The following is a 246,313-nucleotide window of genomic DNA, read 5'->3' as shown; positions in this document are numbered from 1 at the left end:
TTGTTCTGAAAAAAATATATGTGTATGATATATATATTAACAGGACAGTGTTCATTGTAAAAAGGATACCAGTGTATTTTTTTTTAATTGATATTAGAGAGGAAGGGGGGAGAGAGGGAAATACTGATTTTTTTGTTGTTTCACTAGTTTATGCATTTAGTGGTTGATTCTTGTATGTACCCTGACCGGGAATTGAACCTGCAGCCTTGATTTATTGGGAGGTTGCTCTAACCAAGTGAGCCACCCGGCCAGGGCCTAAACCATCTATTTTTAGAGGAAGACTCACCTGTACTTCCATCTGTCTGAGACGGTAGCTTCCAGCATTTGTGCAAAGCACTCGCTGACGGCTGAATGTGTATGTGAATGTACGTACATAGAGAAAATGAGAGGCTGAGCTCCCGCTGCTCTTCTGTAACCTCAGGAGCAGGTTTTTATCAGGCGTCTTCACGTCAGTGACTTGAGACCCGTGTAGTTTTTACAGGTGCGTTACTGTTGTCGGGACACAGGGTTTCTGTTGATGGGGGCGCTTCTGTGGCCGCCCTGCGCGGTCACTCCCGAAGGAGACGCCGCCTTCGGAGCGCCCGCGGCTGCCCGTGCCAGTGCCGCCAGCCTCCTACCGAGCAGGAGGGCCGGCGGCCTGCGTTTGAAGCTGGACACTCCTCTCTCAGTGCGGTGAGCTGATGTGTTTGCTTTAGGCAGGTACTTTCCAGTTAGCGTTTGCTTTTCATCTGGGCGGAGGAGGGGTGGCTTCTCTACAGAGATCTAAATTGTATTCTCTCCGTTTTCTTCCTTGTGGCTTTTCAGTGCTTTCTCCATCTTTAGGAGGGTAAAACATTCGCCCGTGTTTTTCTAGACCCCATGCGTGTTCTGTAGGATTAACCTGTGAAGCATATGTATTGTGTATGGGAAGTGAGGCCTACGGATTCAGCCTCCGTTTCCCCGGCTCCCTCGCCAGCCACCACAGTGTCTTATGAAGCCCTCGCCCACCCTGATTTAAGTGCCAGCTGCGTTGGGCTCCTGCAGTGTGGACCCCAGGCCAGGCCCGGCTGCCTGCTGGCCTGCAGCCTTGTCAGTTAAAGCAGGTCCAGGGCGTAAAGCGGTGCCCTCAGCCCTCTGAGTGAGCTGACGGGGCAGTCAGTGGGCGTCCCTCCAAGATATGAGCGAAGCCATTCTCTGTATGGCTGCTCTGCCCAGTTGGGTGGGGAGGCAGCTGAGGCAGCTGTGACCGGTCACCCAGCATGAGGTTCCCTTTCCCGTGGGTTTGCCTCACTGCTTGGATGTGTGCCTGGTGGCCTCACCGATGTGGGCTCCCCAGTGCTGTGGCTCTTTAAGAACCATCAGCTTCACAAGTGCCCGCACCTGCAGGAGCAAGATGGGTGCTCTGCCCACATTCACCCCCCCCCCCAGGAGACTGAGCTCTGGCCTGTCACTGTCCCCAGGAACCCTGACATCACAGCCAAGTGCTTTCTGAACAACCAAGGGGCATAAAGTCTCTCTTTAGATGAGATATCTAAAGTGCTCAGGCACTGCAGATGCCACCCCAGCAGGCTCCGGGCACGTGGGCCAGGTGGCTGTGGCAGTGCCCAGGAGGCCTGTTTCTGCACAGCAGTCCAGGAACGGAAGGGAGGGCCCAGCCCCAGCGTCTCTGGAAAGCAGCCAAGCAGATGGCATCACAGACTGGGCACTGCTGCGAACACAGACCAGGGAATAAGCTTCTGCTTTGCAGCCTGCCGCTGGCCTTGCGTCACTGGGCAGGTAGCTAATGACACTTTTGGGGACCGTTGCCTCACTTTACAGAACTAGCAATGACTGACGATAACACCAGTGCCTGACATTTGGATAGTATAGTTGTCGTCTGCTAGTAATAGTCACAGCTAGCACGGGCTCACTGTTGCCAAGCATTGTGCCATGTTAACTTATGAGGTAGGTGCAAGTGGCCCATTTCATAGATTGGGCATCTGAAGCACAGTAAGATGTTAAACACATGCCAGTCTCCCACCCGGTGACTGGTGGAGCCACGATTTGAACTGGGCATCAACTACAGAGCCCATTGGACACTCCCCAAACCTCCATCGTGCCGAAATCCACGAACCTAAAAAGTATGTGTAGGGTCATTGGTGACTGCTGCAAAGCGGTGTTTCTCATCACTATGAGCTGTGTTGTAAGGGAGTCACCTACAGGTGTCCAGACTGAGCCGGGGTGCCTGGGCACAGGTCCTGGTTTACCACCCTCTGGCCGCGCTCCTGGGCCAGGCAGCTTGTCCCCATGCCCTGTCTCCGGGGTGGGAGTGGAGATCCTAACAGGACCTCTCATAGGGTTGGCTGTAAACAGTACAGCCACTCAGACACTAGCTCACCCTCACCAAGACCTGCCTCCCTGTGGTTCCTGGAAAAAGGCAAAGCCGGAAACACAAAGGAGAAGTTGCCACACCCCAGTCCCGTAACTCAAGAGAATCACATCTGCTGGTGGCCTTCACTTCCTCCCCGCGCCCCGCCTCCACCTGGTGATGGCAGAGGCCTGCGCCACTGGGTGCTGACCACCGTCACCGGCCCTCACGCGGCTTCCTCAGTCCTGTCCTGTCACCCTAAAGTGGGGTCACACTATCCCTCCCCGGGCTGGCCAGGCTCGAGGGCAGAGGCCAGGGGCAGCGGCAGAACCACGTGTGCCCGTCAGAGCCTAGCCCTGCGGGGAAGGGGCAGGCTGGGGCCTGGCTGCCCGTGTCTTTCCCAGGGCAGGCAAGGGGCCTGCTGCAGCTCAGACACTGGGCCTGCCACTTTGTGTCACAGTCCAGGGGACCCTCCAGGGACCCCAGGGCTGGAGAGGCCTATTTGGGGGATGGAAGGAGCCCCACCCTCTGGCCTGCTACCCCCACAGGCCCTGGCTTCCCAGAACGCCAGCCTAGTCAGATGGGGATGAGGCCACCCCCCCTTCCAGACCAAACGGGCTACGCGGCATGCTGGCCTCGGGGAAGCACAGGGCAGGCCCGCCTGGAGTGTGGGCATGGGCGTGGGCGATCCTCCAGCCTTCTTTTCCCCAAGGTGTGAACTGAAGACCCTCGCTCACCAGCCCTGTGCCCGGACTTGGTCACTCTCTTCCTGACTGGAGTGGCCACACCACCTGTTCCCTCCAGTGGCTGGGCCCGGCCGGTTGGTGACAGGCAGATCAAGCCGCTGTCTCCTCACCTGGGTGAGGACAAGCTCCCGAGTGCACCTTGCCTCCCCCTCCCCGTTCCTTTCCCTCCACACGTGTTCCCCCCTCCTCACACATCCCTCACCCTGGGGCAGGTCCAGGAGGCTGGGTCAGCACCCCCCCAAACAGGAGCTCCTTCCCTGACCCAGTGGCATGCCCACTGCCTCGGGTCCTGCCCAGCCATAGGGGTGCCCATTGCAGAGACCCCCTGGGCAAGTGTAAGGGGCTTGTGCAGGAATGAACGCCCACCTGCCTGCAGTGGCGAACTGGGCCTGCTGATGGCTCCTCACTCCCAAGGCCAGGGCGGCCGCCACTCCACTGCGCCCCCTCCCACCTTCACCTTCAGACCTCGGCAGAGGAACCAGAACCGACTGCTGAGCTGTGGGTTCAGGTCCCTTGAGGGCTCAGAATCCTGGCCTGGGGGTGGGCTGCAGGCTGGGAGCCTGAGGGCCGCAGCACAGGCACCCGGCTGGCCCAGCCTCGGCTGCAGCAGCAGCAGCAGCGTTGAAAGGAGCCTGGACCACGGGTCATAGACCCCAGGCGTAGGAGGGCCTCTAGCAAGTCCTGGCTCCCTTCTGGCTTCACTCAGCTCCTCTCCTCCGACACAGGCCTGGGACACTGCTCTTTCTGCCCAGGACACAGTTCCTGCTGGTCACGGTGTCAGACATGACCACAGCGTCCTCCCGCAAACTGCAAGCTGCAAGCCAGCGATAAGGGAGCTGCCCTGGCCGCCTGGCATGCGGGGTGGGGGGAGCCTGTGCCCAGACCTCGGAACTGCTTACAGAGGTTAGGGACCCACTGGGTCACATTCCTAGCGGCAAGCCCTGGCTCTTAACTGCAGCCGTGCACTGGGCTGGACTCGGCCCCCCACACCTGCCCTGCCCCCCCCCAGAGTAGCCTGTGCCTGTCCCCATGCCCCACCCCTGGGAGCCCGTATGTGCCTGAAGTTGGTCCTGTTGGCAGCTCCCTCCTCCCTTGATACAGCCCCACCGGGGATGCTCGGTGAGCCCTCTCTTCCGCATGGTCAGGTGATCCTTCTGGGCCCCTCACTTCCCTGCCTCTCCTGCTTCCCCAGACCAACCCCCAACCTGTGCCTCCCCTTTCCAAGCTGGGCAGGAATTGGAGAGACCTGGGCCTCTGGGTGGCTTTCTCACACTGAACTGAGGTCACCCCCCCCCCCCACACACACACACGAATGCTTCTCTCAGACCTGGTGGTATTGTACCTGGAAAGGGTTTTGCTGGACGAGGCTGGTGGGCAGTGGGTCCTTGCTGCCTATTGACCTAACCGAACCCTCATGGTGGAAACGGGGACAGCAGGTTGGGGTCTTTTGAGGGACAGGGATTCTTCATGGTGGCATTAAACTGCTAATTAGGACGAAAAAGGGGCCTTGATTGCAAATAGGGTTTGTAAACATTCACTTATTGATTCAGCAAAGACGAGTCAAGAGCCTCCTATGTGCCGGGTCCTGTACCTGATTCTGGTAATAAGTTTTATTTTTCTAGATCAGGAAACCTCCCTCGGCCCTTGTGTTCTGGTAAGAAAGACATCACCGTTCCCTCAGATAAACCCGAGGCTCCCTGCAGCCCGCCAGAGCCACGCCCCTGCTGCCTGCTCAGGACTTGGAGGGAGGGGCGTGAAGCCCCCTGCAAGCCTGCTCAGCTATTTTCTTCGGAAGGCTCTCCCTTATCTTGCTCCAGATATTCCTGCCTGGCAGCCCCGTGGCCCCTCCGACTCTGGGACCCCGGGAAGGGGACAGGCTGGTGGTGCAAAGTGGAGCCTTCGGGTGCAGCTGTGCCCTGACCTGGGCCACGTGGCATCTCTGGACCAGGCAGGGGGCCGAAGGAGGCACAGTCATCGATTTCAGACACTTGAGGCGGGGGTGGGGTAGGGGGTGGCCCTCCTGCAGAACGAGCTACACTCTTCCTAGGAAGAGACACGAGGGGCTGCTCCCAACTGCAGACTGGCTTCCACAATGTGGTTTCCTTCTGGGCCGTGCGGGCCCCTCACAGCCCAGGTCACAGAAAGGGCGGGAACTGATGCCGGGCACAGTCTCCCCTGCAGGGCTGACCGCCTCCCAGCCCTGTGAGGAGGCTGCATGGGGCAGCAGGGGGAGCCTGGTGGTGGGACCCCGCAGTCAGCACAGCCATCCTCAAACTGTCCCGAGCACCTCCTGTGCCACTGTTAAGCTCAGAATCGAGAGACCACTGACCAGGACCCAAGGAGGCTATGTCCAGGTGGCCTGGGGGAGGTGGGACACTCTGGGAGAAAACCAGGCTGGATTCAAATCCTGCCTATGGACTTGGCTGCTGTGGGGCCTTGGGCAAGAAGGTTCCCCTATCGGAGCCTCAGTTTCCTCTCTCCACTGGGGCAAGGGTGCAGGGAGCAGACACACAAGGGCAGGGCTTGGTAAGGCTCTGCGTGGGCCCCAGGCTGCCTGCTAGGGACCTGGGGACTGCACAGACCCCACAAGGCACCAAGATATCTAGGAGGCTGCTGGAGCCCAGTGGCAGCTTGGGGGTGGGCATGGGGGTTAAGAACAAGGTTGATGTTCTGAGGGCAGGGCACCTGGGGTAACGTGTTGAGCCACCACTGGAGGAAACCAGGGATTCGAGGAGGAAGGGAGTCCCCGGAGATCCAGGTAGAGGGCAGAGCGGGTGCAAAGGCGGGATGGGGGAGAGTTCAGGTGCTCTGAGAGCAGCAGGTAGGTCTGTGCGCCTGGAGAGACCTCAGGCTCTGAGCGAGGGCCTCTCACACGGACGGGGTTGCCCCACAGTGTGTCATCCAGAGCAGGAAGCAGCTGCATGCCCCTGCCCACCTCTGCCCTCTGCACCCACCTCGCGCGGTTCCCACGTGAGACCTGATTCCTGCAGCCTCTAAATAGGGCTTTGCTTTCCGATGGTGGCAGCAGCAGGCAACTGGGTGATGCCTTTAAAAAAAAAATAAGGCTTTTTGGAAAATTCCACTGTGATGTGATGTTAACAGGGAGCGCCACCCCAAGTGCTTTCTGTTCCCTGTATACCTAGGCTCTAAGGCCTCCAGCACTGGGCACCTCCTAACCGTCAGTGAGCCACAGGCCACAGGCCACAGGCCACAGGGGTCCCCCGCCCCACCCCCATGCCCCAGTTTCTGATCTGTTGGTTTCACTGTAACTTTCTTCTTCCAGTCAATTACTTGGGACGCTCTGGCAATGAGTGACCCTTGATTTTGGGCCAGACTGCCTGGATTCAAGCGTTCCCGATAAAATGGGGCAACGGTGGAGCATCCTGGGGTCCCTGGGGCAGTTAGAGACGCTGTTACAGGGTGGGCCACAGGGACTGCCGTCCCAGGGCTCTGTAGTCAGCACTCCCCTAACGGCAAGGCTCTGGCCCTGCGTTCATTACCGAACCTCTCAGAGCTCGAGTTTCCCCGTTCTCAAAATGGGAACAGCATTTACCTTGCTCACCTCCGGGCTTTGCTGAGAAGGGCCAGGGGGCTCAGGGCCCTCATCCGATGACCCCAGGTTACTGTCCTGTTCCAAGTCTGTGACTTGCCCGTCAGTGAGCATCTCAGCACATCTTCATAGTAAATAAAGGGTACATTTGTGCTGGGGAAATCTAAGTCTCAAGATGTGTAGGGGCAGGAGATAACCGTGTGTTCTGATACTCGCTTCGGTGTTTTTCTTCCTGGGGGTGATGCGGATTCCGTAGCCTCCTCTCTTTTCTTGGCGCGGTCAGTAAATTTATTATGAGTCTTTTGTTGCTGTTGTTAATCCTCACTTGAGGATACTTTTTCCGTTAATTTTTAGAGAGAGTGGAAGGGAGGGGGGAGAGAGAGAGAAACATCGATGTGAGAGATCACACCCATCTGGGGCTGGGGAATCGAACCTGCAACCCAGGTACATGCCCTTGACTAGGAATCAAACTCACCCTTTGGTTCGAGGGCCGATGCTCTAACCACTGAGCCATGCCAGCCAGGGCTATTATTAGTCTTTACCTGAAAAGCCTTTAAGCTGTGGTTTGGCTTCTTAGCCCTCAGCAGCCTGCTCCTGAGGAAGCTTGTCTTCTGAGCTACCCAATCTTTCTTCTGGGCAAGAGGCATTTTGGGGAGAGCTCCGCCTGTTAAATTCTTTTTTTAAAAAAATATATATATTGATTTCAGAGAGAGGAAAGAAGAGGGAGAGAGAGAGAAACATCAGTGATGAAAGAGTCATGGATCGGCTGCAGCCCGCAACCCGGGCATGTGCCCTGACCGGGAATCGAACCCTGATCGCCTGGATCCCAGGTCGGCGCTCAACCGCTGAGCCACGCCCGGCCGGGCTAAATTCTTTCTTAGGCTTTTTCTGGCAGGCCGGATGCCCTGGTGCAGCAGCGCCCACCTCCTTGCGCAGCTTCTCCACGCTGCCCCGAGTTCCCGTTCCCTGTGCTGAGAGAGTCGTTTCTTGTAAGCACCCCACGTCCCTCCCTTAGGCAGCGCCCACGATCTGTAGCGTTCCGACCCGCCCCACGGTGTGTTTCCGATGCATTGAATTCCTTGCTTTCTGAATCATAACCAGGGAATCACTTGGCACCATGAGGGACAGACAAGCCTCTGTCCACAGCTCCCTTCCAGGCCCGGAACTTTATTTCCAGTGGTAGCTGGGGCAAGCCCCGCGTCTGTTCAGCAGGCGAAGGCGCCAGGTTGCCCATCAGCGCCTTCCACGCTGCGTTCGCCCGTGGCCTCCACTTGGCCTTCGTAGATCGCGGCCGTGCCAGCGCCACTGAGCGGCCTGCGGGCCAGCACCGTACGCCGCAGCCTAACCCGTCAGGCCGACCTTCACCATGCTTTGGGAGTTCGTGGGCACGGACTCCACAGACTCCCCCGTCTCCCTCTGCATGGGCATCAGCGATAGCTCTGGTGGTTACGAGAACTGCCGCCCTGCATCTGGGTGCGCTGCACTCATTTTTATCTTGGATTACCAAGCGTTTCCGGGCACGGCCATCGGTTTCACTGTCTCCGGGTCCTCTGAACTGAACTGGGCATCTCATGGGGAGGCCTTATTCTCAAGTTTAACGAGCCCCACCCCGCGGAAGAGACCCTTGTCAGCGGCTCCCCACAGACCTGCAGGCCCGGCACCGCCGAGGGGGGGGATTCCATACTCTTTGACTTTATACTTCTCAAATTCAGTATCACTCTCGTAACTTAAGCATTTCCTCTGCTATATAAAATGTCCTTTAAAGTTTTTTTAAATGGCTCTATTCGGTTAACCTTCCCTCACGACTCCACGTCTACATTATGTCCATTGCACTGTTTCAGCAGCATCGTGGTGAGTCAGTCGGCCGGGACTCGGGTGGCTTTAGGAGTGCTTTGGACCCAGGGGTTCTGAGTGCTGTGGTTTTCTCTTCTGCTCCCTCCTTTGCTGGGGCTATGCCTTCTCCCTGTCATGAATGTGCTACTTCTAGGAGTTCCGCCCCCCCAAATTCACTGGTTTTAACCTAGTGCGGGTAGGAGACAGGTAACTGTACTTGTTGAAATGGAGTAAAATACATGTTGATGGCTCTGGTGTGAGGGTCTGAGTGCTGCTTCTTGCAACCAGGTGCAGAGGCTCCTCTGTGGTGGCTGCCCTCCTTGCTTGGACTCTTTCCCGCCTCTGTCCGTCTTCCACGCTGACCACCCTGGTCGTGGTCTCCGTATCCGAGAGGGGGGCAGGGAGGCACTGAGGTCCTGAGAAGTGAAAAGTGACGTGAGTGTGAGCGTGCGTGGCCACACAGCTGATCTTGTTCACCGTGTTCTTAATTTTGTTAGACTTGAGTTGTGATGAGCACATACCTACAACACTTCTGGGTGCTGGTGACAAACAGAACAACGTGGGTCAGACAACGCGGAGGGTGCAACCCAGCCACAGGCTCCTGGAGGGATTCTGGGCCCAGGGAAGGGGGGGAAGGGCCCGCAGGGAAGCAGGATGGGAAGAGGGGGAGGAAAAGGCAGACAGAGGGCGCCAAATGCAAATCCGTGGACCACAAGTTTTTTTCTTGGTCTGGATTCAGGACAATGGTTCCTTGTTATTGTGGGGCTTTAAAACCCTAAGAATGAGGGCCGGAGGGGATTTGTGGAGTCACAAGGAATGCTGTAAACACAGATTTATTTATCTGATGTATTGCGTTGCTAATGAAGTCATGCCCGAAGCAGGCCTGTCCTTCCCTGAGTTTTCTTAAAATAAGCCTGGGAGGCCACGTTGGGGTTTGAAGGAGACCTGGTATTATTGTCACTTCAAACGACTGAGAGCAGTCGAGCACCAACCTAGGATCCAGGAGTCTCCGTTCAATTCCTGGTCAGGGCACATGCCTGGGTGGCAGGCTCTGTCCCCAGGAGGGGGTGTGCAGAAGGCAGCTGGTCAATGATTCTCTCATCATTGATGTTTCTCTCTCTCTCTCTCCCTTCCTCTCTCTGAAATCAATACAGATATATTAAAAAAAAAAAGAAAAAAAAAAAAGAGCTTGCCTTTTAAAGTTCTCACCTCTTCTGCCATCATAACCAATAGGCCAGCCGAGGGTTCTTTGGCCCCACCTGCATGACTGTGGCCCCGACAAAGTAACTTCGCATCGCACATGTCCCAGGTGGTCTCTGGTGGAGACATCGCTCCACTGCACGTGCCCAGGTGGTCTCCGGTGGAGACATCGCTCCACTGCACGTGCCCAGGTGGTCTCCGGTGGAGACATCGCTCCAGTGCACGTGTCCAGGTGGTCTCCGGTGGAGACATCGCTCCAGTGCACGTGTCCAGGTGGTCTCCGGTGGAGACATCGCTCCACTGCACGTGCCCAGGTGGTCCCTGACCGCCTTGCCCTCGGGCCTCCCTTAGACCCGGCTAGTCTGTCTCTGAGGTTTCCTCTCCGATAATTCCGCCTGTGACAATGCTTGGGGCTCCAGCCCCTGCAGGCTTTCCTCTGGCCTTGCTGACCCCAGGATCTAATGACCATTTAACACACATGTGAGTGCCTACTATTTGTCAGGTGCAGGGAAGACAACAGTAAACCGGCCGAGCCGGGTTTGCCTCCCGAAGCCCACGTCCTAGGAGGAGGGGACCCGTCACTCCCTATCCCGAGCTACATTTGGGGCCTCTCGAGATCTAGGAGGGCGGCGTGGGCGGGCACCTGGCTCCTGGCCCCGCCCAGCTGTGCGGTCCCGGGGCCTTGGTCCCCCCCCCCGCCCCCCTCCCCCCGTGCTGGGAGTGGGCTGCAGACCCTGCCCACGCATCCCTGCAATGGGGACATCCCTGCAATGGGGACATCCCTGCAATGGGGACATCCCTGCAATGGGGACATCCCTGCAGAATCATGCCCGTAGGATCCAGGCCGGCGGCTCCCCAACTTGTCCGTACAAGACACAACTTCCCAAACCCTGTCCCACGTCCAGGTGTACTGGCCCGGTTCGGCCTTTTCAAAGACCCCCGGGGGCTCGGCACTGGCAAGAGCTCAGCAAAGGGCAACGACCAGGAAAAACCCGTTTCACAGATGGAGAGACTAAGGCCAGGCAGGGAGGCCCCGCCCGGGCCGACCCCCCCCCGCCCCCCGCGCGCCGGCGGGGCCGCGGCGCCCATCGATGCGCTCCGCCGCTCGGCTGCCCACGCCTGGCCCGGGCCGCGCGAGCCCCTTCCCCGCCCCCCGGCCGCGTCCCACTTCCAAGATGGCCGCGGGTGGAGCCGACCAGGTGAGGAGGCCCCGGCGGGTGTCCACCGGGGCCCCGCGGCCGCGAAGACCCCCTCGGGCGCCCCTCGCGGCCCCGCCCGGCCCTCGGGGGAGAAAAGGGCCGGCGACGCCGCCCCGGGGCCCTCGGCGGACGGGAAGAGCGGGCTGGGGCAGGGCTGCGGGGCGAGCGTCGAGCTCGAGGAGCTGCAGCGCCGGCGGCGCGGCGGGAGGCGGCAGCTCGGCCGGAAGAGCGGCCGCGGCCTGCAGGGCGCGCGGGGCGGGGCGAGGGCGCGCGGGGCGGGGCGGGGGCGCGCTGGTGGGCGGGGCGAGGGCGCGCTGGTGGGCGGGGCGAGGGCGCGCGGGGCGGGGCGGGGGCGCGCTGGTGGGCGGGGCGAGGCGCGCGGGGCGGGGCGCGCTGCTGTTGGCCGCGGGCTGCTCGCGCACCTGCTCGCGGGCCAGCCGCCCGCCTCGCTCGGGCGTTCCCGTCGCGCAAGTTGCGGGTCCCGCGGGGACCTGGGGGGCCGGCTCGCGGGCCTCGGGATGGCGTCGCAGCCGAGCTGAGCCGGGTACTGAGGGCCCGCGGCGGGGGGGGCGGGGCGGGCGGCGGGGAGGGCACCCGGGCGCGGGCCGTTGCCACCTGCTGCAGCGCGGGCCGCGGCGGGGAGGCGGCCTGAGGCGGGCGGGCGGGCGGCGCGGGTCGGGGTCCCGCGTGGCCGCCGCTTCCTCCGCGCTGGGGAGCGCGTGGGGCTCGGGGGACATTGGGGGCCCCGGCGGCGCCCGGCCGCCCGGCGGTGAGGCGCGCGCCCTGACGCGCTTCTTTTCCGGAACTTGAGGGAAAGTTTCCCCCTCAGATGCGCGGGGCTCCCGGGCCCCGAGAAGAGCGGGCTCGGCGCGTGGGCCCGCCCCTCCCGGCCGCCGGGACCCTTCGCCCTCGGGGTCCTCGACCCCCGGCCACCCCACCGTGGAGCCGCTGACCCCCTTCCTTCTTGGAATCCCTGTTCCTCGGCCCCGACCCCCTCCTCCTCGGACCCCTGTCCCCCGGCCAGGGACTCCCCTTCCCTGGCCACGGAGCGCTACGCCTCGGTGACCCGGGCCGCGGGCCCGGCCGGTGTGTCGGGGCGCTGCCCGGGCGGCCCTCGTGGGCAGGGCGCTGCCCGGAGGAAGGGCTCGTGGGCTGGAGACCGCGGGGGCGAGGCCGCGGCGAGGAAGGCTCCGGGGAGCGGAGGGTGACCCGCACACTCCACCCGAGGCCCCGCGCTGGGCATTTTAGTGGCGGGACCCTTGCGCGGCCACGTGAAGCCGTTTCTGTCCTAAAAGTGCACGGGGCACGTTTCCACCCGCGTGGAACTGGACGCGGCTTGGGACGCGCTGAGCGCGGGGGCGGCGGGCCGGGCCTGCGGCCGGGTGGGTCCGAGGCCGGGTGGGTCCGAGGCCCGGCGCTGCTCGGTGCTCGGCAGGGACGGCCCCTCCCTCCAGCGGTCCTGGTCCGCGTCCGCCTGTCCCGTTTGTCTGCCGGCACCAGCCCAGGCCTCAGGTCTGGGTGTGACCCCCTTCCGCCGTCTCACGGCTGCTCCACAGGCTGCCCTGCGCTCCCAGAGCTGTCGTAGTTGCCCCGTAGGACAAATATGCCGGCCCCTGGAGTCTGTGGGCTCCACCCGACCCCGGCCCTAGTGAGAGCCTTGCATGTGCTTGGGCCCAAGGTCATTGGGTGAGGGCCCCCTTTGGGAAACATTAGGGAGGTAAAGGAACTTAAGTGTCTCGGCGTCACCCAGCGGGAGAGAGGCCGAGGTGGGACTCAGACTCGGGCACCCCGGAGTCCTGCACGGCCCCAGGGGTCGCGGCCCGTCCCTGCCTAGCCCTGCGCCTTGCGCCCAGCTGGGTTGGCTCCACGTTGGCCAGTTTTCACAGTGCCCCAGCCTCACCTGGCTTTTGCTGACGGCCTGCAGTCCTCTCCGTGAGGCACCCTCCCCCTGCCTCTCCACCCCCGCGCTTCTCTACCCTCCCTCCGCCGCCCCACTCCCCCTGTTCAGGGGGTGAACTGCCGGTCACGCCCCCACTCCCCCTGCTCCTGCTCCTCGGGAGGCTCTCCAAGGCGGCAGGACCTAGCTTATCAGAGCAACTGGTTTTGGAGTCTGTCTCTGCCGTTGCTCGGAGCATTTGACCTCCATGTCCCAGCCTCCGCGCAGGGGATGCCTGCCCAGCGTGTTGTGCCGGCTGGTGGACCTTTGAGACCTCGGAGAAGATTTGTCATCAGAATAGACACAGATGTAAAAGGGTTTTAGGAAAATGACTATGTTGTTTGTTAATGTTGGTTTTAGGGCTGGTATAAACTTTCTACGGCCTGGGTGGTTTAGAATTCTAGATTGTCAAGCTGGAAGGGCCTCGGGTAGATCAGTGGGGCCAGTCACCTTTTACAGATGGGGAAGTTGAGGCTCAGAGCTCAGTCAGGGCCACAGAGCAAGTAGGAGGAATTAGTGATAGGAGGGAGCTGTGCAGTGAGGCTGTGCAGGCAGACTGGCCCTGTCTGAGCTCGCTCATGCGGATGAGTTGCTAAAACAGTGGGCCTGAGCTGGCTGGCCCTGTGCGCTGCCCAGGAAAGAAGAGCACCAGCCAGTGTTTCTGAGGCTTAATGTGGATTTCTTCTCCTAATCTTGTCAGCTGCCTAAGGAGATAGGGTCCGTTATTGGCCCCATTTCACTACATAGAAATTGAGGCACAGGAAAATTAAGAAACTAATTTAGGGTTATACAAAATGGAGGAGCTGGGATTCCAACCCAGACTCTCTTCAGACCCTTCATTACACACCCCGACTGCCCGTTTATTTTTTTAAAACTTTTCTATTGAAGCTAACCCCAGTTTCTGCCTGGTTTGTTGATGGACCAAAACTTATTTAAACAACGTTGTGTTAAGTTCCTGGTTCCTAAAAGTTGCCATTCACCCTTCACAGGAATATACCTAGCTTCTAAGAAATTCTTTTTTTTCAGGATTTTTTTATTCTAAAGAATAACGTATTTAAAAACCAAACACTTTCATAGTTGACTTCTCCATTCTACGTAGTGCAAATTAACCCATTGTTTTAGGCCGCTTCACAAGTAGTCAGAGAGTCAGTACTTTAGAGTCAGGTTGGCCCCGCACAGCCACTTTATTACATGTACCTTCTGTGCCTCTGTCTTCCTGTCTGTGAGGTGGTAATGACGGGGTCCTTGTGGGGATTACACAGATGGCGGGGGTGAACACTGAACACAGTGCCCAACATGTAACACGCACTTGGCGAGCAGAGGCGGCTGCTCTTGTTAATTGTTAATGCCCAGGCACCTGAGACCTAGAACGGCCTGTGCCTTTTTTTCCAGGAACCTTTCTACCTGAACCAGGACTTGAATTAAAAAGAGAAAGATGGTGGTTGGTGCTTGTGGAGCCCTCTGTGGAGCAGGCTCATCCACATGGGAGATGCCACCCAAATAGCCGTGCGCTTTACCCTGAAGAGTAAGGGTAGGGAATCCGTTGTAGAGCTGGTTCGATGGGAGGCTTGGCAGCGAAGGTGAGTGCATGCAACCTCCTTGCAGGATCAGGGAGAACACGGGCATCCCTGTGCTGATGGGGCTCGAGGAGGTGGCTCTCCTCTATAGTATCCACAGAGGAGCCCCGGCAAGGAGAACTGTGTTGTGGATGGAAAGGAGCCAGGGGACGTCTGTGTGGACGGGCAACATTTCTCCCTGAAGCCACCAATGAATGCATTTCGCCCTCCTGGGGACATAACTGAGTTATTTGGTTTTGGCTTCATAAACTCTTTTATTTATGAAGACTTAGTCTAAACTTAGTCCTCTTGCTTTTTAAGAAGAAGAAAATTAATTATTGCTGCAGGATGGAACTTTTTTCCAAAACCTTACTCAGAATCACTGGCAGAGCCGCTGTCCACTTGCTCACTTGTGTTAAACCTAAGACGTGGCCCCAGGGGAGTGAAGGTTATTCTGATCTCTCTGGGCGCCTATCTTATTTGTGACCTGCAGAACTCAGTTTTGAGGCAGGTGCATAAAGTTCAGATGGTCTTGCAGCCTGAAATAAGTGCAGCCTTCCTCTTATTCGTACTTGAGGTCTTGTATGTTTTCTCTTGTCTGGGAGGTGCTGGCTAGTCATCATTACACTAGTATCGAGGGCTTCCCTGGCTGTCCAGCTGTGCCCGGAAGACCCTGAGAGCCTGAGGGTGCGCGCTGTGGTGGGCACTGCTGCAGGGTTTGCGTTCTTGGCCATAGTTGCTTGGACTTTGGGAAACCACTGTGGAGGGAGGAATTGTGTTTTACTTTCCAGCAGCACCCACCGATTGCTGACAGTGTTCCTCACCGGCTAGTTTGGCAGCAGACATGATGTGCAGGGTGGTCAGCGCTTCCTGCCATGTCTGTCATTCGCTTACATGCCAGGAGCTTACATGCCAGGAGCTCAATGGGGCGTATTTTCTACCTCGTCTTGTTACCTCCACTGTTTACCTTGTTTTTGGAACATAACCCAGCTCTCAAGATGTTTCTTAGATGGACTGTTCCTGAAACCTGTCCATTTAGAACATAGCAGTAAGAATTAATTCAGCAAATAGATTTTTGAATCCTTAATCCATACCAGGCATTTGGCCAGGCAGTAGTGTCCAGAAGCTGTTAGTGCTGTGCCTGCCTGAAGTGTAGAAACCAGTGCAGAGGGACATGGGGAGAGCTGTAAATATAGTTGTGTTAGGTGGGGTGTAGCCAAAAGGAACCTAGGAGGAAGGACGCCCTGCAGCTTTCTGGGAGAGTTAGGAAGGCTTCTCAGAGGAGGTGGCCTTGGAAGTGTGCTGTGTGTGTGTCCTGGTGGCACCTGCTACCAGATCCCTGGGGCACTGAAGGCCAAGCTAGGAGAGTACCTCGGGCATGGCGCAGTGATCCTGGGTGTTGAGAGAACTGAGAGCCACAGTGTGAGGCTGGTGAGGCTGGCAGGGATGGATCGGGAGGGCCCTGGGCCAGCTCAGGGAATTTAGGCTTATTCTGTCTTTAGAAAACGTGTGATTTGGAGGGAGGCCATCAGCAGCTGGCCTCTTGGATGGCTTCCAAAGTTCAGCCAGCAGCCTATCTTAGAAGCACGCACTTTGAGCCCCCACCCCCTCGGCACCATTGGAAGGCAGGTGCTCTGGAGGTTGACTACTGGTTTTATGGCTCTGGTGGCACCAGGGGGAAGGGTTTGAGGACAGGCGGCCTTGGCCCTTACAGATTTTGGTTTTAGAGTGTGTTGCAAGGGGAAGTACTTCTTTCCTTTTAGGTTTTTTTCCCCGAAGGCTAACACCCTGTTCCTGAGGTTTAAGGAACTTAAACTGGACTTGGAACCAGCGGACGCCTCAAAGGTGGCCCCGCGTCTCCCTTAGAAGAGGCCCTCGGACTGCTTTCCGCCGCCACCAAGGCAGAGGAGAGGCCACTGCCAAGTGGCTCTGGACTCTGCTTGTTTCCTTCTTCCTTGGGCTTTCATCTTGCTGATTCAGAGGTGAAGGGGTCCTTGGGTTCACTTAACACGCCTGTGAGGTATTCCTGATGTTCTGGTGTCAACATTTCAGTTCATACTCACTTTTTTGCAAGTACTGGAGCTTTTAATGTGGCTAAAGTAGAGGAAATCCACGTTTATTGGATACCTACTGTGTGTTAGATGCAGGGTGTGGTGTGCTGGCACCTTCACCAAACCTCATTTCATTTTTCCTCGGGTCCACCTGGGATTTCTGTGGTATGGCCCCATTTTATTGCTGGGGAGGAGGGACATTGGGGCTCAGAAGGTTGAGCATCTTCCCTGAGGTTGCTGCAGCTGCTAAGTGGCAGAGCCAGGGGTTCAGCCAGCCTGTCAGTCTCCGCTCTAGGATTTCCTCTTGGGGTTTGTCTTTTTGCCAGTTTAACTGGAGGAATATTGATGGTGTTTTGATAATTCTAATTACCTTTGACATTGCCAAAGATTAGCTCTTAACGATGTACTAAAAAGGTTCCTGACCATATTTTCTTTTTAATTAAAAAAACAAAACTAAAAGTATTTTAAGGTTTGTGTGCTCTCCATGTGTCTTCCTGTGAATCCTGTTCTCTCACAGCCTGGGCTCAGTTCAGGCATTTTCCCAGAGCAGAGTCCCAGAGATGGTTTGCTGTGGCCTTGCCTGGGAGTGGCTCACGGCCAGGGACTCTGGAGGAGGCTCCAGCCCCGGAAATCAGGGCAGGTGAACCTCAAAACATTTAAAATGTGTTCACGTGTGGTGAGGTGCTGAGTTTTTGCTCTGTAGGTTAGAGAACACTTTATTTTATGTGACATCTTTACAATTTCATTTTTGTATTAAACTCTAATTTTGTCTTTTTTTTTTTTTTTTTTTTGGTGTTAGCCCAGTGTGGTTTTACTTCCCAAGAGAAATTGATAACCAATTAGTATAACATCATGGTTAGATACTCCTTCCTTCCTCACTGTGTCATGGTTCAGGTTTTTATATATAGTTTAAGTCTATTTCTGAATTCCGCATTTCAATATATTCCTTTATATTTCTATTTTTTGCTCTAGTGCTGCACTGACTGGTTCCTTCAATTTCTGGGAGGGAAGGAGATGAACCCGTCCTCCCTTTTCTGCTGTTAATGAATCTGCTTTTGCTGTGTTGACATTGAGAGGAGAGGGCCAGGCTTCTTGCAGGGGTGCAGGAAGGCTCTTTGCAAAAGCTAAAATAATACCCAAAAGGGAGTGAGTGGTTATCATTGTTATTTCCACACTTCAGAACCTTCACCTACTTGCTGTTTGATTATAGCAGCTGCCAGCAGAGTGCCTCCTGGGGGTCAGGGGCTATTGAATGCTTTTGCATTGGTACTTTATTTCATTCTCCCAGGGCAGTATGGTAGGGCTGGGATTAGAACCCAGGAATATCTGAGTCCAAAGTCCCATTCTCTTTGTTGTTCTGCTCCATAGATCAGATTTAAATGCACTGCCAGATCTCTTTAGTTTTCACATTTTAAAGGACAATAGAAGGTGACATAACATATGCTTGGTCCTCTGGGGACTATGCTGTCCAGGCTGATGCACCGCCCCCCCATCTTAAGGCAGAGATTTGTAGGGCCCTGGGTGTGTGTGTATCACTGCCGGCTTTGACTCTTCCCACTCAAATCTTTATTGTAGGTTTACAGTCTTTATTTTTCCGTTATTGCTTATCTGTCTTTGCTTAGCTAGACTTCTGACCTGGTTTTTATAACTCCAAACTAAGCCATTTATGCACTAGGTATGGTCTCCTTGGGAGTCAGTCCTATAGGTCCCAGCCCTGCTGCTAAGTAACAGTGTGATCTGGGACCTGTTTCTTAACCTCTCTGAGCCTCACTTTCTTCTCTGGTAAAGGGGATACTATGCCCTACCTTGTAGGCCTGAGTGAGTGACTAAAACATTTGTGGAGGGCCACTGCTAACCTGGGTGTGGTTGGGGTAATCTCGATACATGTGGCATACACAATTTATCTTGTTTTCTGTCTTGAAAGCAAACTGATTTTTATGCTAGCTCAGAACAAGTAGAACCTTGACTTATGTATGGGTTATGAATCCACATATTTTCAACAGAGGTAGCCTGTTTAAAATAATAAAATAAAAACACAGGAAACAAAAACCCTCTTCTCTGCCTGGCGAAGTCCTCATGCTGTTGCCAGCACTCTCCTGGGGGTCGGAGACGTGACTGGTGGGTGGCAATGAGGATGGCGAGGATGATTATTTTATATATTTTTACACTCTGTGTACCCTCTGAGTTATCTTCCTGTTCTTTTATATCATGACAATTTAGGTTAAAACTCTAGCTTCTGCTTCTGGATTCAAACTTGGGTACATAGGACTCTTTTCAAGGATTGTTTCTTTACAAAAGAGGTGTCAGAACATTCAAGCTGTGCAACAGAGGGGTGGCGTCTTTGGCTTTTCCATCCACTGCCTTAATTCCCATGTTGATGTTTTTTCTAGTTTCTCCTTGGAACAAGATGACTGATGGAAACCTTTCCAGCTCTACAAATGGCGTAGCCTTGATGGGGATTCTGGACGGTCGGCCAGGAAACCACATTCAGAACCTGCAACACTTGAATCTCAAGGCGCCCAGATCCCTCTCGTTGCCTGAGTATGGGCCCAAGCTGAAACTGGGGGCCTTAGATCAGCACAGCCTGCAGTCCGTGGACTCGGGCATTCCTACCCTAGAGATCGGCAACCCGGAGCCCGTGCCCTGCAGTGTGGTCCATGTGAAAAGGAAGCAGTCCGAGTCGGAGATAGTCCCTGAGCGGGCCTGCCAGAGTGCATGCCCGCTGCCCTCCTATGCACCGCCGGCTCCCACCAGTGCGGAGCGGGAGCAGAGCGTGCGGAAGTCCTCCACATTTCCTAGGACAGGCTATGACTCGGTGAAGCTCTACAGCCCCACCTCCAAAGCCCTGAACCGCAGTGACGATGTCTCCATCTGCAGCGTGTCCAGTCTCGGCACAGAGCTGTCTACCACACTGTCAGTCAGTAATGAGGACATCTTGGACCTCATGGTCACAAGCAGCTCCAGTGCCATCGTGACCCTGGAGAATGATGATGACCCGCAGTTTACTGACGTCACCTTGAGCTCCATCAAGGAAACTCATGACCCACACCAGCAGGATTGTGCTCATGAAATCGCAGAGGGAAGTAAATTAAAAAAACTGGGACCATTTAGTAACTTCTTTACAAGGTAATGCCACCTTTGTTTTTCCAGAGGATCTGGGTTATTGCAGTCAGGACAGCTGAGTTCTTGCCTAAATGTGTTGTGTGTTCCCTGCCCTGTTGAGCAGGCCCCATGTCCTACAGGTAATCATGCCTTTTCCCAGTGGCCCTGAGTCCTGGGGAGTGTGTAGGACTGGTCTGTTGGTGATGCTGCTTTTTGATTCCTCACTGCTAGCTGTCACTTCTGTGTCCCTGGCTTTCTTGCACAGTCTGTTGTCACTTCCCGCTTCTGACCTGTGGTGGCTGAGGGTGACCCACAAGTGGTCCGTGTTACCAAATCAGCAGCCTTACCTTGTCAGCCTGATTCTCTGAAGGCCCCTTTATGCTAATACCTCAAGTCTCTTGGGCCAACTGGAGGGTGCTGATGAGGCTGACGTCAGAGTTAGTCACCCACCTTCCTAACTCCAGCCCCCATTTGCTTAACCCAGGGCTGGCGTTTCTGGGTGTCTGTCCCTGCTGAGGTGTGTGCTGTTACTGTGTTTACTAGGCCATGCACCCTGCTCCCCATGGTGCCGTCACCCAGGTGCCAGACCAGGGCTGCTGGGGTCCCTGTGTCTCACCACAATCTCCGTGGGGACATCTACAGCATCAATGTCTTATCTATGCTTTTTTGTTTTCGTACAACATGTGTTTATGCCCTGGGCTCTGTTTAGGCCCTGGGAGTAATATGGCTATAGAAATGGTCATAGGTAATGACTGTGGGTGGGCTTACAGGCTGGGGGGAAGGGGAAGTAAAAACAACAGCCCGTCCCACAAGCAAACGTGAACTCCCAAACTGTGGAGTGCCATGAGGAGGGCACGAGGAAGGAGAATGCCCTTCTGCTTCACAGCTGCTCTCAGAGGGCCCTGGCCCAGGGCTCGGCAGGTGGGAACATTGCTGCAGTCAACCCTGGCTGCCCATGTGTGTGCCCCTAGCAAAACCCATGCTGGACACTGCAGTACAGGGTGTCCCTTTGAGATAGTGTGGCATGCTAGCCAGAGTTAGTGGAGGCGTCTGTGACTATGGGCGCGCACGCTAACTTCCACTGCCTCAGTTGCTTCATCAACTGAATGTGGGGATTGTCTCAGGTGAGTCCAAGACCTGTCCTGAGTGAGCCCTCTGATGAGGGCTGTGTTTTGTGGGGCACCTTTTCTCTCTGATGTGCCGACAGACAGGTGCGGAGCTCCCATGAGTAGCGTTCCTGGTCTCAGAATGCGGTCACTCAATGATTGCCCTCACTGGGAAGAACCCAGGAACTTTGGGGGAGACTGTTTGTCACCCTCCCTGCTAGGGCCATAGCCCTAAAATTGTGTTGTGGCGGTTCATGTCTGTGTGGCTGAACCAACCCCTTTACTAGGTCAGTGTTTTCAGTGTTTCCTATTTATGATACCACCTGGGTGCCTGTTCAGTGTGGCCCCTCAGGATCCATCCCAGACCTCCAGAGTCAGAGTCTCAGCGAAAGGCCCAGGGGACAGGTTTTCAGAATCACTTGGGGTTGTTGGCAAATTTGGGAAACCTTTCTGAGCGTTGGTAAGTGCCCTGCCTGGCACGTGGCGCTGCATGTTCACGTGCGATGTGCTCTTTCCTTCATGTCCTTGTCTCCTTGTGCTTTCTGCCCCACTTCCTAGCCTGCAGAGGGGGTGAGCAGGCTTCCCTCTTGTAGCCCTAGGGAGGGGTGGTGTGCACGTGTGAAACTGAGTGCAGACCCTGGCAGAGCCAGCCCTGAGGTTTCAGCTGCTGGTGATTCTCATGGCTGCTCCTGGCTTCCTCGGCTGCCTTTCTTTCTGTTTCGGAGCCTCTTCTCCCATGAGAGGAGACACCGCCAGTTACTGCTGACCATTTCTAAAGCTGCTGGTTCTCGAAAGTCTGTTTCAGCTTTGTGCCTCAGAAATTAGATGTCTCCTCTTTGTTTTATTCCTTGGCTCTCATCTCCTAACCCTTGTTTCGATGGCTTTGGCATTATTGTGAGCCATCAGTAGGGACCTTTGGGAAGCCAGTGGAATATTAATGACAAATGAATCAGCTGTGATATCATGGGCCAAGTCTAGTGAGTTCTGTCCTAGAATCTTCAAGTGTTAGAGAAGAGTTTCCATCTAGAATTCCTTTGAAGAGGAAAGGGCTCTGTGCCAAAAATGTTTGGCACCTACTAACATTTTACAGGTGAGTAAATTTACAGGGGAGTTACAGAAAGGGCGTGGCACATGGTAAGTACGCAGGACTGCAGACTGTATGAGTTTCTGTCCAGGGCAGGTCCCTTGGGGTTCCCAGCCCAGGCTCCCGGGTCATCCTGTCTCTTTGCTTTATCTCCTGAGCCCAAGCCACTCTCTTTACCCTACTGCCTCTCTGTTCTCCTTGTCCTCGCTGAGCCGAGCTCTGGGTTGTTGTAGAAGGAAGCGTAGGCAGTATGGTGGAAGCTAGTCTAGGACAAAGGGGCTCGTAGGGAGGAAGGAGGGTGGGGATGGTCAGGGAACTTGTGACCTGAGGGAGCAGACATGTTGGTGACTCTGCTTGATGAGGGTGGCCTGGAGGAAGGGGAGTAGCAGGAAGGCTGGCTTGGGCCTGACCACTGCCAAGTGGAAGCTGCAGGTCCAGCTCTCATTTTTTCTTTAGTGGAAGGGAGGGGGGAGGGGGAGAGAAAGAGGAGAGAGAGAGAAGGAGTGATGTGACAGAGACATATCAATTGGTTGCCTCCTGCACATGCCCTGACTGGGGACAGGGATCAGACCTGCAACCCAGGTATGAATCCTTGACCCTCCAGTGTGTAGGCCAACACGCTAACCACTGAGTCACACTGGCTAGGGCTCTTTAGTCCTTTCTTCATCCAAGCTGTGATAAGCATCTCTGTGGCAGACTCCACACTGAGCTTAAGATAGTCCCTACTCTCATGGAGCTTACTGCTGGTGGGGAAAACAGACCAGGCACTGCGGGCCGGGGGGAGGTATAGAAGTTTGGAGTGCTGGTTCAGGAGTCAGGCTGGCTGGGTTCAGTGCGAGCTCTTCTACTTAATAGCTGTGTGGTCTTGGGCAAGTTACTTCACCTCTCTGAGCCTTTGATGAGGCATAAAACTACTGTGCAAGGTTAGAGATCAAATAGGTAAAGCATCTAGCACACTTCTTGACAACACCTAAGTAATAGCTACCTAAGATTCTAATATAATTACCGTTTCTAAGAAGTACATTTGCTAAAGCTTTTTCTGGTTCTTACCCTGACAGTGTGCGTACTTCAGTCAGTCCTTTATTGAAAAAGTTGGATCAGGATTTCCCCATTTTGGGACTATTGACATTTTGGGATGGATGAATTTTTGTGAGGGAGGTTTTCCTGTGCCCTGAAGGCTATTTAGCAGCATCCCTGGCCTCTACCCACTAGGTGCCAGCAGCATCCCCAGTTCTGGCAATGAAAAATGTCCTTAGACATTGCTAAATGTCCCAGGAGGGTGGGGTAGGCAAAATCACCCAACCTTTGAGAACCGTGCAGCTGGCAGGCTGTATAATGTTGGTATTTCATTGCTTCCTTGAAGGAAATTTACTACTGTAATATAATTTGAGCAGGACCCTCATCTTGTACAGAGGACTGTGTCAAGGGATCCCATGAGCCTAGTATAGTTTAACAGTATTTACCCGGACCCTGGACAGCAGCTATGAGAGGAATTCAGTGTCACATTTGTACTCCACAGGAGACAGGGTTGTTTCTGAGAAGCCCAGGGTTCAGGGCTGCTAATCTGCACTGGTCTGACGGAGGGTAGTGATTAGCTCTAACCATTTACATCTTTCTTTGTATAACCCTTTATTAAGCTCTCAGAAGAGATGTGCCAAGCATCCTTTGCTGAAGAGAGATGCTAGGACTGCATTAGAAGGATGCAAAGAAAGAGCTTGCCGAGTGAAGACGGGGCAGAGGGAACAACTTGTGGAAGGCGGGGGGCAGGGGTGCACCTGGCAATGTTTAAAGAGCTATAATGGTACAGTTTTCCAGTCTGCTTCCTGGCCTGGCTGGGAGCCCCTGGGGGCACTGTCTGCGTCAGGTTCATCCTGGGATCGAGTTGTAATTCAGAGACAAGGCCTGTGGTGGTTGAGAGCCGGGACTGCTGAGACCCAGGTTTGAACCCAAATTCTGCTATTTCTGATCTGTGTGACCTCAAGAAACTCACTTAACCTCTGTGATCCCCAGGGGTACAGGGTTACATGGGTTAAGTGTACCTCCTGTAAAGAGTTGGTGTGATTGTTAAACAAGATAATACATGTAATACAGGCAGAGCACAAACCTGGAATGCAGGTTGGCTTTCTGGCCCTGCTTTCTGCCTTTGTTGGTTGGGGTTTCACACAAGATTTTACTTTTTTTTTTAAAAGTTCCTGCTATATGAAAAAGTTTGCAACCACTGGCTTAAGAAAAATAAATCTTTAAATGGGCACATGGTCTTGCTGTGAACGTGCTCAACCAACATTTCAGTTCCTGTACTGATCTGGCTTTGGGGATGGGATTATTTGGAAGGTGACACGAGCAGTGCTAAGGGAGAAATGTGCTCTGCTTTCTTTTGAGGGAGGTAAGTTAGCTTATGAACAAGGTGGATGCCCTTCAGAGACGTGCTGTAGCTAGACCCTCAGCACAGGGAGTAGCAGGCAACATGGTGCTCGCCAGGTGCCATTCTCAGACTTTCATGTGGTTGCCTTGTTTCACTGTCAACAGCCATGTGAGAGAGAGTGGTGTGGCAGGTTCTGTGGGCTGGCTTGTTCCTGCTCCACCGCTTTCCTCTAGGGCACCTCCTGTACTGTGCAAGCCAGAGGCTTAAACATGCATTTCCCAAAGTCTCTTGCAGCTGGGGTTCTAGGTGTGAATTGGGTGCTATCAAATTCTCCCATGTGTGAGAGATTTGAGGCAGAAGTTTGGTGGAGACCATTTTTCTTCCCCTTTTGGCTGTTTTCTGCTATCCAGTGATGTTTTGGAGACGTGAGGTGCTCCTGAGGCAGCATCCCGCGTTCATTTCCTGGATGTTTAGAGGAGGCTTCATTCTACACTCCGGTGTCAAGAGGCAGTTGTGGTGGCTTCCTGACCTGTTGCATCCTTGAGTCCCTTAGTCCCAGGGCCAGCTCAGATGCAGTGCTCCCTGATGTACCAGTTCTCAGGGAGCCGTTCCTGGGGGCCCAGTTTACAGCCCTTACAGCGATTTTGAAATCATTTAATTCCTTGCGTTAAATCCCTTCCTGCTTAAAATTCCGGGAGTGGTTTCTGTATCCTGCACTGGAAGCTGGTGGGTTCAAGTAGGCACTGTAAGTAAGTCTCATTTAGGTGAGGAAGCTGAGACATGGGATGGCCAAGTAGCTTGCAAGAGATACAAAAACGATGTAGGGTTTAGGTCTTTGAGCTTGTTTCTTATTTAGGAATTAGAAACAAGTTCATACTCAAAGTGTTGTTGGTCCTAAATAGGGAAGAAATGTACATGGATGTGAAGCAAGGAGCACATCGTAGGCTTGTTAATATCTTTTGTATTATTATTACTTTTGCCTGACTGTAGTTTTGTGCTGCTTTGTCCATTTTAGAATCAGCAACAGTGAATTGAGGTGTAACATTGTAACTATGACTTTTCCACAAAATCTGCTTGCTAATGTTCCTGGGGACTTTGATGTGGCATAGGGATATACAGAAAACACCCACTGACTATCTGAGCTGCTGGTGTGTGTGTGTATGTGCATGTGTGTACGCACCACTGTGTACCTGGGAAGGAGCACTGGTTGCTGTTTGCTTGACCTAACTGTTGGTTGGTGTGTGGTCTTGGGTAAGGCCGGCACACAGCCTCCCTGGGGCTTGTGTTCTTGTTTGCAAAGTGAGCTGAGGATACCCATCTTACTGAGCTGTGAAAATGAAAGGAGCCATCTATCTGGTCAGGGGTTTGAGCTCCAAGTGCACAAATACAGGCTTGCACAGGAGCTGATGAACTATCTTGACAAGAGGGGGGCTTAAACCTAGCCAGCTGCAGGAGCTCTGAGCTGCCTTCTGAGCAGCTTCCCCAGGATGAGGCAATAGCCACCTGCTCTGATCCTGCACTGGACCTTCTCTCTCCATGAAGCATTTCATGGCCTTCCAGTAGAGACTGTCGCTGCACTGGAGACAGGCTCAGAGAGGCTAATGCATAGACTCCAAATGACACAGCTATGACTTGAACATGCACATGTCCAATTCCCAAAGTCTGTGCCCTTTCTATAGAAGCCACTCCACTGCCTCTTGTAAATTGTGCCAGGAGCAGCATGGGGGGAACTTGGGGCTGGAGGGCCAGAGGAGATGAGCAGCAGTCGGGTGCAGTGTGGACTCTACGGCCAGGGTCAGAGCTGATGGGTCCTCTGCAAGAGAGTGGGCGGGAGATGTCTCATCTTTCCTCCCATGGGCTGGGTGACTCCTTCGTGGAATAGGTTCCATTTCTGTCCCTCACTGCCACACACACTTTAAATGAGAAGAACCCACCAAAGATCTGCAGGAAGAGTGGAGGGCCCCCCTTGCTGTGGTTCCTTGGCTCCCAGCTTGTGCCCTTGCTATGGCAGATGCCATTGTACATATCATCTGAAGAGTCCCCCCAGCCTGGTGCCCCTTGAGGGACTGCATCTCACTCATCTTATGCTGGCACCTAGCTAGAACTCAGTAAACACTTGTCTGATGAATTCAGATGTCATTCATTTCCTTGGTGATATGTACCTAGGACCCAGTGCTGGGGATGCAGCAGCCAACAAGCCCCTTCCCCCCAAAAAAAGTACCAGATGGCACTGGAGTCTGCTGCAGGCAGATGTCTGCAAGAGATGCTCTCTGCCAGGCTCTAAGTGCTGGAGAAATAAAAAGCAGGGTATCTGGGGAGGGATGAGGCAAGGTGGGAGCAGTTCCATAGCGTGGTCAGGGAGGGCTGCACTGAGCTAGTGACATTTGAGCAGAGATTTGAACGAGATGAGAGGGAAGAGTGTTGGGTCAAAGGACACGGCAGGTGCAGAGGTTCTGGAGCTGGCGGGGACTTGCCTTGTTTTTCGTATGTCTGTCTTATGGCCCCCACCCCCCTGTACCCAGGTCCCTGGCTGCTTCAGCACTCACTCAGTTTGGTCATCTCGGGTCTCAGGTTGGGGGCACAGTTGGTGCTTATGCTGGAGTCTAGACTGTGCTGTCCACTGCCTTTGCCACTAGCCACACGGAGCTATTTAAATTTCATTAAAATGGAAAACTTGGTTTCTCAGTCACACTAGGCACATCCCAGCTCTCAGTAGCCACACGTGGCCAGTGCTTGTTGCATGGCCCAGATTTGTACTTTTCCATCACTCTGGGAAGTTCTGTTGCTCAGTGCTCGTCTTCACAGTCTAGGTGACAGTCTCAGACTTTATTTTTAACCGTTGTTCTCATTGATGTAATAAAGCTGCACACGATGGTTGAGAAGCAGACAAATCAGCATGAGCTGTGTGATGCCGGGGGAAGCCTGCAGGCGAGACGTCCACGCGCCCTGGGGAGGAGGCGGAGATGGAGGCAAGGTGGCCTCCAGTAAGGCTGGTGTGGGGACAGGCCTGACAGCTCTCTCTCTGGGGCTGGGCCATGACTGCCTTGCAGGGTGTTGAGATTGTCACATGAGGGGTGTTTGATGCTGCCTGTGAATTCTAGCACATGTCTAAATATCCGGGGAAGTTTAACACAGCAGAGGTGGAGGGGCTTGCACCTCTCACAGGTGTGTTCTGGAGGCGTCTATTGTGCCTCTAGTGTGGGGATATAGGACTTGGTGGGCATTCAGAGAGTGCACTTGCAGCACCAAGATGTGACTGTTTTGCCCTCCTGGGCAAGTTGCTTTATTTTCCTGAACCTTGTTTTCCTTTTCTCCCAAATGGAAATAACGGGGCAGTGCATATAAAGCACTTGGCACAGAGGTTGGTGTTGTGCTTACTAGAATTTATTAGGGATCCCTTCCCTGCGGGGTGCTTGAAGGAGTGAGTGAGTGAGTGAGTGAGTGAGTGAATGAATGAATGAATGAATGAATGCTAGTAAATGCTGACTAGCCCAAAAGATGAGCAGCAGAAAAGGGCAAACAGGAACAAGGGATTTAATCAGTTCCAAGGGGTGAACACCCAGGTTTCTTTTGCGTTACTAATGACTTGATTAAAAGCAGGCCCCTGCCTGGTTTTCCTGTGATCCAGCCAGTTCCCCCCAGTAGGTGTTGAACTTAAGGGAACAGGAAGAGTTCTGCATCCCAGCTGGGCTTGTTGATCTGTTTCCTTCCCTTGGGTGGCTTAGGGAACTTCTCTGATCTGAGGAAAGAAACCTTTTAAGTTCAGCCGCCCTTCATGTTAGGTGCTGACATTGAGATTCCTGTTCACCTCAGGTGGGGAGGCGGGGCCTCTCCCTGTGGAGTTAGTAACATGTAGGAGTGGCGTGAACTGAACCAAGAAAGAACTGCGTGTGTGTGTGTGTGTGTGTGTCCTGCTCAGCAGCCATGCTCCTGATAAACTTAACACGCTTCACTGATTCCTCTGCTGCATCTCTGCCCTAGCCTCTGGGAGGTGGCCATGTCCTGAGAAATGCCACAACTATAGAAAAGGTCATTTCAGGGAGTGGGGGAAAGGGAAACTGTGTGTTCTTTGTAGGATTCATTTGGCCTCCTGAGTTTTGGAACACCCCCAGTGTGCTGGCTTGTCGGGAATTCATGCACTGACTTTGTGGGAACACCCAGACTTCTATGCCCAGGTGCCTTGCTAGCCTGCCTTGGTGCTGTCCTTGGTGAGGTTATGGCCACCTGGAAGGGTGGTTCAGTGTGATGTGTAGGCGTTTCGTGGGCACATAGGAGTTTGAGGGGTCTTGAGAAACCCACAGGCAGACCCATTCCTGCAAAGCAGCTCTTTAGCCACCAGCTACTTTCTACTAGTAAATTAACTTCCCTTTGCTCAGGGGGTATAAAATCTGTTCTACTGAAAAAATGTTGGTGGAATAACACAATTTAAACTATCTTATCCTGTTTTCTACCTTGAACAGTGCCTGTTCTAAAGTGTTGACATTTTGTTTGCAGAGCACTGAGTCTCTGATACAGCTAGCACTAAATTCGTTCATGCCTCCTGCATTTCTCGTGTGCACATACATCTGACCCGATTGCCACATCAGCAGTTCCTGTTGATGCTCCGTGAGCTGGGTTTGTAACTGAGAGTTGTTTCAGTTCCAGTTTTGCTGATTCTTTGTTGTGAATAGTTGTGGTTTATTTCAGGATTCCTGTAAGGGTCTATATACGGAAGAAGGATGAATCATCCAGATTTGCCTAATAGTGGTTTGGGGCCCATAACAGTCCAGTTTTTCTGTTAATTCCCCTTTGCTTTCAATTCCAGGCTCTGTGTACAGGGTGCTGCAGGGAATAGTAGTCAGGATTGAAGTCCTAATAGCCTCTAGGTTTCACACTTCCTACCAGAAGGGGAGATACAGGGAAAGAGGTCAAGAGGGTGTGGGCTCAGTCCCCCAATCCATGTCCTGCAGAGGTGGGAGAGAGCTGGGCAGGAGGAGGCCAGTCAGACGAGGACAGTCACTTCCTGGAACAACCCCTGCCTTAGCTCCTGACTGCTCATCTACTTTAAGTGTTTATCATGGAACGAGCAGATTTCATTCCTTTAAAATTCCTTTGAGAGCAGTTATTTTTAAAGCAGAAGAAATTGAGTGGTGGTCATAGTTTGTGGGCAAAACACATGACTATATATTTACTTAGGTGAGCGCTGGCTGCTACAACAAAGTTGGAATAGATTAATGGCTCGGACACAACGGACGTTTATTTCCAGATCACGTTCTCTCGAGTTCTTCCCATCTCCTGGCTCAGGTGATTCCAACGTGAGGTCAAGCCAAGAAGGAAAGCGCTAGAGAGGTGCCAGTGTGCACCTGCAGTTCACTGGCTGGAATTCAGTTATGTGGCCACACCTACCTGGAAGGGAGGCTGGGAAACGGGACCAGTGCCCTGGACAGTGAGGGAATGGGTTTGGAGAATAGCTGGGAACATCAACCATTTTTGGGGGTCATTTTTCTCTACCCATTCCCTTTTCAACTTCTTCATGAGAATTAAATGCCTGGAGTCGATGAGTTGAATGCTTTGTCATTCTGTTGCCTAAATGGCAGTTCTCACCACCTGCAGGATAATCTCCAAACTGCTTGGCGTGGTGTAAGGAACATTCTGGGTCCAGCCCCTGCCCACCTCTCAGGACTCCAGCTCCCATCATGTACTGCAGCCACAAAAACGAGCTCGTTACCTAGAGTTCTCTGAATCAACCGTCTCATCTTGGCACCTTTGCCCATTCTACTCCTCTGCCTGACAATCTCCTGCTGTACTTCAGGATTCAGCTGAAGTGACACCTCCTCTAGGAAGCCTTCTCTGATCATCCCCACCCCTTCCAGAATTCGTGTTTGGATCCCACAGTTCTTGGACTACTTTTCAAACAGCACCAACAGCCTCCCCACCCTGTGGACTGTGACCTTCTTGGGACAGGGGCCATGTCTTACTCATTAGTTTTCCTAGCCAATGCAGGTACTTAGTAGATGTTCAATAATCTTAAATGAATGGGGGCTAGACTGTAAATCTGAAAATGTAATAAAGAGACCTGGTACACTCAACTGCTAGAACCTAAATATTTTCCCTTCCGATTATGTTGTTCTAGATATTGGGAAAAGACCCTCCCCAACACTCCAGTCCCTCTGTTGGGTCACACAGCCGTGTAGGTTTCAGATGCACCTATGGTGTCAGACTTTTTTTAATGAAGCTTTTTTACATGTTTTCTTAAAGGTTCTCTTTGATTAATTATATACAGGGAAATTTTGACTTTTTATGTTCACCATTCTCTTTTTGCCCATTGCACTTTTACACCTACTACTGACTTTTCCCTTTTACTATATTTCCTTACAAACTTCCTATGAATTTTAAACATAAAAACGCGTAATGTTTCTACAGTTTGGTATCCTGCTTTTTTACTTATAGAGAACATTTCCCCACATATTTAAAAATGTATACACTTATGAATGTCTTTGTGATCTTCCATCCTGTGAATCATTTACCTGTCTAACAATAAGGAAGTGGCTTCCGTTCTGCTTCCTGATGATAAAGTGACCTGTGTGCATGTCACTGGTCCGTGGTGTGCATTTTAGAGGGTTTCCTGGAGCAGAATCCCAGAAGTGCTATCTACTTCATGAAGACCAAGTCTCAACCCTGGTCAGCTGACCTCTTTCCCAAGAGGGTGACTGGGAACCCCCAGGAGCCCTTTATCCTTGGTGTACGTTTACTGGCAGTGAAAATTCAGCCTCTGTATTATGAATGAGGACACTCTCCATGAGGGCTGATGGACTGTTGGAATTTGTCACAGCTCTGGCCCCAGGTTACTGTAGATTGAGGTTTGTAGACTCTTCCTCCCAGGTCCTGCGGTCCAGAGAATGTAGATACCTTTGGTTTTCTTCTCTCCCTCTCCTGCACCCTGGCTTCAGGTCATAGGACTGACTTACACTTTCCTACCTCTGCCTGAGATGCTCCCTTCTCCTCTGCCCTGTATGTCTCTGTCTGGTTTCCGCACATCTCTAAGGCCCAGCACAGCTGACACCTCGTCTGTGAAGCCTTCCTGGCATCCCCAGGGCTAGGACTGCTCAGAGGAATTGTCCAGAGAACCTTAAAAAAAATAAATTGATATGTAGGCCCCACCCTCAGAGATCAGTTCTCATTGGTTTGGGGTGAGACCAGGGTGTTAGGATTTTTTAAAAAGTTCTCTAGGTGAGTCTAGCCTGCAGCCAGGATTGAGAACCACTGGTGTGGAAAGCATGGACTTAAGTCCAAATCCAAGAGTTTCAGTTTACTGTGACCTTAGGCAAGGTTCTCTCTCTGAATTCCCTCGTCTTTAATACTAGGAAAATTGTACGTAAACACCTTGAGCATGGGGCTCTGTGTCAATGGTCATCAAGAGTTGTATTCCCTGTACTTGGCACACTGCCTAGGACACACTCAGTGCTCAGTATTCTGTTTGTTGAGTGAAAGATATGACATGAATAGCATTCGGATGAGATGAGATGAGATGAGATGAGATGAGATGAGATGAGATGAGATGAGATGAGATGAGGTGCTTCGCCCTGTATAATGAATAAACCGTCCTTAGTGTTACTAATGAGCACATGTAACTGTCACTAATCTGGTGGCTGAATGGTGGTACCTCTGTTGCAGAGGAGAAAGCTGAGAGGTTCATTTCCTACCCAAAGTCAGGCAGCTTGTTCTCAAGCCAGGATTTGAGCCCAGACCCGCCTTAATCCCATGTGCTGTCTTTGCATCGCAGCCAAATCTCGCTCCTTTAGGTCTAAAGTTGAAACAAGTCATTCATCCCTTCTCTTGGTGGTGGTCCTGAGCCCCAGACCTCCCATGATTTCTGATGCTTACGGACTATGAATGAGCAACTCCTCTTTCCCCCTTTTTAGTGTTCAGTTGGAGATTAAGAATACATTTGTATTTTGCCCCAGTAAAGAAATGTTCTATACTACATTACACAGGGGCTTTCGCCTTGCCTTCTTTCTCCTTGTAAACCCCTAAGCTGATGTTAGGGAGTGCATCCCTGCGTAACTGTTCCTTCCTGTGTTTACATGTTAGAGAGGGCTGAAGGAGACTTCAAGGAGGTTGTGACACAGCACACTGGGTCTTGTTTTGGACTCTGACTTATCAGTCGAGATACACAGGCCTGAGTGGGTTTCAGGGTTAGTTAATGAATGACCAGTTAGTGCTGTGCTGTTTAGCAGGTTTTCTGCCAGGCCTTGGGGATACAAAGAGCAAATAGGGTGCTCCCCTCACCCTCCAACATGTAGTGGGAGGAGATGTGGAAATAACTAAAATACAAGCCCCCAGCTCTCTGTCGATGCATGTAAGGTGCTCTGGAAGCACAGAGGAGCCACTGGGTGGGGAGGGGCCTGACAGCCGGGAAGGCTCCGGAGAGTGGTGTGAACTGATCCAGTGTTTCCTGAAGTGTAGTGTATACTGATGTGTACAAAGTGAGCACTCACACATGGGCCCTTAGGGTGTTACAGGACCCCTGAAGTCTCCCTGGTGTCCCTTGCCTATCAGGACTTCGCTCCCCCAGAGCAGCCACTGTTCTGACCACTGTCATCGTAGATTAGTTTTGCTTTCTTTGAGTTTTAGGTAATGGAGTCATACAGCATATACTTTGGTGTCTGGCTTTCTTTGCTCAGCTTTGCCTGAGGTTCACCCAGGGTGTTACTGTATGGCGGCCGGGTTCGTTTTCTTTCATCCTATATCGTATGTTGACCGTGAACGGACGGTACTTGCCTCGTTCAGTGTCTGACGCTTAGGGAGAGTGCTAATCGTAATAGTCGTGCACATGTCTTTCAGTGCACTCGTGCCCGGTGGCCTTGCTGAGTCTGCTCAGTAGCCACTGCTCAGCGCTTTTCCCGGGTGCTTGCTCATACGCCTGCTAGCAGCGTGCGGGCTTTCCGGGTGCTCTCTGTCCTCTCCAGAATGGGGCGCTGTCACTTGTGGGCTTTGTGTTTTCTCTTTCTGCCACCCTGGTGATAGGGTGAGGGAACTTGGTTTTTCTTCACATTTCCCTGATGACTAAGGGTATAATCCACCTTTTCATGTTTTATTGGCCACTTGACCTCTTTCCTGCGGTGCCCACGTGGGGCTGTCTCTGACAGGGAGGTGTACTTTGTAGGGCGAGGGGCCTTTGGGAGGTCTAGGCCTTCTGTGCTCTGCTTATCTTTTCCTTCTCTGCAGGTTGTTTTTTTTTTGTTAATGAACATAACTACTTAATTGTAATGAATTCTACTTTATAGAATGTTCTTTTTAAATATGCTTTTATTGATTTTTAGAGAGAGCAAGGGAGAGGGATATAGAGAGAGAAACATCGATGAAAGAGAAACATCATCCATGGGCTGCCTCCTGCACGGCCCCTACTTGGGATTGAGCCCGCAACCAGGACACATGCCCTGACCGAATGGGAATCGAACTGTGACCTCTTGGTTCCTAGGTTGACACTCAACTGTTGAGCCACACCGGCTGGGCTAGAGTCTTCTTTTTATGGTTAGTGCCTGTATTGTCCTATTTAAGAAATTCTGTTGTCTTCTAGAAGGTTTGCTTTGACATTACCCACTGGATCCACGATCCGTTGGAATTAACTTGCGGTATGGTGTGAGGTAGTGGTTAATGTTCATTAACTATAAAGATCATCCTTCCCAATGGACCTTGAAATAAACCAGGTGGCCATATCTCTTCTGTCTGTCCTTTTACTAATATCACTAATTTCAGTAATACTTCTTAAAAGTACTCTAGCTGTATGCTGGGCTTTGGTGTCTGATAGAGTAAGCCCTCCAACTTTGTTCTTCTTTAAGGTTGTTTTGGCTATTCTAGGCCCTTTTTTATTGCCATATAAATCTTAAAATCATTTTGGCAATTACCCCCAAAAAATCTGTGGTTTTGTTTGAATTGCATTGAATTTATTGATTTTATTTTTTAGTTCTTACCCGAGGATATTTTTCCCATTGCTTTTCAGAGAGAGTGGAAGGGAGAGAGGGGGAAAGAGGGAGAGAGAAACATCGATGTGAGAGAGACACATCGATTGGTTGCCTCTTGCACACACCCAGACCAGGGCCGGAGATCGAGCCAGCAACAAGGTACATGCCCTTGGCTAGAATTGAACCCGGGACCCTTCAGTCCTTGGGCCGACGCTCTAACTACTGAACCAAATTGGCCAGGGCTGCATTGAATTTATAGATCATTTTTTACTATATGAATACTTCTGGTGTATGGTATGTCTATTTATTTAGTTTCTTTAAAATTTCCACAGTATTTTATAGTTGCTTTTTTTTTTAAAATGTTAAAAGTCTTGTGTTTCTTTCAATAAATGTATTCCAGGGTATTTGTTATTTTTGGTTGGTTTTACAAATGGCGTTTTATAAATGCTTACTGAAAATGCAGTTAATTTCTCTGTGTGTGGACCTTAAATCCTGTGATCTTGTTAAATTCTGTTATTTTTGTAGTTGATCTATGTATTCTTTTGGGTTTTCTGTGTAGAAAATTTCCTCTCTGTGAATGAGTTTTGCTTCCAGTCCTTACCCTTTCACTCGGTTTTTCTTGCCTTATGGAATGACCAGAACTCCCATGTAGTGTTGAAGTGGCCTGGCCTCTGGGAAAGCTTCCCCATTCCCCCATTCGGTGTGACGCTTGCTGTAGGGTATCTTTTTACCAGGTACCTCACTTTTTTTTTTTTTTTAAATATTTCTTTCTTGATTTCAGAGAGAGGAAGTGAGAGGGGGAGAGAAAGATAGAAACATCAATCATGAGAGAGTCATCAGTGATTGGCTGCCTCCTGCACGCCCCCTGCTGGGGATCGAGCCCAAAACCCAGGCATGTGGCCTGACTGAGAATTGAACCTCGGTATCCTGGATCCTAGGTTGATGCTCAACCGCTGAGCCATGCCCGGCTGGGCCCTCACTTTTTATTAAATACCTTTTATCAGATTAAGGAAGTTCCCTTTCATTCCTAGTTTTATGATTTAAAAAGATCACAAATGTGTTACTTTTTATCAAATGATTTTTTCTCCTGCATTTATTGGTTATATGTGTTTTCTTTCTTGTTTTGTTTTGTGGTAAATAACATTGTACTTTTCTAACGTTAAGTAAACTAACTTTGCACTCTTCGGATAATCCCAACTTAATCATGATACACCATCCTTTATGTTCCACGGTTGGATTGGATTTGCTAATATTTTGTTTATGACTTTTCTGTCTATAGTTTGTCATTTCTTATACTGCCCTTATCAGGTTTTGGTGTCGAGGTTATGCTGGACTTATAAAATAGGCTCAGGAGTGTTCCGTTTCGTGTTTTCTCAATGAGATTTTTCTCTGATGGTTAAATGAACCTACCAATGTGTTAAAACTTATAGAAAGTCAGTATTATTGTACATGAATTTAAAAAAATAGAAAGCTATCACAGGGAATTTTTTAAATGTGTGTGCGCACGTGCGCACACACACACTTTGTGCCAAATGGTTCTCGAAAGGGTGTCAGAAAGTCCTGGCTGAGTATGTTTTCTCTTGGTGGATAATGATGCCCAAAGGTACTCAGTAAATGACCCAGTAAATTTCCTCTGGGGTGGGGGTGGGGGTGGGAGGAGTAAAAGTGTTGTATTTCTTCCTTAAATGTTTGGAGGAATTAAGTCACCAATGAGGCCACCTGGACCTGGATTTTCTTTATGAGTTTCTAAGTTTAGACATTTTTGGAGATTGTTTTGCTGAGGTATAATTATAAAATATGAATATTGCAGGTTGAGGGAGAATTTGGAGGGGTGTTGGAACATGTAGGTGTCAATTCTGTAGTGAAGGGAGGACACTGGGTCCTGAGAGAGAGACTGAGGATGTGGCTGCTGCATGAGTGTGCCTGTGCTAGACCAGGAGGTGTGGATTTGATTCCTCAGGGCTGAGGGCTTTGACAAGAAGTTTTAAGTAAGACAGCAGGAATTTAAGAGCAAAAGAACAGTGCTTCTCAAACTGGAGCATCAGTCACCTAGAGGGCTCGTGAAAACAGGTTGCTGGGCCCAACCCCAGGGTTTCTGACTCAGGAGGTCGGGGTGGGTGCAAGAATCTGTGTTTCCAGCCAGTTGCCAGGTGGTGCTGCCTCCAGTCCAGATACTTCACTTTTGGGATCCAGAGGCATTAGTAGTATATTCATTAGTTGCCCCCCATTCCCCCACCCCAGTGTCAGCTGCACTGGGCGGGGATTTCGTGGGTTTTGTTCTTTAGTCCCAGGGCCTGGCACAAACCAGGTGCCCAGTACCTCTCCTGTACCATTGTTGTTTCCCATGTTTGATTGTCTTATTTTTTGTAATTGCAAAAGGAATACATGCTCATTTGATTTTTTTAAATTTTTTTTTAGCAATACTGAAATTTGTAAAGTAAAATCAAAATTTCCCTCTCTGCCCCTTACCACCTCTTCTTGCCAGAGATGGTCATCTCTACTGCTTGTCTCTAGTCAGACCTCTTTGTATAGTTGCAAACATATACACACCAAGAGGTGTTTTTCTTTATTTAAAGGGGCGATGGAGATGGTTATTAGAGGACACTGGCTGGATGTGGAGCAGCTTCACTGTGGGCTCACTATTGACCCAAGAGTGAATGATGTCCCCCAAAAGGGCACCGAGCCAACCTAGAGTAACTTCTTGTGGGTTAGAATGGATCAGGTTTGTTGACCTTGAAGTTGTTGGTTAGATCTGGTCCTTTAAAAGTTTTTAGTGGTACTTGAGGTTAGGAACAGGTAGAATCCCCTGGTGATGGTTCTGGTGCAGGGATTGGGACAGGAATTTCCATGGCCCTGTTTGTGACTCACCTGATACCTGCTTCCTTCTTCACAAAGCTCAGCGTCTGGCACATAGGAGACACTTGTGAGTTGTTGCAAATGTGACTTCGTCTTGCTTTCCAGACAGAAGTGCCACGGGTTTTGTGGCTTGTTGGCCTATCCTGGTGGTGTGTGTGGCTGTAGGTCTCTCTGCAGGATGCTGAAAGGTGGAGTGGAGCTGTGCTGAGCCCCTGAACCGGTCCCTCATGCTTTGCTTCCCAGACTGCCCGCCCTCCTCCCTCCCTGTGACTAGTTAAGAGTCAGAGCCCTGCCCACCCCGCCCCCGCTTTTCCAGCTGGTCTGCTCTGTCCTGCCTGCCTTAACCTTCCAGACTCTGGGGCTTGGCTAGAAGGGCGTCCATACTGCTTCCCTAGGACTGTGGCTCCAGCTCGCCAGGAATGTGGCGACGGGAGAGTCAGTGCTTCTGCGGCTGGCCTTGTAATGCTGTGTGGTCACAGTAGACGCGATGTCCGTCTCCTCTGCGCTCCTGTTCATGGACAGGTTTGTGGTCGCAGTGTTGCCTTTCTTGCTTTTGTAATTGGAGACGTAACTGGAGCTGGGTTTTTACCCCCCCCCAATGGGCAGAGTTGTTTAACCCCCCCCCAATGGGCAGAGTTGTTTCTCAGATTAAGTGGGTGTGACCTGTATATCCAGCAAGGGTCTCCCGTGTGCCAGGATCTCAGGGCTGGTGTCCATACATGTATCTGATACTCACTGTGTTCCCTTGAATTGACTATTATCTCTATTTTTAGGGATCAGCTTTTTAGCCTCAGATGCTACTCGGGTGATATTTTCTAAAGGAGGAGAGGCTCCAAGTATTTCTAGTCTTAAGAACTTTTAGTTGTGTGTGAAACTAGGAATTTTGGGCACAGTGATTGACCACAGTATTTCCAATGGGGTAGGTAGAATTTACCGCACAGGAGGCTTGCTTTGCAGAATGTGTTTTGTTTTTCGTGTTTCTGTGACTGTTGAAGCGGAGTCAGTGGCATGAGTGTATGTGGCAGTGAAGCCTGTCGGTGTTGAGGGGTGGAGATCTGGAAGAAACAGTGAAGTGGGCTTCAGAAGAATCACTCAGGACTTTTGTCTTCTCTAGCCCAGACAAGCACCAGGATGCGTATGTCTCTTCAGGAGAAAGTTTCTTACCTTCCTCAAGCCTGTTTCCTGTCTGTACCATGGCGACTATGATGCCTTCCTTGTAGGGCTGTTTCACACATGAGGTACCTGCCAGGTGATCTGTAAAAGGTAGCTACACTTCAGGAAATGGTGCAGGAGATACCCATCGGCTCATGTGGGACAGAGTGCTGTGTGCTGCTTACTCCTGGTTAAGTTGCTGCAGCATCTGTTGGTGAGATGAAGGAGGGAGAGCGCGCAGGGATAGTTCGCGAGGCCTGGGGAGCCATTGAATTACAGCAGGAGTTCACTTGTTGGAGGAGAAGGACTTTGGAGGCTTATTTGTCAAGACTCTGAGTTTTGAGAAATCCCTGCTGAGAGTTGGTGGCTTGTGGAACCTGCTCCACCGGGTCAGGAGGATTGCTGCCTTGCACTCCACTGTCCCCTGCCTTCTGGGACAGCGCCAACTTCAGGTTTGCCAGGTAGCAGCCTCTCTGTTCTGTGTCGATTAGCTGTGTGTCTCTGGGCAGGACTCCCCAACCTGTCAGAATCCTAGCTTCCTATTTTAAATAGGCAGGGATAATGCTCGTGTAATATTTGTGAAGATTTCCTGAAATAAATGTGAATGTTTTCCTACATGCCAGGAACTGTTCTAGACTAGAGGTACCACAGTAAATAGAAAAGACAGTACAGTAAGTCCTTACTTAACACATCGATAGGTTCTGCAACTTTAAGTGAAACGACGCATAACAAAACCAGTTTTATAATAGGCTAACTGATGTCTACAAGAGTTAAGTTCCCACGCATCTCATCAACGTTATAACAAAACGACGCCGTGATTCGAGGACCTGCTATATCCACCCTCATGGATATTACATTCTGGTGATGAAGACAGAAAAGCAAGTGGGTAATACCTAGGCTGAGAAAAGGAACGCTTCGGTGGGGACCTGGATTCTAATGGTCCTTTTTGTCCCCGTGAAATGTGTCGCTGCCTGATCTTGCCTCTGACTCTGGTGACACTTTCCTTGAGACATGACACTCCACAATGTACCCATGAGAGCCAGCAGACAGACTAACATGCCACTATCTTAATATTACTTTGCCATTGGTGTCGATGTAAGAAATGTTCAAACCTGTAGAGAATTTTTATGATTTTACTTGAACCAAACTGACTTGGGAAGCAAGATCTCAGGTGCTCTGCAGTTTGCAGCTGCTTTTATACATTTAGAACTAAGGAGGGAATGTAAGGAAAATTACTTAGAGGTGGGAGAAACCAAGGTACAGGATAGTTAAGATTATGGGCCCTGCTTCCTGAGGGTGGTTATACCTCCAGGGAATCTGCAAAAGAAGCTTTCAAAGGGGTTAACCTAGAGGCACAGAAACAAGAGATGAGACAGGGCTGGCTTAAGGCCAAGATGAACCTCTTACTAAAGGCATTAGAGGCCTGGGGCAGGACTACCCACCATGACCTGCCCAGTTAGGGGTTTATGATCTGATCACCTGTGAGGTTACTTTTGGTCACTGGGCTTGTTAGATTTATTATAGAGCCCCTTTTCCATCCATGATGGCATTTCATATCTTTTCCTCTGAGTTGCTACCTACTGAGATGAAAATATCTACTTTGCAAGCCCTGGCATAAATGCCGGGGTGAAACCCTGACTCCTTTTTCCTGCCCCTGCCCAAGTTCTCAGCCTCCCTCAGGCTGTTAGGATTAGCCTTTTCCCTTGTAGTTGACTGTGGCTTAACCATTGACAGCGCACAGTGTTTTGTTCTCAAGGGAATCTGGATGGGCATCACCAACAGATCCCTGGTGGGGTCAGCATCTGCGGGCCACCTCCTTCAGCCCACCCTTCTTGTAAACCCAGCCTCTCCCCTCAGATCTCTCTACTGCTGCCTTCCCTCTGCAGAGCGCAGGCCCAGCTGGAGGACAGACACTCCCTCTCTGGTGCTCTCAGTTCCCTAGTGGAGTGATGCCCTGGGGTGATGGCCACAGCTGTCCAGTGGGCTGAGAATGTGTGCCAGGCCCAAAGTTGGGCCTGGAAAGGTCCTTATAGTGCCCTGTGTGGCAGGAACATGTGTCTGCTCTATGTGGAGCACTTTGAGGGAGGACAGAGGGAACAGCATTGCCATGGTGCACGAATAAGTGGCAGCTATGGAAGGGATTTGGGGACAGGCCTAGGGTGGTCTGTCTGTGCTCTCAGGAGGTGGCCCTGACCACTGTGTGGAGGGAGAGTACAGCAGTGTCAGGAGTTCTGTAGGGCCAGGGCTTGATGGACCATGGACCTGTGCCTGAGGGACAGCCAAAGAAAGGGTGGGCAAGCACATGTGGCGGGGCTGGCACATCAGCCAGGGTGTGTGTGGGTTCCAAAAGTCCCAAGGAAAAAGGGTGGAGGAGTGGGGCCACCCTAGCCTAGCCAGGCTGAGGGGTTGGGAGTTAACCTGAGGGAGACTGAAGGTTTCTGCACGCATAAGTGTGCCCCTTCTTTGTTCAGTATAGCCAAAGCCACCCTGGTGTGGTGGCTCAGCTGGTTGGAGCATCATCCCATACACCGAAAGGCTGCAGGTTTGATCCCTGGTTGGGGCACGTATGGGAGGCAGCCGATGGATGTTTCTCACATCGATGCTTGCCTCTCTCCCCCCCTTCCTCTCTCTTTAAAATCAACAAACATATCGTCAGGTAAGAATTTTATATATATAGTCAAGGCCCTCAGAAAAAACTCATCAAATGCATGAGGCCTGCTGGGTTATTGAGAGCATCTCTGCCCGTCTCCTGCGTGCAGGGGCTGCATCTCAGGCAAGGCTCATGAGCACCACAGTTCTTGGCCTCATAGGAGAAATGATTGTCATTTCATCTTTGGAAGACTCCTCAGGTGCTTCCCCTTCAGCTGTCACTGACACCCCTTGCTGGCAGCTGTAGGAGGGTGGATTTGAGTGGGCATTGTGGAAAAAGGGGCTAGTCTGGAGTCAAAATCTGCCCACTTTCAGTGTGTGTGCGTGTGTGCACGCACATGCATGCATGTGCTGCCCTTGGAGGTGGACCACTCCACTGGCCTCAGAGTGGGTGGGTGGAGTGAGATCCCATCCTGCCTCCTTATGGTTCTGCACCTGCGTCCCCTGCAGACACATATGGTGGCTGCTCCATTTGCCAGCAAACAGGTGTTGAGCACCTACTGTATGCTAGATAGAATTCTGGGAAACCCCACCCCAGTAGAAAGGTGTGTGGGGCAGAGAGGGAACAGGGCACTGCCAGCAAGCACAAAATAACATGGCAAGTGCTCTGGAAACAGCTGCTGTGGGAATCCAGGCCTTGTTGTGTGGGCTTGTGGCAGCCAGGGAAGGCTTTGCAGAGTAGAGTAAGTCCAGAGCTTCTGCAGTACAAGGACAAATGTGAGGACTTACAGGGGCTGGCGATGGGACAGTGAATGGGAAATAGTTAATAAAACAGGAAGCTTGAATCAAGTAGTCCCTGTGTTCTGCTCCCGGTGAAGTGTCCGAGATGGTGGCTGTGGCGACTGCCTTCTCCAGCAATACGAGAATGTTGAAGGTGTCTGAGGGTCCCAGGTTGGGCTGACTCAACTGTGCCACAGGGCTCAGGAAGGGACAGCCAGAGGGATCCACGGCTCTCTCCCCTCTGAGCTCTCCGGGACTGGGATGAGCTGCACCACATGTGTGCGGGTCATAAAGGGTGGCCTTGAGGGTCACCTGGTGAGGAAGACAGCACAAGTTTTAAAGGGGTAAGGCCAGAGCTGATGGACTCACCCTGCTCCATCTGTGTTCTCTCTCTACACCTGGCCCCAGAATGGGCTTTAGTCAAATATGATGGGCAGAGGCAGGTTCTGGGCTCCACCTGGCCACCTGGACCCAGCCGCCAGCTCCCTGCTAGGCTTCCAGTGACCTCCTGACCGGAAAGGGGAACAAGGGGCTCAAACCTTTTTTTCTGGCTGGTTCCCTGCGCTGGAACCAGGTGCCCCCATGACACAAACAGCTGAAGCAAGGGAGGGATTTTCTTTGCTGAGCCCTCCTGATATTGTACTGTGGCTTCTGCCTCTTTTTTTTCCGGTGGTTTGTTTTGTTAATTCTCACCTGAGGATATTTTTTTCCATTGATTTTTAGAGAGAGTAGAAGGGAGGAAGGACGGGAAAGGGAGAGGGAGGGGGAGAGAGAGCAAAACATTGATGTGAGAGAGACACGTGGATTGGTTGCCCCCAGCATGCGCCCTGACCAGGGCTGGGGAACAAACCTGCAACCCAGGTACGTGCCCTTGACCGAGAATCAAACCCGAGACCCTTTGGTGCACAGGCCGACGCTCCAACCACTGAGCCACACCGGCGAGGGCGACACTGACGTTTTTTAAGTCTAGATCCATTGTTCCCTAGACTGCCCCTCAGCTTGGGTGTGCCTGTGTTTCCTTGTGGTAGGTTCAGGGCATGCATTTTTGGGTACCTGCCAACAGCATGGCGGCATGTGCTGTCTCCCCTGATGTTAGAGATGCCAGCTTTGATCACTTGTTGAAGGAGGTTTCTCCACAGACAACTGTTTTTGCCTTTGTAATTAAGTAATTTGTGGGAGATACATTCATGCGATGTAAAAATCCAGCTCCTCACCCAGCTTTCTCCTACGAGGTTTAGCATCCAGTGATCTCCAGTGATCATCCAGTCTTTCCATACTCACTAGGTGGCATCCTGTAGCTCTCCTTCCTCCTCCATGTATTAATGATTACTTATTTGTGTCTATGTGGGCGCAGGCATTTCTGTCTTAGTGAATTACAATCCCTTGCTCTCATTTATTTCTGTGATTAAATTATTTCAGGTTTAGCTGGTGGGAGCCCCTCAGACTGGCAGCTGCTTCCGTTAGACACATCTCCGTCTCCCTTTGGGCACTCCCCTACTTTCCCGCACACAAGGTGCTGCTCGTCTGACACTTTCCAGTGAGCCCTGGAAGCCACTTGTTTTTAATCGATACACCCATACAGCGCTTTCCGATTATCGTTTGTTTCGTACTGCCACTTGGGAATTGTGTATGTTATTTGGGTCTTGTGTTTACATGTTGTTGGGAGAGAAGACCTCATGGCAGTGTCATGGGTGGCTTTCTTTCTATGATGCGTGAAGACTCTGTGAGTAGGTAATATCAATTTACCTTATAAATTTAAACTAAACTAGAGGTTATGTACTAAAGCAGCTGTTCTTTAGGCACTGATTGTGTGCCTATCATTTTAATTCCTTCAAAGACCCTTGTAAAAAATAAGGAAACTGAGGCCCAGAGAGGTTGGTACACAGGTCAGAGTCACACAGCTAGTGAACAGTTGAGCCAGTTTCAGTCCACTTTGGTCTGACCTCAAAGTTCACTTTTTCTGATATACTTTGTTATGATGTAATACATTTCCTGACTCTAAATTATAGAATTTGTACACATAACAGTGAATAATAATAAAAAGCTTGCTTGAGGTTCAAAGTCTTTCACCTGCTGCATAATTATTCTGTGTCTGTATGGAAATCAAATCTGGAAAATTGAAGTTTGTGGTTCCCCACTTTGTCCTGTCACAGGAAGTCTGCTTGTTTTCATTAGAGAGCTGCGGCTGTCCTGATGTTTGTGTAAGCGCCTAGAAGTTTCCTAACCCTTTTATTTTCTTCCTATAGGAATTTGCGTGCTAGAAAACAAAATGCAAGACTTGACAAACAAAATGACTTGGGATGGAAGTTATTTGGAAAAATACCTCTCCGAGAGAATGCTCAGAAAGAGTCAAAGAAAATGCAAAAGGTATACAAGATAAACACACAGAAGTGTGCCGTACAGCATATATTTATGAACCTTGCAACAATGACTGTTTTGGAGGCTTTGAAACTGGGACACTTTGTCTTAATTTGTATGCCAACTTCGTAAAACTTAAGTCTGTCCTCAGAATGTCGATGACTTTAACCTTTATCATTTCTTACAGTTTGCAGCATGCTCATCAGTGTTCAGTTGAGCAAACTGCGCTTTAGATATTTATAAATTGATTTAATTTAGGCGTTTTTTTCTAGTAATAGTTGCAAATGTGTTTATTGTTGATTTATTGACTGTGTGTGATAAGCATGCTCCCGGGGTTTCCTGGAACTGAATCCTTCCGGTGCTGCTTTGGCCAGGAAGCCAGGCTGTTGCTTGACCCAGCTGTAGTGACCCCTGCTCCTGTCTGCTGGGGAGGGCATAGGGTTCAGGGTCGGCCAGGCCTGTGGTGTCTCATCGTCGCTGGGCTCCCCATGGAGGGGAGATGCCAGCAGCTGGAGACATGTGCTTAATTTTTTAAGGAGGGGCTCATGCAGGGACACAGCAGGGCTGGGGGCTTACCTTTACCATTGCCTCTTCTAGACCTTGAGCCCAGCATTCTGGGAGTGCCTATTTGCCCACCCCTCCGACCTCAGTTTTATATTCATTGGTAATTGTTCAACAAACACTTAAGGGTCTACTAATGCAAGCCCTCGCTCTGCTCTGGGTTTAGAGCGGTGACACAGCACCTGTGTTCAGTAGCGTCCTCTGGGGAGGTGATTCTAGTGCAGCACAGGTGCATGAAGAGGGCGGCAGGGCCTGCTGGGCAAGGCCACCCTGGAGGTTGAGTGTGGAGGTGGAGAAATAGTAATAATGGGGATGGATCACATACTGAGTGTTTACTTATGCTAATTTTAAGGGAGTCAGCTCTTGGGTTTCTAGTTCATTTAAAACTTGCAGCAACCTTATGAAGAAGATACTATTATTGTCCTTGTACCAAAGAAGCACTGAGACACAGGCCAAGTGACTTGTACAGCTCGTGATTGGCAGAGCTGGAGTTCAGCCCGGCAGTTGGCCCCACTGCTCCTCTGCCTCTGTGCTGGAAGGGGCAGCATGAGCAGGAGGCAGAGGGGGGCTGTCCACTGGACTGTGTGATGTGACGCGATGTGATGTGCCTGGAGCCTGGCCCTGGCCTGCAGGCTCTGACCTATGCACAGAGCCATGTGGTCACCTGGCGAGAACATGGCTCTTGCACTAGTCCAGGTGAGAGAAAATGGCATCTGGCTCAGGCTGTGGCAGTTGAGGGTTGCGAGGATGGCCCTCTGAGTGTGAACCTGTTAGATGCAGGTGAGCAGTGTGTGGGGCGAGGCCGTGAGTGCACGCTGGGTCCTGGCTTGGACAAGGCGGGTTTGCTCCTTTTATGCCTTGTTAAGTTTAATGTGTTTGGAATGTGGTCTAACAGTCCCTATAGCTGTTGTCTGGACCCAGGAGCCTCCCAAATCATTGTTGGAGTTCATTTTTACAGACTGTTACATTTTGAATTCGGATCACTTATTGTGTAGGCTTTTTTAAATGGCATAAAAAAGTAAGACATGATGATGAGTTTGTTTGCAAAGCTCTGCAATACATTTCTTAGGAAATTAAGTAGCCAAGCAGTTAAAATATTTTAAAAGAAATCCATACTTTCAAGAAAGTAACTGTCATAGATTTAGATTTATTTAGAAAATAGATTTATTCTTAATATTACTTACATCATGTTTAAGTTTCTTTGCTGCCTTTGTCACACATTTTTTTTAAGGTGGGCATGGATGTGTTCCTGAACTTGAAGGGTTTTGTGAACTGAAATGAATAGGTCAGGCATTCTGTGGTAACACACCACCGCCGAGAGGAGGACAGTCTGGCTTCAGCCATCAATAATGAAGGATGTAACTGTGCCTGCATGACTCATACAGCCCTGCCATGCTCTGTTTGCTTGTGCTTTGTGTCTCTGCCCTCTCATCTCTCATCTCTCATCCCTTTCCTCCCTCCCTCCCCCAAGCTGGCAGGGCCTGAGAGGGATCCAGAGCCCTGCCACTGTGGGAGGCTCCTGGGCCCCATGCTCAAGCTGGCTGCTGACACAAACATCAGCTCCTTTAGAGAGCCCGTGCTGGGGCCTGAGGGCCTAGACTTGTGATCCCAAGTGGTGATGACAACTCCAGTGAGAGCAAAGGCATCAGTAAGGTGTTTGGGAAACTAACCCTTCCCTTCTTTTGCAGTGTTTGCATTACTTGAGAGAAGCAGCGTCACATAGTGATTTAAGGACACAGACAGTGAGTCAGACACTAGGCTTTGTGTCCCAGCTCTGCCAGTTTGCTCTGTGGCTTTGGGCATGTTACTTAACCTTTCTGAACCTCCTCTCCCTCTTTCTGAGATTTGGAGAAGGGAGTACCGAGGTGAGCATTAAACAGGTGACTATTCATCTTGTGCTCCGAGCAGCACTGGATGTTTTGAGTGCTGGGGAGTGTTTGATGTCATTGTTTTTGTCCTGTGACAAGTCTGCCATGGACAGCAGGAAGTGAAACTGTGCTCGAGAATGAACCTGAGCCCTGCCTAGACCCCTTCATTTGCTTGTTCCACACACATTACTGTGTTGGGGTCGGTCTCGTGCTGCCTCTGGGTGCTTCTCTGTCTGTGGGCACCCTCTGAGAGATCTCAGCTGGACTCAAGGCTCTGCATGTCACACCTCACTGACAGCCCCCACATGTGCCTGCAGCCCGGACCGCATCTCTGAACTCCAGACGGTGTCCAGCTGCCTGTTGGCCAGCTGCATGTGGGTGGCTGATAGGCGTTTCCTGTTCAGCAAGGGTAGGCCTAAACTTTATTTTCTTCCTTTCCACTTTGTTGGGCCTGTTCCCTTGCACTTCCCTCATTTTGGTAAATGACAGACATGGCCCTCTCAGGCCTTAAACTTTAGAACTGCTCTCTACTCTTTTCTCACAACCCCTTCCATTCAGACAGGTGTTTCTTGTATGTTTGAGCTCTGCAGGTGAATCCTATCTAGTCTTATTTGAGAAGCAGTGGCTCGCTGGGGAATTCTGATCTCCAGTGAAGTTGTGTGGGTGAAACCGTGTTAGCGAGTCTTACTGGTATAGCCTGGCATGAGATGGTCATGGCTTAATGGTCCTCCAGTTGCTCCAGTTATTGGGAAATGAGGAATGGGTTTTTAAAGATAAGTTAGCAATACATATTTCCTAGTTACATTAATTTGTAGAAGACATATAAGGTATCAGCAAATTAAGAAAAAGAAAACACCTAGAGTCTTACCGCCCCCAAATAACTATGGTTTGCATTTTGGTATTTTTCAGTAATTTTCCATGCACTTTTAAATTTTTTTAAAGAAAAGACCACTTTAAAAGTAACTTTGTAATTTGAGTGGATGTCAGCAGGACTCAGGGCTAGAGACTTTTGGGGAGGCTTTAAGACAGGTTTTTTTGGTTTGGTTTTGCTAATCCCCAGCCGAGGATATTTTTCCTATTGATTTTTAGAGAGAGTGGAAGGAAAGGAGGGGGCAAGGGAAGGGGAGAGAGAGAGAACCATCGGTGGGAGAGAGACACATTGATGGGTTGCCTCCTGCATGTGGGGATCGAACCTGCAACCCAGGTACCTGCTCTTGACTGGGAATCGAACCCTTGACCCTTTGGTGCATGGGCCAATGCTCTAATCACTGAACCACACTGCCCAGGGCAAGGACAGAGTTTGTGAATCTTTTAAACATAACACTGTGTACATAGACTTGAGAAATTGGCACTATTTTCAGGAAATGAGGCTGAGCAGAAAGTTTGAGCTGCTTGGTTGGGCTTGGAGGCAGCTGCTGATGGTGGTGAGGATAGCTGCAGGAAAGGACAGGCTGTGGACTTCAGTGTCCTAGATAAAATACTGCCATGTGAGCAAAGATGAGTGTGTGTGTTTGGGTTTTTATAACCCAGAATGTCTTGGATGGCCTTTTGGAATTTGAAGTCAGCGGTTAGATGTTAAAGAGAGAATCCCAGAAGAGGGCAAATCCAGGACATCTTAAAGTGATAGTCATTCTTCCCAGCTCTGGGTTCTGAGAAGTTTGGGGTGCTTAGGAAATGATAAATCATCACAAACTGCAGAAGGGATAAGCCTTGGTGGTCAGTGCAGGTAATGGGTGGGCATACAGGTAGATTCTAAAATAAGAAAACTCCCTCCATGGCCATCATCCCATACATACATCTTTGGAAAGTGGGTTTGAACCAGTTTACAAAGAGCAACCCCAGTTCTGTGTAAGGAGTAGTAGGTACACTCTGCTCCGTCTCCCCAATGGATGCAGCTATGGCGCTTGAACATAACACATGGAATAGCTGTTAGAGGATTTGGAAGAGTAACAGTAGTGGGGGGTTGGGGAGGAAAAGAAGAATTTGAAGTACCCCTGAATTGACCAAGTTTACCACTTTTCCCCTTTGCTATTTTACAGCCTGGATTCAGGGTACCCCAAACCCAGAAGTGGGTGTTAACATGGACAGAGAGAGTGCTAGGAGATGCTCTGGTTCTGATGTGAGGAGGGGGTCTCAACACTCAGAGAGAATGCAGAAGCCCCGCACTTCATTTTTGTCTTCTCTGTTCTCATACACCCAGCCCCCAAGAAGTCTCCTGGCAGCAGAGCAAGGGCTGGCAGGAGCATAAAACTTTCAGGAAGGGAACAGATTAGAGAAGTTTCATTTCCAAGAAGGTGGGGGCAAACCCCTGGTGCTTTATTCTCTCTTCCCCAACACTTAGCCCCAGACAGACATAGTTGTGGGAAGAGTGTGGCTAGAGAACCAGAAAAAGGGAGACCAAGGGAACCAGCCAGTACTGGGGGCAGTGTGGGAAGGAAGAGTTCAGGAAAGTGACCCTTTTAGTTAGTTATGATCTCCTGGGCTTACTCCTGAGTTGTGGATACATGGATCTGACCCAAATAGCATACATAGACTTTGAGAACTGACCTTGGGGATAGACCACCACACAGATCCCAGACTGGCCACTGGGTGGGGCACACGTGAGATAGATTCACCCAGTACAGCAAAGGCTTTGAAATCTTAGCTGACTTTGGAACCACAGCTCACAGAAGGCTGGGTGGGACTTGGGTCTGGAGTCCAGCCAGGTCATTTGCTAGCTAAAACAAAAGTATCAACATTCTCCAAGGGGTTAGACAAAACCCAGAGCCTCGTAACAATATTCCAAATACCTAGAACGCAATTAAAAATTACTTGGTGTATGAAAAACTAGGAAAATGTCAACTCACATGGGACAGACAGACAGACACCCATGCCAAGATAGCACAGGTGTTAGAATTATCCAGTACAGACTAAGAAGCAGCAGTTACAAAAATGTTCCAACAAGTACGGGCAAACACTCCTGAAATGGGAAGACAGGATATGTCAGTAAAGAAAGAGAAAATAGAAAGAAGGACTACATAGAAATTTTATAACTGAGAAATGCAGTAACTGAAATAAAACCAACTGGATAGGCTCAATAGCAGGGTGGAGATGATAGAGGAAAGTGAGTGAACTTTTAGATCAATAGGAATTATCCAGTCTGAATAGTACAGAGAAAAAGATTGGGGGGAAAATGAGCAGAGCCTTAGGGACATGTGGGACATTAAAAAAGTCTAATGTTTGTGTTACTGGCATTTCAGAAGGAGAGCAGGAAAACATGATGCAGAAAAATATGTTGGGATCAGTGAATATGTTTTAAATCTGGCAAAAGACATAAATGTACATATTTGGGGGAGGGGGCTCTATGAACGCTAAACAGGATAAAGACAAAAGAAGTCCATGTCCAGACACATCATAACCAAATTGCTAAAAATAAAGACAAAAAAACTCTACAAGCAGCCAAGGAAACATTACTTACTGGGGAACAACAATGCGAGTGAGTGATGTTGTCGTCAGAAACCATGGAGGCCAGAGGGAGGTGAGACAGTGTTTTTGAAGTGCTGAAAGCAAAGAGCTAACAACCCAAATCCTGTAGCTAGCAAAAATGCCTAGAAATGAAAGTGGAATAAAGGTATTCTCAGATGAAGGAAAACTAGCAGAATTTGTGGCCAGCAGATCTAAAAGAATTGCCAAAGGAAGCTTTTCAGACAGTGGGGACGTTGTGCTAGAAGGAAACTTGAAACTTAGGAAGGAAGAGGAACAGAAGTGGCACATGCGTAGGGTAAATACAGGAGACTGTGGTTCTCTTAACAGGTTCTTTAAAATGTACTTGGTTGAAAGAAAAATAGTAATGTCTGGGGTTTTCAGTGTATGTAGATGTACTATATAGGGTATCCCAAAAAAATGTATACACACTGTCTATAGATTTGATTACATTTTGAAAATGAATGTATTTTAATAAACACTGCCTTTATAATTATCCAAAGCGTGTATACATTTTTTGGGACACCCTGTATAAGATGAAAATATAAAGAGGGAGGTGATATTGTGGTAAAGTTTCTACATTCCACCTGAAGTGGTCAAATAATTGGTTTTAAATACATTGTGAAACATTAAGTATATTTTAATCCCTAGAGCACCTACTAAAGAGAGCCAGAAACCAAATAAATTAAAATGGAATTCTAAAATAAGTTAAAGAACCAAAATCAAGGCAGGAAAGAAGAAATAAGAGGGAGGAAAAATAGGAAACAAATAAGATGGTAGGTCTAAATGGAAACATACTACATTAGTGTAAATGGTCTGCACATACTAATTGTGTGTCTGAATACCCGATCCTGACAGGTGGTCAGAATGGGTTAAAAAATGACCCAACTTTATGCTGTATAAAAGAAACTCTACATATAAAGTTGTGGTTAAAATGACAGGATGGCCCAGCCGGGCTTGGCTCAGCGGTTGAGCATCGACCTAGGATCCAGGCAATCGGGGTTCGATTCCCAGTCAGGGCACATGCCCGGGTTTCAGGCTAGGCAGCCGATCAATGACTCTCTCATCATTGATGTTTCTATCTCCTTCTCTCCCTCTCCTTTCCTCTCTCTGAAATCAATAAAGATATATTAAAAAAAAAAAAATTAAAAAAATGACAGGATGGGTAAGATGTACCATGAAAATACTAAGCAAGATGAAGATGGAGCAGATATTTGAGTGTCAGAAAAGGACCTCAGAGCAATGGAAGTCAGCAGAAGGTGGGAGATCAGCTCATGAAGACAGGCTGATTCTCAATGTGTGTGCACCTGGTGACAGCTGCAGGCCACATGGTGCACGCTGACAGGTGGGAGGGGGGCAAGTCCAGCTATAGTCGGAGCGCCGGCTCTCCTCTCTGAACAGCAACTGGTAGAGCTGTTTACAGAATCAGCCAGGACAGAAGAGCTGACCGGCAGCCTGCAGGACTGATGCTTAGGGGACACGTCACCCTCCAGCAAGCGCACAGCACACGTTCTTTCCAACTACGCACGGAACACTCACCAAGATAGACCTTATGTAACCTGCATTGCAACAGAAACTACGAATTTGGAATGTTAAAGTTATACAAAACAAGTTCTCTAACCACAGGAGAATTACACTAGAAAGCAGTGACAAAGAGGACAAGTGCATCTCTCCAAACTTGGGAATTAAACAAGTAACCCACTTCTGAATAAATCATGGGACAACGGACGTCATGAAGAAAATCAGAAAATGTTTGGAACCAAACAAAAATATGAGCTATCAAAGTTTGTGGGGTAGAGTGCTGAGAGGGAAATTTATAGTGAAAAAGTTCTCAAATCAATCATCTCATTTTCTACCTTAAGAAACTATACAAGGAACAAGTAAACTAACTTAAAACTGTGTCATTAAGTAAATAAATATTATAATACTATATATAGATTAGCCAGTTAACATATTTCATTCTTGCTGTGGGTGAAATGGCTCTGAATCTGGTACAGCTGCTGAAGCTGCTCACCACAGTGGTTGTTAGATGCACATTTCTGGAAGGACTTGACTTTGGGTCCAGAGGGCCTTGAGTCCATCTTGCTTCTGTCCACAGTCAGTTGTTTGGCCTTAAGCCAGCAACTTTGCTTCTCTGAACTTCCGTCTCCTCTGCAAAGGTAGTGTCCACCTTGCCCATGCCTGTGAGGTGTGAGGTTTGAGTAAGAAAAGCATGGGCGCTCTGAGAGCAGCAGGTGGTGTCCAGTGGGAGCCTAGTGAGCGCCATTGGTCTCTCTCATTCTGGCCCCCTTCATGGCTACACCTTCCCTCTCACGGGTGGATGAAATTTAAAAACTGCTGCAGGCATGTTCAGAGTGGTTTGGAAATGGCAGTTGGCAATATCAGTCTCGGATTCCATCTGAAAATGGCTTAAGAATGGGTTTTCAAGTTATAAAAACAGTGCATGAGAAAGTACCTGTAAAATACCCAAATGATAGAAGTAGGCAGAGAAAACAGGAAAGCCCTCTTCACTTGGAGACTGCACAGCCCTGTCCTGGTTGGAGCTTCTGACAGTTTCGTGCCTACCCTCCCAAGCCTTTCTGTGTCAGATCACATCCATACACATGCCACCCACATAGAAGCGCTCTGAGACGGGATCCCAGGCTGTGGGAGTTGGGCCCAGTCTCCCTAGTATGGACGGGCGAGGGACTCAGGAAGCTGTGGACACGACTCGAAAACTTGGTACCCTGCGCTTATTCAGAGAGGACTGTCTGTGTTCTGAGTCCAGATTCTGACTGGCCTTGGTGACAGTGTCTGCAGTCTGCTGGCCTGTTTTATAGCCTGAACTGAAAAGGTGCATTTCATGGAACTTGATGAATTGAGGCAGCTTCCTAGGAAGACCCGGAGATGTAGCCCTTGGGAGCTTTCAAATGTTTTTGCCCTCCCCTCCGGGCAGTTTAGTGTGTTCTTAAGAAAACACTGACAGCCAGAGAAAACTTCCCTTTCCTGTTGATCTAATTCCCAGTGGAAGACTGTGAGATTTTAAAGCCTTTTGGAATCTCTTCAACACTGTGGGTGCAGCCGGGGAGCCACTTCCTTGGGCCTTTTCCAGTGGCCGATGGGCACGGGCGTGGCTGGCTTGTCTTATGCTGCCGGCGCATAGTTCACGGCCAGGCGCACAGTAGGCACTCTCGAGGAGGCATAATCAGCAAGGGCAGGGGCCAAAAGGGTTTTCTTCTTCCCTTCCAGGTCTTAGCTCATCTATTGATTACATTGACATAACAGATTAACAGGAGAAAAACAAATGTAATTTCGTGTGTACAGGAGCCCCATAAAAATATGAGACTCAAAGAAGTGATCAACGCGGGAGGCTTTTATAGCTTTTAGACGAAACTAAATTTGTGAAGAGTGGACGAGACACAGGTGTGTGAGTTTGGGGTAGTAAGAGATGAAGTAACAAGGTTTGTTTATAGAGCCTCCTTGGCCCAGAATTCCCTGTCCCTGGTGAGAAGGATGCCTTCCACCCTCCTGGTACGGGGCACCTTTCACATGGGAGATTACTCTGCTCGCAGGGGCAAAGGAACCAGAGCATCCTTCTTTTACCAGCTGTTTCTCAAGTAACTTTAATCCAAAATACTCAGTATGCTAAAGTGGCACATTTTGGGGTGGCATATTCTGCTCCCCTTCACAAGGGACTGCATAGGACTTGTAAGGCTATTTCTAAATTTTCCTTTAAGTTACTTGTTGAAATTGAACTCAGAATATTACTTAAAAAAGCATCATGTCAGCGTGTGGAAGCACTTTGGAGGGAGTCTTCTTGTTGGCACTAGAAGCTGCGTAGTATCCCCTGAATTAATAGGCAAGGGTTGCGGTTTTTCCTTGGGCTTATGCCCATGTCAGATAGTTAGCGTGGCCTTCAGGCATGAAGGGAACACTGTTTTAGGAAATTGAAATCTTAGGTCAGCAGCATCACATCAAGGAAATTGACAGTAAGAGACTCTGGAATCAGACTGCTGGGGTTTAAATCCTGCCCTGCCACTTACCAGCTGTTAACTAGGGGAAGTCACTTGGACCCTCAGTATCTGGGGGAAAAAGTGGGGAGCAGGGGATATGATGCTGATGGTACTTGTATTAGTTTCCTGTTGTGGCTCTAACAAATTACCACAAACTTGGTGGCTTAAAACAATACAGATTTATTCTCCTATAGTTTTAGAGGTCAGACGTCCAAAATGAGTCTTCCAGATTAAGATAAAGGTGTTGGCTGGGCTGGGCTTTCTAGAGACTCCAGGAGAGTATCTGTTCTCTCTCTTCCAGCTTCTAGATGCTGCAGGCATTCCTTGGCTTGTAGCTGCAGCACTCGTCTCTGTTTCCATCGACACATTGCCTTCTCTTTCTGTAGTCACATCTCCATCCGCTTGCATCTTTTAAAGACAGTTGTGGTTATTTTGGGCCCACCCAGGTAATCCAGGATAATCTTCCTATCTCAGGGTCCACTGTGCTAATCACATCTGGAAAGTCCCCTCTGCCGCATAACAGTCCCAGGTCTCAGGGATTAATATATGGGCATATTTGGGGGCCACCATTCACTTTTAGTAAAAGTCAGGCGGTCATCATATGGTATAATGTATAGTTAAAACTTTGTAAACAGTGCTCAATTCTGAAATATATGATAGTAACTTGCAGGTTACATCCTGCCAGAAGAGATGAGCAGTGTGTTTGGGTAAGTATACCTTAATGCATATTAACATATGCTTGACACATCTCATATTTAAGTTGAGCCCATGGGCTCTGGTTGGCTGGCATCTAAAGTGTGTGTGGCACTAGGTGTTGGGAAGAGTCGTGGAAGGCCGAGAACCCTCGCCTGTCTGTGAGCACAGGACTTCCCAGCATTAGCCCTCTTTCACCTGCAGAAATTGTCTCCAGAAAGTTACCAGTAACCCCTGGGGCTGGGTCAGCCACTTCCTGGGACCCTTGGAAACCTCAGAGGTTTCTCTCAGTCCTGGGGCAGAGCACCAGTGTAGCACAGTAATTCAAGTGCTGGTCTGTGAGCGACTCAGGGCACTGACTTTGTTTATCTTTATTCCTTGGGCCAAGCACCGTGAGTGCTGGAAGGAAGGAAAGAAGGAATGGATGGATGGATGGATGGATGGATGGATGAGGGAGGGAGGGAGGGAAAGGAGGGAGGGAGGGAGGGAAAGGAGGGAGGGAGGGAGAAAGGAAGGGAAGGAGGAAAGGAAGGAAAGGCGGGAGGAAGGGAGGGAGGGAAGGAAGGAAAGGCGGGAGGAAGGGAGGGAGGAAGGGAAGGAGGGGGAGGGAGGGAGGGAGGAGGGAAAATGATTGATAATCGATTCCACAAGTGCTGAGTGTCCGCTGTGTGCCGTGTCCTTAACAAAGGCTCTAGTTGTGAAAAGACCCCTGAAGTCTCCACCCTCAGAGGTTTCAAGGTCTCTTGAAGGAAATGACTATTAATCAGATAGTCGTGTAATTACAGGTTGTGACTAAGCGCTGTGAGAAAACAGCCTGATGCAGGGGCAGACACACAGGGCCCTGCTTAGCCTGGCAGGGAGGGTTTCTGTGGGGATGGGTATTTAAGACCAGATCTGAAGGGTTTGTCACCAGTCGTCTAGCCTCTGCCCCTTATAAAGAAAAATTTTCAATGTAAATAAGGGTTCAGAAAAATGATTTAGTGAGCCACCCGTGTGCTCCACTTAGATAAAACTGCTGATAGTTTGCCTTATTCATTGTTCTGTGCCTCTTTCTTTTTTTAAAAAAATGGAACCATTTGAAAGTAAGTCACAGATACAGTGACATCTTACCCCTAAATATGCTGCATTCTGCTCTTCCTAGGAAAGACACTCCCCTACATAACCCTGAGGCAGTTAACACGCCTCAGAAAATGCTGTCAGTCCATGGGAGCCTCTGACCAAGACCATGTCCATGTTCTGGACCAGAACATATTCTACTTTCCCCAGTTTACCTTAGTTATTTGTTCCTTTAGTCTCTTAACAGAAAACAGTTATTCTACCATTTTTCGCGACTACCTTTTTAAAAAAATTACCATGGGTCAAAGATTCATTTAAGACATCGAGGAGATGGGTAAGATGGTAACGTTGATAACAAGGGCAAATATTTGAAAAACTAGGTATTTATAGGCATAAAAACAGAAGAATTGGAGTAAGATTGCTAGATTAGATTTAAATCAACAGACAAACTAGTAGGGACAGAAAACATCATCTTTGGAGTTGTCTTTTCTGTTGGGCATAAATCCACAAGTAGTATGCCCCTTCACAGTTCCTGGGCTCACATTCTCCTGGGGAACTAAATGAACTTGAGGCAGGAGTGTTAAAAATGCCCAGCTGTGAATTGAAAGGACACCACACAATCTCCCACTCTCCTGATTTCCAAACTCTGAATAATTTTCCTTAAAGAGGTTTTCTGTGACCCTTCCAGCCAGAATCAGCCTCTGCACTTTATCCCATCTTTAAAACAGCTTTGTTGAAGCACAGTTGCGCACTGGGCCGTGGAACCCACTCGTGCACGTGGTCCGGATGTCTCTGCACTTGTGCAGTGTGCCAGCTCCCTGCAGGCCGGTTGGGAACGCTCCATCCCTCGGCTGGCTGCCCGGCTTTCCGCTCCACCGCCAGCTTCGCAAGCTCTCATTTGCTTTCTCACCAGAGACCTGCCTTGTAAAGAAATTCTGTGAGTGGGGTCGTGCCCACGGTGGTCGCCTGGCACCTCGGACTTGGCATGCGGGGCGCCCGCGCTCCTGGCCTCTGAGGGCTGTGGCGCGTTCCTCCTCCTGGGCTTTCGGGCCTTCCTGGTGACTGGCATTAGGAATAACCGCCTGTGAACATCCGCATGCTGACGTGCACCCTGTTTCTCTTAGGTAGGCGGGAATGCGGCAGGTGCGGGTGGAGCTGTGTAAGACAATGACGCTTTCCAAAGTGGCTGCACGTGCCCGTGGCTTAGGCGAGTCCCAGTGTCCCCACAGCCTTAGCACCGCTGGTCACTGCCAGACTGATGGCCGGGTGGACGTCCCCGGCCTCCCCGGACCGCCGTGTTTCTGGGGTGGTTTGTAGCGCTGCTTACCCAGAAGTCGGCGGGGCGCGTGGGTTTCCCGCACAGGAGGGTCTCGTGTGTCTCAGACCCAGTCTGCTCAGTCCTCGGACACTGGGCCCACGGGCAGACCAGAAATAATTGTGAGCCTACGCAGATTTTAAACATTTTTAAAAATTGAAGTATAACTTGCATGCCCTAGTCTGAAGCGCGCCGTTTAAGTGATGAGCAGCCACTGGTCAGATTTCTGCGCGTCCCTGAAGCTGCGACCGAACCAATCTTACCGTGGAAAACATGAGCCACCGAGTAAAAACTGCTCACAACCCCCCCCCCCCCAGGGGGCCCGTGTTAATCCTTGTGCGCAGCTCCTCTGGGTAACACGCTTCTCACTGGACAGCCTGCGGAGCAGAGCGTCGCTGTGGCTGCGGCTGTGGCTGCGGCGCGCCCGCCGCTCCCCACGGAGGGAGGTCCGTGCCCAGGCGCCGCGAGCAGTTAGGCCGCGGGCTGGGGACCCGGAGCGCCGGCACCTACGCGCCCCGCATCCGCACCAGGTGCGCCAGGAGCACCCGCCGCCCCTTCCCTACCTGCGGGACTGGGGACCCAGCGGTCTCTCCGCCCCCGCCGCCCTCCCCCGCGCAGGGCCCCGCAGCCAGGCCTGACGCGCCGAGGCAGAGCACGGATCGGCTGCGCGCCTCTGCGCACGATTGAGCGGCCTGCCGCCCCCGCCCGCCCCGCCGGAGCCGCCCAGGTCCCGGAGCCCCGCGCTCGGCATGGAGCCGCCGGCCGCGCGCCTCTGAGCCCCCGGCGTTCATGGTGAGTGGGGCCGGCTCGCCCCTCCGAGGGGCTGCCCCCCGCCCGGCGTGCCGGTGTGGGTGCGCCCGTGTGCATGTGCTACATTCATCCGCCCCACGGAGCCGAAGCCTGCGTGGGGCCGCGGCTGTGCTTCCTCCTGCCTGCCATTCTTTGTGTCTTTGATTCGTATAATTTTCTAACAGGGTTCGGTTTTAATGGGCATTGTGAGAGACGGTAAGAGGGAGCGAGCGCGCCCCTGCGATTCCTAATTCTCAGCACCCCAAATGTGATTGCATCCTGTTTTCAGACTCAGGTCAGCCCAGCCCAGGCCAGGCCAGGCATCCCTCTTAGAGGCAGCATGGCCTTGCCGGTGATCCTGGAGGCCTTTGTATGAACATCAGCTGCACCTTTTGCTCTGGGTCCAAACAAGGGTCAGATTGCAACAGCGGCCAGGCCCTTTAAAACCCAGTTCAGTTCCAGTACGTCTTCGTCACCAGTCCGCATGGTCATTTTTGTGTTCCAGGTGTATAAGGGATATGACAATTAGCAAAGGTCTCCTGAGAGTTGATATCCCAAATGCCAACATTTCCAGTAACTTAGAGGATGCTTTGTGGGAAAATTCCTTTGAAGGTAGATAAGAGAACTGAAGTATGAGGAGCCTCTAGGGCTCTGAGGGGTCCTTAGTGTGAGATCAAGCCTCGGTGGTCAACAGGACTGTGGAAAGCCAAGCGTTTGTAAGACCTTCGGAGGCCACTCTTCCCCACCAAAACTGGCAAAACAAAACAGGTCTCCTGTCATATTCTAAAACAGTGCCCCTCCCTCCCCCAAATTGCTTGTTACAAATGTCAGAGTGTGAGACCAGCTGCACTGTTCCAGGACTTCACCCTGAGACTTCACCGCAACCCTATTAAGTACCCTTAATGGGAAATACTGTGAAAAGTAATTTTGTAGTAATGCAATGACAGTAATGCTCCCTGTCATTGTCTGGGTACCTGCTGTGGCTGTTAATTCATTCTCATTTAATATCCTCATTTAATAAATGAGGAAACAGGCTTGGGAGGGCGAAGGAATGTGCTCAAGGTCAGGCTGCTGGTGGCGCTGATCCCCTGGGATGGGAGTTGATGGTTCAGACCCAGGCCTGCTGCCACCCCCCACCCACCCCCATGCTTCCCCTGCAGGCTGCCTGGGTCCTCAGCCTGTGCAGAGGTGGTGCTGTGCTGTCACTGATGTGGTTCACGTCTGTCTTTTAATAAGTACCGCATGTGACCTGCCACTCTTTATTCCAGAATTCCTCCAGAACCCTCAGTAGTTATCGTAAAAGGTTAATCCTGATACTGTACACAGTTGAGTCAAAGGCCCTTTCTCTTCCAGCAAGGGGAGCTCTCCCAGAAGCCGGGGGCTTCTCCTGGCCAGGTTGTTAAAGTGATGGGCCATCTTTCAGCACCACAGCCTGTAAGTAGCATGGACTGCCCCTCTTGTCGCCCTTCCAGAAATAGTTCTTTACATCGTTTGAGAACTTGACCTTTTTTCTCTTATAACTGGCAAATTATACACTTAATTCAGGAGTCTAGTGCCCTTGTCCTTGCTGTTAGCACTGCTCAGATCATCCACATGCTGTAGGCCCTGCCATGGGATGCAGTTAACAGGCTCACTGCACCTCAGTTTACTCTGGCTCTGTAGTAAGTCCAGCTCTCTCCCCGCTCTCCTTGTCTGCCAGCTCTGGGTCGCTTGTTGAGATCATGAAATCCAGAGCCAAACAGTTTTCACTCAACATCGGTCTTCTTTCACAGCGCATGTGCTCACCCTGAATTAGCCCGTTCCTGTGCTTACTCCTCTCCTTCGTGGCTCAGATCTCCCCTGTCCTTCATCCACTCAGATGGCACCCTTTATGGGAGGCTTTGCTCTGTCCCCAGCCATGGGCACCCTGTCCTCGGGGCTCCTGCAGCACTTGGGTGCACGTGGCTTACTCTCATAGCAGTTTTCACGATCTGTCTTGGCTTCCTAGCCTCTGCTGGCATCTTACCTTCCCCTGCTAGAGTGAGCCCTTGAAGGCTGGGTTCTTGCCGTCTCCCAAAGGGCTGCGCCCCCTTTGGTCCCCTCACAAATGAGGCCCTTTTCCTCTCCCCATGCCTGCTAAGTCTGCTTTGCACATGGCCCCAGTGTGGAGCTGAGGTCCTGCTCATTTGCCCTTGCTTACTGCCTTTCTGGACCCTGTGCTGGGTCATCAGACCACATCCCACCCTACAACCTAGCCCCTCGTCAGGTGCAGCGAGTTTCGTTTGCTGCTGTCTCATTGGTGCTCGTCTTGTCTTCCCAGTAGGATACATGATGAGCCACTCAGGGCAGGGACTTAGCCTACTATGCTTCTAAATTAGTGGCTTTCAAACTTTTCTGACACGACACTCCCCCCAACCCTGTTAGACAATTTGAGACTCAGCGTACAGATAAAACTGGGTTTATAACTGGAACAAACTGGCCTTACTATATGCACTCCGATGCTTTTCATTGTTTGATTTAAAAAAAACACTCTGGCATGACCACTGAAGTTTATTAGCCACTAGAACTTCGAAGAACCCTGTTCTAAATTCCTTCTGTAGCAGGATGTTGGGATCCGTTGCAGTCGCTTGAATGGTCAATTTATACTGATGAGCACAAAAATGGAGGGCATTGTCACTGCTTTAGACCTAGAGGCTTCAAAACTTGATCCCAGAAGGGTCCCAAGAAGAGAAGAAACTTTGGAAGGATAAGTTGGGCTGGGGCTTCGACTGCGGTGACATTTACCCTGCACACGGAAAGGGCTCACACTTTAGTGGGCAACCGTGTGAAGTGTCATCTCATCATCACAGGAGTCCTTACAGTTGCTTCCATTTTATAGATGAGGAAACTGATGCTGAGACAGAAGCAAGATGATTTGCCTAAGGTCAGAGCCAGGACTTAGGGCCAAGTCCTTTGGCCTCCAAAGCCCTAGCTAGCTCTTGCCACATCCCAACGCTGATAACCCACAGCTGAAAGTTGTTTTTCCAGAGACTTATCTGCTCCTCTCCACCCCCAACCCCCAAGGAGCCTTAGAGTGAACAGTCCTCTTTCTCCTTTCTGAAGTTGGTTGTCTGGTTTGGAAAGTGAGCTCACTGTTGGCCTCTAGGTAGCTCTGGGGAGAGCTGGGTTTGGAGCAGGACACACAGCAACTTCCAGTGCCGTTCGTATTCTGAAATGCTGCTTGGAATTCTGAAAAGGCTCTCCCTGGGATTTCAGGCGTGGGCAGGCAGGCCAGGCCTCCTGGGGGTTTTTGTTTGTTTGTTTGTTTAATCATGTAATGCTCTCTGTGATTAAAACGTGTTTGTCCTGCATGTGCATTGAATTCGGTATTTGCAGGTTTGTCATAATTGAAGAGCTCCTTTAGACCGAGTGTGAATGATTGGATTACCCTGGGTCCTGTCTGTGAGTGGATTCTGGAGAGTGGCCATCGCTGAAAAATGTGGCTTCAGAGCCAGAACACTTGGCTGCTGATCCCAGCTCTCTGGGCCCCTACCTTCCCATCTGTGACGTGGAGATGATGGCAGCTCCTCCCTCCAAGGGCTGATGTGAAGGGAATGGGAAATTGAGCTAACTTAGTGCGTGTACAGCCCTTGAAAAGTGTCTGCTCTTTAACCTCAACTGCCTTTGCTGCTGCTTGTTAGTAATAGAGCTTCTGAGCTCTAACCCAAGAGACCTGATTGTGTTGGTCATGAATCAAGGCCTTGAACTCACTTTATTTCTCCTTTTCCTGTGCATGCTGTTTGCAGACTTTGCAGGGCTCCTTGATTGGCGCCTGGCCCTAGAGCATCTTTTCTGCTTCATGCAGTAAGTTGTCAGGTCGAGAGGAAGAAGGGTCGTGGCACCCAACAACTAGGGCAGCATTTCTCTGAGCCAGGGGCTGTGCTAACAGCCTCGTGAGCCTCTCCCCTGTCCTCGGTCCTGCAGGTCCTACCCCCCTCTTGCTGTGTCCTTGAGGACAGGTCAGCTACCATATCTGTAAAATGGGCTTATACTTAACCCTAGAACTCGTTATGGACATAAAGTGAGACAATGGGTATAAAGCACACGAGCAAATGGAAATGGGAGTCCAGATTCTGAGACGTCACACTTTGGGGCTAATATCTTTGGGCTTGGCATATAGTTCCTAGACCAGGGCCAGCCGATAAGTAGCACCTTATAGGGAATTCATCACTAATTCTTTTTAAAATGCGACACAGCTTCTGGTGGGTTTCCTATGAAGTCAGGATTGTGACACCCAGGCACTAGGTTTGAAGCTTCCCAAAGGCTGACCCTGCTACGTTGCAACGGAGTGCCTGGCACACTTGGGTGCTCGGGTGTTTGACTTGGTGGCAGAGGGCATCTGTTGTCTCAGGTTTTGGTAAGTGGAGGTAATTTTAGTATTTTAATGGAACCACTGTAAGTAAGGGTAAGCAGCGTTAACATGTGCAAACTTGTACATCCAGATGTACAGAAACTGCCCCGCCCACCTGCTTCGTGGCGCCCTCCCTCACGTAGCCTGCGTACTTGGGGGAGGTCATTTTCCCGTTTCACTTTCAGAAGCCTCTGTAGGTTTTCTGGCTGAGAATAATTGCTTGCCACATGATTTTGCCAGTAGCACCGCTCTTGGCAGCTGGTGTCAATAAAATTCATTTAGCAATTAATCATTTTTCACTCATGATACTACTACTGTTTTTATCCGGAATGGTTGTTTCAGTCTTAGGTTAACTCCTCATGTCTTTCCAGCTAGATTGTCTTAAGGGAGAGCCCTAAGAGCCTTGTTTATAATAGGCAACAAGAAAATATTGCGGTGTTTTTGTTGTTGATGTTTTTTTTGCAGATGGCTAAGGGTACACACACACACACACACACACACACAGTCTTTCAGAAGCTGGACTCTGGCGCCAACTTCCTTGGTCTCCTGAACTCTTCTGGTTGGGTGTGTGGAATGTGGGTCACCAGGTGCAACTGAGCTTTCGTGACCCAGCAGTATGGGGGCTGCTCTCAGGTTTCCAGGGCACGGCATAGTCATTTATATAACAACTCGCAGTGATGGCTTCATACAGAGAGTTTAAAAATTTCTTCTTTTGATGTTTCTGGTTTAAGAAAATGAAACAGCTCTATTTATGCAAAAGATTTTAACCTGTTCCTCATTTCAGAAAAGATTTAAAGGGCTAATAAATATACATCAAGTGCCATGGGGTAAAAGGAAGTGGGTTAAAAGTTTAGGATGGGAGTGTGTATATGAGATGAGGCCTAGGGTCAGGTGAATGCTAGAACTGGCCCTTGGTCTGGCTCTGAGATTCCCAGGGGTCACTGTAATAACCAGATAAAATTTACAGGAGAAGCAGAGGAGACCTGAGACGATGTTTGTGGGCCTTCAGAAAGGGGCAGCTGGGGTGATGAGGTCCTTGGTGACTTTCCCACCACTATGGGGAGCCCACTGTCCTCCTGTCATACAGTGATGGCTGGCAGTGCAGAGCTGAAAAACTTCCCTTGAAAGTTTTTCCGTCTGAGTAGCAAGAAATATTTTCCTGAAAATCAACCTAAAGGACTGCATAGCAAAAACCGTTCTTTCAGAAGGGCTTCCTCGTGTCAGAGTTGGCCAGGCCTGGAGGTAACCCTGGTGTCTTTGTTGTAGGAATGTGAAGACAAGGCTGGACGACCTAGCAGGCCGCCCTCCCCAAAGCAGAACGTGAGGAAGAACCTTGATTTTGAGCCACTTTCTACCACTGCACTCATCCTGGAAGACAGACCCGCGTGAGTCCTGAGAAGAGTCTGTAGGGTGTTTGCTTTAGTGCATAAGTGCAACTTGCTAATCAGTTACCTTTTCATTAGATAGGAACTAGGGACACAGAGGGAAGGAGAGTGAGCCGTAGCACTCATTAAAAATGCTGAGTTCCTCTTCATTCACTCTGTTAGTCAGCGTGCTCTAAGGGTCGTAAATGACTAATTTGGAAAACTGTCCTTTAACATGGAAGTTTTGCCCAGGATTTTCCAGTCAGGTGATTTTTCATTTTAATTTAACATTTTAAAATACGTAAGCAGCTATTATAAATTATAGAGTGGCTTGTAACTGCAAGGAAACACCAGAAGTGTACTTGAAGTGGGTGTTTTGGAGGCATCCCAGTACTGCAGAGCAGTGCCTGGACCAGTACTGGCTTATCTGGGATCCTTAGGAATAGGTGATCCTACTAAGCCCCTCCTCTGATGGCCATCTGTTTGATGGACTGCACATTTCTGGAAGAGTGTGCATTTTATTTTTAAAACAGGTATACACCAAGTTCAGATGCCTAGAACTATGGTGTACGTTTGTATATAAAAACCATGCCGATGAGCCACATAGCTAATGTGACACTTGCACACTGACACACCAGCCAGGAAGGAAATATGTTCATATGTGTTTGTGCGATATGCCGTTAGGGCCTCTCCTTCACTGACAACTGTTCACAGTTATTACTGTATTGCGGTCAAATCAAAAGATTAAGTCTTTATCTCTTGGAATTATAGGTAATTCTTATTTTCACTTCTTTCTGCTAATCTTTATACTTCAGATTTCATACAATGAGCTTATTTTACTTTTGTAAGAAAATGCTTTTAGTTTATAAAAGAGCCATGTCTTTGTAATCTTAACATATTTAGTTTTTGCTCTCTGAACTTTTCATTTTTTTTAGTAAGTAGTGCTTTGAGTTTTGATTCTCAAAGAATTTTATTTGATACTTATAATGGTGAGAAATCATTTCTTTTCTATCAAGAAATCTCCCGGCGAAGCCAGCTGAAGAAGCTCAGAAACACAGACAGCAGTATGAAGAAATGGTGGTTCAGGCAAAAAAACGAGGTAATGGAGTTGCCCGCGTGCTGGCTGTGCAGCACAGGGCTCCCTGTCTGCCTGGGTGTTTCCTTCTTCCCATCTGGAGCCCTAGAACCCAAACTGTGGTGAATGCTGTAGTATTTTAAAATTTATAATTTCCCACCAAAAATGACATGCTTCCACTCATGCCATTCCTGGTAGCTTTACTCAAGGTAATGCCACTTTGAATTTACACCAGAAAAGAGACTGTCCTGGGTAAGAGTGCTGGACTGGAGGAAGCCTCAGCCAGTAGTGATGGGCAGGTCTCTCCCTCTCTGGGCTCAGTTTTCCTTATTTACAAGATGTGATGGGCTTTGATAAAATCCCTCGCACATCCTATGATTCTAGGATGTTTGAAAACTATATGTGATAAACATATGTGGTCTCTACATACACTGGAATATTACTTAGCCTTAAAAGTAAGGAAATTCTGCAACGTGCCTCAACATGGGTGAACCTTGAGGATGTCAGGCTCAGTGAAATAAGCCAGTCACGAGACATAAACACTGATTTCACTTACTCGGGATCCTCAGAGCAGGCAGAATCATAGACGGAAGGTAGAATGGTGGTTGCCTGGGGTTGGGGGAGGAGGGAACAGGAAGTTAGAGTTTAACTGGTGCTGAGTTTCAGGTCAGGAAGATGAGAACATTCTGGAGTTGATGTTGGTGATGGTTGAGTAATGATGTGAATGTTAATGCTGCTAATTGTATACTTACAATGGTTAAAATGATAAATTTTATGTTTTGTGTATTTTACCACAATAAAAAATACTAAAAAGTATATGTAAATGAAATGCATGGTGTTTCTCAGAGTGGCTGTTGTGCACTAGGAGTTCTGCTCAGGCTGTGAGAGGTGAGGTGACAGGTTGTGCTGGGCAGAGGACACATGAGCGCTTCTGTCTATAACATTCTGTCTTTTGATTGAGGTGGTCGTTTCATGGGGTAGTCTATTTTGTGATAATTGATCGTGTTTTGTTTGCATACTTTTCTGTATATGTGCTATACTTTAAAAGCTTACTAAACGATGGTAACACCTGAGCGTTCTGAACTCCACACAGTGGAAACGCGTCCCGGGAGGGGTCTTGCTTCCCCCTCTTCAGTGTCATTCTGGAAGTTTGCTGCATGACTCTTGAGAAAAATCACCTCGCTTGAAAATGGTGGATACCAGCTGCCAGATGTTTTCTTGTTTTGATTGTGATTTCCAGAGCTGAAGGAAGCCCAGCGGAGGAAAAAGCAGCTGGAAGAACGATGCCGACTAGAAGAAAGCATTGGAAACGCGGCCCTTACTTGGAATAATGAGATCTTGCCCAACTGGGAAACCATGTAAGCTATGACAGTGGGCACTGCTGGCCTAACCCATTCCTTTCTAGAGTCTAGGTAGCAGCTGTACGAATTGTCAGTCATGCAGCCTTTGATGAAATGACCTAGAGTAAGTTACACAGTGTCTCCCTTCCCCCACCTTGGCTTGGGCCTATTGTCCCTTGCCTGGATCCTGTGACAGCTCCCCCTGCCCTCCTTCCAACTCATCTTCCATTCAGTAGCTAGAGGGATCTCTAAAGCCCAAGTCTGTATCATTTCTCCACTTATAGTTTCAGTGACTTGGAACTCCTCCCTTTCTCTGTAGCCTCCCCTTGGATCTCTCCTTCAGTTGGATGGAGCCCTCCATTAAGGAACCTCAGGGCCTTTGTGTGTGCCATTCCCTCCACCTAGAGTGCTCTTTCCCTGTAACTCTTCCTCCAGCTCTTTGTTCTTTAAAGCCCGGTCTTCTTGGGGGAAGACTTTCCTGTCCGGGTGGCTATAGAAGACCCCCCTGGATACACTGCTTCTGTCGTCCTCTGTCTGAGGATGGGGACTGGGTCTTCTCTGATGACAACCTCCAGTGGCTAGTACCCATCAGAGTCCGGCAGCTGCTGTCATGTTTACATCCGAGGGAGAGCTGTGGGTTGTTTCTTCCTGTGGGGCAGTGTGTGGACAGCAGGCCAGGCCCTTTCGGGCCTCCCCTCATCAGCAGGAGCTGCCAGGAAGCTTGGATGCTAGTTTCTCTTCTTTTTCTGTAGCTTTCAGCCTGAACCATATTTCAGGATGTGGGGGACTCACTCCTGGCACTTACCTATGTGTCACTCATCTCATTATGGGAGGTCAGATGGCCCCGTTGAGGGTGTCCACGAGCAAAACAAGCATTTCCCAGAGCCTGCTTTCTAGGCAGTGTCTTTAATAGGCTGGACAGTTCAGGAAAAACTTTTTCTCTAATGGTACCCGTGAGGTCCTCAACCTGTGGGCCATCTCCCTGTGTGGCTGCAGGGCCCGTCCTTGGTCCACCATGCACCGATGGTGTTTAATGTGTTCAGAGGCCCAAACTCGTCAGCAGCTGCCTGTGGTGCACCAGCTGGGTTCCAGGCACAGGGCCTGGTGTCACTGTGCATCATCCTGCTAATCTCCATGGCAGCCCTTTGGGGGAGACTTTTGTCATTTGGTGTGGGAGAGAAGTTATTTGCTCGGGGTGCCACAGGAAAGCATGGAGTTGGGGTACAGACCTGTTCTGCAGCTTTAGCCTGTGCTCCCCCACAGGGCTGTGTTGAGCACCAGGGAGTCTTTGACACCTTGTCCTAGTGTGCTGGCTGTGAGAGTCGTGAGCAGGGGACCTCAGAGACTCTCAGCAGCTGAGAACATTCTGAGTTAGCAGAGTTCTCCTCTGCCATTAGAGTTTGGCAGCTATCCCCTGGGATCTCCACCTGCCCTGTACCTGCAGCTCCATAGCAGTCCTCCTGCCCCCCCCCCCCTCCCCGCCCAGGTATTAGCAGTTCCTGCAGCAGCAAGCTCAGTTCTTGCTGCTGTGCTTTCTGCTCAGAAAGACCTTCCCATCACCTGCTCAAACTCCTACCGGTTACTGAGGACTTGGCTCCTGAATAGTGTGCCCTGCGCCCCTCTAGTATGTGGTGCCGCTGCCTGCTTGGGCCATGCCCTTGGTGTGCCTATCACAGTAGTTGCCCCGTGGAGATCGTCATTCATGTTCTGGTCTTTGTGGAACACTGGACTGTAAGCCCCCTGAGGGCAGGGCTGCAACATACCCGTGTGTCCCCTGCTCCTGTGGTTTGGGGCTAGGCACACAGGTAGACAGATATTTCTTCATTGAGAACAGACTCATAAACTCCTGCTTCCTTTCTGTCCAGGTGGTGCTCTAGGAAAGTTCGAGACTTATGGTGGCAGGGGATCCCTCCCAGTGTGAGAGGCAAAGTCTGGAGCTTAGCCATTGGCAACGAGTTAAACATCACCCATGGTGAGTGCTTGCATTATCATAGGCTTGGGAAATTTCCCCCCAACCCACACCCACACCCCCTGGGTCCTGTGGCTTCTGTCTCATCTGCCCTGCTGTTAGGAAGAAAGGACACCATTGCCATGAAGCTGTGTCTTTTGAGAGTCCAGGTGACTCTCCTCCAGGAGGGAGAGACTTCAGTTACCTGGCAGTTCAGAGAAATCCCTGCCTTTTTCCTGAAACCTCTCGTCTTCCCTGAGGAGACACGGTAGCACCAGGGAGGTGGGCCTGACATCATGTCACAGCATCAGTGGGTGGGTCACATTAGGATCTCTTCTCAGAGTTCTGTGGGGTGCAAGCCTGATCTTGACATGAGGTGGTAGGGCGATGGTTTCTTTCTCTGAGGTGCAGATCGTATTTGGGGTACTGTTGCTTTATGTGGCATTTTTCCAGGCAGCTTATATATAAGCACCTGTAGAAGGGCAGCATACTGCACCCGACTGGGTGCTTGAGGTTCTAGTAGCCTTGGTGTAGACGGGAAGGTGAGATCCGGAGTCACCTTTCCTAGGGCTGGCTGTCTTGCCCTGTGAGTTCACTCAGTCTGTGTGTGCCTCTCCCCTGCCTGCGTGCCCTGCACTCCCTCCTTCTGTGCCTGGCACTGTGTGCCCGGGTCGAATCAGGCCAGGAGCTCACGGCCTTGCAGTTATGTGCTTAATAACTGGTGGTGGTTACATTTTACTTTTTTCTTCCTCCCTTCTCATCTCCATGTTATCCCCACCCAGTAAATGCCTGTGGAATCAGTGGTAGATCGAAGGCCTTTGAGTCGAGAGGAGGCAATTTGTATCTCCTCTAAGTACCTGGGCTTCCTGTTACTATTGTTCTTACCCTGTGAGACTCACCCACCCCATGGTTGCAGCCGTGGCTAGTCGCTGTGCTCTGTCTTAAGTAGTGCCACCTGGTTGGGTGGGTGGGGACTGGCTTCTGTTGGAAGTGACCTCCTCATAGCTCCATTTTTGGCTAATCTGTACCTGTCAAAAATTGAATATCTTTACGTGAGAAGAAGTATAACAGTTAACTTGTGAAATATGTAGTTTTTTAAAAGCATTCTCAGAAGTAGAGGTTTGGAGAAATTGCTGAGCAGTTACTTCAGTCTTTGTTCTGAAAGTTTTCTAAACTATCAACAATTCTGTCTAAGTCTGTTGAGTGTGGTGCAGAGTAGCATGTGTGCATGTGTGTGCGCATGCTCAATTTTTGGTACTCACTGATCGTGGCTTTTATTTATTTTAAAATATGTTTGGGTTGGTTTTATTTAAATTAAAATGTTCTATGGACCATATCAGTAGATTGGGCTAAACAGCTAATTAATCAGTTCCATGTCATGAAAGTTTGTCTAAATCCTGATACTGGCTCATTTTACTTAAATTGCACCTTTCTTGTATGATCAGCTGCCAGGTGTCAGTTGCTTCCACTGTTGTGCTTGGGAAGCTGGAGCCTCGGCTGTCCTGCTCTCCACTCTGTCCCCATGCCCAGCACAGCTCTCCGCACACGGCAGCCTTCAGGAAGAATTTGTTGGGTGGGTGGATGGATGGATGGATGCCACCTTACTGGATCCTACTGATCTCTGTTTCACTGCATACTTAAGCTAGTATAAGAATACAGGTGATTTTGAAGTCCAGAGGTTGAGGCCAGGCACCGTGCTTGGTTCTTACTTACGTGTCTTTTTTGACAATGACAGCAGGTATTGTTGACCTTGTTTTCCTTTGGGAAAGGTGAGCATCCTGGAAAAGGGATTATGGGCCGCCCCAGCCTCATGGCGGGTGTGGTAGAGCCAGGGTCCCAGTGCTAGCCCTGCCAACTTGAGCCCATGGCCGACTTGGGAAGCCCCAGAGTTTTGCTCTTTTTGTGGTTCTGCAATTGGAAACTTTTACTGAAAGTCACCCCAATAGTGTTAAAACTTCATTCTCAGGAAAGCCAGCCTTGTACTCTGGAAATGGGTCTGGGAAGAAGGTGTTCACTGTCCTAACATCCTCCGCCCCAGCCCACACACACACGCCAGTAAAGCCTGGAGATAGTTTACCCCGAGGCAGCCAGCATCTGTGCATTAGCTGTCAAATGCCTCATCTGGGAAGTGGTTCCCAGGAGGCAGGGGCCCGCCACACACTTGTTTTCCTTCATCTCCTACCAAAATGATCAAGGCTGAGCCCACCTCCTGGAAGCCGAGAGCAGGCAGAGGCTCCCAGACCCTCTAGCCTCCAGCTCAGCACTCATGAGCGTCGAGTTACGATGCCCTCTGCCGTCTGGTAATGGTGATAAGAGGAAGTTGTATTTCATAGTGTACTTTCTTCTGTCTGGCCAACTAGCGTAGATTGTAAGTCGGGTCCTACGCAAGGCTAGAAGAGGGTCATTCATCAAGATGTTACTTGTTGGAGCACAAAAGACTGTGACTTATATTTTAATAAATTAACATGCACTGCCTGGAAGGCAGGTGTGCTCTGCTCTTTTCCAAAAGTAGTGATGAGAAAGGGAAGTGATAAGAATCCTCTGGGTAACTGCAGTTCAAGTCAGTGATCGTTAGTGACCCAGGACTGCGGTGGTTGGGACGCACAGAGCCTGAGGGGCCTTGGCACCGGGGACTGGGTGGGCAGGGTCTCCCTGGGCTCTGTCTTCACCTTCATTTTCGCCCCGGAAGAATGGGGCTGGAGACACCCATGGAGGGCTGTGTGCAGTAGTAAAATTTGTGAGCATGAGTTGTTTCACTGTCATTACCAAACTCCCCAAAGAGAAGGATTACTGAGGAAATAGGCCCAAGTGTGGAGGCGCTCGTGGGGGACCTGTCTTGTACTTCTCTGCCACAGGGTCCCTTTTCTGGAAATGTTTGCCTGTTTTATTTATACCCCTCCCTCATTCTGGCGCCACGGGGATCCGACGGGCTCTGCTGGCCTCTCCCTCCCCTCACCAGGCAGGTGGTCATTGGCCGTTTTGGCCTGTTTGCTCTGGATGCACATGTGGAGGCGGGACCCTCGCGGTCCTACCCCGAGGAGCTCGTGGTCTGGCAGAAGTGATGGGCTCACAAACCAAATGCTGCCTGGGTGGGCCCTGCAACAGAAGTGACTACCAGGCACTGTGGTGCTTTGTGGTTCTGTCTTTGTATATGGTGATGTCTTTAGACAATAGAAGGACCTCCGGCCACGTTGGGGGTGAAGTAGCCTTAGTAAGTGTGCAGTCTGCAGTTGAACTCTCGATACTCCAATGCGGCAGTGGTGTTTCTGAGGTGACAGGTGCTCACGTGTGCATGGGACGCTCAGCCTGAGGCTTTTCTTCCAGAGCTCTTCCACATCTGCCTCGCCCGAGCCAAGGAGAGGTGGCGGTCCTTCAGCACAGGCGGCGCTGAGGTGGACAGTGAAGGTAGGCGCTGGGCTGGCGGGCGCTCTGGCCAGTGGTGAGCGTAATCACCACCTAACAGGGGGCTTACTTAACCCAGGTAGTGCTTGGTGTGAAGTTACAAAAAACTTCATGGAAGAGGGTGGTTTATTAGATCCTTGCCCAGGGATATGTTTTTATTAATTTTCAGAGAGGAATGGGGGGGGAGAGAGAGAGGGAGGGAGGGAGGGAGGGAGGGAGGGAGGGAGGGAGACATTGATGTGAGAAACGTCAGTTTGTTGCCTCCAGCATACCTCCTGACTGGGGATCGAGCCTGAAACCCTTTTTTATCTTCACCCAAGGAGTGAGGATATTTTTCCATTGATTTTTATTTTTTTTAGAGAGAGTGGAAGAGAGAGGGGAGAAGGAGAGAGAGGAGAGAGAGAAATGTCGATGCAACAGACATATGGATTGGTTGCCTCCTACACATGCCTGAATCAGACCTGCTACCCAGGTACATGCCTTTGACCAGGAATTGAACCCGAGACCCTCCAGTGTGCAGACCAACGCTCCAACCACTTAGCTATGCCTGCCAGGGCCAGAAACCTCTTTGATGTATTGGACAATGCTCCAACCAACTGAGCTACCCAGGCAGGGTTGGAAAAGGGACTTCTTATTTTTTTTAGCAAACCAGCTAAAGAAAAAACTTTTATAAGAAAGAGAACGTACCAGGTCCTGTGAGGTGTTTTTGTGTCCATACATGCTGGAGCGCCGGGTGTAACCACTGTCCCTTCCTTCATTCCTGTTCACGGGCCGTGCAGCAGCCTGGCACCCAGGGTCACTTGAGCGTTGGCTTCTAGAAGAGCCTGGAACTGCTTGAAGACCTAGAGCCCTGCGTGTTGGCTACGTTATGCTGCTAGAGTCTATAACACACAGTGACACTTCTGTTGGTTCAGTGGTATCTTTTTTTACTGACCTTTTTAAATACCATCTAAGTGGCATTAAAATTAAAAAAATAGAAACTCATTCATGAGTACTTGTTAGAACTAGTACATGAGTGTCATACTGCCACACCTCCCAGGTATTCTGAGTTTATACCAGTGCTGTTTTAGGTCAGATAATGATTCCCTATTGTTTTCTGTGCCTGAAATTAATTTGAGTATATTTCCTCGCTTGTTCTTATTGCTCCACTGACTGTTGGGTGACAGGTGGTATCAAATGAGACTTATTTCAGACTCTAGAAAATACCTTATGACAATATAGGTGGTGCTGCATGGTATTTGCTGTTAAAGTAAGAAACTCTGCAAACTGTTGGTTTGAGTTGTAATCAGGTCGGGTTATGTCCAGAGAACTTTTCCTCATTTCACTCCTGTAAAACCTGAGCCTCTGGTTGCGCTGCGTTCTGCCTCTGAGAGGTGTCGTGACTGTTGGTCTTTTGGCAGATGCCGCATTTTCAGCAGCAGACAGAGAAGCCAGCCTGGAGCTGATTAAACTGGACATTTCTAGAACATTCCCTAACCTCTGCATTTTCCAGCAGGTAGGTGGTGGTGATTTGTTGCTTTTAAGTATGTTTGTCTAAAATTCACAGATGTCGAACTGCATATATTACAGTCAAGTTTGAGAAGTACTTGGGTTTTTTAGGTGGAGGGGTCGCAGGGGGAGGGTGGGTCTTAAGTTAAATTGAGACTTTTAAAAATAAGAGTAACTGATGCTTTCCAACAAATAGTTAATGGGGCCATAGTTCTGCTTCAAAGGCAGTTCTGTCCTTTCAAAGTTTATGTGTCAGAAGCCTCTCTAGGGCCCAGGAAGGCCCTTGTGTGGCCCCTCTGACAGTGTGGCCCTAGAGGCTGCTTCTGTTGTCAGAACTACATGCTTTGCTAAGTGCTCCAGCCTGGGATAGAAGGGGAATCCTTGGCTGCCTTTGGGAGTAGTTAGGTGGGGTTTCTGAGCAGTTAGGCCAGCAGGTACACCACCAGGCACTGAGGCCAGTGTGGAGACAGGATGGAATGTTCTCTTTCGGGTGGCAGTGTAGAGAAAAGTGGTGGTTCCCGTGGGCCTGTGAGTACAGTACAGGGCTCGGCTGCCAGCAGCAGGCTCTGGAGGCATTGGGGCAAAGGTGTCTGAAGACCTCCTTCAGCCAGCAGACATTTACCTAGGGGTTTCTGACTCCTCCCTTGCCCAATGTATAATGGTTTCTGCCAGCTCTGCCTCTGACATATTTCTGAGTCTGTCCCTTAGCTGTTCTCACTGCCTTTACTTGGTTCAGATTCTCATCTTTGTGGATCACTGCACCTGCCTCCACCGCATCCCCTGACCTCCTCCACCTCTGTCCAGTCACCTCACAACCTCCAGAGTAGCCTTGGAGTGCCTAGTCTGACTCGGTCATGCTTGTGTTTCTAGCACCAGAGGAAACCAGGAAGGGGTAGTGGAGTGAACTAGAACAGGTCGGTTAAGGGGCCAGTCAGCTAGAATGAGGCAGAAAATGTAGAGGTTTTACACTTGGGCTTTACAAAAATGTAGGTGTGTCCCGGGCACACTGACAGCACAGGAGTGAAGGTTCGCTCCCCTTGTGGTGCAGCATGGGGAAGGGTCAGAAATGGTGTCCCTGGGGAAGTGGCTCTCAGGCTGTGCTTGTACTAGATTTGAAAGACAATCTGCCAGAGAATGGAAAGACAGTCCTGGCAGAAGGACTAGAATGGAAGCATCAGACCACTGATGGGCCAGGGAATTCTGGTTCCTTCGGGAGAGAACCTTGCTAGAGGAACAGAGGCAGTGCAATTTAGTTCCATGTGCTCTCCTTCCAACTGGCTGCTCTCTGAGCTGGGAGCCCACTGCAGGCTGCTTCTGCTCTGGAGGGAAGAGTGGAAGGGCAGAGCTTTGGCTGAGAAGGGCATTCAGGGCACCGGGACTGGGTCCTGAGGGGCTGAGGCCTGTACAGCTAAGGTCCAGCCTTTCCTGCACCCAGGACCCAGACAGTCTCCTTCTTCATGGAGCATCTCTTGCAAACCAGCTTCATGGACTTTGGGAGTCACTGGGTGATTATCTTGGTGCGGAAAGAGGAGGAAGAGCAGCTTAGGGGTCTCTTTGGGGGACAGGAAAAATGGCTTTTCTCTTTCCCTCTGGGTTCCTTTGGGTATGCCCCCCTCAGTCTGTGGTTCCCAAAGTTCTAGATTTCATAAATGGGCAATATTAAAAAAACAAAGAGTGGGAAACAGCAAGATGTCCAGAACTAGTTAAGGGCATTTAAAATAAGGAGCTGTTGTCTACTACCACCCCGTCTTCATCAAAGAAAGGACATTTAGTGCCAGAGGAAGACTTAATCTCAATGGTGGAAACCTGTTCAGTTGAAAACACTTAGTGTTAACAGTTCAGTACAGCACTCTGTATTTCTCATTTGGCCTTGGATCAGCTGTGACCTGGTGACAGTTGGTGAGGTCACCAGTCCTCAGGTGGGCATTTGGTGCTGCCACCGAGGCCCTGTCCTGTGCCCCCTCTCACCCTCTAGTCCTGGATGTCGTCTTTCTTACCTTCCCATTGCCGGGTTTTCCTCTTGGTCCCTCTGTGTTCTGGAAGTCTGTTTTCTTTCTGTGTCAGAATGCAGTGATTTGGGCCACATAGTCACCTGTGCAGTGCCTTCCTAGTCACGCACCATGTGTACTTTTTATTTCTCGTGTTCACTAGGCACATGGAAGGCGTGGACAGTAAGGGTTTGATCTGGACTGAGCCACCCTCACAGTGTGCGTGGGCACCGGCATCAGCGTGAGGCACCTTTCTTCCGCGCCCAACAAGGGAAAATACACTGTAGCACCTAGATGTTTAGAAAGAGTTACAGGAACAAATGGAACTCGTGGCGGGGTGGGAGAGCCGGGAGGATGTTTGGAATAAAATGGAGGCTGTTAGGACTTAAGATTTAGAGAGTGTTTCCTAAACCTGCCATATCAAAAAGCACAGAAGCAAAGGCGGCGGTAGGCAGGGAATGGTCAGGTTGAGGGGCACAGCTGGGAGGCAGGGTCGGGACAGCAGTCGGCGCTGCCCTGCTCTGGGACCTTGGGACCAGGTTGTCCGTAGGACTCTGAAGGGGATACAGTTATACAGCAGGAGCCAAACGGTGTTTTTCTGGCTCAGACCTGACCCACCAGCTTTCTCAGAGCAGCTTGGTAGATTGGCTGCAGACTCGCTTGCTAAGTGGATGGGTAGTTAATTCGTTAACTTATGTGATACACGTGGAGCTGCTGGCCTCTGCTTGGCAACTGGCCCCTCTTCCGCGCACAGCGGCATGGCGGCTGCGGCCGCCGCCCTGAGGGTCTCCTGAGCACTAATGAGACGTCTGCATGTGTCCTTTTGGTGTGTTGGTCCTTCCAGGGCGGCCCGTACCATGACATGCTGCACAGTATTTTGGGCGCTTATACTTGTTACCGACCGGATGTGGGCTATGTAAGTGAACTTTTTGATATTTTACCATGCTTATACATTTTACAGAGGAAGTCAGAATATTCCTGGAACATCTTAGCTGCAGGTGTCAAGTCGAATGCCCTCATTTCTGTTGAGTATGAGAAGTTTCATGGGCAATGAGCTACCTGTTTCCTTGTAAAGAAACTGACCAGACACAGCTGCCTGTGAAATTTGTCACATTGTAATTTGATCTGGTTTTTTTTTTGCATGCATTTTTCCCAGTATTAAATGAAGAAAAAGCCTTTAGCGCAGGGGTGGGGGACCTCTGGCCCACGAAATCACTTGGTCTAGCCCTGCCAAGGCAACCGCAGGCAGGACTCAAAATTCAATAAACCTAGGAGTTCTTCTCATAGCTAATTTTTAAGTTGATAGTTTTGAATGGCTGCTAATGATGTTATAAATATCTAAATGGCCCTTGGCAGAACAAGGTTCCCCACCCCTGCAGCAGTAACTGTTTTAAAATTGCTGCTGCTGTGTGTGTGCACGGTCCAGGCATAGCACATCAAGTTAGACGCACATCTCCATGGCACCTGGCAGCTGCGTCTAGGGGCAGTGTCTCAGGGGCAGGTGCAGAAGGAGGGTCAGTGTGTGGTGTTCCATATGGACATGGGGGGGTAAGAGAGCAGACAAGGGGCTGATGTGGCTGCGTAGGGCGTCCTGGTAAGAGCAGGTCAGGATCGAGGCTGGCAGCTCAGCTTTGGGGGGCGGCTGTGGGTGGGTGGCTTTTAGTAGCAAGGGCGTTTGGGTTCTTCTTGTCATGGGATGAAAGAGTTGCCTGGCCATGCGGCTGCTGTGAGTTTAACACCCCTCTCTCCTCCTTCAGGTTCAGGGCATGTCCTTTATTGCTGCGGTGTTGATCTTGAACTTAGATACTGCAGATGCCTTCATCGCTTTTTCTAACCTTTTGAATAAACCCTGTCAGATGGCGTTTTTCCGAGTGGACCATGGCCTTGTGAGTATCCCCTGTGTGTGCCGTGGTACAGTGTCTTCACACAGCAAGAACTGTCCAGTCAGCTGTCTTTTCAGTGGAAAAGAATACATTTTTGCCTCTACTTAGAGGGATTTAGAATAAGAGCACTTGGAGGGTATTTTGGGGATTGTGTTGAATTTTGAAAACACATGGTTATAGCCTTGTGTATGGATTTCTGAATACATTCTTTCAGGAAATGTTTCTGAAGATATATTCTCCACACAGGGAGGGGCTGGCTCCTGCACAAGCATGCACACCTTGTGTGGAGAGTAGTCTCTGCATGTGGGTCTGCCACAGAGAGCGTGGCGTAGTTGCACCATCTTGCTGCTGACTGTCATGCTGGGATGCTGCTCCATGCAGAGCGCTCACACAAGGGACAGGAGACATGTTAAGGGCAGCTGCTTTATGGACAACGGCAGCGGTGTGTTCAGTACACTGCTGAGGACACTTGGATCAATGGAGGGTCCCATTCACTCAGCTCCATCTTTGTGCCGAGCAGTGCGCACAAAACTGGCTGTGGTTGCCCTGGGAGCCCCTCACATGCTTCCAGAGGCGGGTCCTCTGTGTGGTGCTGATGGGGACACGAGGCTCCGAAATAACAGACCTATACCTGTTCATTGCTCAGGCAACACATACATTTTTTAAAAACTAAAAGTATTTTAAAACTGCTGCTAAGTGGGTGGCTGTTAAAGGAAGTATAAATTGGCAGAATCCTTTGTAAGAAATTTGGTGTTAAGTATCAGTAGCAGTAAATGGTGGTATGTAATTCTGCTTGTAGGAATCTAAGAAAGTCAAAGTGTGGACCAAGCATTATACACCAAGATGGTTGTCACACAATTGTTTATAATTATTTAATAATAATTACAAATTATATTTCAGTGTGAAAGTGAAAAGCTTTAAAAATGGGGTTTAGGGGAATACAGAACGGTTGATTGAAATCTGGTGATATATCCAGTGCAATAACAATGTTTGCAAGGAATCATACTATAGAAAAGTATTTAAGGTGAAATGCTAATTTTTCAAAAGTATGTAGAATAGAACATACACCACCATGGCTCCCATGTCTAACTGTAAAAGGACACACACCACAGCACTTACAGTGGTGATGAATGGTCTCGATTGTTCCTGAGATTCTTAAGTTTCTACAGTGGGCATTTGTGGATACTACTTTCACAGTCTGGAAAAAACTTTTCATATATAATAAAATTATTTACGTCTAAGTAGCTCCTAATTTTGAAGATTAAGACCCTAGCTTTCTCTTTGGCAACATATGCTAAAAACTGTACTTAAGAATGTTAGACTAATATGGAAAAATCATAGAATTGTAATGTTGAGTGGAACCTTCATTTATAGCAGGGTCTCTCAGCAGTAGTGGTGTTGACATTTGGGGCTGATGTCTATGGTGGGGGCTGTCCTGTGCATTGGACAGCATCTCTGACCTCTACTTGCTAGATGCCAGTAGCACTTCCCCCTCGCTATGACAACCAAAACCCCCCTCAGACATGGACAGATATCCCCTGGGAGGCAGAGTCCCCCCGTTGGGAACCTCTGGTTTACAGCATGACCGGCCGCCACTCATTAAGGTGAGCAGGCAGCACCCGAGAGCCTTCACCTGCCCACATGCATCCTGCTTGCAAATGTGGAGCAGAACCGGGCCTCCTGCCTCTCGGCTAGTCACCCCATCCAGGGGCAGCTGCTGTGTCATACCACTCCTCTGCCCTGTGCATTTGTTTCCCTACAGGCCCTGTAAGATACAGGCTATGCAGGCTCTCTTCTCCTTGAGTGTCTCCTCCCTCACTGTGTTCTAAAGCTCAGGCAGTGTTGCCCGTGCCTGAGATATCAGTGTTGCGTACCTGGGAAATGCTGGGGCTGGGAGTGAGGCGTGCATGTGTATCAGGCCATTTAGCCAGTCAATTCCTTCTGGCTTCTAGAAGAGATGAGCCTTAAAGACTCGGCCTTTGCAGTAGGACAGACACAGTCAGGTCCCAGCGACACACTAATGTGACATTATTGCATGTTATGTAACTGCTCTGGGTTTCAGCTTTCTTATCTAGGTAAGTTGGAGAAATAAGATGTAGCTAGTGGTGTTACTGTGAAGTTTGGGGGTAGTGTTTACAAGCATACTTGAGCTACTGCGGGTTCAGTTCCCCACCACCACAGCAGAGCAGCATCTCAGCAAAGAGAGCCATGGAAGTTTGCTTTTCCAGTGCATATAAAATTGTTTTTACTGTGCTGCAGTTGGTTAAATGTACAGTAGCACTGTGTTTAAAGCACTGCACACCCCAGTTAAAGAATACTTCATTGCTAATACTTGCTAACCATCACCTGAGCCTGTTGGGAAAATGGCGTTGATGGACTTGCTCAACATAGGGCTGCCACCAGCTTTTGGTTGTAAACAGCAGTGTCTGTGAAGGCAGTGAAGTGGAGCGCGGCACACGAGGTGCACCTGCGTCAGACATGCCTGCGTGCACTGTGCCCCCCATTACCCGGCAGACTGTGTCCTTAGCAGTTGCACAGGGAGGCAGCTGTGGGATTCCAGTAGTAGAGGCATGTTGACTTGTTTTGTAGGTGGGAAATGTACTGGTGCTTAGTTTACTAGTGTATTCCATACTGTCTCCCCAGATGTTGACTTGTAGGGGGGAAACGTGGGCTGGCGCTTAGTTTATTAGTGCATTCCACACTGTCTCCCCAGATGTTGACTTATTTTGCTGCATTTGAGGTGTTCTTTGAAGAAAATTTACCAAAATTATTTGCTCATTTCAAGAAAAACAACTTAACTCCAGACATCTACCTAATTGATTGGTAAGTCTGCATTTTCATGTTTTCAGAGTGTTTTCTTATCTCCTGCCCCATTTTCCACTGTCCTCACGGCCAGCTTCCTTCAGGGCTCAGCTGCCCCCACCCTGCCCCACTGTCCCGCATGCCATCCGCCTCTGTTTTCCAGGCTCCGGCCCTGCAGTCATCCGCTGGCACTGTTAGCTCTTTTTTGTTACCATTGTGGCCCTAACTGATCATCTTGGACCTGTTTGCTTTCAAAGCACCATTTATCCTTTCATTAAATGAGATGTCACCAAACACCAGGTCTGTCTACTGGGCTCTTTGCTGGGATCTAAACATTGGTGGTGAGCAAGACACAGAGCTTGTCAGTCAGGAGCTCCTGTCTAGACGGAGACGTGCCCGTGGACAGATGGCTGTGTAGCGCGATAAGTGCTACCTCTGAAACGAGTTCTTGCTGGGAACGAGGGTTGGAGATTGGAGCTTGTAGCTGAAGCCGAAAGTCCTGGTGTCACTGGGAATAGTAAACATCAGATGAAGTGGCCCCTGGTAGGGAGGCTGTGGCCCGTCTGGCTGTGCCAGTGCAGTGCCTGCCTTAAAGCGCACCTTCGTTTAATAGAGGACTTCACACTGGGAACGCTCAGCTCCTGCATGGCTGCGCCTCTGCACCCCTACCAGTGCACCCACCCTGCTAATGTGATGGTGAACTCTGACCTTGAAGGTTCCTGGGGGAGGGTGTGAGGAGAGGGTCAGACAGGGCCAGAGCCTTCTGCTCCTCTGTATTTACTTTATGCCCCAAGTTAGATCCTTAGGATTTCAGGCTGCAGATGAAGTTTGGAAAACACAGTCCTGGAATAATGTCTTCAAACTTTTTCACCCTGCCTTGCAAAAGGAAGTAAATTCCATGTTGTGACCCAGCGTGTGGCTGGCCATGTGTGCAGAAGCCTAATAGGTCAAAATTACTGACACAAGTTGCACAAGCAGTTCCTGGGTTTTACTGTGTGTGAAGCACTCTGCACTTTCCTGGTCTGTTCTGTGTGCGTAAAAAATGCCGGTGGTCATCCACTGTGAGTGATTGGCAGCTCATGCCTGGCAGCGAGAGCGCGGTCCTGGAGGGCACCTGTCTGCTCTCGCTTCTCCATGTGTTCTCTCCTTTGCTGCTCTTGGCTTCAACCTGGTGCTTCCTGGCTCTTCCTTGGATTGGCCAGGTCTGCTCCTGCCTCAGAGCTCGAGTACTTGGATGCTTTCCAGACCCTTCCCTTGGCTCGTGGCTTCCTCTTCAGGGCTTTACGCAAATGTGACTTTTCAGTGACATGTCCTTCCCTGACCGTCCTGTTTACAAGTGTGTGTATGTGCACTCACGTTTGCTCAGCGCTCCTGTACACCCTCATCACCAACGGCCAGCAGGCGCAGTCTTCAAAAATCCTGGATGACTGGCCGACCTGCATTGCACCGGGAGGGCTCAGCGCTCTCACGTTAGCGCAGAGCACAGTCACGCCTGGTTGTGTGACGGCTGAGCACGTGGGCTCGGGCTCTGACTGCGGCAGTCTTGATTGCTCACGTGGGCTTGGCTTTATGACGTGCAGAATACCTACAGCTACTCTATTTTTCTGATCACTTTTCACTTGGTACTCTGCTTTTAAGACATAAAGGCTTGATTTCCATGAATAAATGGGCAGGAAGAGGTAGTATTGCCAATTAGGTCATTTTTTTTAAAAACACACTTTTATTTATTTTTTACTTATCTTATTTTTTAAATATATCTTTATTGATTTCAGAGAGAGGAAGGGAGAGGGGGAGAGAGAGAGAGAAACATCAATAAAGAGCGAGTCCTCACTGATGGGCTGTCTCCTGCACGCCCCTTACTGGGGGTTGAGCTCGAAACCCAGGCATGTGCCCTGACCTAGAATGAAACCCCAGACCTTTCGGTGCACGAGATGACACGCCAATGGAGCCACACTGGCCAGGGCATGATTATCACAATTTTCATTTTATCTTATTATTATTATTTTAAATATATCTTTATTGATTTCAGAGAGAGGAAAGGAGAGAGAGATAAAAACATCATGATGAGAGAGCCATTGATTAAGCCCGCAACCCGGGCATGTGCCCTGACCGGGAATCGAACCCCGATCACCTGGATCCTAGGCCGACGCTCAACCGCAGAGCCGCTCCCGGCCAATTTTTAAAGGGAATACATATTTGTATTTCATCTTTTCATCTGATGGTTTGCATTGTTAAGATCAGTTTCTTGTAATCCACGGTCAGATTTATTTGGAAAAACTTATTTTGTTCCTTTACTGAGCCTGCCCGGGAGAAAAGTTGCACAGTACTGTTCACATAGTGTACACATGGACCCCGGATTGTGAATTTCTGTTTATTTTCATTCCCTGCCAGACTCTAAGCTCTCTGCCTTATTAACCTCATACCTAGTTCCTACCAACAGAGTAAGCACAGAGTAGTGCTTGATAAATGTTTGTGGCATGTCGAAGTAACCGGTGTCAGTAATGACAAGTTGTGGTGTGTCTGAGATTCCGTGTGAAAGCCAGTCATGCTGTGTCCCACCATCCTCACATTGCCTTCCTCGGGCCCCCCACTCGGCCCCCATGTTTGTATCTAAGCAGGGAGTGGCTGCCTGGGGAGCATTTGTAGTGCAGCACACCTGAGTTCAGAGTTCCTTCTCTGTGCCACCCCACATCTGAACACCACCTTCTTTCCAGGATCTTTACCTTGTACAGCAAATCTCTGCCCCTCGACCTGGCCTGTCGCATATGGGATGTGTTCTGTCGCGACGGGGAGGAGTTCCTGTTCCGCACGGCCCTGGGCATCCTCAGGCTATTCGAGGACATCCTGACCCGGATGGACTTCATCCACATAGCCCAGTTCCTCACCAGGCTGCCTGAGGACCTGCCCGCAGAGGAGTTCTTTGCTTCCATAGCTGGGATTCAGATGCAAAGTCGAAACAAGAAGTGGGCTCAGGTAAGTGGATCTTTTGTTCCCTTTTTCCCCCTTGGAGATGGGACTCAGCAGTATAATTGAGGGAGTCCCTGATTCAGAGAACCCCTTGAGGATACAGTCCTCTGCACAGTGGTTCTTGCGCTGGAGACCTGGCTCCGAGGCTCGGCTCTGTCAGGGGTCTTGGGCAGTCATTCTTCTTCGGGTCTCTGCCAGTTGGGGGGCTGCGTAATAAAAGCCTGCCACCCTTTCTGCAGGGCACTGGGAGGTCAGAGCTTCTGGTTTGCCATCACGGTGCTCTCTGCATGGTAGATGGCATTTTGTAAACCAACCCCCCCCCTTAAAAAAATGCCTGAGACAGAAAGTAAAGGGAACTAACACTCATGGAGCCCCACTCCCCCTGTGGAGGGTGGGAGGATGGCTTCGCAAAACGAAGGTCCTGCCCCAGCTTCCCTGGGTTGTGTTACTACCTTGACTTTCCAACATGCACAGTTACGGTCTGCTGACCTTCCTTCCATGTCACAGGTGCTTTCCCATGGCCACCCCTCCCCCTCCCACACACAACCTTGACACACAGCCACCCCCCCCCATAAACACCCCCCCATATACACACTTTGTGCACACCCACTCTCACACACATACACACATGGACACACACACACAGGGAAGGATTAAACCCATTTTGCTTCTTGTGCTTTAGGAACTAAATACAAATTACTGGTTAAAACTAGGTCAGAGTTTACTGGACACTGTAAAATGGGCTAGTGATAGGGATTAGCTTGCTGGTGGGGGTCGGGGGAGCACCGTGGAGTTTCATACAGGCCCAGGCCAAGGCCCGTGGGAATTTTGGCCTGTGCACCGTTCTAGAGGCTGTGCTTGAGCTGAAGACCCCTGAGCTTTACAAAGCAAGTAGATGTTTGTGTTTGGTTGCCAGTCCTGTTACTTAGAGGTGTGGGAGTTTTATCTCCCATTGGTCCTTCTGTGCAACCTATTTGAAACTTATGTAAATACTTCTGCTTTATCCCTGTAGTTTGTAATTGAAGTGGCATGGTGCTCACCTCTGGTGGATTAGCACAGGCGCTCCATGGATGCCCTGGGTTCAGAAATCAGACAAACCTGGGTTTGAACCCATATGGGCAGTTTGTCTTGGAGCAAGTCATATCTCCTCTGCCTAGGTGCCTTATGATGGGGTGTTAACCCTCCTGAGCTTATGCGGAGCAGACAGCGGCTGTGAGTGCCTGGTGGACAGAGAGCTCTGCTTGGCATAGAGGGGTGTTTGAGAACTGCAGCCATTGTCACTGTCGCTGCTGTTAAGCAGTCACAGCAGATGAAATATTTATTAAATGAAAGTGTTAACTAAGAGCTGGGAGAGCAGAGAGGAGGGAGCCCATCCCTTTGGGAAGCTCAGAAAGGAGCGGGAAGCCCAGCTTCAGCGGTGGGTAGTATGGGGTGGATGTGAGGGAGAGCCTTGCAACCCGTCTTGGTTGGCACTGTGGCTGCTGGGAGCGGTCTGGGGCACATTCGCCCAAGTGGCATGGTGGGTCTGCATGTCAGAAAGGTGTGTCTGGGTCCAGGTGTGCATGGTGGACCTCAGGAGCACAGAAGCAGGAGGTAGTCCTCACAGGAGCCCCTGGACCTGTGTTCAGTGTGTTGCGGGTCACCCATGGACGTCTTCCCTGTGATTCCCAGGTGCTGACTGCACTGCAGAGGGACAGCCGGGAAATGGAGAAAGGAAGCCCGTCGCTCAGACATTGAGGCAGCAGGTGGGCTCATGTTCAGCACCAGCGCAGATCTCCAAGCGCACCTGCATTGTTGGGACGGACACACTGGCAGCTGAGAACAGGGCCTGTTTTCCTGTTTGGTTCCTGATACTGGAGTTGGCCTTAAACAAAACAAACCAAACTTTTAAAGAATTAAACCAAGGCTTAGCCTTAAGCAGCTCAGTGGAATGATGACTTGGTATTGACATGGCAACCACTGCACTCTCTGCATGGTTTAAAAATAGGGCAGTGGCTCCCTCCCTTTATTCCAGCGAATGTGATTAAATTGCAATGCTTTTGTGTCAACTACTGGAAAGGACTGACAGTCTTTTTTAGCCGAGGTGCATGAGAAGTTGTTTGGGAGACCTCAGAGATGTTTTTGGCCCACAATTACCTATTCGATAAGAAAGAGATTGCTGACTTAGGTATTAAGATAATCTTTCCAGAAACAGAGGTCCAGTTTTTAAAGCCCACCTACCAAATATGCATTAAGGCAAATGAGCTCTGGGACTCAACCTGCCCTCGGGTTGTCGTCTTACCATGTTGCCTTGACACAGTCACAGCACGAGAGCTGAAAATGCACATGTAGGCCCAGTGGGAGCCCTAGCTCCCTAAGGTTGCCCCCCTGCACCTGTTGAGCAATGGAGGAAAGTTTGAGCAGGAAGAGCTGTGCACACAGAAGGCCCTGGGTAGCAGAGACAGCCCTGAAGCTGATGGAACAGTCTCCCTTTAAGTCAGAGCGGAGGGAGTGAGGGTGTTAAACCTGCTCTGCTCATTCTGTGCAGGTGCAGTCATTCTGTGTGTATTTGGGGGGCCTGCTCCTCTGTCCTGTCACCTCGACAGCAGCATCAGCCCTGAGTACCACTGTTTCCCCCCTTGAGCATTTGGCTTAAAGATAGACTGTCATGAGGATTGAAGCGAGCCACACATATCTAGTGGCCCAGACAGTCTTGACATGTTCTTAGTGTCCGTACTATCAGCCTTTTCATTCTAGCTGGTTACCCCAAGTTTGTTAGTACTTTTTTGTTCTAAATGAACTTTGAGAACTTTGTATTAAGAACTTTGGTTGTCCAAATTCAAATAAATGGTTTTTGCACAGAGTAGTCCAAAGGACCAGCACATCTCTATGAAAATAGGTTCCTACATGATAATCTGTGGGCATGTTGGTCTTTGGGTGTGGTGGGTAGACCAGGTTCCAGGGCGCCGGCAGCCACACGGTGCTGCACTGGAGTCTGGCCCTCTCTGTCCCTTCTCAGCTGTACTGTGCAGCCCAGGGAGTGTCCCGGGGTTGGTCCTGGGTCTGATGTTGGGAGCGCCCTTGGCTTCAAGATTGTAGCCTGCAACTAGGAGACCTGGGCTAGGGGGTAAAGCCTGGCTATGGATATTATTTTTATAGGTTTCCTACGTCTGCCACGTCCGCTGATGGCACTTCCAGGTGCAGTAGCAAGCTGCCGGGCCTGCAGCCATCCTCACGCCCCCCCATCCCGGCTCTGTTCTGTGTGGCATTTTCCCCAGAATTGCCTTTGTTTCCTGATCTCCTTACTGCATTCTCCAGGGAGGCTGCCGAGCATCACAGAAACCACTTTCTGCCTCGACCTTAAATGTTGACTTGCCCGAGCTCTGGGATGAGGTCTTCCCTGAGGTCTGAGCTCCTTCCAGACACAGCTGGTCCCCGACGCCACGATGCTGAATGTAACCAGCCTGAGCCGTCCCCCATAGGTGTGCCCGTTTCCTTCTGTGACGTGGGCTTCCTGTTCCTGAAAGATTTATGTCTTTTCTTAACGTCCATAAGGATGCTCCTAAGTCCTGACAGAAAGTGGTGCAGCCGGGGGGTTCGTGCCCTTCAGGACGCACTTGTGCATTCAGACCCAGCCCTGAATGATCTTTGTCGGGTTGACACCTCTTTGGATAGCACCAAGTTGCATTTAAGTTTTTAAACAGGATTCCATGTCATCTGAGTACTTACATCTCTAGTTCAAGTTTTCATGACCTGTTCAGGGGCCGGGAAGTTCTCAACCCCATATGGCCCCTCTCCACGGAGGGCTGCTTGGGAGCACAGGGCTGTGCCTCTCTGTCAACTAGGAAAACTGGAAACAAACTGCGAGGTAACACCACCCCTTGGGAGGCCCACACCTCCTGCTCCCTGGCTTCCACCTCTGCAGCTGGCATCAGGCAAAAGCTGCTGCCCGCCAGGCCTTGGAATCTCTAGAAACAAGTTCACTTTAAAAGACACTTTGTATCTGCTCAGTTTTGACTATTTTAAATAGTTTGCCGACAGGAAACTCCTGGTAACACTTGCTACATATCATGTGTTAATTGCCTGTACAGTTAACCTTTAATCTTATTTAGTGAAGTGTATCAAATTAGGACTTTTTGAATTGTAAATATATGGTTTTATTAAATAAAAGTCATGTAAAATTGTTGCTTATTTTCACTGTAGTTTGGTTTAAAATTGAAGTTCTCACCTTGAAGTATGGAGGTACTGGACTTGGAATATTACGCTGTTTCAGTATTTTAAGGTTCACTTAATAGGATCAGTGAGATCAGAAGGATGGTACAAGGGGTTTGAGAGTTTAGTGCACCCCTCCCAAGCTGAAGGGGAGCCCCAGAGTGGCTGCTCCCCTCAAACTTGACTCTGGCCCCAGCTGTAGCCCTTTCCCCCCACCCCCACGTCTGCCACTCACCTGCCTCCACTTCTGCCCTGCCGCCTAGCCCACCAGGTCGTTTTTTCTTTAGGGCCAGCCGCTGGGCTCTTCCCACTCCCCCTGAGAATCCTGCTCAGAGCCTTGTCAGCCAGGTGCTGACCTCCAGCTCCCCCACCTGCCAGTAGGGGACCCTGGCTTTTCCCTGGGCCAGAGTGGGCCTTGGCTCCCATCTGTGGAGCTGAGATCAGTAATCCTGCCCTATTAAAGTGGTGGCTGAAGGGATCATCTGGATCACCAGGCAGCACAAATGCTCCCGTAGGTCACAGGGTGGTTCCCGTTGGGCCAGCTACTCAGGCCAAGAACTGGAGGCTCAGGAGGGAGCCCTCGGCTGCTCTCGCTCTTATACTTGTCCTACCTGTCATAGATGCTGCCACCCTCCTGTTCGCCCCCTGCATCACCCTGGGCCTGTCCTGGGGAACTGTGGCCCCTGTGCCGAGACTTCTCGCCTGTCCTCCCAGAGACACAGCAGCTCAGGGGCATCCGCTCCCATGTCTTCGGCCCACACTGTGCCGAACTCACCTCACAGCCTTCCTCACCGGTGAATGGCTTGGCCTCCCTGGCTGCCGTTGTCTCCATTCTGTACAGGCTGTGGGGTGAGTGGACTGGTGGTCACCATTGACAGTCACGCCACTGGAGTCTCCACCCATGCCAGGCCCTGGGGTAGGTGCTCTGAATGACCTCATTTTATCTCCACAGCTGCTGTCATTGTCCCCATTTCAAAGGTGTGACTCAAGTGATCTGCTGGGGCTCCTGCATCCAGTGCGTGGCAAGGCTGGGTTTGGACTCGGTCTGTGGCTCCCAAGCCCCTGTGCAGAAACAGCTCTCCCCAGAGAGCACACTGCGCCGGGGCCTTGCGCAGCCTGTCTCCTCTAGCTGACCTCTGGTCCACGAGCAGGATGTGGGGTGAGGCCTGGAGTCACTTGCTCCCCTGAGCCCCTCCTGTGAGGCATCACACCCTGGGAAGCAGGCCCAGCTCTCCAGGTGGCCAGCTCCTAGGGGTGGGCTTCAGGGACGCACAGGAGCAGTTGGGGGTAGAAGTTGTAGAATGTTTTTGACAACCAAGTGTAACAGGGTGGGGGGAGTGGGGGGATGGGACTGCCAGTCTGAAAGCTACCACCTGAAGTGTGGAGCCTGCCACGAAGACAAGACAGTGGGGGAAAAAAACACTGCACCAGCGTGACACCAAGGCGGACCTAGAGATGAGCTGCTGGTCACCAGGTGGAGCAGTGGAAGGGTACCTCCAGGTGCACTGGCAGATGGAAGATGGAAGTCTTAGGGCCAAAGCAAGTCCTCAGATGGGCCACGTGAAGCCCCAGAGCACTACCCGCCTACCCAGGAATTCGGCCATGACCTCGGGTCCCAGGGATTTCTGAGGCCCGCAGTGCTGTCTAGCTCACATTTTGCTCCGGGCTCCTCCGTGAGCACCTCAAGCTCGCTCTAGGACAGAGCTACTCCACTGGGCACGGCCACGGCCACGCTTAGGCCTCACCTTCCCAGGATGCCTGAGCCCTAGGAGGTTCCCTGTGGTTGGAGGGGCAGTGGCCTTCGCCCTGAACAACACAATAAAGTAAGTTACCCCCGGCTGACCCCAGAGGCTCAGCAGGTTTTCTCAAACTGCTCCAATAAAAAATAAACCCGCCTTTAAGGCACAGTTTAGCCAAAGGTTAGGAACAGAACTGAAATTCTCTAAGCCGTGTTCCGTTTCTGTGACCGAGGTTAAAAAGGGTACCTGGCACCTTTTTTTTTTTTTTTTAAGTAAAAGTTTTTTCCCCCCATGTCCATGAGTTCTTTTTCTTTTTTGCTCAGTCCCTCTACGCCCCTTGACAGCTGTCGGCCTGCTCTCCAGCTACGAGTCCTTTGCTTATTGGTTCAGCGCGTTCGTCAGATTCCACGTATGAGTGAGATGATGTGGTGCTTGTCTTTCTCTGCCTGGCTTATTTCACTCAGCATGATGCTCTCCAGGTCCATCCCTGCTGTTGCAAAGGGTAAGATTTTGTTGTTTTTTTACAGCTGCGCAGTGTCCACCCTGTGAATGCCTCGCAGCTTTTCTATCTGTCATCTGCTGATGGGCACTTGGGCTGCTTCCAGATCTCAGCTATTGTAACGCTGCAGTGAACATAGGGGCGCATGTATTCTTTCGAATTAGTGTTCTGGGATTCTTTGGATATATTCCCATAAGTGGAATCGCTGGGTCACAAGGCAGGTGCAGTTTTAATTTTTCGAGGAAGCTCCATCTGCCTTCCAGCGGCGCAGGAGGGCCCCTTTCTCCACACCCTTGCCAGCCCCTCCGCCTGTTGATTTATTGACGATAGCCATTCTGACAGGTGTGAGGTGATGTCTCATTTAGACTCACTCTCTTGACATGCAGACTTTTAGTATCTTCCCTCTTGGTGAACTTAGGAATTTTTAAAAATCAAGATCCCCCCTCACCCCCCAAATGTTCATTGTATAAAATTTGTAAATTACAGAAAAGCACAAAGAAAATAAAAATCATAATTTCACCACCCAGAAGAGAGATACTTTCCCCCCTATTTTATGAGTGAGTACATTGAGGCCCCGAGGGGTGCAGTGTTTGTCCCAGGTGGTATCACAAGAGAACTGAACCCAGGCCAGCCTGGTTCCAGAGCCTGTTCCCAAGCACCACTCTCCTCCTAGTACACCTCTGTCTCCGTCCTCTGGGTGAAACATGGGACTTCATCCATGGAAATATTGGGGATGGTGTAAATTGATTGATTAAAACATGTCCATACTTAAAATCACTGGTTATTTAAAAACAACAACACTAGAGGACCCTTTGAAAGGAATATTACACGGGAAGTCAGACACCCGAGCTTCAGCACTGCCCTTCCCGCCTGCCGGTCCTGGCTCCGGCTAGCTTCCAACATGTCCTCTCTCCAGGGCCAAGTCCCCTGGAGTCCTTGCCATCACTCTGACATTGACTTTCTGCAGGTTTAAAACAAAAAGCACAAATTGGGGTGCATTATCTCCAATATTATTTTAGGGACAGGCACCCCCAATCAGTAGTGAAATCTAAATTATGATGTACAAAAAACACCCCAAAAAACATGTATTTCCACTTACATCATAAAAAAATCCCAGATGTGGTTAAGTCACCAAAAATGACTCTTGTTTACTGATGAGAAAGCATGTCCCCTTCAGGTGCCTGGCCAGAGCTGCTGAAACAGGCCACCCCCCGAACACTGAAGGGGACGCTTCCCACTCAGGCCTGTTTTCAGAAGTCTAGTTTCATATAACAGCTCACTCAGATTTTACTGTGCCTGTGATTTTCAGGTCCTGAACTTTTTGACAGAGATGAAAAAAAAAATCTTCCGCTTTTGATTTTGGCATTCATGAAAACAATCTTCATTTGAGAGGTTTCCGGTCCTAGAACGGACGCTCTGAATCTGCAGGGTCGTCCTCCCGTGATGACAAGCCTGCCTCCGTCACTTCGCTCACTGGTTCTACTCCTTGAGGAACCCTCTTTCTGCCTGTGGTTATTTTTGAATCCAGCGTAGGAATGATCAGTGCCTGACACGTATAACAGGCATTCAAGTAACACTGATGTTCAGGAAATGAGACTGGCATATTAATGTATTTGACAAACTTATTGAGCACCAATTATACGCTAGGCTCTGTGCTAGTTACCAGGGGGGATGAGAAACCAAAGGTCCTCGCCTTCCGGGCCTTTGTCTCATGGGGTACAGAGCGCTAAGCAGACGGCCACAAATGGGTGTGTCAAAGGCTGGCATGGGGCTCAATGCGTCAGACTGGGGGAGGGTGCTTTAGGGCCTGTGGATGCTTCCTCAAGGCAGGCTGTCTAAAACCACCTGTGAGCCGGGGCCATTTCACAATGAGCTCTCCTATAATCAGAAACAACCTTGTTATGAAGCCATCAAGATTTCCTTCCAATTAACTAACATTGTAGTGTGCAGCAACAGAATTTGAGGAGCAGTTGCCCCTTAAAGCAATGCCAGCCTCTTGTTCCTTTTGTATCTTTGTGCTCTCGGAGACCTGCTTGCTGAGGTCAAGACCGATGAAGTGTTTGGTCGACCTGGATAATAGCCAGTGGGTCAGAATCAGCAGAAGGTCCCTTTTCTCCCTCTCGGGAACCAAAGGGATGAGCACCTAGAAAAGCCGCTGGCTTGGGAAAGGCACCAAGCATACGGTCGTTCCACTTTGAAATCTCCCCAACCACAGAAGAACCCAGTGCTGCTTTTCGTTTGAGGATCCAAGAAGAGAATGTTTTATTTACCAGCGATTTACTACTTCACACTGGCCTCGATGAACAGGTAGAGGAAACACAAACACTGCCGAGGACAGGGAGAATGGAAGTAGGACGTCAAAGCTCTCTACTCCCTTCTGGTTGGGTTTATTATTATAAAAAGGGTATTCAAGATGTGGGCTGAAAAGAGGAGTTTTAATCAACCTTTACTGCCATCAAAGGAAACACACTTTAGGAAACAAAAGTATCGAAATAACATTATTGTGACATTCTCAGGACCAGTGGAGTCATCTGCCTAGAGTGGGGTTTCTGCCATTCTTAAGAGGTACTTAGCACCAAAAAACAGATCACCCTTTTTGTGATCCACTTAAGGTTGGGGATGGGAGAATGCTTTTAATCCCAAATCCGCACATCTCGAAATTTAACCTAAGATTAAGAAGATACAAAACCAAACCCCTAGCTCCAAAAACATTAAAAAACACACACCCTGAAAATGTTAATCACCGATTCTGAATTAAGGAGATAGGTCTATCAGCTATTTCTTACATTAACGCAAGGAATAACAGGCGTTTTAGTATCAGATGCAGAGTGAAATCACGTGCAGAGTGAGGGCCTGTTGCCTTGCTGAGAACAAAAGGCTTATGGGCAGTCAGCAGTCACCACTCCGTATATATTGCACCTGGCAAAACACAACTGCCACTGTCTTCACTAGAAAACAAAATTGCATTTATTGGTCGAGATCAGTGCGTTCCCTTAGAGGATCCAAGAAAACGTCTCATTAGATTTGAAGACTGTCACTGAGGCAGAAACAAACGTCAGGGGCTCCGCGGCCTGAGCCTCCTGTCCCTGCGCAGGGAGGAGGGAGGACACGGGCTCCCCTCCTGCTGATCACTCCCCCCTTCCGGGGGCTTCTTACCCCGCAGGAGGCTGCTTACACCCAAAGCACCGTCAGGGTCACCTCAGGGAACAGCGAGCTTGGAGCGAGACAGGCTCGGGACCACGCGGGTTAGTACGTCCAGAGATTTAATAATTGGCACAGGAATGGGGGATGCCCTGCCCCTGGCTGAACCCTCCCGCACGTGGAAGGGGACAGTTCTCAGCTGCTCAGGTGCAGGGAGGCGTTCGGCAGCTTTTCATGAGATCAGGCACGTCGGCTGCCGTTTCTCGACCTATCACTTCGCCCCACCTAACACGCTGCTGACCCAGTTTTGAGCTCAGCGCCCATCTGGAAGCTGAGGATGTGAGGGAAGCACGAGATGGAGGCTTCTAAGGAGGGGCAGGAGGAGGGCAAGGCGAGGAAGGGCAGAGGCGGTGGCGGTGGCACTGGCCTGGCAGCCCGTCAGGGCGGCAGGAAGGCCTTGGCCTCGCGGATCTTCTGCCTCACGCCCCTGCAGGACAGCAGCAGCCCCGCGTGGTGGCGCTGCAGCGACTCCAGGCGCTCGGCCAGCAGCGCCGTCTTGCGGACCTTGTCTTCCATGTCCCGCAGGAGCGCCTCCTTGCCCAGAAGCCCGCACTTCTGGTTCAGCCTGATGTTGTCAGCCCGCAGACTGTCCCGAGCCTTCTTGGTCTTGGTCAAGATGTCCCGCCTGAGGGCCACCTGGACCTCGGCGTCCAGAAGCTGGGACTTCTTGCCTGCGTTCTCGATGTCCACAAAGTGCAGCTTCTCCTTCACGTGGGTAATGATCTGCACGCTGGCGTTCACCTTGCTCTGCAGCTTCAGGAGCTCCTCGTTGCGCTCCTCCACCTTCTCGTTGAAGGTCTGGTTCTCGATCTTGAGCTGCTCGAAGTCGATGAGCAGCAGGCCCTGGGTCATGTCCTCCTGCGCCCTCATCCTGGTCTCGAAGTGCGCCAGGCTCTGCTTCAGCTGCACGTTCTCCAGCCGCACGGCGCTCATCTCCTTCTCCTTCCGGTCCTCCAGCGCCTGGATCTGCTCCACCTCCCGGAGGGCCGCCTGGCGGCCGCCGCGCATCCAGCCACTGCCCATGGCCTGCATGGCCACGTGCTTCTTGAGCGCCTGGAAGGCCCGCCACTCCTTCTCCACCCGGGCCAGCTTCTCCCTGCACTGCTGCTTCAGCTGGCCCAGCTCCTGGTGGTACCAGCCCAGGTCGTCGGCCTGCTGCTTCCTCAGCTCCTCCAGCACGGCCAGGTAGCTGAGGTACGCCTCCTCCTTCTCGGGGGCCTCGGGCTCCGCCTCGCGCTCGGGCACCTCGGCCGCGTCCAGGCCCTTCTTCTTGCGCAGCGACTCGAAGATCTTGCGCTGCAGGTACATGTTGTAGCGCTGGTAGTGGCTGCGCTCCACCATCAGGGCGCGGTACTGGTCCAGGAGCTCCGAGCGCAGCTGCTGCTCCTGCTGCTTCCGCACCTCCTCGGTCCACTCCGTGTCCTCCACCTTGAGCATCACCTTCGAAGGCCCCTCCCCGAGCGCGCCCTCCCCCGCGCTCCGCCTCTCGCTCTCCTCGCTCCCCGCCTTGTCCTCCAGCCCCTCCCGGGCCTCCTCCTGGCGCGGCATGGACGGCGGCAGGGCGATCCGCAGCCGGGCCTTCTTCCTCCGCGCCTCCTCCGGGGCCTTCTCTTCCTCCTCCGGCGCCTCTTCCCTCTCCCCATTCTCCGGTTCCTCGGGCCCGCCTTTGGGCCACGGTGTGGCTGGCTCCTCGGGCCCGGCCTCGGCCTCGGCCTCGGCCTCGGCAAGCTCCTCCAGCTCGGCCTCGGCTTCGGCCTCGGCTTCGGCCTCAGCCTCGGCCTCGGCTTCGGCCTCGGCTTCGGCCTCAGCTTCGGCTTCGGCTTCGGCTTTGGTTTCGGCTTCGGCCCCGGCCTCAGCCTCGGCCTCGGCCTCGGACCCGGCCCGCTCTCCGGGCCCCTCCTCGCCCTCAGCCTCGGTGGCCGCCGTCCCGTCCCGGAGCTCGGCAGGCTCGGCGGGCTCGTCCGACTCGGCTGGCTCAGGGGGCTCGGCGGGCTCGGGGGCCTCAGGGGGCTCGGCCGCGGCGGCGCCCCCCTCCGAAGTCTCTACGGCTTCGGGCTCCGGCTCCGGCTCCGGCTCCCGCTCCGCGGGCTCAGCCGGGGACTGGGGGCTGGAGCCGGCCTTGATGCCCGACAGCCTGGCCTCGCGGCTCACCACATCTCCGTCTTCCCGCTCGGGGTCCCCAGGGTGCTCGGCGTGGCCGTCCATCTCTCCGACTCCGCCGGCGCGGCTGAACCCGCTGCCGGCTGTTAGGTTTCCAGGGGCAACCAGGGGCGCTCGCGGTGGGCCCGGCGATTGGCCAGCCGTCAGTCGGACGCCCTGCCCCTTCTCCCCGCCTTCCAGCAGATTAAAACCAATGGGAGGCCGCGGGCGGGCGGCGGGCGGCGTTGATTGGGAGAGGGCGTAGGCTCGCGACGAGAGGGGCGTGGCGCGCCCGCCGCGCTCGCTTTCCGCTCTTCCGCCAGAGCCGGGGCGCGGGCGTGGAGTCGGGAGGCGCTGGGAGGGGGGCCCGCCGGGCGCGGGGGGCGCGCAGGCGCAGAGCGGCGGGCCCGGCCCCCGCGCGGCGGCGCGCGCGAGGCGCCTGCGCGATGCGGCGGGGCGACGGCGGCAGTGGCGGCCGGGCCGGGCCGGAGGGCGCCTGCGTGCTGAGGCGGGACGCGGCCCGGCGGGCCGGCTCCGGCGGCGCCTGGGCGGGGCGGCGCGGCAGCGGCGGGCGGCGGTTGCTGGAGCGCGGCGGCGGCCCGGGCGGGGCGGCAGGCGGCGGGCGCGGCGGCGGCGGCGGCGGCGGCGGGCGCGGGCGGCGGGCGGGGGAAGATGGCGGAGCTCGGTAAGAAGTACTGCGTGTACTGCCTGGCCGAGGTGAGCCCGCTGCGCTTCCGCTGCACCGAGTGCCAGGACATCGAGCTGTGCCCCGAGTGCTTCTCGGCCGGCGCCGAGATCGGCCACCACCGCCGCTACCACGGCTACCAGCTGGTGGACGGCGGGCGCTTCACGCTGTGGGGGCCCGAGGCCGAGGGCGGCTGGACCAGCCGCGAGGAGCAGCTGCTGCTGGACGCCATCGAGCAGTTCGGCTTCGGGAACTGGGTGAGCGGCGGGCCCCGGGCGGGCGCGGGCGGGGCGCGCACCTGCTCCTCGGGGGCCGCGCGCGGGCCCGGGAACCGGAGCGCAGAGACGTGAAGCAACCGGCCCAAGGTCACACAGCCAGGATGTTGCAGAGCAGGGCTTTGGACGCGGCTGTCAGGCGGCAGAGCCGTTTTCCTGACCTTTAGGCGCACTTCCTAGGTGGCTGCCGAGTGCGGACTGTGGGCAGGACCCGGCGCCGGACTCGAGCCGGGGCAGGCGGCCGTCGGCAGGTCAGCCGGCCTGGCGCCCCGAGGAAGGAGTTGGCTTTGCCTGGAGGACAGTGGTGGCCAAGGCCAGGCAAGCGTCACACGCGCCCTGGGGCTTCTGTCACCGTCGCCGATGCCCTTAATTGCGCTCCTGGCCCCGCTCGCTTTGTGCGCCTGTCCGCGCGTGGATGTGCCCCGTGCCCCTCGCCCGGCCGGCCGGGGACGTGCTTATCCCGGGTCCCCAGCACCCAGGACGTTGTGTGGAGAGTGGTCAGGAGGAACGGAACAAAGGAGCGTGGCCGGGTTTTGTTCTCCGTGAGAGGGTGTCTGTAGAGCTGCTGTCCGACAGGGAAAGGGGAGCGCTGGCCCCGGTTCGTCCTCGCCAGCAGGGTGGGGTGCCAGGCTCCTCGGGAGAGAAGGGGGGTGCTCTTCTCCAGGTGCCCTCCTAGGAGCCCTTTCCACTCTGGAAGAGGGAGCTTCTGTCTGGGTTAGAAAGGAAAAGTCTCTGGTTGCAACTGCCACGGGTGAGTGGCTGCCTCCGGGCATCATGAGGAGGAGGGAGGAGGGACACGACCCAGGCCCCCTAATCTTTCCAGATCCTTCCACGTGATGGACCCCTTCTTGCCCCTTCTCCAGCGGTGCTCCCCTCCTGCTGGGCTTCCTGCAGAAGACACACCACACACCTCCTCTCGTCCCCAAACCTGTCCTGCTTCTGTTTCCTTTTGCTTTCCTTTCCGTAAAGTGAGCCCGTCTCCAGGGACCGATACCCATTCTGCACCCTGGGTTCTTGACTCTCCTCCCAACTCCTTAGACACCGCTCTACAAATTCGCACCTGTGCACCAGCGTCAGGATCTCTACTCTTCCCGAAACCACCATCGCTTTGTCCCAAAATGCTCTTAGTTGATGTGTGTTGAGCACGTTATGGGACAGTGAGAGACTGAAGGAAAGAAAGGCTTCGGCCTTGTCTTCAGGGGTTGTAATCACTGGGTCCTGAGACTGGAGCCCTTCCCCACTTTCCGGCCTTCGTTGTCAGACCACTACCCCGTGTCCTCTCCTGCTACCCTAGGGACGTCTCGGACAAATCTCACATCACCTCACTTAGTGACAGGCTGCAGACCTAGAGCCATCCTCAGCCTCTTCTTCCAGGTCCCATTCAGCAGCAAAATGGTTCTTCAAAATAGTCCCAGAATTGAGCCACTTCTCACAGCCATAAGTAGTCCAGCTGTATATAGTCCAGGCTGATGTTTCTCACCTGCCTTGACCACTTCTGGGGCCTCCCATCTGGTCTCCCTGCTTCGACCTTGAGCCCTACGGCCCATTTCACGCCATAATCAGTGCTCTTTGAAGACCTGTCACATCACATCCCTCAGTGGCTCCCAGACCTGCTTAAACTTCGCAGCCTGTGAGGCCTTACGGTGTCTGCTGACCTGTGGAATCTCAGCTGCGACCCCCTGATCATTTTTTATTTATCCTGCTTGGAGGTCTCTTCTCCCAAGTTATGGTTGGTAACTGGTCTTCTTACACGGCAGTGTCTCGGGGAGAGTCCTTCCCCACTCCATCCTTACAGGACGGAGCTCTGCAGTGGCAGCTGAAATAGCTGGTGAGGCTGGGGCCTTGCTGAATACCAGGCGCTATGCATGCCCCGCGAGGTCTCCCCGCAGCCTGTGCAGCGGGCTTGAATGGAATAGTTTGGCTCCAGAGTGTGTGCTCCTGGCTGCACTGTCTACACTGCCTCCCCTGCAGCATTGTGGGAAAACACACGAACAACAAGCCCAGGGTCTAAAACATTTATGCTGTTTTGGAGGAAACATGGGGCTGGAAGGGGGCGTTGTCTAAAGCAGTACTTTTCAAGCTTGAATGCGCACACGAGTCACTTGGGGAGCTGATTAAAATGCAATTCCCCCTCAGAGCCGCGTCAGCTTTTAGAGGAGACAGCTGGAGGAGGGGGTGCTTGGGTCTGGCAGCCAGAGGCCTTCTCCCTGGCAGGTTCTGGTTCAGGAGGAGGCTGGAGCGCTGCGTGCTCACCTCGCCTGGATGGGCCACACAAGCAGCAGGGCTCCAGTGTCTCTGGTTGTGCTCTCCTGGACTCCCTACGTTACCAGTGACGCTTGTGTTTCAGATGGGCCGTATTCAGCAGGTGCCGGTGCAGGGCCAGGCACCTCGTAGGCATCACTGCTCTGGGCAGTGACGCGTGAATGGCTTCTAGTATACAGCTGAAGGACAGCAACTCTGGTCACTTTAAGTATTTTTCCAGGATGCCCTGGCTCTTCACACAGTGAAGCCAAGTCTTAGACACAGGCCTGTCAATTCTTAAGCCTGGACCCTCGCCTCCATGTAAGAGCGTTAACTAATATGGGTCAGGTGGAGGCTGGGAGCCCACCGGTGCAACTGAAGGTGTGGCTGGACAGGAAGGGCTTTTCGGGGGAGCAAAGCTGACCTGGCTCACTGGGAGGTTACGTTACTGCGTGGGACGGGAAGGTGACCTGGTGGAGCAGGAACCAGGTTTCAAGGGCTGGGTGTGAGTATGGAGGAAGGCAGCGTGCAGATCGAAGACAGTGAGGAGAGGAAGGTGAGACTGTTCGTTCCAGTTTCTCAGATGCACGTGACCTCTGACCTCGGGCTGTGCTGCTTTTTGTGGAGTTCATAGGGTGGGGCAATTTCAGGAGGTCCTAGGGAGAGTGCTGTTGCTGAGGTATGGCCCCACTTGCTCGCACTGTCCCAGGAATAGGCGTGGCTGAGGGATGCTAACGCTGAGGCCGGGAGGGTTTGGGGAAGAGCATAGTGGCCACTCTGTGCCCATGCATTTGATGATGAGCTGTAGAGAGGATGGTGGGGAGAGAGGCCTATGAAACGAGACCAGGGAAGGGTCGGCAGGCATACAGTGACCCACTGTCATGTCGACAGGGGTTTTGGGAGCCTCAGGGCAGCTGTTTGGTGCTGGGTGCTATGCGGTTCCCAGAAGTGCAGGTCCTGCTGGAACACGGGCACAGAGGCGAACCCCAGGCGTGAAGTATTTATGACAGTTCAAGACTGGGAGGTGAGCTGTGGGGGAGAATCGAACAGTTTGAGGATGGCCGGAGCTCCTCTGCAGGTGGTGGTCAGAACTTTAGGGGGTGTGGGGTTCAAGCTGGCTTTGAAGCCAGATTTTGAATTTAAAAAGTATGTGAGTTCTCTGTAGACTGGTAGCTGGGTAGCTGGGTAGGTGGCGCACTAGCCTGAGCAGGGACAGAGGGTGTCCATACAGCAGTGGGAGGTTGGGGAGAAGTCCCTGTGAAGTCAGAGCCTTACTGGGGTGAGCAGCGCTTCCATGCAGGGGGTGGTGTGAGGTTCCGTAGCCCAGGAAGTGTGATGAGGGCTTCCCAGCATGGATGGCAGCATTTGGGTGGAGTGAGGAAGGCATCGGAGGTTGGGAGGGTGGCCGTGCAGGGTGTCACAGGCTGAGTGAGGAAGGAGGCCATCTCTGGGGGGGGGGGGGGGGGACGACAGCTCAGCGTCAGAGCCCACGCAGGTGAGGAAGATCACAGGCCGAGGACTGGGCAGAATGAAGCACGATACGTGATTCTCACTTGGGCCCTTTGCTAGCAAAGGACATTATTGGGGCAACTGGCAGAGCTTCAGTGGGGACAGAGGCTTAGATGCATCTTTTTAGCTTCCTAATTTTTATGGTGTTGTCATGCAGGAGAATATCCTTGTTGGTAAGAAAATCATACAAAATCACTTGGAGGTAATGTTGCGTGAGGTTGCAGCTTATTTTCAAAATGTTACAAAAAAATTTTTTGCCTGGCCCGCGTGGCTCAGTAGTTGAGCATCGACCTATCATCCAAGAGATCGAGGTTTGATTCCCAGTCAGGGCACATGCCTGGGCTGCAGGCTTGATCCCCCGCAGGGGGCTGGCAGGAGGCAGCCGATCAATGACTCTCATCATTGATGTTTCTATCTCTCTCTCCCCCCCTCTCCCTTCTCTCTGAAATCAATAAAGCTACATTAAAAAAAAATTTTTTTAAAGTATGTGAAATTCTCAGTATACTGGGCAGGGCCTTGTGCCAGTGTACATACATTCAGGGTAACAATTGGGGACACGGGAGTGTCATGAATGAAGCCTTTTACTTTTGGAGACGACTGGACACCCAGAGTCTGGGGAAGCACAGATGAGGAGATAGTCGCCACATTGTGCATTTAGTTCCTCTCATTCATTCACTCAGCACTTACTCAGCTCCTGGGCCAGAGGCCCAGCCTCTCCCCAGCCTGTGCTTTGTGGTGGAAACGGGTAGAAGTGAGGCAGCTTTGTCACCTTGTACGAGGCTGTGTGGCTCCATCAACACAGGGTCTTGCTTGGTGGAAAGGAGAGAAGGCTTTCCCTGTGGAAGGGTAGTGTGGACAAGGGGCTCCCCGTGTTCCAGGAGGCAGGTGTATTAAGGAGCCAGGACAGGTAGGTAAGGGTGTGCGGGGTTACATTTTGGAAATCCTGAGCGCCAGCCCACCAAGGCGCAGCGGGGCTTTGAAGTGGATTCAGACTGAGCTGCTGCCAAGCGCGGGTGTGTGCTGAGCACCAGGCTCTGAGCTGGGCCTCTGACGTTGACTCTCTCCCCCGCCACAGCCCCTAGTCCCTCACTTACAAATGAGGAAGCAGCTGTAGGCAGTGGAAGAGTTTGAGATGGGTCTGGCTCTATGCCTAGAACCTTCTAGTTCATTGGCTTACCTGGTGCACAGTACAGTCGCCTGAGGATCCCCGATTCCTAGAGACTACCCAGCCCTCCCGAGTCCGCATCTCCGTGGGAGAGTCCGGAAAAGGGAGTTACAGAGAGAGTCCCAGGGAGCCTGACACAGTGGGTCCCTGGAAGCGCGTTCAGGAACCGTGAAAGTGGTCACCTGTCACTGCGGGGGAGTCCCTCTGTGTGCATCTGACAGTGGGGTTTCAGGAATTGCTGTTAGGGTGGGCAGAGCAGGGAGGAGCCTGGGTAAGGAAGCAGCCGAGTGACTAGGTTGTGCAGAGTAGTGGCTCTCAGCCATGGCCGGATTCACAGGACCCCAGAGGGCTTGTCCTGAGTCAGCGGCCCGGGGCGGGGACTGAGCATGCGCATCTAACAGAGTCTCAGGTGATGCTGCTGCTGCTGGCTTAGGGACCCCCTTTTAGGAACCACTGACGTGGAGGAAAGCCAGCCACTTTAAAGTTTTTGTTCTTTTTTTAATTTTTATGTGGATTTAAAATTTTTATTTTATTTTTTCCATTACCATTCATCCCCTCTCTGCCCTCTTCCACTTCCAGTTCTTTATTTTTAAACGTCTATTGTAAAATATACATAACATAAAATTTACTATTATAACCATTTTTAAATGCCCAGTTCAGTGGCATTAAGTGCACTCACATTGTTGGACAGTTCTCACCACTGTCATCTCCAGAACTTTACATCTTCCCAAACTGACACTCTGTCCCCATTAAACACTAACTCCCCTTCCCCCTCTCCAGCTCTGGTACCCTCCATCTCCTTTCTGTCTCTATGAATCTGATTCTCAGGAGTGAATCGCTCAGTGTTGGTCTTGTGTCTGGCTCACCTCCCTGAGCGCCGTGTCCTCCAGGTTCACCCACGTGGCTGCGTGGTCCAGAATCACCTTCTTTCTTGAGGATGGATCTGCTGTGTGGAGGGACCACAATTTGCTTGTCCATTCGCTCACTGGTGGACACTTGGGCTGTTGTTAATAATGCTCCATGAACATAGGCGCACAGTTATCTGTTGAAGTCCCTGCTTTCAGTTGTTCTGGGTGAGTACCTAGAGGTGGGGCTGCTGGGTCATGTGGTAGTTCTGCTGGATTTGTTGGGGAGCTGTGTGCTGTTTCCCACAGTGAGGCGTGCCACCTTTTAAAGCTGCCTCACAGGTAGCCTTATTTGACCTGAAAGGCTTTAGTCACCTTGAGGGCCAGTCACTGAGTTGGTGAGTTCTCTGAGTGAGTTTAGAGAGGACGACAGGAGCCCAGCTGGGCGCGGCTCAGCGGTTGAGCGTCGACCTAGGATCCAGGAGATCGGGGTTTGATTCCCGGTCAGGGCACATGCCCGGGTTGTAGGCTCCATCCCCTGTCGGGGGCGTGCAGGAGGCAGCCGATCAATGACGACTCTCTCATCATTGATGTTTCTATCTCTCTCCCTCTCCTTTCTTCTCTCTGAAATCAATAAAGATATGTTAAAAAAAAAAAAAAGAGAGAGAGAGAGAGAGGACAACAGGAGCCTGAACCTGAGGCTTACAGAAATTTCCAGAAAAAAAAACCAACAAGCAAGAGTGGTAGACAAGGAAAATAGGGTCCCTGACAGGGAAGGACAGATGGAAAGCCATTGTTAGTCATCAACCTATGATGTCGGAGGTGGCACTGCTGACCAGCATCCTTGTTGGAGGGTTGGGGCTATTGAGTGGGAAGTGACAGGGAAGACGGAGGGTCTGGAGGACATGGATGGAGGGGGTGGTGCAGGCCAGTGGGAGTTCAGCCCCCTTGAGGCAGGCGGGCTGTTCTTGTCACTTTAGATGACAGTGAGTCTGGAAGAGAGAATGACCCTGTCCAGGGTCCCACCGTGGGAGGGCTGAGTCTCAGCCCACGGGCTATCTGCCGTCTATGCTGACCTCAGTTGCTGGGAGGGCCCCATTGGGAGACACTGGCGGGAAGCCTGCGCCCATGGTTGCTTTCTAGACCAGTGACTGAGCAGGTGCCTAGAGCGGTGGCATTGAGGCGAGTGTGGTGCGACATGATATCAATGCAGACAGAGAGGCCAAGGGTAGACAAAGCAGAGGGCAGGGCCCGTGTCCTATGCCTGTGTGTAGCCTGTGGGAAAGGAGACAGTGTAGGAGTGACTAAGAGATATTCAGGGTCAGTCACAGCACTGTCCTGGGAGGACCCTCCTGGATCACCTGCTCACATGCCCCTTACTTGCTCCATACAGCAAGCCTGCGAGGTGGCAAGGCCAGTGACAGGCTGGATGAGATTGAGCCCAGCTGGCCTATGCCACGCAGCTTGTGAGAGACAGGTCAGTGTCCTGGCGCATCCCGTCAGCAGACATGAGCCAAGGGGTGTGGGGTCAGCCAGGAGGGCCCCCACCAGGGCTCCTAGTCTGATGGTCTTGCAGTTGCCCAGGACCACAGACACCCTGAGCCATGGCTCTTGCCTCACTCTACCCTTGGAGCTGGACTGGTCCCTCCCCATCCTTCAGGACACACCACATCCCTTGGAGACTCCGCTCCTGGCCCTGCAGGCATCTGCCCCCCCTCCACCACCTCAGTGCTGCCACAGTTGTACCCTGCTGCTCCTGGGGTTTCCCTGCCCTTAGAGCCTCTCATGGGAGCCACAGCTTCATGCTTCATGCTTCATGCTGTGTGCCTCTGGTTGCTTCTGCCCCTGGATGCTTCTCCATGTAAAGAAAAGGAAGACTCCCCCACCGTGGACCCCTAGGCCTGGCTCCAGGGCACGTGGGAGCAAAGCCAGCCTCTGCCTGTGCTTCCCAGCCCAGCCCTGCTGGCAAGAAGGGGTGTGATGGGCGATTGCAGTGGCCTGCAGAATGCTCCCAGCAGAACCACCCACCTGTATGGGAGGATCGGCTGTGAGGCTAAAAATAGAAGCCGCTCTGCCAGAGGTGCTGATGTGTGTGTGGACACTGAACTGAGTCCTTTGCACTGGGCAGAGTCAGGTGCCACAGTGCCCGCACCCAGAGCCTGGAGTTGAGCCACTGCCTAAGGCGTGGTGGCACTCCTGGCACACTTGTCTGGACAGAAGCAGCCCCCTGGTCGGGCCTCACTCTGCTGTTTAAAGTGTCAGGATGCACTTGGTCACAGACACCTCTACGTGTGCATCATCAGCATTGCAACTCGGGAGGCAGCATGGGGACAGGGATGGCGCTCTGCAGTGGGACTGCCTGCCATGCAGACGGGCTCACATTTACTGGCCTGGTGTCCTTGGGGGCAGCTCAACCTAAATTTCTTCTCCTGTCCTGTAAAGTGTGTGGCCAATGCTCATCCTGCCCAGTGGGGATTGTGAGGAGAGTTAAATGAGAAGATCTTTGTAGTCGCTCACACGTTAGCTGTTACCATTACATGATTTTTATTCCGTCTCCACAAAGCCCTTTGAGAGGGAGGTCTTACCCATCGAGAAGCAGAAGTTGACAGGATGAGGCTCTCACAGCTGGGAAGTAATTGAACCGAGCTCTGGGGATCATCAGCAGCTTCCTGGAGGAGGTGACCCAGGTCCTGTGGAAGTGACACTCTCAGCTTCATAGAAGTGACAGTAGCCACCATGGAGGGAGCACAGACTGTGCCTGGCACTGGCCTCACTGCACAGGCAGGACTCCATTAACTCCTCCCTGTCCTGTGAATATGTCATGCAGCACCTTTGTAACTCAGAGGAGGCTGAGGCACAGAGAGGCTAAGTAACGTGTTCCAGCTCCTCAGCTCATCGGGTGGAGCCTGGACTGGAACCCCGAAGGCTGGCCCTAGAGCCTTTGCACCCGGAGAAAGGGTGTTTCCAGCAGGGGCGGGGTGGGACAGATCTTGCAGGGCCCCTGAGGGTGCATGGAGGAGTTTGCCTGACCTGACCGAAGAGCGCTGTCCAGGCCTGCGGATTTGTAGACCATGTTGAAAGAAAACGTAGAATTGCTAACTTTAAGTTTGCCAAGTAAGGATATTAAAAAGTTTTTTAAAGACCCCATTAACTATCACCATTTCACAAAAAGAAAGATTATCTAATATGCCCTGAATAGTGAGGATGTGATCTTGGGGTGAAGGACCATCCTTTAAATGGCAAAGTTTAGCTTTCAGGAAAATCTATGTTGTCCCTCCCTGTGTTTCTAAATTTCACCCTTGATCATGGCCAGCCCAGTGTGAGGCAGTGGGTTTGACGATGGGAGCCTCCAAAAGTTTGGCCCGTTGAGCCACGGTGTGGAGACGTCCAGGTAGGAACAGGAGGATGTAACCCTGGTCAGAGCCTGGAGAGACAAAGCCCTAGCAGGCCCCACTGCTGGGAGCCGGCCGACCCACACTGACTGTGATTTCTCTGGACTGTTCTCTCCCTCCTCCTCCTGCTCAGGTCTAGAGGCCAGCCTGAGGGAGCCGTGATAAGGCAGGACGGAGGCCAGGCCAGCCAGGGACCTGGTGTGGTCATTACTCAGTGGGAAGCTCACTGTCTTTCCTGGAGGGGACCGTGTGGGGACCATGAAAAGTAGACGTCGTGGGCCTCGTGTCCGAGACACCTTTGCCCTTTTTTCAATGGACTATAATGAGGCCGCATACCTGTCTCTCTTTTTCCAAAGATTGGAGTATTTTTTTCTTTTAAGAGAACATGAAGGAAAAACCTGACCTGGAGTCCTGCTTCGCGGGCTTGGGCTGCGTACCCGCATAACTGCGTGCTGCGGTGGGAGCCCGCTTCAGCGTAGTGTGCTTCCTGTTTCAGTTGTGCTTGAGTTGAACTCCCTCCAAATCTCATTCCTCCAAATACACTTCTGTTGCTCTGCCTCGCCATCCATCTAGCCATCCTCCCAGATCAAGCAAAAACTTTGACCTTGGCCCTGTGAGGGAAAGAACTGGCCTCTAGTCAGTCTGCTGCTGTCGTGTAACGCCGTGATGACAGGACACTCTCACAGGAGGTAGGCAGCGTTGTGTGACCGTCAACACAGGAAAGACTGGAGAAAATGTTTGGAATGTGAGGGGCAGAATGCCAGGCGCACACGGCGGGAGCAGTGGCTGGTGCTAATATCTTCTCTAATTAGCTCCACCGAACCTGTCTTTCCCCTGAGTACTTGTTAGAATCAGAGCTATGTTCCCATTCTTGTTTGGACTGGTCCGTGATGATCTTCACTCTCCATTTCACAGATCTTGAAAATCAGGGTCTTGTGTGTTTTCCGGGGCCTTTCTGACTGATCATTAAAGTGATGTGGTGCCCTGAGGGGTGCGTGTCTTTCAGAAGTGGCTGAGGGCCTGGCTCCCAGCGAGGCCTGCCAGCTGTCCTTGGGCAGTGGCTGAGACTGATGGATGATGGGAGTTCCTGGGCTTCTGTGGGCAAGGCCCTGCCCCTCTGATTGGTGGCTTCATAAATGGTATCTGAGAGCAGAGTCCCTTCTGAAACCTAAAGAGGACCTGGACAGCCGAGGTGTCAGCGCAGTGCCCACAGCTGGCTGGCCTGCCTGCCGGGCCCAGGAGACCAACTGGTGTGTGGCCTACAGAACACTTGGGGGGTGGGGGCGTGCTGGCATGTGGCCCGTCCATCCCCTGCTCTGGTCCTGCCCTGAGGCTTCCTTGCTGCCTGTTCTCTGTTCTCTGCTCCCAGAGTGTTGAAATTGATGGAGATAAATGAAAACAAGAACAAATAGGCTCCGTTTGGTCAGATACCCCTTGATTACTCAGAACCCTTCTGTTCTTTCTGGATTTACATTTTACCCAAATGTGCTCTGAGCAGTTGACTCTCTAAAGATAGATTGCTGAGGTGAGGGGAGCAGCAGGCTTATTGGCCTTTGGGGGTGCAGAGACCACCCAGTCTTGCAGGGATGAGTGTTGCTGGGTGGAAGGCAGCGGAGTGAGAGTGAGGGAGGCTGTGGCGGGTGCTGAGTGGCTGCTGGGGGATGAGTGAGCACTTTGGGCAGTTGCTTTCTGAAGTGGCTTTAGCGGTTGAGTTTAAGGAAGAAGTCTCTTGGCAGAAGGAAAAGATTGAGGGAGTTGTACAATTTCCTCCCATTAATAACCCGGTGTTCATGGTTACCTTCTCGCAGGAGCAAGTGATTGCAGCCCTGGGCAGGTTTTCATACCTTAGTATGGAGGCGGTCATAAATGAAGCCCCCACCCACCCTTAAAAGGCACTCACCTATTCACTTACACCACCACCTAGGAGAGGGACAGGTGACCCTTCCCAGCCAGGGAAGCGGTGACAGAGGCTCTGCCCTTTCTGTCCCCAGAGGCAGGCAGCATGGTAGGATGGGGTTTCTCTTGTAGTCAAGGGAACTGGGCCATGAACTCTGGACCAGTCTGTTCTCTAGTCTGGGAATAAAGAGGTTAGACTGGGAGGAGACGCGGCACCTAAGTGCCCTGTGGCCCTGCCCACCTGTGTCCTGTCCAGTCACAAACAGCCACCCACCGTCAGAGTACAGGATTAGCTGGGGCAGAATGCCAGGACCAGGTGCGCCTGCTAGTCCTATTTCAGGAATCAGGAGATGTGTCCAGATCTCAGATAGGGGTTCTGGTCTTAGCTCTGCCACCAGGTTACGCTGAGCCCAGGCGAGTCTTCATTTTTGTCGTGTTCAGAGTGCCTGAAGTTTCCTCCTAGCGTCATGGTCCAGCTGATACGCACAGCCCGAGAAGGTGCCCTCACTGTCGCTTGGGAGGGGGTGATAATGGGATAGGAACTCGCCCAGGTGACTTTTGCAAAAACGTTAAGGGCATTTGTGCCGACCCTGAATCTGACCCTCTGACTTTGGAAATGACTCTGACCTTTGTGTTGCAGGAAGACATGGCCGCTCACGTCGGAGCTTCCCGGACTCCCCAGGAAGTGATGGAGCATTACGTAAGCATGTACATCCACGGCAACCTGGGGAAGGCCTGCATCCCCGACACCATCCCCAACCGGGTCACCGACCACACCTGCCCCAGTGGAGGCCCCCTCTCTCCCAGCCTCACCACCCCCTTGCCTCCCCTAGACATCTCGGTGGCCGAGCAGCAGCAGCTGGGCTACATGCCGCTGCGGGACGACTACGAGATCGAGTACGACCAGGACGCCGAGACGCTCATCAGCGGGCTCTCGGTCAACTACGACGACGACGACGTGGAGATCGAGCTCAAGCGCGCGCACGTGGACATGTACGTGCGGAAGCTCAGGGAGAGGCAGCGGCGCAAGAACATCGCCCGCGACTACAACCTGGTGCCGGCCTTCCTGGGGAAGGACAAGAAGGAGCGCGAGAAGGCGGCCAAGCGCAAGATCACCAAGGAGGAGCGGGAGCTGCGGCTCAAGCTGCGGCCGCTCTACCAGTTCATGTCCTGCAAGGAGTTCGACGACCTGTTCGAGAACATGCACAAGGAGAAGATGCTGCGCGCCAAGATCCGCGAGCTGCAGAGGTACCGGCGCAACGGCATCACCAAGATGGAGGAGTCGGCGGAGTACGAGGCGGCCCGGCACAAGCGGGAGAAGCGCAAGGAGAACCGGAGCTCGGCGGGCGCCAAGCGGGGGCGCGAGGACGCCAAGGACGGGGAGTTCGCCGCCATCGAGCACCTGCCCGGCTTCGAGCTCCTGTCCGACCGCGAGAAGGCGCTCTGCAGCTCGCTCAACCTGAGCCCCGCGCGCTACGTGACTGCCAAGACCATCATCATCAAAGACCACCTCCAGAAACGGCAGGGAATCCCCTCCAAAAGTCGCCTTCCTAGTTACTTGGACAAAGTCCTAAAGAAAAGGATTTTAAACTTCCTCACGGAGAGTGGGTGGATTTCCAGGGATGCCTCCTGAAGCCGGTCCTCCCAGAGCTGGAATGAAGCTGAAACCGCTTGTGAGCCAAAATGACAGCGGGCGCGGGGGGAGGGGCAGGAAGCGCTTTTTCCCCAGTGTTCTTTTTTAAGCAAATTGAGTTTCTTTTTTTAGGATATACATTCTTTTCATGGTCCTCTGAAAGAAGCAATAGCAACAGTCTTAGGTCAGATCATGGGGGAAACAATGCAGGTGTGTTGAACCTTAGTCTGAAAGTGCTGGGTTAAGATGATTGCCTTTGTGTTCAGTTTGAGAATGTGATGAGCTGGGAGCACTTCCCACCCTGAGCCCTTTCCCTTTGGTTCCCCACCCGTGCTGGCGGCCAGCTGCCAGCCTTACCTTGTGACACAGGCTCCTGCACGTGGCACTTTAGATGGGGCCCCCGGGGAGGTTGGCAGTGAGGCCAGAGGAGGATGGGATTAAGGTTCCCCTGGACCCAGAGGAAGAGGCTGGCAGTGAACAGTGACCAAACGGGCTTCCCCTGTACTATTGGTAGCAGCACAGTTTGAGCTTGCAGTTCCCAGATCCCAAAACCACCCCTTTTGTGCACTCTGGGCAGCCCCTCGGGCTCAGTTTGGAAATGGGCATTGCCCCCCGCAGCGCCCCCTAGTGTAAGAGGATGGCTGTGGGAGGCATGGCAGCCAGAGGACCAGCCCAGATGGCCAGACTCTGAGCCCCTTCCCAGGGGCAGCTGCTGGCTACTCTGTACCTGCTGTGCATTTTACTTGCAAGACCTTGCTTTAGAAAGTTCATGGCTAAGAGTTGTGAGTTCTGGTGTTAGTGTCCTCCAGTTGTATCTTTCAATGAAACCCAGAACAAGCCAGCCTGGCTAAGCATCTTAACTTCTTGTGGCCTCGGGCCCTGCTGCCCAACCAGGAGAGAGAGGCTGGCTCACATGGCTGGTATGGGGCCCAGGGCCCGTGTGCTGCTTCTCTGAGTCACTGTCTTGAACCAGACTCGGACGTGGCTGGGACCAGCCCTAGTTAGAAGTGTTTTCAGGGGCCCTCTTAAACGGTACCTTTCTTTGGCACTTGGAGTAGCCATTTGTCTTCCGGGTTGCTCAGGGTTCTCATGTCCAAGACCTTGCTTTAGAGCCGGTGGTGACCACAGGCCCAGCACACGTCACTCCTCTCGCACTTGATCTGCCTCTCTGGCCCACACAGCTACCGAGACTGTTTACCTTCCAGATGTTTGGGCTTAAAGTTACATTAAAGTGAAGTTATTTGAAAGAAAAAGACCCTCATCATTTCCAAGGATGACTTAATTCCGGTGCCTTTTTATTTTGACATCCTTCTGTCCCCTAGGGTAAACTTTTTCAGCATTAAATAAAACATTTCAAGTATATTGTATGTGGCTTTAGTTGTAGAGCACATGGCTTGCCGGCAGAGAAGCGCTCCTCGTTAACTCAGCCCAGGACTTCTCTTTGAGGAGTACTGAGTGGGGATTACTCCTAAGGCCACCTCACAGCCCCTGCAGGATAGCTGCCCTCGACGGAGGTGCTTCAGGTTTCTTAGCCAGTGCTTCCCACCCAGGGTTCCTGGACCAGCAGCACAGCCTCCCCTGGGAACCTGCTAAACTGCAGACGCTCGCTGCCCAGTCCGGAATCAAACTAGGGGGCCCACAGAGCCGGTTGTACAAGCCTCTAGGTCACCTGAGTGCAAGCTGACCTTTGAGAACCGCTGGCTTTAGCTACTCTGGTGTCGTCATTCGTGGATTTTCTGTCAGATGCCTAGTATGGTGAGGTTTTAAATTTAGTCTTATTTTTGTATAAAATGACCACCAGACTTTCATTCAGCTTGAGAAGTAAACGCCCCTGTAGCTGTGTGGCCCAGGCCCAGAGCCGTCAAGGGGAAAACGTCGTGCAGCAGGCTTTTAGGATGTTTAGCTTTTTGATGGTATGAAGAATTTATTTAGGCTTGACTGTTTTAAAATACCATAATGAATGTATAATTAATTTATGTTAAAGTGTTAACTCTGTTACAAGGGGAAATGATTTGGGATTGGTTGCCTTTATCCCTTCCACTCAGTTATCAGTCATGTTAGCCCTCAACCCTGCTGTTAACATAGAGCCTTTACGTTTCTCTGTTCAGCTTTCATACATTAGTTACCATAATCCCACAGAATTAGGCCTTTTCAAAATTGAAACTCCAACCTTTGAGTCCAGTTCCCTAAGTGAGCTATTCTGAATCCCCTCTGGATGGCCAGTGTTCCAGGAATGTATCAAAACCGACTCGACCGTTTCCACTGCCCTTATTAAACAGGTTGAGAACAAGTGTCCCTGACTGCTTCTTGGAACCTGCTCCACGGGCCTTAGGCAGCTTTTCCGGGCTAGCACGTGGCATGTTTTAGCCGGCACTTCCGTTAAAATTACTTTCTGTTCAGCAGGAAGCCCCTGCACCAGCCCTTGCTCCGACAGGCACCCAGAGAAAGTGCATCAGCATGGAGCTGGCCAGCTGCGAAGGGCCGTCAGTAGAGCGAGCACTGGCTCGCTCGTCTACACTGTACCTGTCCAGGCTGCACTTATGCCAAACCCAGAAATGCCATGGTTAACAACTCTAGTTTCCAGTGAGTATGTATGGCAGGTCCTCAATGTATTTTGTTATAATGTTGCGATGCCGTAGGAACCCAACTCCTGTCTGTATCCATTAGCCGGTGGTAAAATTAGTTTCATTATATGTGGTTTTCCTTGAAGTTGGAGAGCCTATGGACATGCTAAGTGAGGACACACTGCTAAGTGAGGACACACTGCATGTAGTTCAGTATTCTCCATAGTTCAGTGTTCTCCAGACCGATGACTGAAACTCACAGTGAACTGGTTTCCCACGTGTAAGCTGCCCCATCCGTCCCTCGGGCCCTCCAAGCAGTGGCAGCTTGAGTTGAAAAGGGAAGGGCTACACACACTCAACAGGAATTATTTGAAAACTATTTTTCTTGTGCAGCCTTTCTGTTCCTGCTGAGTTCCAGGGAGGTGAGGAGATGTACTCGCAGCTTGTGTAAAAAGCAGAGCTGTGACTCCCAGTTCTGTTTCCTCGGTGTGAGGCTGGGATATGTATTTGACCAAATAATTTAAAGGAAAGGGGAAAAATGTTTTGAAACTGTATAAATTGAAATTTTAATTATGGGAGTATTACATCTTTCAAAATTATAAGCAAAGTAAAATCACAGCTGCTAATTTTTTATGTACCCCATTAGAAGCAAATGCAGTAGGCAGTTTTTTTGTTTATAACAGATATAGAGGATCCTATGGCGAGTCCCAGGCCAGCCTTTGCAGACTCTGTTCTTGCTGCAGCCCCTGAGTGTTTGTGGTCCCCATCACAGTCCGTAGCATCCATGCCCACCCTGAGCAGGCCAGTCACATGCCAGCCTGCAGCGCACTGGAAGGAAGCGAGCATGTGTCTGTGTGTGTGTGTTAGGTACACAGTTCCAGAACTTGAGCAGAGAACAGAAAGCTAGGTCACTCCGTCCTAAGTAAGGATCTCAACCAAGTACACAAAATACTTATCAGAAAGTAGGAAAATAAACATTAGGCTTTAATCCTCTTAAATAAAATTTAAAAACTAAACATTAACATTTAAAATGTACCAAGCACGCAGTCCTCGGATTCTGAGAAAGACCATCTTACTAGGGACACACCTCCAGGTGATCAGTACCTAGCTGAATATAAGCATTTCTAAAAATAGATGAACAAAAAAAGACGAGAGTAACTGATTTTGTCAACCTTGGTTACTGGCAAGATGGTGAGAACTGTGAAGGTACCTATGTTCATTTCACACCCAAAGAAAAGCCACACATTAGCCACTTTTAGCAGCTAGAGGAACTCACCTATGTTCACCAAGGACATACAACTTTTCTGAGCAAAAACAAAGCTTAAAGTCCTGCCTTCCTTCACTGACTGAGATGTAGAGGGCAGAGGATTCCTGATCTCGCGCTGAAGTGAGAAGCAGAGACGCACAGGGCAGACGGGTGGCCCGGTAGCCAAACAGCACGATTCCCGAAGACCTTTTATTCATTTAAAATACTTGGATGTCATCAGACTTTGAGCAGATGTAGCGTTATTCATGATACTCTAGGGCCCAATGGGTCCGTCGGCCTGTTCTGTAGCATGTGGGCTATTAAAGGTGTATTGAAAATCAACAAACAGGCTCCCAAATTAAGAGTCCAGCACCGTAGCTGTGCTACCAGCCTATTCTCTGTAGCCGCTGGTTACTAAAGCTTTCCAACAAGGTTTGGGAAGGGTCAGGAGTATCACAGATGAGACGGATGAACCAGCCCTTTAAGAGCTACAGCCAGTGATTACCCAGAACCACCCCCACACCCAGGGAAGCTATGCTCCCTTCACCACCCCCACCAGGGCAGGCCGCAGGGTGCGCCCGTGCAGCTTGTAGCCCACTTTGTTCACCAGCGCTACCGTGCCTGGCTCCTTCCCCTCCATGGGCGTGTGGAACAAGGCCTCGTGCTCGTAGGGGTCAAACTTGGCACCCACGGGGTCCAGCCGGAGCAGGCCGTGCTTTGTGAACACCTTCTGGATCTGCACCTCGGTCATCACAAGCCCCTCGTAGAGGCTCTTCAGGTGGGGGTTGTCATCTGTGATCTCTTCTTTGGGAACACACTGTGTGGCCTTCTCCAAGATGTCTGCAACCTCCAACAAGTCCTTGCAGAAGCCCTGGATGCCTGAACAAAGTCAGAGGAGAGCATTTGCATTCCAGCCACAGCAACTGAGTGGCAACTCAAAACTGATTTCAGAGGCTTGATTGAAAAAAACCCCCACAAAAAACCGAAAACCTTTTCTGGGTTTAGACAAGAGCCAATTAGGTATGAAGGCTGGCAGCTGAAAATCTGCAGAACGACCTCACCACCAGCCCTGCTCTAGACCAGGAGGAACTGCCTGCTCCAGCAGAGGCACAGACCCTGTCCAGGACAGCCAGACTGCTTGGAGCCTGGAGCCACACTCCTGGCTTGCAGCTTCGCTGCCGTGTGATCCTGGTCAACCTCTCTGGGTCATGGCTCCTTCAGTTATAAAGCCGGATAACAGTGCCTACCAGTGGAGCAAGGATAGGAAAAGCCGTACACGCTCAGAGTGCCGGAACACTATAGCACTCAATAAATGTTTGCAACTATTAGGCACCGTGGGGTAAAAGTTACCAAGACACACCCCAAGCCTTCACCTTCATCTAACAGGAGAGAGAACATTAGAAAAGTCACTCAAAATTCACGGCAGCGTATTACATAAGTTTTGTGATTTCAAAAAAACGTTTCAGATGCCAACCGGAAGTCAGGGGTGACAAGAGCCCTCAAACAGGCACCTGCTTCCACCAAGGCCCCCAACTGCAGCAACCGCACCGTGAGCTTGGGGCTCCTCACCAGGAGCTCGGGCAGGAAAGTGCCTGGCAGTGCCCCAAGTCCTCCTATGGCAGCCTCAGGTCTAATAAGCACATGGACGGGGTGGGCGCTGGGGCCATTGCTTACTAGCTTTGTGATGAGTGCAGGTCATTAAGCCTCAGTGATCTCAACTGTAAAGTGGGAAGGACAGTGACAAATACCTAAAGGTGACAACGCAGGCAGCACTTGAGATCTTAAGTGGCACCAATGCTATTGCTGGTGATGCTAAGGAAATGGACACCAGGGAGGCCAGCCTGCCAGAACGACCTGCAGGTTCACACCGAGGTCTCCATGTGGACAGCACTGAGCACCCTCCTGACTGCAGGAGTCTAGTTTACAATTCTAAAAGTTGGTCATGACTCCAAGTTCTCCTTAAAAAGGGGGTGGTGGGGGTGGGGAGACAACCAGCAGGCTCCCCACCCCGGCTGATCTTGCTGTGTGACATGCACGTATGCACCTTCTGTACCCACATTTTTCCAGGTCAGTATCATATAATGTTAAAAGTTACCATATAACTTTGCCTCCTCCACCAACTTCTGGGTCCTCTGCCGCAAGTTCTCAGTATCTGCCAAAGCTCGCTTGTATTTTTCCTAAAAACAGAAGGAAAAGGAACCTGACGTGAATAAAGCATGGCACAAGTTCACAGGAAAGCAAACCTGACAACAAAGTGCCAGTCAGGACACCGGCGTCTATCGTGTTTGAGATTCTGGACTGTAGACAGTGCAGCTGAACTCAGAAGTAAGTTACACCTGTCACTGTTCCGAGCGGGAGTAAGATGTCAAGGTGACAGATACTTATGTAGCCCCCATGGCCCTTCTTACTCAGTGGAAAGCTGTGGAAAAAGAAAAAACTTTCTCAGGGTTCTGACGGCCTCAGCACCCCTCAAGGAAGGACCACTCACTCCTCAGCAGAGTCCAACTTAAGGGATCGAGCACCCTCGTTAGGGGCTGACCCACGGGGTTCCCAACCTTAAGGAGGTTTAGAACCACAAGGCCGGGTGGACAGTCTAGGCCCCTACCCCATGGAAGAGACAAAAGCCCATCAATGAACCTCTGGTATTTTTACTGTTGCCCAGATGTGGCAAAGTTCCAACATTTATTGTGTAATAATCTGAATTACGGGCTTGTCCTCATTTCTCACCACTTGACTGTAATCTCACATTCGCCCCCCACCCCCACCCCGAGCACATCAGTTTTTAACATGTACTAGATTACTCTGGGGGGACACCCCCACCCCATTTCCAGTCTTCATTCAGGCAATTCCAGTGCAGTGGTAAAGAGCAAGGTCTCTGAGGCTCAAACCCTGGCTCTAGCACTCGGTAGCTAGGTGACCTTGGGAAGTTTACTTAATCTCCTGTGCCTCAGTTTCCTCGTCTGTAAACAGGGATGTTAGCAGTTTAACTCACAGGATGGCTGTGAGGACGTTAGGACAGAGTCAGCACCTAAATGTCTGATCCTGCCATTCCTAAATCCTGAAAGGACTGCCACCTGTGCTTTGTCACATGGAGTCCCGACCCATGTTACCACCTAGTTCATAAACTCCTACCTCCCCAACCCCTGCCCTCCCCTTAGACCCAGCTGAAACCATTCTGCTGGCATTCCTTGTTTGTAAAAAACATTTTAAGTCTTAGTTCAACATAATCATGAGTAAAGATGAGTCTCAGGGCAGAACCAGAGCCACACAGGACTTGGGTTCTAGTCCCTTCTTTAGCCGTAACTTGCTACAGGACCCAACCATAGTCCTTGGCCTCGCCTGACATTCAACTGATCAGCTTCCCCACAAGAGCCTGCGGCCTTACCATAGTGTCCTTCAGCTGCTCTTCTAACTTGACCTTCTCCCCCATGAGTGTCTTCTCTGCAGAGGGAGCGTCTGTCTGCTGCTCACTGTGTCCGTCGTCTTCTGGGTTCTGGCCGTTCTTCTGTTTCGCAGCTGTGCACAACAGCCGGGGAGCGGGCCTGAGGGAAAGTCCACATAGGCACAGGCACGGTCATTGAAATCTGAGAGAACTTAAGACTATTTGCTGTTGACTTCCTGGGGGAGAAAGGACTTATCTTGCATCTCATAAAGGCAAACCATGTATGATGTATAGAAACTACCTATAAAAATAACTTCTGCAACAGAGGCCTAAACTATCATGACCGTGTACCAAGTCTATGCTGCTAGCCTTCTTCCCACCCTGAGTCACGGTGCTCCAGGCCCCACCGCACACTGACGGAGTAGCTATTATCAGAGGTGAGGACCAGAGCTGGTGCTGATCACAAAGATGATTGGGGCAAAGATCCTGACACAGGGTACTTACTACCATGCAAAAAAGATATCTATACACATTGAACTAAACTATGATTTTGGGTTTAAAAGTGATAAAAGAGGCGGCTTTGGGAGGCTCAGCACAGGAGAGTATTTCTAGCTTTGGGGAATGGAGAAAGAAAAGGCTTCGTGCAGAGGGGCTTTGAAGGACAGGTGAGAGATACATAAGGCCCTGGCCAGCTGGCTCAGTTGGTTGGAGTGTCATCCTGGACATCAACAGGTGGCAGATTTGATTCCAGGTCAGGGCACATACCTGGGTTGTGGATTCGATCCCCAGCCCAGTCAGGGCAGGTATGGGAGGCAAACAATGTTTTTCTCTCTCCCCCCCCTTCCTCTCTAAAGTAAAAAAATAAAGTTACATGTAAGGAGTCGGAGTGGACACGACAGACCCACTTCAGGAAGAGGGAACTGCTTGGACAAGGCATGGAGGTAGGAAGGTATGGGGTATGTGCAGGGGAAATACAAAGAACTCCAAAACTAATCCCAGAAGTAGAAGTTACAACATAGTATCCAGTCTGATCCCCACATCCAAAAGGTTAAGTAAAAAGCCCAAGGTCACAAAGCCATGAGTAAATGAGAGAACAGTCTTCAAACCCAGATTTCTTCACCAAGACCAGTGGAGCTTTCCTAAGTAAGCTAGTCCCATCTGAAAATAAACTACATTCAAGTTTCTTCCCAGAGTAGAGCAGGAAAGCTGTCAGTACACAGAATGTACAAGGATGTGTAGGCAGCATGGCCCAACGGTAAGCTGGAGACACGATGCTCCGCAGTAAGGAAAAGGCCGGGTAAACCACTGCTTCCACTCTCCGGAAGGCTGTGCAAGAAATGGAATCCAAAACAGGACCCACCGTGTAAATCCAAAGCCCGAGCCCTGCGTCTGCACGTGGGGCCTTAGGAAGGGAGGAATGAAGGATCCTCCGGTCTGTTACAGGGGGTGGAGAGCAATAATCTCTACTGTATTTTTATTTTTGTGACTTAAAAAAGGCTAACAGTCTAAAGATGGAGTGTGCCGCTGTGAAGCCAGTTTCAGTGTCAGGTCGTTCCGCCCTCTGGGTGTGACAATCACCGCCCTTCTGCTTCCCCGGTCCCGCAGCTCTGGCAGCAGAGGACTGGGCGGCAGCGCGCGGCGGCCCTGGATGCGGAGGGGAAACTGAGTCCCAGGGGGCTCACAGCCCCAAGAGCTAGGACTGCCACCCAGCTCTCCTGACTCCCCCGTTTGAGCCTCTTTCCACAGAAATTAATGCTGACCGGTCGTGTCTCCTGCCAACTAGTTCCAGATACGAAGCCACAAACAACTTGGGTAAAAACCCTTCCTACTCCCGTGTTTCAGGGGGGCCGCTGCTCTGGCTCCGTGTTTTGTTTATATAACTTAGCGGAGCCGCAGTCACGCCCTAACCCCCTCCCGATCCGTAATCTGCGGGCCGCCGGGGCTCCGCGCGGGAGGCCCCGGTTCGCCCGCCCAGACCTCGTGACCCTCGCTGTGAAGTCACCGCACCGTCTACGCCCCTCGTCGGGCGGGTCGGGCCCGCCACCTTCTGACCTCAGGCTCCCGGAGAGGCGGAGGCGGGGCGGGAACGCGGGCCAAGTGGAAAGAGCCCGTGAACCGTGACCCGAGCCTCGGCTCCGCGGAACTTTCCGCCCTGGGGACCCGGCCCGCGTCTCCGGCGGTTCCTGCGGCCCCGGGGCAGAGGCCGCCTGCGCCCCGGAGCGCGTGGGGGGGGCTGTCCGCCTGCCCCGAGACACGCGTGCGGGGGGCGGCGCGGGCCTCGGGCACATGGGGCGCACCGTCCCGTCCACTCCAGACCCGCGCGGGCGTCCACGGCCCACGACACCGGGTTCCGGGGCCAGACCAGGGCAGGGCGGCACCGAGGGCCGCGCCCTCCGGCGAGGGCAGCCGGGCGCCCCTTACCTGAGAGACAGCGCCAAAGCCGGGAGGCCGCGCCGCACCAACCTCACGCACCGCGCCGCCATGACTGCCTCCCGCGCCGGCACAGCGCACGTACTGGGCATGCGCGGGGGCGACCCGCCCACCCCCTCAGGGACCAGGCAACTTGCGCAGGCTCTGTGTCCGCTACTTCCTCCCAGCCAATCCGCGACCGCATTTCTCTTGATGGACAGACAGGAGTCACCAATAATCGTGGGCCACCGGGGGTGGGCGTGGCCTGAGGTCTTCCGGTGCCCCAGGAGGTGAGAGTTGAAGGAAACAGTGGGAGGGGCGTGGTCAAGGGCAAAACCAATGGGGAGGAAGCGTGGGGGCGGGGCGGGCGCCGGAAGTGCGCACTTCAGGGGGCGCGCGCCTCTCGGGCCCGTTCTCCTCGCCGGTCTCCCCGTCGCGTTTCAGGGCGTCCCCCGCTCCGCGGCGGTTTGGGGCGGGGCGGGCGTGCGTCCCGTCTCCGCGCAGCCCCGCGGCGGGCGGTTCGGGGCGGCGGCCCGGCGGAGGGGCCCCGCGCCGGGAGCGCACCCGCGGGGACGCTGGAACCCGGGGAGGCTCCGCTCCGCGGCCCGCAGGGAGCCGGTGGAGGTCGGCGCGCCGTCGCGCTGTGAGTTTTATTAAAACGAAACAAAAAATCGAGGGGAAAAACCAACACAAAACAACCCCAGGCAGCAACTGTGAAGAACGTTTGCGGTGCTGATGGGTGATGGGTGCGCGCCGGTTCTCTGCGCTTTCCTATCGCCGTCTGCGGCCTCACGGGGAGACGCGGAACAGCGACGGGAGAGCAGCGCCCGGGAGCTCGGGAGGAGCCGCGGCCCGCGTGCCAGCAGGTGCCGGAAGGGAGGGCCCGCGGGCGCGGGGCCCTCGGCTGCTGCCCTGCGGGGGGACCCGGCCTCCGCCTGCGCCGGTGCTGCCGGGGCCTGAGGATGGAGCTGGGCCTCCCCGGGGTCCCAGGGCCGGAGCCGGGTCTCCCCCGGGGTCCCAGGGCCGGAGCCCGTGGTCTCCCAAGTATAGTGCTGCCTGCGTGTCACATTTGTGAGGACCAAACCTCTATGACTTCGCTTTTCTCCCCCTTAAGCTTTCATAATGTTGAATGAGCACCTACTATGTGCACCCCCCCCCCGCGCCAACTGTAGGAGGAGGCACGCAGCCAAATCCAGAATTTAGGATGTTCTATGGGAAAACAGCCAGTTTGTTCACTAATTGAGGGCATGGAGGGGGGGAAAAAAGGAATTAGGACTGTTTGGGAATAAAAGAGCTTAAAAACATACTCAAGTGGGATGCGTGGACCTTATTTGGATCATGATAGAACAAACCTACTAAAAAAGGCATTTGTGAGCCGGTGGGGGAAATATGGATATAAACTAATAATGAGTCGATGCTTTTATTAGGAAGAGATAATGACCTGGAGATTAGGAAAAAATGTGCTAATCTTTTATTTTGTTATTTTTATTTTTAAAAAAATATCTATTTATTGATTTCAGAGAGAGGAAGGGAGAGAGAGATAGAAACGTCAGTGATGAGAGAGTCATTGATCGACTGCCTCCTGCATGCCCCCCACTGGGGACGAAGCCGCCCTGCTGGGCTGTGCTAATCTTTTAGAGATGCAAGTGGAAGTATTTAGCCACAGTGTCTGGAATTTGCTTTATAAATACTCTGGTAAAAAACAAAATGAGTGTAGGAGAAACACAAACTGCAAGATGTTGGTAATGGTTTAAGCCAGATGATGGATACTGTGGGAGTTTGTATATTTGGAATTTTCTGTAATAAAATTTAAAACAATATGCCATGTTTTTCATTGGCTGGGGCCTTGGGCAAGTCATTTATTACTCTTAGCCTTGGTAAGCTGACCTGTAAAACGGGGATTGTATTATTTATTGTGAGGTTTAAAAGAGATACAAATATTCATTTCCTAACTTTTCTTGGGGCTCACAGGAAATCAAATGGGCATCCTGCTGCAAGGAGCTCATGGTGCAGCGTGGGGAATGGGCAGAATTACACCACTGTGTCCCGATACAGGCAAGCACCGGGCATGGGCACAGGGAAACATGGCTCAGTCCAGCCAGGAGGCCATGCCCTGGACCTCCATCCAAAACTGTGGGAGTCCCTGAACAGAGGCCTGCCTGTGCTGCCACCTCGCGGTCACACTGGGGACCTGGTCCAGAGGGAGCTGGGGCTGGCCCTACAGAGGTCATTTTGCCACTGCTCTTGGGAGCCTGCTCAGGGGTTCCTGAGGCCTAGAACTTCATCACCTCCGTGCAGGAAATCTCCACGTGGAGGTGAAGCTGCCGGTCTGAGAGTGTCCTATGCATGGATCCATACACGATTCCTTACACGGACCAGCCAGCGGAGCACACGAGCAAAGGGGGTGGGCAGCTGGCCGGGGTTGCATGAAGACCAAGCTAGACGGCACGTAGTGGCCCCAGTGAGGACAGGGTGGCGTTTAAGAAGCGAAACATCCTTAGGAGAAGGTCGTGCAGATGGCTCGACAGCATGTCGTGGGCGCGATGCTCATCACAGCCAAGGAGCCGGCACCAAGCTTGGTGCAGACGTCCTGTCGGGATCGGCCCCCGACTTGGCTGATTGGTCACCGGGGTAGGTGACTTGCTCAAGACCACGCAGGCGGAACAGAGGAGAACTTGTGTGTGTTTTCCCCGACTGATCTTAGTTTCCATGCGACTGTCAGGGCTAAAGCTAAAATCCTTGTCCATCTACTGCTACGAGCTGCATAGTCACTATTATTATTATTATTATTATTATTATTATGATCCCTCAGCAGGGGCGTGGATTCACATCCTCTCTCAAACTCTGAAATAAGCAAATTAAAAAACGAACGAACGTGGCTGACGGGCGTGGTGGACAGAGCCCTAAAGCTGGGCCCCGAGGTCCCGCCCTCCGGTTATTCCACCAAACGCTAACCGAGGCGCAGCTGTGCAGGGCTTTACAGGGCTTTGCAGGTGCAATGACGTGCCACACCGCTTGACCTTAATGGAGATTACCTGGTGCGCTTGACCTTGGGCAGCCCTTAAAAGCAGGCGTTTCCTCCAGCAGGTGACGTCAGAGAGCTTCGAAGCAGGAGGAACACAGGCCAGGACCGCGGGGTTGCGGGTGGAGGGTCAGGCAAGAGGGCATGTGGGCGGCTGCTAGGAGCAGAGTGGGCCACCCCGCTAGCGGGGAAACAAGGACCTCAACCAGCAGCCTGCTGGGCCCCCAGGTCAGAGCTCGGCCTGCACGCACCTCAATTCTGAGGCCCTGAGGGAGAGCCCAGCCTGGGCGCTCAGCCACACAGTGACCCGGTGAGGTGGGCATTACTGTGCTTTCCGTTTTATTTTATCGTTATTTTGAATCTCAGAACACAGGTGCCCATTCCCGGCACCGTGTCTCATTATTGGCCCACTTTTTGTTTTGGGGTACAGGGGACATGCCCCCGGAGGAAACCGAGGTCCCCGGGCAGAGCGGCCTCCCTGGACCATAGACCCGACAACCCGGTAGCAAATGTCACCGCCACTGCTCCCTAGACACGGGCTCCGAACCGAAAATTATGTTCTCGGTAAGAAAATGCCACCAGGAGGAGCCGCAGACAGGCAAGTAGAAATAACTTTCTGCTTTTAGAGCCTCGTCCGCTGCTCGGGGGACGAGTGAATGCCCACCTCACGGGTTATTAAGTGGCTGAGCACCCAGGCTGGGCTCTCCCTCGGGGTGCTAACTCACCTGGTTGCAGGTCTCTGCAGCCTACGGGACAAGCTGCTCCTGGGTTCTGTGCTATGGAAGCGCTCAGTGCGGATCCCGATCATCCTCCCAGAGGAGGGGTTTGGGAGCGGGGGCTTTGAAGAATAGCTAGGAGCTCTTCTGGTGTAGAAGGGGGTCTCAATAAAAAGCCTGGCTCATGAGGTGAAGTGCTGCCATAACAGCTCATGGCTGGCTGGAACTCTGCAGTTTACAGCAGCGCTTCACATGCGATTTCATTAAATGTTGGAACAGCTCTTCGTGGTCAATACTATGGTCCCCAGTTTATGGCGAAGTCAGTTTCCTGGAGTGACACTGTTAGAGGGTGATAGAGGATTTGAACCTCAGCCTCATATTGTATGACATGTAAATTCCTAGAGGGGTGTCTTTGCCCCTCAGTAACTGCGTGACTTTGAACAGGCCACCCTTTCCCTCTGAGCCTCAGTTTATCATCTGTTAATGGGGCAGAAGTATTCTGCTGGGCTAGGCTCACGGGGTTGTGCATCTGAAAATGAGAAGGTGAGCGTGGGCCGGAAGGCCCTGTGCCAATGCCCCGCTGCCGGGTCACGACTGTCTCAGTCAGCGCGGCTGCCCAGGGTGGCGGAGGGGCCTACACAGCACGCGTTTATCTTCTCACAGTTCCGGAGGCAGGAGTCCAGTGCGGTCGGGGTGCTGGTAAGGTTCTCCTCCTGGCATCAAGGTGGCTGCCTTTTTGCTGAGGTGTCTCTTCCGTTCTTATAAAGACACTAATCGTGGGGCCCCCCCCCCATGTCCTCATCCAAACCTAGTCGCCTCCCAGAGGCCCCTCCTCCACATGCCACCACACTGGGGGTTAGGGCTTGGACATGAATTTGGGGGGACAGACGTTCAGCCCGCAGCAGCCCCCTTTCTTTCCGGCTCGGTACCGGATGCTCCGTGCCCCATCCTTGCCGGAGCTCTCGGTGGCTCAGGCTTACCACGTGCTAATTTTGTGCCCGCCGCTGGTGGGGAGCAGCATGTGATCGTTTACTTATTGGTCACGGTCACAGGGCAGAGGGGACACCGAGCCTGCTTGGGACACGGAGAACGACGCGGAGTCTCGTGCAGTTCCACAGTCCCCAGGAGGTCCCCAGAGTGGTCCAGCTTCTCAGCCAGCTTCCCGCTGCTCTAGGACGGCTTCCACCTGCCTCAGTTTCCCTCCTCCGCCCCACCTCCCATGCCGTGGCCGGAAGCATCTCTCTAAAAGCTGGATATGACCTTGGCAATCACCTGCCTCAACCTTTCCATGCCTCCCACTGCCTTTAGGGTTAAATACCTCTGGTAGCGTGGTACAGGGGCTGCCTGAGCCCCCTCTGTGCTCGCCTCTTCCCTGCCCTGCTCCCTGAGCGCCAGGCAGATGGGAAGGCTTCGGCTCCAGACTCCGCCCTGCTCTCTACTCTGTCTGAAAATTTGTCTCATCCCCCCTCCCCTCCCCTCCCCTCCCCTCCCCTCCCCTCCCCTCCCCTCCCCTCCCCTCCCCTCCCCTCCCCTCCCCTCCCCTCCTCTGTCTCAGGGCTCAGGGCACCTCCCCAGCCCTCCCTGCCCGGCCAGACCAGGGCCCTCTGGGCGCAGGCTCTCAGGAGTCCTTCACGCCCAGGAGAGGTGGGACAGCGCGCGGCTGGGTGTCCCGGGTTCAAATCCCAGCTCTGTGGCAACCCAGCCTGGGGACCTCAGTGGGTTCTTAACACCCCTGTTCCTTGGCTTCTGCTTCTATGAAAGGAGACTGTCCTAGCCCCGGCGATCCCGAGGGGAGGTCGTGAGGGGTGAGTGGGATGATGGCGCACTTGGCAGCCAGTCCTTCCTGCTCAGTGCTGTGCTGACCGTCGTCCGCTAGTCTCTCCCTCCCCCCTCCTTCGGCATGTATTTAGGCCCCGGTTTGCGTGGTGGGTGCTGGGTTCGGGGGAATGAGCTCCCTCCTGTCCTCCTGTCATGGTCTTACAGCGAGGAGTCACAGACAGGCTGTTCCTGGCCTCTCCTGGCCTCCCCAGAGCAGGCACCGAAGGTGGAGATGCAGGAGTGAAGGAAGGTGGAGGCAGCCAGGTGACAGGAAGCCCAGGGGCTCAGCCCTGAGTGTGGACTTGGCTCGTGCTGACCAAAGCCGTTGCTTTCTCACTGGACAATGACCTAAACCTTATCGACACCCCTGCCGCTCTTCGAAGGGCCGGTGTGACGCCCGGGGCGGTTTTGCAGGCCCCACAGCGCCTGTCATTCTCTTCACGTTCAGGCAGCCCTGCCTCCCCACGTAAACGAAACTTCCTTCTTTAAACGTTTTTTAAATTGCAAAACTAAAACGTGTGTGTTGAAAAACGTTGCGCCACATGCAAGCTGATAAAACGTGAAAGGTTTGCTGTCCGAGGCCCAGGATCGACTGGTTAACGTGTGCTCGGCACATGCAGAAAGGTCTCGAGGGAGGAGCCCGCTCTGCACCGCCCACCGCAGGTCACAGACGCCTGGGGCCGCAGCTTGGCCAAGTGCAGGCCGGGGTGAGACTGTCCACCCCCCTGCCATCGTGCGTGCGCGTCTGTATGTGAGTGTGTGTGCATGTGTGTGCACACGTGTGCCTGCACGTGTCGGTGTGTGTATGTGTGTGCACGTGTGTGCATGTGTGTATGTGTGTGTGTGAACGACCTTCACCAGGCGGAGCCTGCTCGCCAGCGGGGCCACTGGTTCCATGACTGGTTTCCAGCCGGGGAGCGTGTAGCTGAGTGGGTGTGATTTGCGGCTCGTGTTTTCAGAGGCCAAAAAAATCATGGTTCCTGTCCTGGTGCCAAGAGCGATTTTCATGGCAAATGAGCTGTGCTGGGGCCTCCTGTTCTGTTTGCTGAAGTCACTTAATGTGTCCCAGGCAATGTGTTCCAAGTCATGCCTTCCACGTGTTTGAAACCTGTGGGAAACGCACGTGACAGAACCATCTCACCCACCGCTCGGTGCCCAGGTCACGGGCCTTACGTTCCCAGTGTCGCGCCCGGCACCTCCCGCATCTCCAGAACTTTCCATCTTCCAAACTGAAGCTCCGTCCCCGTGAAACGCCCCCTCCCCTCCCCTGCCCTGCCCTCCCCTGCCCTGCCCTCCCCTCCCCTGCCCTGCCCTCCCCTGCCCTCCCCTCCCCTCCCCTGCCCTCCCCTCCCCTCCCCTGCCCTCCCCTCCCCTCCCCTCCCCTCCCCTGCCCTCCCCTCCCCTCCCCTGCCCTCCTCTCCCCTCCCCTCCCCTCCCCTCCCCTGCCCTGCCCTCCCCTGCCCTCCCCTCCCCTGCCCTGCCCTCCCCTGCCCTCCCCTCCCCTCCCCTGCCCTCCCCTCCCCTCCCCTGCCCTCCCCTGCCCTCCCCTCCCCTCCCCTGCCCTGCCCTCCCCTGCCCTCCCCTCCCCTCCCCTGCCCTGCCCTCCCCTGCCCTCCCCTCCCCTGCCCTCCCCTCCCCTGCCCTGCCCTCCCCTGCCCTCCCCTCCCCTCCCCTCCCCTGCCCTGCCCTCCCCTCCCCTGCCCTGCCCTGCCCTCCCCTGCCCTGCCCTCCCCTGCCCTGCCCTCCCCTGCCCTCCCCTCCCCTGCCCTGCCCTCCCCTCCCCTGCCCTCCCCTCCCCTGCCCTCCCCTGCCCTGCCCTCCCCTGCCCTCCCCTGCCCTGCCCTGCCCTCCCCTCCCCTGCCCTGCCCTGCCCTGCCCTCCCCTGCCCTCCCCTCCCCTGCCCTCCCCTCCCCTGCCCTCCCCTGCCCTCCCCTCCCCTCCCCTCCCCTCCCCTGCCCTGCCCTCCCCTCCCCTCCCCTCCCCTGCCCTCCCCTGCCCTGCCCTGCCCTCCCCTGCCCTCCCCTGCCCTCCCCTGCCCTGCCCTCCCCTCCCTTCCCCTCCCCTGCCCTGCCCTGCCCTGCCCTGCCCTCCCCTGCCCTCCCCTCCCCTGCCCTCCCCTGCCCTCCCCTCCCCTCCCCTCCCCTCCCCTGCCCTGCCCTCCCCTCCCCTCCCCTCCCCTGCCCTCCCCTGCCCTCCCCTCCCCTCCCCTCCCCTGCCCTCCCCTGCCCTGCCCTGCCCTCCCCTGCCCTCCCCTGCCCTGCCCTGCCCTCCCCTCCCCTCCCCTGCCCTGCCCTGCCCTGCCCTCCCCTGCCCTCCCCTCCCCTGCCCTCCCCTCCCCTGCCCTCCCCTGCCCTCCCCTGCCCTCCCCTCCCCTCCCCTCCCCTGCCCTGCCCTCCCCTCCCCTCCCCTGCCCTCCCCTGCCCTGCCCTGCCCTCCCCTGCCCTCCCCTGCCCTCCCCTGCCCTGCCCTCCCCTCCCTTCCCCTCCCCTGCCCTGCCCTGCCCTCCCCTGCCCTGCCCTCCCCTCCCCTGCCCTCCCCTCCCCTGCCCTCCCCTGCCCTCCCCTCCCCTCCCCTGCCCTGCCCTGCCCTCCCCTCCCCTGCCCTCCCCTGCCCTCCCCTGCCCTCCCCTGCCCTGCCCTCCCCTCCCCTGCCCTCCCCTCCCCTGCCCTCCCCTGCCCTCCCCTCCCCTCCCCTGCCCTGCCCTGCCCTCCCCTCCCCTGCCCTCCCCTGCCCTCCCCTGCCCTCCCCTGCCCTGCCCTGCCCTCCCCTCCCCTGCCCTCCCCTCCCCTGCCCTGCCCTCCCCTGCCCTCCCCTCCCCTCCCCTGCCCTGCCCTCCCCTCCCCTGCCCTCCCCTCCCCTCCCCTGCCCTCCCCTGCCCTCCCCTGCCCTGCCCTCCCCTCCCCTCCCCTGCCCTCCCCTCCCCTCCCCTGCCCTGCCCTATCCTCCCCTCCCCTCCCCTCCCCTCCCCTGCCCTCCCCTCCCCTGCCCTATCCTCCCCTCCCCTCCCCTCCCCTCCCCTGCCCTCCCCTGCCCTGCCCTCCCCTCCCCTGCCCTCCCCTGCCCTCCCCTCCCCTCCCCTGCCCTCCCCTCCCCTCCCCTGCCCTCCCCTGCCCTCCCCTGCCCTGCCCTCCCCTCCCCTGCCCTCCCCTGCCCTCCCCTGCCCTGCCCTATCCTCCCCTCCCCTGCCCTCCCCTCCCCTCCCCTCCCCTGCCTTCCCCTCCCCTCCCCTCCCCTGCCCTCCCCTCCCCTCCCCTCTCCTCCCCTCCCCTGCCCTGCCCTATCCTCCCCTCCCCTCCCCTGCCCTCCCCTCCCCTCCCCTGCCTTCCCCTCCCCTCCCCTCCCCTGCCCTCCCCTCCCCTCCCCTCCCCTCTCCTCCCCTCCCCTGCCCTCCCCTCCCCTCCCCTCCCCTGCCTTCCCCTCCCCTCCCCTGCCCTGCCCTATCCTCCCCTCCCCTCCCCTCCCCTGCCCTCCCCTCCCCTCCCCTGCCTTCCCCTCCCCTCCCCTCCCCTGCCCTCCCCTCCCCTCCCCTCTCCTCCCCTCCCCTGCCCTCCCCTCCCCATCCCCGGCAGCCACCGTCTGCTCTGTGCCTGTGAGTCTGCAGCTCGGGACCTCATGTGAGTTGGATCTGCGGTGTTGTCCCTTTGTAACTGGCTCGTCTCACCGAGCACCGTGTCCTCCAGGTTTATCTGTGTTGCAGCAGGTGTCAGACTCTCCGTCTCAAGGCTGAGTCGTCTGTTGCGTGGATGGACCACGTTCGTTTACTCACCTCCGTGGACGCGGCTGTTGCGGATGAGCTGCGCGCACACGGCGTAGGGACATCTGTTTCTGCCCCTGCGCCCAGGTCTCCTGGGCGTTTACCCAGCTGGTTTTAAAGCGCTTTTTTGGCTCCAGGCCTGGCGTCAGGTGTTGGGGCAGAGAGGTGGGGGGTGGAGTTGACAGGTCATGCCCTCAGGGGCGGGGGACGCCAGTGCCGTCCTGAGCGGCCCTTTGGATTTTCCGTCGCATCTCACACCTGTGTCTTCCTCTGTCGCGGGCGCCAAGAGCAGCGGCGTCTGCTCCGTTTCACAGGTGGGGAGACGCCAGGCCTGGGTGGAGGTCACCGGCCAGTGAGTCGTGAAGCCGGTGCCAGGGTCAGGCCTGCGGAGCGCAGACACCGAGCTGTTCTCAGGAAGCCCTGTGACACTTCTGGCTGCGCTTGCAGGTGGCAGACATCAGCTCCTGGGACTGGCAAGGCCGGGTGCTGGGCAGGCTCTGGTCTCTGCGCCTCTCTGTCCTCAAGGCCTGCTTTCCCCGGGGCCTTGGCTCACTTCACAGGCGTCCATGCAGCGGGGGAGGCTGAGTGCCCCAGACCCCGGCCCCTGTGGCCCTCAGAGCAGCAGAGGGCTCTCCACCCCGCGGGGCCCAGCAGCCACCTCGGGAACCACCCTCGGGCCACAGGGGCCAGGAAGACAGAGATTGGAGGGGCAGGTCCAGCCCAGGGACAGCAGGGAGGAAGGCAGGGCTGTCCCCACGGGGCCAGGACAGTGTGGACGGCAGAGGCCAGACCTGAACGGAAGGGAAATAAAGAACCAAGATCAACGGCGCGGCAGAGACGACCCCCCGACACACACTCTGCCCTCTGTGGGGCCGGATGCGCCCACTCTGAGCACGGATCCCTCAAGTGTGTCACCCAGGGGGATTTCTGCGTGAGAACCTTCCATGTTTTTCGTCAGTAGTTTAGCTTTGGTTCCTTCCCAGCAGGAGCCCCCCATTCCCAAGCGTCCCCCACAGCTGGTGGCCATGTTCCTCCCCGAGGCTCACTGCCCCGGGCCCGGGGAGCGTGGGGACTGGCCGAGGCCTGGCTGGGCGTCTGGGCCTGGCTGCCGGCCGGTGTGTGAGGCCTCGCAGGCTCGCCTCTGACACACGCGACCCCGAGGGACGGGTCAAATAAGACCCGCTGGTCAGGAAGGCCTGGCACCTAGCTAGGGGGAGAGGGGCACGTCACTCCTTTCCTGTCTGTCCAGCATCCCTGACTTTTGGGACACTGCCCCTTCCAATGACCACAGTGGGCTGTCAATCGAGGCGCCATGACTTCCCGACCACAGTGCGGGCAGGAGACCCTGAGAGGCAAGTCAGAGGCCAAGGCTGAGCGCGGGGCCCTGTAGCGCCCAGTGTCCCTGTGCTAAGATGTGGACACTGAGGCTCAGAGAGGTTAAGTGACCTGCCTTAGGCACACAGCTGGGTTAGGACCAGGGAGGCTCCCGAGGCTGTGGCACCTACAGGGAGAGGGCAGGAGGCTCCGCCCTGGGGCCAGGAGCAGGGAGGGTGTGGTGGAGTGCTGACCCCGACCTGAGAGGCGCCCTGGGGGTGGGAAGTAGGGGGGCAGTGGGAGCCCCAAATAGCCAGAGCCTGCAGTCAGATGAGGCAGCAGATTCCCCTCCACACAGAGAGCTGAGCCAGGGCATCCCGGGCCGAGCAGAGAGGCTGGGCCAGCTCACCCCGGAAGGATTACTGTCGTTGCTGTGGACGGTGTGGTTTCCTGTTCCGCCGTGTGCTGGCTGGACTGCTCTTGTGATAATCCTGCCCCACATGCTCTGGTAACACTGAGCATCCTGTCATGTAGCTTCCCCACTGACTTCATGCTCTTCCCTGCCTTGGTTTCTCCTGTTGTTCTTCCGTCTGCCTGGAGCATCTTCTGACTTCCTCCTCATGCTCATCCTCCAGGGCTCAGGCCCCATGTCCCCTCCTCCCAGAAGCTTTCCTGACTGCTCAGAGCTTCCTCTGAACTCAGCTGGGTCTGCCTCCAACCAAGCAATTGTACCATCTTGTCGCTATGTATCAGTCAGCTATTGCTGCAACAATGCTGCGTAACAAAGGGCCCACCCCAATTAGGTGGCTTATTATAAGAAGTAGTATTTTCCCACTCGTGGCTGCAGCAAGCGTGGCTAGGGCTGTGGGTCAGGAGGGTTTGGATTGGCTTCAGGCCTCCTCCACAGGTCTCATTCGTGGGCCAGGCTCCTGGTGGATCACCAGAGCCCAGGCGGCTACAACACAGGTGCATTTAAGGCCTCTGTTCACATCTCAGCCTCTAACAAGCCAGAGTCAGAGTATTCTCCACACGCCGTTTGTGTCGCCTCCTGCACTGGCCTGTGAGCTCCTCCAGGCCTGCGTCTGAGTGTCGTGTGGTCCCAGTGTCGGTAAAGAGTGGGTGCCCAGAGTCTTTGAAAAACAAAACCAACTTCTTGGGGCCACCTGCTTGCCTGTTCCTGCCCTCGCCAGCAGCTGGGTCCGTCCACACAGACCTTCCATCAGGGGCATCGTTAGTTGAGTAATGTCCCCTCTCCCTGCTGTCCCATTGGTTGCTGTTAGTCCCACAGAGCTCCCCACCGTTCCCATTAGAAGCATATTCATTCTCCTGACGGGAAATGAGTTTCAGAGGTTGACCTCCTTTGCCCCAGGACACTCAGTGGTGCCACACACCTGGCAGGTGCTTTATCCATGTTGGCCAGTGGAAAGGTGGCCTGGGATTTCAGGTGTCACCTAGTTCAAGCAGCCACCGAGGGGCACAGCCTGCAGAGCTGGGGCTGCTTGCAGGTGGCCGGCGCTCGCTTGGCACTTGGGGTATTCCTGCCCTTCCCTCTGTTGGTGGCTCTGCCCTTGGAGAACCCCTGCCAGGCTTCCCTTCTCTGCCCCCCCCGTGGGCCCCACCCTCCCAGGCCCCTTCCCCTCCCCCTTCCTCTGCTGCCCCATCCCCCCCCCCCCATGCCCAATGCCCAGAGTCTCCGGAACGAGGCTGCCAGAAATGCAGGCTGGAGCCAAAGATGTTTTTCAAGAGGAAAGAAAATTAAAAATCTTGGCCTAAGAGCTTTGCTCCAAGGAGACAGAGAACAGCAGTGCTTCCTTTCAGACCTGGCTTCGCTCCTGCTCCCCTTCAGAGGGGAGTCGGGGGGACTCATCGGGGGCTTGAAGGGGCCCCGTTTGCCCTGTGGCTTTGCCCTCCTGGCTGCTCACCTCTGGTGTTTGTTTTCTTTCTGGAAAAGGCCTTTCCCTGCTCTAAACCCCTTCAGCACTCAGGGAAAATGCCTCCACCTCCATGAAGCCTCCCTGGTCACTTCAGCCTTTCCCCGCACCCTGTCCTCACACGGGGAGGGGCAGGGCAGTGGAGCTGGACGTAGACAGCCCTGGGTTCAAGTCCAGGCCCTGCCAGCGGTGGGAGCTTGAGCAAGACGCCCAGCACCCTTGGGCCTCACTTGGGGATGGCGGGGGCAGCACTTGCTCGGGGGGTGACTGAGAGAATCGAACAGTATCTGCCCCAGAGAGCCTGGCCTTGCGGTGGGCAGGGGCTGTTGCTTCCCCACCACTGTCCCCTGGTTTCTACGGAAGCCACGTGCTGCCCTGCCCGCCTTTGGGCTGCCCCGGCTGGAGGACGGGCGGGCAGAGCTTCCCTGGTGGCCCCCGCTGCAGCCCCGGGAGCAGTACAGTAGCTGGATGACCTTGCTGCCGGGGCCGAGATCTGACCAGAACCCCGGGACCCCGACAGCTCGCCTTTCTCCCCCACTGCCCCGCAGCGCCCTGAGATCCCTCCAGCACCCTTTACCGCTCACGGCTAAGTTCATCTAAGTTAATGTGGCATAAAAAGATGGACCGTCACCATCAGCCTCCGCAGCCCTGAGTCAGCCAGCCTTAAAGTTGGGGACCTGGCCACCGGGCTCTGAGTGTCGCAGACGCATTCTGCTGATGGGGGGAAAGCCGGCGACTCTGGCAGGATCAGCCCTGGTGCTGACTCTCTTCTCACGCATGGGGAGGCGGCAGAGGGCGGCTGAACAAGCCTGGGTTTGACGTCTGAACCTTGCTGTGCCCCTGACCAGCTGGGGGCCGTGGGCAGTCCCCTTGGCTATTCGAACCCCAGGCCTCTCATTTGGGAAAAACATAATCTTTCTCAGAGGGGGGCGGTGTGGCTTTAGCTGAGGGGGGTGGGGACCCGAGTGGCCCACGGTAGGAGCTCAGAGGATGCCAGGGGCCCTCTGCAGGGCCCTTAAATACCTTGTCCCAGCAAACTCCCTAAAATATAAATTTCAGTAGATGACTCTTTTGGTCAAAATCTCGTGACTTTGAAAATAAAGTCAACATACAGCACAGGGAATATAGTCAATAGTCTTGTGATAACTGTTTGTGACCAGGGGCAGGAGGGTGCTGGAAATATCGGGGGGGGGACTCTGTAAAGTACATGATTTTCTAACCACTATGCTGTATACCTGAAGTTAACACAGGATAATATTGAATGTAAACTGTAATTTAAAAAAATAGAATTAAGTCAACTTTTTAATGCTTGGCACTGGGGCCCTGCCATCCAGGATCTGACCCCCGCCGGGCTCTTGCTCTGTGGCCCTCAGCGTCCCACCCAAGAGGGCGAGTCAGTCTCAGAGCCCCAGCCTCTCCGGCCTCCTCCCCGTCTGGGCCCCTGGGTTCACTGGCTCCTGTGCCCCCAGCAAGCAGCCCGGGTGAGCCCCCATCATCGGGGCTCTAAGCCGCAAGGAACTGAAGTGAATTCGGGCTGACGCAGGGAGTCCTTACTGAGGGGAGAGCGGGTCTCCCAGCGACTGCTGGGGAGCGAGGCTGGAAGTGACAGTGAACCTGAGCCAACGGTGGGCAGGGCGGGCCGGAGCTGCCCGGAGTCCAGTCCCGGGCTGGCTGCCCCGGGGGGGCCGCCGCTTCGTCCAGGGGCCCATCTCCCTGCCCTGCCGGGCTCTCCTGGGTCACAAGGTGGCTGGAGAGTCATGACAAGACCCAGAGGACGGTCAGGGTCAGGGTCAGGGTCAGCATCAGGGTCAGGGTCAGGGTCAGTGTCAGCATCAGGGTCAGGGTCAGGGTCAGGGTCAGCATCAGGGTCAGGGTCAGGGTCAGGGTCAGTGTCAGCATCAGGGTCAGGGTCAGGGTCAGGGTCAGGGTCAGCGTCAGGGTCAGCGTCAGCGTCAGGGTCAGAGTCAGGGTCAGCCATTCTTGGGGTTTCCCAGCCTCCCCCGGGCAGTCCTCCCTTCACCCTCATCGACCAGCCGGGCACTGCGCGGAGGCACCAGCCCGTCATTGGCGGGGGTGTGGACCAGCGGCGGCCGGTCTAGGGCAGGTGGCGTGCGGCCCGGTGCCCCGCTTTGGAGCCGGGCTCGCAGCCCCCGAAGGCGGCAGGTCAGGGCGAACGTGCGGAGCGAGCGAGCGGGGCTGATCTCGGCTCAGACAGGTGGCGGCAGGCGGCCAAGTTCGGCAAACGAGTGGGAAAAAGCCACACGAAAGTACATTCGGCCACCAGAGAGAGAGACATCCTGCTGTTTGCGACACCGTGGGCGACCTGGAGGCCATCGTGCTGAGTGAGATAAGCCGGACCCAGAAAGACAAATGCTGCAGGACATCACTTCCGTGTGGGACCCTCGGGAGAGTCAGACTCACAGACACGGATGGAAAGAGGGCAGGGGCTGGGGGCGGGAAGCGGGGGGAGCCTGGCAACGGGCGCAACCTCGCGGCTGTGAGACGAGTAAGGCCTGAGGCTCTAACGGGAACACGCGGACTGTCCTCGATGACACTGTATCACCGAAAACCCCTGGGAGACAGGAAATGTTCTCACCAAAAGTAATAAATAATCATAATATGAGTATGTGAGCTGATGACGGTGTTAATTACCTAGATGGGTGGACTCCTTTCAGAATGTACACATACAGCAAGTCACTACGATGTGCTCTGTAAATACTTCACAGTTTTGTCAATTATACTTCAATAAAGCTGGGGGAAAAAATCCCAGTATCAGTGAGGTTTCTGGGAGGAAGGCTGGTGTGGGAACCCGGGGGAGAGATCGGGAGCCCGGCCTTGAGGGCAGAGCTGAGTGTGCCCACCTGCCTGTCTTGGTCGGGGCCCCCGCACCCGCCTTGATGCGCTGGGCTCCCGAGAGAAAGCCGCTTGGATGCCGCAGGGGCTGGGGGACCGTGGGGGCCGGCCAGGCGCTGAGTGACCGGCTCTGGGAGACAGGCTGCAGTTAATCTGAGTCCACACAGGGCCTGACTTGAAATTCAAATTCTGACGAAACAGAAAATTTACATGAATTTCATAATTTGTTATTCTCGCAGACCCAGCTGTGTGCCAGGCAGGGCGGGGTGCCGCAGGCCTCGCGGTGGGGGAGGCTCCCTGTCGCCCTGCCCCGCTGTGACCCTCGCTGTCGGGACCTGCAGGTTAAACAGCAAAATAGAACCGCGAGTGTCTGGGCCAGCCCCTCCCACCCCCAGTGAAGGCAAAAGGGGACTTCCGAACGTGGGTGTCCCAAGTCGCACCATAGTGTCTCCTGCATTTCAGAGCAGCCCTAAGGCCTGGCCTTTGAACCCAGCAAGTGGCCCTGGGAAGAAGCGGGAAGTGGGCACCGGCCAGCTTGGCAGCGGAGGCTCTCGGGCCCCCCCATCTCGGGGTTGGCAAGTCTGTGCCTTGGCTGAAGAAACCCAAGTTTTGCCCAGCCCTGCTCGCCAGTGCTGCTCCTTACAGCCATGGGACAGGGTCTCCCCTCAGCCACATCCTCTATCTCTTCCCCTCCAAGAACCAGGCCAAGAACCAGGCCACTCCCTCACTCAGTAACCTTCAGTGGCTCCCTAGTGCCCGAGAGACATTAAGGCCTGGGCTTGAGATGCCAAATCCTGGCTCAGTGAATGTATTAGCTGAGTGGCCTTGGCCCCTCTGAGCCTCAGTTTCCTCATCTGTACGTGGGGATAAAAACACCCACCCCACAGCCCACAGGGATGTTTGAGGGTCCGGTGAGCGAGTGTATGTGTGAGGCATGACCCGGGGCCGTCCACCTCTCCTGCCTCCTCACACCCTGGGCAGGGCCGAGGACCTCAAGCCCCCGCGCCCGGCCCGGCCGTCCTTCCGCCCGGAACTGGGGCCCCTGCTCTTGGTCTGCTCTGCCTCACGCGTCCTTCATGACTCCTTCACGCAGCTGCTCAGGGTTCTTTCTCCCAGGAAGCGTCCAGCCCTTGGACCAGCCGCCCAGCGACCTGTGCGGCCTGTTTCCCAGGCCGCGGGCTCCTAAGCACAGAGCCTGGCCCCGGGCTGGACTCGGGGGACATTTGGAGCTGGGCTGGAGGCCCCTCCGCTCCTTGGTGAATCTCTCTGCTTGTCCGCTCCAGCCTGGCTGGGCCCCGCGCCCCCATCTTCAGGGGCACCCACTGAGGGCGGGGTGTTTCTGAGCCTCCGGCAGCCCACGGGCCCAGTCCCCCCCCGAGCGGGGGGATTTTGGGGGAACCGTGGGTGCGCCTCCTCCCAGCGCCTTCGCCTTCGTCCTGGGCCCGGCGGCAGAGGGTCCAGCCGCCGCTCTAACAGGCTGAGGGGGCTCCGTGGTTTGAGCCACAGCCTTTCTTCAGTCACAGGACATGCCCGCCTGCGAGCGTTTTTATTACTGTTATGAAGTTGGTCAGGTGCACGTGAAGGGGGCATCTGTCAGGTTCTGTGGGCTCCGCGAAGCAGGGTGTGTTCCCCACCGTGTGCCCAGTGCCCACCCGGTGCCAGGCACACGGTGCTCATTAAGCAGGAATGAAGGAATCAGTGGTCATGTCCCAGAAATTGACCCTGTAACCCTTTGGTGCATTGAGAGCGCTCCAACCCACGAGCCACCCGCTGGGGCCCAGAAGCCGCCCTTGCAGAGACTAAGCTGCCCAGTGGGGGTCAGGACCCAGCCAGGTGCCCGCACCAGTATCTAGGCCCGAGGAAGGCACGCAGCTGGCACCTGGCTGCTCCTGAGCTGAAGAGCCTGGACCTTGGCACGTGGGCACAAAGCCACCTCCCCTCTGGCACAGGCCCCTCCTCGTCGCCATGTCCCCAAAGGCAGGACCCGGACCTGGTCTCAGGTGCTGTGAGGGTGCCCGGCAGGGCTGCTGGCGGTGCCGCTGGATGATGGATGGAGGCCACCCGCCCCCTCCTCTCCCTCGGCACCTCCTCTGGCCCTGGTGCTCTATTGACAGCCAGCCTGCGGGGCTCTGGAAGCCCCTCTGGACCCGGCTCCATTTGTCCGCCTCTGTGGGGCCGATGGCAGCCTCATCACGCTCCCGTCCCCCGGCCTCCCCTGTGGCTCCGTCACCTCCCCCGTCCTTTCCAGCCTCTCTCAGGGGGCGGGGAGCGGGAGGAAAGCTATTTCTGCTAGTCTGGGAATAACAGTGGCTTCTTGAGGGCTCACGGTCTCCACAGCATGGTTCATGCCCCAGCAGTTCTGCAGAGCGGCCACGGGCACGGCCACGCCCATCACGCTGCAGACACAGAGAGGCTGAGGAGGCTGCCTGAGGTCACACAGCGAGCGGGGAGCTGGGAGTGGGCTGGGATTTGAACCCAGGCAGCCTGGCTCCGCAGTCCCTGCTCCAAGCCCTGCGTCGCGGCTCGGCAATGACGTCATTACCAGAGAGAGGCTGCGGGGGTGCCCAGAGGGCACCGTGTGTGTGAGACCCTGGGCACGGGGAACACAGAGATGAAAACTGTCAAAACACTCTATTCGTATCCATCAGTGAATCTAAAGTAAAACACCGGTAAGTGAGGTGCTTCTACTAGTCCTGTTTCACAAATGAGGAGATGGGCTCAGGGGCGTGGAGTGTCTTGCTTAATGTCACACAGCAAGTAAGAGAGGAAGCTGTCTCCCGCCCTGGAGATGTTCCCGGTCGAGCTGGGGAGACAGAGGAGCCGGTTGTCACCTCGCAGTGCTGTGCGACCCTGAGGGAGCACGGAGGAGACCTACAGGCCTACGCGTGGGGGGCGGCCCTCCCAGCGCGCGAGAGAGGAGAGCTCGGTGCGAAGGCCTGAGGTGCCGGGTCTGCACCGGTCACCCGCTCACCTTGCAGACATGAGCTGCCTCTGCCCAGCCGGCCGCTGGGCGCACAGTGCGAACGGGCTCGGCCCTTGCCCTCTGGGGGCTCTTCTGGGACCAGAGCCGTGGGAAGGGCTGGCCCGGCTCCCGGTGACCTGGTGCTGAGGCCCAGGGAGCGCTGGGCATGGGGTCCTCCGTTCTCCCAGGGCCGCCTGCGCCCAGGTGGGGAGGGCGGGAAGCCAGGTACCCCTTCTCCTGGGAACATGAATGCTTTGGGGGTGCAGTCTGAGACTGAGGCCACGAGGCAGCCACGTCTGCGATGATCCACCCAGCACCTCCTCTGGGGCCCGGCTCCCCATCATCTCGTTTCCACTCGCCCCAGCCTCCACGGATTCCCCGCCCCCCATTACCTCGTTTGATAGGATTTAGACTTGCTGTTGAGGCCTTGTTTCCCCGAACCATTTATTTATTTATTTATTTATTTATTTATTTATTTATTTATTTATTTAAATATATCTTTATTGATTTCAGAGAGAAGAGAGCAGAGGGAGGGAGAGAGAGAGACAGAAACATCAATGATGAGAGAGTCATTGATCGGCTGCAGCCCACAACCCGGGCATGTGCCCTGACTGGGAATCAAACCCTGATCGCCTGGATCCTAGGTTGATGCTCAACCGCTGAGCCACACCCGGCCGGGCTCCCCGAACCATTTAGAAGTCACTCCTAAGTGCCCATGCGATGTCCACACTCGTCTCTCCTCCGATCATCTGCACACTCCTGGGGCTCCAGGCTCAAGGGCAAGGCCGGGCAGAACAGTTCACTTCGGGGAGAAAGCGTCTGTGGAGGGCTGGAGCGTGGGGGACTTCTGCCACCAAGTGCTGTGTGACCCTGGGCATAGAACCTAACTTCTCTCCACATCAGGGCTTCAGGTTGGTGAAACCCTTGGTTGTGGGAGGGCTGCTGGCCCCACTGTACAAACATCCAACTCCTGCCCTGGCCGGTGTGGTTCAGTGGTTAGAGTGCTGGCCTGCACCCCACGGGTCTTGGGTTTGATTCCCGGTCAAGGGCAGGTACCTTGGTTGCAGGTTTGACCCCCGGCCCCTGTCGGGACATGTGTGGGAGGCAACCAATCAATGTGTCTCTCTCACATCAGTGTTTGTGTCTCTCTCCCTCCCTCCTGCCTTTCCACTCTCTCTAAAAATCGATGGAAAAAATATCCTTGAGTGAGAATTAACAAAAAACAAAGGAAAACAAACACCCAACTCCTCCGTGCCTGAGAACCTGTGTTTTTATTTAGTAGGGTCACATCAGTGGAACATCTCCCATCCGTCCTGTCCTCTGTGACCACTGTCCCCCTTGCTCAGGGCGTAGGACGGTGTTTTCCTAAGTATCATACATGTTCTGCCGGGTACACAGGACACTGGGCCCAGGATGACAGCTTCAGGGGCACAAGGGACTGTTTGGGTGACGGAAATGCTCCCTCTCCGGACTGTGGTGGTGTTTACGTGACTGCCTGTGTTTTTGAAAACTCAGAGAACTGTATACTCAACAGGGTGCGTTCAACTGTCTATGTGTTAAACCTCAGCTAAAAATGTTTCCCATAGCCCTGGCCAAGTGGCTCGGTTGGCCGGAGCGTCGTTTCGTACATCAAAAGGTTTCGGGTTCGATTCCCGGTCAGGGCACGTACCTAGGTTGCAGGTTTGATCCCTGGTTAGGGCACGTGTGGGAGGCAACCAATTGATGTTTCTCTCTCGCAGTGATGTTTCTTTTCCCCTTCCTGTCTCTAAAAATCAATAAACATATCCTCGAGTAAGGATAAGAAAATATTTTCCCATAAAAGCCTTTGCACGTATTTATTAGAGTGACTTCTAGGTAATATTTTTGTTGTTGATATTATGCATGGTATCTTTTTAAAATGACATTTTCTGTTTGTTGTTGGTGTAAAGAAATATAATAGATTTTTTTCTACGTAGAACTTAAGTCCAAAAACATTTTTGAATCCTCTTAGTACTTCTAATAACTTGATTCTTGGTCTCTTTTGGGTTTTCTATGTAGTTATGTTGTTGGTGAATAATGAGAGTTAATACTTTCTTATACTTTCATTTCTTTTTCTTGCCTTATCGCACTAGCTAGGATCTCTAGTACAATGTGAAAGAGAAGCAGTGAGAAGGGACTTGTCTTAATTCTTATTAGAAGGAATGCTTCTGAAGTTTTCACCAGGAAGGGGTACATTTGTTGTAGGTTTTTGGCAGATACACTTTTTCAAGTTAAGGAAATGCTTTTCCATTTCCAGTTTGATAAGATGTTTTGTTTGCTTTAAATCATCTTTCTGAGTTTTACTTTTAAAAATTCAGCACTATTGAGATGCTCATGTTCTTTATAATCCGATAGCACTCGAATCACTCTTATGAATTTCTAAGGTGAAGTCATCCTTGCATTCCCAGGATCAGCCCATCTTGGTCATGAGATATTTACATTCTACTTTGACCTTTACTTTGTATAAACGGCTGGATTCTACTTGCGGGTGTTTCGTTGAGGATTTTTCATCGTTCACGAGTGAGATAAGCTGCTCCCTCGTGCGGCCCATCTCTGGGTTTGACCTTCGTGTTTTCCAGCCACACAGAGTGCGGATGTCTGGATCAAGTGGTGATGATTCAGGCATGGAGCTCTCTTTATGAGGAGCTATTGATCCTTATACCTCCTCTTAAATCGTGGGACTCTTCAAATTTTCAATTTTTTTCTCAGTAGGTTAAACTATTATAGTTATTTTTAGGAATGTGTCTATTTCATTTTAAATTTAAAGCATTTGTTGTGAAGATTCTCATCATATTTTTATTAGCATTTTAATCTGTAGTATATCTATATATAGTCTTGTCCCCCAAATTCATACATTGAAACCCCAACCCCCCAGCGGGACTGTATTTAGAGACAGTCCTTTAGGGAGGTGACTAAGGTCAAATGAGACCATGAGGTGGATCCCTGACCCTTTACGGCTAGTTAGTGGCCTTATAGAAGAGACACCAGAGCTCGATCTCTCTCGGCCACGTGAGGTCCTGCGAGGAGAGGTCTCAGATGAGGGAGGGAGAAAAGCGAGGGGCTGTCCGCTGTGCCCATTACTAACCCTGTGCCCGGAGCAGCCTGGCCTGGCATCGTGTTCTCCCCAGGGTGGCCTCATGTGCCCATTCGCTGTGCTGGCTGAGGGTAACTTATCCCGGGTTGGAAGCTACCAGAGACTTTGGGGTGGGGGGAGGGGAGAGGGCCTGGCCCCTGGGAAGGGGAGGCCTGACTTAGCCAGTGCTGGTGATTTTACCCGGGCACTGAAGACGAGCTGAGCACCTGTCCCCAGGGATTCTGTTGGGAGTCATCGTGGGCAGGTTTCGCCTCTCCAAATGGTCCTGGAAATTCCTGCCTGAGAAGTGATGGGAAAGCAGGATTGGAGCCCAGAGTCTTCCCAAGAGCAGTTCCCTGGGACTGGCCGGTGGGAACAGGTCCTCACGGTTTCAGGAGGGGGGGCATCCACTTGCTAAGTGGGCCAGAAGCAACCTTCATGATTCTGCTGTCAACATGCCCCGGCGGCGGCTGTCCGACCCGCTCCCCCAGGGCCTCATCTGTAAGTCATGAGACACAGACGCGTTTAAATCGCCCCGAGGTTCCAACGCATCCGGGCAGCTCGCGGGGCCAGCACCCGGGTCGCCAACGAGCAGAGCCGAGAGCGTGGGCTCCGGGCTGGGGAACCGGCCGTGTCTTGCTGCCTGGAGCCAGGCCAGGCCCGCGCGGCTCCCCGGCGCTCCCCTCTCATCTCACCCCCGGGACGAGGCTCCGACGCTGGGCAGCTGCCCTCCTCCCTCACAGACACACGTAAGGGGGCAGGGCTCGGGGGGCCTGGCCTGGGTTCCCATCCCAGCCGCTGTGGGACCTTGGACAAGTCACACGACCCTCACCTGTCACCTGGGGGTGGGACCCCTGGACGGCCCCTCTCGGGTGGTTAGGAGGCGATGCTGGGTAAAGCTGACACACTGGGCACCCGGAGGGCGCCCGGAGCGGCCGGGCCTACAGTGAGGCCTGAGTCCAGCCCACACGGTCCCCCACCTCTTTACGGTGTCGTTTGTACGACTGTGAAATGACAATGGAAATTCTGTCTGTCTCCTCGGAGGTGTCACAAGGACCAGATGCAATCCCTGTGCCTCCAAGTGCCAGGGGAGGCTCTTCCCAGGGAGCCGGCGGCTGTTCCCCACCCTCAGACCCCCACTGCCTCCCCGCCCCGCCCAGCCGGTGACCCCCGGGGACATGCTGGCCCTGGGCTGGGCTCTGACGTCCTGTTGGGCTCCGCCAGCGGGAGGCGGCAGAGGAGCTGGGCCTGGAGGGGCGAGGCCAGGGTGCTTCTTCCTTCACCTCCCACCTGCTCGGGCTTCACCTGGAGGGGCCGCGGCTCCGGCCCAGCGCCCGGCCCTTGGCTGCGGATTTCACTGTTTCCACTGACAGCCCCCCTTTGCCCCTTCCGGCCTAAGAGCGGTGACGTCACCCACTACTGACCCTGGAGAGCGGCCCTTCCCTGTGGGGTCTTCGGATCCAGCCCGTGCCCTTGCCAAGCCCTCACTGGCCCCCGACACTGCCCTCCCGCTGCGGCCCCCATGCAGCCCCTCGCTCCTCTCTTCCGAATGCCAGGGCACGAGAACCGCCTGGTGCCCGGCTCAGCTCGGAGCTGCCTGGCATATGCCCCCTGAATCACAGTCACCAGTTTCAAAGGGCCCTTGGACTAAAGCCTTTTAAACGTGCAGGGTCATAGGATTATTCGTACATCACTGATCCAGGTGTGCTCAGGTGGCTGCCAGCGTGAGCTCCCCGGCTTTCAGGGGCCTCATTTGTATTTTGCAATGAAAACAAATGCCCGTTCATGTCCTGGCTCATGTGTTTTCTTAATCTGTGTTTCTGTGTCACCAAATTGAAGGAGGAGGGTGGGGCAGAGGCTTCTTTCGGGTAAGAAACCCAAGGGAAGGGCACCGAGTCCAGGTTTGGCGTCCGGGGTGTTGTGGTGGGGTGGCCGCTCCTAGTGGTGGCTGGGGGCTGCCACCCGGAGAGACAGGTACCAGCTGGTCACAGAATTCCCCCGCCAGGCCATCCGCTGAGCAGTCAGCAGAGGGCGCTTTCTGAAGGGCAATAGAGGGGTGGCCCTCTCTGTCTCAATACCCTGCAGTGGCTCCCTGTGGCCTGTAGAACAGGATGCGAAGCCACTCAGAGCTCTGCCCCAGCTGGGCTCTCGGGGTCCCTGCCCCCTGCACTGCCGCCCCCCCTCCTGAGCTACTCATGGCTTCCTAAGTCCATTAGCCGGCTCCGCCCCTGGGCCTTTGCTCGCACTGAGCACCCAGCCCTGGATGCCGTCACTTGCAGTTAAAATAATATCGGCATAGAGAATAGTGTCAAGCGAGAACGTAAGGCAAAGCGGGCTCCTTTGTGAGCAGGGAGGGTTCTGGTTTGGGGACCCGAGCTCCAGAGCGAGGGACCACGCCCGGCTCTTTCTGGCTGTGGCCCACCCCCTTCTGGCCGCTGACCCAGCCACCTTCAGGGTGGTCCAGACACTGGGTGAGACCCTCTGGCATTGGAGTCAGATGGACGTGGGGTCCAGTCCCAGCTCTGCCACTTGCTAGCGAGGAGGCCCGGGCAGGCTCCTCAGGAGCCTGTCTCTTCCCCTGTGAAATGGTGTGATGATGTTTGTCACACGAGACCGAAGGAGGTGGCCGACGTAAAGCGCTGGCACATGGGCGGGCCCGTCAGACTCACTCCAGAACCGGCACTGGCTGTGCCGTCAGGGCAGGTGCTCGGGGGAGCAGCTGGGCTTCCGCACCTGACGTGGGGCAGGTGTGCAGTGGGGACTTGTTTTGCAAAATCATGGTAGTTGGGTCCTGGACCCGGAGGCTGGTGTGTGAGCTAATGACAAGCCACCTGGCATGGATTTCTGGCTCCTCAAACCCTCCCGGACTTGGGGGTGGTCTGTTTCCACCTGTTCCCAGAGCCCGTGAAGGGCTGAGCTTGGCAGTGGTGGCCAGGGAGCCCCATGCTGAAACCAGGCCTACAAGCAGCAGTTGAGCCTGCTCGGTGCTGGATGCTGGGCCATGGAAGGATCTCTCAGGCTCAGCCCTGGACAGCTAGAGGACCCGGGAGGAAGCTGACGTGTACACAGTGACAGCGAGGAGGGGCGGGGCCTGCAGGGGCTGTGGGAGGATGGGGAAGACAGGATTCCCACCCTCCTGAACTGTGGGTAATCAGGGCAGGCTTCCTGGAGGAGGTGATGTTGAATGAGCCTTAGTTTAAACAGGTGGGTAGGAAGGAATGAGCCAGGGCAGTGCAGAGGGGAATGGGCTCAGAGGAATCCCCTGAAAACCAGGGCAGGATGTGGGGACTGTGGGAACCATGAGTAAGGTTTGAGGCCGGGCAACCCCTTCCCTTTACCCCACAGGAATTTTGACTTCTGGGTGGGCAAACCAGAGAGAGGGAAATGCGTGGGTGGAGACCAGCAGCCTCACCTGCAGACCTCTCTGCACCAGACAGAGCAAGGGCCCCAAACTTGAACTTCAGAGACAAGTGAGTGTCTTAGCTTGGGCTGAGTGGCAAACACTGCAGGCCGAGGGGCTTGAACCACAGGCACATATTTCTCACAGTTCTGGAGGCCGGAGGTCCAGGACCAGGTGCTGGCAGGTTCGGTGTCAGGCGAGCCTCTCCTCCTGGCTCTGGAGGGTGGCCGTCTCCCGGTCCTCAGGGTCCTCAGGGTCCTCAGGGCAGAGACAGGGAGCTCCAGTGTCACTTCCTCCCGTCAGGGCACCGTCCCACCCTGGGGCTGCTCCCAGGGCCTCGTGGGCCTCCTGGCTCCCATAGGCCCCGCTCCAAATACCATCCCACTGGGAGGTAGGGCTTCGGCCTGTGAATTTGGGGGACATAACAGTTCATAGCAGAAGGGAGATCTGGCTTCTAGCTGGTGGGTCTCCAGGTCTCATGAAATCTGCTTTCTCTTGTATCTGGAGTTTGCTGATTTTACCCAATGGGGTTGCTGCTGTGAACATGCGCCCTCAGCCCCTCCCCCTGCCTGCCACCCCGGGGCGCTCTCTCTCCAGCACCCCAAGGCTCTCTAGCACCCGACGAGGACCTGTGCTTTGGAGATGATAAAATGCTTGCTAAATATGCATTATTGTTATTTTTATTACAGGCAGCAGAGCCCGGCCCTGCTCAAAAGAGCTAATTTAGTCAGATCAGGCCTAAGTGCTGCTTGAGCTGAGAACACGGACTCCTTTGTGATGTTTTATTTTGGGTACAAATCAAGAGAACTACTTTTAAAATAGTTTTAGTATAAATGCATTTCCATTGTACGTCACTCTTAGCGCTCTAACCTGAGCGCCTCTGCGTGCGGTGGAGCCGGACCCGCCCCGCCACCCTGCGGGCCTCAATTCCAGGCAGACCTGTGCCCTCTGCAGTGTGCCCAGCAGGGAGAACCAGCCCTCCCGCCCGGCGCCAGAGGTCCCACGGCAGACCCGACCCTATGTGGAGCTGGGACTCACGCTGTGGCCTCACGTGGGGGCTCCATGAAAGCGTTAATATCGAATTTAATTCCACTGTGGTCAGAAATCCTACCTTACGTGACTTCACTGTTTTCACATTTATCGAGGCTCATTTTTTGGCCCAGCACACGGTCCATCTTGGAGGACTGTCCGTGAGTGCTCGGAACGAACGTGCACCCTGAAGTCGCTGCGTCCGTCAGATCGTTCTGGTCAAGGGTGGATTCGAGTCTTCTATACAGACCATCGCTGATTTAAAAAAATCTAGTTCTATTAATTATTGAGAGTGGGGTTGTTACTGGTGGGGTGACGAGACCTCGGCTCTTGTCTTCTTGAAGGAAAGATTCAGTCAAGAGACAAAGTGCAGCAAAACAAGAGTTTATTGGCCGCAGCGAAAGTGCTCTCAGATGGGACATTTATTGAAGCTGGGGACAGTGGAACAAGGAAGGTCCCAGCACAGAAGCAGCAACGGAGAGCCTCCTCGGGGGGCTGCTCTGGCTCCCTGGGGACACGCTGGGGAGGGAAGGTCACCCCGGGTGAGGGCCTTGCTCTCCCAGCTTTCCCCATGGTGGGCACCCGGGGCTTTCCCGTTGGTGACCTTCTCACCCGGCGCATCCCCCTGGCTCTGCTCAAGTCTGTCCAACTGGCTGCCGCAGGATGTTGGCATTTCCAGCTATTATCGTTGAATTGCCTGTTGGGCCTTTCAGTCTTACTAGGTTTTGTGTCGTGTCTGTTGCGGCTCTGTTGTAACGGGCGTGTGCACTTATAATTTTTATATCTTCCCGATAGTCTCTCCTTTATCCTACAAAATGTCCTTCTTTGACTTTAGTAATATTTCTTGCCTTAGAGTTTATTTTGTTTGATATTAAAATAATCACCTCTCTTATGGTTGTTTTTATGGTATATCTTTGTTCTATTCTTTCACTTCCAACCATTCTTTTCCTTTCTTTTTACTTTTTTTTTTTAACGTCTCTTGCACATAGTATATGTGTATTTGTATCTTGCTTATGTATCCAGTCTGGCAATGTCGGCCTTTTGACTGGGGTGTTTAGACTATTCACGTTTAATGTCCTTTATGTTACATTGTATTACATGGGCCATTTTGCTGTTTTCTCTGTTTCTCCTGTGGGTTTTTGTTGTTGCTGTCTGGTTCCTCTCTTCTCCTTTCTTTTGTGTTAAATAGTTTTAATGTCCCATTTTAATTCCTTTTAAAAAACATATTTTGAATGATTTTCTTAGTGGTTGCTCTAGGGACTAAAAAATACATTTTAATTTGTCCCAATCTATTTGGGATTGATACTCGCTTACTTTCCATCAAATGTGGAAACTTTGTTGCAATATAGTTTCTTTCCTTCCTCCTCTTTGTGCTATGATTGTCACATTCATAGTACATCTTTTTTGTTATAAACCCAACAATGCAAGTTATAATTACTGCTTATGTCTTTGAGAGAATTTATATAGAGTATTTTATTTTATTTTTTAAATATGTCCTTATTGATTTCAGAGAGAGGAAAAGAGAGGGAGAGAGAGAGAGAAACATCAATGATGAGAGTTATTGATCAGCTGCCTCCTGCATGCCCCCTACTGGGGATCGAGCCCAAAACCCCGGCATCTGCCCTGACGGGAATCAAACCAAGATCTCCTGGATCCTAGGTCCATGCTCAATCGCTGAGCCACGCCTGCCAGGCTAGAGTATTTTATATTAATTCTCTTATTTACCATTTCTGGTGCTTTTTATTTCTTCTTGTGGAAGAAATGAACTCTATCAATCTTTATCTGGGAATATCTTTCACCTTTATTTTTTTCAGAGGATAGTTTTGCTGGATATAAAATTTTTGGCTCACAGATCTTTCCCGTTTGGCACTTTGAATATGTCATTCTACTGCCTTCTGTCCTCTTATTTTTCTGACGAAAAGCCATCTGTCAATCACTTTTTCCTCAAGACATGAGGAGAGTTGGCTTTCCCTTCTTTCATAATTTTCTCTTTGTTTCTCAGCATGTTGATTATGATGTGTCTACGTGTATATCTCTTTGTACTTCACTTACTTAGGGTTTGTTGAGTTTCCTGGATGCTTAAAGTTTTCCATCAGTTCTGGAAACTTTTTGGCCACCGTTCCGCAAGTACTTTTGCAGCCCCTTTCTCTCTCCCCTCCCCTCTGGGACTCACATTACCATAGGTTGTTGTGCTTGACCTTGTGCTTGACCTTGTCTCTGAGGCTCTGTGCATGTGTCTTTTCCCCCACTCTGTTCTTCACATTGGATAATTTTCATTACTCTGTCTTCAAGCTCACCGATTCTTCTGCTGTGCCAAATCTGCCACTGATCCTCTCCAGTGAATTTCCTCATTAGTGCATTCTTCAGCTCCAGATTTTCCATTTAATTCTTTTTTTAAAATCCTCATCTGAGGATATTTTTTCCATTGATTTTTTTTTTTTTTTTTTTTTTTTAGAGAGAGTGAAAGGGCGGGAGGGAGGGAGGGACAGAGAGAAAGAGAAAGGAAGAAACACTGATGTGAGAGAGACACATCGACTGGCTGCCTCCTGCACACGCCCTGACTGGGGCCGGGGATCAAGCCTGAAATGTACCCTTGGCTAGAATTGAACCTGGGGCCCTTCAGTCCACAGGCCGGTGCTCTAACCACTGAGCAAAAACAGTCAGGGCCCTTTAATTCTTTGATTATATTTATAACAGTTACTTTGAAGTCTTTCACTACCAAGTCCAGCCTCTGGAGGCCTCTACAGACTGCTCCTCTTCACCCCCTCCCCCAGTATGGACCATATTTCCCTGTTTCTTTGCATTTCTCATAATTTTTTTTGTTGAAAATTGGACATTTTAGGTTACATGTTGTATATACATTGATTCCCTCAGAAGGTTGTTGCCATTTTTTGCTCACTCATTTGTTTGTTTGTTGAGTAACCTGCCTGGGCTAAGTAAGGGAAATCCGTCTTCCTTGCTTGGTGCAGCTGCTGGTGCTGTGTTTTGTGTTTTTTTTTTTAATTTCTAATTTTCATTTTTTTTATTTTTTAAATATATCTTTATTGATTTCAGAGAGAGGACAGGAGGGGAGAGAGAGAGATTGATCAAGCCCACAGCATGGGCATGTGCCCTGACCGGGAATCAAACCCCGATCGCCTGGATCCTAGGTTGATACTCAATTGCTGAGCCATGCCCGGCCGGGCTAATTTTCATTTTTTAAAAAAAATATATCTTTATTGATCTCAGAGAGAGGTAAGGAGAGAGAGAGAGATAGAAACATCAATGATGAGAGAGTCATTGATCAGCTGCCTCCTGCAGGCCCCCAACTGGGGATTGAGCCTGCAACCTGGGCATGTGCCCTGACCGGGAATTGAATCCCAATCGTCTGGATCCTAGGTCGATGCTCAACCGCTGAACCACGCCCAGCTGGACTAATTTTCATTTTTAAGCCTGGCTTTTGTGCCCCTGTGCCTGCCTCGCTTAGAGGTCAGCCAGCGTTAGATCCGAGGTTATTCTTAAATACCTGGAGCCAGCAAGCCTTCTATCCTCTGTCAAAGACCTGTATGTGGGTAGAGGAGCACATTCAGCATTTAGGCGTTTTCAACTCTGCCTGGCTCTTACATTTCACTAGCTCTCATGTTTTCTATGTGTATACATAAGGCCCTAGGGTCAGCTGGGACTCTTTGGCCGGCTTGGGCCCTTTCCAGAGGCACATGGCCCTTCTACACAACCTCCAAGATGACCGTTTTCCCCAACAGTGCTGCTGGGCACGGGCGTTGTCCACTGCTCCCAATTGTATGATTGCCCTTCACCGTGGCATTGCAGCCGCCGGCCCCATGGCCTGCCCCACGCTGCAGGATCTCCGAGTCTCTCCCACTGGGAGGGGGCTGTGGGAGCCGCCCCCAGGCTGGAATGCTGCACTCCCACTGTTGCTGCATGAAGCTCAGCGGTGTTCAAGCATAAACACTTCTCAGATTGTTGCATGCTCTTGGATGATTTCCAGAATATGGAAATGCTTGTTTCTGTCAATTTGTGCAGTTTCATAATTGATTTTTGGAGAGAGGGTTTGCCAGCCTCTCCACTTGGCTGTCAGTGGAAGTTCTGCCTCCCTGAAGTGCATTTCCAACTGGAGATGCTGTGGGCAGAGTTCAGGCTCCTCGGGAGGGTGGAGGTGGGGAAAGCGGTGGATATGAGGCTGTGAAGGCTGACCGTGGATGAGACCCCCCTCAGAAGAGGAGGAATACTTCAGCATCCACGGGGAAGGGATTTTCCCATGTTCTCAAAGCTCCATCAGTGGAGCGTGGACACTGGAACCCGGCTCTCCTGACTCCCAGTCCAGTGCTCTTTGCCTTCCACTGAGTTGCTGTTCACTTCAGCAGTTGTAGTTTGGCAGTCTGGTTCCTAGGGGGTTTCCATCCATTCTCCCATTTCCGCCCCCATCCACCCCCCCCCATCCATCCATCTACTCAATACTTGTTAAGTGCCTACCGTGTGCCCAGAACTGTGCTGGGCTCTGGGGCTAAGTGGGAAAAGTGGCCCAGTCAGAGTCATGACCCTTGTAGTCTCAGAGCGAGGACACGGGCCTCAGGAGAGGGCCTCGCAGCATCCAGCCCGAGCTCCCCTGTTGGTCTGGAGGCAGGCGGTCGCCCTTCCCAGGGAAAGCAGGAAGCTTTCATGAACCTCCAAGCTGAAATCCCTAATGCCACGTTTTCACCCCAAATTTTATTGGTGAGAAAATTTAAGTGTGCAAAGCATTTACATAAAAGTCAGTTTCCCATTCAGCCATTTGGTAGCCAAAAATTTTGATTTCTGAAATGAATCTTAAAGGCAGGAGGACCGTGAGTTCCCTTTTGAGATGTTTATTGAAACGGAAGGCTTCGAATACCTCTCCTCCGGGCAGATCCGTCGTCGCAGGGCCCTGGCCTTGCAGAGAGGGGTGGGGAGCCTCGCGGTCCCGAAACGCTTGCCAACCGCTCTGGCTGCCTGTGCGACGCCAAGGAACCATATGGAAACGGAGAAATCAGGAAAAATCTGGATGCCTTTCCTACACGACAACAACTAATCAGATATTTGAAAACAAGAGGTTTGGACTCGATCTTGAGTCTTCCTCTGGGAATCCCTCGCCACCTCCTCAGAGGGCTGTGGGGCGGTGCCCGCGTCGTCTCCTGCTTCCTTCTGCGTATTTTCCCCGAGTGACCGCACGCGCAGGTCAAACCCACCTCTCCGTCTCAAGCCCTGCCGCTCCCGGGTCAACAGCTTCACAGGCTGGCGGGGTGACAGCGAGAGCAGGGCCGGCCAAGCGTCCTGTGCTCCGCACTCGCAGGCCTCCCTCGCGGTCGGTCCGCAGGGCGAACCCAGGCCCTGGCCCCGGGATGTGGGCAGCGGCCTGACTCCCGGGTGCGACCCCCGTGGCACATCCTGCGTGATTCTCTGCTCTCGCCTCCTGCCGCAGTGACCTTGGCGGCCTGGCCTGCAGCAGACTGTGGCTGAGCGGAACACGCCTGCCCTGGGTTTGGGGCGGCTCCTTACTGCGCCCAGCCTCGCCTGACCACTGCCTCCCGGAGGCCCAGGCACCTCGGGGGCAGCATGTCCCTGAGCTGAGCAGATGCCGTCTCTTTCACATTTGTCCCCTAACTAGGGAGGAGGCCTCATTGTTCCCCTAGATAATTCCGTCAATTTGACTCTCTTTTCCTTCCTCCCTCCCTCCCTGATTTCAGGGAGAGGAAGGGAAAGGGAGAGACATAGAAACATCAGCGATGAGAGTCAGTGATCAGCTGCCTCCTGCAGGCCCCCAACTGGAGATGGAGCCCGGAACCCGGGCATGTGCCCTGACCGGGAATCCAACCGGTAACCTCTTGGTTCATAGGTCAATGCGCCACCACTGAGCCACACAGGCTGGGCGACTCCCTCTTTTTCTCACCTTGCACAATCAGAAGTTCCGGGGACCCACCTCGCTCTCCTCTGCACCCCTCCCCGCTGCTCCTGTCCATGTCTGCTTCGCTCACCTGGACCCACACCACGGCCCCCAGCTGGTCTCCCCGCCTCCCTGCCAAGCTCCGGATGTCAGGTGCGGCCAGATTAACTCTCCGAAGCACAACCCTGACCGCGTTGTTCCTTCTCTTGAAAACCCACAGGCTTCTGCTCGACCTCAGAAGGGACAAGCCTGTAGCCTAGGGCCTCAGGGTCACCGTCTGTCCTGCGCGTCGGGCCCTTTGCCACTCCTTGGGACGGGCACCTCGCCCCCCTGTCCAGGGTCTGAGCCGCACGCTGTTCCGCCTCCACCGGGTCCTGACTCACCCTTCAAGAGCCGCTCGAGCGCTTTTCCTGCTGCCGGTGGCCCCGCAGAATAAATTCTGCGCACATTTCCATAGTCGCCCGCGCTCCCTGGGGCGTCCACGCTATCCGCGGCGAGGACCACTGGGCCGGAAAGTTGGGAGGGAAACTGAATTAGAGCCAAACAGATTTTAAATTGCAGAACTTAAATACCATGTGGCCCTTCCCAACTCCCAGACACCCTTCCGAGGGAGCCCCCTGGGGCCCGTGCTCTGTGGAAGTTCCAGTGCAGTCCGCCCTCTTGTTTCTCAGATGGGGAAACTGAGGCCCGAGCACACAGCTGGGGAGCTGCCCTGCCAGGCGGGAGCTGGGAGAGCAGGACTGTGGGAATGCGGGGTCTGGGGGTAGGAGGGTGGAAAGGGCGCCACCTGGGGGCCAGAAAGCAGGGCTGGAGTCTCGCCTCAGACAGCCTGGCAGGGGACTTTGTTTTTTTGTTTTTTTTTAAAAATATTTCTTTATTGATTTCAGAGAGAGGGAAGGAGAGGGAGAGAGAGAGATAGAAACATCAATGATGAGAGAGTCATTCCCGGGCATGTGCCCTGACCAGGAATCGAACCCCAATCGCCTGAATCCTAGGTCCATGCTCATCCGCTGAGCCACGCCCGGCCGGGCTGGCAGGGGACTTTGGACACTCATCTCTCAGAGTCTGTTTCCTCAGCTGTAAAATGGGGACAATCCTACCTACCTGGCAGCGTGGTTGTGAGAATTAACTACGATTAACCTGCATTCTCACTCCTTCAAGAGAAGAGGCCCCACCTCCTTCCAGGGCACACCCAGCCCCCAGGAAAGTGCCCAGCGCGTAGTCGGCACTCAGTAATTTGTCACTGTCAAGTTTTCTTGAGGACAGTACTTCGGCGTCTTCCTTTATTAAAACAGATCAAAACAAAACACTGGGAGGAGACCTCAGCGACCTCAGTGAGGAGATGGAGCAGGCCCGCGGTGGGTGTGTCTGCGCCCGGACAGTGTGGGCTCTCAGACTGCAGAGCAGTCCGTGTCCATGTCCCCCGGGCCCCCCACCCCCCGCCAGCAGTGGTGGGCATGAGCCTCTCCCTAGCTCCCCACTCTGCCCGCGCCCCTGCCCTCTGCTCCCAGTGCTGGACCAGGTGCTCCCGCAGCGGCTGCTGGCCCCTCTCCTGAGCGGGAGATTGAGAACCTGCCGCCTGGGAATCCACACCTTTGCACCGCTGAGGGGCGAGGGTGCATTCCAAGGGAGGGGGCCCTCAGAAACTAGCCAAACCTCAAACCTCCCTCACCCCACCCGCCCCACCCCCACCACAGCCTGGGCACAGGGCAAGCCCTGGTGACTGTTACTGGGCATGGCTTCTGTTGAGAGGGAGTTGGGGGGATGAACAAGCAGAAGACGGGGGCCCCAGTGCACCAGGTGTTTGTGGGCCAGAGGGAACCCCACTCTCTCTTTCCCAAATGCCCCAGGCTGTGCTCTCTGCCCCGTTAGGCTCTCTCGCGCTCTCTCTGGAGCAGAGACCCAGCTGGGGCCCGGTGTGTGTGGGGGGATGCGGACCCTGAGGGTTTTAATACTCTAATGCTCTGGGGGGAATTTGGCAGCAGGGTGGCCCCGGCCTGGCAGAAGACTTGAAGCTCTGGCTCCTGTCTTTTTCTCTGAGGCCAACAGGGGCACACGGTGGGTGCCTGGTGGAGTTATACTGAGATCTGTCTGAGCAGCCGTGACCTTGGGGGGGACCCTGCACTCTTCACCTTGGCCTGCCAGCTCTGTCCTGGTGAGACCTTGCTCCCCACCCTCTCCCCCTGAACACTCCCTCTACCCAGGGGTCTGTCTAGGCTCAGGGGTTGCCCCTTGGTGGCATAAAGCCAGGGTCTGCAAGTCCTGAAGCCTGAGCCACAGGAGTGGCTCCGCTGGGGACGGCCTCAGGGCCTTTGCAGAGCCCGGCGGCCGCCTAGAAGTTCCCCTCCCGGATCTTCAGGGCGCTGGTTCTGTCTCCACCAGCAGCTGGGAGGGGAACTGCGCCCCCACCCCACCCCACCCCGCCCCACCCCGCCCACCGTGTCCTAGTGCGGGCTCCCTGGAGTTGTTTTAGCCAAAGGCGTGTCCACTTGGGTGCTGTCTGTCTCCCTCACCCCATGGTCAGCCCCAGGGCCTGGCAACTGGCTGGGGTCCCGCCTGTATCCCGGTGCCGGGGCCCCCCCCCCCCCCCGCGGTGCCCAGCGGGGGCTCGGTGACCGCGGGAAGGAAGAGGGGGAGGGGAGGCGGGAGGGAAGCACCCCCGGGGAGGGGGGTAAGGACGGACCCCCGGGGAGGGGGAGGGGAGGACCCCGGGGAGGGGGGAGGGGGGAGGGGAGGACCCCGGGGAGGGGGGAGGGAAGGACCCCCGGATTGGGGGAGGGTAGGACCCCTGGTTGGGGGAGGGGAGGACCCCGGGGAGGGGGAGGGAAGGTCCCCCGGTTGGGGGAAGGAGGGACCCCGGGTTGGGGGAGGGTAGGACCCCCTGGTTGGGGAAGGGTAGGGACCCCGGGGAGGGGGAGGGTAGGACCCCCGGTTGGGGGAAGGAGGGACCCCGGGTTGGGGGAGGGTAGGACCCCCTGGTTGGGGGAAGGAGGGACCCCGGGGAGAGGGAGGGTAGGACCCCCTGGTTGGGGGAAGGAGGGACCCCGGGGAGGGGGAGGGTAGGACCCCCTGGTTGGGGGAGGGTCGGACCCCCGGGGAGAGGAGAGGGACGGACCCCCGGGGGGGCTCGGGGCCCCGCGGGTGGGGTGGCGCCCGGGACCTGGGCCTGGAGCTGCGGGCGCGCCCTCGGGCGGCGGGCCGGGCGGCCGGCAGGGGGCGGTGCGCCCTCGGCGCCGGCGGAGCGGCGAGTCCCCTCCTCCTCCTCCCGCGCCCGCCTCCCCTCGCCGCCGCTCCTCCCGCGTCCCGCTCGCGCCCCGCGCCCCGCGCCCTCCGCCTCTCGCGGCCGCGGTCCCCTCGCCGGCGCCCCGCCGCCGCCCCTCAGCGACCATGGCGCCCCGGGGGCCCCCGCGCACCCCGAAGGGCCCCGGCCCCGCCGCCCGAGCCCCGAGCCCCGAAGCGCCGCCGCCGCGCTCGCGGCCGCTCCTGCTGCTGCTGCTGCTGCTGCCGCCGGCCGCCTGCGGGGCTGCGGGGCGCGCCCCCGCCCCCGGCCCCCCGGGCCCCGCGCCCGCCCCCGGCCCCCCGCGCCCCGCGCCCGCCCCCGGCCCGGATGGAGCCCCCGCCGCGGGCCGGGGGCGCGGGGCGCGGGCGGCGCCCGTGGCCGGAGCGGCGTCGCAGGCGCAGGTCTCGCTGGTCAGCTCGTCGTTCGTGCTCAAGGGAGACGCGGCGCACAACCAGGCGATGGTGCACTGGACGGGCCAGAACAGCAGCGTAAGTGACCCGCGCCGTCCCCGCGGCGCCCCCTCCCCGGACCGCCCGGCGCCCACCCGGCGTCGCGGGCGACTTGGGGACGCGAGTCACCCCGTAGCCCCCCCGCTGGCCTCTGGCCATCGGTTACTCGAGGAGAGGTCCCCAGATATGCGAGCGCCCCGGGCCACCTCGGGGACGTTGCCCCAGATTTCTGGGACCCGGAGCCACCTCGGGGGCGCCCCTAATGGACTCCAGATCCCGGGCTACGGGGGTTGGGACCTCACCAACCTCTGGGCGCCCCCGGGCCGTTTAGGATTCTCCCCCAACTCGGCCTTGCGCCCCCGTCGCCTTCAGACTGCACCCTGTCCGGACGCTCAGGGGCGCGTCTGGGATTTTTGGGTCTAGGACCCTCCGCACCCCCGTCTGCTCGGCACTGCTCGCGGCGCCCCCGCGGGCTCCGGACTTACCCGGTCAGCTTCGCATCGATTCTGGGGCCCCCCTCTCCCCGAGAACCCCCCTGTGACCCGCCGCTACCTTGGGGTTCCATCAGGGATGCACCTGGACGCCTGGGCATCTGAGTACCCGCAGCCTGGGCATCACCCCCGCCCTGTGCCGCCCCTCCGCTGCCCCTCCGCTGCCCCTGCCACTTTGGCCTCTCAACATCTGGAAGTTCAGCAGGACACCCCCTTCCCCGCAGGGCCACCTCTGTTAGGGTCCCCCGCACCTCCTTCCACCAGGTGGCCCCTGCCCCTCCTGGGTCCTGCTCCACCCTCTGCTGTTGTGTCTCAGGGCTTGGGGACACTCTCATATCCTCCCTGGGGGCGCCTTCTGTCCTGCCTCTCCCCCGCTTCCTGCAAAAGGTGACTGATGGTCAGGCTGGGTCCCCTCCAGGCCCCCCTCCTGGGTCATTACGTTTGGCGAGAAGGGGTGGTGCAGGGAGATGGCAGCTGTGTGTGCGTGTGGGGGGGCTGGTTGTAGGGGGAGGAGAGGGGACAATCTCTGCTCACTCCCTTCCATCGCTGTTCATGGGGTCTCCCCAATTGCTGTCTCCTAACTCCATTCTTGACCACTGCTCCCCAAAGTTCTGAGGAGGCAGCACAGGGCCGGGAACCCTGTGTGCTTTGGGAGTGGAAGGGTGGGACACCCACCTGGGTGCTTTCCTCGCCAGGGAAGGGGTGAACCCCCGGGCTGGGTGGCACTTTCACCCCGTTCTCTGTCCAGCCCTCTGGGCTCCTCGTTGGTGAGGGTTCTGCTGGAGGAGGGAGAGGTGGGTGGATGAGCATGTTGGGTGGGGGCTGCACCTGATGGGCTAGATTGTCCCAGAGCCGGGCTCTTCCACCCCCCCCTCGCCCCCAGCTGGCTGGGCTGCCTGCACAGACACCAAGTCTCTGGGGTTTGGCCATTTCTGACATTTTCTAGCCAGACTAGAAACCCTGGGAAGGGGAGGGGGTGCAAAGCTGGCTTCCTGGGTCCGCTGGCCAGCGGGGGGCAACCTGGGTGCTGAGGGGGTGCTTCATGGAGGGGAGCAGGTGCCCCCTCCCTACGAGAGCCCAAAGGGAACCTCTCCACCAGCATCTTGAGAGAGGCGGCAGACCCCAGACGTGCAGCTGGGTTCAGCCCCTCACTACACCCCAGTACTGGAGACCAAACCATGTCCCATGTGGTAAGCTGTAATTTATGGGGTGAAAGGTAACCGAAGCCAGTAACTCAGAGGAACAGATTGATGCGAAGAGCCATCCAGGGGAGCCAGGTCCCTAACCAAGCCCAGCCCCGCCTGCCTGCCGAGGTGGTTGGTCCAGCAGCTTACTGGAGTCTCTTTGTTGTTTTAGCTTCATGAATGGGGAGAGAGAGACACTGAGGGGTGCAGACCAGCCCCCCAGGTGGGACCAGTGCCTCAGGACTCACTGGTACCTAGCCCACCCTCCCCCATTCTGAGTACAGAGCCTGAGGGCCAGGTGGCTTCCGCGGAGAGAGTGAGGAGGGGGCTTGGACCAGAGGGGCTGGGATACTGGAGTGGGGGGAGCCTGTCCAAGGAGCCCACCTGGCTTTGCTCCCTGGGGCAGTGGCTGGGTTAGGTCGCTGAGTGGGCTGTATCCTGGCTGCTCGCAGGTGAATGCTGGGAGAGGGGGACGTGGGAGTGGGGGTGCTGGTTTTTCTTTGTTGGGGGGTAGGAAGTCCAGAACCGGAGGTGGATCTCTCCTCTGGCCACCGGGAAACGGCAGGGCGGGGGTGACGCGTGGATGACGCGTGGAGAGCAGGGCATCGCCCGGCTCTTAGCGGACACCTAGCAGGTGGAAGCCCCGAGTCCCTCAGTGCCGTCAGCAGTCTCAGCGTCTGCGGTGAAGGAAGGCAGACGGCGAGGGAATGCTGAGCCACTGCACACCTTCCATACTCCCCTCCTCTGGAAGGGGACGTCCAGGGGGACAGGAGTTTCCCCTGAAAAGCAGACTGTCCTGTGGCTGGGGGAGACGTGATGCTGTAGGAGTCTCACCTGGCCTGGGCAAAACTCAGAACAGGAGTGAGAGCTGGAACCCGGAGCACAGTAAAACCATTTTCCTACGTCATTTCTCAGCATTGTTTTCCTGGCCCACAAAGAGTCTCAGAGGTGCCCTGTGCCCTCCAGTTCTCAGCTGGCAGCCATGGGGCCAAAGATTGTAGCCAGGACTCTGCACTTTGTGAAAGCACCGTGTCCAAAAGCCACAACCAGGATGAAACTAACTTGAGGGCAATTTGCTGAGCAGGGCCTTCTAAAAATTTTATCTAACCCAATTTGCCCAGGTACTGAGACCTGGGAAAGTGCGCTCTGTGGATGGGGTCCCCATGAGCTGAGATCGTGTTTGCATTACCGTGTCCAGTGTTCTTCATAATTAAAAAACACACACATTTGACGAGAGGAATAGACTTTTTAAAATGGTATTTTAGAGCATCCGCCAGAAGGAACCACAGGGCTCGAGCTGGTTGGGAGAGAGGCCCGTGGCTGCAGCGCTGGGAACATCTGTGCGTCCCCTCCACCAGCTGGGTTTCCTCCCTGCCGTGGAGATGTGGAAGGGGACTTGCTTGGAAGCAAACACTGCCTTTCTGCCTGACGTTTAGCTGTAGAAACAGAGTGTTATGTGTGAAATTAATGTTTCCTTGGAGCCAGCCGGCATTACCCTTGAATCCAGAATGGCTCTGTGGAGGCACAGGGCTGTCTCCTGAACTACCCTCGGAGGCAGAGGCGGGATTGGAGGGTGGACGCGGAGCGCTGGTCTCCACCTCTGGGGTCATGGCCTCAAGCTACCGCGGTGGGACTGTGCTGTGCCCTGTCCCGATTGTACCGTTTCTGGGAAACTGTGTGCTTTCTGCTTATTTTAAGTACAGCTCACCCCCAGCCCTCCCCTCACGGCACTTGGACTTGAACTTTGCAGGACTTGGGTGTCAGAGTCTTGCTACCATGCGGCCAGGCCCAGTTTGTTCAGTGTTCGTCAGCAGGTCAGCCCCTCCGCTCCCCTCTCCCCTCGTCAGCATCTGCTCTGTGTGGTGTCTCAGGGCTGGGGGTGTCAGAGGAGTTGTGTGCAGAGATAATTCTGAGCTGATTCTCTGAGTTCCCTGCTCCAGGGTCTTGGGAGCCCAGAGAGGCAGAACTCCAGTCCGGAGCTTCTGAAGGTGTGAATTAGTACGTGACACCTGCCAGATGTCAAGCCCTCCAGGGCCCAGGGCGGTGGTGCGGGTGGTGGTTATTGACGCCTAACTAAGTGTCAGAGCCAGCTGGCCTGGGCGTGGGCGCTCAGGCCCGGAGAGATTAGGAGTCCATCTGCCTGGGATCCCCTAGCTGGAAAGGATCAGGGTTGTGGAAGTGAGACCTCCGGATGTAGGCTCAGAGAGCAGCCGTGATGGCCTGGGCCAGGGCCCCGGAGGGGGCGGAGGGAGAGAAGAAAGGGTTTGGGAGGTCTGCAGGTGAGGACAGACCCTGCTCTGCAGGCTTGTCCTTTCTTTCCGGGAGCGGCACTGGCTTCCTGCCCCCCCCCCCCCCCCCGCACGCTCATGATGAAGCTGGTGTGTAGCTTTGCATCTGACGGCTGTGGCTTCGTGAAGACAGCTCTGTTCCACTCATGGAGGTGATCTTGGTGGCTCCAGGGCGTGAGGTCTTGCATTGCACTGGAGTCTGCTGCACTTTCTCTGTGATCATGTGAATTCCAGGCACCACAGCGCCAGCCTCCCAGCATTTTGGGGTGGAGAGAGAGGCTGGACCCAGGAGGCTGCGCCGTGGTTGGTCAGTATGGATGTGGTGGGCCTCTGCCCAGATGCTTCTGTGTCACGGCAACCTTCACCAAGGGTCACCAGCGGCCACCGAGAAAGAGACAGAGGCAGACAGAGGTCAAGTGATGTAGTGACCAGTGCTGAGTACCTGTCACATTTGCTGTCAGAAGCCGATGGACTGTGCAGACCCATCGGGGACCCTGGGCCTGGTGGCTGGGTTAGGATGAGAGAGCAAGGGACACCTGTGTTGTGGGACAGGTGACTGTACATGGAGACGCGAGCTGGGTGGATGAGTCTAGGAGAGTCTTGGCGTGCAAACTGGCAGTGCCGTACTTAGGAGGACACCTGCCGGGTGACCCAGGGTCTTCTGCATTCTCCCTGTGCCCGGAGGGACCACATGAAGTTTAAGAGCCCTGGTGAGAAGAGGCCTGAGGTTAACCCTCAAACCAGCTGCTTGTGCAGGGTCTGTTAGTTGCTCCCCAGTGATGAGCAAAATCAGTTATAGCCCCTGTCCTGGTGAGACGTTTGGTCTGGACAGGAACTCATCATAGACTACCCTGGTGGCCTGCGGAGCTGCACTGGGGAAGTCAGGGAGGACTTCCTGGAGGAGGTGATGATCCATGGCTCTGAAGGACAAGTAGAGTCGGCATCACCTGGGCTGAGCCGGAGGTTGGGATGCTAAGAGGGTGAAGGCCGAGGGAGAGGGGGAACCTGTAGCACTCTGGGCAGAGAAAGGACACGGCTGTCGTTCAGGAGGCCTGGCTCGAAGGCGCGAAGACAGCCCCGTTAATAAAGCTCCTGACCACATTGCACAAATCTCCTTTTACTTTAATAAAGTGGCTATTTAATTTGTGGTTGCATGAGGTTCCTGAGAGTATTTTAAAGAGGTCATAAATTAACAGCATTCTTCTGCGCGCCCCTTCAGATTAGCTTGCAGCCCAGCGCTCGCGCGGGCCTGCTACAGAACGGCCGTTAGTTTTAATTTTTGCTTTATTGTAATTTGCCGGAGGCAGGCTGCGGCTCCGGGGCTGACGTCAGGGCAGGCGGAGCTGGCGTTAGGAGGGAGCTGGGACGTGCCGCCTGTCCCTGTGCCTTTCCGGTCTGGGGAGCTGGGGGGGAGCTTGTAAATTGCCTTCTGTTTGGGGGCCTCCTTGTTTTGGTCTCTTCTTTCCGAGAGCGAGTTATTTAAAGATTCTTACAAGTGGCCCGTTTAGCCCGCCCTCCCCCCCCAGTCCTGGGGGCCGCGTGGGTGCTTCACGGGGCGCGGAGGGGCGCTGGAGACCGGAGCAGCCGTCCCTGCCACCTTCCCCAGGTGTGGGAGCCCGGGGAGCAGGGACCCTGGCTCTGCCCTGGGGACAGCAGGGCCTCCGTCTGAAGCGTTCGGGGGAGGCCAAGGCGGGCGGGTGGCCTGTTCCGCCTGCTTTGGCTGCGGGAACCCTCGGAAAGCCGCCTCCTGGGCGTTAACCGTTCACCAGGCAGGCCCCCCGGGTGCGGGACTGCTGCCTGCAGGCTGGCACCATGGCTCTTCCCTGTCCTAGTGGCTGGTGGGGACAGCAGCCTCTCCATCGCAGGTCCCTCCAGGTGCAGCCCCAACCTGCTGGGCACCTGGGCTTGTGAACCGCAGACTTACACGTGGTCTCATCGCATGGTGACCGGCGAGTGACGGATAGACTGACAGCAGGAGCGTCCTCTGTGCATCCCCTCCGCGATCGGGACACTTCACGGAGCACAGGCCACACTCATCATCTGTATCCCGACTGAGCTCCGTTTGCCGTTTTAAAAATTTAATGGGGGTGCTTGAACATGAGCTCTCACCGGAGAGCTGAAAAATAATTTTTAAACTCCGATGCTCTTTTGATATAGAGAAGTCCTCTCTATTTTGCATTTCTGTAGAAGTCAGCGACTGTATTTGCACAGAAAATTACAATCATTTAATTAGTTTCTTCTCACACCAGCCTGGAGATCTTAAAGTAACAGCACCCCCCCCCATCCTTAGTAATTTTCTTGCAAAAGGCAGATAATTTCTTGCAACACGGAGCTCGCCTGACTCTGACAGGGCCCATCTCCCGCTCGGCGCCTCTGCCGATGCTCAGAGATAAACTAAGTTCGAATTAAAGTAATAAAAGAGCCAGGCCGAGTGCGGCCGCTTCTATTCAGATCAGTTTTAATTCTGAGAGGGATTTTTATGAGGCGTCTGGGCCGTGCACATCCCTGAAGTGTCAGGAGTAGAGATACCATCTCCCAGGCCTCCTGGGGGGGGGGTGGCATTTGCCAGGGTCACCTGGGTGCCTCTGCCTCTGACGTCACTTTCTCTTACAATAACAATTTCTCAGTGTTTACACCGTGCTCCTGATTCTACGAATCATGTTGATAAACACCGTGCTGCTTACGTGCCCATCCCTGCGCCAAGCGCGTCACTCGGGGTGCCTCCATCAGTCCTGGAAACTGTCCCGCAGAAGAAATGCGATTATCTTCACAGATAAGGAAAGGAGGGCTCATGAGTCCAGGGGACGTGCCCCCGTCTCGCGGCTGATGAGCGTCAGAGCTGTGGTGTGAATTCCTTCCCTCTTGAGCCAAGTGCTTTTTCTTGGAACGCGAGAAATATTTTTCTTTTTTTCTTTATTATTATTATCATTAATACTTTTATCCACACCAGAGGGTATTTTTTCCATTGCTTTTCAGAGAGAGTGGAGGGGAGGTGGGGAGAGAGGAACATCGACGTGAGAGACGCAGCGATTGGCTGCCTCCTGCACGCGCCACGACCAGGGCCGGGATCGAGCCTGCAACCCAGGTACATGCCTTGACCGGAACTGAATCCGGGGCCCTTCAGTCCTCCGGCCGATGCGCTAACCGCTGAGCCAAACCTGCTGGGGCATTATTATTTTTTTAATTGTGGGAAAATACAAATAACGCGAATTTCCTTTGTTAGGTGCCCAGGTCAGCGGCCTTGGGCACATTCACACTGCTGTACAGCCGTCACCTCCATCACCTCCAGATCTTTCCCATCTTCCTAAACCCACGCTCTGTCCCCATTAAACACGAACTCCCTGTCCCCCTTGCCCAGCCCCTGGCACCCACCATCTACTTTCTGTCCTTACGAAGTTGACTCCTCCAGGGACCTCAGGTCAGTGGAATCGGTGTCTGGCTTATCTCACTGAGCGCAATGCCCTCAGGGTGCGTTCGTATGGTGGCGTGTGTCAGAATGTCCTTCCTGGCGGCCCAGGTGTTTATCCATCCCTCTGTCCACGGATGTGTGGCTGTTCCCACCCCCGGCTGCTGTGAGTGAGGCCATGTGAGCCTAGGCGTACACGTACCTGTTCAAGCCCCGGCTTTCAGTTCTTTTGGCTGTTTCCCTGGCAGCAGGATTGCTAGGTCCTGCGGTGATTCTTTGTTCATTTTTTTTTTTTTAAATATATGTCTTTATTGATTTCAGAGAGAGGAAGGGAGAGGGATAGAGAGATAGAAACATCAATGATGAGAGAGTCATTGACCGGCTGCCTCCTGCACGCCCCCGACTGGGGATGGAGCCCACAACCCGGGCATGTGCCCTGACCGGGAATCGAACCCCGATCGCCTGGATCCCAGGTCGACGCTCAACCGCTGAGCCACGCCCGGCCGGGCCTTCTTTGTTCATTTTTTGATTGAGCCTGAGGTCTCAGCTACCGCAGGTTCAAGTGCGTTTCGCCTCCTTCCTGCTGTTCGGCACTTCTCCCCGTGGGCTGCCTCACTTACCAGTTAGGTAATTCTGGTTTCCCTCTGCATAAAAAACCCACTCAGTAAAAAATCCACGTTTTCTCAGTTTATTTGCATCAGCACCCCTTAACCCCAGCTGAGCCTGTGTTCTGACTTGTCACCTGACTGTTGGGTGGGGGGGGCTCCTGGGTGTTTATTTGGTTTCTGCATCGGTCAGTTCTTTGTCCGTGATGTGAGGTGGATCTGGCTTCAAGGACCCCCCCCAACCCGACATAGGGGTTCTTAGCTCTCTCTGTGCCGTAAAATCCGCCCCCACCCCAGGGCTGGAGAAGCCCACGGGACTTTGTGTCAGAATGTAGTTTTTATAATGAGCGTAATGTAAAATACATAGCATTAAGAGGAAACCGGTTCTGTGGCAGTAGAGTTATCAGAATTTTAAAACAAATTTCTTCACTAACACGCCAGGAGCCAGCAGCACGCGGAGAGTCACGTGTGGGCAGAAATAACGGGAATGCCAGGTGGGATGTGGCCGTGGGACAGGAGAGGGGACAAACGGACTCCACTGGAATGGTTTCTCTTTCCTGTCCCCTTCCCCCAGCCCGTGCTCCCTGCGTTCTGCTTCCCTCAGCGAGTCCTTGGTCCCCAAGGCCCTTAAGGGTCTGGGGTCCAGGAGGGTCTGGTCTCTGCTGTCCCTGGAGCCTGGTGCTTAATATATGCCCAGTGAATTTGTCAGATGGGTCCAGTGGGAGGTGACCGTTGGTCCTGAAGGGCTGTGAGAGCTCAGAGGCCCAGCCTGCTTCCTTTCCTGCTGTGGATCTCTCAAAAACCAGAGTGTGGGTGCTGAAGGTCGCTTGGCTAGTGGGTGACAGAGCTCTCTGTCCAGGTGCCTGCTCTTCGAAGCCCCGGTTAGCTGGCCCCTGTGCGGAGAGGCTCAGACACCTCCTCTGCAGAGAAGGTGCCCGCCGCCCGAGGTCCAGAAGCTGCACCCACAGTGGTGACCGTGCAGGCAGGCCACGGTATCCCCTGCCTTCCGCAGGCCGGGCCTCTGCTCCGGGCGCCCCCACAGGAGCCGGGGTGCTCAGGGGTGAGAACCACCGGTTCCCAAATGACGCTGAGGTTTTCAAAACGCATCCCTGGTTCCAGCCTCATTTCACTTATAAAAACAAAACAGAACAGGAGATGGATCTGCTCGGCTTTGCAGCAGAGATGAACAGGCTGAGGGGGCTGGAGCCTGGCAGGAGCGTTCCCGCAGAGCAGGTGGGGGGGCTGGGCGGCCGGGCTGTCTGGGGAGCGTGTCCTTCTGAGCGCCACTCGTTCATTTACTCACCGTGTGTTCATCTTCCTCCAGGCCAGCCTCGCAGGGAATCACAGGCCTGACACCTCCCCCGGGACAGAGCCCCGAACACGGCCTGTGCCTGTCACCTTCGCTCTGTGTCTGAGAATATCCTCAGTCACATCAACGTATTTCCCTTAAAAAGATTTAAAAGGAACAAGTTTTAGAGGCTGTGGCTGGGGTGCTTGCAGCCTCCCCTCACCCCAGCTCCCCATGCTCCCTCCCAGGGCCTGGGCTGGGCTGAGCGCCTGGCTGGGGTCCCACTCGTGCTGGGGTGCTGCGTCCACCGTGGCGAGAGGGTCCAGGCTCCTCAGGGTGGGCGGGGGATTCTGCTGGGCTGCTGCGGGCCCTCCAGGCCTCGGTTTCCTCATTCCCTAAGGGCTGGCAGGCCCTGCCCTTCCCCACCCAAGTAAGGATGCAGAGGGCAGGGATGGTACCCAGGCGAGCTCAGTGTGCCCTGGGCACTGAGGCTCAAGGACGCCTCAAATGCCAGCTTCTGCCATCCATCTGGGAAGACTGGGGTCAGCGCCAGCCAGAATTTTTTTTGGCCCTGTCTTTAAGGGATGCTGTGTGGTTGCGTTTTCTCCCCATTTCCCGAATAGTTGGCTGAAGTGGAGCAACGCCCGGAGGTGCTCACGAAGCCCTTGGCTCCCCGACTCTTTCTCGTTGACGCCAGGTTTTTCCCAGTTTCCTGATATGAATTATTGCCGGGAACACTCTCCTCTTCAGATCAAGTCAGACTTTCTTTCCATCTCCCCGGAGGCTGAGCAGAGCCTGGGCAGCCACAGGGAAACCGGAAACCCAGACTCCTAGCTGGCCTTGCAGGCAGGGAGCCCTGGGCTTGGCTTCTCTGCGGTCCCACCTCCCCCAGCTTCTGCCCCTGGGGAGGGCAGCCGGCCTGGCCACCCCGACAGTCACCAGCGGCCTCCCTGGCACAAGGAAGATGGGCCCTGGACACTGAGGTGGCCTTGGCCCTCCTTGTCCGGCCTGGCCACCTCAGCGCTCTGGAATGTGGAGAAGGGGAGACTGGGCCAAGTTTGGTGCTGGCCACCTTGACCTCTGAGCTGGGAGAAGGGTGAGGGCTGGGGGCTGCCTGAGTGGCATGTTGGGGAAAGGGGCAAACGGCCTTCAGTTCTCTAGGCCTTGCTGTGGGCCACGGCTGGTGCACATGAAGGGCTTGGCTCCGCACTGGGAGGCCAGCTTCTGCTCAGTTTGCCCTCCTCACACCTGCTTTGCCCCATCCTCTGGGGGTGGCTGGCCCATCCTGGGTGCTCTCTGAGGGGGAGCAAAGCCCAGGGGTCTCCCGGAGGAGACTGTGCACAGCACCAGCCAGGTGCCCCTCCCTGTAGGAAGCCCTGGGCTTCCCCTGCTGGAAGGGAGCTGCTAGAAGTCAGAGTGGGGCCGGCTGGGAGGCCCCTGCGCGCCGGGACAGGCCCCTCTCATGGGACCATGTGGCTCGCCCCATGGGCTGTGTTTGGAGAAGTGGAGGGCAGGGCTCCCTCACCGTTGGCCGGGCCACACCCATGGGCTGACATGCAGGCCCCCATCCCTGAGTTTGGGCTCACTTCCAGTCCAGTGTTTACTGCCTCCTTAAGCTCACCCCGATGTTTTCAGAGGAGGGCAGGTTGCCAGGATGACCCTGCTCATGAGTTCTTGTTGACACCCACCGGGGGATGGGCCCAGACTTGTTTGCCCCGAGGACGGCTCAGAGGGGGGTTTGGAGGGATTGTTTGTTCATTCTGCAGCGAGGTTTCTGGGAGCCAGGGCTGGACCCTCTGCCAGCTGGAAGGGGTGACAAAGCATGGCCCCTGCTGAGGGGTCTCTACCTGGAGTGAGGGAAGCCAGGGCCCCCGTGAGCTGGTGGTTGGGGGGTGGAGGCATTTCCCCGAGGCCTGGGGTGACTCAGTAGGTGCTGTGTAGAGCTGTAGCAGGGACCGCTCAGGGAGAGACCCAGGCTGGCCCGTGGTCCTCGGTGCCCACCCCCCATCTCCTCTGTTAGCTGGGATCCAGTGTCCTGCTCCTGACCTTGAAGGAGTACCTGGGATGGTGGCTCTGTTGTTCACGATGGCCTGTCCTCTCCCACTCAAGTCCTCTCCTATAGAGTGGGGTACCCGGTGCCCACCTCATCTCACTGTCCTGGCAGTGAGGTGAAACGATGCATTAAGTGCCTGTCTCCGAGCCTGGCACCAGCGTGGATCAGCTCCTCTTCTCCCAGGAAGGGGGCCCAAGGGTCTGCCACCTGCCCACCAGCCTCGAGGACAGAGGGGCTCTCTGGGGAGGAGCAGGGGGTGGGGGTCAGCCAGCTGCCAACACCTCGGGGCCCCCGGGCTGTTCCTGGCTCCCGCTGCCCCTCAGAACACCCGGCAGCTGGGTCAGGGTCACAGACTCCAGTGCAAGAAACTTCATGTCTGCACTTTTTTTTTAAGTCATTAAATTCTGACGTAGAGCCCCCAGCCTACTGCAGGAGCGGAGCTCTGCCCTCAGCATCGCGCCCCGAGAAATTGGGGGAAGTTTCCCAGAGCCAGCGGTGGGGGTGGAAGGAGAGGAGGGCGGGCACCAGGCCTGTGGCCGCTGGGTGTTTGCAAGCAGGAGGAAGAGCCTAGAAAGGAGGGTCTGAGGGCGGAGCCGCATGTGGGCCGGTCCCTTCCCTAACATTTGTTAATGGCGCCTTTTAAACCCTGCGGATCACCCACTTGAGATTCCAGCATTAAGAGGGAAGCGGTGTGATGGGCCGGAGGGCGTGGGCGGGTGGCCGAGACCGTCCCTGGTCCTTGATCCCTCTGATCTCGCACCTGGAAGGGAGTGGAGGGCGGGTTTTCTGCAGCCTTGCGCACGGGAACCGGGTGCTCTCCGGTGTCGGTCTCTGCACAGTCCCATCCCGAGTGCTCGCAGTCGCCCGTGTGCATAAGTCCCCCTCGGTGGCTCTAATCTCCGGGGTTGCCTCGCCTGGAATTCCTGTCCGCAAAGTGGGAGAGAGGAATTCTTGTGGAGAGGAGAGAAGGGGGCAGAGGCGGGGGCTCCAGGGAGCTGTCCTTTGGGGTCTTTGCCTCCTGGAGGCTGACTCCCATCTCTCGGCTCTCCAGGGTTTTCCTCCTCTCTGTGTCCACCGGGCTGTGTTCTGGTGCTTGGTCAGCTCTTCCCTGGTAGGTTTAGAGTAACTTGAGGGTGGAGTGAGCCCCCATTTCCTCCTTCCCACGGCCCTGTAACGCGGTGCACGGAGCGGGTGTGTTAAACCAGGACTCTTGGTTACAAGTCCCAGGAACCCGACTCCAACTAGCTTAAGCGAAAGAGTGGGATCAGCGCCTCAGCTCGCAGAACCGGAAAGCCCAGGTGGCCTCCGGCGTGGCTGGCACCGGGTTTGATCCCCGAGTCTCTGGGCTCCGCTTCCCTGCGTGTTGGCATCTTTCTCCTGTAGCCTTCCCGGGTCGTGGCTGTCTGAGAAACTGAGGCCAAAGACCGCTGCTGGCTGCCAACACTTCCCAGTGGAATCCAGAGCCGAGACCCACCGCCCACGCGGGTCACATGCCCACGCTGAACCCATTGTCTCGGCCCAGGGCCAAGATCCTCTGGTTGCCAGGCCAGGCCTCTGTGCCCACCCCCCGACCCACACAGATGGGGACCGAGAGAGCCGTTTTGAGCAGGACCCTGCGGGGGCAGTGTGGGGAGTTAGGAGAGGGCTGAGCGGCAGCCCCAGTCTGCTGGCTTTGTCCTAGAGCAGGGGTGGGGAACGTCTGGCCTGCAGGCCATATACAGCCCGAGAAGTCATTTGGTTTGGCCCTGACAAGGCAACTGCAGGTGGGACTTGAAATTCAATAAATCTAGGAGCTTTTTCACAGCTAATTTTTAAGTTGATAATTTCGTATGGCCTGCGAATGATGTTATAAGTATCCAAATGGCCCTTGACAGAAATAAGGTTCCTCACCCCTGTCCTAGAGGCTCACCTGCACCCCCCACCCCCGCCCACCCCTCTCTCCATGCCCCTGGCTCCCAGGGGGGTCAGTGCCGGACTGTGTGACTTCCACTGGAAAAGGTGTCATTTACCTGGGCAAGGCCAAGCCAGCCCCCTTCCCTTCTGCTTTTTTGGTCAGCTGCCTGGTGAAGCCCCCAACCTGGGCTGGGGCCATGTGGCTCTGTATGGGGCTAAGTCCATGTCCAAGCAGCTCATGAGTGAAGGAGGCCCCTGGCGTGTGGCCCCACGGCATGGCACCCGTGGCCGTGGCACTCCTCTGTGGGGTGCCTGTGCTGTCTTTTGGTTCACGTGCCCCGTGGAATCACTGGAAGGGGCCGGCAGGTAGAGCTGTGCGGGGACAGGCCACGGGGTGAGGTGCAGGGGGAGGTGGACGCCACCGTAGCAGGGGAGGACCTTTCCTGGGACGCCAGGGTCTCTATGCCATGGACATGCACCGTGGGCCTGGCCGGGCAGGGCTGCCATGGCCTTGTCAGATGGTGACATGGGTGGAGGTGTCAGGGGAGAGGTGCCGTGACCAAACAGGGAGGGGGCTCCCTGTGGTCTCCTTCGTTCAGCAGCGAATGGAGTCTTCCCGTGCGGCCCTGGCTGACACCTCCGGAGCTGGAGTGGCTGGCGGGCTCTGGGGTTTCAGTGCCCATCCCTGCCCCTGCGCTGCTAGGCCGCGCTGTGAGCTGTGCGCCAGGGCCGTGGGCTGTGCGGCTCCCTCTGCCAGGACACTGCGCTGTCGTAGTGCCTTTTCCTCCAGCCTCCAGCCCTGGCCGTCTGACAGGGATCGCAGGAGAAGGTGAGTCACAGATGGGCCTCTTCTTGTCTTCTGGGCAGGAAGCCAGCCTCTGCTCGCAGCTCCTGCCAAAAAGACAGCTGTCGGGTGAGAAATCTCGTTCAGCAAGTGCCACGTGGGCACCTACTGTGTGCGGGACGGTCTCCAAGGAGGAGTCCCAGGAGAGACTCACAGGGTCTCAGCGTTTCCAGGGCGCATGGAGGTCACCCCACCCCAGCTGGGTTCCCTCCAGTGATGGGAGGCTCACCCCCTTTCCCACATAGCACATTCCAGGGTGTCTGGTCTCTGCAGAGAGTGGCTGAGATCAGAGTGGAGTTGAGGTTATGGAAAGAAGACGATGCTGCAGCCAGGAGGAGGGGGTCCCCAGGATGGACGTGAAGGATGCCTGTCTACTGGTTGGGTCTCTGGTCTTCGAGTCCATTCCGCTCATGGAACTTGAGGGAGCATGGGGGTGGTGCCAGGCACTGTGGAGGGGCCCTGGCTCTGCTCCATTCCGTGGCCGACACTGGGAAGCAGAGGTGAGGGAGAGATCATCTGGCCTGATCTTTGTGAAAGGTGAGCACTCTCGCCGCCCCCAGGACTGGGCCGCCTGCTGGGGTGTCGGCTCTTAGCCCTTCACCCGGGGCCATGCCTCTGTTGTAGCTCCTATGTGGCTGGAACAACACAGATGTATTTATTCCGTTACAGTTCTGGGGGTTGGGGGTCCAAAGCCAGTGTTTCTTGCTAACCAGAATCAAGGGAGAGGGGCAGGGCTGCATCTTCTGGAGGCTCTGGGGCGGGGGGGGATCTTTCAGCTTCTAGAGGCGCCCATATCCCTTGGCTCCTGGCCGCATCGCCCCCAGCTGTACTCCGCCATCCCATGGCCTTCCCTTGTGTCAAACCTCCCTGCCTCCCTCTGCAAGAACCCTGTGTTTACACTGGGCCCCCAGAGACTCCACCGTCATCTATCCAGCTCAGTCAGTCCCAGCCGCAGGGTCTGTTGGAAGGTGATAACATGCTAGGGTCTGGGCACTGGGACGTGGGCGTCTTTGAGGGCTGTTGTCAGGCACACTGCCACCCTCGGGTCTCACCAGCCTCTCCCTGGCCTTTGCACTGCGGCCCTGATCCCTCTCTGCCGGCCCGGAACCCTCCAGCCTGGCCTCCTGACCTCCTAACCTCTGGCCTCCGCTGCTCTTGCGCCTGCCTTGACCACTCCTCACGCGTCTCCCCCAGGACAGGCACACTTAGCCCCTGAGCCTGACCCTGGGCCTCTCGGTCCCTTGTTCTGTCTGTAGACCAGCCTGGGGCGTCCCCAGGGCACAGGCTACGTGCTCCGAGTCTACGTGCTTTTACTTAAGACGAAGCTTTTTAATCCACTTGGAGACGAAATCTGGCCAACTTCAAAGGATAGCAGATCAGCAAATATTTATTGAGTGTCTGGGAATGGGTGGCGGTTCCCCGGGGTGGGGCTGGGGAGCTCAGCATGCGCACCCAGGACCACAGTGCCCTGGGCCTGTACCTTCTGCTCTCAGGTTACTTGTTATTTTCTTGTGTATGGGTGTTTGTGCAGATGAATGAGAAGGGAAAATACCCAGTGGTTAGCGAATGAGCAGGAAAAGAGGCCGAGGAAGGCTTGCTGGGGGGGGGCAGCTCCTGCCTGCGGGAGCCGCGAGGACCCTGGCAGGGCTCACGGGGCTGCTGGGGCCTTAGGATGGCCGGGGTTGAGTGGTCTGGGGGATGGTTGAGAGCCCTGGAGAGGGGACAGCTAGGCTGAGCTGGGGTCACGGTGACCAGGGTGCCAGGCCTCCCTCCCCCACCGTTGGCTGAGCGATGCCGGGCAGATCATCGCCCTTCTCGGGGCCTGGCTTCCCCACGTGCCCGTGAGTGACTGGCCGGGGTGGGCCGAGCTGCTGGCTGGCCGCGAGTCAGAAGGGCCCCTCTAGGAGCAGAAGTTCATCTTGGAAGTTTGTGAGCCGTTGGACTTGGCTGCAATGGACGGTTGGATTAAACAGTTAAACCCAAACAAGGAGGTTCTGTGCTCCTAATTGCACTTGGCCGCTCCCCTCCCACCCGGCCAGGTGTCACCTCTCGTTCGCGCCCTGTAAATGGATCCTCGGGGCTTTCTTTTCCATCCCTTCAAGAATGGCCTCGGTAGCCAAAAAGGAAATTAGTTTCAGGTGGAAGCCTATTTTTACCGTGGTGGAGACCGAACTGTTAATTACCTAGAAATCGCATGAGGATTTTTACCTCGAAAAAAATTTTTTTTTGGGGGGTTCAACTTTACAGAGATATTAATTATAGATATCAGCTTCCGCCCACTGAAATAATTCCTCCCCCAGGGGATGAAAGACACTGCGCCCTGTTAAACACAACACACATTCTTTCTCTGTCCCTGCTCCGTGTATGGGATGGAAACACGAGATTGGGGAATTGGAAACGGTTTGATATCGTCTCTGCGTGTAGCTAAAGGTTGAGTCCACGCTCTGCGTGTGTTTGCGAGCCTCCGAAGCCGGTGGGGATTGATGATGAAGGTCCAGAAGGCAGCCCATTAATGCTTCGAACATGAGCGCTCAGAGGAGCGCTGTGGCTGGCCTCCAATCCAGATCCATCCGACCATGTTCGAATCCGGTGGACGCCTCTCCGGGGCTTCCCGCTGCACTTGGGGTAACATGCAACCTCGTTGTCTGGCCTCCACTCTCCCTGCCACAGGGCAGTCACACTGTCCCCCCGCCGCTGATCTCTGCTTCCGGGGCGTGCCGGGCCCTCCCCACCTAGGGCCTGTGTCCCCTAACCCCTTCTCACTTGGGGGACCTCCTCAGCAAAGCCTTGCCAGGTCACCCTCCTTAGGAACAGGGTGCCCCCCTGTTCGCCGTGCCTCCTGCCTGTGTCCTTGATTATATTCTGCAATTCGTATTTGGTTTTTCCTTCTGCCCAGTTACTCTGCGTGTGCATGTCTGCAGCAGGTTTGAGAGCTGGGGGCCGCTTGGGAACTTGGAGGGAATTCGGGAGTTCCTGGGGGGCAGAGCTCCCCGCCCCCAGCGCCGCTCTGTCCCAGGCCCTCTGTGCCTGCGTGCCGAGTGCGAGTGCTTGTCCCTGTGATATAAGGGTGTGCTTGGCTCACGTGGCCGAGGAAGGCAGAGGTTTGTGGGATGGATCTTGGAACGAGCTTTATTGAAGGTATTGGCCGTTCGAGACACCAGCCCCTGCTGGCAGCCCAGAGCAGGGGCCTCGAGCTGCTGGGGGTGGGCCACCTGTAGGCTCCGAGGTCAGGCTTCCCCTCCCCTGCTTGGTGGCAGCTCTGATGGGGAGGCCGCCCCGTAGGGAAGCAGCCAGGGACCCAGGCTCAGGGATGGGCGGTGACGGGGCCGCGTTCTCCCAGCCCAGGCGTTGGAGGGCACAGCGTTGGGGACAGGGGCCTGTCCACGTCGGCTCTGCACCCTGGGGCCTAAGTTAACGCTGGCTGTGGAGCGGGGCCTCAGGAAATCCCTGCAGGAGGGAAGTGGTGGGTGACGGTGTGGCAGAGACACGGCCGAGGCTGCTTTCCTGATTCCTAAATGCAGCCAGGGCCGTGGGCTCGTTCCAGGCGGAGCGAGACGCGTGTCCCTTCGGGTGATTTTCTGGAAATATCTGTTCAGCGCTCATGTAGGTAGGAGGCATTGATATCGGTCGGGGGCTGCTGTCTGTCTGGCTCAAGAGTGAGTGGGGAGCAGTTCCCGTGCAGAGACCCAGCCCAGCACCCCGAGGCCCCCATGACCCCCGGAGCCACCTCCCAGGGCTGCTGCCCGGGTGCCGCTCTGTTCCCAGGCCCCCCCGGTGCACGCTTGGTTGCTGTGCAGTGGGGAGTGATTTGGGGGGCGAGTTTGTGTGAAATCTCCAGACTGTTTTTGCACATTGCGCGTTCACGCTCCTCGATGTTTCCAAGTTGCTAAAGAAAGTAAATGGATAATTAATTGACACCCACGCAGTTTCGTTTAAAAAAGGAATGATTTTTCAAAACAAAGTAAAGCCTCAGTGATGTGCCCGAGAGGGGGAAGGAAGCTCTAACAAGCAGGATGCTGTTTAATGGATCATAGTTACTCACGCGGCCAACGCGTCAGCTCGGTGCTCGCGCCCCATTACACATCTCGCCGTGCGGACCCGCCTCGCCCCACGCTGGCCACGCCCCCTGGGGTTGACCAGATGCCCCAGTTCTGCGGCCAATATCACCTTTTTTTTTTTTTTTGCTTTTCCTTGAGTTTCTGACTGATGTCCTTGAGGAGCTTTCCCCAAACGTTGGTGTCTTTAGAGTCTCCCAAGGGCACCTGCTATAAAGACAGAGTCCGGAACCGCCCTAGGAACCCGCAGCGAGTCTGCGTTTGGCACGAGCTCTGTGGGTGACTGGTGTGCACATCCTGGGAGCCCTTTCTCGGGCCGTGTGACCAGAGGAGTCACAGAATTTTATAGGCCCGTCTTGTGTGGCCGGGGTCACCCTCGGTGCCCTTCCATTCCAAGGTGTCTGAGAGCATGGATTGAATTGGGGGGCAGGTGAGAATCACCCACTGAGTGGACCCATAGCTGTGGAGTGACATCAGGGGGCAAGTGTCCTCCCCCAGCACTGGCTATGCCCCAGGCATGGGGGACGCAGAGAGAGATGTGGGTCCTGCCCTCCACGAGCCCCCAGCGCGGGAAGTGGGTGGATTAGGAAACACCCCCCAGAGTGGCTGGAGCAGAGGAAGGCAGTTCGTTTGGCGAGAGGGTCAGGGTAGGCTTCCTGGAAGAGGCAGCACTTCACTGAGACCGGGAATTAAGTAAAATTACATTAAATTAGACACTTACATACGGAGTGTTGGCCCTGAGCGAGGTGGTGGCGATTCATTGACACGTCAGACAGGCCCCTGCCTTCGTGGGCTTTGTATTTTAGCAGGGCGGAGGGACACAGCGCCTCAGAGCAGTGGAAGGAGTTCAGATGGTGCGGGTGCCGTGGACAACATCAAGCAGGAATGACCTGCCGGGGACAGGCTATCGGGGATGCCTGGGAACCCGCCGCAGGACCTGGGAAAGGGCATCGATGTCTGAGCCTGGTCAGAGCTGGGCAGCTGTGGCTGCGCTTATTCGAGGCCGTTCTCTTGGGAGACGGAGCCAGCTCCGGGGAGCTCTGTGCTCTCCTAGCAGCTGGGGCTACCTTACCCCACGGCCCCCGTCTGCCCGTGTCTTTGCCAACGTTTTAGTGAAAGGAGTAAAAAAGAAATCCAGGAATTTTTGCTTTAATTAAGGCTCTCGTTACTTGCACCGCTGGGCCTTCAGACTCTTTCCTTGGGTGCTTTGAAGTTTTCCGAGTGCCGCTCAGCGAGGCAGCCTGGTTTGACTCAGGGTGACCTGTGTGTTTCAGGGCTCAGTCGTTGGTCAGTGCCCGGTCCAGTGAGGGTTCCAGGGCCATCTGGACACGTCTGCCTTCCTGGTCCACCCTGAGATCGCAGGGCTGTTGTGGTGGGGCCTCGCTGGCTCAAGCTGTCCTGGGAGGACTGTGGTTCTGTGGGACCCAAGGGTGCCCCGGTTTCCTAGGATAACTAAACTGATCTGTTGGTAAGAGGAGGTGGATTGCCGTTGGCACGAACACAGGCGCCCCTCTTCCTGCACTTGTAAGTATGTGCTGGCTAGCGTGGGGGGGGGGGGGGCAGAAGACCCCTTCAGAGAGTGCTGAGAATGTGGGGTGTCCAAGGATGCAGGGACACGCCCAGATCGAAGCTGCTGCTACAGGCCCCGGGGAAGGAGGCAAATGAGGACTCCAGGCTCTTCCCCCTCCCCCCTCCCCCCTCCCCAACACACCCTCATCCGGGGCTTTACCTGAACGAACTCCCCTGGTGCTCACAGCAGTCCCGTGAGGCAGCCCCTATGCCGGTGGCAGATGGGAGAGCCAAGGCACAGAGCTAAGCAGCCTGCACCAGGCCACACAGCTCAGGGGCCACCCTGTGGCCTCGCTCTGGAGTCCGTGTTCTTAGGCAGTGTGGGAGATGGGCCGAAATGTTCTCATCTGTTCAGTGGGGTCACTGATACCTGCCAGGCACAGAGCAGGACCTCAATGGCTGATATAGTAATTATATCAGCAAATTAACAGAGCTATGCAGAGAGTGTGGCTTCTGCCCGAGCCAGGGTCCCTGGACTGGTCAGGAAGGCTGAAGTGGGTGCTGTTCTCCAGGGCCCCAGGCAGGGAGGAGAGGGTCAGGTGTCCTGGGAGGAGAGGGTCAGGTGCGCTGGGAGGAGGGGGTCAGGTGGTCAGGTGTGCTGGGAGGAGGGGGTCAGGTGCGCTGGGAGGAGGGGGTCAGGTGGTCAGGTGTGCTGGGAGGAGGGGGTCAGGTGCGCTGGGAGGAGGGGGTCAGGTGGTCAGGTGTGCTGGGAGGAGGGGGTCAGGTGCGCTGGGAGGAGGGGGTCAGGTGGTCAGGTGTGCTGGGAGGAGGGGGTCAGGTGTGTTGGGAGGAGGGGTCAGGTGCGCTGGGAGGAGGGGTCAGGTGCGCTGGGAGGAGGGGTCAGGTACGCTGGGAGGAGGGGTCAGGTGCGCTGGGAGGAGGGGTCAGGTGCGCTGGGAGGAGGGGTCAGGTGTGCTGGGAGGAGGGGGTCAGGTGCGCTGGGAGGAGGGGTCAGGTGCGCTGGGAGGAGGGGTCAGGTGCGCTGGGAGGAGGGGTCAGGTGCGCTGGGAGGAGGGGTCAGGTGCGCTGGGAGGAGGGGTCAGGTGCGCTGGGAGGAGGGGTCAGGTGCGCTGGGAGGAGGGGGTCAGGTGCGCTGGGAGGAGGGGTCAGGTGTGCTGGGAGGAGGGGTCAGGTGGTGTGGGACCCTTGGGGCTTACCCCAGGGGCCAGGCTGAGTGGCTGGGAAGGCAGGCCTGGCAGAGTTTAACTCTCCTCTGAACCTGCCTCCTCTGGCCGAGCTCTCCTCAGTGTGGGGGCAGATGCACCATCGAGGCACCGCACAGGGAAGGCAGCGTTACTTAATTTGTGACAGTGGAAGGGGGTGAGTGCTCTGGAGGCGGCTGTGACCACAGGTCCACGATCGCTGCATCGGCAGGCCCCAGGCTGCTGTCTTTTCTGGTCTTAAAATCCTGCCTTTGGGCCTTTTGCTTTGACGTCTTCCCCTGCCCACACGTCGTGGTCATGGTGGCGGGAGGTAGAGGCGTGGAATCAGAAGGGGCTGGGGGACACCCCTGTGTCCATCCCTTCCTCCCCCTCCAGGACGATCCTGAGGCTACTGCACTGTCCCACCAGTTTGCTGCGCCAAAAGGGGCTGAGCCTCATCGTGCGTTGTCTTTATCAGTGACATTTTACCTTTGGGGAGACATCTGACATCTTTGCTTTGGTGTATCCTCTAAACCAGGGGTGGGAAACGTCCAGCCCGCAGGCTGTATATGGCCTGAGAAATCATTTGGTCTGGCCCTGCTAAGGGAACTGCAGGCGGGACTCAAAATTCAATAAATCTAGGAACTTTTTTGTTAGCTAACTTTTAAGTTGAAAGTTTTGTATGGCCCCCACGAATAATGTTATAAATATCCAGAAGGCCCTTGGCAGAAAAAAGGTTCCCCACCCCTGCTCCAAATGATGGCGAACAGACCCGTCTTCGCTCCACCTTCGGGATGCGATGCACAAACTCTGTGTCTCATAAAATGCTTCCAAGAGAGGGAGCATATGATCCAACTATACAAAATATGTTAGCAGACTCCTGTTGATCCTTCAAAACCCTAAAGAGGTGTTGTATCCTCTAGGAGGCCTTTCCTGATTCCCCTGCACAGAGTTACCCCCATGGGCTGCTTGCACCAGTGCTTTGCTGCACACACGTTTTTATCCCTGGTGGGCCCTCCCCAGCCATCACCGTGGTTCCCCGACATCTGTGTCTGCCCCGCCGGACCAGGAGCTCTGGACGGCAGGGGCCAAGGCCTCTCCATCTGTGTGCAGTGCTGCTCTTGGCTGGGAATAGGCCGCGGCCACTGTCTGTTGAATGGAAGGGACCACGGACCACGGCCCTTGGCCGCACACAGTGCTGGACAGTTGGCTGCATCACCTCCTTGTATTCTTCCCCAGCTTCTCCTCTCCGAGTGGTGTGAACCAGCCTGGGCCGGGCCGGAGGGGAGTTGTTGGGATGGGACCGTGTGTGTGCTGGGTCCTGTCCTGGGAAGGGGCAGAGACGGGGCGCTCTGACTCCCTCTGTGGCCTGGGAGCAGCAGAGTGGGGACAGCTTTAGCTGGAGCTCGTGCCTGAGGTGGTGGCTGGTAGGGGGTTGGAGCTGGGCTCCTGGAGGCTCTGCAGACTCAGCTCTCATGAGATTTCGGCTTCTCTGTGTGTTTTGTCCAAGGCTGGTTTGGGCTTCCTCTGGCAGTGGCCTCCGAGCTGTGGTGCTTATGTGATGGCCCTGGGCTCGTGTGAGTTCCTGAAGAGAAGTGAGGCCCCGCGGCCTTTCAGGAGGCAGCCTCGTTAGTCACTGCGGGTCACTTCCACTGCCAACCTGTCCGAGGCCTGTCCAGGTCCAAGGGGAGGAAACATAGGCCTCATCTTTCAGTGGCAGCAAAGTCAAAGAATTGGGGGCTGTTTCTAAAACTGCCACGGTGAGACATTGCGCCTGTGGCTGGTGAACCCCCAAAGCCACCTCCCCAGCCCAGGGTCCTCTGACTCTCTGTATAAGGGGTGTGCACTGTGGCTGGCTCTGTGTACCCTGACTGTCTCCTCGCCCCAGCCGTGGGAGGTGGCCACCACTCACCTCATTAGGACTGAGGCCTGGGGAAGCCACGTGTCCAAGGTCACAAAGCCCACGGAGCAGAGTCTGCGTGAGAACCTGGCTGCGTCTGACCTCAAGCCTGGCCTTGCTTGGTCCCCACATGTCCCCCCAGCAGAGGGGTCCAGGGCAGGGCAGGCGGTGACACCTGCGCTGAACGTGGCACATGCCCCATAGCTCGAGGCTGGTGCCGTCCTGTTTGCTGAAGGGTTAAGTCCTGGCGTCTGTGGTGGCCCAGCCCCAGTGGGGAAATTTACTCGGAATTTATCCCTAACAGGCGGAGGCACAGGCGTGGTTCTGGGGGTGCCCCGAGAGCTAGCGAGATGCCATCAAGACAAAGAAAAGCTGTAGCCCTTCCCCCCGGGGCCCACTAATCCAGATGGACATCTGTCCCCCTTTCCCAGCCACCTCCTGCCTGACTCACCGCAGGCTGAGACCCACTGGCATCCTGGTGGGAGGGGTTCTTGCCAGTCAAGAGTTCACTGCCAGGCCCTGCTATGCTTGGGGGGTGCCACACCTGCTCCATGTCTTCAAGAATCCCCAGGAAGTGCCAGGGCGGCGGCTTTTCCTGTTTCCATTTCCCCGCTTCTGGGTCTGCTTATCGCCAAGATCACAGGAGTCCTCACTGAAGGACACGCTCTCTGCTGTCATATGTCACCACTCGTCCTGGAGCTGAAGGAGCCCGGTGTTGGCGGACAGTGGCGTTGCTGTGAAAAGCTTGCCCTCACGTTCACGCGTGTGACTCACCTGCCACGCGTGCACACTCAGGACACTGCCGGGGCCTCCTGTGGCCGTGCCTGTTTGCAGGCGAGCTCCTCGGGGGCCGCCCAGAGCCCCGGGCTCCTGGTCTAGAGCTGGGACGCGGAGCGCCAGCTAGTGAGCGAGCCGCAGTGTGCCGGCCTCATTGTGTCACTCAGAGCTCGGCAGCCCGGGGGGTGGCTTTTTCTTTTTCATCGCTTCTGCAGCCCCCCAGGGTTCTGGTCCCGAGCTCTTAATTTGCTTCCCTGCCAAGCCTCGTGGTCTCTGACCTTTAGACTCCAGCTCTGCTCCGACGTTTCAATCAAGCCCTCGGCGATGGGGCTCCCGCCGCACCAGCTGCCGCCGTTTCTGCGGGAGGCGCGTGCTGTGCGGACATCTGCCTTCCCCCCCGCAGGGGAGCAGTGTGGGCCCCGGGCGAGGGCCCCCATCCGTGGACAGGGACACCGTGAGGCCCTCATTCCCGGGCAGGGACGCTGTGGGGCCCTGCATCGGTGGGCAAGCCTAGGATGCTCAGTTGAGTTCCCACTTCATGGGGCACTGTGAGCACCAGTGGAGGGCCAGGCACTGGGTGGCAGGGTCAAGACTGGGCAAGGCTCTGAACATCCCCGGCCCCAGGGAGTGCGGGGTCCTAGGGGGATCCTGCTGCGTGGCCGAGGCGAGACACGGCAGGGCCGGCAGTGTGTCGGGTGCAGCGATAGTGGTGACCGTCACCTGAGCTCGCCGCTCCGCCGGGTGCTGCTCCAGTTGTTCCTGTGGGACAGGTCAGTCCCGTCTCGTGCAGCCCCGCAAGGCTGACCCTCTGGTTATCATCCCCCATCTACAGAGGGGGAAACGGAGGAGCTGGGAGGCTGGGTCTGGGTCTGAGCTTACACATGTGTAGAGCAGGAGGGTGGATTTGAACCCAGGAGTCAGGGCAGAGCTGGGAAGCTTAACCCCTGGGCCCTGGTGGAGGCCACGAGCCAGACACAGGTGCGGCCCCACCGGGAGGGGGGAGAAGGCTTCCGGGTGTCTGCAGGAAAGCAGGGGCCCCAGGCATTAGGAGCTACATGGGGAAGGTCTGGGGATGTGCTGGGAGGGATGGGCCCCGGGGACTTGATCTGCAGAAGCCACAAGGGGACAGGAGTCCTATGAGCATATTAGGGGCAACCATGACAGTGTCTTCTGGTCATTGCTAAGCACCCCCGCTCCATGGAGAGAGACCTTCAGCGCAGCACCTGCAACCTTCGCAGCAGCCCCCTGAGGCTGTTCTGTTACATCCCAGGCTGGGGCTCCGGGTGTCAGTGAGGCTCTCACCCCTCTGGGTTCAGGGTGGGCGCAGACTCCAGCTGCTGTGGGAGTGGGTGCATGGGTGGGCGGGGTCTGGAGGAAGACTCGGGAATAAGGCTGGTGGGCACCGCGTGGTGGATACTTCTCGGATGGGGCGCCTTAAAGTCCCCAGGGGGAGCTGGCGAGGCCCCCCTTTTTGTAAGTGGAGGCTGCTCTCCAGGTGAGTTGGAGCCAGCTCTGCAGCCGTCTTTCCTGCGTTTGAGTCCGGTCCTTGGCTCTGCCTGCCGGAGCCTCGGGCCAGTCTTTGCCTCTGCGTGACTCAGTTTTCCCCATCTGTAAAATGGACGTTATCACAGTGAATTCATCCGGGTGGTTATGAGGGTCTGAGAGTAAAGTGCGACACTGTCCTGTGTCCTTCTTAAGCCTCGGTTTCCTCGTCTGTAACATGAGGTGATTGGACCTCAGGGGCAGATGGAAAGAGGTGGGAGAGTGTCCGCCGGGGGCTGCGTGCCGAGTGGGTGGGCCTGTGTGCCTTGTGGTCCTGGGCTCGGGGAAGGGAGTGCTAGAGGTGAGGGATCAGCCCCTCCTGCAGTGCCCCCAGCCCTGTGGCCCCCTTTCCCCAGGTGCTGGAGGTGGGGAAGAGACTTGGGCTGTCACTGAAGCGGCAGGTTTGCCAGTCACCCTTGCAAATATTGATTCTTTTGATAGCTTGACCTGATTTCCAGCTTCCTGGGGCTCAGGGCCATGCGCTGGCTTAGCTGGTGCTGGGATGCTGCCCCTCGCAGCCCCCCTCTGCCAGCCTTTTTTGCTGAGTCCCCGAGAAGCTGGCAGCTACTATCAGTGTAGTATCTGTTCTTAGGAACTAAGCATGGCTTTGGATTATATCCTGTGCCACTGAGGCTTGTTGGCTGGAGTACGTCTGGGAGTCCTCTTGCCTGGCGGCCCTGCATGGTGGCCTGTCTGGGTCTCCTGGGTGGCCATGTGGCAGCATAGCCCTGGGGCCTAACGTGCCCACCTGGGGCCTCCGAAGCTTGGAGGAGACCCCAGCTTCACCCTCCAGCTATGGGCTGTGGGGTCCAGGCGCCCACCCTTGGCCACTGTCCTCTATGACCTGTCCCCAGGGTGCCTCCTGGGCCACTGAAGGGCAGGGTCCTGTGTCTGGTTGTCACGGTCCCTGGCATGCAGTAAGAGCTCATGTTCGTTGACCTCTGCTGCACTCACCCACCGTGGGTGTGGATCATCACCCTCTCCTGCTATCCTGCAAAGGGCCGCCCAGGCTCTGGCCCTCTAGGCAGCCTGTCCAGGGCAGCTGCAGATCAGGGGACATGTTTAGGGGCAGTGACCCCCCTGGGTGGGGGTGGGGACAGGCCTCCCAGAGGAAACAGGTTTAGCTGGGACCCGGAGGCTGGTGGAGAGGGTGGCGGGGAGTGTAGCCGGGCTGGGCGGGGCAGGGAGGGTAGAGCACAGGGCCCAAGCTGGTGGCTGAGCACTAAGAGCCAGGTCAGCGGGCAGAGACTTGGGCGCATCCTGGCTATGCCACCTCCTGCCTCTCTCCAGTTCTTTTTTTTAAACCCTCACTTGAGGATATTTTTTCCATTGCTTCTTCAGAGAGAGTGGAAGGGGAGAGAGCAAGAGCGGGAGAAACAGCGATGTGAGAGAGACACACGGATTGGTTGTGTCCCCCACGAGCCCTGACTGGGCTGGGGAATCAAGCCTACAACTAAGGTGTGTGCCCTTGGCCAGAACTGAACCCAGGACCCTTCAGTCTGTGGGCCGACACTCTAACCACTGAGCCACACGGGCCAGGGCCTCCCTCCAGCCCTTTACTCCCAGAGCCTGTGTCTTCGCCTGTGGACTGGGTCCTGCAGCAGGGGAGGTGGGAGGAGGAACCAGCCCTGGGGGTGCCTGAGTGTCCGCACACCTGGCTCTCCTGGCGCCCGGACCCTGTTTGCCATGTTCCTGGTGGGAGGGGTAGAAACGGGGAGTCTCCTCTTCTCCAGTCTCTTCTTTCCCTGTGGCTCTTAAGCAGTCCTCAGAGCAGCCTCCGGGGCAGGAACTTAGACTCACCTTCTAGAACAAGCCACAAGGCTCAGAAGGTGTGGTGCTTGCCCAAGATCACCCAGAGGGTCAGTGGCCTTGGCCCCGGGGCCCATGCCTGGGCCCTGGACCACCTGCAGGAGGCATCTCTGGAGCTAAACATGGGGCGGGGTAGATGGGGAGCCCTTACTGAGACAGTGAGAGGGAAGTGTCTGGGTAACCAGGCCCCTTGAGGGGACAGCTTCCTGGGGAGGGTGGGGGTGAGTGCTGGGTGAGTCTCCAGTGCCATTGGGATCCATACTGGCTCCTTGAGTGGCTGTTGAGAGGCCAGGCCCTGGCTGGGTGCAGGGATGGGCTATGCCCTTGGGGTCCACCAAGCCACATGGACTCGCACTCCGTGGGCAGAGTTGTCAGGGGAGCAGGCTCGGTTCACAGCAAAGGTGAGGTCCCGCCTGTCTAGATTCCAGGGGTGGTGCTCGTGGTAGGCGGGCCCTCTGCGGTCACGTGGCTAGAGCCAAAATTGGATTTGTGGACAGGTGTGAACACCTATGGAGCTTCAGCTGTAAGTGTCCCAGGCCCTGAGTGTGCACACGGTCACCATACGTTACGGAGCTCCTGTTGTGTGCAGGTGGCAGACGTGTACTAGGTGCTGGCTGCAGAGCAGGACACAGGTGACAGGAAAATCCCTGTGAGAAGGGTGTGCCGGGAGCCCACAAGTGAGAAAACACCTATGTGCACACACACACACGTACACATGCGCATCTGTCCACATGGAGTGGGTGTGCAGTGGAGAAAATAAAGTAGGAGAAGGAAATGACTGAGAATGGGGGTGGCTGGCATTTTAGTCCAGTGGCCAGGGGCGCGTTCCCTGTCCTGGTGGCTTCTGAGAAATTCTTCGGGGGAAGGGAGGGAATAAACATGGGGTGGCGGGGGCTGCGGGGGCAGAGGCCCTGAGGCAGGAGCGAGGGGCGTGCGTGCGGGCCGTTGGGCATTTCACCCTGCAGCGGGTTGTGGTGAACAGTTTAAGTGAGGTGTTTTTACCTTTAACGGAGTCTCCCGTCTCCCAGAGGTGAAAAGCAGCTGTGATTTTCTAGGTGGAGACCCCAGGCTTCGGGGAGCCGGACGGCTCACCTGGGGGGCGTGGGGGCCTGTGGATGCCCTGGCCATCCTGGTGCAGCTGGTCTCGGCGGCCACCGCTGGGTCGAGGGTGCTATTTTTAGCTGCCACCGGAGGCGTTTGGAGCCTTGAGTGCAGCCGAGAGCAGAAATAGAAATGCGAGGTTTCTGACGGGCAGCGGGTAACTCGGGCAGTCTTCGCCTTGCTCTTCCGTCAACCCAGCTTTAACAAAACTGGTTGCAGTAAAAATAGACGGCCCCTTCCGAATGCCCGGGGAGGCTCCTAATCCGAGGACTCCTGCTTCACACAGTTTATCTCGTTATTAAAAGCAGGTCCCCTTCAGTGGGCACTTTCCCATCCTGTCCGCGGCGCTCCTCTCGGGCGTCACCCGTGGCCACCGTCCTGCTGAGAGGATCCACCTGCATCCGTCTCAGTGGACGTGCATCCAGGGAGCAGCCAGGGAGCAGCTGGAGGCCCAGGGTTGGGCCTGACTCTAGCATTCAGCGCTTTCTGTTTCCATTCATTTCATGTGTTCAGCAATTTTACTGAGCAGCTTCTACGCACCGTGGCTTGTGCTCGGTGCTGCGGATGCTGTTGTGAGGAGAGCAGACGCGATTCCATGTCCCGGGGCGTTCAGTCCCGCGTCTCAGTCCCTCTGAGCCTCTCTGGCCCCCCTGTAAAGGGACAACACCCAACTCGGGGGTGTGGCAGGAATTCCAGTTGGGTGGTGTGTAAGGGAGCTCTTGGAACCAGCAGAGTGGGGGCCAGGAGGGGGCTTTATGCTGTTCCGTTTACACTCTGGGTTTCTCTAAGAATCGAACCGCGACCGACCTGAACGGTGATGTTGTTGGGTCTCCTTTTGAATGGGAAGCGCACGGGGTGGGACACTGCGGTGTTCAAGTGCTAATGGTCGGTAGACCAAGGGTGGTGTGGCCTGTCCCTCGCCCAGAGGTGACATGCCTCTTATTTGGAAACAATGTTTCCCTGATGGACACATTTCTGGTTCATCCGGGTGGGAGCAAGGAGGCCACGTCTGCAGAGGCAAAATGAAATTATCGTAATACGCCTGTTCAGTGAGCCAGATGCGCTCAGAAGGATAAATAATGATTTTATTAATTTTGGATGCTGGTGCTTAGGGGAAAAACAGACTTAATTAGAAGCGGGGGCGGAGCCGGGAGGCTTTGTGAGGGGCCTACAGGGGCCCGCCGGGGACCACAGAAGGCTTTAGATGTTGCTGGCGACGTTCTTTGCTGTGGATAAAATCAAATCCAGACTGAGTCAGTCTTTTTTAAAAAAAATTCAGGTAAATCACCCCACCACCCTCGATTCCTGAGACCCCTTGCGTGTGAAAGCCGCTGGGGTCCCAAGGAGCCATCGTCCCACAGTTCCCCTGCTGGCCTCTGGGTGGCGCTGCCAGCCAGGAGCAGCTGGGTTGCTGCTCCCAGGAGGGGGCTGCAGTCTGGGGGGGGCATGTGTTTTCACCTGAGTGGTGGAGGAGGGGGGTGATTAGGATAGAGACCCCGCGGCCCGGGTGTGGTACACCCGCCCTGGTGGGGGTGGCTCCCTCTCCTTCAGCTCTGGCTGCAAGAGGCCTCCCGGGGTTGGAGCTGAGGGGCCGAGCCCTCTGGGTGCCCCGTTTCCTCTCCACCTCCACCGCCCGCCCCACGACCGCAGCTTCCTCCTTCTGGGCTGCCTCCTGGCGGGATCCCCAGCCCCCACTGCTGGGAGCGTTGTGCACCCCCGGGTCCTTGTGGAATTCTCCAGGGAGGGGGGGTGCAGCTGGCACTGGTCCTTGGCAGGGTCCTTCTTGTCAACTCTCCAGTCCAGTGGCCCTTCCCTTGCTTTCCAGAGACTCTCGACGTCTTGTCCCTCCTTTGTATCTCCTCTGCTGGTCCTCTGTCCCCCAGCCCTGTGCCTGACCTGCTGCGCCCCACTAGCAGGGGCCTGATGGGGACATGTTGGCAGCCTCTGGGCTTCTGCAGAGGGGACAGGGACAGTGACAAGGGCCTGGGGGGTGTGGCCGTGCAGTGTCCTGGCCTTCTCTGCCAAGGGACGCCCTCTGCCGAGAATAGCTGCCCCGCTGATGGACAGGCCTATCTGGAACCCGCAGGGCCCAGGGACCCGCAGGAGCCCGCTTCTCTTTCTGTTTCTCTCCTGACTATTTGCCTGGAGGGCTGTGGTTTTCCGTTTTGGATCTTCCTGACCCCCACTCCCTGCAGATGCGGGTTGGCCAAGGCTGCTGTCCTCCTGCGGGCTGGCCCTCGGTGACATTGCAGGTCACGGCCCCTGACTGGGAAGGACTGAAAGATGACATGTCTGGCTGTGAGAAGGGCCTTCCCTGAGTGGGGGCCGTGCCTGCTCGGGCTCCGGGCAAGACCCGAACGTGGCAACGGGCGAGGCACACGTGGAACTTCGTCCCCGTGGAGTAGAGAGCAGAGGCCCCGGCTGAGACATCCTGAAAAGACCCTGCTGCCCGCTTGGCTGTCAGCAGAGGCGATAAAAGGGAACAGCAACAGCGCTTTGTTTTCTTTGTCTTTGGAGATCAAAGCCGGTGCTGCCTTATCCGCTTTGCGGAAGGTTTTCAGGGAGACGGATTCTGTTCCTCAGGCCGAGGGTCACCGCGTCGGTGCCCTTGTCTGTGGTCGGGGCAGCTGTCCTGTCGCAGAAAGGAATCTGGTTTCCACGCGTGGACGTGGGTTCTGATGTCAGCTCCAGCCCCTCCACAGTGTGGGGACTGGACGAGCGGCCCAGCTCACCAGCCTCCGTGCTCTGGGCTGCGGGAACGATCCCAGTGCCGTAGCTTGTCGTGGCACCGCGGAGGGTGGCATCCGGGAGCCTGATGTGCGAGAGCAGCGCTCCCGTCTCACCTGCTCCGGAGGAAGGAAGGCCGAGAGAACGCCCGGGAGCTTCCTCCTCATCACGTTTTACTTCTGCAAGGAGTGTTTTACCGGCAAATTACCGCGAGGAGCCCTTCCCGGGGATCCGTCATTTGTTTGATGCAGAACGCGGCGCCATCCGGGCTGTCATTTGGAATGAGGGATAAACTCTAATTTGCCGGGAGCACAGGGGCTGGAGCGATGGTAATTAGATCTGATTATCTGCTCCCGATTCTGCCAGATCGCGTCTCCCTGCTCGGTTCCAGAGGTCGAACCGGCAGGCCCCGCTCCGCGCTCCACCGCGAGCGCGCTCCGTCCCGCTTGGTTCCCGGGCTGGTCGTGCTGGAGCACCGGAGCGCTGTCATTTTCAGTGGGCTCCCCTTCTCAGCCCTGGACCCGGGTGGAACCCTGCAGCGAAAGTGTGGACCTGAGAGAGGCCCTGAGCAAGAGCACAGCCACCAGCAGGCCCTGCATGCTGGGCTGCTGTTCACAGGCGGGGCCTGGGGCGGGAGACAGGGGTGGACCCAGCTCCGTAAAATACAGGAGGCTCGCCCTGGCTGGTTGGGCTCAGGAGTCAGAGCATCTGCCCACGGACCAAAGGGCCTCAGGGGCGATTCCCTACCAAGGGCACGTGCCTTGGTTGCAGGCTGGATCGGGTGTGTGCAGTAGGCAGCCAATCGATGTGTCTCTCACATCGATGTTTCTCTCTCCCTCTCTCTCTCTCCCCCCTTTCCACTTTCTTTAAAAATCAATGGAAAAAATATCCTTGGGTGAAGATTAACAAAACAAAAACAAACCAGGATGCTCAGTTACATTTCAGTTTCAAATAAGCAACAAATAATTTTTTTTTCTGGTATAAAGATGTTCCGTGTAATATTTGGGATGTACTTATACTAAAAAAAAGGTTACTTGTGTGCTTGAACTTCAGATTCAAGCATTGCATGGGACATGCTTCCACTGAGACCCCCTGAGGGCCTGTTGTTTGTCTGAAACCCAGATGTGATTGTGGGTTTGTATTTGGATTTGGATTTGTGAAATCTGCAGTCTATCCTCTGCGGCCCAGCCTGGGCACCTTGCACGCCCTCCTGTCCCTGCCCTGCCTCCCTGCCTCCCTGCCATGGGGATGGCAGCTCCTTCCGGCTGTGCTTACTCTGCGGGGTGGTTGGGCAGGAAGGCAGTGATGGGTGAATCACACCCATCTCTAACTGTCCCCTGCCCGCCTGCCCCCTTGCCCTTCATCAGCCCATTGTTTCCCCCAGAATTTGAGCCAGCCTTTGGGTGGGCTTGTAGCAGACTTAGCCCTGAATGTGTCCGTGTGCCCCTTGACTTGTCACCGCCCGATCACTTAACCCTGAGCTCCGCACCTGGAAAACATTGGCCAAGTGGGTGCTCGCAGGAGCCTGGCAGCAGGCAGGCCCCGCGCCTGCCGGTGATTCTGCAGGGACCAGCCCGGGCCCTCCCAGTGTGTTGTCGGCTGGAGTCTACAGCTCCTCCCGCCCAGGTCAGCTCCCCAGGGACTTCCTGTTACTGTGGGAGTCCCTGGTTCAACCTGCTGGCACCCCTACACATCCCGGGGAATTGTACTCTCTGTCATTGGTCATCCTATGGAATATTCTGGTCTTGCCAACACTGGGGCTGCTCTCTGAGCTATAGAATTGGTGGGGGCTGGATTTTGGATGGAGGGCTTGGATTTGGGCACAGTTGGGGATAGAGGGTGAGGAGACCCTGTTCTTTCTCCCTCCAGGCCTCACTGGAGACCTGAGGTTAGGAGAAAGGGGTCCCCAAGACCAGCCTCAGGCTTGGTGACTCACTGTATGCTCAGGAGTCCTTCCCGTGACTGTGACTTGTTGCAGGAAAGGATGCAGTACAAAGGGACAAGGTGTGCAGGGCGCAGTTGGAGACACAGACACAGACACAGGCTTCCCAGGGCCCCTCCAGTGGAGCTGCGCAGGACACACTCAGTTCCTCCCGCATCTGAACATGACAACATGTGTGAACAGGACCATGCGTGAACAGGACCACGTGTGTGAATAGGACCACACATGTGAAAGGACAACACACGTGAACAGGACCACATGTGTGAGTAGGAAAATGCGTGAATAGGACAACACGTGCACATGACTACACGTGTGAACAGGATCACACATGTGAAAAGGACCACACATGAACAGGACCATGTGTGTGAACAGGACCACCACATGAACAGGACCACGTGTGTGAATAGGACCGCATGTGTGAACAGGACCACATGCATGAACAGGACCACACGTGAACAGGACCACGTGTGTGAATAGGACCACATGTGTGAACAAGACCACATGTGTGAGTAGGAAAACACATGTGTGAGTAGGAAAACACACACAAATAGGATAACACGTGTGCACAGGACTACACGTGTGAACAGGACCACACTTGTGCACATGACCACGTGTGAAGGGGACAACATGTGCAAATGGGACCACACGTATGAAGTGCTGTGCACCAGGCAAGCTCTTCAGGGACTCAGTGCCCAGGGTTTTACTGGGGCTGGTCACATGGGCACCCTCCCCCGACACTTCCCAAAACTCCAGACTCGCAGGAGAGCAGGTGTCCAGGCATCAACCACACTGTCTGCACAAACGGCTCAGGTCCGTGAGCCGGGCTCATCGGCGAGGGTGGGGGTCCCCCGCCATCCCAGTCCCCGGGCGCCGCGGCTGGTGGGCCTCTGTCTCGGGGGCAGGCAGCCGGCTGCGCTAACACCCCCGCAGCAGCGGGGCAGACCTCACACCGGCTTTTCCTGCTTCAGGTACACCCCTCTCCCAGCACGCAGGCGGGCGCACCCCTGCTGCGGGCAGGTGCGCCCCTTCCCCGGCGTGCGGGCCTCACCGCCGATGGGATTCCAGCAGAGTGGTGCAGGTGGAATGGGTGGCCCCGAATCCATGGCCAGAAGGGAAACACTCGCCTTTCTCTGTGTTGAGTCATCACCTCCCTGTCCTGCTGAGTCCCTGTCCCTGTCCCTGTCGCCTCTGCGTGTCCCTGACTCGCTCCTGCCATTCCACATGGAAGGGAAGGAGGGTTCCCATGTTGGAAGCATTTGGGCAGGGGCAGCTCTGCCAGGAAGGTGGGGGTGAGGTGGGGGCGTTGCCCTCCAGTGACTGGCTCCCAGCCCCTGCCATGCCTCTGTCCTGGAGCCCAGCTCGCCCCGCTTGGCTCTAACCCTGGCTCCGCTGCAAAGACACCTCCGCTTGGAACAGGTTTGGGGGTGAGTGAGCGTCTAGACTCAGGCGCTGGCCCGCTGTGATTCATCTCCGGATCACCGAGATTCCTGCAGAGGTCTGAGCGGCCCCGCCTGCCCGCCGCCTGCCGGGGTAACGCGGGGCTCCTGCCCGAGTGAACACAGCCCAGCCGCGGCCCCGGCGGCCGTCTCTGCATGCTAATCCAGGGAGCCCGCAGGCCTGCCAGGCCCTTTTCAGACCATGCGTTCCCAGGGCCCATGAGAAGCGGGCGGCAGGCACAGTGCGGGCTGGGACTTGGCACCGCACCCCGGGCCTGAGCACCCATGGCCTCCTGGGAAGCCCGCGAGCCCCGGAGACCTGCCCCTGCACCCCACCATCTCCATCCACCCTGCCCACCTCCCCAGACTCTTGTTTACACGATTAGGGGAAACTTTCTCAGCAATTAGGAAAAGGCTGTTGCAGCCAAAATAGGCGCCTTCGACCCGTTTGTTGGGCTGAGCGCAAGGTTGCCAGATGCTGGTGAGGGAACCTTGTGCCAGCATCTTAATATGCAAGTCAGTGAGGCCACGATGCCAGCCGGCCCTTGGCCCCTCCTTGGCCAACTGGTGGGAACGGGGGAGGGAAGGAAGCAGCCCTGGGAACCCACGGTGGCTGCCTGCCCTGGCCGTAGGTGTGGACAGGTATGGATGGCACAGGGCCCTGGGCCTGGAGACCCGAGGGAGGTGTGGACAGTGGGGTCGGGGAGGCTGGGCCGTTTCTCCCCATGCCCCTCTGGAATTCTGCAGGAGCCTGGAAGCAAACCCTCTGTTCCCAGTTGTCCCGCACCCTGACTGCTGTGGCCCACACACAGGTCTCCTCGACTAGAAAGTGGACAGAATCATAGCGCCTCCCACGGGGTGGAAAGGAAAGTGCTCGGCAAATGCCTTGCCCTTATTACCGCGTGCGGTGGGGGCGGCTTCAGCACTGTGTGGGAGTTTTTAATTTTTTTAATTTATTTTTATTGTTGAAGGTGATGTGGGAGTTTTGTTGTGGAACAGATCAGTCAGCCCCCCGGTTTCCTTCCCTCTGAACGGACTCAGGCTTTAGGCTCAGAAAGACCTGGACTCGGCTCTGGCTGCACGTTGACCATCCTCGTGGTCATGATGATGACCATTCAGCACTTTCTCCCTGCGACCCTGCCGTCCCTTCCCGCCAGCGGTGCTGCCCACCTGCACCCACGGTCTCCACAGGCAGGACCCTCCCATCCTTCCTGGCTATGCTCATTGATTCCTCCTCCAGGGAGCCTGCTCTGATTTCCCCTTCTCTGGGCTTCTCAGGGGCACACAGTAGGTGCTTGGGAAGGGAGTGCCAAACCAGCAGTGGCAAGAACCTTGCTCTGGGAGCCGAGATACCTGGGGAAGGGCACCATGTGCCCGTCTGGCCTGATCCGGCATTGGCATGTTGGTCTCTGGGCACACTGTCCCCAGAGGTGGCCCCGGGCCAGCGGGTTGGAGCAGTGGCGCCGTGAGGCCTGCACGCAGCGTGGGAGCGCTTCTCTCCGGGTTTTCCCCGGTGGAGCCGATGTGGCTGCTGAGAACCACACGATGTCTGCACACGACGTCTTGTCTTTTGTGTTTTTCGGGTATTGGAACCTTTAATGTTTCTGGGTAATGAAACCCATTGTCTTCTCAGTGGAAAACTTAAGAAAATTACTGGAATGAACAAACAATGCAACATTTATACCCTAACATTCCTTTAAACTATAATGGAAAACATTTCCTCAGCGCTCGCCGCGTTTCCGACCCTAACCGGCGTCATAACGCAAAATGGGGGAGCCAGTTTCTCAGTCTTCATGGGGACGCTTCCCAGGTATTTTCTTTGGAGGATCTGGGACATAAACACAGTGTTAGGAGAGCTGGAGGGTGGCCAGGGAGCCCTCTCTCCTTATGGACGTAAAAGCCAAGGCCTGGGTGCTGGGCTCCGGGGGTGCCGGGGTCTGCGTGTGCTGGGAAGTTGGGCCTGAAAGGATGGGAGGAGGTCTGGCCTTGTCACCTACGGTGGACAGGTGGTGGCCAAGTATCCCCCTTTGCTGGCCTCAGTCTCCTCATCTTGAGATTGGAGATGCCAGTGCTGCCTGCAGGGAACTTACCTGGAGGACTGTTCAGGGGTCAGATGTGCCGGGTGGACAGTGCTCCGTACGTCCCTCCAGACGGCTATTCTCATAACTAGAGTCCAGTCCCAGGAGGTGTGCTCTTGACCCCAAAGGCTCCATCCCCCAGTGGCCTAAAAAGCCCAACCCTTTACTCCATGTGCAACATGAGGAGGCCTCCTGAGGAAGGAGGGGTCCGGGCAGGGGTGTCAGGGGACCCGGCCGTAGGCCCAGCTGGGAGGCCACGGGCTCTATGAGCCGGGTTGCCAGGCCCGAGCTCACATTCCGGCTCAGCTGCTTACTTTCCTGTGGCCGCAGCACCTGAGCCTCCCCAAGGCCCGGATGCTCACCTGTGAATCGGGGCGAGTCCAGGATCACGCAGGTCAAGGTGGGGCTGGATGGAGAGGTGGGGTGTGGAGGAGGTTTTGCAGGTTGGAGAGCACACTACAATGTTCTTTGAGGTTCCAGCCCAAGCCCTCCTTGGGGTGCACAGGGCAGGGTGGGGCAGTGCAACTCCAGCTGTGTGGCCTAGCTGTGTGACTTTGGGCAAGTTACTTAACCTCTCTGGGCCTTCAGTTTCCCACCTGTCAAAAAGAGGGTGATGATTCTTCTTTGATGGTTTCTTATGAGAATTACAGACTATACCCTGTAGTGCCAGCGTGAGGCTAGCCCTTTGTACGTGGTGGCAATTGTCACATCACTAGTGACGTCACCTTGGATGGACAGCTGGCTTCCTGTGTCCCAGATGCTCCTCTAAGGGCCTCCCACCCTGTTTGAGCCTCAAGGTGTCTAGGAGACACGTGCTACTCTATCCCCATTTTACAGATGGAGAAGTAGAGGTGTTTAGGGGAAGAAACCTGCTCAGGGCCTCATAGGGAGGATGCGGGGAGCCGGATTCGAACCCAGGTCTCCCTCCCCACTGCGGTACGGATGTGTGTGAGTGCCAGCAGTAAAGCTCCTGGGAGCTGCAGACTTGAGATTTATCAGCGGAGGTTTGTCCTGCGTGTCCCCTCAGGGCCCCCGTGCGGTCTCCGCCCCCGGCAGGCGCAGGTGGGGCGAGTCTCACGTGCGGTGGGTGGAGGTCTGCTTTGCCCAGCACTGGTCCCATCTCTGGGACCGCCCTGGCTTTGAAAGGTTCTATTCTGTTCCGTCCGTGATTATAAAAAAATCCCGCAGACTCTCTTTAACGGGAAACATGCGGCTCTCTGGTGAGGTTTAAAGCCAGCGGCTTATTCCAGAGACATTTTGCTGTGAGTATTAATAAAAGCAACATGCATTTTTGTGTGTTTCCATAGAGACTTCCCAAGATTCATGTCCCCGAGACATAGCTTTGGATCCTGTGGAATAATTATCGTCCAGATATCCCTGATATTCTGCAGGCTTCCTGCGAGAGGCGGATGTCGAGGGCATTTGCATGAAATATGGGCGGGCTGTCCTTTCCTCCGCTGTCTTGGCGCCCAGGGTCTTTCATGTACTGGAGGGGCTGAGGCGTCAGAGCCGAGAACATCTGGGCATGGGGGCTGTCACATCTGCGGTTGGGATTTTGAAACTGCCTTCCTCCTGCCAGGCACCGCGGGTTCCCTCTAGCTTTGCTGCCTAGTAGGAGCGCTCAGGCCTTCACTGAACCAGGCGAGGAGACTGGGCCTGTCAGTGCAGACTCAGTGCCTGAGCTGCCAGGGCACTGGGGGGGGGGGGGGCGGATGGGAGGGGAGAAGGGGGCCGAGAGCCAGCACCACAGGCTGTGAGGGACACTGGTGAGGACACAGTGCAGGAGTTACAGAGGTCTTGGCCCTGCTCTTCCCCAGCAGGCCTAGTGCCTCGGAGTAAGACAGTGCTTTGGACCCCAGTTTCTTCATCTGTAAAACGGGTACATTAGGGTAATATCCTTTTATTTGCAGATGACAGAATCCAGGTAAAACTGGAATAAAATAAAAGAGGAGCATATGATTTTGCGTAATGGAAAGTTCCAGGGGTAGAACTCTGGCTTCAGGCATGGCTTGATCCAGGGTCTCCAGCAGTGGCTCTGGAGTGTTGTTCTTTTCTCTTGCACCGTCTCTGGGCTCTACTAAATGAATGAATTTGTTCTGGAGGAATTTCTTCTACGAGGAGTCATCATAAAATTTTCCTAGAGAACTGAACACACCCATGTTTTTTAAAAAGAAATAAATATATCTATATTAACAGCGTGGAGGGTGGTTTGGGGCCAGGACTACTTTTTGCCTTGCCCAGGTGTAGGGCCTGCGAAGCTGGAGGCGGAGGGTCTTGTCAGAATGCAGGTTCTGCCTCAGCATCGCTGAGGGGACTCCGATGCCAGGGTCTGCAGAGCAGGTGGGGTCCCAGCTCTAGAGCAGGTTGGGAAGCCATCTGCCTGGTCCTCTGTGAGTGTGTCAGTGCGTGTGCATGTGAGCACTTCTGGCGTAGGTCATGCCCTCACTTGGGGCTGTGGCCTCCTGCTTGCCCAGGATTCCCAATCCCAGCTCTCCTCAGGCTCCAGGCGGGCCACAGGCATGTCAGGAAACATCGGGGTGAATGTGTGGCCCATACCACCCTTCTGTGGCCCTGATTTATCCCGAGATGCCAGTTTGTAGCCTCTGGGCCAGAGCTCTCAGCTGTGGGGATATATCCATCCATCCACCCATCCATCCATCCATCCATCCATCCATCCATCCATCCATCCATCCATCCATCCAGTACCCACGGATGCGAAGGCCCTGCCTGGTGCTGGGAGGTTACAATTAGAAACGGATCCTGCCCCCCACCCTAAAGCTCTGACACAGCACGTGGTCAGCGCGTGAACAGGGAGAAAGCCGCGGCCACTGAGAATGGCAGAGGCCAGCTCCTGGATCCAGCAGAACGACTGGGAACTGTAGGGGCGCTGGGGCAGGGCGCGGACCAGGAGAGCAGACAGCAGCCGTGGGGGAGGGTGGGGTTTCTCTGGGGGGAGAGTGTGTCACTGGACTGAAGGGGTCCATCTGCCCTTGGACATCAAAGCCCCGTAAGACGCGGACGGGAGCTTGAACGTTTAGGAGTGGACCACACCCGGAGACAGGCGAGCTAGTGCCCGAGACCTGGCTCCCGGGGGCTTCCAGGGGCGGGGCTATGTAGGGGAAAGTCATCAGTCGCGGTGACTGAGGGAGCTAGGGTGGCGTCAGGGTCACGGTCTCTGCTGATTGGTTGGTGCTGGGGTCGGGTAGCTGACCAGTGCATCTGGTCCTGAGCTCGGCCACGTCCCTCCTTGTGGTTGAGCAGCTTTCCCACGCCTCGAGCTGAAACACACCGAGGCCTCGGTGCTGTCTCTAGTTTGACCAGAACTCTCTCTCTGTGATCAGCAGACCTTTGCCTTAAGGTTATCTGATGCTGATCGGAACGTCACTGGCCTGCGGGCTCCATGCGCTAAGGAGCGGACGTGCAGGGGAGGAGCGGCGGGTGAGCCGGGGCCTGGCCCTGGAGTCTCCTGGAATCAGGAGGAGAGAGGCGAAAGGGTCACGTGGAAGGAATGAAGCTTCTTCGTGGTTACAGGTGGGAGGCCAGTTGGGTTGGAAGGAGTGGCCAGGGGCCGACTGGGGCCAGAGCGTGTTTGTGGCCCGGGGCCGGGGCTGGAGGCTGTGGAGCCTGAGCTGAGGGTTTGGACCTTTGGCCAGGGCTCAATTCTTTCTCATGGCGTCCCCTGGGCTGCAGAGGCCTGGGCACCTGGTGACTCGTGGCCATCGGTTTGGGGCACAGTGGGTTGATGTGCGGTTGGGCTGGCCAACTCCCAGGCTGCCCTGGCCAGGGGGGTTCTTATGGTTAGAGCGTCTGCCCCAAGGAGGGGACCTGCCCCGCACCGCTCAGGCGTCCTGTGCTCGGGGACTCCCTCCCTAGGAGGATGGTATGGAACGGCCGAGAGAGGAACCCTACCATACGGTGGAGAAACCTGGCCCCCACCACAATGAACTCGGGCAGGGGACCGGGGTCAGCCTCACAGTGACGGGTCGTGGGACAGCATGTGTCCTTGACCCGATGGGGAGAGAGGCACTTCTCTGTGGTCTTCCTCCCGAGAACCGCGACCTCCGTCTAATCGGATAAAAACACCAGACGAGCCCCAACTGCGGGACATTTAACAGGACACCTGACGGGACTTCTCAGAACGGCCAAGGTCGTGAAGAGCAGGAGAGTCTGAGGAACCGCCACGGCCAGAGGGGCCCGAGGAGATGTGACGGCTGGATGTACAGTGGTGTCCTGGGGGGCCCTGGGACAGAAAGAGATCGTTAGATAAAAACGGGTGAACCCCAAGCAGATGTGGGTCTGAGTTCATCATAGGGTCCCCGCCTCGCCCATGAGCTGTGAGGACACACAGTGGGGCTCCCAGGTGTTCCCAGGGAAACCGGGCGTGGGGTGTGCAGGTCCTCTCTGTGCTGTTATCTGAGCCACTCCCTGTAAATCGAAAATTGTCCTAACACCAAAAGGCCCCTTAAAACACTGCAGGTCAGTCCCGTTGCGGGCTTGGGCAGAGCCAAGGCCCTCATCCCCACCCTGGAACGAGCCCTGGGGTGGTAGCTGGGTGTGGGTGTGGCTTCCAGAATGGACATGTGGCTCCGTGGGGTGCTCTCCTGTCCCCCTCCCCTCCCCTCCCATCCCTTTCCCTCCCCCCCACTCCCCTTCCCCAGTCACCCCCATAGATGCAGACACCTGAGTCTCTCCTCTGTCTAGGTCGGGGAGGGGGTCTCACTGGAGGGCAGTTCGTGGTCGCCACACTGGGTGGGGCTGCTTCTCGTGTCTGGTGGGTGGAGGCCAGGGCTGCTGCTAAACACCCCGAGATGCCCGGGTCAGCCCCTCCATGGAGGACGGTCATGGTGTCTGTGGTGCTCTATCTGAGGATTCCTGTCCTAGAAGGACACCAGGCCGGGCTCTGGGCTGGGCTGAGAAGGGGCTGCCTGAGGGCTGACGTCCTTGCCAGGCGCGTCCGCCGGCAGCCCCGCCTCGCTGGCCCTTGGAGGAAGCTTGCCTGACGCCTGCCTGACCGAGCGCGCCCGGTGCACCCGCCTCACGGGGTCCGCTGGGCCTCACGGGGTCCGCTGGGCCTCACGGGGTCCGCTGGGCCTCACGGGGTCCGCTGGGCCTCACAGGGTCCGCTGGGCCTCACGGGGTCCGCTGGGCCTCACTCCACCTCCGTGGGGAGGCGCTGCAGGTTGCTGTTCGCACTGTGCAGACGGGAGACCGTGGCACAGAGAGGCCAGAAGTAACTTCCCAAGTCACACAGCCAGCAGGTGGCTGAGCTGAGCTTGGAGCCCAGGCCATCTGGGCTGTGCCGGAGGCCGTGGTTGTGCCCAGTGTGCCCTTCCTTCAGGGACCCTGAGGTCTCTCACGGGGCGCTCCACCTGCAGTGAGGTGGGGGGGGCAGGGCCTCTACTTGGGGAGGAAGCTGTGGGGGTGCCTGACTGGGCCCCCTCCCCAGCTGTGCCCTCACCTGGGAGATTCTCTCACCCTTGCTCGGTGCTGTTCCCCAAATGTTGCCCGCATTCACGCTGTCCTTGGTGTTCGCTGCCTGAGTGTGGGCACCAGCCCCGGCCGCTCATCTGTTGCCCTGTGGACGTGGGCATTGTGGACACAGCCCGGGTCTGTCCCCAGCCCAGGCACTGTCATTAATTTACGGCTCGGGGCATTCCTGGTGACTCGAGCGGCTCAGTGGGAGCTTCTCAATCTTCGAATAGAGCAGGTTTTGATATTGTAACATCTGGGGACCTTCTGGGCAGGAGACAGCAGGATGTTATTAGAACGTGCAAATCATTGGCCACTGTCCCTCCGGCCCTGGAGGCGGGCAGCTGGCCGGAGGACAGAAGTGATGTTTTCACGCCGAGCAGTGGTCTCCAGGTTCCCTTACGCACGGCTGTAATCACAGGGGGACGCACCTGCGGTCGGGACGCACTCAGAAGAACCCCGATGGGGAAGAGGGAGGAGGGGCTGGTCCCTTCAGGCCAGGCCCGGGTGGGTGCTGCCCTCCCCAACCCGGAGTGCACCTGGACAGGCCTCTCCACCTCCCTGAGCTTTTGCAGGTTTGTCACCCGCAAAATGAGGTGACGGAAAGAGAGGTAGACACGTTGGTGGCTCTTGAGGCCAGGTGCTCTCCCCTGCCTCCCCTCCCCTGCTGGGCTCCTGCCCTAGGAGGGGGCTTTGCTTGCTCACCTGGGCCGTGGCCACTGGGGGGTCTGGGGAGGAGATGGGTGTGGTTCCTGCCCCCCCCTTCTGGCTGCCCTGCGATTGGCCTTGGCACTGCCCTCACCTCTGTGGGTCCTCCTGGTTTTGAATCCTCCCCATTAACCCTTTGCTGGGGCTGGGGTTTCTTGCCTAGATGGGCTGATACAGACATGTTTTCTCGGTTCGCTTCACGACATATTTTCCCGGTGCCAGAGCTCCCGTATCGCCCACCTTATAGATGTGGTGGGGGTCAGAGGGAGAAGAAGTTTTAGGGAAAGAGGAGGTCACTCCAGCTCAGAGTGAGGGTTGAATCAGGAAGGCTTCCTGGAAGAGGTGGCATTTCAGCAGGGCCTCAAAGGCTTAAGATGCATGGAGTATGGGGCGTGATAGGCAGCTTGGTTTGGTGCAGGGGTGGTGTGAGGGGGGCTGGATCAAGGCTGGAGCATAGAGGAGGCAACCATGTGGTGTCTGCGAGCCTGTGTCCGGCCTGGGGTCCCTCAGAAGCAAGGACCTGGCTCCCAAGGCAGCTTAGATCGGGCTATGGGAGGGCCACAGAGGTGCCACCTCTGGTTCTCTGGCCCAGGCAGACCCTGCAGCCTCGTCGGTGAGTTTGCCACTTGTCTGCCTGTGTGGTCGAGACAAGACATGATATTTATCAAATGCGGATCACGCCGTGAGAATTTACTTCCCTGTCTCGCTGCTACTACCTCCTTCCCCTGCATCCTGGATTTATGAAACACACGGATCTTCTCTTTAAACAATCCCTCAAAAGCTCTGACTTGCAAATTAGTCCCTTGAATGATCAGCTGCACACGTTCTGCATTAAATAAATTCGGTTATTAAGGAAGCAGCAATAGATTATTCAATTACAGCAGGTCAAGGATCAGGCTCCTCAGCAAACTGCCTGGGAGGCTGGGTTGAGAAATAAGAAAAAGACGACACCCGGTGACCCGGCCTTACAGCCACGATCCCCGGTGGCAACAGAGGGCACCGAGCTGTGGCCGGGCCAGGGTCCCAGGGCGTCGCCCTGCGCTGGTCCTGCCTGAGCTTGTGAAGAAATTTGTGAACCAGGCAGCGAGGCCCTTTTCACTTGACTTGTGTGGATTGGAGAATTTGTATCATGTATGAAATGCAAATTGCATTTCACTCCAGGAAAACACCCAATATTGACAAATACATTTTGTGTGTATACAAAGTAGGTTGAGCAAAACATAGGGGCCCTGGGAAGGGAGGTGTATGTGAGGAAAAAGGTGTCACAAAACGGTGTTAATGCAGTGGGAAGGCGATAAGGAAAACTCCTAGGGCCCCAGCTGAAATGCAGGATCAGGTGCGTCTCCCCCCTCCACCCAGCCAGCCTGTGCTCAGCATTCAGGGAATATCTATCGCAAAGGCCACCTCCTCCAAGAAGCTCTCCTGGTCTCCCCCTCTCCCTTTTGAAACTATACAGCACTTTACTGTTCTTTGCAAAGAGTGGCAGAGCCCCACTTAGGTGACCTTCATGCCAGGAAACTGTAGGCCACTTGCCTCGGGGGGTTGGAGCCAGCTGGTGTCAGCTGGGTGGAGAAGGGGCTTTTCGGGAGGGATCCTGGTCATCTACACAGCCTGAACACTGAGTCATGGGCCTGGCCCCCAAGGGGCACCCCAAGAGCCAGCCTTGTCCCGCAGGTCTGGTCCCGCTGTGGGTGGCCTATGGCCTTGGAGGACCCTCTGTGGGGCTGAACTGGACACATTTGTGGAGGGAGCTAGAAACTGGAGCGAGCTCGGCGCCTGTAGCAGACATCCCAGTGGGCCCTGCTGCGTGGTTTAAAGGACTCTCGTCCTTTCTTACAGGCCCTTACCTTAGTGGGGAATGGCCAGGGAGCCGGCGACAATCTCTCTGGAAGGCCACGATAATTTGTTCAACTAGCTCCCACTCGGCCATATAACCAGCTGTCAGTCACTGCCCCCTTCTCACCCATCTGTCAGGAGATGGTGGCCAACTAATTGCAGACATTGGTGCCAAAGGCAGACGGGCACGTGCCATCTTCAGTAGTGACAGCAGCAACTCACCGAGGGCCCTGTCAGGTGGGTCTTTGCTGCTTCTCGCTGGGGCTGAGCAGTGAGGCCCAGCGCTGTCCTCAGGGGTCCCTACGGATGGGTGGGGACAGGCTGTGAGTGCAGGAAGCTGAGAATGTGGAGGGAGCACAGAGGAAGCGCCAATCCAGCTCTGGAGGTGGAGACAGATCACGGAAGGCTTCTGGGAGGAGGTGATGCCAGAACTGAATCTTCAAGCATGAGCAGAGGGTAGCAAGCCTGTGGGCTTTTCAGGGAGAGCTGTGGCAAGGCCTCGGTGACAGGGTGCTGGCGGTGTCCTGGGACGTGTCACTGTCGTGCTCTGAAACAGCGAAGATCCTGAGCAAGTGAGACAGGCCAGTAGCCAGTGACAAAGGGAGATTCGGGTCCCCGGCCTGGGGGAGGGTGGGAGAGGGGGTGGCTGTGGAGTGCTGATGGGGCCCAAGGTGGCACCATGTATGGCATGCCGGCCGGATGGAGGGTGTCGTGGGTCGAATGGTATCCCCCGAAAAGATGTTTCGTGCCCTTACCCCTGGGGCCTGTGAATGGGAGCTGACTTGGAAATAGGGCCTTTGCAGAAGGGCTGGTATTAGGATCTCTGGGTGAGGTCATCCGGATAATCTGAGTGGGCCCCAGATCCAGTGACTGGTGTCCTTAGAGGGGGTGGTGAGGGAGGTCTGAGACACGGGGACACACAGGGGATGGGAGGGAGGTCTGAGACACGGGGACACAGAGGGGATGGGAGGGAGATCTGAGACCCAGGGACACAGAGGGGATGGGAGGGAGGTCTGAGACCCAGGGACACAGAGGGGATGGGAGGGAGATCTGAGACACGGGGACACACAGGGGATGGGAGGGAGGTCTGAGACACGGGGACACAGAGGGGATGGGAGGGAGGTCTGAGACACAGGGACACAGAGGGGATGGGAGGGAGGTCTGAGACCCAGGGACACAGAGGGGATGGGAGGGAGATCTGAGACCCGGGGGCCAGAGGGGATGGGAGGGAGATCTGAGACCCAGGGACACAGAGGGGATGGGAGGGAGATCTGAGACCCAGGGGGCCAGAGGGGATGGGAGGGAGATCTGAGACCCAGGGACACAGAGGGGATGGGAGGGAGATCTGAGACCCAGGGGGCCAGAGGGGATGGGGAGGGAGATCTGAGACCCAGGGACACAGAGGGGATGGGAGGGAGGTCTGAGACCCAGGGACACAGAGGGGATGGGAGGGAGATCTGAGACCCAGGGGGCCAGAGGGGATGGGAGGGAGATCTGAGACCCAGGGACACAGAGGGGATGGGAGGGAGATCTGAGACCCAGGGGCCAGAGGGGATGGGAGGGAGGCATGAGGTGCAGGGACACGGGGGGAAGCCGTGTGGAGATGGAGGCAGAGACTGGGGTGCTGCTGCTGTGGTCCCACAGATTGCTGGAACCACCAGGAGGGAGGAGAGGCCTGGAGTGGGTTCTCTTTTGTGGCTCCCAGAGGAGCCAACCTGCCAGCACTGGCCCAGTGACACCGATTTCAGACTTCTGGCCCCCAGGACTGAGGAAAATACGCGTTTATTGTCCTAAGCCACCCACTTGGTGTCAGTTGGTGCTGCAGCCCTAGGAGAAAATACAGTGTGGATGTTCAGTCTCTTGATCTCATCCGGAGGCATCTGTGCTGCCTGAGGACCCCACCCGCCGGTGGCAGCCGTGGGCGGGTGCCCTGCGCGAGCGTGCGGGTGCCAGGCGTGATTGCCGCGCCCCCGGTGCGCTCACCTCGCAGGGTGAGCTGAGCGGGTTTGCTCTGCACTCCGGCGGGAGCAGCCCCTGGGGGCCACCTGTGCTGGCCCCTCTGTGGACACCACGTGATGCCGCGGGGCACAGTTGGGCCTGGCCTCTGCCCCTCCAGCACGGACCCCATCCCTCGCCCCGCGCCCCGCCTCTGGCCCAGAGCTCTAGCCCCGGGGTCCTGCCCACGCGCCCCCCAGGCTCCGCCCCCACATCTCCTCCAAGTGGGATGTTTTCAAAGTCACGTCAGGGGACTAATTGTTGCTAGGAAAATGGTTGCTTGGAACAATGAACCTAAAATAAAGTGTGCCTTTCCACTAAAAAAAGATCATTTGGATCCAGCCATTCTCTCCAGAGCCGCCGCCAGGGAGGTGAAGACCGGGACAGAGACTCCGCTTCCTTTTGTGACGAGTTTTACCAAACGTAAAACAGGCAGAAAGAGATTGCAGGACTGGAAGGAGGTCGAGGAAAAATAGCCTTTGCTTTCGGAGTTAGAGACCCCCCCACGGGGGAGGGAAGTCCGCGGTTAGAAACCCAGCCACTCGGCACTGGCCTCGGCCCCCAGTACTGAGAGGAACCGGAGGCTTATTTATAACAATGAATGTTTATCACATCCATCCATCCATCCATCCATCCATCCATCCATCCATCCATCCATCCATCCATCCATTCGTTTGTTCATTCACGACTGTGCCTCACACTGTTGTGTGTCCTGGGCAGGCACAGAAGAGTGAAGCTCCAGGGTGTTTCCATGACAGGCCAAACCCCAAATGACAGCTACCGTAGGCAGCGCCCTGCTGGAGGCAGGTGGTGTTATGACGGCCTCCTGTCTGGCCTTCCTGCCCCTGCCCTGGCCCCTTTGGGAACCTGCGACAATATTGTCCTCTGCTTCCAGGAGGTCACTTCTGTGCTCCCAGCCCTGTTTGGCTCTCCAGCTCTCAGAGAAAGAGTCATAGGATCCCAGCGGACCACAAGACCCTACAGGAGCCAGTCTCCGTTTTCCTTCGATCGCACCCCCTGCTCCTCTCCCTCCCAACCACATACTGGCCTCCTCGCCGCTCCTCAGATCTGCCAGCACAGTCTGGTCTCGGGCCTTTGCATGTGCTGTTCTCCCTCCCTCAAAGCCCTTCCATAGATGGCCACGCGCCTCCCCTTCCCCAGCTCCTCATGCCTGTGCCCCAATGTCACCTTCATGGGGAGGTCTCCCTGGCCACTCTCTAAAATGTCAACGCTCAGGCCCCTCTTATGCTTCTTCCTGGTGGCTTTCCTCCGGAGCACTTGTTTGTATCGAACCCACTATTTACTTTACTGAGCCGTCCTGTGTACCTTGTGGCTCCCCCTCGAGAATGTAAACTCTTCCAGGCAGGCCTCTTTGCCTGTCTGTTAGCTGGGCCTTCCTCAGTGCCCTGGGCGGGGCCTGGCATCAGTAGGTGCTGAATAACGCCTGAGGTCTTGAAGGGTGAATATGAGTTCCCAGCTGGAGAACAGCCCATGCAAAGGGACTGAGACAGGAAAGGGTGTGTGTGTTCAGGGCCCTGGGAGCCGAGGGCCCTGGGTGGGGGACAGAGGAAGCAGAGGCAGGTCAAGGAGGGTGATGGGCTCTGGGTGTTTGCTAAGGAGTCTTGACTTACCGGGAGGTGACAGGGAGGTCTCTGGAGTATTTAACATGGAGGCAACAAGATTGGCATAAGCGACGTGTGTGTGATTGTGGATGGGGGGGCCCGGGTGACTTACCAGAGTCATCTTTGCTACTTTTTTTTTTTTTTAAATATATCTTTATTGATTTCAGAGAGAGGAAAGGAGAGGGAGAGAGAGAGATAGAAACATCAATGATGAGAGAGTCATTGATCGGCTGCCTCCTGCGCGCCCCCGACTGGGGATCGAGCCCGCAACCCGGGCCTGTGCCCTGACCGGGAATCGAACCGCGATCTTCCAGATCCCAGGTTGATGCTCAACCGCTGAGCCACACCTGCTGGGCTGCTACCTTTTAAAAAAAAAAATGTTTTCATTGATTTTAGAGAGAGAGAAGGGAGATGGAGAGAGAGAGAGAGAAACATCGATGTGACAGAGAAACACTGATCAGCTGAGTCTCCCACACACCCCGACCTGGGATTGAGCCCGAAACCTGGGCATGTGCCCTGCCTGGGAATCGAACCGGCTTTGCTCAGTCAGCTGAGCCACACCGGCCAGGCCTTCTTTGCTGCCTTTTGTTGACCATTAAGCACTGTCTCTGGTCCCCAGTGCAGGTCCCCTTTTCAGGACACGTTTCCACGGGGTTGCACTTGGAGCCGCTGAGCCAGCCGAGGGGAGGCAGACTCGCGGAAGGGGCCTCGCCCTCGCCGCGGTGGGGAAGCATCTCCCACGCAGCGTTTCACCCCGCCCGGGACCCCCCTGAGCGCTGTGCTCCGAGTTGCATCGTTACTTTACGTGCCGCTAAGGAGAGCGTCACTGCTGATAAGCCACATTCCAATTTCAGAGATGTTGAAATGTGAAAAACACACAACACCCTGGAGTCCTAGAATCAGTGAAATCCGGTAACGATGTGTCTGCGGGCACATGCAGATTCTTGGTGGAGCTGCCGGCTGCTTTGCGTAAACGCGTCCAGTCAAATTTATGTTCTGGAGGCACGAAGGGAGCCAGCTGGGACGGGCCATAAATCCCTGGGCGTGTCGCAGGCCGGCTGGTGGAGGCGAGGCCCTCAGGCGCGTTCCAGGGAGGCGCGGGGCACCCCCGGGGGGGACGGGGCTGGGGATTTCCAGGCGACGGGCAGTTTGAGGACTGACGCCACCTGCAGCAGTGGAGGCCCGAGGGATAGGGTGTGATGAAGCCACCTGGCCCTGGGCTGCGGGGCGTGGGCCGAGCTCCCTGGAGGTGGGAGGGAATGCCTTCAAACAGAGGCCTGCAGAAGTTTCCAGAGGATTTCGCCCCACCTCCCCCTCGGCCCAGGCTCTCCGAGACCCCCTTTTCTCTGTAATCATTTCTACTCACCCCGGAGGCTGGTGTTTCCGACAGGATGAGCCCTGGACCAAAGTGGCAAGGCGCAGGGTGGGGGAGGGTGCTGTGTAGAGCGGAGCCACAGGGGGGGACCCAGGTTCCATCCAGGTACGAGGGACTAGCTGGTTCTCTCGTTGTCTTGGCTGGCAAGTAGGACCTGAGGTTTCAGAGTGGAGAGGAGGCTTATTTAAAGTGGCATCTGGCACCCGGCCGGGCGTGGCTCAGTGGTTGAGTGTCGACCTAGGATCCAGGCGATCAGGGTTCGATTCCCGGTCAGGGCACATGCCCGGGTTATGGGCTCCATCCCCAGTTGGGGGCGTGCAGGAGGCAGCCGATCAATGACTTTCTCATCGCTGATGTTTCCCTCTCTCCCTCTCCTTTCCTCTCTCTGAAATCAATAGACATATTTTTAAAAAAAAGGCATCTGGCGAGCAGCTCCTGGGGTTGTCCCCCCACACCCTTAGGGACATGTCGGAGGACACAGAACAGATGCAAATGCGTGACAGTGATGGTGCCCACAGACTCCCAGTGTCACCCAGACCGGGGAACACGACTTTGCAGTGAAAGGCAGGGAAAGTGGCCCTGGCCGGGTGGCTCGGTTGGATTTTTATATCGTGCACCGGAAGTGAATGCACAGGGGCCCCATCGGGGAGACTGGCTGTGACGGGGCGCAGGCGTCTGCTCCAGGCTGTGGGGTGCCCTGCAGCTTGCAGCCGGCCCCGCACACCTTCCCCGGATGGGGCTGCCTCGCCCGGGAGCTCCGGCAGGAAGGGAACCGATCTGGCCCCATGTGGGCTCTGTCCCCGCTCTCATCACAGAGCCTGGTTTCATTACCAGGTCCTTCCAGCGTCTCTCAGCTCTGGGCTGCCCTTGTGGCTCCGTGTCCAGGCTGCCCAGTGGCCTGGAGATGGAGGTGGCTGCTGACCGCAGCTGCTGCTGTACCTGTCTCCGGCGGGGAGGGGGGAGGCTTGTCTCTCACGCCTGAGTAAATACCAGCATGCAGCCATTCAAGCCCTTTCTGGGGGCCGAGAGCTTTGCCAGAACGATTGACGTATTGAAAAACCCTCCTGCCTTTTGGAAAGTAGATGGCACTGTGATATTTGGGGGAGTATCAGGGTTTGAATGCATGAGCCTGCATAATACCTTGTTAATTCTGAATGCGGAGAAGTTGGGATCACAGGGTATAAATAACTCAGTTCGTGTAATTGGCTTGTTTGGTGCGATAAACCGTTTTGACCTAATGAGCACGTGGCTGTATTACGGGGGTCAGCAGAGCAGCCTGATCTATTTAGAGTTTTTCACTGACCGCAGGGGGAGCCTGGGCAGGAACTGTGGTGAAGGGCAGTGGTGCTAGTCTAGGGGCAGTGCCCATGGTCACGTCGGTGGCCTGAGGCCCCCAGGTTGGAGGCACCCTGGGCTTGTGACTGTGTCACCTCAGTCTCTGCCTCCGTCTTTATATAGACTTCTCCTTGTCTGTCTTCTCTGTTAGGACACTTGCCATAGGGTTTAGGGCCTCTCACCTCCAGATCCTTAACTAGAGTCTTCACATGTGCAAAGACCCTTTGTCCAAATAAAGTCACATCTCAGAGTCTGGGAATTAGGACAGGGACATACCCTTTGCAGGGGACACCATTCAGCCCCACCTCTGCATGCATCCCCCACACATCCGGGAGCTCCGAGCTCCGCCAGGGCCTGGCCTAGCGGGTGGTTGATTTGAATTCGCTGCCCGGAGGGCGGTTTCCGCAGACCCCGCCTTCCCAGAGCGCTCTGTGTTCCGCAGCCAGGCCTCAAGTCCCTGACAGCTGGCCAGTGTGTGTGTGGATGGGCATCCCCCGGGCCCTTGGGCCCTCCTTCCTCCAGGGAAGACCAGACTGCCAGCAGAGCCTTCCAGAGCATTCTGAACCAGTCACATCCCTTTTTCTTTAGGTCTGGCTCAGACTGCAGAGCCCCATGGGGGCCAGGAGCACGTGGGCCACTGGCTATCAAAGCAAAGCTGAGAGCAAATTAAAGAGCCTCCTGCTGAGACAGTGAATCTCTCAGCTGTGCATCCAGCCCTGTGGAGGAGCCTGGGAGGCGTGGCTGGGGGCCTGGTGCTGGGACCAGCTCTACCAGGATGGTCACGGTGGCAGGGGCCCTTCTCTGTGCCCGTTGAGAGCCAGCTGCCCCCCTGCTGTCTCCTGTCTGTCCTCCCAGTACCCCCTCCACACCCAGTGTTGCTGTCCATCCATCTCGCCATCCCGCCCCAACCTGATGAGCCTGTAAACCGTCTCCTGGAGTCATCAGCTGGCCAGCCCAGGCCTGTGTTTGTCCTCACTGCTGACCCAGACCCTCATCTCTGAGTGAAGACCCTCCTCCTGGGGGGCATGGGGACAATGTGCCCCTGGCATTTGTGCCCAGAAAGGAAACAGGTTCCCAGCTGGAAGCTGGTGTCCGGGAGGTCAGGGGCTGGGGCCACGTCCTTGGATGGGTGGGGACACGTGAGCCTTTTATCTTTTGGGGTTTCCCTAAGCCACGTCCATTCTCCCTTAGCTGGGAGACACGGTCTGGGGCAGGGCTCCTCTCTGCCAGAAAGTCTAATTCTAGATGTTTCCAGGTCACCCAACAGGTCATTTGTCTTTTTTTATTTTTTTATTTTTAAGAAAGATACTAGAGTACTAGTATTGACTGCCTTTGATTTGACACTTGACCGAGGCGGGAAAATAACTTCTTAGGGATTCAGGAGTCTGGGCTGTGGCAGGCGGAGGCGGGCTTGGTTTTCCTGACCGTGGGGATGGGTGAGCAGAGCGCAGCGGCTTTATTTAGAGAGTTTCCATGTTGAAGGTGAGGTCGCTTCTGCTGCTATTTTTAAAAATGGTTCCTTGTTTGGAGGAAGATATTTAAACTGGCCACAGGAAAGCAGGTCAGGCCCTGGTCCTGAGCCTATTCTGTGGTGTGACCCGCGTCCCTGGCTATGCGGAGGTGGAGGCTCCCTGATCCGGCCCAGAGAGGCAGGGGGCCTTTAGAAGGCAGTTCATGCCATTCGGTCCATCCATGGTTCAGACAGGGGTCCCTGGGGCAACGGTGCAGTGCTTAGAAATTAAAAAATGCAGTATATTAATGAACAAGTTGATCTGTGGAAAAGCTCGATGAATAAGCCGAGTCGTCACCCTCGTTCTCAGGATGAGCACCTGAAGGAAAAGGCTGGGTGGACTGTGAGAGCTGGAACCTCTGCGTTGGGCCCAGGGGCGCCTCTTCCACCTGTTCACTGGAGTCTGTGGCAGAGCGCCCGCCCAGGGGTGTGGGCCTCCTCGTGCCAGCTCGCTTGCAAGACTCTTGCTGTTTTGGAGGCAACTGGAAGCAGAGAGGCTGGTGAGGGGTCTGTCTCAGTCAGCTCAGGCTGCTGTAACAAAATACCATCCCCTGGGGCCTCATCGGCAGACGTGTGTTGCCCACAGTCCTGGAGGCTATAAGTTTGAGGTCAAGGGGCCGCCAGTGGATGCCGCTGTTGGTGGGGGCTCTCTTCCCGATTTGCAGGTAGCCGCCTTCTCACCGTGTGCTCCCATGGCAGAGCGAGATCTTTCTCTCTCCCTCTTCTTATAAGGCCACAGTCCTCTTGGTTTAGGGCTCCACTCTCATGACCTCATTTAACCTTCCTTCCCTCCTGCAGTCACAGTGGGGTTAGATTTTCAACATATGGATTTTGGAGGGGACACAATTCAGTCCCTAGCAGAGTTATTGGCACGAGTCCTTTTGCTTGAAGTATCTGTTGTCCAGCCCACGTGCTGCCTCCTTCAGGAAGCCTTCCCGTCTTTCTTCTAGGTTTCCTCCGTCCTGGGTCATGTCTTCTGTTGACTTTTTTTATTTTTTTTATTTTATTAATATGTCTTTATTGATTTCAAAGAGAGGAAGGGAGAGGGAGAAAGAGAGTTGAAACATCAGTGATGAGAGAATTGTCATTGATCGGCTGCCTCCTGCACGCCCTGACTGGGGATTGAGCCTGCAACCCCGGCATATGCCCAGACCGGGAATCAAACCACCATCTCCTGGATCCTAGGTTGATGTTCGACTGCTGAGCCACGCCCGGCCAGGCTCTGTTGACATTTTTGGTCAATAGTCCTTTGCCCTCTGGGCTAGTCACTAAGGTTAGGCTTTGGGGGGCTAGCAATGGGAAGACACCGCCCATCCAGTGTGGGTGATACACCACTGTCTCCCATCCCGGAAGCCCAGGTGTAGTTCAGGGGGTATTCCTGGAGATTTTAGCTGCTTTCAAGATTAGCAATCGAGCTCATCCAGTTCTGTGGATCTCCATCCTTTCTGGGCCCTTGTCTCTTTGTCTGGAATGACCTTCTTCCTTTCTCTTCGGTCCACTTCTCCTTGGGATTCAGCCTAGTGTTTCCTCCTCCAGGAAGCCTTCCAGAGTGCAGGGCTCAGAGCTCACCGCACCATCTTCAGTGCCTTGCTACAAAGCCTGGCTCTCATCCCTGTTGTTGTTCAGTACGTACCACCGAGTGGGTGCTCAGTAAATGTTTGTTGATGCAATGAAGCCCACCCTGGTGCCTGGAATAGTTCCTGACACCTAGTGCAGCTCAATAAACGTTTGATGAGTTGAATTCGTTGAAGTTGGCAATGCAGAACCGCAGCAACTGCCAGAAAGATGGGCCATAGGTCATAAAGCCCTCCCAGACCTGGGACATTAGTAAAACATCACGATTTGTGTAAAACTTTCCATTCTGACTCTGCAGGGGCTCTCCTTTGGAGGAGCATTTTCCAAACTCCCTTCCCAGCAGCCCTTGGGGGATAAAAGCCGTGACTGCAGCGGTGGGTGTGGGCGACAAACACCCAAAGAGACAAGGAGGTCCCCCACCCCTCCTGTCTTCCCCAGCTGCTGCTGGCCCTGGCGGGGCCACTGTGCCTGCGAAGGACCCTTCACACAGTCCTCATCACCATTGTCACCTGGAGCCACCTGACTGCCACAGGGGAGAAGCACAAGAGTCCCCTCTGACTGCCAGAAAAGCGGCGGTCAAAGGTGGCCCCTGACTCTCCTGGGAGCCTGGGGGAGGGCACGCTTGGAGGTGGGGGCCTGCCTTTGCCTCCTTGAGGGTCTCTGCATCAGGACCCGGATGGGGACTTTAGGCAGGTGCATGACCTCGGGCTGGTGGAAAGCTGATGGCTGATCCCTTATGGCCCTGCATTCCCTTCCCGGGAGGGCTGGGATTTGATGGGAAGTACTGGGGAGTCTCTCGAGGCTTTGTCCCCGGCTGTCACTGGGGACAAGATTAGCGGGACCACAGAACCGCAGCTCGAGGGAACAAGCATGGAGACTTAACCCTCTCCTTGGACCTCACAAGTGACTTTTTAAATGTCTAATACAGCAGTCCCCACTCACCGTGGTCTTGTTTTCTAGGGTTCCACCTACTTGCTTCAGATCATCAGTGCGGCCTCGGGCAGTGTGCAGGGGGCACCTGTGTCAGAGGGCACCTGTTTCAGGGGGCACTTGTGTCAGAGGGCACTGTCGTCAGGGCGCACCTGTGTTGGGGCACTGTTGTCAGGGGGCAACTTCGTCAGGGAGCACCTGTATCAGGGGGCACCTGTGTCAGAGGGCACCGTTGTCAGGGGGCATCTGTGTCAGAGGGCACTGTCGTCAGGGAGCACCTGTGTCGGGGAGCACCTGTGTTGGGGAGCACCTGTGTCAGGGAGCACTACCACCCCGCCCTGGTGGTGGAGGGGCACAGGGTTCTGCAGCTCTGGAGGGGACAGCCTTTTCTGTCCTCTGGGTCCAGCCCTACTTCTTATGGGGAAAGCTCTTCCTCCCCAACTCTCCCCCCCTCCCCTCCCCCTCCCCTCCTCTCCCCCTCCTTTCCCCCCTCCCCTCCCCCTTCTCCCCCTCCCCTCCCCTCCCCATCCTCCCTTCCCCACCTCTGCCTCTCCCCCTTCTCCTCCCCTCCCCCGTCCCCTCCCCTCCCCTCCCCTCCCCTCCCCTCCCTCCCCCCTCCTCTCCCCCTCCTTTCCCCTCCCCCTTCTCCCCCTCCCCTCCCCACCTCTGCCCCTCCCCCTTCTCCTCCCCTCCTCCTCCCCCTCCCCTTTCCCTCTCCCCTCCCCTCCCCCTTCTCCCCCTCCCCTCCCCACCTCTGCCTCTCCCCCTTCTCCTCCTCTCCCCCCATCCCCTCCCCTCCCCTCCCCTCCCCTCCCCTCCCCTCCCCTCCCCTCCCCTCCCCTCCCTCCCCCCTCCCCTCCCCTTCCCCTCTGGGGACCCCGAGCAGCCACCACACAATGAGGCGATTGTGGAGCCAGCCCCACTGAAGCCCAGGAACATGGCTGAGGCCTGATTTCCATGAATAATCAGACTCCCAGCCTGGGCCCTGCGGGCGGCAACCTGAGCCTGGGCGGCCAGCCGGGTGGTTTGCTCTGGGGCTTTGTCTGAGGATGAAGAGCCCCTGGCCTGGTGCCACGTTGCCAGGGCAGTGAGGGTGGGGACACAGGGATGGAGCCCGGGCTGGTCTGTGGCCAGGTGCCCGGCCTGGGGGTGGTCAGGGGGGCCGGAGCCCTCGGCCAGGGACCGGTGGGTGGGGAGTGTCCGTGGGGGCTGGACTGGACACCGCGTGTGGGAGTCTACCTGCTGGTTCATGTACGGCTCTGCCGTCCTTGTTTATGGTGCTGGCTGGGGGGTGGGGTCCTGCCCAGTGCTGGATGTGGCACATATGCCATTCAAGCTAACACTTCCTGGGACCGAGCCTCAGTTTCCCCACCCGTCCCCGTCCTCACACCTCCCCACTGGGGTGATGGCTGTGTGGTGCCCAGCACACAGCAGGTGCTCCACATGGAGGCTTTAGGTAGAGACAACGCGCCTCTGTGGCCAGCGCAGCTCCCAGCTTTCGATGGAGAGGCAGGTCTCGGGCCACCCCTGAGGTCAGCATATGCCTGAGCCTGTGGGATGGCCCCTTGGCATCCACAGAGGGAAATTGGAACCCGATGCCCAGCCCTGCAGCTGCAGTGACACCTTCTGGCTGGCCCCAGGCTGGCTGTGTGGTCTGGGCTCCTTGGGGGTGCTCCAGCCAAGCGCCCCATCTTCCCAGCTTCTAGGAAACCCCCCTAGACCCTGGCTCTCATAGCCTCTAGGGGCTGGAGTCTCCTTTCATCCCAGGCATACACAGCTTTCTCTGCGATGGAGTCGGGGTGAACAGTGAGCCTTTGTAGGGCCAGTGTGCTGTGTTGTTAGTGGGTTAATGAGCCAGGGTCAGGCTTGGGGATGGCCGGTGGGGTGGGGCTTCCCAGGCTCTTGGGGCACCGCCAATTTGGAGAGGGCCCTGGAACACTGAGCGCCTCTCTCCTTCTCCGGGCTCTGGAGGGTCATCTAACCTTTTGCTCTTGACTCTACACTGATGGAGTGTGGACCTTGGACAGGTGACTGAACCTCTCTGGGCCTCAGTCTTCCCACCTTTCAAATGAGAATAAGCGTCAGGCCGCTCTGGGCTGTGGGGAGGGGTGAGTGAATTAATATTTGCTAGACCAGGGCCAGGCCCACTCCTGCAGGCCAGCAGCAAAAACTAGCAAACTCTCTAGAAGGGAGAGCCTGCCCGTCTGTGCTCACGGTGGCTTGTCTGTTGGGGACAGGCTGGGCATGGGTACCTCCACCTCTTGGCCCCCACTGGGTAAGGCCACATGTCCAGCCTGGTGTCCGGGGTGCCTCTGGATTCGCACAGGCAGATGACCATCCAGGCATCCCTGCTCCAATGGTTTTGCCCTAAATTCAGCCCGCCTCTCTCCTTCTCCGGGCTCTGGAGGGTCATCTAACCTTCCAGGACATTGGTGGGCTCCCCCTCTGGGCCTCCACCCTGCACTCAGAGGCTGGGAGTTTCATACATGTCCCCCTTCCCTTCCTGGAGGGGGAGGCCCTGTCTGAGTCACCCAAGCAACCCCAGTTCCCGTCACGGGGTCCCACATGGTGCCCAGTGTCTATGACCCTGGAATCTGGCTGGAAGGAGAAGCCAGGCAGCCCTCTCCTCTGTCCTGCCATCCTGCAGCGGCCCTTTTCCAGCATGAATGCCACCTTTGTGTTTGTCCTGCCGGCCCTGCCCCCTTCTGGCCTCTGGGCCTGTCCCCCTCCCGCCCCCTCCCTCCCTGGGGATCCTGCTGCGCAGATGCTCTGGCTTGGGGGGTACTCTCACTTGGGAGCAGGAGCCTGACTCCGCTCCTGCTGCCCTAAGGACCTGGGGCTCTGGGCAAGCTCTGCCCTGGGTGGGTGGTGGGTGGGGGTTTGTGCTAAGAGACTTCAGGATGTCCCAGCTCTGGTGTTCACACCCATATCTCAGGGCCTCGTGTGCGCTGAGGCTGGTGGAGGATTGGAATCCGTGATGCAAACGCAGAGACAGAGGAGCTGCGGACGGGCCGTTGGACATACTGTGTGTGACTCCAAGAGCAAGGCTGGCCCCAGACTCAGGCGCTGTCCAAGGAAATGCCTTGGGACCCAGCATGCTGCTTGGGGGGCCCTGCCCTGGCTCCATACTTTAGGGGGCCCACCTCTGCCTTTCCTCAGGCTGGGACCCTCTCCGAGGCCTGGAGAGAATGTGGGGCCGAGAGAATGAGCCTCTGGAGCCGGTGTCTCCTTCCAGGCCACCTTCCGATACCTGGGACCCTGCAATTCTGTGCCCAGAGCCTGTGCTTGCTTCAAGGGCCTGGGGAACCTCCTCTCTGGGTCTCTCTTCCCAGAGTTGGTGTGTGGCCAGGGTGCACTGAAGCCTGAGGGCTGGTCCGAGGCGGAGGGGTGAGGTCCAGGGGGACTGGGACTTGGACTTGTACGCTGGTGTCCACAGGTGTTTGCGTAAGGCCGCGCAGGGCCAGAGTGGGACTGTGGCGGGAAGACATGGAGTTTTGGGGCCTCCATTTGTACTCAAATCCTGGGCTCTGCTGTATTTGGGGGAGACAGGTGAGTCCCGGTTATGGAGGAGTCCCAGCTGGGATGAATGATGGGGGCTGTGATATCGGAAAGGGTGTCATAGGAGGTGAGAGGGTCAGGCTGGTCTCTCCTGGGACCTTAGTCTGGCTTCTTGGATGAGTTCCAAAGCCAGGATGCTTTACATGAAATTGTGGGCAACAGTGGGACTGTCCTGGGGCGAGTGGCCAGAGCCTTCTCCAGCCTCCTGACAGTTTAGAGACCTGGACAAAGGTCAGCACCCCTGGCCAGGATGCGCTGGTGGTTTGGGAGCTGGGTTCCTGGGGACAGCATGTTTCTCAGAGCTGCTGGCAGTCCCAAAGGCCTTGGGTCACTGTCACTCCCAGGTGGAGAGCGCTGGCCAGTCTGATTCTGGCATCAGTGTCCCCCATGCTGTAGGTGGCATGGGAAAGGAGGAGGGAGTGACAGTGACATTTAGTTAATATCTTCATTAGCCAAAGCCCAGGCCAGGGTCAGAGGCAGACGTCGTGAGCTGGAGACACCTGGGCCCGTCCGTGTCCCCACGCTAGAGTGGCCCTCCCGTTGCATCCAGCACCTGCCGTGCAGAAACCGAGGAGCCAGCCTCAGGTGGCTGCGGGAGCCTGGCTCCCTTCGCAGGAGCGTTTGTCCAGGTCTGGGAAGGGCCTGTGACCCAGCACCGCAGAGTCCTGCATTTGCAGGCTTAGTGGGGCATTCCAGGGAGGCCTCAGCAAAGGGCCCCTGTGGCCCCTGCCACCCCCTCCCGGGTCCCCAGCCCCGCCCTCAGCACATAAAGCCCCAAATCTTGGGGACGACAGGGGGAGGTACGCAGGTGAGAGAGCTGCAGGCATTCGCGGTGCGTTGGGCGCACTCTCAGCCGGTTTGCAGGGATGCAGAGGGAAGCTCTGCAGACAGGAGGGGGCCTGGCCCAGGGTGGTGGCTGCCCTGGCAGCTGGAGGCGGGCGAGGCGGGCCGGCTGTGTGCCTGAGGGGGTGGCAGGCGGTGCTCTAAGGAGAGGAGACGTCAGAGTTGCCAGTCAGACGTGCCCAGCAAGGGCAGCCCAGGGCGTGGATCCGTCGCTGGCTGCTGCCTGTTCCGGGTTAGGAACGTCCCCGCAGGTGCTCCCTCCCGGCCGTGCTCGGTCCTGCGGGTACCGACCGCGTGGCTCTGGACTGCATCCCTCCTCCGAGACCATCTGGCCCCGAACATCAAAGAGCAGCTGGGGAGGACTTTCCCTCCCTTTTAAACAAGGCAAACGCACCCCCGCGTCTGGCTGTGCAGTTGGAGCGTGTTAGGTCTGGGGACTTTTCTCCGGTGGTTCTTTCTCCTTAAAGGTGCATGGGAAAGGCTCCCGGGTCTTGGCTCTTAAGGCGGTGGCACTCACCCTGCTTGTCTCATCATCCGAAAACAGGGACGTCAGGACCCAGCCCGCCGCCCTCAGGGACCTGCATCCTGGGGGTGGGAGGGAGAGGGGCCCACACACCGTCCCCAGTGCGCCTCAGGGGTGCGAGCGCCTAAGGAGCCGGGCTGCTGACGTCCCTGCGTGAATGCCGGCGCGTGGATGGGCCGTGGATGGGCCGGGTCTGTCCGCAGGTGTCCAGGAGCCGGTCTGCCCCGACTCCGCGCCAGGCTGACCCCTGGGTGTGTCCCAGGCTGTCTGGGGAGCACTGTGGACAGAGCACACGGCCCCTCCTCCCCACGGCAAAGCCCTAGGCTGGCCCCTGGGACACCGGGCAGCGGACATCCCCCCACTGCCCCACCTCCGGGCCTGACTTGTGAACCCTCGGACCCCAGAGGAGAGCGTGTTTCTGGAAACCACTGAAATGAGGCGAAATGGACGGTTTCCGTTCTTTTCCCACGAGCGCCCGACCTCCCAAATGGTTTCTCTTTGCGTGTTTCTGGGTCGCGTTCTCCCGACGGGAGGTTGTGGTTAAACCCAAGTGCTTTCCCTCGCCCTTTGGGCAAATGCAGTGGACACAGCCCCGCGCAGGGGGTGGTCCCTCTCCCCTCCGCTTTCATCGCCGGCCCCTCCCCTCCTGCGGCGGCCTCTGGGGCCCGCCTGGGACCCACCTGGGGCCCTCAGGCAGCACGGGAAGTGGGTGGGTGGGCAGCCAGCTAAGTGCGCGGTCTACACCTGCAGCCCACCTTCCTGGCTCGGCGCTTGATTACGTGGCTTTCTGTTTCCCTCATTATTTCTTGTCTCTGGCCTTGTTGCACAGCCCCACTGCGGGCACCGTCGCATTCGCACATTGCGGGGCAGGCCTGCAGGGTGCCAGATGTGGGCGGGAGGCAGTCGTCGCTGCCCTCACAGAGCTGACGTGTCACTGGAGAAACGACACACAGCGACTCTTGGCTCTGCCGTGGCTTCCATGTCCCCCAGAAAGCCAGGCTCATTACCGCGCCCCCGAGAGCTGCACCGGCCCTCTGCCCACCTCAGCTCCTGCTGCACCTGCTCCGGCCCACGGGCCTCCTCGCTGAGCACACTCCTGCCCCAGGGCCTTTGCATTGCCATTCTGTCCACCCGGACACCCTTCCTGCAGCCACCGCCTGCCTGGCTCTCTGCCCCTCTCCAGCAGGCCCCGCACCGTCCTCCCTTCCCAGTGAGGCCGCCCCGACCTCCCTGCGTGCTCTGTGCCCTGCTCAGCTTTGTTTTCCCTCCATGACGTTCACTGCCGTCGGACACGACGTGATTTTACCTGTTTACTTGTTCACTGTCTGTAAACAAGACAGTAAATGTAAGCTCGTTTCGTCCGTTCTGTTCACTGTTGTACCCCCAGCTTCCAGAACAGTGTTCAGCATGCAGTAGGCAATCAATATATGCTCTGTGCATATATGTGTGTGTGTACATGTGTGTGTGCACATGCATGCCCGTATCCCTCTATAAACTATACTAAGGGTATCAGGTAGCTTTTTACGGTGTCGATAAGCATGAGACTGTCACCGGATCAGCGCTTCAGAGCGCCCTTAATCACGCGATCGTGGCTTAGGCGTGTGCGCCCCTAGCGTGTGGAGGCCCAGCCGAGCTCGTTGCTCCCCCAGGGGCCGGGGGCGCCGTGTTCGAGGTGGAGCGTGAATGTGGCCGGCTCCCCGGGTCACTCCTCCACGCGTGAAGCGGGGCTCAGACAGGCTAATAAAAACCAAGTCTGATTTGATCTTCCCAACCGAGTGCCCCCGAGGACCTTTCACACAGGAGCAGGCGTGGGGCGGGGGAAGTGCGCCCCCGAGGGACAGGCCGTCCCCAAGTCAGTGAGGCAGGGCCAGCTCCATTAAGTCCGAGGCAGGCGCAACTTAATGGTTTTAGGGGGATGTTAATGGATCTCATCCGCTGGTCTTTTACGCTTTTTTCCTTTCTGCTTCCTCCAGTTCTTCACTTTCTTTGCTTTTTCATTGCTGCCTGCCTTTCTGGTCCGGGACAGGCACAAGGTGGGAATTGATGCCATCCTTACATCTGAGCTGGGTAACCTAGAGCCACTCACTGCCAGGTCTAATGAGACATTGAAAAATTTGCTCTAACATTTTATTTATTTTTAATTTAAGAAAATTTTTTTCCAGTTACAGTTGATATTTAACATTACATTAGTTTCAGGTGTACAATACAGTGATTAGACACTTATGTCACTTACAAAGTGATCCTCCTGGTAAGTCCAGTACTCACCTGGCACCGTAGTTATTACAATATTATTGACTGTGTCCCCTGTGCTGTAGTTGACACCCCGCGGCTCTTCTGTACCTACCAGTCTGTGCTTCTCAGCCCCTTCAGCTTTTTCACCAGCCCCCCAGCCCCCTCCCACCTGGCAACCATCAGTCTGTTCTCTGTCTCTATGAGTCTGTTTCTGTTTTGTTTGTTCATTTATTTTGCTTTTTAGATTCCACGTATAAGTGAAATCACATGGTATTTATCTTTCTCTGTAGGACTTATTTCACTGAGCATAATATCCTCTATCAGAGCAGGGGTGGGGGAACCTTTTTCCTGCCAAGGGCCATTTGGATATTTATAACATCATTCTCGGGCCATAGAGAATTATCAACTCAAAAATTAGCCTGCTCTGTTTGGTCAGGCATCTAATTAACTTACCCCTGATGTGATGGCTGGAACTGCCTCTCTGTGGTGAGGCCTCGGCAGGGACAGACCAAATGATTTCCTAGGCTGGGCGTTCCCCACCCCTGCTAGGTGCGTCCCTGTTGCAAATGGCAAGGATCCTTTCTTCTTTATGGCTGAGTAATATTCCACTGCATATATGCACCGCCTCTTCTTTGTCTAATCGAATGAGACTTTTGAAGGCAGAGTTCACTTTGGTGTTTAGGGTGGGCTCAGTTCTCCACAAACTCTGTTGGGATCTGAGGTTTAATGCACTGAGGTCTGAGATATCGCTTCAGTCATCCTGCAGTGGGGCCAGCACACAGTAGGTGTGCAGGGGTCATTGCTGAAGTGTGGATGAAGGAATACATTGTCCAGACCGGCCAGAGCTCTGGGCCCGGACCTCGGCAGGTCTCTGTCCAGCTGCCCCAGAGCTCACTGTCCAGGCAGGTGATGGTGACATTCACTATGGGACCCATCCTGGGAGTGTCCTAGAAAAGGAGGTGAGAGGCAGGAGGGTTTAGGGCACAGCAGTGAGCAAAAGGGACCCCTTGTCAGGTCGGCAGGACAGCAGGCAGCAGAGTGGAGGGACTCCTGGGATGGGGTGGGGCTAGGTGGGGGGCCTGACCAACTTCAGTTAGTTTCTTGAGAAAGGGGGGGTCTGTCTAGCCTGTTCCCCAGCCCCCCCTCCTATTTTGGTGCCTGGGAGAGTCTGAAGGTCACTCTGTCCAGTTCCTGGGTTCCTGGAGAGAGTCCTGTTCTCGGGGGGCCTGCTGCGTTTTGTGGAGATTGAGGCTGGGGAGACTCTGGGCCTGACCGGAGGTGGCCCAGGCAGGGGCAGAGAAGCAGCTGAGTCCGAGGCGTGCCGGCCTGTCGCCCTCCTCCCCACCCGCCCGAGCCGCCCGAGCCAGACAAAGACGCCGCTGTGCCCGGAAGGACGCTCAAAGGCCCTGGGATGGGATTCCGGAAGATTCCATGCATGACTTTCCTCTCCTTCGCTTCCAAGCAGCCTGGAAGTTCTTTCCATAACTGATTCATCCAGAGAAGGAGAAAAACAGCCCCTGGATGTGCACAGCTCCCTGCGCATTCTCAGGCGGCTCCGCGTGGACTGGGGAGCTGGGGGCTGGGAGGGTGCGTCTGCCAGGCCCTCGGGCTTTGCCCGATTCCCCCCTCTGCCCGGAGCTGGGCACTGTCTGCACTTTCCTGGGAGGGAAGCGGCTGAGGGTGGTGCTGACAGCTGTTCTGTAAACATGGGGGAGGGGAGCAGAGCTTTCCTGGCTACGGGGCATTGTGTGGTGTGCCTGTGTGCGTGTGTGTGCACAGGTGCAGGTGTGTATCTGTGTGGGTATGCATGCACGTGTGTGCATGTATGTGACCGTGTGCATGCGTGTTTTTCATGTGCACAAGTGTGGGTGTGTGCATATGTGGGTGTGCTTGCAGATGTGTGCAGATGTATGTGTACTGTGGGGGTGGGCTTCTGACTTATTTTTCACAAGCCATTGTGGCTCCCTTCCAGTTCCCAGGCGTCTCTGGTCTGTACCTGCCTCAGGTGTGAGCAAGGCCCAGGCCTTCTTCCCTGGGCCTCCTGGTCCCCAGCATGGGCCACCATCCCAGAGCTTGTCCTCCTGGCTGTGCTATGAGCAGAGGTGTTTGTGGAGCCAGGTTATGCAAAGAGGGACCCCTTCTGTCACCTCAGGGACCGTTTGTCCCCTTTGCCACAGACAGGGCCTACCCTCTCCCACACAGCATCTGCATCAGTCCTTCACAGGAAGATTTAAGGGAACTATGCTCTGTGTGACCCGCTCCCAAATCCCCCCCAAGCCCTGGCCTGTTGGGCAGGCTCCGGAACATTCTTGTCTGCGAGGCGGCAAAAGGTCGGCCAGAGGCTATGCTGGGATCCCAGGCCTCCTCCAGCTGCCAGCTGGGCTGCGAGGTGCAGCAACCCCGTGGGCAGTGACAGATGTGTGAGCAGCTCCCTCCTCGGCCAGGAGCCTCCCCTCCAGCTGTCCTGGAAAGTTCCAGATGTGCAAGGATCCCAGTGGACATGGATGCTGCTCTGCGTGATTCCATTGACCTCCTGGAAGGAGGCCTCCAGAGCTCTGAGCTCTGGGGGGGAACGGATGGGACATCTCCATGGGGAGGCCATTACGCAGGAGAGAAATGAGCTCACCGGCCGCCAGCGCCTCTGTTTCCACGGGAGTCATCCAAAATGCATCAGGCGGGGTCTGCTGGGTCTGTTGGGAGCAAGATGACAGCGTCTGTCCAGGACAGCCGTGTGCGTGGGAAGAGGCACCGTGGAGTTTGGATTCGGCTTGAACTGTGGCAACCAGTGTCCCCCTCCCCCCCCAATTCCTGTCCACCTGGAGCCTGTAAATGGGACCTTATTTAGAAGCAGGGCTTTTGCAGATGGAATTAGTCAAGAGGAGGTCGTGCTGGAACAGGGGGCCCCAGTCCAATGACAGGTGTCCTTGTAAGAAGAGGGAGATTTGGACACAGACACAGGGAGAGCCATGTGAAGATGGAGGCAGAGGCCAGAGTGACGCGGCCACCAGGAGCTGGGAGGGGCGGAAAGGACCCTCCCCAGGGCCTCCAGAGGGAGCACGGCCCTGCCGGCACCTTGATTTTGGACTCTCGTCTCCAGAACTGTGAGAATACATTTTGGTTTTTTGAAATCACCTGGTTTTGGTGTTTTAGTTCAACAGCCCCAGAAAATGAAGATGGCCCCTAAAGCCAGGCTTCCTGGAGTGTGAAGCGTGTTCTGTGCGCAGGGCGTCACCCAGGGCCGGGGAAGGGCCTGCGGATCTGCAGGCCGCAGGGCTGAGCCAGAGGCAGCGAGCAGTGAACCTCCAGCACAGCTGCCGGGGCTGCTGACCCTCCCCCGGCCTGTGGACAGAGGGGCAGCCAGGGAGAGGCCTCCAGGGCTTGAGGGGCCCGGCACTGCCTCCCAGGCTGCTGAGGCACAAGGCCACCCGATGCCTGTGAATCCCTACTGTGCTCAGGGCCCACACTGGGGGAGGGCAAGATGGTCAGTTTCACTCACGCCCAGGAGCCACCTTGACGATGGATTCAGTTTCCGGCATGTTGACCAAGCTCCAATGTGTAGGAAACGGTGGGGATGTCAGATGACAGATTCATATCCGTGTGCCCTGTGCCACCAACTGCGTGGGATGCTCATAGATCACTCACAAGGTGGTTAGGAAGTCACGGAGCGCCTACTGTGTGCCAGGCCCTGGGAATATAATGGCCACGAAGACATGGGGAGGAGCACAGAAGGTGGCAGTGCCTGTGCCAGGCCGCTGGCTTTCCATTGCGTAAGAGAAGGGCGGGGACTGAGCGAGGAGAGATGGAGACCCTGGGGTGCCCTGGGGTGGAGGCTGGGGAGAGGGTATCCCAGGCAGGAGGCACAGCTGGATGAAGATGAGGAGGAAGGAGAGGGGGCTGAGCCTTGGCAACAGATGAAAGGACAGCTTTGGCCCGAGCCAGGGGTCATGGCAGGACAGCAGGGAAAACCGGCCTGGACTTGGTCTCCTTCCCTGACACTTGTATGCTCTTTTCTGTTGTTTAGAACATTCTCATCATGGGCTTGGCTGCCTCTAGTCTCCCTTGACGTTCACACTGTCCTGGAAAGAGGCTTCTAAAGGTAGATCTGACGAAGAGCCCTCAGTGGCTCCCCAGTGCTGTGGGATTGAGTCCAAGCCCCATCCTGCTTTCCAGATGTCTCTCCCTCAGCCCCTCCTAGGCACCCAGATCCCTCGGCCATTCCCCACATGCTTCCTTGACTCACTGTGCCCTTAGCTGGCAGGCCTTTCTTTCCCTCCTCAGTCCAGCAAACTCTAGCAGGTCTTCCCAGACCAAGCTCCCCCATTGCTGCCTCTGTGGGGCATCCCGGGCCCTCCCACACAGCTGGGCCCCCTCCTCAGTTCCCCAGAGATGAGTCCACATGCCTCTCCATGCGCCCAGCATCCATGCTGGCTGTTAGTTTCTGACTTCTCACCTGCCCACTGACCTGGACCTTTGCTATGGTCTCAGTTTTTGTGTCCCCACAAAGTCATGTTGGCACATCTTGATGAATGGTGGCCCAAACCCTGATGTTGTGGTGTTAGGAGGTGCAGCCATGAGCCTTTGTTTTCTCTAGTGAGAAGGACTCTCTCTCATCCAAAGGTCCGTAGCTCTTCATCTCCCTTAGTTCCCTCCGCTGCTTCTGTCCTCTGCTCCAGTTATCCATGACCATAGCTTCTTTCCTCAACAGCTTGCAGTAGACTCTGTGTTGCCACATCACTGTTTTCTCCAGCACTGAGGAGGGGACTAGACAGGGAATCCATCTATCCACCCATCTATCATCTAATCATCCACCCACCCATCCACCCATCTATCCATCCACCCACCCATCCACCCATCTACCCACCCATCTACCCACCCATCCACCCATCCATCCATCCACCCATCCATCCATCCACCCATCCACCCACCCATCCACCCATCTACCCATCCATCCATCCATCCATCCATCCACCCACCCATCCACCCATCCATCCATCCATTCATCCATCCACCCATCCATCATCTATTTCTCCTTCTCTCCATCCACCCTTCTATCCACCCACCCACCCATCCATCACTCCATCCATCCATCCATCCATCCATCCATCCATCCATCCATCCACCCTTCTATTCTTCTACCTTTCCCCCTTCTTCTTTTCCTCCCTTCTTCCTTTCCTTCATTCATACCATCATCCAAACAACAACTATGTACTGAGCATCTCCAGTGCTAAGTGTCTGGGATACAGGTAAAGATACAGAAAGGACCACTCAGTAAACTTTTGCTGAGAACCTACCATAGGCCATTGTAGCACAATTGTAGGCACAAGGTGTCTGGGGTAAATACGTGCTATAAATTAAAGGCTCAGAAAAGTACCTAGTAATTGCTCTTGAAGAATTGGCCTCATTAATACTTGAAACTCGACCCTGGACAAGTTATTCGACCTTCCTGAGCCTTTACATGGATTAAATGAGATAACGGATATAAAGTGCTTAGCTTGGAAAATGTTAACTCTTATTAGCTATTAAGGATGACAGCGTGAATTATGGGAAAGTGCCAAAAGATTCTGTTCATACGAGAAATAAATGGGGCAGATGACACGATACTATATATAGAGAACCCTAAAGATTCCACCAAAAAGCTACTGGAACTGATAAATGAATTCAGTAAAGTAGTAGGCTACAAAATAAACATCTATAAATCAGTTGCACTTATATGTACCAATAATCAGCTATCAGAAAGGGAAACTAAGAAAACAATACCATTTATAATGGCATCAAAAAAATAAAATACCTAGGAATAAACTCACCCAAGGATGTAAAAGAGCTGTAGTTGGGAAGTGATAAGACACAGAAGAGAGGAAGATACAAGTAAGTGGAAGCATATACCATGTTCATGGATAGGAAGAATTAACATCATTAAAACATCTATTCTACCCAAAGCAGTCTACAGATTCAGTGCAATTCCTGTCAAGATAGCAAGGGCGTATTTCACAGAACTAAAATATTCCAAAAATTTATAGGGAACCACAAAAGACCCCAAATAGCCACAGCAGTCTGGAGAAAGAAGAAAAAATATGGAGGAATCATGCTGCCTGATAGGAAACTGTGCTACAAAGCCATGGTAATCAAAACAGCGTGCAGGGATTGTGGCTTCTTCGCCCCCTGTCTTCCAGGGCCCAGGATTAGGACCTTGGGTGCCTCAGTTTCCCCTCTGCATTAAGCCAGCGGGCAGGTGGTGAATGTGGATTTTCCGAGTCCCTTCCAGGTTCCCAGGCGCACTGTTCTGAGGTGAGAAGGGGCTCTCAGTCTGGGACTGCCCACCTGCGCACCCCTCCGTGGCCAGCTGATTGAACAAGCCTGTGGTTGCCCGGCCGGTGTGGCTCAGTGGACTGAGCGTCGACCCATGAACCAAGAGGTCACTGGTTCGATGGCCGGTCAGGGCCAGGGTTGTGGGCTCGATCCCCAGTAGGGGGGCTGCTCAGGAGGCAGCCGATCGATGTTCCTCTCTCATTGATGATTTTCTCTCTCTCTGTCCCTCTCCCTTCCTCTCTCTCTAATTGATTTAAAAAAAAAAAATCTGAAGCCTACAGAAACTTGAGAGCCCAGCGGGGGCCCAGGGCCAGCCATTTAATACTAAGCTAGTGCCCAGGTGTGTGAGAACATGGGTGAGGAGGAGGGCCTTGACACCTGGTTAATTAATTTATTTATTGTGTTTTTTATTGTTGACATGATTACAGATGTCCCCTATTCCCCCCTTGTCCCCTCCACCCAGACCCCACCCTCCCCTCCCTCTGGCCCTCACCACGCTGTCTGTGGGGATCTGTTCTTTGGCTGTTTACCTGCTTTCGTCCTGTCCACCCCACCCACCTCCCCTCTGACACCTGTCAGTCGACACCTGGTTTTGAGCTTGGATGCTGCAGGTGGCTGTCCCCTGCAGCTGCCCTGGGAAGCCCTCTGGCCTTACAGCCAGTGCTTCTGGCCACCTGTACAGGACGCAGGTGGAATTCACACAGCCCTAACTCACAGCCGGCTTCAGACGCCCCTGGGCAGTGGGGGCGGCCGGGGTCCCGGTGGAGAGGGGCTCTCTGGCCCACCGGTGTGGGGGCCGCACCTCCACCAGCCCAGAAGGAACCTACCGGCCGCCACAGCCGCAGGAGCCGCAGCCCTTGGGCCCGGGGTCATTATTCTCCGGTCCGCAGACGTGCCAGGGGCACGGGGCCGCCCGCCTGGGCACGTTACCGCCGGGGGTGGTTGTCAGGGTGGAAGGTCGCGGCGTCCAGCGCGACTGGTGCTGTCTGCTGTCCTGGGCTTCTCCCCCGGCACAGCCCTCCCCGCAAATGCACCCTCTGTCCCTGCCCAAGTCTGCGAGGTTTTAGGGCCCCAGGCCTCAGTTCCTTGGAAGTTTTGTGTCTGTACAAAGCTCGGAAGCCCAGGGTGGCGCCGAGACCAGTGAATGCGAATAGCTGCGGCCCGCCGTTTGCTCGGCAGGCGTGGGTGGGGCACCTGCTGTGGCCAGCCCTGCCGGGCTCTGGGCTCTGGGCGCCAGCAGATTGGTCGGAAAACCCCTGCTCTCGAGGAGCTGATGCTCCGGGGGCCGGTGGTTGGCAGCTAAGCACCGTAGATTTATAGTCGTGTGCTGCTGAACAGTGATCGTCCTGTGTAGCCTTAGGGTCGCCTCTCGCACCCTGATGTGAGATGCGTCTGTGTGGCATCGCGCCAGGTGCCGGTTCCTAGTCATCTCTGGCCAGTATTCCGTCGTGTGGATGGACACAGTTTGTTTTTTCCATTCACCATTTGGGTTGTTTGTAGTGGTTTGTGTTTTTTTTTTTAAAACATGTCTTGTAATTTTTGACTGATTACTGGATATTGTGTGCAGCCTAGAAGGAAATAGTATTAAGCCTGGAAACTGCCCTGCGTCTTCTCTTACCCGGCTGCTAGGGGAGGGTCAGTCCTCCTCGTGACTAATTAAGCGGGGTTTGGGTTTTACTTCTTAAACTGGCCCCTCTGACTTGCCCTCTCTGGCTTCCATGCATTTTCTGTTGTTTAAAAAGCATGAAATTAATATAAAAATCCGGCATTCTGGCTTCTCTTGGAAATTCAGTTTTGGTGACACTGTTACCACATGTGAGCATCCAGCTCGTGCAGGGCAGAGGCGCCCCACCTTGGGCATGGCCTGTGCTCTCTGCTTTGCTGCAGGCCCCCCCACTCCCTAACGCTTCACCCACCCTGCTGCCCCTTTCATCTTCCTGGCTCTTACAAGTGGTTGAGTGTGAATGGTGTTAGATACTGAATGATAGTCAGCATGCTCTTTTTATGCACATAGGGAAATATACGCATCACCGAAGAATAGATTTCCACCCCGATGGTTAGAATTCAAGCAATAATCAAGCGTTTTCTGCTGGAGGTTTTAGAAAATCCCCCCCCAGGGAGCCCTTCTTTCCATACCGGTGGTGGCGCAGGGGAAGCCTCACCTTCTCCGGTTCCCTCCAGGCCAGCTCAGTGCGTCACACAGGTGGGCACAGGTGGGCATGTGCTCTCCACTGGAGGACACTGGATCCCGGAGAAGAGAGGACTTCTGATTGGAGCCTGGGAACCATGGACATGGAACAGGCTGGTTTCTCGCCTCTGCCCGAGGTGTGCTGTACTTGCTGGGAAGAGTCACATTTGACGGCTTGTTTAGAGGACGCAGCTTTCTGCACCAGCTGCCAGATGGCCGAAGCGACAGCTGACACTGGCCAGACGGCTCCTCACGGGGATTTGGAAACACAAACACAGCCACGCGTCTGGATGGGCCGCTTGTTCTGGACAGAAGGGCAGGGCCCTGTGGCTCTTTGATGATGTTGGCCCCGAGCACCGTGGAGACGGGGCCTGTGTCACTGGTGCTTGCCTGTGGCAGGTCAGGAGGGGACAGGCTGGGTGGGATGGAGGGATGTGGGCACCAGGCTGCGTGTGCTGTTCGCTGCTCACATGGCTCAGCTCCCCGCTTCGCCTGAAGAAAGTGCCGGTACTTGCTGTCCTTGGTGAGCAGAACAGTCCCCGCTGTCATGGGGCCGGCACCCCAACAGGGGAAACAGGCAGTGACAGCCCACGCCCAGTTGTCCAGAGCCGACGACGTCTTGGCCCCTCCATCACAGCGCACGCTCAGCAAAGAGATTATTTTCCTGGGAGAACTTGTGCTTTGGGTTCAGGTCGGGGAGGACCTGGTTTGACTTTCAGGTGAGGTGCTGAGAGGAAGGCTGGATTCCAGAGCCCCCGCAGGGAGGCCAAGGGCTCCAGGGGCACTGCCCAGCTGGTCCCATCAGCCTGCCCCCGCCTGGTGCCCGCCTCGCACCCCGCTTCTCAGTAGAGGCCAAGGACTCAGTTGTTTTTGAAAACTACCACAAGGACCCCTCTCTGCCTTTTTCTAGTCGCCATAACTGTGCATTTGCTGAGCATTGTAACATACAGGAAAAGTCTTTACAAGTTTTGCCTTATTACGCAATTATCACTTAGCAATGATGTCGCATATTATTTACATATTCATGACTGCCTAGTTTCACAAATGGCTTTAGGTGACTTACTTAAAATATGTATTTATTTATACTTAACTAAAATAACAGACAGTTGAGGGAATTAGGATGAAGGACACATAATGATAGGAAATGAGCAAAACCAAATGTAAGATGAGCATCCTAGCAGCCAAAGCAAAAAGGGAAACTGGGTTGGTTGCAATAGTCCTGGTGCCCACAGATAAAGCAAGTTGGGTGTCCAGGAGGATCATGGCTTTTTGGGGTGATCTGGGATTGAGTGATATGTGGCCTGTGGGCCTCCTGAAGGCCCTAGAGTAGGTGCTGCCTCTCTGATCCAACCAACCCCAGAGGGAGGAGTTATTCTCCCCATTCCACCAGGCAGGACACTGAGGTTCAGGGCCCCTCAGTTGTGGGGGCCCCCACCCATCCCACTCCACAGTCCTTGGCCTGATCCTGCCTCCTTCATGTTCCCCACCAGGCACTTCTAGTCTCACAGCTGGTGGCTGCACAGGGCCAGGAGCCTACAGTGATGACAGATTGATGTCCTGGTCACACTCTTGTCACCCTCAGCCTGGGATAGGAGGGAGGCTGAAGGGCGTCCCACTGGTCCTGGCCAGAGGCCAGCTGAGCTTCCTCGGTCCAGGGTCGTGGGCAGGAAGTGCCGGCCTGTGGAGGTGGGAGGTCAGGGCGGCCCCAGGGCAGGGAGGGGGACAGGGAGGGGCTGGCCGGGGGCCAGCACACCCTGGTGAACGGTCCCATTCATAAGCAGGCCGCCCTAGCCTGCCTGTTTTCTCCTGGGTCCTGCCGCGGAGGTCCTCTGGCCCCCGTTCCGCTCACAGCTGCTGGGCCAGTGTTTCCGGGGGCCATGTCACTTTGATGTGGAGCCAGCAGTCCCCTGTGCTGCACGGGTCCAGGTCATTGGAGAGTTGGCGGCCTGTGGAACCAGGTGCTGCACGCTCTTCCTGGGGTGCAGAACCGAGTGCCCCAGCTGGGGGCCTAAGATGGCAGAGCCCATTCTCTCCCAGTTCTGGAGGCCACAGCCTGACAGCGAGGTGCTGGCAGATCCAGGTGCTGGCAGATCCAGGTGCTGGTGGATCCAGGTGCCGGTGGATCCAGGTGCCAGTAGATCCAGGTGCCGGTGGATCCAGGTGCCGGTGGATCCAGGTGCCGGTGGATCCAGGTGCCGGTGGATCCAGGTTTTGGCAGCCTGCTTGCCCTCTGAAGCCCTTGGAGAGAACCCTCAGCCTCTTCTGGCTCCTGCTGTCCCGGTGTCTGTGCCACCTTGTCTGTGGCTGCATCATGGCCCGTGTATCTGTGTCTGTGTTCTGATCCCTGCCCTTTTGTCGTCTGAGATACGAGCTGCTGGGCTCCGAGTCACCCTAACCTGGGATGGTCACATCTTCACTTGACCTCATCTGCCAAGACCCTATTTCCACGCAAGGCTGTGTTCTGAGGCCTGGGTAGGTGTGAACGCTGGGGGACTCTAGTCACTCAGCATCCCGGCCCGGCCCAGCCCGTTGCTCGCCTCCTGCCCCAGAGCAGCCTGACATCCGTCTCCTGCAGCTCCTCGGTGCCTGGGCCAGAGCATCCGCCCCGACGCCTGCTCTCCTGCGGGCCCCGCGGGACCCTTCCCCCCGTCCACGCGCAGTCTCAGCGTGGCTTCCTCTGCGGGGCCTCTTCCTTCCCAGACACCAGGGCTCCCCCTCTGCACCCCGATCCTCGCTCTGGCCTGCTCTGGGCGGCAGTCCATACCCTGCCTTGTGGAAGGTGTTCCAGGCTTCTCTTGTCCACTCTGGACCACGGGCTCCTGAGGTTGGGGCCTGCACCCTGACATCCTCGGTCACTTCTCTTCCCCAGCCTCAGAGGTGGAGCACCTGCTCTGCCGGGCATCACAGGGGCTTTTGACACATCTTGATCCCCGAGTCCCCACGGCCCCCCAGGAGGCAGGGCTATTGTCACTCCCACTTTGCCGATAAAGAAACTGAGGCTCTTGAAGGGGAAGTTGCCTGCCCGGTGGGACTGAGGCTGGCTGAGTTGAAGCTCGGGTCTGTTCAGGTCCATTCAGTGAGGGAGCCTCGTGGGCTGTCCCAGGCCAGCCTGAGGCAGAGAGGCTCATTCATTCATTCAATCATTCATTCATTCATTCATAAACCATTTCTCAGGCACCTTCTCTGTGCTGTGCATTGAGGACCCAGTGGGCAGCAGGCAGCCCTGACTCTGCCCACAGTACAGAACGCAGGACACCGGTGGAGCTGTGATTCCACCTGCCACCGCCATGTGCCCCCCTGGCCTGTGGGGCCCAACACTGTCTCAGTGGTGGGAGACAGCTTGTCATGCCCCAGCCGGGCCTGCAGCCAGGTCTCCCAGCTCCTCCTACTTAGCTTAGTGCCCCAGGATTTACATGGGAAATGAGAATTTAGAAATGAAATAGAATTTGGAAGTGAAAATAAATGCCTCTGTGGAGAGCCCTCTGCCCCCGCCCTCAACTCACATCCCTGCTCCCCGCCGCCCCCACCAGCCTCCCCGCTGGAAGCAGACTCGGAGGGAAGGAAGATTCTCAAGGCTCCTGGTGAGGCCGAGGCCAGCTCCACTCTCCCACCACGTTTATTCCGCACGTCCACCCCTAGGGACTCAGAGGGGACGGCCGGTGCAAAGGCCAGGGGTAGAGGGAGGCCAGGGGGCCAGAGGTGGGGGACTAGGTGGGGGAGAGAGCCCGGGGAGGGCTTCACCCACACGAGGGGTCAGGGTTTCATTCTTGGTCTGGAAGCTGCTGTGTTCAGCGTGGGACTCATGGGACACAGACATTGTGACATCCCTGGCACTTGGCTAGAAGAGGCCCTTTGGGCAGCACAGGGGTGGGCCGGGGCTGGCAGGTCGTGGTGGCTGGGATGGGGTCAAGGTAGCCGGGAGCTGGGGCCGGGTGCCTGGGGCGGGGGGGGGGGGCAGGTTGCCTGTTGGAACCTGCAGTGTGTGTCTTTGTGAAGCTGGGGAATGATGGGACCCACGGGTGGGGGAGGTGGGGCAGGGGGCTCTTCGGAGACCCTGGCGGCAGTGATGCTCCCTTCAAGCACAGGTGGGCGGAGAGCGCTTTGGGCCGGCGTGAGTCAGGGCTGATTTAAAAACCGAGCGGGGGTGTGGGCGGGCAGGCCCACCCTTCAGGACCCTCTAAAGCAGCGCCTCTCAGAGCTTCATCGCCCACGGTCCCCGGGGATCTTGTTAACGCGCAGGATCTGATCCGGTGGGTCCGTGGAAGCCCGTGTTTCTAATGAGCTCCCAGGGGGCTGGCGAGCTGTTCCCGGGCCCTGTGAGAGGCAGAGGCCAAAGAGCTTAAATCCGTCACCTCCTGTAAACCCCCAGCCCCCTGCTGGGTGACTGTCAGGAGCCCCCTGTGACAGATGGGGACGCTGAGGCTCTAAGCGGGGAGATCTCATGGGAAGGGCAGGGGCTCAGTGTAGGCCCGTCTGCAGCGGCCCCCCGGCTCCCTGCACCCTGCACCCGGCTGTCCCATGCCCGCCCTGCCCCAGGGGTGGAGTTACTGTAATTCCTGGGTCCCCCACACCCCCTGCTTGTTCCGTAATCTGACACCAGAGAACCCCTGGCTGGCCGCAGGCTCCAGGGCAGTTGCCCAAGGTCTTGAGTGAGTTCTTATGTGTGACGCCAGTGTCCTGAGCCGCCAGGGCCTCCAGACCCTGCGGTGCCTCGGCTCTGTCGCAGGGCTGCTGGGCCCCCAGGGTGTCTGGGTGGGAGCACCCCCTGGACCGTGCAGGGCCTGGCACGTTGTACCAGCTGACCTTGTGCAAAAGGTGGGGGCCCAGAGAGGGGCCACGTGGTGCCCAGGCCCCACATGCCCCTACTGTCCCTGGGACTGAGCCGGGGTCCCTGAGTCCCTGTGTCAACCCTTCCCTGAGACAGATCCAGCCCCCACCTCCCAGCCCAGCGGCCCAGGTTTCCCCATCGGGGCTCCAAGGCAGTTATTTCAAACCATCTGAAAGTAATAAGGAGGCAGCTTATGGACGAAATACCTTTAACATGAAGTTGTATCTTGCGGTCAGTGTTTCTTTCTGTCAAAACATTTCTCCTTGCTGAGCTGGGCTGGGGGAGGGGCCCGGGAGACCGTGCTTCTCCAGCCTGGACGGCACAGAGGGGCTGCTTGGCACGTGGATGGCGACCAGCAGGATTGGTCCTCTCCTCCCACCCACCCCCTCCCCTTCGCTCAGGCCTCTGCACAGCTTCGGGAGCTTCCTAAACCCAGAGCTGACCAGATAGGGCCCAGCTCCAGCACCCTCTGTGGCTCCCACTGTCTTTGGACTGAGGTTTGAGTCCCCCATCATCTTATTTATAGCCCCTCCCAGCCTGACCAGGGTGAGGCGTCTGGGGCACAGAATCTAGGGAGGTCCTCCCTTGGGGATGGCGCCTGGGAGCGAGGGTCTCCTCATATATTGCACACTCGCTGCCTCACTCTCCTCACCCCAGTCCCCACCTTGCTCCCATTCCCTGTGGCTCCCTGGGGTTCCTTTCAGTTGGGACTCACCTTCCCATTGCCCTTAGCCAGTCAGGACTCCTGCCCTGGCTCCCAGCTGCACCAGACCCTCCCCACATTCCCCCCCCCCCCCAGTGGTGAAATCTTTGTCTAGTGTCTGTCAGTCTCTCCAGACTGTGAGCTCTGAGGGTCAGGCCTTGGCTGTTGTGTTCATTGCTGTGTCCACAGACCTGGCACAGGGCCTGGCGCATAGCAGGTGCTCAAGAAACATTCATTGCATGGATGGATCGGGTGAGCGGATGGGTGGGGGGACAGGTGGAGGGTGAGCGAGTGACAGTCTCATGGATGAGTCTTTATTTGTGAGTAATTTGAGGTCCTTTGCAGAAGCAGGAGTTCCGATGTCACTGTCCACTGTGGGAGGCGGGGTGGGGACAGACCACATGACCCACTGTGATTGGTTGATGGTGGTGGCATGGACGAAGAGTCCTGGGGCACAGAGATAGAGGGACCCTCTTCATGGTCACCCGGAGGAAGGCTTCATGGAAGAGGTGACATGTGAGCAGGGTTTGTAGGATGAGCTGGTGCTGGCTTGCAGGGCTGGCAGGGCTGGCAGGGCTGGGAGTGCCAGGTGTTTTCTGGGAACAGGGAGAAGTGCTCTGTGGTTGGAGGTCGGCAGCCCGGGGTTGGGGAGGGAGGGAGATTCAGCCAAGGAGGTGAAATGAGATGCGTTCTGTCAGGCTGGGGACTTTGAACTTGATCTCGGTGGCAGCGGGGAGCCATGGAGGGTTGTCTGGCTCTCATTTCCCAGCACCGGCTCAGGTGTAAATAGGGCCAAGGTCATGCTTGAAATTCTGACGTTCCTGGACACTCCTGTCCAGGGCACTGCCCCCCTTCTCTGTTCTCACCCCCGCACTCTGAGTTTCAGCCCCTGAAGTCCCACCAGCAGGGCAAGAAATGTCTTGTTCTTAGTGCCTTTGTGCAGGTCTCCACTCAGCCTGGGAAATTGAAAACAGAGCTGTGTTTTCATTCCGCGTCCTCCGGTGGTAGTGGAGGGGACCTGGGGGGAGGGAGGGTGTTTGATAACCCAGGCATTCTGCAGAGAAACAGAACCTGAGAGAGAAATTCCTCCCCCGGGCTCCATCGGACCCGGGCTGTGCAGGGCTGCCTTCCCCGGACGCACTTCTCCCTGCCGGGGCCTCCCCTGCGTCCCTGCTCCCCTCCGCTTCACTCTCTCCCCCTCTCTGTCCCCTGCACACCCGAGGCTGGCTGCCTCACGTGGGCCCCTGTTGTGTGGGGGGCGGGGGGCGGGATTTCCAGGACTGTTTGTCAGCCCTCCTGGCTGTCTCAGCCCTCCCCACGCTCGGGCTCCGCTCTGCTTCAGCCCATTTTACATCCAAGGAGGCTGAGGCTCAGAGCGGCGGGAGGACGTGCCCAGGTCCCCAGCTGGGGTGTGGGGGGGGGGCTCTTCTGCTGTGAGTAGGGATGGTGGTGTGGCGTAGGCCCCGACACGGCTGGGGACGCGCTTGGGAGGCCAGGCTGGGCCTGAGCTGAGACCTCAGCCGCTGGGGTTTAGGCGCGTGTCCCCGCCCTGCCCCCTGCCGGCTGGGTTTGCGAGCTCGCCTGGCTGCCCATTCGTACCCCCAGGTGAGCTTCTCCCCCTGAGCTGTATTTACCTGGAGTCTCAGGTGGATGACAGTTGCCTGGTCCTGTGTCCCGGATTTGTGCTGTCATGTGAGGGTGTGACAGCTCCTCCTGAAGGGGATGGACTTACCCAACTGCCCAGGGAAGAAACTAGAGCTGTCAGCAGCCCACCCACCTGTGTGCGAATTCCCTGCTCTGTTGGCTGAAGGGAGGTGACTGTATCTGGCACGTAGTTGGGTGACAGTTGGCACTGACCAGGTGGGGTGTGAGCCCACCTCCTCTGACTGCTGTGCACCAGGGGCAGAGACCCTCCTTCACCTCTTCAGTCCTCCATCAGCACCAGGCAGGGAGGGGGCTGCAGGGCCGTGGCCTGGGCCCCAGGGGACCCGGTGAGCAGGCAGATGATGGGCTACTGTGTTTGAGCTGGGGTGTCTTGGGTCCGAAGACTTCCTTCCAGATTTCTGTGGAATCACTCAAGCCAGCAGCACCCCAGATGCTGCTCGGAAACCCCAGGTGTGTGGGAGGTCCTCACCCCACTCTGCACTTTGGGCTTAGGGACAGGCTGGCCGCCAGAAAGAGCATGAAGAGTGGGACAGGTGGCCCTGGATCCTGGACTCGTCGCCAAGCTGAGGCTCTGTTTCCACCTGAGACATGGGAGTCGCCACTGTTAGGCATACACTAGGAGTTTCATAAATACCCGCGACTGAGAGGAGACAGGCTGGCTTAGTTTGACAAGATCCAATTCTACACGTTGGAGCCCCTGTTGGGCCTCCCCTGGCCCGAGCACCCCTCTGGGCAGACGCTCCCCTCAGAGTCGCGGAATGTTGGGGCCGGAGGGCTGTAGAGTCCACGCGTTGACTCGCTTGCAGGCCTTCATGGGAAGGGCCAGCAAACAGCTCTGAAGGGAGTGGCCCGTCCCTGCCTGTCTGCAGTGTGCAGTCTAGGGGCAGAGAGAGACCCTAAGCAAACAATGGCACAGATGATTGGTGATAAAAGTGGGAGGGGACAATATGAGGAAGGAGAGGATGGGGAAGAAGGGCAGGCTGGCAAGGGAAGGCTTTCCTCAGAAGGTGACCTTGAGACTGATACTTGATAGAAGTTCAGGCAAAGTTAGGAGGGGCCATTCTGGCAGCAGGAACTGCAGGTGCAAAGGCCCTGGGGTGCAAGGAGACCTGGCTTATTGGCAGAACAGCAGGAGGTCAGGTGCTGGCAGATGGGCAGTGGGCAGGCCCCATGGGGCCTTCCAGCTGGGTAAAGGGTTTATGGGGAGCCCCTGAAGGCCTCAACACCTGCATTTATAGAGTCAGCTTTGCACCTTGGCTGCAATGAATGGTTGCCAGGGTCTAAAACCTGATAGAACACCAGGGGTTGAAACTCCCTCGGCCAGTGTGAATAGCGAAGCCCACACTTCTTAGCAGGGTTTGTGTGGCCGCCCACGAGCTGGCTCTGTAGCTTCCCCTTTTGTCTTCCCCTCTGGCCACCTGGACTGCTTTGAGTCTTGGGAGTAAGCATGTTCTCTTGAATGTCTGCATTTGCACGTGCTTTTCCCCTGCTGGAAACACCCTTCCCTTACCTGTGAGCTCCCCAAGGCATCGGGTTTGTGGGCCCCTGCAGATGTTCCGCAGCTTCCTTTGCACCCCCATCACCTTGTCATTGGGTTCCTGTGGGGTTTTGAGCTCACTGGCTGTAGCACAGAGCCCGGCACCTGGAAGGTGCACCATGAATGTTGGTTGAATGAACAAATGAATGAATGAATGAGTGAATGAATGAGTGAATGAATGAAAGTATTGCACCATGGCAAGCTGGGCTGTCTAACCCATGCAGTGCAGAGCTCATGGTCATCTGTTCCAGGTCCCTCTCTACCAGTGGGGAAACTGAGGTCCAGAGGCCTCCAGCAGGGCTGAGGTGGGGCTGAACGAGGGGCTGTGGGACTCCCAGTCCAGTGCTCTTTCTGTAGCACTCTCCTGCCACCTCCCCCACGCTGCTGTCCCCATCCCTCAGCGAGCACATAAAATGTTAATGCCCTCATTTATTCTTTAAAAATTAATTTAGAAATATTTTATGCGCTGCCTCAATCACAGTTGGAAACCATTTAATTAATCCCAAGTGGCGGGGCACCAGACAGCTGCTGTAATTGGTTACAATCCCTGCAGCCCGCACGCCTGTCCCGGCCCTGCTGATCCGGGCGTGGAAGGCTCTGAGCGGAACCAGGCGCCGTGTCTGCAGCACCTGCAGAGGCGTGTGGCTCATGCAGGGCGACACCGCTGCCACCCTGGGAGCCGTTTGTCCCCACGGTGAGCACGCTGTACGCAGGGCTGAGTCTGGCAGCTTTACTCTTGGCAAGGGTGCCTGGGAGGATGCGGTTTTAGGTCTGTAGCCAAGAGGAATCACTCCTCACTCCTGAGCCTTGTCACTGGACGGACGTGGCCCTCATCCCTGCTGCACAGCTAGAGCAGCTGGAACAAACCTTGCCTGCAGGCCACAGCCATGAGCAGCAAAGGAAGTGCAAGGAGCAAGGAGGAAGCGGTCCCCCCTCATGGAAAGTAAAATAATGCACAGCTTTCGAGGACAGTCTTGCTGACTGTTGGGTCGCAGTCCCCAGCTCCCCGCATGGCACGTGGTCTGTGCACAGAAAATATTTGCTGTGTGGAAAAGCGTCAGCTGATCCCTGGGAGTGTTTCTGGGAAACTGGTGAAGTCTTTCACACAGATGGCTCTGTTCCAGCCTCTGGGCCTTTGCACAAGCTACTGCTTCTCCCTGGAGTGTCCTTTCCCCTCTACCTGTCCAAGGCCCCACTCCAAGGCCCCTCTTCCAGGAAGCCCTCCTGGTCCTGCAGATGGTTCCTGAGTATTGCTCACTATGACTTTTGAAAAACGTTCTCTGGGTTGGGGATGGGCAGGGTCGAGCCATCTTTCAAAATGGTCTGTGGCCAAAGCATTTTGACCCAAGGCTTGTTGCTCCAGGTGCCCCGGCCTCCGGGGAACGTCCTGTTCCTTGTTGGTCGCTGCATCTGCTGCATCCGACTGGCTGTTGCACAGGTCCTCGTGCCCAGGCGGGCCCACGCTCAGGGCGGGCCCTGTATTTGATTTCTAGCTATTGTTGCCATCTCGACTTTTCTTAATCATTTTTGAACAGGGGGCTCCGCATTTCATTGTGCATTTGGCCTCGAAAGTTATGTCCTGGCTCCAGATGAATGCGCTGGGGAAGCGTGACCTCCGCTTCTCCTGTCTCCGTTCAGTAAATGAGAGCTGAGCGGCGTGTGTGGTGGGGACCCACGGAGGGGCTGTCCTGCAGGCCAGGATGTGTCCTGCTGCCCTTGGAGACAGCGGCCCAAAAGGAAGGTGCAGGGTGCGCTGTGCAGGGGTCCCGGGGCCCCCCCTCCTTTACGTTCCTGAGCTAAGCACCCAAACCAGACCCTGTGAAACTAGTCACCCCCCCTTTCCCCCAGCGCCCCCCTTCGGGATTCCTGGAGCCGGGGCAATGAAGTGTCCCCTGTAAAGTTCCGTATAAAATTATGTGCCCGAGCGGGGTAATTGGCCGCTGATGTGGGCAGCGGTTATGGCGGCTGTTAGCCCTCCGAGCTGTGAGCGGGAGGCGGCTCTTCTCCGCTGTCTTCTGTTGTAACTTGCAGGTGCCACGCAGAAAGAAGGGGCAGTTACTTGAAGGCGGCGACACCTGCTTCCCTGGGCGCTGGCCAAGGTCTCCACCCCAGCCGAGGGCCCGTGGGGGCTTCGGAACCAGGGCACTGAGGCGGAAAGTGCACGAGCAGGCCCAGTGGGTGGGAGGGGCTGGGGAGCTCGCTGCCCTCTGCTCGGCGCGTCCTGGCCTCCACTGTGCCACCGGGACACCGCGCCACAGGAGCTGAGGAAGCCGAGGTCTGGCCCAGGATGGCCCAGCCAAACCCACAGCGCCAGGTGTGACCGGCCCAGGCGCCTGCAGGAGCGCAGGGGGCCGGTCACAGCGAGGAGTGTGAGGGGTTCAGACGCCCGGCAGCTCCAGGCGTGGGCAGCGTGACGCTGTGGAAAGAGCCTCAGACTTTGCCGCCTGGCTCAGGGTCCGGGTCCAGCTTTGGTGCGTCCACTCGCTGGGCCGAGTGACACTAGACGAAGCAGGTGACGTGTCTGAGCCTTAGCCTCAGGCACCGTGTAAGATAGGTGTGGCAGCCCCGATTCCTGGCACCAGCAGCTGGGCCCTGATGCAGCCTGGCAGCCCTGGGCCTGCCCGGAAGTGTTGGTGCTTCTTTAATCCTCTGTCCCTCCTCCCTCTGCACAGTGACTTGGCCACGTACATGGCAGGCGGCAAGGTACAGCGACAGAGGGCTCTGCTGCGGCGGCAAAGCCCCGCGTGGCTGTTTCTACCTGCGGCATGACCCCGAGTGTGTTTCTTAACCTGCCTGCCTCAGTTTGCCCATCTGGAGAATAGGGGTAATAATAATAGTACCTACCTCAGCGGGTCGTTAGCAGGAGTCAGTGAGGTGATACACGGCTGGAGCGAGGATACAGAATGGAGGCTGCTCGCACCGACAAGGCGCCTGCCGCGTCCCATGACGGGCAGCCAGCTCTTGTTAGAGGTTTGCAGTTTACTGACTGGTCTGTGTCCCTTGGCTGGGAAGTGGCAGGGCCAGGACCCTCCCAGTGGCCCTCCATAAAGTACGAGCAAGATGTGTCTTTCCTGGGGGGCTTGGAGGATTCAGCGAGCCTCTGGGGTGGCCGTTCCCAAGTGTGCATTTCCCTGGGTCTGCAGGTGAAGATGCCACGGAGGGTGGAGGCCGTGCGGTTTGGGCCTGGGGCCTGCAATCTGAGGTCTCAGGGACCTATCTCTTCCTTTCTAATATAAGCATTTAAAGCTATAAATTTCCCTCTTCATACTGCTTTAGTTGCATCCCATATAGTATGATATGTTGTGCTTCATTTTTAAAAAAATTTTTAAAGTTTTTCCATTGCTTTTTCAGAGAGTGGAAGGGAGAGAGAGGGAGAGAGAGAGAGAGAGAAACACCAATTGGTTGCCTGCATGCTCCCCACTGGGGATCAAGTCCCGCGACCCAGGCATGTGTGCTGACTGGGAACTGAACCTCCATCTCCTGGATCCTAGGTTGATGCTCAGTTGCTGAGCCGTGCCCAGCTGGACTGTTGTGCTTCATTTTCAATCAGTTCAAGATCTTTTGTAATTTGCCTTCTAATTTCTCCTTTGATCCATGGGTTATTTGGAAATGTGCTGTTTATTTTTTACATATTTGAGAGTTTCCTAAATTTCTTTCTGTTGTGATTTCTAATTTAGTTCTATTGTGGTCAGAGAACATATTTTGTATGTTTTTTCCAATGCTTTTTTATTTACTAATACTTGTTTTACAGCCTAGCACGTGATCTGTCCTGGAGAATGTTTCGTGTGCCCTGGGAGAGAATGTTGTCTGTTGCTGTTGGGTTGAGGGTTCTATACATGTTAATTTGGTCAGCTTGGTTGATAACGTTGCTCTGGTCTTCTGTATGCTGACTGATCTTCTGTCTAGTTGTTCTAACCATTATTGAGAGTAGGGTATTGAAATCTCCTGCTGTAATTGTTGTATTATCTTTTCTCCTTTCAATTCTGCCTGGTTTGCTTTATGTATTTTGGGGCTGTGTTGTTTGGTGCATATACATTTGTACTTGTTATATCCTCTTGAAGGATTGACCTCCTTCTTCCCCCTCAGTCTCACTTACAAGTCCCTTTTCCTAGTAGGTCTTCCCAGATCTCCTTTGCCATGAGTTCCTATAATGACTTGTATTTTCCCCATCATAACATTCATCAAACTGTATGATAATTGCTTGACAATTCCATTTATAGTGCACTTACCATGGGCCATTTCTTGTGCCAACTAAGGATGTGCTGGTAAATGAGAACAAAAAGCACCTATTGTGTGCCAGACAGTGTGTTTCAGTCTCAGAACAGTCTGGTAGGTATGAGTTCCCACAGCCCTTTGCAGATGAGGTGCTCAAGGCTCAGGGAGGCTCAGCAGTTTGCTGAGGTCACATGGCACGTAAGTGCAGAGCTGAAAAGCCCGCCTAAGTGATTCCAGCCTCCACACTTATTCCCATCCTCCCCTGTGAGGTGGGGAGTGCCCCTCGGGTCTGTGGTTCGTGTGGGCACTTTGCTCCCAGGTCGGAGTGCTGTGTTTTAAACCACAGCATCTAACGTGGAGGTGAAAAATTATGTAGTAAGTCCATTTTAAGCCAAATTAACCTTGATAAGATCTTTAATGTCATGTATTAGAGGGCTTTCCCTTAAGTAATGCATTATAGCTGTCAACCCGATACGATCCGACGATTAATGAGATTACCCACCATGTAAATTTCAATCCGTTATTACAGGGTCTGTGCTAATAGACCTGCGATTAACACCCGAGAATCCCTCGGGTTCAAGGGACCGCTTGGTGAGTCACAGGGAGAGGACAGGCGGAGGCGGCCGCAGTTCAGACGCACTAACGTGAGGCTGGTTTCTGCAACCGTCTGATGATTTACTAAGATCAGCTGTAAAGGTGGAGGTGAGGGGGTCCTTGTTCGGGGCCGAGAAGCCTGAGGAGCCCACGGGAGACAAGCCGTGGCGTGGACGGCCCCTGGCCACCCTTTTGGAATTTCTGGGGAGATTACCCACCATTAACCCCGCGTCCTTCAGGCACCGGCGTGGGCGATCCGAGCTCCAAAGTGGGCAACAACCAGCCTGGACCTCACTGGGCCAGGCACTGGGCTGCTGTTTCTACACGACAGGGGAGGTTTGTAATGATGCCACTCGGGGCATCTTACAGTTTATGTATAAAGTATGCGGTGGCTTTTATCGGTGTTTTGTTTATCCCAACATCATCTTTTATTTGCAGACAATATTAAGTGTTAGAAAAACACAAATGAACACAGAAAACCCCCATATATTCCTGACAACACTCAGCCTGTCCTATTTATTGGACCAGTAATGATGTTTTTATTGGTTTACATAATTCTGGAATTGTGGAAGGAACCTCGGGCTCATTTGAAGGAACCCACTAGTGGGGTCCCCGGGAGCCTCTTCTGTCCCCCACCCCCCACCCCCCACCTGACTTTCCAGTTAACCTCTTCACGCCCCTCTGGGTTTATGGTGTCCCCAGCCCTCCCCGGCCTCAGGACACATCCCTCAGGGTTAGAATAACCTTAGAACATCTTCGCACAGATAACCCTCCCACACAATCTGTGTCAGCCAAGGGAGGCTCGCTGCGGAACAAAAATCAGCCCACATTGAATGCTTAACTGTAGATACTCAGTTTTTTGGTCATGTAGCAGCCAAACCAGATGGTCCCGGTGGGGCCGATCTCCTGCAGGCCGTGACTAGGGGACCCAGGTGCCTGCACCTTGTGGCTCTGCCATCTCCCGAGGCCTCGTAGTCCTTCACTTCCCCAGCCTGGATGGGAAGGGGAGTGCAGGGGGCTGGGAGGCTTGAAACAGTGGACAAATGGAAGGCAGCCGGGAAGCCCCGGTGGCCCTCAGGGGGCACAGGACTGCAGGGGGCACAGGACTGCAGGGGGCACAGGACTGCGGGCTCAGCATTGAAAATCTGACCTCCGAGCCTGTGGAAACCACCTTCCTGCCCCTCTGCCCCTGAGCTCGCCCTGACTTCAAGGGAGCCAGTGGGGTGTGGGCTGGCCCACACCTTTGCCCCCGGCCTGGCTGCTGTAGTTGCTGGCCCAGAGGGTGCACCTGAGCTCCCTCTGTCCGTGACCTTGGGTGGCCTCTGTCCCCTGCACTTGGACGTCCCTGGCTGTGTATCTCTGCCTCTCTGCCCCTGGGATTTAGGGAGATGCCAGCTCAAACCTGCCTTCAGCATTCGCCTTTGCTCATTTATTTGAAAAATCTAATTAAAAATATAATACGTGGCCATACAGGCATGACTTGTTTCCTAGCCCCGGGTGTGACATTGGGAGCTTATATCGAGGCGAGAGTGAGCAAGCAGCAGGCTCGTAGATCCTGAGGGTTCGTCTAAACTTCGCTGACAGGAGCGTTTGCTGCGTCCGGAGTGGGCTGTCGGAGAAGCTGGCTCGGGCCACACTCCTGGCTGGGACAGTTGGCTGATGAACTGAGTGTAAGGAGCTGCTGATGACACACTTGAAGTGTTAATAGTCGCTAATATTCTGCAGTGCTAATTGGGTGATAACTTCGTCCTTTCAAGGTGACAGCCTTCCCAAGACTGGGGATTTTAGGGAGATGACGTGAGCTAATGGAGCTCTGTTGGGGGAAATAGAGGGAAATGAGAATCCTCCTGTCTTGGCCTGGAGGAGAGGCTGACTCGGGCCTGATGCCGGCACTGCCATTGCCGAGCCCCAGGCCTGGCTGGGGGAGGGGTCCTGCTACTCTCAGGGGCCCTCGCCCGCCTGCTCCGCCTTGGGGGTGGCCTTGGGGGTGGCGTGGGCCGGGCCCTCTGCTCAGTGCTCTCTGCCAGCATCCTGAGCGGCTCAGGGGAAGCTGGAGGGAGGAATGTGGTTCCTCTGGTTAGGGGGCCACGTAAAGGGGGCCCCCCAGGGTTGTTTGCCTCAACACCGGCTTCCCACTGAGCATACTTGTGTGCCAGGCTCGGGTTTCTGAGCAGGTCAGAGGAAATCCCACACCAGGTCTCACTGACGTGGGGCCTTCTCTTAGGAAGGGTCCCAGAGACGGAGTTTTCTTAACATGTTGTAATTTCCGACACGCGGGGAGTGCAAGAAGGCTGAGGAGGCTGGTGAAGAGGAGGGGTCACTGATGGACATTCGTGGGGCGCCTGCTGCATACCAGGCGCTTGGTTTATAGGACCTCTGGATCCTTACTGTAGCCCCTCGGTTCACATTAGTATCACTGACCCCATTTTACAGACGAGGCTCAGAGGGGTGACCTTTCCCATGGTCATGATCCTGAGGGGCTGGCGTTAGAATTACTCCCATTTCACAGAAGAGGAGACTGAGATGCAGAGTAATGGGGCTCCCAGGCTGTGCTCACCCCTCATGAGGTTGACTCAGTTTGATTTTAAACTATTTGCTTTTAAGTGTTCAGCCTGTACAGCGGTTTGCATTGACTTGCCCTGTACGGGGCACCCGCGATTGCTAAGTCACAGACGCAGGTCTCTATGTGACCGTCTGCTGAGTGGCTGGGTAGCTCCAAGACAGTGAAATTAATTTTCCTATAATGAATTTTTGGGATGTATCCAGGTTTTCTTCTTGGCTCAATATATGGTCAATTTCTGCGACTATCCCACGGGCAGTAGGAAAGATGGTTTAATTAGCTCCAAGTTATAAGTTAGCACTATGTTTTCGATAATGTAGTTTAGGTCTTTGGGGTCCTTACCTATTTTCTTTCTCCCCCGTCTGTCGGGAACTGAGACCAGGAAGTTCTGTGTCTCCTCGCGTTTCTCAGAGTTTCTACTTAGTGCGTGTTGATGCTGTGGGATCTGGTGACACTCGTCACGGCTGCACCTCCCTTGTGGACCACAGCGGTGGCATTACGCATTTACTGAGTGCCCGCCTCGTGCGGACCTGGGCTTGATGCTGCCTTGGGAAATGCATGAAGGTGCACAGAAGAAAAAAATAATGGGCCTGTCTCTGTCTTGAAACCAGTGTCACAATCCTACAAAGCAGGTGGCGTCGGGTGGGGGAGGATGTACCTGCGATTCCGAGAGGGGCGCTGGCGCTTCCAGCTCGGGAGCCAGGCAGCCTGGGGCTGGCCCAGGGCCTCGCAGCGTCTTTGACGCAGGGACCATGCAGGGTCAAGCATCAGAGGTCTGGGACCGACGTGCCCAGTGTGAGCAAGGCCCGGGCCAGGGAGGGACTTGGCCTTGTGGTCCTAAAGTCTCTTTGACATCCCCAGGGGGTAACTTCTTGTTACGCCAGGAGGTGAAGGTGCCTGCGGGCTGGGTTTCCTCCGAGGCTGTGTGGGGACCTGTTCTGGGCCCCTGTGCCTGGTGTGTAGACGGCTGTCTTGTCTCTGTGTCTCTACACATCGCCTTCCCCCTGTGAGAGTCCCTTTCTCTTCACGTGGGGGACTTTTTAAAAAGAAAATCCTGACTTGAGGATATGTTTTATTGACTTGAGAGAGAAAGAGAGAGAGAAACATTGGCATGAGAGAGAAACATCGATTGGTTGCCCTGACCGGGGATCAAACCTGCAGCCTAGGTACGTGCCCTTACCAGGACTGACCCTGCAGCCTTTAGTTTTGGTGTGTGGGACTTTGCTCCACTCAGCTGAGCCACCCAGCCAGGGCACATGGAGTATTTTTATAAGGACACTAGTCAGAGTGGATCGGGGCCCACCCTACACCAGCATGACCTCCTCTTAACTAGTTACGTCTCTAACAATCCTATTTGCAAATGAGGCACATTCTGAGGCCCTGGGGGTTAAGACAGTGACCTATGAAATGGGGAGGGACACAGTTCAACCCATAATACAGGCCGGGCAAAGGCAGGCTTATGGTTGTGAGTATGCAAAACAGTTTATTCCTATGCTATAATTTATTAATTATTGTATTATTTTCCAAATGGACAACTGCCAGCCTACTTTTGCACACCCTGTAGCTACCAGCCTTTAAGAAGTGAGAGCCGTTGGCCCTGGCTGGTGTGGCTCACTTGGCTGGCGCATGGTCCCGTACAGCAAAAAATGGTTGTGGGTTCGATTCCCGGTCAGGGCACGTACCAGGAGGCAACTGATCAATGTATGGCTCTCACATTGATCTCTCTTTCTCTCTCTCTCCCCTTCCTTCCTCTCTAAAATAAATAATAATAATAAAAAGAAGTGGGAGCTGTTGCCTCAGAGTCTCAACTTTAGATTCTCTTGAGACACTGGAAGGTCCCCCCACGTTGGGTGTGACCTCAGAGCTGCTGCTGTCCCTGAGTCCTGGTCACCTGGCCTGCGGTCACTCCCTGCCTCCAGGCACCACGGTTTGTGACCTTTGGGACACTGGTTGGGACACTGGCCGATGGCACAGGCTCCGGGGGCCTACAGATCTGGATGTGAGTCCCAGCTGACCCACGTCACAGCCGGGTGACCTCTGGGAAGCCACAGTGCCTCCTGGAGGGCGTCGCCTCGCTGCATGGATCAGGTTCACGTAACCTCCGCTCACGGGCTGTGCACAGAACATGGTCCGTGCTCATGGGCCATCCCTGTTATCATTAATAACAGTGTGTCCTGTCCTGGGTGGGTCCAGCTCAGACTCAAGACACCCCCCGAACAGTCCCCTTGGGCAGATCCCCCTGGTGCAGCTTCCCCATGAGGACAGTACATGGGACAGTTGCCGGCACCCACAGGTGCTGGGGCCAGCGGCGCCGGGTCGTTTCTGTTTCGGAAACGCCGCTCAGGAAATGTGCTCAGGCTACTGCTGGTGGTTTCACTGGCTGTGGGTGAGCAGGGGCCACAGCAGCGTCTCCAAGTAGCCAGATCAGGTCTTCCTCTGTGTGCCCCGTCCAGGGACCCGCAGTGTCTCCGGGACCCGTGCTTGGGGACCCGACAGCTGGCAGGAAATGCAGTCTTTGGCCTTTGCCGACTGCTGTCAGAGCATCATTCTGTGAAAATGAGTTTATTTTTCCACTGAATGAATTCTCTTTGATGGCTCATAGGCATTACCATAGCTGGGATTAAAATCAGGTCAACTGGATGGAAAAAGAATAGCTCTTTAACCTGAAGATGACAGGGGCCACGAAGGGGCCAGCCTTGGCCAGGAGCAGCTCTTCTGAGGTCAGCATGGTGTCCCCGAGTGACTCCTGCTGCAGGAGGTGCCGGAGGGCCAGGCCAGGCCAGGCTGGGGGAAGGAGGTCTGCTCCTGTGGACGTCACCCGGAAAGCAGCCGGCAGTAATAGTAATGACAGAGCCGTCGTGACTCACCCTGTAGCAGCCAGGCGGTTAAAACCCTCGCGGGCGTTATTTTAATTAATCCTCGAGGTGTTTCATTATTTTAACGAATGCCCCAAGAGGTGGGTAATGATCTTTTTAATATTCCTACCATTGATCTAATATTAAATACCATTGATCTGCCTACTGTTTGCCCGACAGGATACAAGGCATTTTTTCTCCATTAGCTGATGAAATCTTCGTATTATTATATTGTTGTTGTAACATTGTTTCCATTTTAATGATGAGACTGAGGCTCAGAGAGGTGAGGTGACATGGCCCGAATGTCACAGCAGGATAGTGGCAGGGACAGGATTCCAGCCCTGCTCGATGTTAACTCTGCCCCTCTGCTGGTGGTCCTGGGCGGTGCCCCTTCCCCTTCGAGGTCCAGTCCCCTGGGCCCTGTGGGGTCCTCCAGAGCCGTTTTCCCAGGATGGCGTTGGGTCTGCTGACTGTGGTCGCCCCTCCCCGACTCCTTCCATCCCGCCCCTCCCTGTCCCCGAATCCTCCCCTGGACCCCTGTGGGGAGTCAGCCCAGCCCTGCAGGGCCCTGGTGTGGCCTGCGGGTGCCGAGGGGAGCAGGACCACCCCCTCCCTTGTCCAGCAACGCCAAGTCTTCTTGAGGCCACAGGGATGGCCCCATTCAACGGTCTGATGACCCATTCTCCACAACAAGGCCACGCAGTCCTGCCCTGGTCCATGGCTGTCACCAGGACTCGGTTGACATTATTCTTGTGGACCCCCTGTGGCTCCAGCCTGCCTGGATTGACGGGGCTCCCAGGGTGCGGGCACATGGCACATTTACTCCTGTCATTCTCTAATCTGATGGGCACGGGGCCGTCTGTGTCCCCTCAAGGCCCAACATCCCGCCCTGCGGCCGGTGGGAGCAGCGTGGTGGTGTCTGTCTTTGGAAGAGCTGTCCCATGTCCCAGAGGGCCTGTGTCCCCAGCTGGTGCAGCCGCGGTGGAGGCGCCTCCGGGGGGGGATCTGCCCTCTGCAGTTGGGGGACACTGACTGGCATTTTTCACGTCTGATGTTTCGACGACGGGCAGAGGCCCTGCAGGCTCCGTGTCACAGGATGGGGTCAGCTCCCCGCGGGGCTCTAGACAGGTGGCGTCAGGAGTGGGAGCAGACAGTCCCTTCTGGGACCTAGAGTGAGCCTGCACTTCGGGAATTGCTTGTGGCCATAAAAGCAGTAAGAAGGGAAAAGGGATTAATAATCTTTGAGGGTCTTCAGTGCGCCCGGCTTTCTGTACAGGGCGACATGGTTGTCTCTGTATCAAGATAAGGAATTTGAGGCTCAGGGAAGGTGAGTGACCGACCTCAGGCCACCCAGCGAGTCAGTGTTAGACCGACAAACAGCGGGCGAGCGAGACCCCAGGGCCGGGGCTGGAGCTCAGGCGCGTGGGGCTGCAGGCCCCTGCTGCCGAGCCACAGAGACGCGTGCGTGCTAATCTTGGGTCCTGCTTCCGACTGCTCGGGGGCGGACACGGACTGGCCACATGGGCAGGGGTCCAGTGAATACGGGGCTCCATCTTGTCACTCTGCTGGTGTTTCTTTCTGCGTCTTCTCTCTAAGGCAGCGCTTGGCTTGACAGGTATTGGGAACGCTTGTGCCGTGCAAGGTGCCGGGAGACAGACAGGTTGGCAGAGCTGGAGGGACAGATCTGAGCCTCAGGGGTCACGGCCCGGGCCACCGGCGGGCTCTGTGGGCGTGGTTCCTGGTCCCGAGGGCCGGGGGCTGCTCTGATTCTGCGGGTGCCGACGACCGTCCAGCCCGACTGGACGGTCCCCGACTCCCCTCCGGGCGGTATACTCTTGGTGAATCCATACTGGTGCCCACCGACCGTCTCGTTCTTTTTAAGAGCTCAAAAGCTATGTTTGCACTGGATTCCAGAATTTTCCTGGGGACTGATGCTAAGCTCGCTAAGCTTCCTTCTGGATTCAGATGTTTCCTCCTATTTTTAATGGGCACGTTCGTCCCTCTCTGGGCCTCTGGCAGTACCCCAGTCTCACCGGGAGCGTGGATATGGCCCAAAGAGCCAGCCAGACTCGGCGGGAGACCCGGGGCAGCCTCTAGTGGTCTGGTTTTGGTCTGAGGGCCCGAGGCTCAGTCTCCCCATCTGTGGGATGGGTGCATGAGCACCGACCTCAGAGGGTGGGTGGCGAGCACACGGGGTAGCAGGGTGACCGTCTGGGGAAGCAGCGCCTCGTAAACGCTGGTTCTCCCCGCCGTCTCCCTCTTCCTGACCTGAGGTCCTGGTGGTCCTCTGTCCCCCGAGGCTGAGGGCCTCCCCAGTCCTGGTTTCCCTCTCCCCCCTCCGCTTCTGGCTGGAAGAGCCTGGTCCCAGAGGAGGGAGGTCAGGGCGTCGGGGAGTCGCGCTGGCTCCCGGAATCCCGGGGCAAACTGGCCTGTGCTGGGGCCGTGACCCGGGCCCGGAAAGAGGGCCCTGGGCTGAGGAGCTGAGGCTCCAGGTGGAGGCCAGCCTCCCCCGCAGCAGGCTGTGGGCACTGGCAACCGCTGCCCTCCTCTACGGGCACCCCACCGCCCGGCCGTGCCACCTGAGCCCCTGCCCGGCCTTCAGGGCTGGCTCGGCCAGCTCCAGCCACATCTTCCGCCCTGCAGCCCCCACCCTGACCCCGAGCTGAGGGGCCTTCCCGAGGTTTCCCTAAGACTTCGGGCGGCGATGGGAAACCCGTGCGTGTGGGCAGCTGTGTCTGCGGAGCCCGTGCCCCTGCTGCTGACCCCGCTGGCTGCCCGGCCGCACTAATGATGATAAGTACACCCGACTGCTTGGCTCGGACTCTGCAGGAGAGAAAACCGTCCCTTTCTTCACAAATAAATTCACAGCCTCCGCCTGTCTGCCTCACGTTGGCAGGGACCGCGGATGCCACCGCCCAGGCGGGGCTGTCCCCACCCCCACCATCAGGCACAGCAGCCCGGCTGGCACTTTGCTTTGTCATCTGCAGGTACAAGGAGTGGGCTCCCTCTCCCTTGTTTTGTTCAGCACAGCGACAGTCATCAGCACAGCACACAAGCGCAGAGACAGGGCAGAGGAGAGGCCTGGGCGAGGCTCCTCCCGCACCTGCCGGGCCGCCCTGTCCTGTGGGGGAGGAAGGGGAGCGGAGCCTTCATTTTGTTTTTTTCTACCTCCCCCCATCATTTCCCCTCGCCTCCCCCCCCTTCCTCCCCTCCCCTTCCCTCCCGGTCTCTGGGACCCCTCTGTGCCTCTCGCCAGCATCCGCCCCCTCAGTGGGCTGTGTGCCAGTCGTCCTGCGTGTCCACCTTCCCCGAGGCGGTCAGCGCCTGGGCAGGGACTGTCTGACTTGCCCCCCGCTGTGTTCTCAGCGTGGAGCCGGGTGCGTAGCAGGCTCTCGGGATATAGTCGGATGGCAGCTTCCCCTCATTCACGTGTTCATTGGTTCCCTCCCGCATGTACTGAGACCCACTCCTGAGATGCCACGTTGGGCAGCCGCCACGGGCTTGCGCCCTCAAATCCCTTTTCTAGTTGAGGAAACTGTGGCCTGGGTCATTTGGAGACAAGGGGAGAGCTGGCTCAAATCCACGGGCAGGTTAATGGCCGAGCCTGGACCCAGCGGGAGGGAAGGACTTAAAGTCACAGAAGCAGTCTTATAGGGATGGATGTGACTTGTGCACCAGTGTTCCCAAACCAGCGGCCCAGAAGCAGGTGACAGTCCCTTTCCCTGTTAGAAGAGCCGCAGCGTCTCCATGGAGTATGAGCTCCCCCAAAGGGCAGCCAAGTGACACGGCTGCAGCAATGACAGGACCACCTTAGGATGCATTAACAGAAGTATAGGGTCTATGGCAAAGGAGGTGATAAGTCTGTTGTACTTTGCAATGACCTAATCACACTTTGGGTACTATTCAGTGAGGTCACCTTTTAAGAGGGGTGGTGGCAGTCTTTAGTGTGTCCAGATGCGGTGTCCAGAATGGAGAATGGGCACATTCACACACACAGACGTGAAGCACAGAGCACGGGACTCCGACAGCCTGGACTTGAGTGTCTGCTCTGCCACTTACTAGCTGTGTGACTGTGAACAAGTTCCTTGACCTCTCTGATCCTCAGATTCCTCATCTGTAAAATGGGAATGATCTTCTCTATGCTGCAGAGTTGTTGGGGAGAGTTAAATACTGACCCCTGTTGAGCTGGCTGGCACAGCAGCAGTGGGCGGGATCCAGTAGGAAACAGTGGTTGCCAGGCCCGTCCTCAGAGTGGACCCTGATTACCCCTCTGGCTCTGGGGGTAGCTGACAGGCCCCGGTGTCACTGCTGCTCAGGACCCAGCAGTGGCTGTGACACTCGCTAGGAAATTACTTATTACAGGCCACAGGCCTGTGAAATGTGCATTGAATTCACACACATAATTTTTAAATAAATTTGGGGGAATGGGAAAACAAAAAGACAATTTCAAAAGAACATTCTCCAGGCATAATGGAAGCTTTGGCAGGGGCCCAAACCTCATCCCAAATCCCAGCTCTGGAGCACAAGCCGGCGACAGACGCTCCGCTGCCTCCTTCCCAAGCCGCCCAGCAGCATGTCAGCTGGATTTTCAGCTTCGCCTCTG

At 55.2% G+C, this 246,313-nt stretch overlaps 5 protein-coding genes across 13 annotated transcripts in view; 3 read left to right on the top strand and 2 right to left on the bottom strand.

The window, feature by feature from the left end:
- The first annotated feature begins 10,777 nt into the window (after positions 1 to 10,777).
- TBC1D14 (TBC1 domain family member 14) lies at positions 10,778 to 86,257 on the top strand. 8 transcript variants are annotated; one of them, XM_081119842.1, is made up of 15 exons: positions 10,827 to 10,854; positions 18,788 to 19,523; positions 43,619 to 43,739; positions 63,102 to 63,220; positions 64,216 to 64,298; positions 65,515 to 65,632; positions 67,480 to 67,586; positions 70,887 to 70,967; positions 72,365 to 72,459; positions 75,285 to 75,356; positions 76,198 to 76,326; positions 79,037 to 79,146; positions 81,840 to 82,098; positions 83,764 to 83,837; positions 85,231 to 86,257. In XM_081119842.1, exons 2-14 carry the CDS (start codon positions 18,805 to 18,807, stop codon positions 83,827 to 83,829), a joined length of 2,079 nt encoding a protein of 692 aa, XP_080975968.1. In that variant the 5' UTR covers positions 10,827 to 10,854; positions 18,788 to 18,804; the 3' UTR covers positions 83,830 to 83,837; positions 85,231 to 86,257. The 8 variants fall into 8 exon arrangements, with proteins under 8 accessions (XP_080975972.1, XP_080975967.1, XP_080975968.1 ...); XM_081119845.1 differs by lacking the exon at positions 10,827 to 10,854 and adding an exon at positions 11,223 to 11,398; XM_081119841.1 differs by having other exon boundaries at positions 10,820 to 10,854; positions 83,764 to 86,257.
- Positions 86,258 to 90,952: 4,695 nt separating this feature from the next.
- Positions 90,953 to 93,927, bottom strand: CFAP184 (cilia and flagella associated protein 184; the record flags this gene model as incomplete). Its single annotated transcript, XM_081156677.1, has 1 exon — positions 90,953 to 93,927. The coding sequence occupies one exon, from the start codon at positions 93,925 to 93,927 to the stop codon at positions 92,101 to 92,103; it is 1,827 nt and encodes a 608-aa protein (XP_081012803.1). The 3' UTR covers positions 90,953 to 92,100.
- A 574-nt stretch (positions 93,928 to 94,501) lies between these two features.
- Positions 94,502 to 109,793, top strand: TADA2B (transcriptional adaptor 2B). The gene is made up of 2 exons (XM_081135728.1): positions 94,502 to 94,803; positions 106,510 to 109,793. Exons 1-2 carry the CDS (start codon positions 94,534 to 94,536, stop codon positions 107,500 to 107,502), a joined length of 1,263 nt encoding a protein of 420 aa, XP_080991854.1. The 5' UTR covers positions 94,502 to 94,533; the 3' UTR covers positions 107,503 to 109,793.
- A 1,239-nt stretch (positions 109,794 to 111,032) lies between these two features.
- Positions 111,033 to 117,216, bottom strand: GRPEL1 (GrpE like 1, mitochondrial; the record flags this gene model as incomplete). The annotated part of the gene is made up of 4 exons (XM_081135739.1): positions 111,033 to 112,191; positions 113,408 to 113,489; positions 114,698 to 114,854; positions 117,116 to 117,216. The coding sequence occupies 4 exons, from the start codon at positions 117,214 to 117,216 to the stop codon at positions 111,845 to 111,847; spliced, it is 687 nt and encodes a 228-aa protein (XP_080991865.1). The 3' UTR covers positions 111,033 to 111,844.
- Positions 117,217 to 152,276: 35,060 nt separating this feature from the next.
- SORCS2 (sortilin related VPS10 domain containing receptor 2) overlaps positions 152,277 to 246,313 on the top strand; it is a gene marked incomplete at its 5' end in the record, with an annotated part of 364,973 nt that continues 270,936 nt past the window's right edge. For both annotated transcript variants that reach the window (XM_081130912.1, XM_081130911.1), the window contains one exon: positions 152,277 to 152,657. In XM_081130912.1, coding sequence (XP_080987038.1) covers positions 152,277 to 152,657 — 381 coding nt within the window. The remainder of the gene's footprint in view (positions 152,658 to 246,313) is intronic.

The sequence above is a fragment of the Miniopterus schreibersii genome (genome assembly GCF_964146895.1).
Source record: "Miniopterus schreibersii genome assembly, chromosome: 1".
NCBI lineage: Eukaryota > Metazoa > Chordata > Mammalia > Chiroptera > Miniopteridae > Miniopterus > Miniopterus schreibersii.
Note: the sequence above shows the minus strand (reverse complement) of the source record. Positions and strands in the feature narration are given on the sequence as shown.

Bases quoted from the DNA above. Each gene is read 5' to 3' on its own strand.
- TBC1D14 (XM_081119841.1), top strand. From the start codon at position 18,805: ATGACTGATGGAAACCTTTCCAGCTCTACAAATGGCGTAGCCTTGATG. The intron at 72,460-75,284 runs GTAGGTGGTGGT...TGGTCCTTCCAG, and splicing joins ACCTCTGCATTTTCCAGCAG to GGCGGCCCGTACCATGACAT. The intron at 76,327-79,036 runs GTGAGTATCCCC...CTGTCTCCCCAG, and splicing joins TCCGAGTGGACCATGGCCTT to ATGTTGACTTATTTTGCTGC.
- TADA2B (XM_081135728.1), top strand. From the start codon at position 94,534: ATGGCGGAGCTCGGTAAGAAGTACTGCGTGTACTGCCTGGCCGAGGTG. The intron at 94,804-106,509 runs GTGAGCGGCGGG...TTTGTGTTGCAG, and splicing joins AGTTCGGCTTCGGGAACTGG to GAAGACATGGCCGCTCACGT.